This window comes from Atractosteus spatula, chromosome 2 (genome assembly GCF_055471065.1).
Source record: "Atractosteus spatula isolate fAtrSpa1 chromosome 2, fAtrSpa1.hap1, whole genome shotgun sequence".
NCBI lineage: Eukaryota > Metazoa > Chordata > Actinopteri > Semionotiformes > Lepisosteidae > Atractosteus > Atractosteus spatula.
In genome coordinates, this window is record NC_142707.1 from 60072481 (window position 1) to 60360838 (window position 288358).

The 288358-nt window shown below is 37.8% G+C and overlaps 7 protein-coding genes across 13 annotated transcripts; 4 read left to right on the forward strand and 3 right to left on the reverse strand.

Annotated features, from left to right (window-relative positions):
* Positions 1–745: 745 nt before the first annotated feature.
* On the reverse strand, positions 746–1173 carry spata45 (spermatogenesis associated 45). Its single transcript, XM_088927562.1, has 2 exons — positions 939–1173; positions 746–834 (listed from the first exon to the last, which is right to left on the reverse strand). The coding sequence occupies exons 1-2, from the start codon at positions 1171–1173 to the stop codon at positions 746–748; spliced, it is 324 nt and encodes a 107-aa protein (XP_088783688.1).
* A 2049-nt stretch (positions 1174–3222) lies between these two features.
* On the forward strand, positions 3223–17942 carry flvcr1 (FLVCR choline and heme transporter 1). The gene is made up of 10 exons (XM_088906948.1): positions 3223–4317; positions 6731–6875; positions 8533–8673; positions 9580–9647; positions 10715–10818; positions 11629–11739; positions 15301–15406; positions 16187–16298; positions 16931–16998; positions 17705–17942. Exons 1-10 carry the CDS (start codon positions 3643–3645, stop codon positions 17789–17791), a joined length of 1617 nt encoding a protein of 538 aa, XP_088763074.1. The 5' UTR covers positions 3223–3642; the 3' UTR covers positions 17792–17942.
* Positions 17943–33772: 15830 nt separating this feature from the next.
* vash2 (vasohibin 2) lies at positions 33773–65382 on the forward strand. The gene is made up of 7 exons (XM_088909627.1): positions 33773–34587; positions 44029–44117; positions 45289–45345; positions 46227–46301; positions 51627–52008; positions 54619–54737; positions 61520–65382. Exons 1-7 carry the CDS (start codon positions 34273–34275, stop codon positions 61590–61592), a joined length of 1110 nt encoding a protein of 369 aa, XP_088765753.1. The 5' UTR covers positions 33773–34272; the 3' UTR covers positions 61593–65382.
* A 16359-nt stretch (positions 65383–81741) lies between these two features.
* Positions 81742–92663, reverse strand: angel2 (angel homolog 2 (Drosophila)). Of its 2 annotated transcripts, none has more exons than XM_088909384.1 (9): positions 92590–92663; positions 90181–90659; positions 89392–89633; positions 87847–87916; positions 86284–86705; positions 85843–85960; positions 85521–85587; positions 84796–84959; positions 81742–83337 (listed from the first exon to the last, which is right to left on the reverse strand). In XM_088909384.1, exons 1-9 carry the CDS (start codon positions 92661–92663, stop codon positions 83186–83188), a joined length of 1788 nt encoding a protein of 595 aa, XP_088765510.1. In that variant the 3' UTR covers positions 81742–83185. The 2 variants fall into 2 exon arrangements, with proteins under 2 accessions (XP_088765510.1, XP_088765512.1); XM_088909386.1 differs by lacking the exon at positions 92590–92663 and adding an exon at positions 91979–92187.
* Positions 92664–95676: 3013 nt separating this feature from the next.
* Positions 95677–105797, forward strand: LOC148839977 (DBH-like monooxygenase protein 2 homolog). The gene is made up of 11 exons (XM_088936354.1): positions 95677–95952; positions 98573–98719; positions 98935–99087; positions 99537–99620; positions 100376–100540; positions 101029–101131; positions 101418–101593; positions 102895–102986; positions 103913–104009; positions 104863–104922; positions 105478–105797. Exons 1-11 carry the CDS (start codon positions 95677–95679, stop codon positions 105610–105612), a joined length of 1488 nt encoding a protein of 495 aa, XP_088792480.1. The 3' UTR covers positions 105613–105797.
* A 2296-nt stretch (positions 105798–108093) lies between these two features.
* galnt14 (UDP-N-acetyl-alpha-D-galactosamine:polypeptide N-acetylgalactosaminyltransferase 14 (GalNAc-T14)) lies at positions 108094–216706 on the reverse strand. Of its 2 annotated transcripts, XM_088909473.1 has the most exons (16): positions 216472–216706; positions 187950–188119; positions 148335–148433; positions 145393–145460; positions 144736–144801; positions 135368–135489; positions 134624–134711; positions 130806–130890; positions 127425–127528; positions 126812–126938; positions 123937–124029; positions 122212–122295; positions 121008–121152; positions 119212–119292; positions 116326–116445; positions 108094–110628 (listed from the first exon to the last, which is right to left on the reverse strand). In XM_088909473.1, the coding sequence occupies exons 1-16, from the start codon at positions 216598–216600 to the stop codon at positions 110470–110472; spliced, it is 1740 nt and encodes a 579-aa protein (XP_088765599.1). In that variant the 5' UTR covers positions 216601–216706; the 3' UTR covers positions 108094–110469. The 2 variants fall into 2 exon arrangements, with proteins under 2 accessions (XP_088765599.1, XP_088765600.1); XM_088909474.1 differs by lacking the exon at positions 119212–119292.
* Positions 216707–227052: 10346 nt separating this feature from the next.
* On the forward strand, positions 227053–271229 carry ehd3 (EH-domain containing 3). Of its 5 annotated transcripts, none has more exons than XM_088934706.1 (9): positions 227055–227162; positions 227393–227520; positions 227755–227952; positions 232146–232322; positions 237688–237785; positions 253853–253897; positions 260706–261118; positions 267107–267271; positions 267891–271229. In XM_088934706.1, exons 2-9 carry the CDS (start codon positions 227513–227515, stop codon positions 268416–268418), a joined length of 1632 nt encoding a protein of 543 aa, XP_088790832.1. In that variant the 5' UTR covers positions 227055–227162; positions 227393–227512; the 3' UTR covers positions 268419–271229. The 5 variants fall into 5 exon arrangements, with proteins under 5 accessions (XP_088790847.1, XP_088790832.1, XP_088790825.1 ...); XM_088934730.1 differs by having other exon boundaries at positions 227135–227152; XM_088934721.1 differs by lacking the exon at positions 253853–253897 and having other exon boundaries at positions 227053–227162.
* The last annotated feature ends 17129 nt before the right edge of the window (positions 271230–288358 follow it).

Genomic DNA, 288358 nt, shown 5'->3' on the forward strand with positions numbered 1-288358 from the left:
GTTAAGGATACATAATTTTAAACATTTTCTGTTTCTCAAGCACATCTTGGAAGCTGTAGCTTTACTTGGGAGGGTCACACCAGATGTACCTTATCTGTAACGATAAAAAAAATCAAAATTTAAAAGAAAAGTTCTAGCTCCATAGCAGCATTTGTGTATCAAATATATTGTAAAAAAGTATTTTTATATTTGGAAGGGGCTACACCAATCTGAGGTGTTTCAAAAATATACTGTATCTGTACTTCTTAGAAGAAAACATAAATCAATTACCGCAAAGTACTTGCGTTTGATTCTATTTTGGGACTTAGGTAATGGTAGAGAACTTAACTTACGTCAGAGGGAATTACGGCTACTTTATTTTTTCTTTTTTACTGTTTTTTTTTCAATCACGCTTAGTGCTTATAGCTTTTCTTGTACAGTAAGTCCTGCATTCACAAACTTTAAATTCAGTGTTTGGTACTCGTTGTGTAGGATTAAGTTGAGAAGAAAAGTCGTGCAAGATTTACATCATTGATATGTTTTTTAAGTTTGATTAAGTATTAAATGCATGTGTGTTAAAAATCTGTATGTTAATACTGTTTTTTACCGCTTACGCTGTGAACCCTTCAGTTGTACAGAAGAGGGGAAAACTAACATCTGACTTGTCAAGCTCCTTAGCTCCTTATTTCATTTCTCTTTATTTTTTATTTTCTAAATGATCTAATATAGTTAATTTATTGAATGACTTACGTTTTGTGCGTTTTATTTAATTAATACTGAGTCTACATGTTTGTGCTTGGAGTTTTTCACCTTTTAATTTTTGCTGAAGTTTTACTGACTTGCAAAAGGTCATATCTAGAAACAAACACACAAAAAAAAACAGACATGTCGTTGTGTGAACTGACCAAAAAGTAGTGTAATGTTATGCTGCACGTCGCTCGTAAATCTCTGATTCTTACAGCTCTCGGGGAAGTGTCTTCTCTCCGGGATCTTCGCTGCGTGAGACATCCACGCAGACCGGTCACTGGGGCTGTGCGTGTTGTGCGCATTGAGATCGGAAGTGCACTGTAAATGACAGGCGAAATGTTTCCTCTGCGCTCGCCTCCAGAACCCCTTGCTATCTGCTTCCACCCGACACCACGTCTCTCTCTGCATGTTTAATTCGTACAGAGCCTGCTCCGGATCTTGGGACATCTTGTTTTCGTGTTTGCTTCGCCCGTGTTTTGCCGGAATTGCCGATCTCTGTAGCGTAATGAAGAAGTAGCCAGAAGAGCACCGCGATGTTGCCATGGAAGTTGAAACCCGAGTCTATGCGCGTCTATAGCAACCAGACACTAAGAGTGATTGTTGGCGCGATGTTACACTTTAACAGAAATACTTTCAACCGGTGAAAAGAGTTAAGGTTATTTGTGAGGTGATGGTAAACATTACCTTCCTGAAATACATTAAGAAATGGATGAACTAAACATTCTGGTTGTTAATGTAGTCGACAGATGGCCAAAGCCATTTCTGCAAAAAAATAATTCTAGCGGTGACTACGAGAGAAATGTGACTTTCTGTAACATCCATCGGGGACGGATGTCGGGGACAATATATAATTTGAAATTATCACTTTAATTGGAAGTGTGATTATTTTTTTCTAGAAAAGATAAAGATGTGGTTATCAACCAGTTAGGATGCAGGTTTTTACCAGTGTAACATATTCAAGTATCTATAAAACTATAGAATACTCAAGAAACGCAGAAATAAATATCCCAGCTACAAAAGGGTTAAACAAAAGCATCAGATCATTTGCTTACATTTTAAATACGTGAAGACTGGACATTACAGTAAAAGCCACATGTTCTCGGGGAATCCGATCATATTCGTGCTACATTAACCACGATTTTATTCAGAAAGTTCCAGAATGTAGTCGTTCTGTTCCAAAGCGGTGTTTAGAATTACATGGTCTATAATATAGGGTACATATTTAAAGAGCTTCTAAAAACTAATGCAACGATTTGTCACAGCATACGTCAACCTTGTCACTGTAGAAATTAACAGTACGATGACAGACGTGTTTATTTTATGGCTTTAACCTGTTCAGTGTTTTTAGTTCCTGAAATACCGCCTCTGCTCGTGAGTCATAATTGTGCAACAAGGCTTGCATTTGTTTAATTTACAAATAGCTTTCAGGTACCAAAGGTTTCGCTAGTACTATTCAAAGTATTTACATTATGTTAAAAGACGTTAAGATGGGTCTTGAAAAATAGATTTCCTGCTTCCTGTAAATAACGATACCCCCTACAATTTATTGCACTGAAGATTAACATAATAGCTGTCTAGCTGAGTGCCTCTTAAACATTCAGTTTGCTAGGTACTACGATACTGGGCTAAACTAGGATTAGGGTCGGATAAGAAGAAAAGCATATGGACATTTGTTAGGGCTTCATAAAAGTTAATACCTGCAGGAGCTTCCATTTTCTGGTTCTTATGTATCTTTTCATACATAAGATGGAACTGTCAACAATATTATGTCAGTTGCCTAAAACACATAATTATTTAGGAGTAGCTTTAAACGAGACATTTCCGTATGCTGTGTTCTTCAATTGAAAATAGTGTAACGCTTACGGCCGACAGGTACTGTGTAAGAGCCGGCTTACCAGAGCGGTGACGTCGCCGCCCTTCCCTGTGATAGCAGGACTACAGCTACAGGGTGGTAGAGAGATCTCTCTTTAGCTCACCGGGCTGGGTCCCTGCTGAGTAACGCGGGAGTCCCGGGTTCGAGTCCCCGACGGTGCGGGGCCGACCTAATGCGGCAAGGGCGCCCGCCTGAGCCCCCGTTGCGTTACAATAGTATTTGATGGGCATCTAATGCTACATAGATCTATAGACAAAACTGGAATTAAGCGAATTATAAACGCAATTTTTCCATTTTTGCGAAATGAAACTATTAAATGATACAATTTCTATAATTCTTGGTTTAAATCATTAACTATGAATGTCCTCTTTTCGGATAACTGATATGCTTTTCTGGGTAACTGATTTGAAAGGCGTTGCAATGTATCCATATCCATGCCAGGATTGCCCCTGCTGTATTGGAAGTAATTCGCACATTTCACTTTGAATGCAGGATCTTTATCGCCCCTTTTCCCTCTGCTGTCAGTAGAAGCTCCACACTCCTCTTTATTTCTATTGGTGGCTTTGCGCATCGGAAGGCCTTCTCTCGCGCAACATTTGGTCGATTGCTGTGCCAATCAGTTTGCAGGCGCTCGAGGACAATAGGGGTAGCAGTTTGGCATCGTGTACAAACCCTGATCGCTTCACTAACCTGCAATCCTGTTAGTATGTTCGATCACTTTTGAGTGCAGTTTTTTTTTTTTACAGATTAGGTTCTTTAGCTACAGCTGTACGATGGTCTCGTTTCTAAACAGCCTGAATGTACACTTTTTTTATAGTAGGATCCTTAAACTCGATTGTCAGTAGTTATTTTTACATCTAATTAAGATTTAAGTTTTTTTCACATTTGTATTCGTCTTCGTCAAGGGATGTTCTGTTTACCCGTTTCGTCCTCTTTTCTTTATTTGAATCTGGAAAACGCTTAATAGCAGCAATTCCGATTTTCTGTTTGAGCTCTTTGCGTATCAGGCAGAGAAAAAGTGTGCGCGTTTCTTTTGCATCGTCATGGTGGCAGGCGAGATAATACAGGAGCATCAGCGGCATGGCAGCGCACCTGACGAAAATGACACGGCTACATGCGAGACGCCGAGGGAGAAGACGACATTGGTGTTGAATGAGGACCCGTGTAAGACTACAAATGGGACGTTTCAGGTAATCGTAGTGGATGCTAGCGCGTCCGAACAAGAGATACTTCCGGATGAGAAGGAGGCTATGCTTCCCGAACAGGAGAAACCTCTGCAAACCAAACTTTACTGCCGGAGGTTTGCTGTTGTAGCGGTGTTCAGTCTCTATTCCCTGGTCAACGCCTTTCAGTGGATCCAGTACAGCATCATCACCAATATCTTCACCTTCTACTACGACGTCTCGAGCGACAAGATTGACTGGCTGTCAGTGGTCTACATGGTCGCCTATGTGCCTTTAATATTCCCGGCAACGTGGCTGCTGGATAAAAAAGGACTGAAAATCACCGCTCTTTTGGGATCAGGCTTGAACTGCATTGGGGCGTGGGTGAAATGCGCAAGTGTGGGTCCCGACCTGTTCGTGGTGACCATGTGTGCACAGTTTATCTGTTCCATAGCCCAGGTGTTCATCCTCGGACTGCCTTCCAGAATTGCGTCGGTGTGGTTTGGCCCAAAGGAAGTATCAACAGCCTGTGCCACCGCTGTTTTAGGCAACCAGGTTGGTTCAGTATTGCATCATATCTAACTATTTCTTCAGTGTAGTTCAGGTTAGTAACTGCGTCAGCACGCATAGGCTGCAACGGAACAATAGGTTTATTCCATGCTGAAATGAGAAGAAAGAAAACAACAGCCGAAACGTTGCGTTTTCTTTCTTCTCTTTTCAGAATGGAATAAATCTATTACTTGTTTCTTCAGCGTAGTGTTTCTGCCGCACACCGGTGGGGATTTCTGTGAAGTTTGGGCATCCCTCGATAAACGCATATTAAAAGGTTTGAAATACATTCTTGCAAAACATAGTATTATTCCATCACAGCAGCCGGACATATTAGCCGACCTTCGCTGTATTTTGTTTTATTTCTGAAGCTATACATTGTTTAAAAAATAATTTTAATCTGAATATGCAATAATTTACACTATTGACTGCAGGTCTAGAATATTCCTTTTCAATATTCTAATATAAGGCATGCTTTTTAATTTGATGTGCTGCCCTTTTAATAATAATGAACTTTATTTTATATAGCGCCTTTAAAGGTGGCTTCTCAAAGCGCTTTACAGAATGACAACAACAATAAATAAAAAGATTACACAAGATAAAACACAATTACAATATACAGAGGAGACCGTGGATGGTGGTACTAAGAAAAGCAGAGGGGTAAAGAATTAAACAAGTTAACTAAAGGCTTTTCTGAAGAAGAGGGTTTTGAGTCTGGATTTGAAGGAGTTTAGAGAAGGTGACTCTCTGATATCCTTGGGCAGAGAGTTCCAGAGCTTGGGGGCATAACAGGAGAAGGCCCTGTCACCCATACAATGTAGACGGGCTTGGGGGACAGTAAGGAGAGCAGAATTAGAAGAGCTAAGGTTGCGAAGTGGGGAGTAGGGCGATAATAGTTCAGACAGGTACTGAGGTGCCAAGCCATGCAGAGCCATGTAGATGAGCATGAGGATTTTAAAGTCCACACTGAATTTGACAGGAAGCCAGTGCAAGGACTCCAGGATAGGAGTAATGTGATCATTTGCACTAGACCTGGTCAGGATTCTGGCTGCTGAATTTTGGACATACTGCAGTTTGTTCAAAGAAGATTTAGATACCCCAGCAAGTAGAGCATTACAGTAGTCAATTCGAGAGAACACAAATGTGTTGATCAGCTTTGTAGCCGCAGTTAGTGATAGCATAGGGCATGGTCTAGCGATATTTCTGAGATGAAAAAAGATGTTTCAACAATATGCTGCACATGTGGGTCGAATGTTAAGCCAGAATTGGATATAACACCAGGTTTTAAGTTAAGCTGAAACATTTACTCATTAAAACTTGGCTTTTCCCACAGTTTTTTACAGCGCTATACCAAGAATCAGTAGAAAACAGTGCTTTTGGTCCTGCGGCTCACTCATTTAATGTGGTAGCCTGTGAAAGCTCTAGGGATTGTCCTGACTTCTACATCTATCCTGGAGTGAAGCATGTGGATGCTGGAAGCATCACATGGATGAATACAACAACAATTTGAGCAAGTGGAGCAGGGTGGGATCTTTAAACACCCCCCCCCCAAAGCAAAATAAATACTTAAATACAAGTTCTTCTAAAGGAATAACCCTGATTAAAGTCGTAACAGCCATGTTCCAACCAGGATGCAAAGCTACAACCTCCAAGTTACAAGTCCACACCAGAGCTTTAACCATTGCAACACAACATCATTTCATACTTAACAGCATTTTCTTCCTCAATAGCATCAGTTGATGGGTCTAAAAAGACCATCCTTAATTGATTTAGTGGACAGCCTAGATTAATCGGTAAGCTTCTGGACTCACGGCTGACATGCAGACACTGCTGTTTTGTCTCTGGGTGAGGTACTATACCGCAGATGCTCCTGTCTACCCAGATAGTAGATGGGCACCGACGTTGCTGGGTATTACCTTGGAAAGGACAGGGTCTCCGGTCCAGGGGGAGGGTGTCTCATCTTCACAGCCTGCTTAAAGCAACAGTAACCAGGATAAACTCCGAACTGATGAGCCACTGTGCTCTAGTATGGACTTTGCATTGTGAAAGTGTGGGGTCAAAGTTTTAGGTTTCAGAGACTCTTAGTCCATGATATCAATATCTAGTTCTATGTAGAAACAATAATAATTTAGAAACATTTTTTAAATATAAAAGTATATACAATACTAAGGTAAAGGTTTATAGCCCTGGTTTCTGTGGTTTTCATTTTTTACAAACCCGTGTTCTTGTAAAATGTAATTAAGCAATTATTGACTTAATTAGCAAAGAATAAAAAAATGTTTTACCAGTGATTAAAGATCTCCCTAAAACCCAGAGGTCTGGTGCTCTCTGCTACATAGAGCCCAGTGCTTTATGGTAGTATTAACTGAGGAAGGTCAAACTATCATTCTGTCTTCAGCAGTATATTTTTATTCCCCAGCTTGGCACAGCTATTGGATTTTTACTACCACCAGTCCTGGTACCAAACACAGTGGAGGATAAAAATCTGATGGGCCACAATATCAGCATCATGTTTTATGGGACAGCTGCAGTTTCAACCCTACTGTTTATTTTAACAGTTTTTGGTAAGTAAATCACATGCTTTTTTCCCATTGAAAGAAGAACTTTAAAAAATGTCTACCTAAAACCGCAAAGTCACAGTCATAAACTACATAAGTACATAAGAACGGTCATAGATGAGAGGTCATTCATCGCGCCTAACTCAACTGTTACTTCTGTACTACAAATGTACAAAGGTGATACAGTTGAAATTCTTGTCCTCTATGGACAACATTGTAAAAAGTGTGCAAGGTACAGTACTCACTTTTGGTCGGAGATCTGTTGAAAGCTACAAATTCTATGCCTGTGGTTGTCTTGCAGGGTTTTGTGATTGATTACTATGTCTTGGATAATCAGTCTGCTTTCTGGTCTTAGCAAGTACTGTATAGTTTAGAACTCTCGTAATGCTGTGTGACAAAAATAGTAACATTTACTTTAAATACATCTTGTTTCACTTTGAAATTTTGTTGGATCTCATACAAATTTTCACAAAACAAGTGTTTGATATTGCAGAATTTTGTGCATGGGGATTAAGCCTAAAAACTGCCCTAACTGTGATTTGTTTATAGTTAATTACCAAATTCACATTACTTAATTACTTAGCCTTGTATAAAATTGATGGATATGAATATGAAGACGCTATATATTCCTTCTGATAGTAATAATTAGGTATCTTTGTGCAAATCACTCATGCTACTCTTTCACAATGAAGTACTATGTAACAAGCTGCTGCCTCACCTTTTGAAATTGTCATACTGTATGTGCCCACTCTGGTGTGTAGATTGCACAGGCTTTAAGGTTCTCTCATTCATGCATAAGGGACAGAATGGCTTAGCTTCAGGTTATCGCAAGGGCTTATTGCATAAGTATAGTCAAACACATAATCCGAGATCTGCTGATTTAAGTCTCCTTACTCTATTGAAGACAAGGATACTCACAGTGGGCGACAGAGCCTACTCTTGTACAGCACCACATATGTAGAACTTATTTGCCCAAATTCTACAGTGATTCAACATCTTCCACGGTGAAACAGTAATTGAAATTCAGTGTTTTTGCTGCTGTTGCCTGGATTAGATTTCCTTTTAGGAAATTTCAGTTTGACTTTGCTTAAAGACTTTGCATTCGCTATATTTTTAAATATGCAATTAGTTTTAAATTAGTATTACTTGTGGTTTTATTGGGTTAATTTACCATGCCCCTTTTTAACGTTTTAACGTGTTGCATGTGCAAGATTCTGTACAGTGCTTTGAGTTGCTTGAAATGCAATTAGAAATAAAATGTATCATCACCTTGTAGGACGATGGCCTGAAATAAGTATTGTGGTGTCACACAGCAGAGGTTAACTCAGAGTCAAGAGAACTGATTCTTTCTAGCAGCACAGCAGTCAAAACAGACAGGACATGTCTTGTCCAGCCTATCGCACATCTGCCCATTCCAAAAACCCACATATTTTGTAACTAACAAGAAAATGTACATGAAAATAAAATAAGCCTTCGCTATTAAGAGCAGAAGCTGTAACAGCAGAGGAATTATTCCTTTATAAAAAGGCTCTCATACAGTATGTGATCACAAGGGTGATGATATTGGAAATACCAGTGCAGTGAATCACTATGTCTGTGAAGCAGCATTTCACATCTCCTGCGGTATGCTTACCAAATCCTTATCTTATTTTGGATTTTATAGTAATTAAAGATAAGCCTCCACTACCACCCAGTCAGGCTCAGGCTGTGCTGCCCAACAGTCCTCCTGAAGATTACTCCTACAAGCAGTCTATTGTCAACCTGTTCAAGAACTGTCCCTTTGTGCTCCTGCTTGTCAGCTATGGTGAGTGTTTCCAGTTAATGTCTTAACTTTAAACTCCTCAACATAACTGTAGCCTTTTCTTTATTACAGGGCTTGGAAAAAGATGTTCCACGACCAAGATTAACTAGAAATAAATTACCCCAGCTGTAAAAATCTGTATAGTAATTTGTAAAGCTTTTCTGTGGCTCTAGAGTATGGACACATTGCATATCGTTTGCTTTGCCTTTGTTTCACATTGATTCACCAAACCCCTTTCTGCTTCAGTCTGCTTTACAGCAATTGCACTCTTCTTCACTACATTTTAGCATGTAGTGCTCTTTTGTCTGGTTTCTTGATAATTATTTTTGCTCTGGTTTCTTCTTGTCCTGTTATAAATGAAATGCATTTCAATTTTGAAAGGAATGGTTTTCCTGTCTTTTGTAAGGTTAAGACCAACCTTTGATTTCTTTCAGATAACAGAGCATTTCTTAATGGTTGCATCTGTCATTTGGCAACCTGGTTTTAATGTTCCATTTCCTCACAGCTTTTTGAATATTAACTTGGGGTTGAAGTAACATGAAAGGAATATGAGATTCACATGGTCTGCTTTGTAGACCTCTACTACCTGTTTTCTTAAGTTCTTCACAGTCATTTGCTATTAATCAGGTTGAAGCATATAGTGCATCCACCTAACAGTATATTTTATTTTGGTCACATTATTAGAATTTATGAGACCTTTTGATGATCATGATCTTTTCTTTATTTTCACATGTTTTGACAAAATTGCTTCTTTTGGAATAAAGTAAATTAAGGTTGAAACATTTGGGCAGTAGAACAAAAGTAACTTGTGTGCCCTTAACAGTCAGCATTATGTAGGTGCACGTTTTCAGATTATATCTTAAATGAGGTTACAAAAATGAAAATAACATAACTAACTTTTTGTCTTAGGTATAATGACAGGCTCTTTTTATTCAGTTTCAACACTCCTGAATCAGATGATCATCGCACACTATGAGGTATGTGTAACTCTGTCTGCTGAAATGCTCATTTCCACTTTTATTTTGAACTATTGGAAGCAGTCACGCTTTTCATATCTTTTGTTTTGTACATTTTGTAACATTTGTTTTTTGGTTTTGTAAGATTCATGAAAATGTTTTCCAGTCATCTTAAATCTTTTTACAGTACTATTCTATTCCCTTCGCATTACACAAGGAAATATTTTGATCATGAGAACTATCGGGTGGTGTTTGGAAATATATAAACATGAATATTTTTCAAGTAGGGAGCTGCGTCAGCATGTGTAGGCTAACGTACAAGTAAAGATTTATTCCATGCTGACAAGAGAAGAAACGAAACACAATGTTTCGGCTGTGGAGCCTTTTTTTGGGAGTCACACCCAAATAAGGCTCCACAGATGAAACGTATTTCTTTTCTTCTTTTCAGCATTGAATAAACCTTTACTTGTTCCTGAATATTTATCATATATATTGCATGCACTTCCAAACACTTTTTCAGTCATATTTTGTTTATGTTCAGCACCATTTGGTTACTGTAGAGTGTTCAAAGTTTATGGCAAATACTCAAACCAAGGCAATCTACGTTCAGAAGAAACTGAAAGGAGCTGTTAGAAAAACATGGTGAGAGTGTACGCATGGAGTTACTGAGCTAAAGACAAGCACATTTGCTCACAGTCTGAGGGATGCTCATTCCTAATCCAGACTGTCAAATACCTTTAAATCATGGTGAATTGTGCAGAGTTTCCCACTATGATCATCTGTATTCCCTCAACATAAAATGACAACTGATCATTCTGTCTTTTCTTGCTGTTAATCTTCTGCATAATGTGGCATGAGAAACCTTTCCAATCAGTGGGATTGAATGAGGAGACCTAATTATTATGGTTTTATGTTTACTTTTTGAAATGCAGAAGCCTGGCAATTATAAGTTTTGTATTGGCCACAGTTTCACTAATGCTTTTCTAAGCACATTAACGTGGCATGAGCTCAAAGGCATGCTGTAAGAATGGCTTCTAACTAGGGTGTTGACACCTGCTTATTTATACTAATATGACCACTCCACTTAGGGCGCAGAAGTGAAAGCTGGACAGATTGGGTTAACCCTGGTAGTTGCTGGAATGGTGGGCTCTATCATCTGTGGGCTGTGGCTGGATTACACTAAAACTTACAAGTATGTACTATTTTACTCCTTTGTTAACAAACAGGATGTGAGGACAATACAGACTACCTTATTTTTCAGATTTCTCTATGAAAGGCATCCCAAATCCACAAGGAGTTATGATTTGGAATAGTTTTGTAGAGTGGATTTTGAGAGTTCATGGACTGTCTTACAGTAAGTCATTAATAAGTAGTGCTACAAAAGATAGGAGATGAAATGGGTAGCATGTTTTAGTCAAGTGTCAGGTACAATTCCAGCATACCTTTACAAAAACAGGGCTTTTATGTCTTACAAAATCTGTTATGGATATAAATTACAGAGGCTCAATTTAGTTGTAATGAGCCTTTAATACCTGATCTGTAAGGGCTTTATTCTCTCAGGAATTTGGTTTGAACGGGAGATTTATTGTTCTGGAACTAACAAGATCATGTACTGCTTTAACTTTGAAATTAGATTAATAGACTTATTGCCCACACACAATTGCACTGTGCTAATTTTTAACTTTTTCAAAGATTCGCACGTTTCAATGTTTCGCACGTTCTTTGTGTGATGAAAGGTCTGAAATCCATAATCAGGGTGCAGGAGTATAGAACATACTCACCAGTCATGTTATTGAAGCTGGTTTCATCATAAATTGTACCTGGCACTTGGCTAAAACAAGCTACCCAACATTTCAGCTGTGGAGTCTTCTTCGGGTGTCACAGTTGATTTCCTATCTTCTCTTTTCAGCATGGAATAAACCTATTACTTGTTCCTTTGAAGCCTATGCATGCTGACACAGCTACCCACCTGAACTAATGCTGTATTATGTCTGTTTTTCAGACAGACCACCTTAATAGTTTATATCCTGTCCTTCATCTGCATGTTGGTGTTTACCTTCACTCTGGACCTGGGCTACCTGATCGCGGTCTTCATCACAGCTGGAGTCCTTGGGTAAGGCCGTCTGTGACTCGGGCATTTTCTACAGTGATGAACAAGTGAATGCCTTGGACTATTGCTGTTGGTTCAGCTATTGTACTGGGGCTAGTTCAGCTACAGAAGATAGAAAGAGTACAAAGTGTGAGAAAACGAATTCGTGAGCGGTCATTTTGAATAGACCAGACTCCAAAAGGGATTTCTTTTCCAAGATCTCAAGGGGAGAATTGTGGAATAGTCATTAGAGCTCTGAACAGAGGTTCTAGTCCCCAACACAGAGTCTTGGGTTATGCCTTTGAGAAAGATGCTAGCGTCTTCTGAAGATATAACTTGCAATGGATCAGTAGTCAAAACACGAGGAGCATCACACTTAGTTTTCATAACAGTAGATGGATAGATACTTTATTGATCCCATGAGAGAAACTGTGGCAACAGCAGCTTAACACAGTCAACACAGTACAGTGTAACGAAATGATACAATAGTACAACAATACAATACAATCAGTACAGTCAGTGAGAAGTACACTAAGAAGAGTTACTCACAGTCCAGAATATACAAAGAACAAACCAGAACAGTACACACACATTTGTATGGCACATTATAAATATAAATATATTGCATTCAAAAATGAATGTTAATAAAATATCTTGCCTTATGATCCATGTGGATCTGTGAATGGTACATCTGGGGTTACAGATCTGGACAGGAAATTACACGATCGGTTTTGGGATACCAGATTACAAGTAAGGTGAGACAGGACAGTACATCATCAGAAACACACTGCTTCGTATGATCCAATGTACGTGCTAATTGCTACCCTATTCCAGCCAACCATCTTCTAACCACTCTATCCAATACATTGGCGCAAGGGAGCTGGAGCCTATCCCAGCAAGTCACAGGCACATGGCAGAATGCATCCTGGACACCAGTCCATCGCAGGGCACACACAGACACAAACACACACACATAGTCACCAAGGCCAATTTTCACAGAAGCCAATTAACATACCAGTAAATCTCTGGACTGTAGGAGGAAACCATGCCAACAAGGGGAGAACATACAAACTCCACGCAGGTAGCACCTCTGGTCCATTATTGAATCCAGGACCTCAACACTGCAAGTTTATGATGCTAACCGTTGGGTCACTGTGCTGTTTTATACTCTAATTCACATTAATTAAAGTAATAAATCAGCTAAGAAATAGTGACATATTAAAAATATTGCCTCAGCATTAGTTGTCTGCAACACTGATGCAGGTTGGGGAACGGATTTATTTTTTACATGAATTTATTTTCTTCCACATGAGAGGTGTTAGGTCTTGTGATTTTAAAACAAAACTTTTTCTGGCACATTTAAATTTTTTGGGGGTTTTTACAAATATTTTTACTTTGTTTACCTACACAGTTTGTAATCGCCAAGTTTTTGTTTTTAACGCAACATTTTGGCTATGACCCATGTACTGCACGAAGATAAGGAGGGACTGCAGACGCACCTCTGCCTGGCGGAGGCATTCATGCTTTGCAAGCTTTGTAGTTAGTGCTGGAGGAGTGGAACATCTCTCGCTGCCACCACTACAGACTTGCTTGAGGCCTGCCTGTGCGAGAGGACCCTAACCAAATAAAATCGACTTCACCCCTGTTTAGTAACTAAATTCTGCAGTTTTTTTGGAACCGTTTTGTTGTTCATGCAAATATCTTTGGCTTTGGGCCATATATGACCTTCGACCTTCTCAAACTTCCAAGAAGACTTCTGTCTACAAGAGCTAAGTTGTTTCTGTGGGTAAAAAATGGAGTGGAACTTTTTATTTTAAAAACTAAGGTTTTTAAAATAAAACATTTACAGACTAGTGGTACAACCCATGACTGCTAGGCTGTCCCAGATAGTCTAGGAGCAGAATAATGCAACAGGTGACACAACAGGGGGATGTGAAAGTCAGATTGAGCTCAAACCCAAACAAAAAAAAAATGTAACTCTAGTGAATAGTGTGTGGCAATAACATTTGCCTGAAACCCACACAGCAAAAAATCCATTGAACCTTCTTGCCCTTTTAGGCATTGACACGTTGCGCCATTCCCAGTCATGTTTATCGAGTAAAAATAAATTGGCTGAGAAGATAACATAGTGAATTAAAATGCATATATTGTGCATTGAACACTTCTAATGCTTTTGGAATGGACCTGTTTTCCCTTTTTTATCATTTAAACAAAATATCATATATTGGTAACATTAATAAGACACTGGATCACCTACAAATGAAATGTAAATGCCATATTTCAATTACAAATAAGATGTAAAAAGCAGTAGTTCAGTGCAAACGTGAAATGAAGAGACATTAACTTTGTTCCCAAATAAAAGAGTTTCTGTGATTTTGCAGAGCTCCTTTATAAACATATTGTTTTCTTTCTATGGTTCTTACTAAATTCTTTTAATACAGTACACACTTGGTATTGACCTATAACAAGTCAGATTTCACCACTAAAGTCACATTATTTAATAGCTGGGACCTCTACAACACTGCTTCTTCCCAATATTCTTTCCAGATGTTCCTGATCATGATTCCTGACGGCTTGAGAGTAGCTCACTATTGTCAGAACACAAAAAATTATTTATTTATTACAGAGTACAATTTCTAAAAGACATATGAGAGTAAAAAAACTTTGTACTTCGCCCTTTATATTTATTTCAGACAATCCTGGAGATTACAGCATGTTCTGTTAAAATCATCTTTTAAATAAGATTAAAATAGTATTTCCACCTTCAAATTGTATTCTTTCTCAAATGTATTTTACATGATGTCAAGGTATCTGAGAGCACAGTCCATTTAGAAACACCAGTATATATTTCTGTGTTCGTTTGTGTCCAAAGAAGAAAAATATATATTTTTAAAAATCAGGCTGTAGATTGTTTGTGCTGATAATAAATGTTTCAAACTGACTTTTGCAGTGAAAGAAAGGTGTCTTTGCAACAGCTTTGTTGCTCATCTTTAAGACATTGTTACATTGTTACATTGGCCTAGTTAACATATCCAGACTACTGTTTTTGGCAAAATGGAAAAATACAGTGTGTAGGAAGTATTGTAAGCTGAAAACTGAAAACCACAGGGCATGCCCTTGTTCTCCCTTGTACTGACAGATACTGTATACGACCCTGATATTGTATCATAGAAAAACTTGTAGTTTTCTTCTGGAATTGTATCTGAAATGTTTTGATTGGAGATTTTGGCCTGTGTTTAGATCTGCATTTGAAAAGTCGTGTTCTTTTACAAATAGAGTCCTCATTAGAGGCCAGAGGACTGCACTGTACCACAGTTCCGTGGCCTCTTTTTTGTACTCATTAATAAATAAAAATGTCAGATAAACTGACATCTTTCAAGATATATTGGTTTATACTTGATCTACTAAAAACCTAGCTAGGTGAGCCATATTTCCTCTGCTGATTTGCAACCTGTGTGTTGTTATTATGTTATTATGCAATAAAGGCTTCACAATTCTGTAATGAAATGTGGAATGAACAGAATAGCAGGTATCCCATAGGGAATAACAACCATTACTGACTGCTATGGCTTCTTTAATACATAGGTTTTTCATGACTGGCTACCTGCCCTTGGGGTTTGAGTTTGGTGTGGAAATTACATATCCAGAATCAGAAGGAACTTCCTCTGGTCTCCTCAATGCTTTTGCGCAGGTAAATCTGTCAAACTTTTACACTTACAAACAGAGCAGTAAGCTGCAGAATAAACCCTACATGGAGATGTGTATTTTTTTCTGCTGCAAATTGAAAACTTGCCTGATTTATTGGTAAGTCGATTGGCGTAACTTTTAATAGCAGGGCAGTAACAGCCTTCTGGTCACTACTTAGAACCAAATGAACATTGAGACCTAATTGTATGGACAAATGTATTGTAAATTAAACTAATCCCTTTTAGAAATACTCTTTTTTTATTCTTTTTCTCAAACATTAACCGAACATGACATGAATCTGTAGTTTTTCCCAGAATGCATTACTGAATGCCTGTGACTTTCTGTATTAGACCCCCAAAAATAAGATTTCATATTGGTACTGTAGGTAGTACTGAAAATTTAAATTTTCTAATTTCAAAATTTTAAATTTACTATTAGAAATTGCATTACCTTAAAAATCAACAATGCACAACATGCTAGTGACTCTCAAAATAATTTCACTCTGTTGATCTTATTGTATGCTGTTCAGGAAAGGTTATTTTCTATAAAAACTTGCATTTGCCAAGCATTATCCCTTCACTGAGACTAATGATGTGTTGTGCATTTAAATAATAAAACCTAAGCAGTCTGAATCATGACTTGCTAGAAAACGAAAAAGTGTACACGAGGGACTACCAAGAGTATTTAGAGTGATACTTAAATTCCGCTATTCAAAGGCTGTTTCTTAGCCAATGTTTTATTCTTTCACACATGTTGTCACTGCTACATCATCTTGTCATTCCAGATATTTGGGATCATTTTCACACTTATACAGGGGAAACTCACCACAGATTACAGCCCCCTCATTGGGAATATATTCCTCTGTGTCTGGATCTTCATTGGCATGATTTTAACAGGTTGGTGGCCTTGTTGTGATCTAACTATGAGGGAATCTCACAGACTTGTCTGTATTTCAGTCCTCCGTATCCTAATGCCTGCTGACATGTCTATTCATTACATTCATGACATTACATTACTTTCAAAATGTGTTGGAACGCACCAGATAAATTATACAATTATTAATAATATAAAATATATAGAATATACAATTATTAGTGTATAATAATCAAAATGTATTGATGGGGATTTCACAATCCACTATTCTAATATGCAGTTTTGTATTACTGTTCACTATTAATGAAAGTTTTTTGTGTTTTAATTTAACTAAAATTGCAATGTTTTTTTAATTTTTTGAAGAAGCAAGAATATAAATCAAAAGGAGTTTGTATGAATGGGAACTAATTATTCACATTGCAGTTTGGGGAGCGGAAAAATGCTGCATTTCTTTCTGTTGCGCATGTTTTGAGCAGTGCCTGAAACCATCTGCATAACCACGAAGATATCTTCCTTCACCACTGACTCCTCGATGCTGAACCGGAATGAGACTGAGAAAAGGATTCTGAGAATATTTGCTTTCTTGACATAATTTGCTTTTAACAGTTCTTCACACTGATGTGATTAAGCTTTTAATTAATCCTTTCTTTTCCAGCCTTAATAAAATCTGAACTGAAACGGCACAACGTCAATATAGGACTTGGCAACAAATCTCTTCAAAGTGTAAGTCATGTGACATGTCTCCTTAGTCATCACAACCAATGTGAGCTATCAACCAAAAAATTTTTTAGTACTAGAAGCTTGGGGTCAGAGTGCAGGGTCAGCCATTTATATGGCAGCCCTGGAGCAGTTGGGGTTACAGGCCCAGGGGCCCAACGGAGGAGGATTCCTCTGCCAGCCACAGGATATGAACCGGCAACCTTTCAGCCACAGGTGCAGGTCCTTAGACACAGAGCCACCTCACCACTGTATATACAGTTTATATCCATATGTATTCTAATTTCAAAATAAACAAAAAATTGGGTGGCATTACATGTTATTGCTTAGAATTCTGATATGCATAAAGTTCGCTGAATTCGCAGAGAGGTCTGGCAGTCAAATGTGTTCACGTCATTATTGATCATTTATACAGAATAATGTCGTCCAATTAAAGAGTGGCATTTCTTGGTTACCTTTCAGACCAGAAATGTTACATATAAATAAATGAACTGATGTTTAGATCATTCACACTCTTTCACTGTTAAGAGGTCCAGTGAAAGAGCTAACTAGAACTGCAGGTGGTTTTCAGACATTGTTCTGGAAGTAGAGCTGGGTATTTTAATTGGGGAAACAAAGAGATGGCAGTGCATTCAGGTGAAATATCAGGACATTTTTTCAAGAGGAAATGAAAGATTTCTGCCTTTAATGTCCTGTGCTTATTTTTCTTAAGGTTCCAACTGAGTGCCCTTGTGACCAATCAGCTAATGGCATCATGGTAAATTCTTCACCGGACATCTCTCGTGAGACCTCTCTCTGAATCCCAGGAGACACAGCAAGCAGTGCCATAGGAAAGTGGATCAGCTCTGACTTACTAAAAAACTTGCCTGAGGTTACTTGAAGTTCTTTTTAAAAATGTTAATTTATATTACTGTACTGTTTCTTTGAGAATAAACATTGTGTCTAAAATTTATTTGGGCAACGAAGGAGACGATTTGCACAGCCTCTTGGGAAATTGATTCTTGGTTCAATTAGGTCTAAACTCCTGTCTTTTTATTATTTGCTTGTTTGTTGCAGTCTGTTTAAGTATGCAGAGAGATGCGTTTATTTAATGTTAAGCTTCTGATAAGTACTTGTCACTGTTAAGGACTGACAGGTGTCTTGATGAGAGAGGTGAGGAAGAGAACCAGACATGGAAAGTTTCCTGAGAAGAAATAGTGATAATATTCAAACAGGAGTATTTTAGAGAATCAGAGATGTCTGCTAATTTTATTGATCTGTAACAGTTAAAAAGTACAAAAAGGGCTTTTTTTTCCAGTGTTATGAACTGTCCCTTTGAAATTATTGATTTGGTTTAGTAATTAAACCACAAAAATCTGGTATACAAAGTTAGTTGCTCTTAAGTTAAGTCTTAATGGAACTGCTAATTGTTGGAATGCAGGTAACAGATGCTGTTGATCACTCAATCCAATTGATTTTAGATTTCATTCCTTCAGGAGCCTAATTTATCCTCTAGGTTGTTTGCTGCAGGAGCGGCACAGTGGAATGTTGGATTGCACTACCACCTCATAGCTCTTGGTTCCTGGGTTTGATATCAGCCTGGGGCATGCTCTGTGTGGAGCTCATATGTTCTCCTATTAGCTATGTGTGATTTCTACCACTGCTACAGTATGTCTCCCAGAGACACATTGATTGGATTAATGGATTGTCCTGTGTGTTTTTCCTGCTGTGGATGTAGATTCCACAAGTGGAAACTGCATGGAAGTGCATTTAAAATTGAGAGCAGGAGGCACCTCTGTGTGCAAAGGGTAGTGGTAGTACGGAACATGCTACCAGCCTTGTTGTTGAAGCCAAAACATTGTATTTCTTCAAGAAGGAACTGAATTAGTTTCTTGGCCTCACTTGATACTAGCTTCCAAGTGGGCTTGATGGGCTGATGACCTCTTTTCATGTGTAACTGAGAACTGGAACTCCCCTGGAGTCCCATCTATTATCATGCCTTGCACAAACTGTTTGCAGGGTGAGGCTCAGGCTCACCATAACCCTATATTGGAATAAAATGGTATTGAAAAAGGGTTGATATTAGCTGACATTTTCCGTATTACTTACTAATATGGAATGTTGTTTTTTTATGTCTACAACAGAGAGTATTTGTTATTTAATCTATTAGATTTAGTTAATTTAAGCACTTTTTGAACAGGGGACCATCTCACAAACTTAATTTCATGACAGAACAGCAGGGTATGTGTTCTTCACCTGAACATCACAAATACCACCTTTAAAAGTTTAATGATTTGCTGGAACTAAGCATTGTAAACCTTTTCTCTTAATTAAGATGGAGAGAATATTTAAAAAAACACTGATTGTTGTTTAAAGTGATATACAGGGTTGAAACATAGATTCCAAAAACTAGAAGCACTAAGTACAGCATATTCCTTGTGCTCTATAAAGACTTAATCATAAATTAATAGGAACTAAAATTAAATATATATATTTACATTAACTTTCACTGTGATAACCTAAAGAGTTTTCACCTTAACAATTTGCACCTGTTCCAAAGTCAACCTTAGTTCTGTTGCCCTTTACAAAATGCATTGTTAGTCAAAACAACAGTGTGGGGTATTAACTAGGGATCTGGACTTACAGTGCCTTGCGAAAGTATTCGGCCCCCTTGAACTTTTCAACCTTTTGCCACATTTCAGGCTTCAAACATAAAGATATAAATTTTTTATTTTATGTGAAGAATCACCAACAAGTGGGACACAATTGTGAAGTGGAACGAAATCTATTGGATTTTTGAAACTTTTTTAACTAATAAAAAAATGAAAAGTGGGGCGTGCAAAATTATTCGGCCCCCTTGCGTTAATACTTTGTAGAGCCACCTTTTGCTGCGATTACAGCTGCAAGTCGCTTGGGGTATGTCTCTATCAGTTTTGCACATCGAGAGACTGAAATTCTTGCCCATTCTTCCTTGCAAAACAGCTCGAGCTCAGTGAGGTTGGATGGAGAGCGTTTGTGAACAGCAGTTTTCAGCTCTTTCCACAGATTCTCGATTGGATTCAGGTCTGGACTTTGACTTGGCCATTCAAACACCTGGATACGTTTATTTGTGAACCATTCCTTTGTAGATTTTGCTGTATGTTTGGGATCATTGTCTTGTTGGAAGATAAATCTCCGTCCCAGTTTCAGGTCTTTTGCAGACTCCAACAGGTTTTCATCCAGAATGGTCCTGTATTTGGCTGCATCCATCTTCCCTGTCCCTGCTGAAGAAAAGCAGGCCCAAACCATGATGCTGCCACCACCATGTTTGACAGTGGGGATGGTGTGTTGAGGGTGATGAGCTGTGTTGCTTTTACGCCAAACATATCGTTTTGCATTGTGGCCAAAAAGTTCGATTTTGGTTTCATCTGACCAGAGCACCTTCTTCCACATGTTTGGGGTGTCTCCCAGGTGGCTTGTGGCAAACTTTAGACGAGACTTTTTATGGATATCTTTGAGAAATGGCTTTCTTCTTGCCACTCTTCCATAAAGGCCAGATTTGTGCAGTGTAAGACTGATTGTTGTCCTATGGACAGACTCTCCCACCTCAGCTGTAGTTCTCTGCAGTTCATCCAGAGTGATCATGGGCCTCTTGGCTGCATCTCTGATCAGTCTTCTCCTTGTCTGAGCTGAAAGTTTAGAGGGACGGCCAGGTCTTGGTAGATTTGCAGTGGTCTGATACTCCTTCCATTTCAAGATGATCGCTTGCACAGTGCTCCTTGGGATGTTTGAAGCTTGGGAAATCTTTTTGTATCCAAATCCGGCTTTAAACTTCTCCACAACAGTATTACGGACCTGCCTGGTGTGTTCCTTGGTCTTCATGATGCTCTCTGCGCTTTCAACAGAACCTTGAGACTATCACAGAGCAGGTGCATTTATACAGAGACTTGATTACAGACAGGTGGATTCTATTTATCACCATCAGTCATTTAGGACAACATTGGATCATTCAGAGATCCTCGCTGAACTTCTGGAGTGAGTTTGCTGCACTGAAAGTAAAGGGGCCGAATAATTTTGCACGCCCCACTTTTCATTTTTTTATTAGTTAAAAAAGTTTCAAAAATCCAATAGATTTCGTTCCACTTCACAATTGTGTCCCACTTGTTGGTGATTCTTCACATAAAATAAAAAATTTATATCTTTATGTTTGAAGCCTGAAATGTGGCAAAAGGTTGAAAAGTTCAAGGGGGCCGAATACTTTCGCAAGGCACTGTATAACTGAAAAATCTGGGAGTTCTCAAGTATGGTGGTACTTGTGTGCCCTGGAGAAAGGCACAGCATCTGTTGCTCCAGTAAAATTATTTGCTGTATAAATGGGTACATAGAATTTATTTTGTATAAAATTGTTGGCCAGATAACTTAATAATGGTAGTACAGTTCTGGGTTTAAGATTTTTTTTTATATGGTACCTCATGTGAGGATGACATTTGTTCCAATTATAAAGGAATGGAGAAGGATTTTATTTTATCTATGAAGTTTTTGTCATTTTTAAAATCATTGTATAAAAATGAAATCAGTTTTATCTCTTCGGGAATTTCCGTCCTCCGTCTTCTACCCACTCAGTGAGGGTAAGGGTCACACTGGTAACAGGCTAAGCAGGGCAGACCAGACTTCCCTTTCCTCTGTAACAGTTTCCAGCTCATCCTGGGGGACTCCCAGTGGGCCGTGCCTGGTACACCTTCAGCAGGAGGGCCTGGGGTGTATTCTTCACCAGATGTCTGAACCATCTGAACTCCTCTTTTTTCGATCCGGAGGAACAATGACTCTATTCCTACGTCCTCCCGGATTGCCGAGTGCTTCACCCTGTCACAGAGAATAAGCCCAGCAGCCCCACTGAGACAACTCATTTCTGCTGCTTGTGCCCACAAGTTCATTTTTTCAGTCACTACCCAAAGCTCGTGACCATAGACGAGGATGGGGATCTAGATCAACAGGAAAACTGAGAGCTTCATCCGAAAATTGAGTTCCGACTTCACCACCATGGTCAGGACAGCATCTGCATTAACAAGACCCCGAGATACTTAAACTCCTTCACCTGGGGCAGCAGTTCCCCTCTTGCCTGAAGAGAGCAGGTTCTCTTTTCCAGGAGAGAGCCATGACCTCAGATTTAGGGGTGCTGACTCTCATCCCGACCATGTCACATTTGTCTCAGACGTTTCCATTGCACTACGGAGATCACAATCAGATAAGGCAAAGAGGGTAAAATAATCGGAAAACAGCGGAGATGCAACCCCCAGTTTCCCAGACTGGATACACTCCAGACCTTGGCCGAGCTTTCATATCCTGTCTATGGAACTCATGAACAGGACAGGAGCCTTTGGTGGAGTCTGACACTCACCTTGAGCGCCAAGATTGCAGACACACCCTTCGCTCCACAAATACAGGGACTGGACTGGACTCAATGTGTCCGTTATCCCTGGGATAGAGGAGATGCTGTTCTGGAGTTGGGAGTTGAACTCATTCCGCCCAGAGGCATCTGACAGGCATTCCCAGGACACACTCACTTCCTGTTTGAGAGTCCCAGGTCTGTCCAGCGGACACCCTGTCCATCTGACCCAGCTCACCTCAAGTGGTGATCAGTTGACAGCTCTGCCCCTCTGTTTACCTACAGTATGTTTTCCAGAACATATGTCATCGATCTTTGAGCTATGACCCAATGTGCTCAGGTACCAAGTACACTTCTAAACACCATGTGTTGAAGCATAGTGTTCATTATGGACAGTCCATGACTATCACATAAGTCCAGTAACAATTCACTGCTCAGGTTCGGATCAAGGAGGCTGTTCCTCCCAATCACTCCCATCTGGCTCTCTCCATCATTCCCCACGTGAGCGTTGAAATCTCCCAGCAGGACTACCCCTCCTGGGATCGTGACCTTGACGTGGTGGAGGGGTTTGAGTGCCCCCGGGAGCCTTAGAGCTATGTTGTTAGGAGCTTTGCATTCCTGGTAGGGTTACCCTTGGCAAACTGGTCTAAGGTGAGGAGCCAGACAAAGAACGATCCACACTAGACTCCTGTAATGGGTCCATTAAGAACTGAGAGAACCAGATCAGAGACACCGGAATCCACTCCTGGAGTCAGGCCTGAGGGTTGTTTTCGGTGGTGAGCGCCTGGTGGCCAGGCCATCAACATAACCTGGACGCGCTGAGCTTGACATGGCCACATGGAGCCATTGTGTGGGCTCACCACCTTCAAGGCAAAGGATGGGAGTCGAGTGACAGACATGAGCGAGACAGATCTGGATGGACAAGACCTTGGCAGTGGAAATTGGCTCTTGAGACTTGGAGCAGGTGCGAGAGGTTAAAAAGCACCAACTAGATACAGTCAGTCTTACTTCAATGTACAGTGTGGATTCTGGAACCAGGCTTCCCAAATTTGTCTGTAGTCCCTTCAGCAATCTTCTAAATAAATGAGTCATTCATGGAAAGGGAAAGGATTGTCCCTTTGTTCTTACTTTCCATTTTTCTTTAACATTTGCCTGACTGTTCAGCACAGTGGCACATTGGTTAGCATTGCTGCCTTGCAGCTCTGTGGCCCTGGGTTCAATTACGCACCTGGCATGCTATCTGCGTGGACTTTGCATGGAGTGGACTGCGTGGAGTCTCCCCATGCTCATGTGGATTTCTTCCAGGTGCTCTAGTTTCCTCCCACATTCCATGGCAAAATGTGCTGTAGTGTGAGTGTCTGTGTCTGCCCTGTGATGGACTGTCATGCTGTCCAGGGTGTACCCTGCCTTGAACCCATTGCCTGCTGAGATAGGCTCCGGCTCCCCCGTGACCCTACATTGGATGAAATGGTTAGAAAACAGAAAGATGGATTTGTATGGTTTAGAGGTCAACATTCAAATTTCCCACTGCTAATAAAATGCTTAATGTATTTTTTGTGTCCAGGATTTATTTGTGTGAAAGACAAAGGACAGTTTGCAACTGCAAAAGAAGAGCTCATGTGTTTTCAATGCCTAATCCTTTGAAAGTGATTTTGTAAGAAAGTCTGTTCAGTGTAAACATATGACAATGCAATTCCCCAGTAACACACCTGTGTCTGTGCTGACCATGCTGCCCTTTTTAGACAAATGTCTAAACTTCATGTCTAAACTTCTTTGCTACAGTTAGCATTAAAGGAGCTAAATGGTGTCTTTTTATCTAATGCACAGCATTTATAACTATTGTCAGTAGACAGACTACAAAGCAGACAAATACTTCAACTTCTACATTTTGTTAAATCAGGATTGGACTATGCATAGGTGAGGTGAATAATAATGTAACATTGTATCTGATACTGCTGTGCAAAAGTCTTGAACATTTTGTATCACAGTATAATACCAATTTCACTCGGGGCCATGTATTCAAAATGTAGGTGCTTAAATTGATAGGAATTCCTGATTTGCCTTATTTTTGCAGAATCACATTTCATGGATATTTTCTACTAAAATTGTATGCATTTTGTTTGAAGCCAACAGTTAATCCTGGGAGTATAGTATTTTGTAGTATACAATAACCCTTAACAATTTATGTTAATAGTGAAAACCACTTGACATTACTCATTTAGATTTCATTGTCAGATGGAGTGCATTAACTACTACAGCACTTCACATTGGCTCTGTAATTGAAGATCGCTGAATGACAATCTTGGTTTTGTCTCACTGAAACTATGCTGTGTTTGTAACAGTCAAATGCGTTATAAAAGTAGAAACTTGTACGGTACTCTCACAAATTGTATGTACATTACAAATATTGTAGGCCCTGATTGAGTCTTCTAGGACTTTTTCACAGCAGTGTATATGCTGTAAAAATAGGCCATAGTGGCCTAATGATATTTTTGTTGCTGCTTTGCCTTTTAATTTCTAGCAGATGTTTACCATTGGACAGAAAAAATACTGTAACTACAGTAATTTTAATACAGGCCGGTCTTTGATATTGGATTAAAATGTTGTGTCAGTCTTCCATATGTGCTTTTCAATTCCTTTGATTCTAAGTCAGAAAATTTCAGTTAATGAGTGGGTCAAAGGTTTGATTTAGCCATCATGGTTTGCAAAACTTCCCTCTAAACAGGTGGCTTGTGAGGACAGAGCACATTGAAATCACAACAAACAAGAATGATATTGTGCACTTAGACTGAATTTAGCAGAATCTTCTGTTCCCAAGAAACAGAGACTTGCTCTATGCCAGCTGCCCCATCTGTACCTTTATATACTGAAGTAGTCTAAATTAACCCCGTTTAAAATTGTAGCACTTAGCCCAATTACCTAATGAATCAATGAAACTTTATGTGAACCTACAAACAAACAATCGAGTCTTCAATAATCTCTAGTGACCTCAATCAGTAACTCGGGGCAGGGATTCTGGGGGGATCATTGTGTGGTACAGAGCAGAGCTCAGTCAGTCCATACAGCCCCTGAAGAGAGGAGAGTCATGTGTTGGGCTCAAAATCAATAGAGATGTACCTCTGCATAGAATATGAGGTTTTTCTGTGTGCTGTCTACATTCCCCTGGCAGAATCACCTACAGTGAGGGAATTCTCCACAGTCTGCCTCTGTCATGCCCAGTGCCCAGTGCTGCTCTATGGTAACCTCAGGGCACAAACAGGCATGCTGGCAGACTGTAGGAAACGCATATATTTGGACAATCCACTCTGTACCTCTCACCATCACTTTACACAAGGTGCAGCCAAAACAGTGAAATCAAGACTGGGCTTGAGCTCTGTCAAAGGCTGAGTCTGTACATCATCACTACCTGGACCAGTGGGGACTCTTTGGGAAGTTTCACTTACAGCTCAGCTCTGGGCTGTAGTGTGGTAGACGATGTTGTCACTGACCTGGACTCCTCCTTTATTAGTGTCTTATCTGTCAAGACACAAACTCCTCTCTCTGAACACAGACCACACTGTACATCAGGAGAAAACGCCAGCACAAAGACATACTGACACAGCCCAACAGTTTGGTAGGAAGCTGATCTGAATTTTACACTGTATACTGCACTCAGTAAGGATCACATTGGCAACATACACACTCTTACAAACGTCCACCCCCCAAAAAAAAACATTCGCCTGCCTTATTGATTTCAAAAAAACATTTGATTCAATTTGGCACAAAACACTATTTTACAGACTTCTTCAAAGTGGTGTAGGAGAAAAAGTCTAAGACCTAATTAAGTCAAATGTACACAGAGAACAGATGCACTGTAAAAATCGGAAAGATAGTTCTTCACTCAGGGTCATGAGGTGAGATCAGGCTACACTCTGAGTCCAACATTGTTCAATTTCTATATCAGTTAACTAGCAGAGGTTTTGCAACAGTCTGCAGTGCCTGGCCTCACGCTCCAGACTGCTGCACACAGGCCTACACGACACACAGATCATGTTCCTGCTCTACCCTGATGACCCGGCCCTGCTGTTGTTGCCCTCATAACATAACAGGGGCAGTAGCGGAGCCTGGCACTGCTGGAGCAGTCCTGTCAGGCCTGGGCTCTGACAGGCAAATTTGGACAAAACCGGAATCATGGTTTTACAGAAGAAACTTGGATCTGAGGGGAACAGGTTGTACTTCACATTGAACAACTCTACATTGGAACACACAATGAGGGAGTTTTGACCTCAGAGTGAGGACACTGAAGGAGAAGGTTGTAAATATTTGAAAGTATAATCCAACCCCTTACCCTATATGGCAGTGAAGTGTGAGGTCTAGCCACAAACCAGGATTACACTAAATGAGACAAACACCCCATATAAGCCCTGTACATAGAGTTCTTTAACAATTTGCTCCATGTGCAAAAAAAAACACCACACAATTCTTGCAGGTCCAAATTAGTGAAATACCCATTGCATAAAGAAAAGCAATAAAATATTGGTTATGCCTAAAGACATTAACCGAAACTCCTGTCACCACAAAGCCCTGCTGAGCCAAGAACTGAGCCCAGAGAAGAGCCCCCTCAACCAGAAGCTCCTGAAGCTGACTGGCACCAACCAACCTCAGAACAGAACATTTAAAACAACACAAATCAAAGTAAAAAAACAAGCACAAACCAAATAACACTTCCCTACCCACTAAGACACACACAGAAGCACAACACAAACTGGAATGCTAAAGGATCCTAAAAACAAAATACATATTAGCTAAGTATCTGACTATCATTAGAGATAACAAAGAGAAACAGAACCTAAAAAATTACAGGCTCAGTGACCACTGCCTGGCCATTGAAACTGGGCGACACAGGCAGACCTGGCAGTCCAGAGAGGACAGGCTGCACTCCCACTGCCAGCAGGAAGAAACAGAGACAGAGAGGCACTCTCTGCTGTATTACGAGAAACTCTGAAATCGTTCTTAACTAAAATAACAAATCTAATCCCAGAATTCACACACCTGCCACAGTCACAACAGCTTCCAATCCCACTGGGAGAGGGGGAGGACACTCAATAGAGCCAGCAACCGAATATGTAATCTCCTGTCTCTACCTGAAGCACACTGAGTGAGCCCGTTTTTGTGATGTATGTCAATGTCCAATGAGATGTATTCTACTATAAATGTATGTCATGTTGATTGTATCTGCTTTGGCAAAACTCTAATGCATGGGTCAAGCCAATAAAGCTCTTTGAATTGAATGACGTCAACATAAACTACTCTCCTCTCTGCAGCTGGCCTGTTACATGTGTGCAACAGAAGCAGATGTACCGTGTTAAAATTATTATGATCGATTGACTTGGAACTAATTTTTTAAAGTACAGAATTATCTAAAATTCCTTATACGTCGATTGAAAATGTAGTTATTTCAAAGATCTAATTATTTTAAAGTATTTTATACTTGCTGAACTTTACATTTAGGTACATTTATTTTGATTTTGTTTTTGTTTATTACAAAAAGGAAATATCCACTCTGTGAAGAAAGGACATCATCTGAAATAACCCTGTTTTAAGGCCTGTATCAGTGGCTGGAAATTATGGTGGCTGCACTTATTTTGAGTAATGAGTTCAGTGCCGCTCCAAAGCTGACAGCCTACTTGAGTTGAGTGTCTGCAAGTGACATACAGTGTGAGACCTGGCATTACTGAATAAAACTGGTGCAGTCACTTGCTAACACAGTTTGAGCCAACAATAAAATTTTAAACAAAGTGTCTTAATTCATGCTTGGCTACAACTTCAATGTATCCTACAACATAAAAGTGTAAAATACGTTTGACTTGGGACTACCCAAATGTATTAACTGAGTTCTGTAACAAAACAAAATGATATTTCTAGACATTTAATTGTTGATAATGACTGCTCATCAGGCACATTTCATAGAAATTTTCATTTTGTTTACACTCCCCCCATGATCACTACAGTCACGGTTATTGTAAACCCAGCAGGGAAAATGCTGAGTTTAAAGTGCACAGCTCAAAAGAATGGCATGTGTAGTCCTACACTGCAAATTATATTCACTATAATTTTCTATGCCCAACTGCTGTAATCCACAATTAGAACAGTTGTTATACATTGCTATACATGTTTTTATACTTCGAATAATTCTGAGATTAGAAAAAGTAACCACCGCCTACTCCCACTGCTGCTGCTGCTGGTACAACTAACGATTCCGCGCTGGCATTAACTACGAAGAACTAAGATCTTTTAGACAGTTTGGTAATAGATTTTGTTTCCCCAACACTGCCCTCTTGTGGTTATGTGTTGAAACTACTGGTAGACATAAAGAGGCTCAAATTACCGACAACACATTCAAACCAGAAAAAAACTAGAATATACATCTTAGAACTCTCAAAAAACTAAAGTGGATCTAGAAAACAACATAATAAATCAAGGAGTGATCCCTGAAAAGCTAATCAGATGAATTAGAACTAATTTCATATTATTGTTTTCTGTGGTAATACAATTCAATTGAAGCTTTATTATCCCCTAGGGGAAATTAGTTCTGAGACAGCCCAGCCCAACAATACAAAAACATCACCAACAGAGAATTCATGACAACAGAGTTTCAGGAGATAAGATAGTTAATGTGTTAATGTTACATTGTTTGAGAGTGGGAATGAAAGATTTGCTGATTGTTACTGTTACACCTGGCGACATAGGCGTCTCCCACATGGGAGTAGTGTAAATTCACAGTGGAGGTGGTGAGCCACACACTTCCTGTTTGTAGAGGGCATTTAGGTTAATCTAATTTGCCCCATTGATTTTGCTGCTCATCTTATAATTTTTCCCAGCCTAATATTTGCAGTACTGATGGTACTGATGTTGATAAACCATCAAGACAGTATGTTAAAAAAAATCAATAAAAGATCTCTAGAAAAGTGTTAAAATAGTCTATGTTAAAGAAGCTGAATTTCCTAAAAAGGTCTGTTAGCTTTTTTTTCTTAATTGGTATCACATTTGTCCCATTTTTGTCCATGATCAGTCTGAAGTACTTGTAATCACGGACATTCTCTATATTATGCAAGGGAACAAGTAAAGGTTTATTCCATGCTGAAAAGATAAGAAAAAAACACATTGTTTTGGCTGTGGAGCCTTCTTCTGGAGTCCCAAAGAAGGCTCCACAGCCGAAACGTTGTGTTTTTTTCTTCTCTTTTCAGCATGAAAAAAACCTTTAATTGTTCCTTTTCAGCCTACGCATGCTGATGCAGCTACCTACTTGAACTACATCTCTATATTCTTACTATTACAGTAGGTTGTCAAGTTTTGTCTTAATATTCCCAACAGCAGCAAAATATGTATTTGATAAAAATAAAACCTTAGTACCTCTACCTTCATATTATACCAAATTCTAAACATTTTGAAATACAGTTTTGTAATTTGAATTGTGTTTTATAATATGTAGAAATGTTTATATTACAGTGCTTCAGTATGCAAGAGAAATCTATCTATTATTAATAATTCAGCCACAGCAGGAAAATGCGATGACCCTCCAAATTACATTTTTTTATCCTTAAACTGTAGGCTTATTGTAAGACATTTTAATGGCTGTTTTAGTATGAATTTTCCATCCATTTTTCTAACTGCTTTACCCAGTACACGATCACGGAGGAGCCCGGAACCTGTCCCAGTGAGCTACAGGCACAAGGCATGATGCACCGTGGACAGTCCAGTCCATTGTATGGATGCTGTTTTTCGATAATAAGAAACTTTATAAGTACTTAATTTGTTTTTATCTAAGGATTTAATGTTTTGGGCTGCGTGTCCAATTAGACAAAATTGACACTGCAGCACACTTCAGCTGCAGTTTCTTTGTACTAAAAGGAAAGTGTTGTTTCAAATCTGGGAGCAATTTGTGATGAACTTTCCTGGTTTGGGGAAGGGGAGGGGGGAGGGGTCTTTGGAATGTGTAGTGCCCAGGACAGGAAAATGTTACTTGGAAGCACAAAACTGCTACCAAGTGAATTGATATTATACATGTACTCTCTTCACAAGATCTGCTCAAACAAGCCAAAAGGTCTGGATTTGAATGCAATACTTTTTCCAATAATAAGTGTGTAAAACGAGTGTACAATGTCCAAATATAGAATGTTTCACTGTTCACATTCAAAACGGAGGCCATCCATCATCTCTCCTGTGTGATGCAGTATTTTTCTCCTTGATGAGGTGACAATCTTCACACTCGTCTGATTTACCCACTTTGCATCACTCCCAACAATACAGAAGGGTCAGAAACAAACACCTAATACACAAATAAGTAGAATCACAAGTTGAATTGATGAATCAGGGTGAAGTAAATTTAAGAAAAAAAAAACAGGTATGCAGCACCCCCCAGCACGATAATTAGCAGAGGTATTTTTTTCCCCCTAAAACGTTTTCTTATAAAAACTCTCTTGATCAGATATGTTCTATCCTGCTGAAGAAGTATTGTTGCAACAGAGATCTGGCTAAATATGAGAGAAACCACAGTTTCAGACATTTGGTGTGTGTGTTTGGCTGAGGAGCCAGTGGTGCAAAGCTCCCGTCTGCAATATTATGACTCAAAACTTCTAAGTAAGAAAAGCCCATAAAAGGTTTTTTTTTATCTTACCAGCAAGTATAAATCTTACCTTCGTCAGAGATCGTAACTTTCCAACCTGACTCACCCCAATGGGAATGACGCAAATGGAGACATGGAATAGTAACAAATGCAAAAGGCTACTTATATCACAGAGACAGATGTATGCTACTCTTTGTTAATTATTTCACTGCTTTTGTACTGTTAATGAATTACTGACCTAACTAAAGTAAATAGTTTTGAAACCATCTCGGTAAACTATATAATAAATGTTTTATGCTTACTAAATGGTGTTACCGAGAGATCAGATCATATTCGTCCATTATGCTTCGTAATGAGCTTATTTTATTCAGTACTTTTAAATATTACTTGTTCACTGAGACAGCTGAGTGAAAAAGAAAGACAAAAGAGCACTGTTGAACACCAGTATTTCAGTTAGTTGGTACAGGACTTTGGACAGCAAGAAACATTTAAACCAGTTTTGGAAATAATGTAGTGGAAGAAAAGATGTCTAAGTCCTTCAATAACACCACTGATGCTGTTTGTCTCTGCACACAATGAACAACACTTCCATCGCTTGTATGATAGCCCTGCACAATAAATGATATCTATTGAGGGATACCGACCCTTTGTGTGCTCCCTGTACTACTAATACATGAAAGCAAGGCATGCAATTAGACAAGAAAAGGAAAAATTATACAAAATCTCCAGACAACCCATAGAAACTGCACAGGGAAGAACATAGTATTTGCATGAGATAACAAAAAAAAGGAAATGAATGAATGTATTAGAAGACTTTGAGTCAGTTTTGCAAGGGCAATAAAAGGGCTGTGAGGAAACCACATTGTTACATAAAATAAAAGAGGATCTGATGAGACGAGAACAAACTTTTAAGAAGACCTTCTACGGGATGGCCACATTAATTCAAAACCTTTGCTGGAACAAACTAGATAAGGACATCTGAGAAAGGAAGTTAGTATCCAATACAATCCAACACTGAGTTGCCAAAGAATGCTGCTGAAAACACATCCCTCAGTGTGTCAGGAGAGCTGAGGTCAAGGGATTAAGAAGAGCAGTGTATTCAAGTCTGGCTGTTTAGGCAAGCAAGCAACCACATACAGCTGTTTCACCCTTGATTGGGCTCTTAAAGGTTTTTTTAACTGTCTTAGCTGGTGAAATAGTTTTGAGGTAATTGTGAGAATCATAAACGAAGCCGTTTACCATAAATACATATAAGTGGAGTCTAATCAACTTCCTTAATTTTTTATATAGAAGTGTATTTTCATATACAGCATATATTTCCTTACACTTTCATTAGCACAGTATTATCAGCAACTAGTTAAGGTCCCAATAATGGCACATGTTTACAATTACAAGAACATGCAAGAACACATTTTGCCGTTGATTAAGGTATATTTTCAAATGCAAGCATTTGAAATTGACTAAATTTACTACCATCATATTTTAAAAGACTTTAAAAAATGTGAACTACTGACATACACTATGCTGAAAATTCAATTCTTAATACCTATATTTGTCAGTCCCTTAGAGGATTTTGCATACAGTACTTATGTATCAGATCCCCTTGTCGTTTTCTGTGCTGCAGAATAAGAATAAGACTGACAAAGCAATCATATTTAGGCTTCAGCCGTCTGCCTTGGTGCTAAAACCAGGTGTTACCCTGGCAGTATTGTAACAGCCTAACGATGGGTCAGTTCACACTTGGACGAAACGACGTGGTGCAAATAACAGCCCTGAGTGCGTGACCCTAGCTCTTCAATCTCTAGCTCTTCATGGATCATTTGGAAAAGCTGCTTAGAATGTTACCAAAAATTCCGGAAAATAACCCAATTGAAAGGAGCTAAACTACAGATTGAGTTAGTCTTCTTGATTCAACACAAAAATCAGCTATATGTAACTTCTAAAACTGGATGTACAATTATACTACAATATTAATTAACGAGAACTCATATTTCTAAATATTATTTTAATTCGTCTGTTTAGAATTATCAATTTAAAACACCGTTATCCAAAGCATCGAAAATTATCCACTTTAGAAATACGTTATGTAAAAAGAGACCGGCTAACATAATTATATACAGCACAATAACTAAAATGTGACACAAGGTTATTAAAATAAGAGACTCTAAGGCTGCAACCCGCAAAAACAGAAGCGCGAATAATAACCTTAAAACAAAGGTTCTGATATAAAAGGGATAAATCGCACAATGAAGATTAAGAACCTAGACATTAAAATAAAACTGCCAACTCAGAGACGTGAGTAGGTTTTGGGCAAACGTTCAATATTGCAAACCCAACACGTCTAACCGCTCAGAAGTGCTCTGCCTCCAAACGCTACTACTCACTCAACTGGTGTGTCCAAACCAGGCCAGGGTCCTGTTTCCCCGCCCCCTTCCGGGACAGCCTCCAATGACAACCCGAGATGTTTTCCTAATAAGGAATGTGCACCTTTAAGTGGCAACATGTACCGCCTCTCTTTGTTGCTGCAGCCAATAGGATACGAGGGAACGTTGTTGGCTGCCGGGTTACAATGAAACAGAATAACATTCACAGTTTTAACCATCTGATGGATTGGAACGCCAGATGAAAGGAGTTTTAACAATACGGTACAGTACGAAACGGCTACAAAGGAGACCCCGGAGGAAACGCAGGTGGGGAGAAACTCCAGCTTTGAAACGGAGTCGACAGCAGCAAAAGGATTTTTCTTTCCTCCGCAGGGAAGCAGCTGGTCGAGCGGACGGGTCTGAATTAGCTGGCAATTAAACTAGAGGGACTCCTGAAATCAAAACGTTATTGAACGAATCTCCTGTGATCCTTACGTGTTCATGCAGCCCAGCTCTCTTGCCTGTACGCGGTTCGGGCTCGGTTTGTATGCCGTTTGTAAAATGATTAAACACATCATTTTATATCGTATTTTTGTTTTCCCAAGTATAAAGTTTGTGAATGGATAAGAACGAAAATATTGATATTCCGGAAATCGATTATTCGTTTTTTATGTATATATTTTGTACGAGGGGGTCAAGTGTTTAAGCAGGATTTCAGTTTTCCGCGTTTTAAAAGCAAAGCGACGCATGTTACTTTTACATTGTTCATTTTTATTTATTTTTTCTCCATTTTGGAGTGTTTTAGTGTCGCTGCAAACGTGAAGTTCGTCGTGCCAAAGTTAAAAGTGGTTTTATGTACACGTAAGTGGTAGTATATATATTTCAATGGAGAAATAGTATAAAAGTGGATTGTGATTTTAAAAGGACAAGCACGGGGTCGGCGAGAACGCCAGTAATAAGGGTGCAAAATGACTGGGTCGAGCTCAAACGGCACCTGCAAACCAGCAGCCCAACTCGCCAGGCACGGCCGCTCGAAAAGCACCAACTGCCGCAGCTCGGGTTCGGGTGCGGAGTCCGCCTCTTCCAGCGGTACCGCCGGCAGCACGGGCAGGTCTTCTGGGGAGGAAGAGGAGAAAGACGGAGGGGTGCTGTTTTATGTGAACAGAACCGGTTTTCCCATCGAGGGTATCACCTGGGAGAGGATGTGGACTCACGTGGCCAAAATTCACCCCGATGGAAAGGAGATGGTGGACAAAATTAGGAATGCTGCATATCTCCCCAAAGTAAGTGAAAGCTTCAAGTTACTGCTTTTGTTACATCTCTGTGCATTGCGATAAGCATGAAGTCTCGGCGATTCTAGTCCTGTGGTGAAGTTTGATCGATGGGATTCACAGTTAATTTTTGAAACTTACGATTCGAGTATGCGCTCCTAGACTTAAGTTGGATTTCCCTACTGTAAATAAAACAAAACTCCCGAGTTCAATATCCTGAAACGACCTACTGGTATACCGCTTCCAGGTGAGGACGTTGTTAAAGATATTGTCCATGAGATCGCTCAGGGCAATTGGCAAGTTAATTTACAAAAGATTTAGCTCGCTAACCGAAGTCGCCCGAAAAAGGCGTTCTCTGACGGGGAACAAGTCAATGGTTACCATATGTGAACGTTTTTAAAACGTCCACCTTGTGTGTGTGTGTGTTTTTTTTTTGGGGGGGGGGGTGGTTGTGGTATTTGTATCACTATGTATTAAATCTTGTTCAGGACGAGGATTGAGCGGGCTAGCTCGTAAATCTGCGATTATTGTCAACATATGATTTTCGAATGATCACCACACTCTTAATCCCCAAAACCGTTTCGAAATGAAAACCTTTTGGGGGCAAAAGAATAATGAAAAATCCCGTAAGGTATCTGATAATTTCTCCTGGATTAAGAACCTAATTGGGGGTTGCGGGAAAAAAACGGACGGTGGTAGAGAGAGCCCTGAACAAGGCAGTTGACTGTCGGTGTTTTAATATGACCTTCACTCCGCTATTATTGGAAAGAGACTGTCTAAAAATGTATCGTCTTTAATGTTATTCTGCGTTTTAGGGGGGTTCGTAACTATGAGAATCTGCTGATCCCGTCAAAGCAGTCTACAGTCTTTTTGGCTCTTTCCCTTGCCGCGGTCCAGGCTTGAGAATGGATTCTCAAAGCCTCAGTGTGCCATTTACACGAATCTCCATTGCCGTCTACAACACCGCTGCGGCTCTTGAGTCTAGACACTGCCAGCGTGCTGGCGTGCACCCACGTGCTATACACCGTGTGAAACTGCAGTCCTGTCAATGAAACTGCCTGTGCATTTGTCTCGGCGTCTTAACTCTGTGTCTTACATGCTTCCCCCATACAGAGGATGACCATTTATATGGTCTAAATATGCAGGGTAAGGTATGAATGATGGTGATTAGTTCAGGTGGAAGTACAAACCTATCCATCCAAGTGAGAGGATCCACATCCAGTCCCCGCAGGGCTGGTGCAAACCTGGTCCTTCCAGGTCTCTCTAAAGCACCGTAAGGACTGCCCTATTAAACCGTAATGAGCTGGTTAAACCTGTAGGCACCTAGAAAGGGCGGCACATATTTAAAAGGCTTGTGAGCAGCTGGGGCATTTGGCCCGTGTAGTTACCAAATATCAAGACTGAGAACAAGGTTTTGATCATTTTAGTAAGTAGATTGTTTCAATCTTGGGTGGCCACCTGTGCACCTTAAAAGCTGTAGGGATTTGACATGTTCATTTCCTATGGTCTCAAAACCTAAGTAAACTGAACAAATCATCTTCTTAATTGGTCAAATCAAAATTGTTTCAAGGGTTTAGAAATGGAAGATTTAATGGTAAACCATAAAACCTGTTGGAATTTGACTCTCCAGAGCCAGGCTTGGCTGTCCCTGGGAGATAAATACAGTGTATAATCAGATTTAATTATGTGTTTGTTGCTCAAGAGCTCTAGAACAGTCCGGACTCTTTTCAGAACTGTTTGTGGAGAAGACAGCAGTTGGGTGGCTTAAAAAAGATCATTGACATACATCGTATATGTTCAAGTAGGGAGCTGCGTTAGCATGTATTGGCTGCAAAGGAACAGGTACAGGTTAATTCCATGCTGCTTTATGCCTTGCATGCTCCTGGTGAAATGTTAGCTGTCTTGGTATATGCATCCATTTCACTTGGTGTATTTCATTACAAGAAGGACATACCTGGTACATACACATTGTCAGATTATGTAAATGAGGAGACTCTTTACATGGCTGATCATGAGTTTCAAGAACGCTTACCGGGTTTCACACAGGAATTTAGAACCTATTGAAATGTTTTGTGCCCCTAACCAAATAGCCAGAATACTGCGACATCACTGAAAGTGAATATATCCCTCTTGCATCCTTTTATTAACTTTTGAATATGAGCTTTAGTTTAGGTCCTGGCTTTTCTGCTCAGTGATGACACTGTAGGTTTGTAGAGTGCTTTTCTGTGTGAAGCCTTAGTGCTGCGATTTCACTCCTGGTCCCAGAGGAACTCGGTCCACCAGATTTTACAGGTAACTAATGTAGGGATGCCAGACGTCGCAGCACATCTCACTGGTGGTTTGAAGCAGGCTGGTTTGGTTGGCCACCCAGAGGGCAGAACATATGCACTTTCGACTCATTTTCAAGCATAGCTATGGTCAATCTCTTCTGTTGCCATGAATGTTACTTTTAGGACAAGGATACCGTACATTTACACACAGATTGTGAGAGGGCATAAATGATATAGATGCATTTTAAACACCAGCACAGAATGCATACAGGTCTTATTGAATAAATACCAGGAAATTGCTGATATGGCCCAATTAAACAATTGATTCCGATCACATCATGAAGTATCCTGGAACTGAACAAAATCCAGTAGATACTACAGCCCCACAGGACTTGGAATGAATATCTGTGCCTTAATTTGTTAGTAATTCAAACACCTGCTTCTCCAGTGAAGATTAATTTACTGCTTTGTGGCCATGTGAAAGATTAAGTCTTTCTAATTCCCTACAATATTTTCATGAAGATACATAAGGCCTTCCACTCTGAGATCTTTTGTTTTATTTGACATTGCTAGTGGTGTTTGGGAAGAGCACAGTAACTTGACATTAGGAGTCAAATAATTTAAGTCATAATCTGTTTAAACATATTAGATCAAGTTGAACAATGAGGATCAATGAATTACTGTTGTGGGCTTCATCTTAAAAGAGTGTCGTCTAATTTTTATTTAATCATTGGTGTTTCATTATTTTGTTAAGCACATTTCTTAGGGGGGGAAAACACCTTTATGCATGTCTGTAAAAGAATGTTTCTTCTTAAATCCTAAATAAAGTTTGTGTTTTTGTGTGGTTGTAGAGGATTAAATGTATTGCATCAGCATGTGTTTATTTAACCCAGTTTAACAAACATTTCTTACAGTCAACTATGTCTTTATATATTTTTTTCAAATGGAAATTTCGCAGCCAGGAAAAAATAGGTCAGTGCACTTTGATCATTTTGTTTTTAAATCCCAGTTGAGATCTTTCATTGTTTTGGAAAATCAGTGGTAACAGACTGCAGCAGCAAACTAAAAGTAAGGTTCTGGCCTTTCTAAGGAATGTAATGTGTTTGTATTTATGGGTCTGTGAGCTAGAGGTTTCAAGGATTGAACGTATTAAGATTATTGAAGAAGCTTAAGACAGATGAAAAGAGAGTGTAATGTACTGTGGGAAATGGAATTCCCACAAGTATGGTGGTGCAGTAGTTATTTCTTACAGAGCTGGGGCCCTGGTTTCAAATACTGGGGTGCTGTTTGTATGTCTCCCTGTGTGTTTCCTCTGGGTACTCTGGTTTCCCCACAGTCCAAAGACACTGGTAGCTTAATTGCCCCTGGTATGAATGTCTGTGTCGGTGTGTGCCCTGTGATGGACTGGGGGCTCATGCAGAGTGTAACCTGCCATGTGCCAGTTGCTTGCTGGGATAGGCTCTACCCTATTGCTCTATGACCCTGTATTGGATAAAGCAATTAGAAAATGGATGTTATTCTAACTTCTATTAGTTAACAATGTTACTTCTGTGCAGGAAGGATGGAAATGTACAATGTAGTTACTTCTTTTATAATATTTTATGTTCTGTCTATGTTTGTTTTTTTGTTCTTGAATATCAGAATCTGTCTTTTACAACAGTGCTGTGAGGAGGAAAATTAGTATTGTCCTGGAGCCAGTTGGTTGAGTTTAAGGCAAAGCAGTGGGTGTAACACTCAGTACCTCCCAGCCACTGGCCTTTATCATCAGTCTTAAAGGCAAACTGCAGTCCCAATTTCTCAGACTGATTCTTAAATCTTGGTAACAAATGAATTGATGTTATAGAAAAAGAAATACAAGTTTTGAATTAAGCACAATGGTGAGCTTTGTGAAAGCACTGTAAGTCACCATGTTAACGCAACTCACATTCAAGTTCCCATGAACTGGAATGTGATGCCCTTCCTGTTCACTAGTCTCCATAATGAATAATGTAATGTGATGTACAAGCGTATAAATACAGGTTGTGCAGCAGACATTTCACCACAGAAGTGTTCCAATGTAATGTGCATGCAGAGTTAACAAGTAAGTAGTATTTATTGGCAAAACGTCTCAAAATCAAAAGCAATATTTCAATTGGTTTAAAAGATGTATTCACAAGCCTACTTGTTTATAATGTGGCACACATCAATGGGAGTTTTGTTGCCTAGTTCTGAATAGCAGAACTTGGCGCCGCACGTACCTGGAAATTCCATCAATTTTGTGATGTAGTTTGGAGGTTTTACAAGTTACTGTGTACATTTTACTGTTATTGTAGTTTGAAATGTACTCATTTGGGTCATTTGGGACCCCAGCACTCGTGTTCCTGATGCATTCATGCCAGCATGTCTTGCACACAGTATCATGACGCGGTCAGATTGCACACACATATATATATATAGTGTAAATGGGTTTTAAGACGGGGCTTTTGAAAGTGCTGACTGCCTTGCTGAGAGATCTGATATTGGCAGGGAGATCCTTCTGTAGCTTTGGAGCTGCTGGACTTGCCGTGTTTGGGGATGGGAGTTGGGGTTCTGGATTCTCCTGTGGGAACTGCAGGAAAGCCAGTCCCTTAAGACCCCACAGGAGTATTTTATGTGTTTAATGATATGCACCGGTCAGAGGTATATGTTGTATTCATGCAAATGGAGCCTATAATCTTGAGGTATTGTTTGAAATAAACCACAGTTAAATGATGGGGTCAGCAACATCCAGTGTACTTGATTAATTAACAGGTTCCTAACTTGTGTGTTTAAAATGGAGTAATCTCTTGGTGGCAAGAGTAATTTCAACCCATTCAGAGAGAATTAAATTAGTATTCACCCAGCTAATTATGGATTTGTTTCAGAGGGCTAGTTTTGTATTTGTGAAACGCAAGAGAGCCTTTCTACTGCAGGAAATATTTGTCTCTTGGGTGTGAGCTAATGACTGGGGGATCCACAGGGAAGAGGGCAACAAGAGAGAAACGAGACTTGTGCTTGTTGTGCGAAAATCATGCAGACATGCCCGTTTCTTTTAATAAGAGACTACTCCAGTGTTACGGCTTTCTCCAGTGTTACCAGCTGACGCATTATGCCACAGAACCATGTGAACCATCCATGAATCTGTTGTTTTTTTTTACAGTGCATATGGTCACATGGGACAGGATCCAAGTGAACCAACTGCGAATAAGTGGTATCTGTTTTGCTAAGTGAACCACTGTATATAGTGGCGGTTTGATCAAATATCACAGTCAAATTTGGCTCTGAACAAAATGTGCCTGGTCAGGCTGTTGTTCATCCAGTATGTCATTCTCTGATTTTAGCGATTTGCCTTGGGTAATGTATACCCTTGCTTTAGATCATAGCTCAAAAGGACATGGATATGACCTCCAGCACTGACATGCCATCTACTTCTAGCCCTGAAACAAGTGCAGAGACTCACATTCCAAACAGCCGGAGACCCCAAAAGAAATACAAGGATATCACTGGGCAGTGCCTGGGGTTAACACTTGTGCTGCAAATGGCAGTCCAAATGTATGAGCCCGTGTTTAAACCATTTATAGCTCAAAGGAATGCTGAGGTATCAAAAACTCAAATGTGCTCAGCAGTTGTGCTCCACTGAAGTTTCCCATCTGAAGATGATAATATTTAATGTGTTCTGTAATGGAAACTGAGATTTTTTTTCCCCCAGATGCTATTAATCTAAATTATAGTGCACAGCACCATCAGGCTAAAGTTCAGTGCTGTTCTCATCTCTGTAGAGTGTCTGTCTCGCCTCTTTGAGTCTCGTTAACTGCAGAGGAGCAGACTTTGTCGATTGGGAATTAAGAATACAAAATTAAACTATACTGGACTGATGCTTAACAGTTAAAACAAATCGCAGGTATTCTGTTGTAGAACTTTCTATTCTTGTTCTGTGATTTATTTTAAAATCTCTTGATTTTTTTTTTTTGTATCTTAGTCCAGGTTTGATAAATTAGTTCACATTCTGCCGAAAGAAGCCTGTTTTCAGTTACTGTAATTAATTTGGAAACCATTCGTGTATGAACTTCTGCTTCTATCTTTACACAGATATTGTATGTTTTATATACTGTACATGTAAAGTGCCCTCCGTTTCATACTGCCAATGAAATGTGAACAAAAACATCTTTAATAGAATGAGTTCTATAAATTTAAAAACAATACAAGCAATCTTGCACTGTAATCAATATAGCATTGCACAGGGCAAAGTCATTTGTCATAAATGGGGAGTCCACATTACCTGTAAAGCGCTTTGAGTGGAGTGTCCAGAAAAGCGCTATATAAGTGTAAGCAATTATTATTATTATTATAATGAATTCCAGAAAAACCCAGGGTTACATTTATTTACACTTCTACATACTGCTAAAAGAAAATTCCTACCAAAATAAATCTACAATGAATAATAATCCAGCTCTTTGAAAGTGCAGTGGAACTATATAAAGGCCCCGGAGGTTTCCTGTTTCCCTGGGGTATGGAAAGAGGTAACACATGGAAGACATAAATTAGTAACGTGGCACATCATGATTAGGCAGTTAGTGCTTCATAGATGTTCGACAAAAGTATGGATCTCCATAAACCGTGAGATGGCTAGAACAGAATTTACACAAATCTGAATGTGCTATACTTTTTACTTAATTGTCCGTTACTTAAAAAAAGACTACTTGTAGAGTAGCAACTTTGCAGGAAGTGGGGGCAAGTGTTTCTTGCCACCCTGGGTTTCATGTCCTTGTTTCAAAGATGAAGCCTCTTTCTTTATAATATATTAATGAAATTTGACTTTGCTCTGTGTGATGCTATTTGGATTGCAGTTGAACAATTTTAAAATTATTTTAAGCAGAGGCATTATCGTTTAGTTTTATGATCACAGCTGGTTTGTGTTTCTACCTCATTGGGCATATTATTAAATCTTGTAGGTGCTGTATAAGTTGAATGGTTTTAACAATTCAATGGATGTCTTCAGAAGCCACACTGGTTCACTGGGTCAGAGCACATGGAGGTTTCTGCAGCATTTAGTGGACTAGAGAGATGTGGCTCCCAGATGGGTTGCTGGTGCATTGCATGAAATTACCCCTCAGCAACTCTAGTTCCCATTTTCATAACTGGGTGGACTGGAACAACTGGTGTGAAGTACCTCATTCAAGGTTAGACCAACAGTGTCTGTCCAAAGACACTATACCCAGTGGTTGTATACTATCCTTTGGGGAAACGGCATGTATCACCATTGTCTGTTGGACCACTCTAGAAGTAAACCACTACTTTCCCCTTCATTTATTAAGCAAACAAATGATTAACCTTTTTGATTCTGATGCTTTCTTATGTGGTCTTGGAGAACATAAGACCTTGTGTCCCGTTGATTCACTCCTTGTTACCTGCTGAGTGTGATGTGACCCAAAGCATGATAATACATAGGAAGTAAGAAATCTCGTGTCTTCATGAAAAGCTCATAGATTTGCAGATCTTAACCACACTTCTACAATGCTTAGAGAGTGGTGTAGAGAAGGAAACATGATATATCCACATTGAAGGTTCCTTCGTCTACTATTGTTTTTCTCCTTCTGTGCTCCTTCTGATTTTTTTCAGTTATATCTTAGAGAAGGTTCAGTAACCTTCCTCGGTAAAACTGAATCCCTAGCAGAACAGGGACTTGATCCAGGCCTGAATCTTCACCGTGCAGAGCTTTAACCAATGCACTGCTTCACCTCTGTCTCCTCATTTTTTTTTAAATTTGTGATTTGTTTGTACACTTTTTCTGCACTTTAAACTGCTTTACAGACTTCTCTAGAACAGATTTCTACCACATGACTGTGTAGTTTATTTCACACTCCCACAACCCTTTAGGTAAAGAAGTGCCTTCTGTTCTCCCTATCGCCAGTGCACTTTCATCTGGTTTCCACTTGTGTAAAACTTGCTCCTAGAAGGTATCCTGTAAAAAAAAAAAGTCTTTCCACTTCACATCAACTGCATTGTGCAGAGATTTAAAGAGGTTTATTTAAATCCTTCAAAAATAAAACAATACAGAACCTGATCAGAAGGGTAAAAGAATTCTAATTGTTTTTTTAGAGGGAAGCATAACATGTTTTTCTTACATAATGTAGTATCCCACAAACAAATTATCATCAGTGTGGAGACTCTCCCTCTACCCTGGAATAATACATACAACTGTAAAAAAAAAAAAAGGAACACTCTCTCAGGTACATTTCAGACATTCACTTTCATTTGCTGCATAAAAATAGTATCTTGAAACGAGCTTCCTACACTGCTGTGTGCTTCACAGGAAATCATAGGCTTGACACCGTTTTCACAGGAGCCTGCCAGTCTGTTTACTGTCTACAGGATGTCAGTTAAATTGCATGCAGCCAGAGGAAGGAAATGGTTAATATTTAAATCTAATAGCTGACACTCAAGCCAAAGGAAGCATCTGTTGGGAAGGAATAGAATTATCGGGAGATGTTCTATATTGGGAAAGTGTGTTAGCACTGAATGTGTTTCTGGTGCTGTGCTGTTGTAACACTCATCATCACCCTGGCGAAGTTGCTTTAATAACATTAAAATATTTTTTTTCCAGTAACTGGTTTATTTGTGTTCTGATATCTTCCATCAAAACTGATTTTTCTTGCTCAGAGTGATGCGTTTGCAATGAGATACTGGAATCATTCCTGTTGGTTTCTTCTAACCTTTTTTTTTTTAGCCACTGTTTCGACGAGTCTCTAGGTTTTAGAATATACAGTGCCTGCAGAAAGTCTACACACCCTGTCCAAAGTAACACAGTTTGTGGTCTAACAGCCTGAAAAGGAAAAAAAAAATCTTCTTTACACTTTAAATGTGTTACTTTGAAAATACTGTACTGTATATAGGCACCGTGTAATTCATTGTGCATGTATATATAGCAACAGAACTCAGTATTGCCAATCTCCCACTTAAACCATGTTATTAATTAATCTCAGTGTAATTATATTATCTGTTAAACTATGCTTATTTGACAGTGATACCAGTAAATAAGCTTGGCACACCATTTGTGGTCTGAGATGCTACACTGAGCAAGAATTTACTACTAATTTCCCAAGTACCTAAGCAGATGTTCAGATGATTTAAAGTTCTGCTTGTGTCCATGGAGCAAAGAGTTACTGGAGTCCTTCTTTTCTTGCAGACTCCTGTGCCATCGGTACCGAACTTCAAGCCGTCTATGTCTGTCCCAGACTGGCTGCAGGCCATCCAGAATTACATGAAGATGCTGCAGTATCCTTTTTGCACTGTTTCTCATCTGTTCATTCTAGACTGGCCATTATGGAACTTTGAGGAAAAAGCAAGCATTTTGTGTGAATACCTTAATTTATTTCGATTGAATTGATATATTGCTTGGAGTTCGCTTATTTGGGTGCTATCAAATTTGACAAATTCTTATAACTAGGAGTTTAAGGCTATTGACTCATTGATGTTTGATAAATTCAGTGGTGTAATAAATTGACCCTTCACCGACTCCCTCTAGTCAGTTTCATGAACATTTCATGCATAGCCCTGCTTCATTTTGTCCTTTTCCTAATTTGTTTTGGTTTTGTGCCAAGAAACGTGATACAGCTGGGGTTTTTACTGGAACAGTTTGGGTGAGGTACCTCGGTCAAGGTTATAAAAGTGGTGTTTCAGTTGGGATTTTGAAGCCACAGCCTTCCAGTTACTAATCCCTAACGACTGTGCCACACTGCTGTCCTTAACTCACAACTTACGGTATTCACATTTAATCTCTTTTACTAAGTTTTGCAAAACTCAATTTTAAAATTATTTTTCTACAAAAGTTCCAATATCAGAAGTGAAAACCAAAAAATCTAGTCCTAGTGCAGAGGTTTAATCTTTTATAGGAAGTTTACCTCCAATTTGTATGTGAGCTAAATAATTAAAATAATAATCTCCAGAAATCGGATTTTTCTGTTGTCATTGATTATATTGCCAGAAATGGTTTGGTGACATAATTGTCTTCTTAAGGCTTACCTTACATGCTCTGCAAACATGAAACCTTGCATGGTATTGTAAAATCAGGTTTGCACACAGACAGGTTACTCAGCTAATTGTGTGGCTCTTTATGCTAATTTTGTGCACTTACATTTAGGTTTGTCACTGCAAAGGTTTGAGTATCCATTCTTATCTTTTTCCTTTTTCCATAATTGTCCTTCATTTTTTGCTTTGAATGTGTAGAGTGTAACTTGTATAGAGTATAATTTTTATGAAAAAATAGTTGCTACTTTAAAAGTATCATGACTGCAAACTTTAAAGCAACAAAATGTGAAAACTGCAAGGGTCTGAATACTTTGGAGAGGCACTCTAATGGAACTTTTAGAACTGAGACCCTGTGAAATTGGCAGTAAAATGGCTTGCTTCCCGATGTATTTCATTTCCTTAGCTTTTCTGCTGACAGATACAACCACACAGGTACGCAGTTCTTTGAGATTAGAAAGACGAGACCTCTCAGTGGGTGAGTAAGGCCTTTTCAGTGCATTCATCTCTCTTATCAAATGTATTGGTTTCACTGGCAGTGCAAATTTTCTATAGTAGGGAAACCCTAATCCGAACAGCATTAAGGGATTCAGTTTGATAGGTACTACTCCAAATATTTGATTGTGAAATCTTTAAAATAAGAGGTTTTCCCTGGTTGTAAGCATTTTCATTTTGTTCTTAGGCACATGAAGTTCTGTCGTTTATCTAGGAGTGGCACATTGAAAGAAAATCTGGAGGGAAAGGAGTAATTTCAAGTCTCATTTTAATTGAGCTCCTCGTTTGTTGCCAAGCCATAATGAATGAATGTGTGAAAATCACAACTGACAGTGCCCCATGATTTGATTATATCAGTTATTGTCCATCTGTCTGATCTGTCTGCTAAACTGATGCCCCTATTCACAATGAATTACAATATAGCAAATCATTCAAACATTGTTCGTAGGAAACCTGTATCTCTTGTAACTTCCAACTAAGATGGCTCCTAACACGTAAATGGCCTCCCTGTGTGAAAATAAAATTTTAAGCAAGAATGTCTAAATATAAAATAATATATAAAAAAATCACACGAATGCAGTGTTCCAGTACTTGCTTGTAGTGATCTTATTGCTGCATGTTAACTGCTTTGTTTAATCTCAAGGAATAACAGCTTTAAAAAGCTGCTTAAGTGTGTTGTCAACAGCCCTGTAATGTCATCTTTTCCTTAAGTGTTCATTTAACACCAACTTGGCAAGCCCACAAGTTCAATAAATTGTGTCAATAGTTAGGATCTATGTATCTTTTGAGTCATTTTTTAAACAACTAAATATTGCGAACAGTGGTATGTTTTTATTCACAATCACATTTCTATTATTTTTCCAGGTTAATGGAGACTGCAAGAGAGATGACCAGAGAATCCCTCCCAATTAAATGCCTTGAAGCTGTTATTCTTGGAATGTATCCTTCCTTGTGTCTGTTGCTTGTGACTCTAAATTAGATAAACGGTTAGAAAATGGACTGTTGGCCAAATCTATGCATATGTCATTCTTATGCATATGTCATTTTCTGTAACCATATATTTCACTGATTATTTTATATGGCTCAGGACAAACCTTTACAGCCTCTTCTGTGCTGGACTTATAATGCTCATTTCTGGTGAAAGGTAAGTTTTGCTGTTGTAAAATAGAAAGGCTTCTACCATGAACTCATTTTGTAGAAGCCACAAGTTTTCAAAGGGGAGAGTACTTTCTTGGTACAGCTTCTAAATTGAATGAAAATCCGATCGGATTTGGTAGATGTTATCCACTTAGTCTACATCCCGTGACAGGCTTCTTGGTTGCTAGGAAACCAAGAGTCAGAATATTAAATCTGCAAGCATGAGACATTTGTTTCTGAACTGACACTGATTACTGACTTGTTGAATATCATTGCATTGTTGGGACTTTTCTGTTGAAGTTACTATCATGGTTTGCATTTTCAGTTCATATTTAAGACTATACTCACTACTGTATCTACTACTGATTTTCTACAGCATTAATATTTGAATAAGTTTTATATAGGTCAGAACTACATATTTAGGTTTCTGCACTGCTGTCTGCTGTGATGTTTACAAAAACAGATGAATAATTTAAAAGTTATAATTTAAATTTGGTATCTTTATATCCCAACCTTTTCTGAGAATTGAAACAGATGGTGTGTCGAGTGTAAATCGGTATCCAACCACTCGACCCTGCACATAAATTGTGAATATTTCATGAGGCGTAGATGTCAATTGTGAGCCAATCTTCTTTACAATAGGCACTACCTCATCTGACTTCACAGATGCACTCTTCATCTCTGTGCAAGAGACGTCCCACAGCACATTCCCACAAAATAACCAGATTTTGTTTTGAAGAATGAACTGGAAACATGTAGTGCTATTTTACTTGCTTTGAAAGTAGAAGGGTTTAAACCCTCAAGATCCTTTTAATATATAAAGACATTTTCAATTATTTTGGCCTTCTAGTCCATGCAGTTTCAAGATCGTTTCCGTGGCTACTCCATTGCTTCCAGGTAACATAGCCCTTGCTTGGCAGATTAGAATTCCAACTCTTTAGATCTCTGTTCCACCATTCACACTTACACATTGATTACCATTCTGTATGTATTGTGATGCAGTTCAGTCAAATCATATGCAATTTGATAGCAGTGACTAACAGGGTTACTCACAGCTGCTGCATTTTGAGACAGCTGTTTTTGCCGTCTTACTGCTTAATCACCAACCTCATCACAAATGCTCTAACAGAGTTACATTTGTTGCCGTTTCTTTTATATACTCTCAAATATTTAGATCAAATAGGGTTGATGATCTAAAGTTGAAAGTTTGATTATAAAAGTTGTTTTAAATGGCATTAGGTTGCCAATTTTCTGGACCCTCTATGGCAAACTGAAATGTATGGAGCCTTGGATGCCAAAGATTAATTTTGTCCCTTTGGGAGTTTGTTTGCCAAATGGTTGGTTTATGATATCTGAACCTAAAACATCTGCTGTACACATTTCTGTAATGGACTCTGTGGAAACTGTTTGCGAACGGCAGTACAAGATAAAAATTTGATTGATTGAAATTAAAATTACCACTGAATTGATATGGTTTCAAAGGTAGTGGATCAGTGATATTCACTCCAGGGCCCAAAGCGTACCAGTACCAGTTTTTTAGGTAACTCACAATCCTCAATTGAGTAAAGACCAGAACTAATATGAATCAGCTAAGTGAACAATCAATGTAAATGAAGTCATCAGGGTGGAATGTAATACAGAAGACCCAGCAGCACTCCAGGATCAGGAATGAATAGCAGAGGAGCAGATGAACTTTAGAAGTCCTAAAATCATCACTCAACTCTATGCTTTCTCAGAGAAATAGAGCTACAACGCATTACCGAAGAGAGCTCTGACCTCTCTCAGAACTGAGATTTCTCATGTGAGTGTGTCAGAATATGTATCCTTCTCTTCAGAGTTCCTGTTTTATTCCATGTGATTAGGCAAGCTAACCTTCACGGTGTACTTGCCTGCCCCTCAAGAGAGTGCACAGTAACTTGATCATTATTTAAAAGGGTAATAAGTGAAATAGGAATTCTTACTGCATATTAGGAAATGTGAATTTAAATTACCTGTAGCAGCTCAATGTTAAAATGTAGTTGTAATTATCAGCCTTCTGTGCTTTGTCATAGTCTAACATTTTTAAAAGATGATTGAGGTCCCCATTGGTTTTCATCAGACAGCTTCACATTGGATGGGTTAAAATTTTAACCAGACTGACTCCTTCAATTTTTTTTAAATGAATTTGGTAATTCTAGGTGTATGCTATGGCAATGATGGCATCAAGCATAAAAAAATTACAAATCAAGTGAATATGTGCAGAATAATAGTGAAAATACTCAGTGGTCTCCCTGACTGGCCGTGTGTTTATACAGATGCATTGCAGGAAATGACAACTTTGAAGGCCAGGGAATAGCCTTATTTGTAGGGTAACAATTATCTATGTGAAGTTTTATTTCCATGTGGTGCTAAACCTACCCACAGAAGACTGTATCACACTTGTGCACATAGACTTAGGCGTTACGTTTTTAGACTTAAAATGTCTTGTGCTGACTACATAAAGAGGAAGAAAAAGCTACCGTTTTGTGCTTTCCATTGTCTCCTGAAATGCAGTATTCATAACAGCTGTATACTTGCACATGTGGCTCTTCCTTATCTTACTGTGCATTCTTTCTTTGGTATAATTATTTAATGAGCATGGTGTAATAGAGAGATCTGGAAGTCAGTACACTAAGGCATCCATTTGGAGTCTCTGTGGGGGAAGGGGTTCTGTGGAGCATGGCTTCAGCTCGATGAACAGATGGTTATTCAAAATTGCAGAGGAGCTATTGCTGTTACGGTCTCAAATTGTTGATATGCAGGGAAGGCAGTGAAAAGGACAAGAAGTGAATAAGGAAAGTTGAAGGCCTTCTGTCTGGAATCACCATTCTATGTGAGTGTAACATGAGATAGTCTTGCTCAAAGACCAAAAGATTTCAAATTATTTTAACACTCCCCCTTAAGAGTAGCAAATTGTTTTTTAATCCCTCTTTCTCCTGGAAACCTGTGCCAGTTAGGAAAAGACAACACACATGACCCCTGTCTCGTGTTGCTGAGATGAAGTTTAAGAAGCCGCTGGGTTGTAATAAAATGGCTGTTGCTCTTGGTATATTCTTGTGTTAGAGGTGATGTTTCATCACAAACCCAATACATTTTTGCTTTAATTATGCTTCTTACAAAAGCTCACTCCCAGAGCAGGTATTTAATCAGGTTTCAGACACAGAACAAAGATAAGATCACTTTATTAGCCCTATACAATTTCTTGCATTAGGAATTTCTTTTCGCATACCCCAGCTTGCTCTCCGTGAGACTCACAGACAGGGAGAGAGAAGCCTGGGGTCAGAGCGCAGGGTCAGCTGTTGTACAGCGCCCCTGGAGCAGCTGGGGTTAATGGCCTTGCTAAGGGGCCCAGGATTCCTCTGCTGGCCGCGGGATACGAACCGGCATCCTTCCGGCCACAGGCGCAGATCCTTAGCCACAGAGCCACCGCTTCGCCTAAATGAAAGGGAGCACCAGGCAGCTCCTAGATGTGCAATTCAATGGCTTTCAAATGAATGCAGCCTGAATGTTTTTCTTTTCAAAAATCTTTTGTCTTATTGATTTGCAGTAATAATCTTATTGACAAGGCTTTGGGATCTATATTTTTGGCTTGTCATGGTTCACCAATGTCGGTGTGGAGAGTTCAACACAATGGCAAATCTATCCTTAGAAGATTATTAGGGTGTGACAAGCTTGTACACACAAGTATAATTAAGATTTAAAAAATGCAGTTAAAAATGCTAAAAATAGTATGTTGCTTATTTTATAGTTATTTGTATTTTATATCTGAAAGATTAAGAAGACATGACCATTGGAATAAATTTAATCAATAGAATAAATGTTTGATATAAAGTAGATGTTCCTGCAATGTATAGTAATCTATATACAGTATATAGATAAGATTGCCTCAGGAATCAATACTTCATTCTTTGTCAGAACTGCACTTACTTTCTGGGGGAAAAAAACATACAAGACGTGTATTAGTCCAATGAATTATGTAATGTATAAATGCACTGTGGGATAGTTATGAGTGTGAGGGTTTAACGTTTAAATCTAGGAGAATGTTGAAATTATGACCATACATGACTGAATGTCTCATTTTAATATGAATGTCAGGTTCTTGGTAAGTCAGCATTGAAGTTCAGGGTTAATTAGAACACTCTCACTTGACTCCCAAGACCTTTTATTGATTGAATTCTTTAGTTGATTGATTCTGGCACTTGCGTGTAAAGGGCACCTTGCTTACTTGAACATTTAACAATGTAAGCTTGATCTGATACTTGTATTTTAGGAGATTTTTAGGGAGCTAGTTAGCAGTGTTCCATTTCTGGACTTCAGAGATTGTGAAACGCCTCAGTCTGGCATAGATTGGAGCTTGTACTCAGGACTTGGTTATCTCTGCTGCACTAGCTGAGCTCCTAAGTGCACGCAAATTGATTTCATTTTCCATATGAGTAATTTATTTTCATTTCATTTTCATTTCTTAAAAAGGTGAATGGGATTTGTAGTTGGTGTCGGTGAAATCCCAACGTATTAATGCGTTTCATAATTGTCCTCATTCAGGAGTGTTAATTAAAATGTGGCTCACTGGATTTAAGCAAAAGTGCATACTCCCTGTCTATATGTCAGATACTTCTTATCATTCCTACCTATGTCCATTTATCATACAATGAGCAGTTATGACGAGTGGACATAAGGGAGCAACATCTTCTGAAGCCGAGGCCTGGGTGCACAAAAACCTAAACAAGCATGCATATCAATTACAGGCACCAGTTAGCAGTGGTGATTATAGGGCCAAGGGGCACAAAACCAACAGAACCAGGACTGAGAATTCATATTATTAATAATCAAGACTATCTGAAGCTAATACAGTATTCAATTTGATTGTCATAACAATAGTCAATCCCAGTAACTTTCATGACCACCTCTCAAACTGCAATCATAAGATTTCAGAAGCCAGATCTTTAATGTATACAGAATGAATATTGCATCCTTTTTACTTAATTCAGTTTCTCATTTTACAATTCTTTAGTTGCTGGTACAGTGTTCTTATTGTCCATGCTGTTCAGTCGATTGATCCTCACGCACAGAAGAAGGTTTATGAAACCCTTAACCCCGAGGAACTGACAGCTACCTGACCAATGGACTGACGTCTGTGGAGCGCTTCCCCATCAGCTTCAAGACGCAGTTCTCAGGGAACTATTTCCACCACGTGGTGCTGGGCGTGTACTGCAACGGGCGCTATGGTTCTCTGGGCATGAGCCGGCGGGCTGACCTGATGGACAAGCCCCTGGTCTTCCGCACGCTGTCCGAGTTAGTCTTCGATTTCGAGGAGTCCTACCGGCGCTACCTGCACACGGTCAAGAAGGTGAAGATCGGCCTCTACGTGCCTCACGACCCCCACGTCTTCCAGCCCATCGAGTGGAAGTATCTGGTGCTCAATTCCAGCAAGGTGAGCCGGGAGGACATGCGCAAGGAGCTGGAGAAGCATGCCAGGGACATGAGGATGAAGGTCAGTGAGACTTTGCCACTGGAGAAAAATAGAGAGAGCTGTGAATTTGTGGGACATTTTTCAGGAGTGGCTTTGATGGTTCTGTTGAACTTTGGTTATATGTAAACTCCAAAACTGCAGTTGTCATGTTTTCATTTTCCCCACCAGAGAAAAGCAGTTTTGTTTCTTGCACATTCATGTCCATTATTGAATATTAGCATAGCAGATGAACTTTAGAACTACAAAAGCTGTGACTTATTGGTTTTAATGAAAGCAAATCTGGCAGCAAATTAAGATCTTGTCTCTGTAGATGCTTATTTGCCAGTGCATGAGCTCTCCTTAGCTTGTGGATAACCCCTCTTGCTTTCAGAAAAAAAGTATTTACCTAGTAATTCATCAAAGGGGTGCTACTGGGGGAATACAGAAGATTATTTTCTCCAAAGGTTTCTGAAAAAGAAAAATGATTATCTGAAAATATGATATGATCACACAGATCCACTCATTTTAAATAATTGTTTTTGAAGTCATAAAGACCTGGGCAATTCAATGGCTCCTTAAAACATCTGAGATGCAGCATTTTTTCAGGAATCCCAAAATATAAAACATACAGGTTTTAGTCTGATCATTAAGTCAGTCATGAAATTGTCATGTCATTCACCGCTTTAATATCTATTTGATAAAAATCCTAAAATTCCAATGATTCTTAGATGACTCTTAAAAGTGCTTCTGGCGAATAATGATCATCAGAAATATATTTCAGTGGCTGCCTAGTGCCAGCTGTCTTCAGGAAGGTAACTTGAAGCTCACAGTTTATTTTGGATTAACAAATCATTGAGTGGTAAGCTGTCATTTCTGAGCTGCTGCTTGTTTCTTGCAAGCAAAACAAATCCTGCTAGTACTGTTGCGCTCTATATCAGCCATTAACTGTCAAACTGCTGACAAACTTCCAAGCTCTCAGAATTTGATAATGGTAAGGGAGCCCTTCTAAGAGTCTGGGAATGTAACAGCACACTCAGTTATTCCTGATGAAAATAGCAAGGAATAAATGTTTTGTAGTGCAATTTCAAATTATACCTGGTTTAATTCCAGGGTTAACTGCTGAGTATGGAGGAAACTTTTATATTAAGGCTGATCGGTACAAGTGCCTTTTGAAAATGTCTCTCCATTGAACACTTTGCATCCAAAACAGATCAATTTTTTCCCCAGGCGATTTTTCATCTTGCAGTTTAGTGTAATTAGGATCATGTGTATACCGCTAGCATTCTAATGTTCACAGTAGAGTGATGAATTTGGAGGTCTTGGTTGTATTTGTCAGCCATCTTCACATCTTCATTTACTCCCACATAAACAATAAATTCAAATGACTTCACAAATTCCTTGGTATACTGCAAATTCCTCTTAAGGTTTCTACTTTTCTCAGCATCTCAGAGGGTGTATAAAATTTTTCAATTCTCCCCCCAATATGCAATAAAAAAGAGCAAGCTTCTCCTAAAATTAGCACAGAATGAATTTATATTTCCTTTTTATTTTTATTTTTCTTTAATATAGAACAGACATCCATATGTTTCTGCTTGCTCAGGGGCAGTTGCTCCATACAGACAGAAATGTGGTGTTTTGTCAATGACGAGTTTAAAAAAAACTGATCTCTCATCCTTTACTTTTGTTTCATTCATATTGGATCTAATCTGGAGGTCGATATCTTCATTTTAGGAACTGCTCTTGACTGGATTGTTTTAGCGTACAACGGTTTTTAATTGACTGTGCTTACAGAACAATTGCTAGTAAGCAAACATCTTAAAAGGGAACTGCAGTCCCAATTTCTCAGACTGGTTATTAAATCATGGTAACAAAATAAATTAAAAGATGATGTCACAAAATTTTACAAATTTTGAATTAAGTGTAAAAATTGTGAACTTTGTGAAAGTACTGTATGGTCACCATGTTTGGACGAGAGCAACAGTTCTCGCGAATTGCAGAGTGAAAGCAGCCCTTCCTGCTCACTAGTCGCTGTAAGCAAATGAGAGCCGCGGTTTCCTAACAATGTTAATTATTGTATTTTAGCTCTTTTTTACAATACTTATACAAGGAGACATGTTTTTTTAGATACTTTTGTGTTGGATTAATGAAAATATTTACTATCAATATAGCAGCAAAATATGCATGGTCTAAAGCATGTTTACAATGTAATAGGGCAGCTTTCACATCACTGGAAATTGTGTTGTCTTATTCTGAATAGGAGGCAATGACAGCAATATGGCATTATGCACTCATTGAAACTTCTAGCCTTTTAGTCTGCTCGTTACTTGTGATGTAAATTTGTGGTTTTACACATTACTGTGTACTTGGTAGTTTCATTGTGGTCTGAAATGCACTCATCATTGCCGGTTCATTATAATGCCTAAAGGTGAAAATAGCGCTGCAGTTCCCCTTTAAGACAGAAACTAATATCTAGTAAAGCTTTATTGAAGCACAGGGAAATGCGAGTTCATCTGAAGTGCAAGACTGAGGCATGTCTGTGGCTGTGAAGCCTGTGCTACTGCAGTGAGGGGACTGGAGTTGGCTAGCGTTCTCCTCTGCTCGTCGTGACGTGTGCGGGGACTTGCTGAAAGCACCTGTTCTTCTCCCTGACAGATCCTGAAGTCCTCCATAGCACAGTCTCCAGTCAAAGAACGTACCAGAGGCAAGTCCCTGTCTCCATGCCGGAGGCAGTTAAGCCCCCAAAGACGCCACCTACACAGGCGCGACAAATCGTAAGTCATTTCACCGCTGATTTCAGGTTTTTCAGTCTTTGAGAATACTAAATTAAATAAACGTATGGCTCAAAGGTACTGAAATTCATTATTTATGAGCAACCCTCTTGCTCCTAAAGTATAAAGTGAATTTTCTGTGAGTCAGTTTATTTCTTATAAATTACATTGCTTTCGGAATGAATGGAGACATTTGCATTTGTCAGATTCTCATTAAATTTAGACACATCTAATGTGTTTTGGAAAATTAAAGCATATAGCAGTATTTTTAGTGTTTTTTAGGTTTAAGTACTTCACTATTGCAGACAAAACTACAGAGGGGAAAAATCAAACACAAATAGGTGATCATTTGTTTGTTTTATATGGTAATAAAAATGAGAATTTTTCTCAGACCCGTTCTTTGTAGATGAGGGCATTCATGAACAAACCAGAAGGCACAAGTGGAAACTAAATGCAGGGTGCATTTAAAAATGAGAACAGGAGAAACACCTTTACCCAAAGGGTTGTTGGAGTGTGGAACAACCTACCCAGCCATGTTATTGAAGCTGATACCCTGGCTTCTTTCAAGAAACAGCTGGAAGAGATTATTGGCTAGATTAACCACTAAACAAGCTAGATGGGCCGATCGACTCCTTGCCTTTGTAGCTCTTTTTTTTGTTCTCCTGCTTTTCACTTCAGACTCTTGAATTTCCATGTCTTACATTCCATCTGTCATGTCCATGAAGGTCAGGGTGGAGACCCGGGGAGGTCCCGGCCAGAATAGGGTGCCTGCAGTTGGGTGTTGGGGTTCTTGCTATGCTAATGTTTGCACACATGTATGTCTAGTGCTTGGAACATCAGTAAGTGGGTGAGGAAGAGATTTTAGCATTAACAAGTTACGTCAAATACAGGATGTTGGATTGAAGGCATGTCAGGAATGTAACAGTTGATGAACTTGAGGATTTTGAAGCTGAAAAATTGCAGAGCTTGAAATATTCCAAGCTCTGACCACTGCTCCACCATGCTGTCCTCCAGTACAGCAGTAGTATTTACAAGCTGCAATAAATGTCACTTGTCAAGTCCCAGTTAGACCTTTTAGCCTTGTGGGTCACACTACACTTGTGGGTCACAGTGTACAGGTAATGCCTGAAAGGAATGTTTCATTTTTTTCCCCAAGGAGCTAAATACATGTTGCTTGATGGTAGTTAATTCATTCATTGCAGGTCTAAATCTTTTATTGCAGGTTTGAGTTCAGAGATGTACAGTGCACATATAATTGCTAGTTGCTGAAACTCGTCCAAGTGGTGTTCTTCAGTGGTTTCTGATACGGACAGTGTATTACAATAATGGGGGCAATCACAAAACAGAGACATATACTTCTCAGATGCTGACAGCAAAATTAGTGGGTAGCAGTCCCAGCAATCCAGTGATGCTACGTTAATGGTACCTCGCTATGCTAGATAGCACAAAGAGGCCGAAGTCTGTGACTGTCTCCTTCTTCCCCACCTGCTTGTAATTATTTATAAGCTATTCTTCAACACACATTAAGCATTCCACTTGTCATCTTTTCAGAGATGTTAATTAGGGAGATAATTTGAGCCCACTTAATCATAGCTCAGGCATGAAAGCAAGATGTCACAAAAGAGCTGCATCCCCTTTAATCAACAGGCAGTCTTTTTTTTCCCCCCACAAGTACTCTCAAATCTTCACCTCTTTAAAACTCTGGCTTCCAGCTGGGCATCATCTTCAAGTTAATTCCAGGTTCGAAGTTACCTGTCATTAGTACCTTGCCTCAAGACTTAAGACACTAAATACACTTCTTCATAAAATATATCATGAAGAGTTGGGGTTCAAGAAATGCATAGAAAACTGAAAACAATAAATGTTTCTGGCTGTTTGTAAATCTTTTCACTTTGTGTTTGTTCTGTGGTTTAGTATTACCCTACTGTCCATAATTGCTTTGTTGCTGGGACAGTTTAAAAAGTACAAAACATGCCTGTAAGCAATTATGCTTTTAGAATTAAAAATACATAATGAAAGGAGTCTATCAACAGTTCAGAATTGTTTTTAGAGCTCGAAAAGCATTTTGAGCTTTTCATTTGGGTAGAATGGATGCTATTTATACATGAACCAGTTCATAAAAATGCTAAGAATAGCTTTCTATAAAATGACAAAATGTATAGTTGTGGTGTTCTTAAAAGTCCTCTTTGGGATCAGCTGTGAAGATTCAATAGTTAGAAAGCACATCGCTTAGGTTTAAAGAACATAACTGCTGTTACTCAGTTGTAAGGGAGGCTGAATGATAATAATGTTAATTGGGCATAGCCTTGGTGTGTGCTCTGTGGCACTAAGTTTAGCAGCTTGCAGTTTTTTATCACTTGAGTTTGTTTCTGTAAAATACAGCTAATGTCAGGTACAGGATATGATACAGTACATTCCAAATGTATTATGAGAAGAAGAAAAAGCATTCAAAGTGATGTAGGAAGAAAAGATGTTAAAGTGAATGAAATAATTGTAGTATTTAATTTTTCAATCAGCTGTCACCTCTGTTGAGAGTGTTTTGGAAACAATCGAGAGACTTTGACAAAAAAACTCCATTGATATTTATGGCAAGGAAGGAACATGGGTAGTGGTCAGTGTTTCATATTTAAAAGTGTGAAGGAATGCGAGCATGTGGTCACATTGAAACCTATGCTTCAGTTTAGAACCTTGTCTTGTGGGCACTCGCTGTATAACAGGAATGGGTATTCCTTGTCCTGGAGAGCTGGTGCATCTGTATGGTGCTCATGTAGGTTTGTTGCTGAGAGCTCTGGTTTCCTCCCATCTTCCACACTCATCTTCCATCCATCCATTTTCTAAACGCTTTATCCAAAGCAGGGTTGTGGGATGGAGCCATTGCCTAACTAAGCAAGCAGTGGGTTCAAGTTGGGATACACCCTGAACGGGACACCAGTCCATTGCAGAGCACACACAGACACGTGTACATTCACATCAGGGCCAGTTTTCCCAGAACCAGATTTACCTACCAGTATGTCTTTGGACTGTGAGAGGCAACTGGGGCACCTGGAGAAAACCCATGCAAACACAGGGAGAACATAAACTCCATGTCAATATTTAACTGACTGGACGGGTGTTCTGAGCATTGTGGTCATTCCTTGCATCCTCTGTTTCTAGGATAGATTCTGTGTTGCTATGACCCTTACCAGTACAAATATACACAGATGTTGTTTCAAATGATTGTAGAGTATTAAAATGTAGGTTGCCAGCATTTGAAAATTGTGCTGTTAATGCAGCCAAGGGCAATGCTGTGTAATCATTCATTAATAATACATTATTTCAGTGCAAGCAGAGTCCCAGACAGTCACTGAGACATCATTCCCTTACTGTGCCATTACAGAAATGAATCCTGAAGTTAGACTATGAAAAAGGTTTCTTCCTTTATTTTCCAAGCAGCTCTTGAAGCATTGATGGTAGTGTTTCCGTTAGTCTCTGGTGTGGTTCTTTTGTTACAATCCACAGTTATTGATAAGTCTTTGCCAACTTTGAACCAACTTGGCCTTTATCCCTTTGGTTAGTGTGCTGCATTTTAGACAGGTGATTGTTATGGTCAAAATAAGAACCTGGATCAAATTTCAGTTTTACCTCTGTTCTGCTTGAGCCTTGCTTGAAAACAATAGAAGAGTCTCACATGAGAGGCAACAATCAACAACACGTGCTTATTTATATCCTTATGTTAGCAGTGAGAAAAACGTTTTGTTTAAGAGAAAAAAGTTTAAAATCTCAGGTTTGCTCAGGTTTCCAAACTGGCATGAGTATCCTTCAGAAGCTTTTTTTTTTTTAGAGTGTGCCATGAGCCAGACTGTTGCTTTGGGAGCTGTTGGCTTGCAGGCTCCAGTATTCAGATTTATTTAATACCAAACTGTCAGCACTGCACCTTTCACTGGGGCTTCACTTTAATGTCGTAGTAGACTGCAGTTTCTAAACATGTTTATAAACCTCCACATTGTATTTTAGCACAAGTGACAACTGTAGTTAAATTGTTATACCTCATTTTTTACAATTAAAGTTTACTTTTAGGTTTTAGTTTTCATGAAAAAATATCAAATCATATGTGTAATGCAGTTTGGCTTTTTTTTGGATTAATATAAAGAGGCATCAAAGTTTTTGATTTTGCATTACACACACTATGATTTTCTTAAAGAAAGGATTTTTCCTGTTTGCAAGAATAGTAGGATTGCTTTAGTCTTAATCTATGGCAGAGTGAGCAGAGCTGAGTCAGCCCCAGACTGTCTGCTCTGTGACATTTTTGCAGTGCATTACTGCTTACAGCTGCTTCAGGGGCAGAGTGTTGTGCTTTACTTTGGGTCAGCAGTCTAGCACAGTGTGGGGAAAAAAGACAATGGGAATACCAGCCTTCCACAACAAAGACACTGTTTCATTTTGACCTCGGATGGGAAATTGTTGTTTGGCGGCCTTTGTCTCGCATGACACATTCTTTCTTTTGGTTTAGACTTCCCAAGTGTCCCAAAGCATCCGCACAGATAGACATGGCCTGCTTTCCACAGTTTCTTGTCATATCCTCCCTGGTCAACAAGAAACAAAAGAACATTCACTTGGTTCCTCTTGGAAATGAGAGGAATGGGGTGATAGAAACTAGAAAATCCCCTGCTGTACTGAGCTCACCCTCGGCAATGAGGTGACCCTCTAAGGAAGAATGAATCACCTTACAGTGGAATTCGGGAATGACATCCGTATGTGTGGAAACAGACATTAATACAATCAGTTGTGGTCTTTGACTGCAGGATGACCAATTTCAAATTGGCTTCATTCAAACTAATGTCTAAAAATGTTCAGGGAAGAGAAATGAGTGATGGAATATATAATTAATTTGTGCCCACTGAAGAACTGCTTACATTAAAAGGCTTATAAGTGCTGCAATTATAAGGGGGTATATAAAACCATTGATTATGCACCTTGACAACATAGACCTATTTTTATGGGTCATTAGGTTTATAAAAGGAGGATATCAGTATATCTTTGTCTCAGGTTGTTTCTGCTGAGCAATCCCTCAGTATTTGTACAGTGGAAAGCTGGTGAGAAGTATTATAATAAAGTAAAATAAGAAGCATTAGAAAGTTTACAAATGAGAGGAGGCCATTTTACATATTTAGCTTGTTTTGGTTAGCAGTTAATTCATCCAAGGATCTTACTCAGCAATCTCTTGAAAGATGCTAGGGTATCGGCTTCAACAACATGTCTGGGTATTGTTCCATTCTCCACTCCCACATCCCTTTAGATAAAGAAGTATTCCTGTTCTCAGTATTAAATTGTGTTCTTCAGAATTTCCACTTGTGCCCTCTGGTTTGTTTTTCACCTTGTTTATTCTTAAGAAATCTAATGGGTTTACTTTGTTAGTGCATTAGTACCGAAACATGTCTGCCTGTTCTGTGCCAAAACTATTTAATACATATTTTTGTCCTTCCCCTGCCTGAGACATATTGACTTCTTCCTTGAAGAAGGAACTCGTGAATTACGTACTCATTTAGTATATCAGCTGTTTCCCTTTCATTGTTTAGAAGTCTTACTTTGTACTCCTAGATACACAGTATGTGACTTAATCCTTGATGGTTCTTTTGCCATTGGAGTGCTCTAAATATCTTATTTAAATTTTACTTAATTTATTTTAATTGGAGGAGCAGGTGGGAGAAGCTGGAAAATTCCTCTCTCACACTCTGCTCATTCTCTGAACTGAGATGAATATGGTGAACAAAATTTACAGGGGAGAAAAATATTTAATATATTTGGCTCTGATAAAACTGCAGTTGTCTTCCAGGATCTATACAGTAGATGGTTAATTACAAGTCACAATTCATGATTACCTGTCACAGAAAAATATTTTCCTTCAATTAAAAGAACACAATAGTATTTCTCTGAAACGTATGCTGGAAAGAGTAAACTTTTAAGCCTTTCATTCAGCACTGCTCCTTGTTTTATTGTTTGGCGAGATAATTTAAGGACTTTAGATCAAAGTGTAGCATTACTCTCAATCTATACTGATGTGATGATGAATATAGCATTTTTTCATTCATATTCATGAATGAAATTAGATATTCATGGAAAAGTGGAGTCTAGGCTTACAAAAGGCCAGTAGGCAAAAAAAAGATTCAGAGACTTTCTCATGTGACAGAACAGCAGACTGTACCTGCTACAGTCAATGAACTTTCTTCAGTTCTCTGTGTTTGAAAACACAAAGCAGAGTGGATCCTGCCATAAGGGGCTATGATTTTGTCCAGGGGATTAAGTAGTGATTTACAGAATTCTGTAGTTCCTTTTTATTTCTATTTTATGTATCATAAAACCCCTGTGAAATTGCTAATTGCTATTTGTACTAGCATATTAGCACTGAGCAGTAGAGGCACACTTTGTTTCTGACAAGATCTGTTAGTATTTGCTCTGGAGCAGTTTTTTTAGATTTACATTTATCCTTTAAATATAGCCTAAACCCACAGACACCCACTTACTGTCAGCATTCTTCACTATTACTCAGCAAGTGAAGGATTAACCATTTGGCTGTACTCCTACCTGATCTTGATTGCCTTTTGCCCATTCATGCAGCCACTATTGAGCTCCATCTTCAGGGTCTAGAGTCTGTGAGCAGCACTGCCAGGGCTTTGATTTCCAGAGGCTTTGAGTCCTTTGACCCATTGGCCACTTTGAGCTGCCCTTCTCACAGCCGTCCTAATAAGTTTGCAACTACCATTCTAGTAAATCCAGAAACATAGTGAATTGTTATGTTTTCTTTGCAGGCCTGCGGCATTGGATAGGAAACCTGCTGAGCTCAGCACCCTGAATGATGTTGGCTACCAAATTCGGATCTGAAGAAGCCATAGGAACTGCCTATTCTTTTTCTTTCTATGGTGCTCTTTTTTTGCACTTTATCTTGAAATCTGTTTTAAATCTTTTATCTTTTTAATGACACTGTGCAAATTTATATATACTTGATATTTTTATCATTCTTGAAAGGTCTCAAAAGGACATGCGATTATGTACAGTGCACAATGAAAATAGGTCACTGAAAAGGAAGTGAGAGGTGAAGATTTTAATCACCTTTTTGGTGATTATCCCATGTCTACATTTATGTTGACCGAGGTCATCATTTTTTTTTTGAGCTACCATCTTCTTTAAGACATGAACAAATTCTTCTAAGAAGAAGGAACTTGTGTTTTGGATCAGGAAGCATTGGGCACTATTAAGATATTACAGGACTCTTCAGCATGAACAAAAGTCAAAACTGTACACTCCATAGACTGTCCTTTAAGTGGAGTAATTATGTAGCAAACAAAGAGTTTTAAGATTTTATTTATATATGTATATTGCAGTAGAGAATTCCTTTAAGGGATGCCCTTTGAGTGTACAGTTGGGACAATGTGTTCTCCAAATGTTTCTGTTGTAATCTGTGAAGTAGCATAACGTATCTTTAAACAATATTCTTTGAAAAGTATATTTTAAGACGGCTGAGTACCAGTGGATTAGCCCAGCATTTGAGATCAAACGTCTCCCCTGAAGAATCTTGGTGAGCTCTGAACAGCCAGTGGTTCTGAGAAGAAAATACGCTTGGAATATAAGCCAACCAATGAACAAGGCTGAAAAGAAAACAATATGTTCTGTGGGACAGAAATACAAGCCTCTGCTCCTGTCAGGCTGATTTTTCTTTTCTGTATGCCTACACTTCATTCCCAAGAGCATCCTTAGTAAAGACATCTATGAACTCATCACTTACTTAACAGGGAGCTATTAAAATGCAAATGCAATAGGTGTTTGGGATATTCAGGTAGGGAGCTGTGTCCGCACATGTAGGCTCAAAGGAATAGGTAACAGCCCATTCCGTGCTGAAAGGTAAAGAAAAGAAAGACACTTGGCTGCTTCAGGTGTGATGAACATGTGACTTTCAAGCGTTTGTGATGCTTTATAAAACTGTTTCAAAGACTAACAGGTATTCAAGCACTGCATCTTTTATTTCAAGAGTCCTTTTTGAAAGGATTCCTGTATTACAGAAGAGTAGAAGCTGTGCATAATCTTAAATTAGCAGTTCTAGTTTGTATGGAATGTTGAGGGAGTGAGTATAGTGTCATGTGAAGGTCAGGAGATCTGCACTCATCCTGTGACTGGTTTAGCTACAATAGAATCCATTTGTTTAATCACTGAGCTTTTTGTAAGAAATCCAGTATGAACCTGAAAAAAACGTGACACGAGAGTCACTAAGCACATGGATATACTAATTGAGTAGCAATATAAATTAAAAAGGGCTCTCTAAAATCATGTGATGTGGTTCTGGATGGTCCCTTAGTGTTGGCACATAGTTTTTCTAAAAGTATTAATTACATTATTGCATACCTTCAAACTGCTAGATGCAGCAACCTGTGAGTAATCAGCTATATAATTCTTATCTGCACCACAAGAAACAAAATTAGTGTCAGTGTATTGTAACCCAGGGCTTTTCACGGCAGTAATGACAGATATAGAAGAGATCATGTAACTGGAGATATCATTATAATGGCATAAAATATGCTACTAATTGCTACACTGTCCATTCCAATCCACAAAGTATTTTCCTAATTTTAGTATTGTTGTTGCCTAATACGGTTCAAAACACTTTCTTGGATAGGAATGGCTTCATAAATGTATTCTAAGCATTTTTACATGTTTAAGTACTTTAGCATTCATTATTCAGTCCAGAGGTAATTTTTAATGGAGTTATGATGGCAACTTACAAAGGAGGGCAGGCTACAATTCGAAACTGAGTTAAGGTAAATTGTCGGCAAATATTTCTAATCCCTTGGTGAATTGATTACCTCTGTATGTGGGTGTAGAAATTACATTGTATGCAGAATGTGTAAGAAGGATAATTCTCATTTTAGTGTGACATGGCCTTTGGGGTTGGTATCAGTGCTTTGTAAATGGCACATTTGTTCTGATCCACAGCATGTGTGTGTGTATATATATACTGAATGCAAATTAAGAGGATGGTTTTTTAATGAAAATCTGAAGAGAAATGCAAGGATTCAAACCTTTATATTACACTTTAGCATTTTGGAATAAATTAGCAAAGCTTTCAGCAGGAGCCAGTTTCGTATTAACAGGTCTTTAAACACTTGCTCAGCATTTAGAAGCACTGCTCTTCACAATGCGTCTCAGCACCAAGTTTTCTAATATGCTATAGCTGTAGCTGCTCAAGAGAAATGATGTGAAACTTTACTTTGCAATTAAACTATTATTTTAGTGTCTGATTTTACTTTTACCAAAGTCTCATCTCCTTTGATTTAGGTAGAAAGTTTAAAATCGAAACATACCTCGTTGTAACGGCACTCTGTTATGAGTGGGGAAGCAGTCAAGGTGCACACATAAAGGTCTTTTGTATTGGTAATTTAATAGCACAGTTTGGTATGACCGTTTTACTGAGTTTGTGTGACAGAAAAATTATATGTGATATTTTTATGTTTAATGTGGATATTGATTGGAACTCATTTTTTACTTTCAGCACAAAGATAATTGCTAGCATTTCAGTTACTTCATGTCCTCTTCACTGGTCCTTCCTCAGTGTGAGCACACAGAAGATGTTTTCTACAGATTGGTGAATTTCACACTATTAATGACTTCTAAGGACTGATTTAATTTGTTTTTTACAGTTTGGAATGATTCTTTTGAAAGCAGTCAGAGTGCACAAATAATGCACACTTCTCACAATAACGCACAGACATTTTAGTGCTAAAATTATTTTTTTTGTTGGTGGCTAGTTGTTGGGTGCCAGTTTTATAAAATAAAAATACCTATTTTAAGATTTTATATCCAGAATGGAATCTTTGCAGTCTTTAAAGGAAAATAAAAATGTCTTTAGTATACACAAGGAAAAGTAGTTGCAGGAATCATGAATGTTTTTTTAAACATACTGGTATCTCGTATAACTGTTAGCCTGACACATTCTTTTCAACTTGTGTTGTGTGCTGTTAATATCCATCTAGCAGAACCTGTAACCTCAACACTTTAAAACGTCATTAACAGACATGATTTGGTAACATTTGTGGAAGTATTAGACCCAATGTTTTGTATTTTACCAGTGAAGATACTGTTACATTTAACCTTTTTGAAATTTGTTAGTTGCTAATTTATAGCATTCTTGCCCATCAAGTATAGGCCGTTTTACATGATTTTGGTGAGGACCTTGACATACTATTAATGTAAAACTGAATTTCAGGGCAGAGTGTTTTGTAAGCATCTGGAGAAATTCACTTTAAGCTGTAACTCTACAACATATGAAATACTGTTGTCTTTCCTGTTATGTTTTCTTCAAAGGTGTACCTATGAAGATTGTGTTTTTCATAGTGAAAATTGCCCTTATTCGGGCTGCAATACTTTACCTAAATATGCTGAGCAAATTAAAGCCTGTTTCAATGCTCATTTCTTCTCCTGGTATTGCTGTGGAATGTGGTTTAGTACAAATACTACTCTTGATTTTTTTTTTACTGTTCTGCACTGTAAACAGCTACATTTTCTCTATCTTTTTTCTAATCATTGGAAGTATGTACTTGGTAGACTAGAATCCCTCAATCCAACAGATGACTGTAATGTTTTTACCTAGCATGTGTTTTAATAAACAATGGAATTTTCTTTGTAACTTGCTTGTTTCTCCCTCTGTTTAACCACATCCTGGTGTTGCTGATTTCAAGAGTTCCTTTGGTATTTTGTAGCCTGACTGTTGGTCATGCTTGTATTGTGGTAGTGTTAGTTAACTTAGTGTTCATTTGTCCCCATATATCCTCACTATAATCACTGCAATGCATGTTTTTAATCAAAGTAACCACTGTTGTGGTTGATTAACTGTTAAATAATAGAAAACTCTTCTATTAAGAAGGTGTTTGTTTGCATAAGAAAGATATGTTATAAAAGACAAAGGATATAAGGTAAGAATACAAAGGACAATGAAAAAATACATATGAAAACAAGAATGGAGTAAGAAAATATACAATATGTAAAAAAGGTAAAATAAGGTGAGAAAGATAAAAGAAATATATGATAATTAAAAAAGACAAATTAATGTTATTGAATTAAAACACATTTTTTGGCAAACTTCCCAAATGCTCCTTTATCTTTCAGATGGGTTAGAGACTATTTTCTAACTGGATCTGAGATAAGGTGTTTCCCTGACAGCCCCTCATCTTTGGTACTTCTCGCATGCATGTTTCAGATGGTGTGAGCAAGCTTTTCATTGCTAAGAGTTGTAACATTCAGTTCACATGTAGCCGTGGGCTTCAGATCACCTGGTTAAGATATTTGTCCTGAAATAGCTGCTGTGGAAGATACTTTACAATCATATACTTAGAATAATTTAAATACCTACAGAGAAATTCTACAATGAATCTCTGAAGCCCTACAATTGTCAGTTTTGTTCTACAAAATGTTAAAATGTTCTACAAACCAGGACATATGAGACTAAAACAATCAGAACTACTGAAAAAAGGTCTTGGAAATGTATTTTCTTCAATACCATATCTTCCTTGAAAATTTTTTATAGTCTACTGAGAATGCTATGAAAATGATATTTACATGAGCAAGCATTTCAGGCCAGAGCATCATTTGGATTACAAAAAAAGATTAAATGTTGACTCCAGCTATACATCTATCTGCACATTAAATAAACCTAAGAGAGTTTATCCAGTAGAACACGGTTTCTGACAACTTTTGGTCTGACTCCCTTTTGGAATGGAACTACTGAACGGTGCAATATAAAATATAAGCAGAGAAAAGTTTCAGAAAAAGAATTCAGATACGAGCAAATTACCACTTGTCCTAAAGTTCACTTGGGACCTAAAATCCAGCTCTGAGTATAAAAAGTATAAGTAGTGTGTGAATGCTAACCCTAACCCTACCTGGGGTGTCAACTGAGCCTCCCTGGACATTGGAATTCGACATGTTCCCCAAACCAAAAGGTCTGAGTGGGAAACAATCAAAACCGTTGATCAAAACTCTTACAATTAAATGAGATTCAATAATGCTTGGTTACAACTGTTGATCAGACTGACTCAGTTTTGGGATTCAGTTTCAGTGCATTGCACTGCGCCACCCAGGTCCCAGAGAAATTCTGAAAAAAAAAAATTTAAGCAATCTTTATATGAGTCTCTCTGGGCAGCGGATCTTGACATTTTCCCCATACCAAAAAGTATGAGTGGGAATCAAAACAGTTGATCAAAGCTCTTAAAATTAAATGAGATTCAATAATGCTTGGTTACAACTTTTGATCGGACTGACTCACATTTGGGATAAAATTACCGCGCGGTGCACTGCACTACCCAGGCCCCAGAGAAATTCTGAAAAAAACATTTTCAGATAGGATTAAAAAAAACACTCATCCTAAACCTGATTTGGGCCCCAAATTCCAGCCCTGGGCTGAAAAATTGTCTAAGTAGTGTGTGAATGTTAACCCTAACCCTACCTGGGGTGTCAACTGAGCATTTCCGTAATCTCTATCTGGACTTCTCTGGGCATCGGAATTTGACATGTTCCCCATACCAAAAAGTATGAGTGGGAAACGATCAAGACCATTGATCAGAGCTCTTTCAAGTGAAAGAGATTCAATAATGCTTGGTTACAACTTTTGATCCGACCGAGTCATTTTTGGATTACAATTAGCGTACGGTGCACTGCACTACCCAAGCCCCAGAGAGTTTCCGGAAAAAAAAATTCAGATAGGAGTAAAAACCATTCGTTCTAAAACTGATTTGGGCCCCAAATTCCATGCCTGAGCTTAAAAATTGTCTAAGTAGTGTGTGAATGTTAACCCTAACCCTACCTGTGGTGTCAACTGAGCATTTCCGCAATCTCTATCTGGACTTCTCTGGGCATCGAAATTTTGACATGTTCCCCATACCAAAAAGTATGAGTGGGAAACAATCAAGACCATTGATCAGAGCTCTTTCAAGTGAAAGAGATTCAATAATGCTTGGTTACAACTTTTGATCTGACCGAGCCATTTCTGGGTTACATTTAGCGCACGGTGCCCAGCGACACCCAGGCCCCAGAGAGTTTCCGAAAAAAAAAAATCAGGGACCCAAATTCCAAGCTTGAGCTTTAAAATTGTCTAAGTAGTGAGTGAATGTTAACCCTAACCCTACCTGGGGTGTCAACTCTGTCTGAAGATATCTGGGATTACATGAGTTTCGGAAAAAAAAATTCAGCTAGGATCACGAAACCACTTTTTGTCAACTTGACTTGGGCCAAAAATCCAACACTGAAAATAAAAATTCTGAAAGTAGTGTGAAAATGCTGATGCTTACCGTATATGGGGTGTCCACTGAGCAATTCCGCGAACTCTATCTGAAGTTCTCTGGACATAGGATTTTGACATGTTCTCAAAACTGCCGCGTGGTATATCGCGACAACCAGGCACCCCGGAGTTTCTGAAAAAGAATTTTCAACTAGGATCACGAAACCACTTTTTTTCAACTTGAGATGGGCTAAACATCCATCAATGAAAAAAAAAATTCTGTAAGTAGTGTGTAAATGCTGGTCCTTACCTTACCTGGGGTGTCCACTGAGCATTTCCACGAACTCTATCTGAAGTTTTCTGGGCATAGGATTTTGACATGTTCCCAAAAACAAAAGGAACGAGTGGGAAACAATCAAGACCACGGATAGAAGCACTTGCATTTGAATGAGTTTCAATCATGCTTGGATACTTGTGTGATCCAACTGACTCAGTTATGGAATACAAATGTCACGCGGTGCATCGCGACAACCAGGCACCCCGGAGTTTCTGAAAAAAAAATTTCAGCTAGGATCACGAAACCACTTTTCCTAAAATTGACTTGGGACAACAATCCATCCCTGAAAATAAAAATTCTCTAAGTAATGTATAAATGCTGATCCTTACCCTACCTGGGGTGTTCGCTGAGCATTTCCGCGAACTCTATCTGAAGTTCTCTGGGCATAAGATTTTGACATGTTCTCCAAAACAAAAGGAATGAATGTGAAACAATCAAGACCACGATAAGAAGCACTTGCATTTGAATGAGTTTCAATCATGCTTGGGTACTCGTGTGATTCGACTGAATCAGTCTTGGAATACAACTGCCGTGTGGTGGATCGCAATATCCAGGCATCCCGGAGTTTCTGAAAAAAAATTTTCAGCTAGGATCACGAAACAACTTTTCCTCAACTTGACTTGGGACAAAAATCCATCCCTGAAAACAAAAATTCTGAAAGTAGTGTGAAAATGCTGATGCTTAGCGTATATGGGGTGTCCACTGATCAATTCCGCGAACTCTATCTGACGTTCTCTGGGCATAGGATTTTGACATGTTCTCCAAACCAAAACGAATGAGTGGGAAACAATCAAGACCACGGATAGAAGCACTTTCATTTGAATGAGTTTCAATCATGCTGGGATACTCGTGTGATTCGACTGTTTCAGTTTTGGAATACAACTGCCGGGTGGTATATCGCGACAACCAGGCACCCCGGAGTTTCTGAAAAAGAATTTTCAACTAGGATCACGAAACCACTTTTTTTCAACTTGAGATGGGCTAAACATCCATCAATGAAAAAAAAAATTCTGTAAGTAGTGTGTAAATGCTGGTCCTTACCTTACCTGGGGTGTCCACCGAGCATTTCCACGACCTCTATCTGAAGTTCTCTGGGCATACGATTTTGACATGTTCCCCAAACCAAAAGGAATGAGTGGGAAACAATCAAGACCAAGGATAGAAGCACTTGCATTTGAATGAGTTTCAATCATGCTTGGGTACTCATGTGATCCGACTGACTCAGTTTTGGAATACAACTGCCACGCGGTGCATCGCGACAACCAGGCACCCCGGAGTTTCAGAAAAAAAAATTTCAGCTAGGATCACGAAACCACTTTTCCTAAAATTGACTTGGGACAACAATCCATCCCTGAAAATAAAAATTCTCTAAGTAATGTATAAATGCTGATCCTTACCCTACCTGGGGTGTTCGCTGAGCATTTCCGCGAACTCTATCTGAAGTTCTCTGGGCATAAGATTTTGACATGTTCTCCAAAACAAAAGGAATGAATGTGAAACAATCAAGACCACGATAAGAAGCACTTGCATTTGAATGAGTTTCAATCATGCTTGGGTACTCGTGTGATTCGACTGAATCAGTCTTGGAATACAACTGCCGTGTGGTGGATCGCAATATCCAGGCATCCCGGAGTTTCTGAAAAAAAATTTTCAGCTAGGATCACGAAACAACTTTTCCTCAACTTGACTTGGGACAAAAATCCATCCCTGAAAACAAAAATTCTGAAAGTAGTGTGAAAATGCTGATGCTTAGCGTATATGGGGTGTCCACTGATCAATTCCGCGAACTCTATCTGACGTTCTCTGGGCATAGGATTTTGACATGTTCTCCAAACCAAAACGAATGAGTGGGAAACAATCAAGACCACGGATAGAAGCACTTTCATTTGAATGAGTTTCAATCATGCTGGGATACTCGTGTGATTCGACTGTTTCAGTTTTGGAATACAACTGCCGGGTGGTATATCGCGACAACCAGGCACCCCGGAGTTTCTGAAAAAGAATTTTCAACTAGGATCACGAAACCACTTTTTTTCAACTTGAGATGGGCTAAACATCCATTAATGAAAAAAAAAATTCTGTAAGTAGTGTGTAAATGCTGGTCCTTACCTTACCTGGGGTGTCCACCGAGCATTTCCACGACCTCTATCTGAAGTTCTCTGGGCATACGATTTTGACATGTTCCCCAAACCAAAAGGAATGAGTGGGAAACAATCAAGACCAAGGATAGAAGCACTTGCATTTGAATGAGTTTCAATCATGCTTGGGTACTCATGTGATCCGACTGACTCAGTTTTGGAATACAACTGCCACGCGGTGCATCACGACAACCAGGCACCCCGGAGTTTCAGAAAAAAAAATTTCAGCTAGGATCACGAAACCACTTTTCCTAAAATTGACTTGGGACAACAATCCATCCCTGAAAATAAAAATTCTCTAAGTAATGTATAAATGCTGATCCTTACCCTACCTGGGGTGTTCGCTGAGCATTTCCGCGAACTCTATCTAAAGTTCTCTGGGCATAAGATTTTGACATGTTCTCCAAAACAAAAGGAATGACTGTGAAACAATCAAGACCACGATAAGAAGCACTTGCATTTGAATGAGTTTCAATCATGCTTGGGTACTCGTGTGATTCGACTGAATCAGTCTTGGAATACAACTGCCGTGTGGTGGATCGCAATATCCAGGCATCCCGGAGTTTCTGAAAAAAAATTTTCAGCTAGGATCACGAAACAACTTTTCCTCAACTTGACTTGGGACAAAAATCCATCCCTGAAAACAAAAATTCTGAAAGTAGTGTGAAAATGCTGATGCTTAGCGTATATGGGGTGTCCACTGATCAATTCCGCAAACTCTATCTGACGTTCTCTGGGCATAGGATTTTGACATGTTCTCCAAACCAAAACGAATGAGTGGGAAACAATCAAGACCACGGATAGAAGCACTTTCATTTGAATGAGTTTCAATCATGCTGGGATACTCGTGTGATTCGACTGTTTCAGTTTTGGAATACAACTGCCGGGTGGTATATCGCGACAACCAGGCACCCCGGAGTTTCTGAAAAAGAATTTTCAACTAGGATCACGAAACCACTTTTTTTCAACTTGAGATGGGCTAAACATCCATTAATGAAAAAAAAAATTCTGTAAGTAGTGTGTAAATGCTGGTCCTTACCTTACCTGGGGTGTCCACCGAGCATTTCCACGACCTCTATCTGAAGTTCTCTGGGCATACGATTTTGACATGTTCCCCAAACCAAAAGGAATGAGTGGGAAACAATCAAGACCAAGGATAGAAGCACTTGCATTTGAATGAGTTTCAATCATGCTTGGGTACTCATGTGATCCGACTGACTCAGTTTTGGAATACAACTGCCACGCGGTGCATCACGACAACCAGGCACCCCGGAGTTTCAGAAAAAAAAATTTCAGCTAGGATCACGAAACCACTTTTCCTAAAATTGACTTGGGACAACAATCCATCCCTGAAAATAAAAATTCTCTAAGTAATGTATAAATGCTGATCCTTACCCTACCTGGGGTGTTCGCTGAGCATTTCCGCGAACTCTATCTAAAGTTCTCTGGGCATAAGATTTTGACATGTTCTCCAAAACAAAAGGAATGACTGTGAAACAATCAAGACCACGATAAGAAGCACTTGCATTTGAATGAGTTTCAATCATGCTTGGGTACTCGTGTGATTCGACTGAATCAGTCTTGGAATACAACTGCCGTGTGGTGGATCGCAATATCCAGGCATCCCGGAGTTTCTGAAAAAAAATTTTCAGCTAGGATCACGAAACAACTTTTCCTCAACTTGACTTGGGACAAAAATCCATCCCTGAAAACAAAAATTCTGAAAGTAGTGTGAAAATGCTGATGCTTAGCGTATATGGGGTGTCCACTGATCAATTCCGCAAACTCTATCTGACGTTCTCTGGGCATAGGATTTTGACATGTTCTCCAAACCAAAACGAATGAGTGGGAAACAATCAAGACCACGGATAGAAGCACTTTCATTTGAATGAGTTTCAATCATGCTGGGATACTCGTGTGATTCGACTGTTTCAGTTTTGGAATACAACTGCCGGGTGGTATATCGCGACAACCAGGCACCCCGGAGTTTCTGAAAAAGAATTTTCAACTAGGATCACGAAACCACTTTTTTTCAACTTGAGATGGGCTAAACATCCATCAATGAAAAAAAAAATTCTGTAAGTAGTGTGTAAATGCTGGTCCTTACCTTACCTGGGGTGTCCACCGAGCATTTCCACGACCTCTATCTGAAGTTCGCTGGGCATACGATTTTGACATGTTCCCCAAACCAAAAGGAATGAGTGGGAAACAATCAAGACCAAGGATAGAAGCACTTGAATTTGAATGAGTTTCAATCATGCTTGGGTACTCGTGTGATCCGACTGACTCAGTTTTGGAATACAAATGTCGTGCGGTGCATCGCGACAACCAGGCACCCCGGAGTTTCTGAAAAAAATTTTTCAGCTAAGATCACAAACCACTTTTCTTCAACTTGATTTGGGCTAAAAATCTATCACTGAAAATAAAAATTCTGTAAGTAGTGTGAAAATGCTGATCCTTATCCTACCTGGGGTGTCCACTGAGCATTTCCGCGAACTCTATCTGAAGTTCATCGGACATTGGATTTTGACATGTTCCCCAAACCAAAAGGAATGAGTGGGAAACAATCAAGACCACGGATAGAAGCACTTGCATTTGAATGAGTTTCAATCATGCTTGGGTACTTGTGTGATCCGACTGACTCAGTTTTGGAATACAACTGTAGCGCGGTGCATCGCGACAACAAGGCACCCCGGAGTTTCAGAAAAAAAAAATTCAGTTACGATCACGAAACCACTTTTCTTCAACTTGATTTGGGCCACAAATCCATCACTGAAAATAAAAATGCTCTAAGCAGTGTGTAAATGCTGATCCTTACCCTACCTGGGGTGTCCACTGAGCATTTCCGCAAACACTTTCTGAAGTTCTCTGGGCATAGGATTTTGACATGTTCCCCAAACAAAAAGGAATGAGTGTGAAACAATCAAGACTATGGATAGAAGCACTTGCATTTGAATGAGTTTCAATCATGCTTGGGTACTCGTGTGATTCGACTGAATCAGTTTTGGAATACAACTGCTGCGTGGTGGATTGCGACATCCAGGCACCCCGGAGTTTCTGAAAAAAAATTTTCAGCTAGGATCACGAAACCACTTTTCATCAACTTGATTTGGGCTAAAAATCTGTCCCTGAAAATAAAAATTCTCTCAGTAGTGTATTACTGCTGATCCTTACCCTACCTGGGGTGTCCACTGAGCATTTCCGCGAACTCTATCTGAAGTTCTCTGGACATACAATTTTGACATGTTCTCCAATCCAAAAGGAATGAGTGGGAAACAATCCAGACCAAGGATAGAAGCACTTGCATTTGAATGAGTTTCAATCATGCTTGGATACTCGTGTAAACCGACTGACTCAGTTTTGGAATACAACTGCCAGGCGGTGCATCGCGACAACCAGGCACCCCGGAGTTTCAGAAAAAAAAATTTCAGCTACGATCACGAAACCACTTTTGTTCAACTTGATTTGGGCCAAAAATCCATCACTGAAAATAAAAATTCTCTAAGTAGTGTGTAAATGCTGATCCTTACCCTACCTGGGGTGTCCACTGAGCATTTCCGCAAACTCTATCTGAAGTTCTCTGGGCATACAATTTTGACATGTTCCCCAAACCAAAAGAAATGAGTGTGAAACAATCAAGACCAAGGATAGAAGCACTTGCATTTGAATGAGTTTCAGTCATGCTTGTTTACTCGTGTGATTAGACTGAATCAGTTTTGGAATACAACTGCCGCGTGGTGCATCACGACATCCAGGCTCCCTGGAGTCTCTGAAAAAAATTTTTCAGCTAGGATCACGACACCACTTTTCTTCAACATGACTTTGGCCAAAAATCCATCCCTGAAAAAAATATTCTCTAAGTAGTGTGTAAATGCTGATCCTTACCCTACCTGGTGTGTCCACTGAGCATTTCTGCGAACTCTATCTGAAGTTCTCTGGGCATACGATTTTGACATGTTCCCCAAACCAAAAGGACTGAGTGGGAAACAATCAAGACCACAAATAGAAGCACTTGCATTTGAATGAGTTTCAATCATGCTTGGGTACTTGTGCGATCCGACTGAATCAGTTTTGGAATACAACTGCCGCGTGGTGGATCGCGACATCTAGGCTCCCCGAAGTTTCTGAAAAAAAATTTTCAGGTAGGATCACGAAACCACTTTTCTTCAACTTGATTTGGGCCAAAAATCCATCACTGAAAATAAAAATTCTCTAAGTAGTGTGTAAATGCTGATCCTTACCCTATCTGGGGTGTTCACTGAGCATTTCCGCAAACTCTATCTGAAGTTCTCTGTGCATAGGATTTTGACATGTTCCCCAAAGCAAAAGGAATGAATGTGAAACAATCAAGACCACGATTAGAAGCACTTGCATTTGAATGAGTTTAAATCATGCTTGTGTACTCGTGTGATTCGACTGAATTAGTCTTGGAATACAACTGCCGCGTGGTGGATCGCGATATCCAGGCACCCCGCAATTTCAGAAAAAAATTTTTCAGCTAGGATCACGACACCACTTTTCCTCAACTTGACCTGGGCCAAAAATGCATCACTGAAAATAAAAATTCTCTAAGTAGTGTGTAAATGCTGATCCTTACCCTACCTGGGGTGTCCACTGAGCATTTCCGCGCACTTTATCTGAAGTTCTCTGGGCATAGGATTTTGACATGTTCTCCAATCCAAAAAGGAATGAGTGGGAAACAATCAAGACCAAAAATAGAAGCAGTTGCATTTGAATGAGTTTCAATCATGCTCTGGTACTTGTGTGATCCGACTGAATCAGTTTTGGAATACAACTGTCGCGCGGTGCAACGCGACAACAAGGCACCCCGGAGATTCTGAAAAAAGATTTTCAGCTAGGATCACGAAACCACTTTTCCTCAACTTGACTTGGGCCAAAAATCCATCCCTGAAAAAAAAATTCTCTATGTAGCGTATAAATGCTGATCCTTACCCTACCTGGGGTGTCCACTGAGCATTTCCGCGAACTCTATATGAAGTTCTCTGGGCATACAATTTTGACATGTTCTCCAATCCAAAAGGAATGAGTGGGAAACAATCTAGACCAAGGATAGAAGCACTTGCATTTGAATGAGTTTCAATCATGCTTGGATACTCGTGTGATTCGAATGAATCAGTCTTGGAATACAACTGCCGCGTGGTGGATCGCGATCTCAATGCACTCCGGAGATTCTGAAAAAAATTTTTCAGCTAGGATCACGACACCACTTTTCCTCAACTTGACTTGGGCCAAAAATCCATCCCTGAAAATAAAAATTCTCTAAGTAGTGTATAAATGCTGATCCTTACCCTACCTGGGGTGTCCACTGAGCATTTCGGCGAACTCTATCTGAAGTTCTCTGGGCATAGGATTTTGACATGTTCTCCAAACCAAAAGGAATGAATGTGAAACAGTGAAGACCAAGGATAGAAGCACTTGCATTTGAATGAGTTTCAATCATGCTTGGATACTTGTGTGATCCGACTGACTCAGTTTTGGAATAAAACTGCCACGCGGTGCATCGCGTCAACCAGGCACCCCGGAGTTTCAAAAAAAAAAATTTCAGCTTCGATCACGAAACCACTTTTGTTCAACTTGATTTGGACCAAAAATCCATCACTGAAAATAAAAATTCTCTAAGTAGCATATAAATGCTTATCCTTACCCTACCTGGGGTGTCCACTGAGCATTTCGGCAAACTCTATCTGAAGTTCTCTGGGCATACGATTTTGACATGTTCCCCAAACCAAAAGGAATGAGTGGGAAACAATCAAGACCACAAATAGAAGCACTTGCATTTGAATGAGTTTCAATCATGCTTGGGTACTCGTCTGATTAGACTGAATCAGTTTTGGAATACAACTGCCGCGTGGTGGATCGCGACATCTAGGCTCCCCGAAGTTTCTGAAAAAAAATTTTCAGGTAGGATCACGAAACCACTTTTCTTCAACTTGATTTGGGCCAAAAATCCATCACTGAAAATAAAAATTCTCTAAGTAGTGTGTAAATGCTGATCCTTACCCTATCTGGGGTGTTCACTGAGCATTTCCGCAAACTCTATCTGAAGTTCTCTGTGCATAGGATTTTGACATGTTCCCCAAAGCAAAAGGAATGAATGTGAAACAATCAAGACCACGATTAGAAGCACTTGCATTTGAATGAGTTTAAATCATGCTTGTGTACTCGTGTGATTCGACTGAATTAGTCTTGGAATACAACTGCCGCGTGGTGGATCGCGATATCCAGGCACCCCGCAATTTCAGAAAAAAAATTTTCAACTAGGATCACGACACCACTTTTCCTCAACTTGACCTGGGCCAAAAATGCATCACTGAAAAGAAAAATTCTCTAAGTAGTGTGTAAATGCTCATCCTTACCCTACCTGGGGTGTCCACTGAGCATTTCCGCGTACTCTATCTGAAGTTCTCTGGGCATAGGATTTTGACATGTTCCCCAAACCAAAAGGAATGAGTGGTAAACAATCAAAACCACGGATAGGAGCACTTGCATTTGAATGAGTTTCAATCATGCTTGGGTATTCGTATGATCCGACTGCCTGAGTTTTGGAATACAACTGCCACGCGGTGCATAGAGACAACCAGGCACCACGGAGTTTCTGAAAAAAAATTTTCAGCTAGGATCATGAAACCACTTTTCTTCTATCTCTATATGGACTTCTGTGGGCATCAGAATTTGATACGTTCCCCATGCCAAATAGTATGAGTGGGAAACAATCAAGACCATTGATCAGAGCTCTTTCAAGTGACAGAGATTCAATAATGCTTGGTTACAACTTTTGATCTGACCGAGTCAGTTTTGGGTTACAATTAGCGCACGGTGCAATGCGACATCCAGGCCCCAGAGAGTTTCCGAAAAAAAAATTCAGATAGGATTAAAAAACACCTGTCCTAGAGCTGACTTGGGGCCAAAATTCCAGTGCTGAGCTTAAATATTATCTAAATAGTGTGTGAATGCTAACCCTAACCCTAACTGGTTCTGTGTCTTTGAAGCCCTGTAATCATCAGATTTGAAAACTATCTTCAAACCAAGATACACGGTATTATTGTAAAACAATCAAAACCATTGAGGAAATCTCTTTAAAATTTTGTCAATAATGTATCTTCTTTAGCCAAATTTTCAATCATCTGAAAAATGCCGTAAAAGTGGAATTTACATGAGCATGCATTTCAGGCCAGTGTAAGGTATGGATTACATGAACCATTGACTCTGACTATAAATGTAGTTGTACAACTTGTTGACTCTAGCTATAGATTTATTTGCATGTTAAATTGCATTATTAAAAGAGTTAACCCAGTGGAACAGGTTTTCTTATACACTACCTTTTCACCTGATTCAGTTTTGAAATACAACAAGTGAATAGTGCAATATACAATATAAGCAATCAAAACCCTCTGAAAAAGCCCTTCACTCAGCAGAGTTGGAAATGTTCCTCAAAACAAGAAATATGAGTGTAAAACAATCTCAAACATTGAAAAAACATCTTGGAAATGTATCTTCTTCACTAATGTATCTTTTTTAGGCAAAGTTTCAATTAGCTTAAAAATACTGTAAAAACGGTATTTCCTGTAGTTACACTTACAGACGAGAGCTCCACCAGTGGAATCAGGAGAGAGGTGTAAACTGCACTATGCTGATAAGAGCACTCTCTCTATCAGAGTTCAGCTGCAGTAGCTTCCAACTGTATTGAGCTACTTAACTGTGAGTGGCTTAGTGTGGGTAAAGCAAGTGCAGATTTAGACCCCTAATCGCCTTTTCTTTCAAGTTAGTGCAACTACCGTGAATTTTGTTTTCGAATGTGAAGTATTAAACGGATAAATTATGAGACAATTGACCCTTTGGAGTAATGAACCTGCAACCCTAAGCAACTGTTTCTTCCTTTGTTTTGGGATTTTTTTATGTTAAATACACTACGTACTGCAGAAAACACTGTTTGGGAGGAATTTCCAATTTCTCCCTCCCTACCCAGTGTATTTCTAATGTAACGTCCCTTAGTATAGGGTGCATCTACTCTATGTGTATTCACCAGTGTAACTGCTATCTACCACACTGCCCGGGTGGATGCAATACGACATTTCTGGTATCGTACTGTACTGTACAACAACTGTGATTGTTGTGTCATTAACTATAAGAGTTTGAACTGTAAGAGCCCGATGGCTTTCTCATATTTCTTATCCTTTGTCTTACAAACCTAAAAAGAACCATCTATACATCCTAAGGTGCATTAATTTGCAATTACTACTATTTAAATGATCAAACTTACTAAACTCATTGCATAGCCTCTATGCTAGCTGAGATATTATAAAACAAAAACCTGGTTTACCTTACTGTATGAGGGGAAAAATCTAAAAAAGAGCATGCAAGTAAATGAAATGATCATCAGTATTGTAGTGTAAAATGAAGGTATGGGAACAACTGATGTAAAAAGGCAACTGTCCACTTTAAAAAGTGATTTGTCTATTGCAGTTAAGGTAATTGCAATGTCCTTGACAGACTTCCAACTTGGCAATACAATAGGCTTTTTTTTTCAAGCTCTCAGTGTGACTGACAAGATAAGAGCTGTAATCTCAGAGAAGCCTTTAAAGCTCTTAAATAACAGACCAAAGCAGAATTTGCCGATTTAAAGTCACTTCAGACTGCAAAGTTGTGCTCTTCATCAGTTCCTACATTATGTGCTATTATCTTGCAGTTTTTCTACCAAGTGAAAGACTGTCTTAATCAGACAGCTCTAATTAACACATGATCCATGTCTTATCTTATTTGGAGTGCAAAAGGAAAACAAGATCAACCAGGCTATCTTGTCAGGCTATCCTGAGGCTCTGTGGATAATAACGAAATTGTTTATACTGATGACCTTTGAAGGACTTATCAAGAGTAGGTTTAAAAAACGGGAAATTTAGGAGTACTGTTAACAACAGTTTTTGCTCCTGTCTTCATTCTTATAGGGAATCCCAAGGGAGTTAGAAGACTCCATAAAGCAGCAGAATTGGCCTGCACTCACCTGCACTGAGAACTAAACAGGGTGTTGCTGGCTATAGATGGAATTATTTACGGGAAACCAAAAACAACATCGTAAAGCAAAGTTCAGAAACAAAAGTTATAAGCAAATACTTGCATCTATTTGAAAGAAACATTTCTCCTGTCCCAAAGATGTATGAGGGGTCTTCTCGTTTTGTCCTTTGGCAAGAACAGACTGCTCAAATCCCCAATGCCTTGTGTTTTATAGAGTAGGAGCTTTTAATAAGCAGGTGAGGAAGAGCTATCAAAGGCTAATTTATTTTTTTTATTACTGTAATTAATTCAATTTTGTAATTAAGATCACTGTTGGAAAGAAAATCAGTTGCCCATTGATATTGATTCATTGCAAAAGCAATTCCGTACAGGTGGGTGTATGTCAGCAACAGTATAACTGTAAAGAGTAATGACAGTGTTGTTTAAAAATGTAAGATGCCCACATACAGCCATGGGCATATTTTGCTTTGCATATGTATTGCAGATAGGGAATCATTTTATAAACAAATACTTTAAAAAAGCCCTGGGTAAAATATTTACTCTATGATTAAGAGGATATGTTGGACAAAGTTTTCAGATGTACATATACTATATATGTGTAACATAGTGAATGCCTTCAGATTGAATGTTTTTTCAATATTCAATCTCAATACTATATAAACATAATCTCAGTTATCTGAACTGACTTTTTAAAATAATTTGACAAATAAATCTATAGCAGGACCGTAAAAGCAAAGCATTTCTGTAACAGGCAGCTGTCAAACTAATTTCAGACATTACCCCAGAAGAGTAGCAGATCTTGCATTTCCAGTTCTCTTGTTAGCATGTTAGTTTAATATCGTTCTGCACGCTAAAGATTTTACACTGGTGTAATCTGAGACCCCCAGTAGTCCTTTTTAAAATAATACTGTGCTATAGTCCCAAAAATAGCATCTCATATGAGAAAGAAATACTTGCTAAGGGGAGACTCCACAGAAACTGTACTATAACACACTGTTAATGGACAGTATGTTCATTGACTTATGTGGTAACCAATGCTTCACATTTACAGAAGCAGCCATGACTGAAGAAATTCATTCTGTAACTGTAAATGAACAGGAAAATATCTGCTACAAGCAAAAATCTTATTTTAAACCCAATGTTTTTTATCTGTCTCAAGTTCTATATATCCATCATACTGTAAGTTTTAATGGCAAAAATTTAGAATAAAGTAGTAAAGACAAAAAAAAACGTGTATTATAGACTGCTAAAATTTGTCTTTTTCAGAGAATCGGCACTTCAACCAAAATTAGATATGGTGTTTCACTCAAACTAAATCTCAAATACAGGCAGCAAAACCAACACAATTCCTTTAAGAGGGTTTGCAGATATAATACAACCCTGGTAAAACACTAAGGATATCTCACAGGGCTGTCCACAGTCATGTGGGTTGTAGTCAAAGCTAGGAAGAAGTGCTGCAGGAAAAACAGACGTTCCACTGAGTGAAATACTTCATATTCCATTTCTAGCATTTATGTAGTACAATTGCACAACATGAAAGAACAAGCAAAATATCCAGATGCCCATCTTCATGTATACAGACATTAAGCAGGTCAATAGCTAAATTTGCATGAAATAATTAAGACATGTCATGTTCAACAAAACAAGAAATTACTCCACCTCATCATTTGTAAAGAAGGTGAATCTCAAGAAGTATCTTGAAGTATCAAGAAGTATCAAATGCTTTAGTCTGTCAACACCAGACTAAAGTGGACATTACTTTTGTAGCTTTTGGTAAATTGACTAAAATATTTCATGACAATTTTTCCTTAATACTAATTTCCTTAATAAGTGGTGGAGATAAAAGTTGTCCAAGTCTGGAAAGCAGAAATGCATTATTTCTTTCAAAGTGTTGCCCATAGGATGTACTTACATTTTTATTGTATATATAATAGCAGGCTATCCATGCATTACTTTGAGAGGGTATTTCCACAAAAAAAAACAGGTACACTAAAGTTCTACTTTTTTGTCCAATGTGGTGTGCATTATCCATTTAATTTATATTTCTATAATGCTGCATCACACTGTAATAAAATATGAAATATATTTTAAAAAAAGTCCCACCTTCTTGCCTTTGCCTGTAATATTTGTGTGGAGACAAAAATATTTTTCCCATGAATGTTATGAATGGTTTGAAGGATTCCTAAGAGACAAAATTATTTTAAAAAACATTGAAATGTAAACATTATGCCCATAAACTAGCATAAAAGAAAGGGCACTAAGATTTTGTATATGTTTTAGTGTCACTAATACAAAAATAACAGTTTTCCAAGTTGTTTGGTTTTAATCTGCTGTGATCATATGCAGTAGCCTCCAGATCTAACATATCCTTGATAAATTGCATCTAAAAATGGATTTAGGATGAAATGTTTTGATACAGATAAATGAAATTAATGTTGTGTTTATAAGTAGAATGTACACTCGAAGTGGTTTCTAAATGTAAGGCACTCGCATTCATTCATACTCCAGCAATCTATATTTTACTAACTCTCCCCTTTCACTTTGTGAGAAGCTTTCACCTGTGGCATTCATGATGTTCTTACACATCTTGCAAGTGATATCTGACTTCTCTCCTTTGTCAGCTCTGTCCAACATCTTCAGGTTGTGTTCGTGATTAATCTTTTCTTAAGCTCTCACCATATTCTACTAGAGGCTGACCAATCAAGATAATTGATTTTTTGTGCTCCCTTTACCACTGAGCTTGATGCAGGCTTTTCAATGTCTTACAATTCTCATTTGTGACCATGCTAGAGCTTTCAGACAAAAAGCATTTTTTGTGTCTATTTTTTCCCCAGTTCAAAACAGGACCTGAGACCAAATGTTTTTTTTTCTTGCAGGGATGAGCTTTACCTTTACATGGTTATCATGTCCAATGCTGGGATTATACCCAACTACATCAAGGGGAACTCATTGCAATTTGGCAAATTCACTGCAGAAATTTGCCAGTGGAACTGCCAGTCCTCAAATGACCAGGTCAGCCTCACATGGTGGTTTTGCAGACCTTAGATCCTGATGATGCCAGAATGATGAAAGAAGACTGAGGTCATTGTGGCTTCGAGAACCTATTAAGACTAAAAAAAACATTAAAGAACTAAATTTACAGCCTTTATTTTCAACTTGTATATAAGGCATGTTTTAGGTAGATAATGTATTTAAAACTGATATATTTATCGTTTTATGCATTTTTATAAAATCGTTTCAGAAATGTTGTAGTTTCTTGATGTGCAGGTTTATCAAGAACATTAATACACTTGGAGGCAACTGTATATAACAGAATAAAAATAATTTGCTTTAACAATTTGAAAAGCAGTTGGTTGAACATTATTCTTCACATTTTAACATTCAGCAAAAATCAATATAACCAGAAATGGCATGCATTTAAAAACTGTTACAGATTCAGTGTAAAGCGGACCAATGAATAAAAGCTTTACACTCTACAAACAACCGAACACAATTTAAAAAATGTAAACCTCATCAACTCTTTCACCTCAGCTAAACTATGTAATGCAGATTTTCAATAAATATGTCTAAAAATTATCTTTATACACAGTATAAAGGAAGAAGAAACACAAAAATGATCAAGATCCCTTTTTTTTTCCTCATAGCATCTACCGTGGGTATTGGAATCTGCGCGAATGCAACGTGTGCAGAATTACAGTGAGAGGCGCTGTCAGCACCGCAGGCGGAACCTGGCCAGCAGAGGCAGGTGGTCAGAAGAGTTGTGCTCATTAGGCAGCCCGTTTACAGTCCACAAGTCCTTCTCGCACAGGAGACAGAGCCTCGCAAGCAGCTGCAGCCTGCCGTCAGGAATGGGGCCGCTTCCTGTAGCGAAGGAGAGATCCGAATTAATCCCGATGGCGCACGGCCTTCTGTTCCACCACTTAGGACCACTAAGGCCATAAAGTGCAATTCTGACACATGACTCATCTGCTCACCTTTAAACACTCCTTTGCCAGCTACCAAAGACTAAGAGCTTTTACACTTGGAAAGAGTGAATACTTCGGCAACAAATGTTCGGAATTAGCTTTGTGAACACTACAAGTACAGCGCTCGGGTTTGGCTGACATTTCGATAAAACCTAATGGTCAACAATAGCACCTTATCAAGAATAGGACGCTGCTGTACATACAGTTAGTGATTTAAGTTTTTAGTTTTAACTGGACATAATCTAAAAAAATACCACTCAAGAGTTAAGTAAAAAAAATCTGCTTTTAGTCTTTACACCAATAACATTTCTTGTAGTTGGTATATTTTGATACGGTCAACCATTTCATGCACACTGAAGCCACTGGCTTTCAAAACAGTCATCAAGACCACTGACCAACTTTTTTCCGACAGAATGTACCGGTGGTGCAACTAAAACAACTCAAAGGCATGGAAAGGAGGGCGACGGGGGGCTTAATGCAAAATGTGTTGGTGATTGTGAAAGAAAATGACACTTTTTCCAAATTGAAAGTCTGCGCCCGTCTATAAATACCGCTCTCAGTGGATTGCCAGTCAGACAACTGCCAGTCAGATCTTGTGCTTGAACCTGACCTCATCATCCAAAATTTGACTTGTAATCTGTGCACAAGTATTATTTTGTTTAGCTGCAGTGCTTAATTTCTAACAACATTGAATGTGCAGTTATTTTGTCCTTATCAATTCAGTTGCAGTATATTAACAAAAAGAATGTTCGAGGTTTATTATAACAAAAATACCTGATAGTAATGAAAACTGAAAAATCAATGTTAAACTGAACCAAAGAGAAACATAATGAACATTCTGATTAGCTGCTCCTCCGCTAATTAGAGAACAAGCAATCACAGTGCATTCTAGTGATACTGTATATGCTATACACCATGTTTGTTTGTGAATGGCATTTCATGCAGAGTCCTTTCAGAATTTAAAAATAATCTCAACAGTAGCTTCATCTTTCATTTGCAATGTGATGAACACACTTCTCCAAAATAACAGAATCAGGGAAAAATGCAGGTTCCAGTGATTGCACTTCAGGTTTTAACAAGCTAAGGAGCAACTCGAACAGGACAGAAAGTCTCACTACATCTCCTGAGCCTACAAACACTGGAGCAATCAATGTCAAACTGACAGAGAAGGGGAGGTGGGTGTTAAAGTTGAGAAAAATAAAAATTTAAAAAACACCCATGGGTGCCTTCTTTTTTTCTATAATTAACAATAGTCTTATATACCAAGACACAATATCTGCAAGCTGCACTAACTTGTAGTTTACCAAAGCCTATCCCTGAGATGTCCAGGCCTGTATGGGTTTGTGCTTTTTACCTGGTTGCACAGAGATATCGTTCTTTGCTGCAGAGTAGAAGATGTAGTCCACAGTGAGGGCTGTCCTAGAGTGACAAGTTGTGATCTCTGGTGTCCCGCCTTTGGTCAGGAAATGAGAATAGACTGAGGTCAGCCTGAACTTATGTTCTATGCTCGACTGCAACCTGTGAAGACAGAATGCAATGCTTATCACATGGTGCGCTGCTCTGCTGCCAGCAAGACTCTTTACCATTTTATTTCAAGACAAATGTGCCTTCTGGCTTTCCTGATAGCTCTGACATTTATTCTGACCACATAAACATATACTACCCAACAGTACTTCCAAACTGCCATTAGCTGTGAAATTTACAGAACTGGACAAAGAAGGTTATACAAGCTATGGAGAATGCTTCCTTGTTTAGAGGGATCCACTCTTATTAAGCTTAAAACAGTGGCTTCCTTGTTGTCAATTCTCATCTCATATAGACAAACAGTGCAAACAGAGAGGAAAGGGACTCTTTTACTATTTGAATACTATAGTTCTTGATTGTCAATGTACAGACAGACAGAAATGAAAGTCTCCCACAATTTGACATTTAAGTATTGCTAAAATGGCACAGCCTTGTTGTGAAACACTGTCCTAGAAGTAAGATCTTCCCCACCTTGACTGACTAGCTTTATTAAAATCCTGCTATATACTAAAAAGTATAATTGGCTTTTTATATTTTAATACAATGAAAACCTACTTTTTCTCTGGTGTGAAATTTTCCTCTTCTCTCACACACAGTCCTGAAATCCCTCCTTCATCAAGAACTGTGAAAAACAAAAAACAAAAATACTTAAATGCAAATGTTAAAAAAACACCAAGCGAGATGTTAATGTTTTCACTTAAATGTTAAAACAATTTTAAAGTCCTTTATAGTCCTCAAAATAGATATTATTTCCAGCATCTAGATACTTAAATCCAAAAGGGAGTCATTATAAAAACAGATCCTTTTAATTATGTCCCTGGTGTTGGTTTCCACAACATACTGACCCACTGTTCCACCTTCTGATGTTAGTAGGTACCTGGTTTTGCCTCAGGTGACATTTCATACTGACAGTTGTTAGAGATTCCCAGACTTTTAGGCCAGATTGGAACAGAGAGGATCCTCTGGCCTCTGGGACTCTGCTCCTGTCCTGAGATCTGGAACAAAGAAGAAAACTGTAACATCGGGAGGGCATCCATTAAGTTCAAAGTGTACAAATAACAAAAAAAGAGCAATTTCCTTCTTTATTTCAAATCGTCTGGAACAAATCTCACTTCGTAAATGTTTGGATGAGGTACAAACCACAAACCACCTGGATGTATTTTACATCAGGCACTTTACTTAAGGCTGGAAATCATTACCCAGAAAAAGCCCTATGAGCCTTTGGTCACCTTATACTTGCTGTCACCTTGTATGTGCTGTCAGCATGAAACATACACAGTAAATAGCTGCATAGTTGCCAAAAAGAAAACCTCCTCACCTTGCCGATGGGAAGCCCCTCATATTCCAGCTTGCCTTCCCTAATGAAGCTGTAGAGCGGAGAGCCAGGGACGGAGTTGAAGTCCCCACAGAAGATGATGGGACAGTAGCTTCCATCCTCCTGGTCGGACACTTTGCTAATCTCGGCCAGCAGCATGGCCAGCTGGGTGAGCTTGATGTCCCCTCTCCTGGGGTTGTAGAGCAGGTGGGTGTTGGCCACACAGAGGCAGGGGGCCGAGCTCCCGGGGGCAGCGGGCCTGAGGAGCAGCACCAGCCCCACGTTATCCCGGTCCAGCAGGGGAATGCCATGGCGGTAAAACTCTACCGGATGGCACGACACCAGCGAGAATTTGGACTGCTTGAAGCCAATCACACAGCCGTCTGGCTTCCTCCCTGTCCGCATCTTGTACTCACAATGGTAACCTGTGTGGGGTGCAAACAGTGGAATTGAAGGTGTGATCTTGTTCTTCCCAGTCATACAAATGTCTTAATTCACACCGCATTAACAAATTCATCTTTCTGACAGTACTTTAGGAAGAGAACTAACAATTCAAATGGTTAATATTTATTATACGTCATAATATTTTATGGGTGTTGTTAATGCTCTAGCTACAAACTGATGTACTTTATTCAATTGATTTTATATGGCACTTAAATCTATTTTTTCATACAGCAACATTTTTTGTGAAAGAAAAAAACAAGTCAGATTCAGATCTCAGACTCAAGTGTGCTACGTTTACAATAAGCAGGGAACATACACAGCATATACTATACATTCACTCAGAGCATACATAGTTAGAAACTACATGCTTGAATCTCTTCAAAAATGACATTGGAAGTGTGCTGCTTTATTGGCTGTTATAAAAGGGAAACAGTCATGTCCAATTGCATTCCCTGAAGAGTTATTGTGATCATAGGGAGGACAAAATGTAAGTAGCGTAATTCTAAAAATAAAACAGGGCAATGTACGGCTTTTTAACCTGACTGTCTGGTTTTATCCGACACAGTGATATAAAAAAGGAAGTGGTGGGGATGGCAATAGCACAAGTAGTACAGGGATCATAGTTTTTGGAAAGAAGCTAGAGCTCCCTCTAGTGATTAAACCTATGCAATTTTAAAAACGGCACCACTCAAAGATCCTTTGCTGGAAACAGTAATTGCTCATGATAATTAGCAGTTGTCTGTAGACTAGACATACTTGAAATACACAGCTGCAATTTTATACATTAATATCTGTAGTAATACCATACTCATAAGATATGAGGTTTCAAGTTGACAATCTTAAAGTGTGATGCACATTCTTCTGTGTATTTCAATTGCCCTACAGGCTGCTGCCATATTTTCTGCTGAAAACACATTTTATAGATGGATTGGTTTTATAGGAAAATTGGCGATGTTTTATATATGACATGTGTGTTTTAATGACATCAATGTAGCAATGCACTTGTATAATCTATAACTGAGATTTTCAACATCCCAAATTATTTAGTCCTATTCAGTGGTTATTTTATTAAAGAAATAAGATACATGTGGAAAAAAATAAAACAAAATCTCTCTGCGGTACCTAAGGACTCTAGACTGGGTTTGATCTGTTTTTTGTAGTGGTCCTCTTGCACTTCTTGTAGGCACAATATCTAAGGAGAAAAAGGTTTACACAGCTGTATAGTAAAATTGAACACAAATACACATCTGCATTATACACAGTCATGTTATGATGTAAAAGGATCTGTCTGATAACTGACGCTCACAGGAGACAGGGGAATGAAACAGTGTAATAGACAATACAGTCATTAGGAAAACTCAGGTTGGGCTACAGTAGGTGGTCTTGTGGGGTTAATCGTTACTTTTTCTTTTTGAAAGCCTGGGATGATAAGCAATTTACTTTGCAAATGAACAGATTTAGTGGATTTGTTACAGTTCCTATTGTGTAACACTCTACAATTCAAAAGCCTGCACACCTTCGAAAGGCTAGAGGCTATGTACTTGAAGAGCATGGATGTCTAACTTCCCTCCGGTTAATCATTTACCGTACATGCATGAGCACTGCAAGAGCACCAGAGAACACCTTGTGACTACTTTAGCTCTCAGTGCTGTCTGTCACAACACCTCCACAAAGTTTAAAAGAAAGGAACAGGTAGGGCATACTGCTGGGTCTGCAATTCACTGAGGGCCACTCTCACAATGTCTCAGCTCATCAAGTTACAGAACTGAGTTACAAGTGTCTCTGCATGGGGAAAAAAAAGCATTGTGCTGGCAGATATGTAGATATGAATATTTCAGTTTTTTTATTTTTCCTAAGAATATTTCCTAACATAAAACAAGGTCAAATTAAAATAATTAATTTTGTTTCACCGCTTTGAAACAAAAATATCACAGAGAACTACATTTCAATGTAGGATTTGTAATTCAGTAAAATGAGAGAATTGGTCAAGGGTCTGAATACTTTTGCAAGGCACTCTATACAGTATTCTTGTTCAGTGACAAAGAAATAAAAGGAAAATATTTTACATTAATTCACAATGCGCAATTTGAAATCTTGTTGCTGGTAAAACTTCTTTAGCTCTATCAAGGCGTTAGCCCATTGTTTTGTACACTGTCTACCGTATTCAAGTATTTCATTCTTTTACAGAGTACTCATCTGACAATAAGGATGGTGAACATATACTGAGCATAAAAAAATTACCACTGCAATAAATTCACAAATGAGAAAAAATATTTCTGCAGCAGGTGCAAAGACATATTCCTGAACAGACATAAGTTTCATTAAACGGAGACCTAGCTTAAATGTGCATTACAACTTTAAGCATTTTGAGTGCAACAGTTTTCAGAGAATTACATTCAACAACGGATAGTTGAAATGGCTGTGTACGGAGTCAGACAGATCTTTTATCATTCTGAGTTCAACAACACTAATACAATCTTCATACAAGCTGTGCTTAAAACGTTTCTTAAAATGGATTCCTTTACATCCTGTTTTCAAGTAATACAAATCTATTTTAGTGATGTAATGCTTGTTTTGTAAGTTTCAACTTATGATAATGATTAAACAGAAGCATGGCAAGAAGAAAGACATAAACCACCCTCTCGTCTTCAGCTCTTTTTTACTCACATCTGCATTTTGCTGCCTGAACTCCTTCAGGATGTTGGGAAACCTGTGACTCCAGTTCAGTATTGGCTGGCTGCAGTGTCTGTAGAGGTGTGAATTGTCCTCCAGTAGGTCCTGGGAAAGGATGTTGTACGACATCACAGAGAAGTCAAATGACTTTGTTTCTTTCCCATCAGCAGTGAAAATGTTGGCTCCTTCATTCTGCTGGTAATGTTGTGAAAAATCTTCCCACCTTCGTTGTATTTCTGCAGAACACCCAAGGTATTAAATAAAAGATAGCTTTAAGAATTTGCAGAATAAACAGAAAATTGAAGCATCACAAAAAAAAAAGATTTTTGCATAAAACGTTTCCTTTATGCCAAGGCTCAAGTACAATGTAAGCCATTTGTTCTAGAGGAATGAATAAGCCTCTGTGCTGTAAAATGCCTCATTTGTTCATCAGGTTTCAGGCATCTTATTAGATTACAGAGGTGTGTCAAAGACAATAAGGCATCAAACAGTAAAAGACTTCATCAGTTTCAATGCCGGGTGCTGTTTAGCAAACCAAAATCGTGTTTAACCCTTCTGCTCCATTTGTTTGTTTTCAACACAAAATCATCCAAATCATCTTATTACTGCAATACACATGAAACAGTCAGAAAGATACTACTAAGAAAGAAACTGGTTGTGTTTTGTTTGTCCACAACATCAACATGACAAAGACTGTTTTGCCTTTTTTTAAATTTTTTTAGTCTTAAAGATGCAAATATTTGGCGACTGACTAAATGTACAGCTTCTTTACTGCAGTCCTACCTGCTCCCTGCTTTGCTTGGTGAGGACATGTTTGACTGACGCACGGAGTTTCAGATTCCGCGGGGCTGTTCTGGGACGAGTCATTCGAGCTCCCAGCTGGACTGAAAGAGCGGAGAGAGGGAGACCCTCTGGCTCCATGCTGACGGGTCTCATCGTTGCTTTTCCTCCTTTTGAAAGGAGGCCCGTTGTCACAACGGTCCATGTGCCCACAGGATAGGTGAATAGCTGGCGCCTGGCGAAATCTAGTAAAAGAGGAATCTGGCCAAGCTGTCCTCCACCTGCTGTGGTGGAAATGGTAAGGAGGCCTGAAATTCACAGAGAGATACCTGCTGGGGTGGGACTGCTGAGGCCAGGGGGGTAAACCACTTAACCATGAGCTGTTCCACAAGGCAGGGCCCTCCCGGCGGCTTTGGAAGGCCCTCAAGTGGAAGAAATGGCTCCTGCCTGGGAGTTTCAGGTGATGAGCAAACATGGAGCGGCTGAGGAGAAAAGGGAAATCTGTCAGATCGAGTCAAAACAGACCTACAAGAGAATACTGCGCACATAACAGTGTAGCGTGTTAAATAACTGATCATGAGCAATAAAAACATAAGAACAGTTATAAATAAGAGGAGACCATTCAGCCCATCTAACCCATTTTGTAGTAGTCAAGTAGTCGACTCCATTGTAGTCCTCTCCGATAACGAGTGTCAATTCACTTCTAACGTTACACTTTCCATCACTAAAAACAAAATTTTTTAATGGTTTTTCAAACTATTACAAATGCAAGTGATCTCCATTTTCCTCTTAACACAATCATTTCTTTTTACAACAGAGAAACTATTTCGAAATAAACAAAGCATAATGCAGACAACAACACAACAGGGGGATTATAAATATTTTGACCAGGATATAGATAAATATTTTGACCATGTCGTTCCCACTGGAGCTCTCTGGTTTTGTAGTTCACCGTTTATTCCAAGAAAACCTGCTGGGTTGACTTTGCTGAGGCCCCTGAAGACTCGTATCTGGTCCCCTCAAAGTCTTCACAGGCCCAACAATATCAACACCTTCCGCAAACATGAATTTAAGCTTTCACTTACAGTATATCCGAGTCAACAGCAGTTATGTTTACACTGAAGAGAGGTGGGAATGACAACGTATCAAATACTCCCACAGTGAGTTCTGTTTTGCCTTCCTCAATGATCCAATAGGTGTCATTTCAAGCAATAAATCTCAACAAAGTGAGTTTTTAAACTAAGAAGCTGGTATAAGGTTAAAAATTACAAATCACTTTGAATGCTTTCAGAGCCAAAAGTTAATTTAAAATGCATTCCGAACAGAAATTTGAAATCAATGAACTATATACAATGTAGACTCAGAAACTCAATTACTGTGAACCCATGGCAGTGGTCTTCCTAGACTCAGGATAAATGATTGAAATCTATAATTTGTGTGAATCTACGAGTTTGTGGGGGAGAAAACATGTAAAGCAATGTGAACCTTTTTCAACCCACTAACAAAGAAAATAGCAAAATCAGTAATTAATCATTTCGGATCGCCGCTGGGACTAAAAATGCATCATTATCCGGTATTGTAATCGGTGACTTTTTAATAAGAGTTTTAGGGGGAAATCTAACATTCGCAGATTTACACTAATATATGGTACCACATTTAATGGATACGTGCTGATTTGATTAAAACAAAGCTTACATACTGTAGCTATAGTGTACATAAAGTGTTTTCGGATTCCAAGTCAAATAATTTTAATAACCTAAGACTATAAAATGACAAATAAATACACGGCAAAAGTACTTACACATTAGGAGAATGTGTAGCTGCATTTTATCATTTGTCTTGAAAATAAAACGGTAAAGGAAAGCTTTATTATTAAAACACTACAAAATTCTCCCATAAACCCACTTTAAAATGTTTTCGAATAATTCCGTTTACAATCCACATAGGCCCCAAACTACCCTCGCAAGGAAAACTACCCTCTGACCTCTTTACGAGCCAACCCCTAACCTCTCAGAAGACAAAAAATCCGCATAATTCTTAGTTTCAAATACCCGTTTCAATTTCCTCTTGGGGGGTGTAGTCTTTTTGTGATACGAAAGCGATTTTAAATTGCAGAAAATTCTACATAAAAGACTACAACTCCCTGTACTATCAAGTAAAATCATTTTCTACGGGGTGCTAAAAGGGTTAAACAGAGCAAAAGGAGAACAAACAACATCAGATCAATGCCTATGACATAAAACAAATAGAAAAGGCAAAACAACAATGAGCCACATAAAATCGCATTATCACATATATTAAGTGCAAATAATACTGACAATTTTTCTCTGTTTATATGACATTTTAAGTAACACATCCAAAAGAGAGTCATACCTACCAGAACATTTATTTTTTACAATAAAACCAACATACCTGCAGACGAGCTGGCTGAATTGTCTGAATAGCATAAAATACAGTTCCTTTTCACTTATTTTCTTCAGCGGCATATGCGAAGCGATTGTTTGCCCTGCCGACTGGCATGAAGTAATAATGCTAAGTGAATGCTTAAAGCAGATCTACTGTAAGACTACACTCGTCCTCCCCGCATTACAGTACTGTAAAAACGGAACGCGGAGAAAGGCATAGGCTGAAACTACAATGACCAACGAGGTCGTCGATGCACTCAGAGCCCCGTTACTGACAGCACACTGCACGCCCTAATCTTTTGGTCATCAACATCGATTGGTCTTCTGTAGACAACAATTATCATATGTATCATTCTGCCCACACAAAACGCTGAATAGGACTGGGCGCCACAGCTAACGAATCTACATGAGATGTCACAAAAGCATAATGTTTCTTGATTTTCACCAGGCTTGACACCTGGTGCTGTAATTATCTTTTAGTTCACCTTGCAAAACAGCATATATTGGAATAATTAACAGCCCAGTTTGCTTACAGGTAAATGGAATACACGGGTATAAATGGTACATTAGCTATTTTCTTAAGGTGGCATTAAAACAGTCATGATTCTGCAGAGAAATGCATTAATGATAAGGGTGAACCACACATGAAATAGCAATCTGGGTGTTTATGGAGAGTCTTGTATATCTACATCAACACAATATGGAGAAGCAATAAAAGAACAAAAAGAATACTTGGGTATGTACCTCAAAGTGTGAAACCTAAAGGGAGTTACTGTAAGCTTAGGATTTATAATGTAATAGTAAGACCTCTTTTAGAACAAAGTCTACACATTTTTTCACCACACCATGAAAAAGACGATATTTGAAAAAGCGGCTAGAATGATTCATGGACTCAAGGGATTGTCATATATGTGCGGGGTGAGAGACTTTTGTTTAATCTACTAAAAATGGCATTGAGGGGAAATTTGATCCAAATGTATACAATTTTAGGGCATATAGATAGGGTCAATCCAAGGGACATGTTCTGTCTTTGAGGACCTTCAAGGACTGATTGAATGAAATTCTAGATTAACATGGCAACAAAAGCACTAAGTTAGTAGGATAGGGCAAACAAACTTATCCTATCTGTGCTCTTACAATACAAATACATAGAATTTAATTGTCCTTCACCTTTAAGTCTTATTTGTATTGTGTTATTTGTAAACTTGTATTAGTTTATATCTCATGTTTTCCAAATAAATATTAAACAACACCAAACATTGCTTTTCTACAAATAGAAATCTATCTGAACAATGATTCAATATGGTAATGTCTGCGTTGTTTAATAGTTTAATTGCTTTATATCTGATTTATTTAGCACTTTCTTGCATCTGGAAAAAAGTCGGTTTCCACCTGGTATAATGTTCCCTCAAACATTTTGAAATATCTCTGGAAGTTTATACAGTAGAAGCCTGGTTCATGGTTTAAACTAAAGCTAAAATAAAAGCTTTATTTAAAATATGTGACACTAAAAAGCATGGGTAGGAAAAATTAGTGCTGCTTAAACAATCCAAATGCGATCAAGTAAGGCTTGCTCAGTCATGATTCTTCAGATATCTTTACTGATTTCATAAAGACTGAAGTGTTCCCCTCTGTGCATTCTTATTATCAATAAAGACTGCATCGTAAAGTCTACATAGGCTACCATCACATGCTCATCTCAACACCGGGCAGGAAAGGTAACAATACAACTCTTCTGTGTTCATCTCTACAGGCACAATGCATTTCAGTGCCAATAGCCTTCTCTTTGTTACATTCTGTATATACAGTAAAACTAATTGCCGCAGTACTCGTGATAGGAGAACTAGGAGGACTAGGAGGATAGGAGGAAAGAGTAGATGCACGAGTCTCTGCCATTGTCAGTAATATGACAATTAATCTTCTGAAGTGGGGCATGTAAATATTGCACAGATCCAGCAGTGCTGTATTACTACTTAACTATATTGTGGAAGGTATTGCTGGGATCTGTTCATTTAGCCTTCACCAAAGAGTATGCTAAGATGCAATAATGCTGACTTGCTTTAGCAGCTCCAGTGACTTACGCTGCACAACCTAAGACAGTACCAACATCTGTAAACATACCATAAACAGGATAAAGCAGATCAAGGTCTGCTGCATATCAAAGCAGGACTTTATGCTACATATTAAAGGATAGGACAGATATCCATAACAAACCATACTGAGCCCATACTGTATACAGTATAAGGGTTGGAAACCCCTTTCAGGTTGTCTGTTCTGCAGGACAGACCCAACGGGTGTTGCTGTCCTTATTGAGCTCAATCAAACTCTATCTGCACAAGACTGTCCTGCTCCTCTGATGGAGAATTTCCCACAACAGTTCTAATTTTCAATTCAAATCCCAGCTTTCAGGAAGTAAAAAAAACCTATCAAAAACGTCATTTTTATGAGCATGAGTCCTTAATTGTGCTAACAAATTACGTTTTTGGAAAATTTGCAAGTTTTTTGCTACATAAAAGTTTGTGATTTTGTACCTGAGAGCTGGGCTGAATCAAAACCCAGCAGGTGTGTAGTTCTGCAGGACCAGGACTGTTAACCCTTGATCTAGTCCATATCCTGTACAACAGCTTGTGTTTTTACTCACTGTGTTTTCTCCCCAAGTGCATAGATATCCTGTCTCAGTCCTAAGGCTAAAAGGTAATGTTTAATAACATTACTAAGAATTTATTTGGCTATAGCAAATTTAGGTAATCTGTAGCAACTTGCATGTGTACTCATTTGTACCGCTTGGTATTTTATTGGAGCTATCTGCATGAAGTACATTGCTCAGGTTTTCACAACAGCACTGTCCCACCTGGGATTCGAACCTACAGCCTGCATCATCATTGTCTTCATAATAATCATCATGGCATCATGAATAAAGCTCATCAGAAATATGGTCTTTTTTATTAGTTTCAGCTGAACTATTTTTTTCTTCGTTATTGACAGTAAAACAGTCACGCTAAACAACCCTTGTAACCATTAGGGGCAGTGTCGTCTTGGTTTATATAGCAAGGGAACAGCTGTAGTTCTTCAGATAGACCCCAAAGAGACAGAAATGATAGCTCTCAGCCTGCTGCTGCTCTTTCTCTGCAGCACCCTTGGGAACTTGGAGCCCCTGGAGGACACCAGCCTACAATTCTCAGAGCACTTGGATGCAAAGCAGGAAGTGACCGTGAGATGGGGGTTTAATGAGCCAGGGAGTCCTGTTACATTTGAGGTGACGTTCCCCACCTTGGGCTGGGTGGGATTTGGTTTCAGTCCCAATGGCAGGATGTCTGGAGCAGACATAGTTATTGGAGGAATCCATCCAAATGGAAGCACTTACTTCACAGTAAGCAAATATTTGTATGTCCTTAAGCATTGATATGAATAAATATAAGTGTTCATTATGGTGATTGTTTAAAGTAGACTGTGAAGTCAGTAATTGATGTAAACAATATAAGCTTGCACAGTTAGATGAACTGTATCATTTAAATTGTGACGTGATGAATTACAAGACTATACTTAGTGGATTTTTCAGATTTGTCCTATTTATTCCAGTCAATTTACATAAATAATTTTTGCGTATTTTGAAGGATTTCATACTCTGATCATCGATATCATGACACGCCCTTAAAGTAAACCATATATTGACATATTTAATGTCAATATCTGGTGAATGTAAGGGCTTCACATTTCTGCTTTCTGTTTGAATGGCTCTTTATGTATGCTTATCAATCCTTTAGATGAAGTATGGATTGATCTGGTGTTGGTTACAGTAACAACTATTATTTTCTGTACACTACATGTAGTCATTCAAAAACAAGTACAATATATGAAATGTATTTGCATACATAATATGTCCTTTCAAGAATATCACTAAGTTTTAGCCTAAGCAGTCTTTTTTACGCAAAGGAAACCACATTTTATCAGTGCAATCTTTGTTTCCCTCATTGCTTATCTGTTAATAAATATTTTCCATGTAGTGTGAACTCATACTGTGTATACGAATGTGTTCAATTTTATATAAGTGTAAGAAGATTAGCTTCCAGTTAATTTATTGACCACAATGGCATCTTGAAACATTTAATGTACTGACAGAGGTTGCAAACTCAGTCCTGCATGTTGCTCTCCAAAGACCTCATGTACACATTGTCCTCATTGCTAGATAAAACAATCCATAAAACACTTTCCTTGGCCAACTTTCCCTGTGCAATCTGCAGCCAGGCTCGACTTGTCATTGCAGAGACAGAGACACCTGCATCAGGCACAGGTTCAGCTCAGAATTACCTGATGGTGGTATCAAGATTGCTGTTATTACCTAGTCCATAACTCTGCCAGCAACCTATTACTTGTTCCTTTGCAGCCTACGCATGCTGAGGCAGCTACCCACCTGAACTACTACAGCAACTGTAGGGTTTGCTTTGTAAAAAGCAAACTCTCAATGTGTTCACTCCAGATTTCCCAGTTCTGGGGTTATTATAGACAGTGGTCCATCTCTGGGACAATGACAGTTGTTGGCAGCGCTTGATTGAGGATGAGTAAGTTCCCAGTACCCTAGCAACATTGCATTGTAATATTCTATCCTGCAACAGTCCCAGAGTGTTTCCTGTCTTACTCACCAGGATTTATCAGGGTGATGGCAGCCAGTTAACTTCTGTGACACTTTTGCATTTTATGCAAACTTACAAACTCTTCCTCGCATCAATGCATTGTCAAAGGATGAGTACAAAAGAGGCAGATTTCTGGGCAATATTTTTTTGTTTTTTCAGAAAACAATTTTTATTTATTTACAGAAAAGAAATTGTATAACAAGCTAGTAAGGCCTCATTGAGAATATAGTGTACAATTTAGGTCATAGAAAAGTTATAGAAAAGATATTGCTGTTCTGGAATCCGTCCAGAGAAGAGCAACCAGATGCATTTAGGGAATGTCCTACACTGACAGGCTGAATGAATTAAACCATTTTAGTTTTGAACAGAGAAGGTTACAAGGGGACCTGATACAAGTATTCAAAATCCTCAAAAGCACTGACAAAATCAAGGCAGCAGTCTTTTTCAGAATGAACAGTGAATCACAAACCAGAGGACACAAGTGGAAACTACAGAGAAATGTGTTCTTGAAACCAAGAGTGGGACAGAGTTCTGTACCCGAAAGGTTGTGAGTCATGCTATTGATGCCAATACCCAGGTTTCAATCAAGAAACAATTGGAAGAGATCCTTGGATAATTAACTCCTGGCTATCAAATGGGCTAGATAGGCCAAATGATCTCCTCTCATTTGTCACCTTTCCTACACGTATGTTCTTCACAATAATGTGTCTTAGCTGTGTATGCAGGGATCCCTCCATCTTTCAGAACTACTGTATACCAGAAGCTGTGATAAAATGGGTATGATAAAATGTAACACACTCTAAGAGGTATCAGGCCTTTTAGCATTATAAATGAACCTATTAAGCCTTTCAAATGTTCAAATCTAACACAGTTGGTTACTAGTACAAAATTACTTTTGTTCCCTCAGAGTCCAGGGTTGTACTGGGTAGGGTGCCAGACATTCTTTCTTAGGGTTGGTGACTCTATTCTCCTTTCTGCCATGCTGGATGTACTGTATAGACAAGTACTATTAGTTTGGTTTTTGCTTTAAACACATGGAGAGACCAGACTATGGGACACATCCACTTGCTGAACAACATGATGTTCCCCACTTTCAGAAACAATCGCCTGTTAGAGATGTAGTTTGTCTGTGGGCAAAACTAAATTAAATCAACAACCACAACTTTTAACCAAGTATTATACTGTAGATTCTGAAATTAGTTACTGAGCATTGAGATAAAGTTGACACTAGAACTTAGTCAAATCACTACTGATTTTAATATTGCTAAAATGTTCAATCCATGGCAAGAACTAAATGGTGACATTTATTCCACTCATTTTAATTGTGCAGTAAACATTCATGATGAATTTTCTTTGCAGGACAGACATGCAGATGAGACTTTGGTGCCTGCGCTGGATCCACAACAGGATTACACCCTGCTGTCTCTGAGGGAAACTGGCACAAAAACTGTCATGATGTTTCGAAGAAACCTTCAGACCTGTGACAGGAAGGACTTTGTTATCACTGTGAGTTTAGGCTGATTCACGCAGAGATAACAAAGGGGAAGCACTGTGGTGAACTTTAAACACTATTAAGCAGCAAAAAAAGCATGCATTGATGGTTTCGTTCTGATGTGATTGATCAGTGACTTATACTCTCATTCAAAGAGGTTGCATTTATTTGTGTGATTCATTTTTTATTACAGTATTTTTTTGTTATTTATTTCTGCCCCTCCCCTCAGGAATCTCCTGTGCACCTCATTTATGCCTATGGATCGAAGGATGACATTGAACATCACAGAGGTCAAAGAGGAGGGAAAGAAGTCAACCTTCTTAAACACTCAAATGCATTTTATCCTCCAAATCCCATGTATTTTGACCTGACTGCTGGCAATGTAAATACTAAACAATGCTACCAAAATTTGACAATTGTAATGATTTGAACTCTCTCCAGATTTAACAGTTTACTGTTTGTCATGTTAATTTATATTAAACACGTACAGTTAATGCTCATCTATTAGAGTGTGTGTCTGTGTGCTCCATGGCAGGGGTGTCCAATACTGGTTTTGGACAGATAATCTGGGTTTTTTTGATGATGAAGTTACATGATTTCCTTTGAAGACAGTGACTGGGGTTCATTTCCCTGATAAAAGCTGCAATACAGTACAATATATTGATAAATTAGAAGTTATAATAACAAAGGCTTTCAAATGTTTGGAACTTTGAGTACTGTATATTAAACCTGAATACTGAGGTTTTTTAGCAGAAGAAAAGTAGAAATATTCATGTATAGGGCACAATTAGCTTTGCACATTCACCCAGTAATTACTGTATCTTTTTCCAGTTTGATGTCCCGGAAGAAAAGACATTTGTATATTGCCGGATTATTAAGGGTCCCAACCTTGGACAGAAACACCACATTTACAGAGTAAGAGATTCTGATGTTTTGACATTCATTAATCCACACATTTTCTTTGAAACTCTGCGTTCTAAAAAACATATAATTTGTATTATAGATTACATATCACTGAGTCTGTCCCTCTCTGTGCAACAACTGTTTCCTGATAAAGTCTACTGTGTACTTAAAAAGATGAATAATACTGTATATACAGTATTAAAATAAAATTAAACAATAAAGTCCTCTAATGTTTTAAATGTATACATAGAATTGAAAGGGGGTTTCTATAGGGTTACCGAAAAACAAATAAAACTCTTAGACCTTTGGGAAATGCTTTTACAGTTAATGTTTTTAGAACTAATCTAATCTGTATGAAGTCTGAGTTCAGTCAGACTTATGGACTGTGCTGTTGCCCCATGACATTAAGCCACAGCTTCCTCCTCCCCCACTGTACCCTATGTAGGGGACCTTCTTAGTGCTCGTTCTCCTTGCAGCACATGGCAAATTATGGGAAAGTGTGCTCCCCCTTTCTTTCAACCAGCAGTCTCTCTCTTCCTATCTGTCCTTTGTAATTAAAAAGGGCATTAAATCCTCTCTGTAAAGCTGCAAACCTGCCTCCTGCCTATTCTCTGTTGATGTCTTCTCTGCTTATATGGGTTCGGGCTGATTCGACACAGTATTGTAAAGTTTGAGGATTCATGCTACAGGCACTGTGGATGCCTTGTGATTAGAGGACGGGCGTCTCTGCTTCTGACCTCCTGACTGTGGTGGCCTTTGTGTTTCAGGTTGAACCTTTGCTCCAAAATGCTGACCTTGCCCACCACATGCTGGTGTATGTTTGTCCCAGCTCAGTCCAGGAGGAGTGGGGAGGCGCCTGCTACTCCAAGGAAAACATTAGGAAGATCTTCCCCTGTTTGCAGGGGGTGGCAGGCTGGGGGAAGGGAGGAAAGGTGAGAACCTTCACCTGCGAGTTTCAGAGGTTATAACTAAAAGAGATGGAAACAGCCGGGACTGAGACTGAGAAAGATAGTAACGGAATCGAATAAATTATTCAGGGCTTAGACTGAATGGACACCAGAGGATTTCATATCACTGCTTCAGACTGACATTTAAAGTGTGACAACTCATTGTGCTGCACAGGAAAAAAAAGTGCTTTGCAGTAGAAGCCATAAATGGGTAATTTAACCATCACATATACTGTATGCAAGTGTTGTTCTTCTTGGATACAGTGTGGCCTTTAAAAAGGAGAGTAAAATAAAATACACAAATAAAAAAAACGGAAATGCTGCACACATGCAAAATAAAATAGTTCCATTAGGTTTTCTGTCAGGTGACTGGGAAAAACAGTGTGATATCTGTGTAACAAGCTCAATCTCTGCTTCTCGTTGTTTTGAAATGATGGCCAGCCTCTTTTCACTTTTTTCTACCTGTCTTCCAGGCTTTCATTCTCCCACCAGATGTTGGGATACCTATTGGAACAAACAAGTATCCATCTTATTACAGACTGGAAATACACTATAACAATGAGGCACAGAAGCCAGGTAATACCAGAAACAAGTTAGTATGCAACAGTAGAGTCACTCTATCACATCTTCACTGTAAAACTGAAGCTGAGTGCAAACAAGCAACAAGATGGAGCTTGTTGTTTCCTGCACTGAAAAAGATTCTAGAGATTCCATTTCTGCTTTAATTAAACATCTACAAATGGAGATGAGGACACTATTATGCAGTCACTGTTTGTTATTAATTGTTAAGATAACAAACAGTGACTGCATAATGATAAGCTTGTGTCATTCTGTGATAATATGTAGTTTTTCCTGCTTTCAGGTCGAATGGACAACTCAGGTCTGCGTCTGTACTACACATCTGAGCTGCGCCAGTTTGATATGGGTGTTATTGAAACTGGGGTGCTAACAGCTCCATTCTACATAACCTACCTGATCCCCCCTAAAGCTCCTTCGTTTAAGAGCTATGGCCTGTGCAACACATCAGAATTCTCCAGAGTAAGGTTTTCTACAAAATGTGTGTGGGATGGCAGATTAATTTTTAAGATTTTTTTAAATCTGTTAAAATATGTAAAGATCTGTATTTCTCACAGAAACTTCTTCACTGTCTCAGTGAGTTATTGATGTCTTCTTCTTCCTATTGATTTCATTCAAGCTTTATTGTCCTTTATTGTCCTTATTGTAATTCATACATGTATTTCGAACCTCAAGGCCAACGATAATAATTTTCAGAAACATTCTGTGTACATCTGCATAGAATTAGTTTCTGTCCAGCACGAGCACCAGAAGTCCAGTTTTATGGCCATAAGAAGAGGTACTGTATATACACATGAGCTGAGGTCATGCTTTATGTAAAATGTTCTGGAATATCTACTTTACTCAAATGGGCTAATAACCGTGTCTGTGGACACACTCACTTGTTTCCTACAGCATGCATGGTCTTATTTCTGCTTTTTGATGTTGTCAATTTGTTCCACTATGTATCGATCTTTAAGTGGTAGTAGGCACAGGATGAAAGCAACAATGTTTAGCATTTTGCAAATCTCAACAAAAACAGTTTCATGTTGGGAGATCTGTTTTTATTTTGGTTGTAATATTGTTTGCAATGGAAAGAATGTTTGCATCATTTTTTTCACTAGTCAAGAGATGTATGCATCTCTTGTCTTTTTCATTAGAGATGCATACACTGTGTGGCATTACTTATTTTATAATTTTGTTCAAATTATTTGTAAAGTGGTAATTTTGTCCGCACGTACATAGTGGAGTGACTTTAGTGGAGGACTTGTCTACTTGAGTATGCTTGTGTTTATCCTGCATCCTAAGCAGCTGGTTCGAGCTGAGCACTCGATATGATATGGCTCTGGTATGGATAAGTCTGTCTTCAAAGAGATATTGCACTCATTAAAAGGCAACATTAGGGTGTTTGACAAATCAATGAGAAAACTGACCTACTGTAGCATGTCAATTTACCTAAACTGAAAAGATGCGGGAACAAGTTGTCTTGGAAAATACATTGGATGTCACCTGTTATTAATTAATATTTAAAACATAATTATTTAAATTATCTGACAAAATCAGCATAGAAGATACAGTAATAATGCTGCTATACCTTTAGGATGTGGATGTGCTCTTCTGTGTTTGTGAAGGCCTTGATCAAGTCCCAGCAATCTTCTTCTTGGTTAGAGATGCATACAGACACTGCGTGTCATGAAAACAAGTTTTTTTTCAAATGATGTGTAATGCAGCAATTTTCTCCACCAATGTCAATCCTCTAACAGCACTGTGTCATATGTCTACAGGTGATCCCTGGCCCTGTCCCGGATCTTAATGTTTTTGGCATTTTGCTGCACACTCATGGGGCAGGCCGGAAAGTGAGAGTTGGACATTTCAGGTCTGAAAGCTTTAATTTCTGTGAAGTGCTCCTGGAGAAAAAAAATGCCCCCACCTTTAATGTCTCCTGCATTTTTCTTCTTGGCAGAGGTTCCCATTATTTTAATCAATTGTATCATCTTCTGGGACATTCATTGGAGAAATGAGTATTGATTTATTTCTAAAAAAGAACTCTTACCTTTTAATAATGCATTTTCAGTTATGCTAAATAACACATGACACCCTCGATTCAGGCTCAATTAGTATAAGTGGGGTGAAGGAAATATTCACTGTTAAAAAATATTAGGCAAACCAAAAGTGTTGATGAGACAGTAATTGAAAATGAAAAACAGACTATTTTATTATTGAGCAAATATTTTATTCCATTCAACAGAAGAGAAAATCTAAGTAAAAGTATTTATATGGCAGTAATCTAGAAAAATGTAATACTGCCTTCAATAGATTTTCCATTCATGAAAAGAAAGGAGTGTGATGTCTAAGGCTTTGGGTTTTACATTATCTGCACCAATACAGGCAATGTTTAACCTCAGTGGTGTGGAGGTCAAAGCAGACAGGGCAGACAATGAATTATTAACCAAAATTGGAGTATTTATGAACAGAATTCACAGTAACGTTTTGGCAAAGAGGTATTCAATTAGAAAATATCAGCTGAATCAGATGGGTTTGGACAGAATACTAATGAAAGAAGCGATGGTGGGGTTGCTCTATTATTCTCTTTCTTCACAGTAACTCCACCTGCTGCACTCTCTGCTCTTGTATTCACTGTAAATGCAAAATATAAACGTAAGCTAACTCAATGGCCCAATCCATCATTTGCCCTCCACTTAATTTCGTCACCCCTTGTCAGAAAATATCCATTATCCATAAATATTGAAAAGCCCTTAATCTCTTTAACTTGGTTCTTATAAAAAATTTTTCTCATTGTAGGAATGGGGAACAAATTAGTTTCTTGAGTATAGATAACAACTACGACCAGAACTTCCAAAAAGTACAGCAGTTTGGAAGAGTTGTGCCAGTCAAGCTGGTAAGGAATGAGAAGCAAGTCTCAGGCTGAGCTTGTGTTTCCAGCATGAGGCCTGAGTAGCACTACAGTATGTGCGCACGGCAGGCATCTCTGGTGATTCAGCTCTGATAAATACAATATATATAATCTAATATTAAATATAATATAATAATCTGATATGCTGCATGTCTCCTCTTAGTCAGCACTAGCTTGTAATCCTAAAAAATAATAACAGTGCTGTACTGATTTATCTAAAACAAAGCAGACATCATAAGCATGAGAAATTAAAATGTGGAATTTAAAAAAAAAGTAACATTAATCAACACCAAGTGAATGGATGACTCTGAAGTCAAGATTTAAAATCAATGCCCACTTTATACTGTAGTCCAGTATATACGTGACTACATATCCTGCCTAAATGTAATCTGATTCACTTTATAGCTGTGTCTCCTGGTCTTTTTGATAGTGTCAATGAGATGCCAGTTATTAAAACATGGTTTAGTAACTTAAAATTTAAGTTAAATTTAAGTTTAATAAAATAAAATTTGAGGGAATGTGAATTAATTGAATCATTGTGGCTATGAAATATTTTTTTTCTACAATTGTATGAGGGTGAACATTATAAACATGTACAACAACAAAAAGAAGAGTTAAAATTGTTGTCACAGTGTTTTTAATGCTAGGATTCAGAAAAAAAAGTTATAAAGTAGCCTGGAAAGAAAATACAAAGAAATGTTCATCTCTTTGGGTCCATAAGGATAATTTCAACTCATTTTGAAAGTTGCACATATTGTATATTCATTCAAAAACAAATCAACAAACATAAAAAACTGTAAACCTAAATGACAGAAATTGAGTATTTTCTGTGTTCCAGGGTGATGAAATTTTAGTGGAATGTACGTACAATACTGAGGATCGCAGTACTACCACCTTGGTGAGCACTCACATTTTTAAATTTTCCATCTTCAAATCTAATAGCAAAACAGAACATTACTATTGTACCCTAGACTAGTGTTCTTCAGCTTGATTTATACCAGGAACCAGAATTTATACTGGAGATACTGAATTGCAATGCAAGCATCAGGAATCAAAACAATGGTGCTTTCAGATATTTTTCCCAGAATATGCCATATGGTTGTTTATGTCCGTGACCACCATTTGGACTTCAGTTAGTATATACTTCTTAATGTATGTTCATTTTATCGATTTTATATATTTAAATACATTTACGCTTTACCTGTGTTTTTGGATTACAGATACCTTAGCATAGATGTCTTATTGTAGTATACCATAAATATTTTCCTGCTTATTCTTTCTTCTGCAATACTTTATTTTCACTGATGTACTGTAAAGCACACCTCCAAAAGGGAATGTACAGTATGTGAAATTCCCAAATTATCCAATAAATACTTGTTTAACAGAATTCCTTAATAGGTTATTTTATATTTCTCTTGTGTGGTTGGGGGGATTTGCTTTTTTAATGTGTTAGAATGGACTTGCAGCTACAGAGGAGATGTGCTTGGCTTTCCTGTATTATTACCCCATGATGAAGATTTCCAAGTGTTTGAGCGCACCCAGTCAAGAAGCACTGCTGTCTTCCCTTGGTGCTTCCAGCATACAGTAGGCTAATTTTAACACTATTCCTGCTTTTCTCATTTTGAAGACAATGTACAGTGTATTACAAACCTTTGAATTGTTCATTTTTACAGTGCACATAGAAATTAATTCACCAGTTTTTTAATTTAGAAAATGCACTTCCACCTTGCTGAATTAGAGGGGCACTTATAGTAGGTTAACAAAATAGTGCCTAGCAAGATGTAAGTAGGAGTTTAATTTGAAAAAATCATTGACTTTATAAGTAGTGTGCTCTCTTCCTCTATACATTCCATGTGAGACACGGTAGCAAGTGACTATCAAAATGCAGGCGCACCAGGTGAAGAGAAAAGGGGTTTGTTATGTTTTCATGATAAATGTTAATTGCAAAATCATTCTGGGTAAAGTTACTCCTTGCCAGTTAAGGAGAACAGCCACTGGACGCAATGAGCAGCAAGTGATAAAACAGAGGGAACAGTACCTGGAAACATGCTCCTATGTGTTGTTGTTGTTTTTGTTGTTGTTGAATTGTATTGTAGAGATTGCAGGAAACAAATTAGTTATTTTATGTTAAGGACAAAATACAACATCTCAATACTGAAGAACTTTAAACATAAGAAATCCTAAGTCTTTGAAATTTCCAGCTAATCTGAAGAAAGATCAAAAGTTAGGTGTTCAGAGTTAGATTTCTGATGAGGGAGATAGCTTGTAGTGATTGGAAGGAAATATCCTTGCTTTTGATACTGTACAACACTCACCGTGAAGTGTTCAGCTTCAGCTTGAATAATTTCTTAAGTGAGCAGGAAAGGGAACTTTCTTGAGTTTAGTATCTAAACCCAAGGTAAAGACATAAAACAGATAGATTAAAGAAGATATGAATGTTAATCAGTACTGCTATGCCCATTTTATCTCATTAACAGACATATACTGTCGTTACTATCAAAATATTAGTGGCCTATCTGTTTCTTGTTCAGTTACTGATTCTGTTTTGCAGGAATGGTATTGCCAAACTTAATTCAGAGTCATGGAACCAAACGTTCATTGATTATTACCAAAATGTAGTGACAGAAGTCCCTCAGCATACATACATTCTGGCTCCTGAGGTAAGCACAAAATCATAACCTATTATAAAAATTACTGTAGGTAATACTACAGTATACTGCAAATTATTATTATAAATGCATTTCAATGATCGAGACAGATCATTATAAAGCAGCATCTCACATTGCAAAAAAATTAAGGATTATCTTTCCTTTACGTAGTGATATTATTTTATAGGTTACATGGGGTACGTAATTTGATTTAATAGGTCCTAGAATAGTTTAATAAAATATTTTAAAACAGTATTTCCCCCCTTATATTTACTCAGAAATCTGTGTAAAAACAAGAACAATAAGTGTGAATATTTCTTTTTCTAGGAAGAAAGAAAGGAAAATACTGGATTCATCCGTGCCATGTGGCCCAGTCCTATGTCTAGCTGTGAGAATTCAGCAATCTCAAGTAGAAATAACTGTATGCTACTTATTTTCTTCTTCTTACTGATCCAATGAATAGGAGTCCTGTAAATACTTTAAAAAATCTGGTTTCTTACCACAGAAGATAAAAAATATACAATGTAGAAAAGCATCTAGCTATCAGACCCCATACTGGTTAAAATCCCCCTGTAACCCATCCCTCCAGAAAAGTGCGGATCTACAGAGCCATTCAAAATGTAACGTGTATGTCTCTGGGAGGAATCTACACCAAGCAAAAGGACACACTCAGTCATGAGATCCTATAAGCTCCACCCAGGCAGACTGAAATTGAACCCAGGACACAAGCTCTGTGAGCCTGGAGTGCTAAATCCAATGGCGTAGATTTTTTTGCAATATAGTTTTGGAAGTGCCAAATTAAAAAATTCACACACGCCAGATACTACATTTGTAGTCAAAGTTACACAAACTCCACCCATAGGTAATTCCATACAAGATTTTTTTTGTGAAATAAAGGGACTAATGATATTCCAAACCCCACACACCTTGTTTTCAGTATTTCATCATATTACGCCATATTCTTTGAAACCACTTTTAAATCATAGAATGCTCAACCATTGCAGCTCATACTTTTTTATAGCAGCTGTATTGCAATAAATATTATTTTTAAAAATCAAATATTTTATTCTTAGTCACTGGTTGGGTATCTTTAGGTATTGTTATTGGTATGGCAATTATTGCCAAAACTGTAATGCAATGGGAAAATTATAAGATTTTACAGTTGCCAGCGAGACTCAGCTGCCATAAGGGTATCTTCAGGAAAAGTTTTGACAGGCTTGTTTGTTGAATACAAACAGAGGAATGTGAGTGGTAAGAATATGTACAGATGTAAATGTGTACAGAACAACTTAGGTAATGGAAGACAATAGTTGCATTGACAGAAAAACAGAAAGGTAAAAAGATTGAAAGTTAAGGCTAGAAGATAACTAAAAGTGAGGCAGAAAGACCACACAGATACCACTATTAACACATCACAATGGAGGTCAACAACCATAATGTAATTTGGGTACGCACACAGATAATGCAAAGTAAACCATGCTCTGAACAATCTGTATTTTTACATACAAACCACAGATCATTTAATTTTAAACAAGTGAGACTAAACAGTGGCCTAGGTGTTTACCAGGCCATTGGAAATGATTTAAAACATTAAGTGGATTGATGAATCCTGCTTCACACTGCTTGAAAAAGTATCAAGTGTGTTGGGTGTGCTGGAATGCTGATGTGCTCTATGAAAAGGATTTTGATCCAACATGCAAAGAACATTTTTTCCTGGGGACATGCTGTATGAAATGTATGAAATGGGACTTCCATCTAAGAAACAAACAGTATATTACTGTACGTGCGGTAATATATGTGTCATGGTCATGTGGTAATATGTGTCATGTTATGTATGTAATGTGCATTTTATACTGGGGTTAAGGAGCCTCTGTGAGTTGCATGAAGTACCTGAAGGTAGGCAAGTGAGCAGGCATAAGCAGGCATGATAAACAGGCTGGTCAGTAATAACAATCACAAAAACACAGTCCAGAGTCATAGTCAAGAACACAGCCAAGTTCTTACTGACTATCACACTTCAAAACACAAAAGGGAAAATCCAGGAGATGATGTCAGAGCAAAGTAAGGGTTGAGAATCCAGGACGAAACACAAAGCAAGGAATATGAAAAAAGAGGGGAATGAAGCTTAGGGTCAGATCAAAATTCTATAACAGAGCACAGAGCCCTGCTATGGCAGATCTTAAATAGTCTGTTCCTCTTAAGTCAGGTGTGGTTCTAAATTGAGCACATGTGGAACAGACTTCCAGCCGGAGCGTGTAGTCATGGCAACTGGCTGATAGACAAGTGAGTAGTGGCCTCAACAGTTGCCGTGGGAATGCTTCACAGTGCTCCATTGGGAGCGAGCACGACAATGTAGTATTGGTAAAATTCTATTTCTTTACGTTGGTCTCATAAGGTATATGGTAAACTGTACTCTTTCCAAGTCCCATCTCGTGAAGGTCATATGAAAAAGTAGTCAGTGTTAAACATCTAGACATGACCTATGCCTGCAATTTCTTGATCTGTTTTCTGGCCAGATTCAAACCTAGTTTAGAATGCTCTTCATAAACACCTTGCCGACAATACACTAAATAATTAGTAATTAGGTCACAGATTAAATTGATTTATCAAATGGAAACATTGTAAAAGAAATCACAGCATTAAATCTGTAAAATAACTTGTGTTAAATAGCTTAGGTCTGCAATTCTTTGTCTAATGGTTTTGTTTCTTTTTACAATTTTAAAGCTTTCAAACGCTATAATAGACGCTCAGTCTATTTCTCATGTAATTAATACCATATTCCATAGTATAAGATATTAAAAATAGACAATTATGATCTGATCTTTATATTGTGGAGAGAGAACATTTCAAACTTTTTCTTTTGTGCTAACGTTTCAGTCACATTACCCAAGAACTTTCCAAAAAACACAAAGAGCACTGGAATAACCCTTACCTCTCCCGAGACTTTTCATTTTCAGAATGAAAAAATGTCAGAACATTTGACTGACCAATACACAACAGTACTGTTTCTGCCTCAAAATGTAAGCACAGTAACCATCATTTCCAATACATGTTCTATTCCCCATTTCCAATGAAAGAAATGTTCCCTGTTGCAAGGAAAGTGTATTCCATTTCTAAAACAAAATAGTGATCTTGATATTTTTGCTTTGGCAGCCCTTTGGATGGAAATATTTTTTCTTTTGTTGAAGTTACTAGCTACTCCAAAATTACAGATACTGTAGCACCTAGATCCAAGAGGAGATTTTTAAACTATATATACATTTAATTTTACATGAGTAAATTAAGGCTCCCTCCCAGGTTTTTTGACATACTGTATCACATGGTGTCCCACTCCACAGTCAGAAAGAAGGTTGGGCATGCTTTTGATCATGTTTTGTATCCATTATTTTCTTAAGATCCAGAAGCCCAGAGATTATACAAATTGGCATCCAGTGGAGGCTAATCATCCAACAATAGGAACTGAAAACTGAAAAGTCATCACTGCAAATTCCCCATTGTTTTTCTGTCAGTTTTCAGTGGGTCTTGCTACAGTATCTAGCCACATGACATCAGACTAGAATTCCAGTAACCTATCTTGAAGCGTGCTTAGCAATAGCCAGAGACCTAAAAAATTCGCCCTTAAATCAGGTATAGGTGAAATTTACAAACCGACAACCAAGAAGAAACAAAGTCGTTGCATCCATTATCGTTGGTATCTACTTTCTTGTAGGCTCTGCCAACAATATTCTGAAACAGATAAGATGCTGTCAGTCCCTTAGCCCCTCTAGGGTGTGATCATTGTGATCCATCTTCCAAAATCAGGAAAATGCCATTTCCCATCTTTGGGTGAAAGCTGTCAGCTCACATGGGTTTATTACAAGCATCTTGTTGCTCTCAGATTCATCCAGGGCCATCTCACTATCCAAGCAGAAGTGAGAAACCAAATGTTCAATGTGTGAGCCAGATTTCTGCCATCTCTGTAGAAAAAACAAAACAAAACATGAACAAGGTTCAGTGATAATGTAAACAGAGAATTCAGTAGACATGACAGGCTCTAAGATTCTTCTTAAAATAATGATAAAGAAGTAAAGAGGTATTTAGGGAAACCATGACTGAAGTCCTTTTAACATTTTTCTTTCAATTGTGTATCAGAATTTATGGATCTACTGTCTGTGGAGCAACATGCCGTGTTTAGATGCAATAGACTCTTACAGTGTGGTGATCACTCACATGCAGTAATCCACAACGAACTTATCACTCAGGTTGATTCATATACTGTAAGTATTTACTGTAGGTGTACACATAGACAGTAACGCGTGCTGGACTACTCATGTTGAGAGTGTTTGCTCCAAAGTTCAGCAGTGCTTCTATTTCCTGTGAAGACGAAGAGTGTTTAGCATTCGACAGGAAGTAATGGTCACACCCTCTGCAGCCAGAGGGCACTCCTACTCTGTCCTGTCCCTAGTTTCCTGTGCTTTGCTGTCCTTCCGGTGTCTCTCTCTCTGGGGCTATATATTCCCGGGTCTCTGATTCACCTTCGCTCAGCATTTACGTTCAGATGTCCTGAGACCCACCTAGCATCCAGGTCGCCCCACGTCTGCTGCCTGAGGGCACTGGTTTCTATACGACTCCTGAACTTCTGAGCCAGGGCTAATCCCCCTTTCCACCGCTACGCATATGGGTCTTTTTCCGCTCTCCTGCCTCTCCATGGTTTGTCCCTTCCGACATCCGCGACAGTAATGCTACTCTTTTACCATGCTGTAATTATCAGATATGGTATTACAGTGTGGTTTGGTAATCTATCAGTTCATTTAAAATCGCAAATTACCCGCCTTATCCAGACAGCTTTGAAGGTCATGGGAGTGAAACAGAATCCCTCCCTGCAAACAATCTTTGAAAAATCCATAGTCAAACAGGCAGGAAACATTATATCAGATCCTTCCCACATCATCACCTCTGAATATCAACTTCTTCCTTCTGGCAAACGTTTTAGGGTTCCCCAATGTAAGTCAAACAGATACAACATTCCTCTGTTCCACTATCCATTAAAGCTCTCAACGCAAATGTCAAGGATAAACACAATTTTGACTCTTACAACCCACTTGAGTGCAATGTGTTTTGTGATGTGTTATAAATGTTACATGTTGTTATGTGTTATACAATTGTTTTATAATGATGTGCTCTGTTATTTTTACTGTGGTATAGGATTGTTAACATTATTTAAGTGCTTGGTGACATGATAATACAGTGATTAGCACTGCTGTCTCGCAGTGCTGGGGCTGTGGGTTCGGTTTCTGGAAGGCTATCTGTGTAAAGTCTGTATGTTCTCTGTGTTTGTGTGGGTTTCATCTGGATCCTCTGGTTTCCTCCAAAGAGCTACTGCTTGGTTAATTGGATTCTGAGAATATTGGACTTGGTGTGAGTATGTTTGTGTCTGTGTGTTGCTTGTGATGACTGGCAATTTGTCTGGGGTGTATCCTGCCTTCGCTTGCTGGGATAGGCTCTGGCAACCCTGAACTGGAAGAAGTGGTTACGAAATGGATGGATGAATTAAAGTGCTTGTGCTACTTACTAATGATGTGCAAATGAAAATGTATGTCTTTTAAATCTATTGACTTTTGGCTGATTTTATTTTATTTTTTTGCTTTTAAGTTTTTGTGTAAAGTGGTAAATAGTTTTCTAACTATGAAACAAAGAAATTATTTTCTAATTAATAGAATTGTAATATAATGTAATAAAAAGCTACAGGTAGACACAAACATGGGATGAAAATCACAACATTATAGGAAGGTTAATGATGATTAAAAGTAATTGCATTGTTTAAATTATTATTGCTGTGTAGACAGCAGCTTCTCATTACTAGGGTGTTCCTGTCTCACCTTTTTTTGCACAAACCACTAGGTGGCCCTGTTGTGATATTTTTACATGTTTTGTATTACAAAGTGAAGCAGAGTAAAAAATATCCATCTATACTAACCATAATTTGGTAACTGGTAAGCTGATGTTTCTTTCTCTACTTCTATGTTCTGCCCTAAATCAGTTTCACAGATAAAAAAATAATAACCAAAATACTTATTTTGCATTTGCTAAACTTTAAAATTGAGACAACTGCCCAGGAGCTACAAAGGAAATTCTAAAAAAGTTAAATTAAATGTAAGGTGTTTTACACAAAACATTACAGAAAACAGCACACTGTATAATTTGTGCATAATGTTTTTTTTTCTCATTTTTTGTGCTATTTTGGAAGTGGTATGTGGTCTGGCTTTGCAAACATTGCAGGTGGATACTGTTCTGCTCAATAAAATTGATTGAATTGAAATGAAAATCCCTTTGGTGCTGTCAGCATGTACTGTAGTTTGTATGTTCTCCCTGTGTATGTGTGTGTGTTTCCTCTGGGTGCTCCATTTTTCTCCCACAGTCCAAAAACATACTGCTAGATTAATTGGCTTCTGGACAAATTGGCCCTGGTGTGAATTTATCTGTGTGCGCCCTGTGATAGGTGTGCCCAGCCTTGTGGCTGTTGTATGCCAGAATACTCTTCAACTCCCCTGTGAACGTGTACTGGATTAAGTGGTTAGAAAATGAATGGATGGATAAAAAGAAAAAAAATCTGAATGTACATATTTGATAACATTTTTTAATTTGATTATTAACATTTAATCATTTGATAACTTTTTTCAATTTTTATATATTACTCTCAAGATAAATTTGCAGATGGTTTTAAATAAAAGAGAAAACGATTATTATAATTACTTATCAAATGATTTTTAAAGTCCATTTTTATTGGGCTATGCAATACAAATGATCTTAATGCAGAGCTCCAGAGTTTCCTTGGTCACAAGCCTCAGGCAACCTAAAAACACTTAAAACAAACATTTAATTGGCTATCCTTGCTGAGCATCTTGGGAACACACTGGAGCAGTAGCATAATGCTTTGGGAATAGGCTTGAGGAAGAGCTTAAATGAGGAAAGTTGCCATGGGAATTATATTTGTCTTCAATAAAAAAAAAACTTCTGGCATGTTAGCAACCAAACAGGGCATCTGTGATTTTCAGGCTAGACAACTTTCTGAGACAAACTAAACTCAGTCAAGTTTTTCTTCTCTTTCTTCAGGGCCATGAGATCTTTATTATACAATATTAATATCCTCATCAGGTGTGAAGGACATTATAATGGTAGTTCACGACTTTAAGACTTTCTAATAAGTACAGTCACAGTATTAAGTGTAGGCCATTTTATATTATTTGAAGGTGTCAGCCAAAAGTGTAAAAATATGTAGCATTGTAGATCATCTGCACATGAAGTAAAATGGTATATGGTAAGAGGTTTCTAGCATATCTACCAAAATGACTATGATAAGGCAAAGACATGCTGTATGTCTTAATACACACATAAAAGAAGTTTCAGTTTTATTAAAAAGCCTCATATTTTATTAAAGAAACATGGTAATAATAACACCAGAGATATTGCTGCTGTGGAATTAAAATCAGTCCTGAGAAATCCAACCAGATACATTATGCAGCTTAAAGAAATGTCCCTGAAAGGCTATAAGAACATTTTTAGTTTGGAACAAAAAAAAACTACCTAGAAGACCCAATTCATATTTTAAAAATCCTTTAAGGCTCAACCCAGTGGACTCTTTTCAGAAGCAAAAATTAAACATGAATCAAAAGACACAAGTAGAAACTCCATCCATCCATTTTCCAACCAGCAATTCCAATTCAGGGTCGCAGTGTAGGCCTATCCTGACAGTCACAAAGCTGGATACTCCCTGGACAGGACAACAGTGAATCATGGGATAGACAGACACAAACACAGACACACATGCACTCACACTCAGTGTTTCTGGACTGTGGGAGGGAACCAAAACACCATATACTGTAGTTACCCAGGTCTGGAACTAAACCCAAATGCCTCCCTATGTAGAAACACTATTAGGGATTAATTTAAGTAAAGATGTGTGGTGCACAGCACTTTGCAGCAGGTGTGTGGGTGTTGATGATCATGATTTGTGTTTTGCTGCTTTCTACTCCGAAAAAAAACCAAATATACTGTACATGACAAACAGGCTAAGCTCACATGAAACTAATCTGTCTCTATACAGTACCTTTAGCATTTTCACAAAAATATTATCTCAGGCTACACATTATTCTATGCATAAATGTGTAAAAAGGTTAAATGAGGTTAAATTTAAAAATATGCCATTCTCTTTGACACATTACTCCCTCACTACAACACAAACAATCCTGTGCAATACAGCTATGGTACCCTGTATTGTTGCAGGCAAAAGAGGAATACTGTCACTTAATAATATTTGTCTAAAGACATCTTATTGTGAAATTAGACTTCTGTATCAAAGCAAATACTGTATACTGTATGTTTTTTTTGCAAAGAAACAAGTAAAGGTTTATTCCATGATAAAAATAGAAGAAAAGCAAAACAACCTTTCGGCTATGGATACACCTGAAGAAGGCTCCACAGCTGAAACATTGTGTTTCTTTTTTCTTCTCTTTTCAGCATGGAATTCCTTTGCAGCCTACGCATGCTGACGCAGACATAATGGGTATCAAAAAGCAATTTAAACTTGAGTGTATAAGGTGTACACTTTAGCTGTTGAATTGAGAGACAGAATAATAACATCAATTAATCCTTATCTTTACATCTTAGTAGAGTACCTCTGCATTTCTACAAATCCTACCTACTGTACATTCCTCCCCAAAGAAGACAAAGCTGATGCTAGATCAGCTGGGTAGAAACACAGCACAGAGCACACAAGTGAGCAATCATGGCCACATTTCCACTTTCCTTTTAAAAGAAAATGTCAATCAGTGTAAGACAGAAATTTGAAAATAAACACATTTAAACACATGGGGCTTGTTGTGGCCTCTGGAAGAGCAATCATCACATAATCTTTGTTTTCATGCCCATCCACTCACTTAGGTCTTGCAGTGCTAGACCTTGAAAGCACATTGGGTTAATTTTCAGGGATCAGTTTACTTAATTCAGATTTTCAGCATTTATTGCAAGGTGCCCTTAGTGCCCTGCTGAATGCTGCAGCAGAACAACTATCTTAGCCATTTCAGGAGTATTGAATCTAGGAGTAAGCGAGAAAGAAAAAGTATTCTGGGTTACAGAACACAGAATCTCTTTATCAGATATTTATTTTTAATACACATTATTTACAGCTGTTAAATATGTTTTTTAAAAAATATACAGAAATAGAAATCTGCTACGCAGATATATTTCTAAATCATACCAAGCTGTCTGAGAACTTTCTAGACTAAACTTTTAACTGGAATCACATTGCAAATGTTAAAAAACAAACTCAGACAAACAAAGTAACTTATTGGGTGCGGAAATTCTAAACAAAGAGGAACAAATGGACAAATCGGGATAGTGAACACCATAGGCTTTTGTATTCTTTATCACAGCACAGAGAGATCAACAAAAAATAGTTTTTTTCTAAAAATAAATTGGCAGCTATCTGCAGAGTCAAAGCCGAAGAGCAATAAGCCCTTGGGAATTCTGCCTGGGGACTGGTATCCAGAGCTATCCGAGGCCGTAATTGAAAGTTGATTTATGGGTTGTCAAAAGTGCCATTACAGCTTTCAAGCTCCAGTCAGTCAGTGCAGACTGGGTGTTGGCTGTGTTAGCCTGTACCATGAAGCACTCACCTGCTTACCATCTCCTGCATTGCAAGGCAGGAGCAAAATCTGCGAAGCCGGGAAGTTGGTGGAGAGAGACAGGCAGTGCTGCTGCTGGCGAATCTGCTGGCTGTGCGTGTATGTCCATTCCTAGGAAACAAAATAAAACACAAGGACACCTCAATTTGTCACATTCAAACACTCTAGTCTTCTCACACTGCAATCGTTCCAACATGCCACTCAAAAACAATGCCTAAGGCTTACAGTAGAACCTGTATCTTGACCCCCAAGTAATTCAATTATGCATTACAGCCTAAGCAATAGTTTATCTTTCTGAAACAAAACTTTAATATATATATATATATTCTGGCAATTTAATTCCCACATTTTGGGCTAGATGTACTATAAAGTTTAGTCACAAAATAAAATTTCCATCCTACGTATTAAATGAAAATGTACCAATGAGAAGAGCCAAAGTACTACTTTACATATCTGTTGTGACACTTTAGCAAGTATTCTGTGAAATTTATTTCAGTATTCCAAATAATAAGACTAGCAGTAGGGGATGTACAACCTCCAGACTACTCCAGTCTGTGTGGTGTTGAGCAAAAACAAAAATTTTATGATGCAATGTCTGTCTCACCAAAAGCTCAATTTAATATAACTGATGAAGGGCAAAGCACGAAAAAACAAACATTTTTTTTCTGATTAGGAGTAAAATTCTTTATTTCTTTAATTTATTTATTTTATTTCTTCATCAGATGGGTAAAAAGGAGCTATTCTCAAGAATAAAATATTCTTTAATTAACCTGGGACAATTCACTGTATGTAATTTCAATAATCAATTACTAATCAAGCACGTATCTGCAAAATCATGTCAACTTTGATTCTTTTCTATGATTCTTTAAACAGGTGAATTTCTTGTACATCTAGTACACCTTGCCCTAGATTTGCCTTACATTCTTTTCTAAAATCTAGATTGAGTCAAAACTCTATAAACTGAGTCTGAGACTGCCGGTCTAGCAAACCCCTCATACAAACAAGATACCAACCCCATCAATCATTGTAAACAATGAAGACACATATACATTTATAATGGCACTTGTACTGTCTGTGCAAATCTATGAATGTGCCTTCTGCATATCACACTGCAGTTCACATTAGTTCTCCACGGCCTATGCAGAGGAGCACAGTGCTACAGGGAAAACAATGAGGACAAGTTTAATTAAGGCACTGTTGGTGGGGCATTTTTATTTGATACTCCACTCTCTGCATCTAATTAATATTTTCAGAATAATGATAATATATTTTTAAGAATCAAAAGAGTTAGACAGCCAAGCAATGATGACTTTTTCCCCTTGCAGTCATTCTCAAAAGCCATTTTCTCATGAGGAAATGAGGCATGCTGTTAACAACGCTTTGTTTTTAAATGTGTCTATGGCCTTTTTGCTCTCAGACAGTAATGTTAAGTATGCTCAGATACGTCAGGAAATGTCATTTGGTTGGAGTCCATCTGCATAAATCCAAATGGCATACAAATCAAGCATCAAGTGAACAATTTGCATTACTTACATGATTGTTAATTTAACAACGACTACTCAAACATATAAAAGAAAGAACTAAAAAACTAATAATATTAATTACTACTAATAAAAATTTAGCCTTTATAGCAATGTGTATCCCCAAGTCTTGTTAAAGTTTATTTACTTTTTAATGGTATTATTTTGTTTGCTTTGCATTTGAACATATGCAGGCAGATGTAAAAACGTATATTAGGTTGTAAGTGGAATCCTTGTCAAATATTTAAACTGTATACTCTTGCAAAAAATAAACAAAACTTGGCTGGGGTAGTGTGGCATTATATAGGTCAATGAAGTCAACAACTTTACATTGGCACATTTATACTTTTTTTAAATGCTTTTGGGCAACAGGAAAAATAATTATGTCCCTAATATGAGACAGATGTTTCCCTGACACAAGGTTACTTTTGAGTGATGTGCTGCAGTGTGGTTTATTCTCTGCTACTGTAAGTCTACATGCTACAGCAGTGCTGTCTATTAGATTTTTGCAAAAGAAAAACCCTGAATATAATATAAACACAAACAACTCATTGTCTTAGAAAAGAAGAAATTCAAAATGAACTCCAGGGATGTGCTGGTATAGTAGTCAGGGTCTGATCCCTCCTCAAAAATATTTCCCAGTTTCACAGTTTAGGCCTGAGGGACATCAGCCCACACGGTGGATTGAGATGTTTGGCTCAGTCTTGTAGCTTTGCATTTCTAACCAAAAATAACTGATGTTTTCAGAACAGTAATCTTGCTACTGTAAAAAAACATAAAAATTAATAGCACAGTGGTTAGCATTTCTGCCTCACAGAGCTGGGATCCTGGGATAAATACTGGACCTGGAGTGCTATCTGCATGGAGTCTGGATGTTCTCCTTGTGTTTGCATGGGTTTCCTCCGGTTTCCATCCACAGTCAAAAAAAAAATACTGATAGGTTAATTGGCTACAGTGAAAACTGACCCTTGTGTGAGTGTGTGCGTCTGTGTTTGTGTCTGTATGCACTGCGATGGACTGGAGTCCTGCCCAGGGTGTACCCCACCTTGTGCCTGCTGCTCTCCTGGAATAGGCAAATCCCCAATGACCCTGGACTAAAGGAAGTAGATAGAAAATGGATGGCTGAAAAATATTGTAATTGTGAAATTAAAATTCCAGTCTGATTGACATTTGCAACATCTTCATGCACAACCGATCTAAAGTTGACCAAAGGGATCCAGTTTGACCCAAGAGTATGTTTGTTTATGGCTTTGTGTTACAGCAGCCCAAAACAGGAATTATTCCCACTTGTGATCATCCTTCACATTGTGATAAGAATGCAAGAAAAATAATAAAAGAGGAGGATAGGCAATCTAACCCATCCTGCTGAAATAGTTGCTTGTAGGTGACTGTTCAGGGACCTAATCCGTCTATTTCTTGCAGGAAGCCAGGGTATCAGCTTCAATAACGTGGATGGAAAATCTTTATTAGTGAGATACAGTATTGCAGTCGAACAGTGAGGCGTAGGGTCAGAGGGATAAGCATGCAAAGATGGTTTACATATGTTTGTTAAGAATGACAGCATAGCATATGAAATCCTAGTTTTGTTTAGACCTGTTTTCCTCTCCCATGCATATTTCCATATTTAAATTTCTTCAAACAAGTTGTTATGGAAACAAATTCTTATTTCATGGTTCTGGTTAAAGCCCAAAACAGTTCTGCTCAAATGGCAAAATGTATGTGCCTTTCAGAAAACTTGAAAAGTTGTGTTTTACATTTTGCAAGTAGGGACATGCTGCTCACATATTTTAAGATTGATGATGGCCAATTTAAAATTAGTGGATTAAAATGAGAATGTTAGTGGATATGCCCTCTGCCCGGAATTTTAAATAATCTTTTACATGAAATCTTCTCCAGGTTCTTATAAAATGCACTTATGTAAACTACAATTCATTAACTGCATTTGGATTTATGAGGTAGGTGTTAAAAGTACAAGATTTACTATCAATAAATTGTTAAACAAACCAAAATGGAAAATGACACTGTATGTATGGAAAAGGTATCTTCCTACCTTTCAATGCCTGCACTAAACTGTGAAACTACAAATACAAAGATGAGTAATGTCAGACTCTGAAATGGGAGTTAGGTGACAAAATGTGCTTGTCCTCGGATCTTTACAAGCAATGCTGAACTGTATCTCACTGAGGCATGTCTGTACTTGATAGTGGCAGTGACAGTGAAAAATCATCTGCTTTCTACGCAGGTATGGAGGATCATATTTCATTGAATCACTGGTAAAATTAAAAAATGCCAAGACAGAGATATATAATTTGGACCATAAACACATTGTTTAAGCAGAGGTTAATTCACTTTTGAAAAGCAGAAAGAAAAACATTTTTTTTCTTACACAAAAAAGAATATAAACAAGAAAAAGTGTGAGATTTGCACCCTAAAAGGTTGAACAGTGAAAAAGATTATTTTTCCTTCTATTATTAAGCATGGAATCTCTACATTGCAGTCAATTATGTAATTTACTCTAGTTCTTTATACAGTAGGTTGCATTCAGTCATTAGGTAGTCATTAGGAATTTAGCGAATTACACTTCTTTATTTTTGTTTCTCATTTTTACACTTTGCTATTACCTAAAGAAACTGCTAAGTGGTAGACTGAGGTGCGAGAGTTTAACCAATACCTATTGTGATTTTCTCTGTTGCTAGCAGTGATAGCTATTGACCCAAAACTTGGGCAACCATCTTGGCAAGCTTCTTGAGTTGACAGGTCAATTCGTAAATAGTTGTGTGTAAATTACTGCTGGGTCGTAATGGGAACGTGGGCCAGCAAAGTCAATTCTAGTTTGATTTCATATAAGACTATTAAAACATTCTCAGTTAAACAGGAAAACCCTGTTTTATTTCAATAAATGAAAAACAATTAACACATCTTCCACTGGGCCATCTTAAACAGTTAGGCCATAAGCACGTGACTTATTTGCCATAAAATAAGTTTGCAGCCCACAAGCTAATGCAGATCCCCACAGGAATCTCTATAAACAACGGTTTTTATCAATGGCATCAAAGCTGGTGTGAAACATGGCCTGTGTCTTCCTACCATTAGCCCTTTAGCTCATGTGTTGAATATCGGCCCTACAGTATCTCTGTAGTCATACTTACGTACCTGGCTCAGAGCAGGGACTCCCTTGCTGCCCATGCAGGGTCCTAGTGCCAGCACCGGCAAATCCTGGCCTTCCACCTTGCGAGACTCAAGGCAGTTTTGCCTCTGCCTGATCATGCCAGACTTTGAGTCTGAGTCATCTGGGATTCTAGAAAAAGAACAATCGAAAAAAAGCTGTGATTTTTTTACATTCTGATCGCAAAACCTTTGCCATCTTGGATGGTATTAATTTAATTTCTTAATTCAGTTTCTTGACTGCACACTGCCTAGTCTTTTTTATAGACAGTTTTTACAAGCTCGGTGTTTCCCAACTATAAAACACTCTTAACTGAAAAAAACCTCATCCATATTATGTTGCATTAATTAGATTATCACAGATGTTTGTTCTTCTTTTACATTTTCAGAGTGGAATTTATCCTTACTTATTCCTCTGCACTTGCTCCGTCAGTGACAATGTACTGTAAATAGTTCTGCAAGCAGGCTTGGAGTAATCTTGAGTGGAGATACCTTTTTGAATATTTATGAATCATGTTATATTTTTAAGGTTTCTTGGAGACGTGTCTCAATGAACTATGCACAAACCAGAGAAAACTAAACAGAGGAATGATATTTCACTGAAAGAGGGTCAGATCTTGGCGAAAGAGCTAAGTATGAAAGGGAATGTTAAAGTTTCTGCCATGAACATCCTTCTAACCCTTTTTTCCAGTACAGGGTTGCAGAGGAGCTGGAGCCTATTCTGGACAGCAACAGGCAGAGGTGGGATACACCATGGATGAGATGCCAGTCGATCGCAGGGCACACACAGACACAGACACCCACACACTCACACGAGGGCCAGTTTTCTCAGAAGCCAATTAACCTACCAGTATGTCTTTGGACTGTGGGAGGAAACTAGAGCACCCTGAGGAACCCCACACTAACAAGGGGAAAACTTTCAAACTGCACTGACAGTACCCCAGGTCTGGAATTGAACCCAGGGCCCCAGTGCTAATTTGCCTCAGAAAACAACATAATGTTTGAAAAGCTTGTCTGTATTGATTTGCAAACAAATACAAATACAGTAGCTTATAACTGACACTCATGTAACAAACAATACTGTTCACTCATGTACAAACATGTAAGCAAAACATACTGTTTGTGACAGGAAAACCTAAAATCTAATATGAAAAACAATTTACTGTAGAACCAGAAATAGCCAGGGACATACGTTAGCTCAGGATAAACGTTGTCCAGGTACCATTTGAAAGATTTGCATTTAAGTCTTTTCCGGAGTTCTTGCCTGCTCTGGATGCTGATAAGGAAAAACAAAAGATTATGTAAAGTGAAACGTAACTGGAAGTTTGAAGGTTCAGGCCCTCTGCTGTGGATACACTGCTGTGGTACTCTTGAACAAGGTACTTCACTCAAATTGCTGTTGCAAATGTAAGTTGCTTTGGATAAAAGCATCAGCTAAAAATAGTAATAGCATTTTCTAAAACAACCAAATATAATATTGATGCCAAAATTCTGGTAAAAACAGAAATGACTGAAATATACAGTTCTTTACAAAAATCAGTTAAAAGGAGTGATTTTTGTTGTCGAATAGTGTGTAGTGTGATAGCTTCTGAAATTTGATTGGCTGTGCATATCTAATCAATCCAATGCAACAGATACATGGAAACATTTTACTTAAATGAGGCTTAAAACCATGTTATAACTCTTTTATCAACACTACATGACAGCAACACAAGAGCATAGGAAAGGTTACATGAAACAGAAGGAGATTTTGGCACATCTAGCCCATTTGCTAAGTAGCTAATAGATTCAAGGATCTCGTCCAGCTGTTTCATTAATTAAGCTGACTTTTCTCCTGTTCCAGGTTTTAATTGTCCTTCCACTTAGTTTCCACTTCTGTCCTCTGGCTTATTTCACTATTCTTTATAAAAAAAAACAATGTGTTGTATTGATGTTGTTTGAGGGCTGTGAATAATTGTGGATATACTGTACTATGAGACAAATACTGTGTTACTAAACACTATGATAAAACAACACGCAAAAACATAGAGAAAATTAAATATGTCATAAACATACTATTACCATTTTTACTGATTCTGTAAAGTCTTCTCATCAGCTCTCAAATCCCTAATATTGTACTCAGTCATTTTCTCCTACTGCTCCTTATATCGAGCATTGCTCTCAGCTTTTGATAGGTTATGAATTATTACATGTTTGTAATGTTGTGTGCACCAAAGGCTGTAAAATAATTTATGCAGATTGATTATGCATGTTGTGTAGTGCTCATGAAAGCGCTATAATGGTGCTTTTTAGCCTCATTCAAGTAAAACTTAAACAGAGTATTGTTATACGATTATAAAAAATGAAACACACCAATGGTGAAATGTACTGTAGGGCACTTTGCTTACGAAAGACATGTGATTTTTGTAACTTTAGATTTTCATTTTTTGTGTGTTGTAGCTAGTGCTATGGTTTCCTGTACATAATACAGAATATTCCTATACATTCCTTTACTTTACATAAAACAGTATATAATAGATGTAAGTCAAAGCAATTTCAGAAGAAATCACTATAATGAATTAACTGAGTATTCAGAAGGATCCTTAGAAGCTTTCATGTTTTACTAAACAGTAAACAACTTTATCTATTGTGTGTTAAAGTGTCTCTTAAGACTCGTGTCTCACCTTTTATTTGCTATGCTAAAACAGTTTCTGAAAAGGTACAATTTAAAGTATGAACTAATTAAAGAACTGAGTGAAAAACCTAAGACAGTTTAACATGTATGATCGTGTCCTTGAGGGTTTAAGTCCTGCTGGTTTAGCAGGTGCTGTATTTTTCATTTAGCATCGAATACATTAAAACCGCAAGTTCCAATAAATTGTTAAGATCAGAGGCAGTGTGAAAGAGAGAGGACTCTGCTGTTCTGTGAGGAACTTACTCTCCATAGGTTTTTCCTCGGGCAGCCGGTCGTGCTGCATAGTAAAATAGTTTGAATTCATCCATCCAAACTTCAGCTGTCCGCCTCGTGTTCCTGTGAATAGAGGCAAAAAGAGCACTCTAGATACATACTGTACCAAAACTATATAACTATTTCTGCCCCTTTCATGAAATCAAAGCACCATGTTATTAGAAGCCTGATGTCCTCTTTTATTTTTAGAAGACTCACAATTATTCGGACCTGAGAGAACTTTGCAATAGAGTCCAATAATTCAAATCCTTTAGCTACAAGAATGACAAAGGTTGAAGTTAAACAACATGAAGGTATTGGCTCAAAACCAAGATAAGATTTTTTTTCTTGAAAGGGAATGCATGTTGAACTGGAAAGGCAAAAAGTACTCCATTCAGGTAAAAACATGAATACAATATTTTTACATAAAAATATGTAAAAAAACCTACAGTATTCCTTACTCTATAGCCTCTTGCTATTGCAGATGTGGAGATGGAAATTGAATTGTGGAAAAAGACTTCTCCTTGAAGAAGGCACTACAAATTAACTAAAGTAAAAAAATCACAAAAAATTATGTTTTTCTTGGTTAGATAAACTTTCTTTCTAGTCTTGTTTATGTGTGGTTATTTAAAAAAAATAGGGTAGATATTTTAACCTGGCTATGATGTTTTTAAGAGTGTTAGAAACAAAAACTGCAAATAACAAGCTATATTTTCACTGTTTATTAGCGTATTTGTTTCCTTTGCAGTTGCTATCCTAATTCCCTTGAGGAAAAGCTAGATCCCGTCGAATGTATTTTGGAGCAAGTTCTTCAAATGCTTTTTCATTCTGTTTCCATATAGCCCCCGAAAGCTAATTAGGGTAATTTTCTTCATGTACCATTGATACGCTTTGAGGCAGGAACACAAAGTTTTTTCCTGCTTCACTGCTGATTTGAATTCCTTTGAAGTACATGACAGATCTCTTCTGCACCTTTCTGAATAATTACAGTCCTAATTTATGTTTCTGTACAGCTGTGCACTAACATAACTGCAAATATGCAACAGAACTGGAGTTAAGTGACAGATAAAGGTTAACATAAAATGTTCCAATAGATGTCAAATTCATCATAAATTTGAGAGGATTTATAATCACATCATAGGTGTGGCATTTAAAAAAAAGGTCACTATAAAATACTGTACCTTTTTTCTGCCTACTACATTATGAGTGTAAAACATCTCCTTCTAAAGCTTATTTATAAAAATGGAATTATTTTACACATGCACATAAATAACAACAATGGTAAACATTTAGATTGTGCAACAAATTAAATAATATTTTTGTATGATTACTTCCATACAGGTATAGGCAAAACAATATTCAGATATAGTCCATGATGTTAGTCAGAAATTCATCTGTGGGCATGATTGTTTCTGAAGTCTAAGAGGTTAATTCACTTTTTTCAAACAATTTCTATTGTGTACAGAATACCAAACTACAAATTGTGTGATAATTCTAATCATACACAAACCTTGCTAAACTAAATGCATAACATCTATTTTAAGTTCTGTACACTCAATTTTGTAGAAGAACTACAATCATGAACTCAAGAGCTACATGAAGAATAAGAATACATTTACAGAAAACTAAAGTGTTGTTTAGTGTGGTTTCTGTCTTCCAAAAGAAATGAAAATAAGTGGGATCAAGCAAGAAGCATTACACAGATACTGCATATTCATATCAATTAATACCATCACCAAAAACACTTTTGAAATAAGTACAGAAATGGGCTGAAGAGTTACTGGAAAATAAAGATTCGAACGTGCTATGAGCCTTAAAAGGAAAATTTCCACTAAAGTCTGCTGCTTCTATTCAGAAATATATGAAGTATATGAAATGTGGACATTGTACCCAAAAATCATACAGAAGCCATAGATTACTCAAAAAAGCTTGAAATATAACACTCACAAAGAGGACATAAAAAGAAGTGAGTGAGTCAAAGACAAACAGGGAATTAAATTATTGTAAAAGCAGAGACTAAAAGACAGCATGAGGAGTGGAACATTGGTAGACAAAATAAATTCAGAACTGGACCCCAAAAGAAAATAGCCATTAAGAAAACTTCACAACAATTGGCACAATGAACAGAATGGCACAGTCAATGGTGAGGTTTCAGGAGTAACCTGGATGAGGACAAAAGACAAAGACGCAAGTTTGGATAAGAATCTTGGAGGCTGCCATTGTCCAGCAGCAATATAATAAAGGTTAAAGATAAAGATGGCAAGCTGTATGTAAAGTTAAAAGTAAAAGAGGCTATCTGTTTCCCATGAATTATATCAAATGGTATTTTTGGAATGTATTTCCATGAGTGACACAAATTAGGCAGGTTTTCAAATTGCCTTTTCCCCCATTTATGGTATTTTCATGCTTTTACAAATCTCGAGTTAAATGTCAGATCAACTTTCAGCTTTCTGAGCTGATCTGAATTAAATTGGTCTGGGGTGAAATACAGTACATCAATAAAATGTTTAGTTGGAGTCATTGCTCATCTGAGATAACATAAAACAATGTACTGTAACTTCAACTCTCAGAATTATGTTCAACATCTTTCCTTCTCATCAATAACAGTTGTTACAATTTCAATTTATTTATTTTATTAACACATAATTATAATTTTCAATTTGTACAGTATATATTTTACTCCCAGCAATCAGCAGAAGAATAAATACAGCCACATAATTTTGAGAAATGCTTCAGAAAAGCTATGGAAAGCAAGAGTTGTACAGAATTCATTTTACCAGCTTTCATTTGCTAGTCTTGTAATAACAGACAGAGAGGGATACTAGATAAGAGAGAAAAGCTTCTGTATTAAATCTGATGGCCTTACTTTATGTACGTATTGGCATTGCCTTCAGGGAAGATGTATGGATGCTTCTTGCGGAAGACATGACCAACCCGGCTGCAGGGGATAATTTCCAGGCTGCCGCCACACATCCAGACACGAAAAGAGATCTCTGCAAGAGATGCACAGTGGATATTGGACTGGCACGTACAGTACAGTATTCATGTACAGTATGCCACTGTAGGTAGTGCTCAAAAGAGCAAAGATCAAGAAAGGTTAATTTTAATTAAAAAATTAATGAATGAACTTTTTTCTGTACGCACCACTTAATTATAATTTTCGAGAAAGAAAAACAGTCAGTGTGGGACACATGCACAAATGCAAATATTGCCCCTGCAGGTACCATTGCCAACTTTTATATTTCATGTACCTTGTTAATTTCAGTACCTTGCCATTCATCAGATTCATATAATGTGACTTTTATTTCTGATTTGGTAAAGGCACAATACGTGCTATTTTATTAGATTTGAAAATGTTAACTCAATAATTTTACAGCATACTGTACATATTTTCATGATCTTACATCACTTTTAATATCTTTAACATTCCTGTCCAAAATGACAGCTGCACTGTACTCTAATTTAACAGAGGGTCTTACCAAAGTTTTCCCCTCCCCAGATGTCCATGGCTGTATCATACTTTCCCAGGTGATTAAACCAGTTCTTGTCAATCATGAACAGTCCACCAGCAATGACTGGGGTCCTGCAGGAGACAACTGTAGATGAGCTCACTCTACAAATAATATATAGCTGAATGGATTCCTATTGTCTGTAACTTTTCTTATGTACTGATAATACGTTTTTCGCAAATTAACATACACTTTTAACATACTTTAAAAACAATATCTGTGTTTTCTTCTCCTACATCACACTGTAATGGCTGGTGGGTTCTTATGTGTTCTTATGAACACAGGGGTTCAAATTTAGTTTCCTTCATCATATACAATTGTCTGACAACTTATTTCTGCAACCTGTATTACTCAAATCTTCTTGAAAAGGCAGGTATTAAAGATTTTCTCCTATTGTAGAACTTAAGTGTAGTGATATACTTTCTCAGCAGAGATACTTTAATGATACTTTATTCATGGCTGACTTGCCACGATTTGGAAAGCATAGACTGCTAAAAAATTAAATGTAAAACACTTTGTATCGCTTCTTTTTTCTTAAAAAAGAATACATTATCAAAAAACCACAAATCCTGGTGAGGGTTATCACAAGCTGGAATCTCAAAAGCACAGTGCACAAGGCAGAACTGAGAGCATGTAACTACTCTCCTACATCGCACACCAGCCTGTCTATGGGTTACAGGATTTAACTGGAGAGTATTGTTGTTTCTTCAATTCAGCATGAAACATAGAGGAAATGTGGCTGTTCAGAAATCAGTGAGGGAATTCATAGTGTGGAACTTACTATTAGGGAATTAGTATGTTTTAAAAAAACAAGGAAATATTATATCTGTTACCCTGCCATAATAAGATTAACATAATTAAAACAAGTATTACTGTATGTTAATAGCCCATAATTTAACAGAAATCAAATGGACAACACAGATTAATTCCTGGTAACACATTCTTTGGCATCATACATTGCTAGAACATAAAGGCACCAAATCAATGAGGTGTTATTACTTCAATGTAATTTATGTGTTACTGTACATGACAAAATTTTCTTTAGCCTCTGATCCACTTGTGCTCAAGCACATTAGTCACATATCTTCTGAAGTGCCTAGTGAAAAGAATACATGCAAAAATGTTCTAAACTCATTTTCATTAAAAATGTACAGGCACTGGAACACACTGAGTACATCTCAGAATTTTATTGTTTGGATGTTTTCATGATTAAGCACTGTATGAAGCAAAATAACAAGTTACTAAATATTAACACTGTAGTCCTTTTCAGCACAGAGTACATTTTGATGCATGAAAACTCTAAGATGCCTAAAGGAAGAAAAAACTCATGAGTTTATTATGTAAAGCACAGTACTAAGTTCTGTCCACATTTAAAATACGAGTACAAAAAGTGTAAACAAGTAGTAAAAGTGTTATTCTTCAGGTCTGATGCAATAGGTATGGTGTCTGATGGTTGAGAAGTTTAGCATTTATAGTATAATGTTAGTCTTAACAAAAGAATAAATAATTTAATTAATGATCACAGTATTATATTATTTATTGACATCCTCAAGAAAATATCCATCAGTACAAAAACTGATTGTTTATCGCTGTACTTCATTTCTCTGACTCCATTCTCTAGGAGTGATGAAATACTTGGACATACTAATGCAGTCTGCTCACATTCAGAATACAATATACAATGTTGAGTGTCTGTTTTTTTACACTAAGTTCTAATACTGGAACAATCTTCTTTTCACCTGTAATTTACAGAGAAATACATCTTGTCTCATGTATTCAAAATGACAGTCCATAAACCAAACCAATGACAAGTCAACTTGCTTTACAACCTGGCTTATGGACAGTCTAATAATTGCTCAGACTCAGGTGAAGGAAGTGCAGGCAGTGAGGCAAGGAGAGGTTTATTGAGAAAATCGCCATCTTGGCTCAAAGTAGGCCCATCGGTGTGGCCTTGAGCCAAGACAGCCTTCTGATACTTGGGAAAACCTGCAGAACGAGGACCAGCTGGTCTGGATGAGTAAGTAGCACTCAGAGGGAGAGAGATCCTATGTGACTGATGTTATGACTGGTCGGTGGTGAAGCAGAGGGGCATGTTATAGCTGTAGTGGCCGCAGGCCATGACACCTCCCTCCTGCCTGATTTACACCAGATTCCGAGGAGTTAAGATACTTGGAGCACTACATCAGGTTCTTTGGATGAATTAAGCTCTGTTTAAATTCTCCTCTGCAATCCCTATATTGCATCACTTATGGACAGCCATTGCATACTGCATTACCAGCCTGCTTGTTTCCCATTCCCTGTCAGCTTGAATTCCTCCTGTTTCCTGTCCTATCCTGTGTCCCTGCCTGCCTTGATTCCCCGTTGCCTGTCTGTATCCTGTCTGGCCCAGACTCAGCCTGGGGAACCTGTCCTTTGCCGTGCTCGCCTTCACCGCTCCAGCTGCCGCGTTCAGCGTGTGGCCTGGAGTTCCTTGATGGATGACGGCCCATTCCTGTTGTCCCAGAGCTTACATCACACCAGATTTGTCCTGCGATGGGCGTGAGGTGCTTCTTTTCCCTGGTGTCCACATTGCACTGCATCTTCCCCTGCAGTGAGCATGGCACTTCTGTTGCCTTTGGCGTGTTTCCTGGAGGTGAGATCTGCTGCTGCGTTGGCTGCAATTGTCGGCCTGGGGGGTTCTGGAGCTCCTGGTCCTGGTGGGCCTTCCTGCCCTTGCCTGAACTCTAGCCTGCACTCCAGTCCTGTTCCGTCAGCCTGCTCTTTCAGACTCGGCCTCAGACAGTCTCTCTGCCTGTCCCCTCTCTTGCCCCGCCCCTGGGACTCTGCACTGGTCTTGCACCTCTTGGCCCAGTCTCTGGAGTAGACCCCCTGGAGAGCATACCCCCTGTTCGGCCTAGTTCTTGGCGCACCTCTGGTAGACCGCCGCAATAATGTGCGCCCTGACCTGCCAGGCTCCAGGTGCAGACCGGCATGCCCAGCCCTGTCTCTGAAAGTCCATTCCAGAGCCTGCTGGCCACTACCCCTGGACCGTGATGCCCTTCATCTTGGGTTCATAACACCTCCTGGACCTCCTGAAAGCTATTCAAGTGGAGTAATTTGCATTATCAATATTAATATTATCAGGTATATAGAGATAATATTATCAGATATATCATAAAGACATATACAGTATATGTATACTGTATACTGTATTGCCAAAGATATTCTTCCTATGATTCATCCGCAATTCAATCTGTGTCACATTTTGGATGTGGATTTTTTATTATGGAGTTTTCTTATGCATTCCAAATAAGAAGCCCAATATTTTTGTTGTTCATGCACTGTTTAGTAGATGTGTTTATTCTTACTTACTTAATAGGCTCTGTGGGGTCAGCTCTCTTTGCTTTCTGTTCAGCAGACAACTGCTCCCACTTGAAGTGCAGACTCCAGTCAAAGCCTGGGGCAGAAAGCAGATAATCACAACAGAGGTTTTAACAGATCTGTGTAATAGTGAGATTATAATGAACCTCTACTAATAACATCTGTCACATGTTTGACTGTCCTTTGTGCTTTACATTACAAATAAAGTATGCAAATGGGGCAGAGCTTACAACAAGATGTTTTAGGGGTGATCTGAGCTAAGGAGCCACCTGAAAAATAAAATATTAACTATTTATTAGAAGTATTTAAGCATCATTTATTAAATTTAATTCTGCAAACTGCCATTCGTGGCTATCCTCCATTATGAGATATCATGGATTACACAAAGGGATGCAGTCTACATTTTGAGGAACATGATTAATAAACTAGACAGTCCATGCACGTCTTAAATTGGGACAGACACAGGGTTTCCTCCCAGTAGGCTCAGTGAGTACTGTATCAGAGAGACAAAGTTGAAAGCTTATCTTTGGTCTTTGGGATCAAAGCAGATATACTGTACAGTACACCCGATTCCAGAAATTGCCCTAGGACCTCTATAGAGATGCTTAACACTTCAATTTTATCAGTGCAAGTGTCTTTGTCTTTGTGGAGAAATTCAGAAACAAATCACTAAAAGTAAGATTGAAGCTACATAAAATATGTTTGCAAATATGCAACATAAAAGCTTGGAAAACTATAGTATATAAGGGAACAATCTCCCCCAAACTACATGGTATACAGTATACAGTATTTAGCACAATGGTTCCCCCACCTGACCCTTGGGGTGTCTTTTGGTTTTGCTCCAACTGAGATTTTAATAACAGACTTACTGATTTCAATTTTCCACAGTATTTGGAAAATTTTTGCATTTTATTTTAGCCTTTAAAAGGTCAAACAGGATTTGGAATTTGTATCAACCCTTTACCAAGTGTTTCAGAAAAAATACTTGTTCAGATGTGTTGCCGGAAATGTTATTTTACAGGAGGACAAAACTGCTCATTGTGGGAATTTTTAATAATTTTTGATAATTCTGAGCTGAATTTGCTCAACATAAGCTGATCATCTAAGAAATAATGAGTTATAAATAAGGATAAGAACAATAAAGAAGCACTGCATAAACCTCTGTATGCTTAAAGGTGTTGGAAACAATATACCTGGAGTTGTGTTTTTTGAAACAGTGGACTGAGTACAGAAGCAAGCACTCTAGCAATCTAAACAAGCAACCAGATTAATTAAAGACAATGATTAGCCAGGTGATTTAGAGCTCAGCTGGAATGAAGCAAAACATTATATATAGCAAAAAATAGTGGTCTCCCTGGACAATATTTGGAAACCAACATTCAAGCTAGACTGCATTGGCTACAGACAGTACATGGTACTTTTTAAACTGGTAATTTAATTCAGACTCATTCACATTGGGAACATGAACAGAAAACTTCAATACCAGCACTTCTAAGTTTTTATTTAAAGATATCTGAAAATGAATAACCAACATTCTTTTTTCTCATAAGCAACAGCTTACTGTGTTAAGCCAAAGAGAAATGGTACAAAGATAAACCAAATGCTATGAATTAGCCTCTTTAATTATTAGATTCATCAGGCAATCCTAGATAAGTTGTGACAAATGGCTCAATGGAAAAAATAAACGGTTCCAAAATGATAAAGCATTTGAAACTTCCATCACACATAACCCAACAGCAATTTATCAGTTTCTAAGACTTCAAAGGAAAGATGAAGGGAAAGGTCTTTTTTATCAGAAGAGAAATTCCAATCTCAAAGAAGAAAAGCAATTAAGTGGTAAACAGTTGGTCACCAAGAGTCTTCATTTCAAAATCAAAATTGAAATCTGACACCAAGATTTGCAGTTCAGATTTTCAGTGCAAAGCTAAGCCTAAACTAGGGTTAGGGGTAGCGTTTCTCTTTAATCTAGAGCTTTATTCACAGTTGGGTTATGTTTCTGAAAGGATTATTAATAATGACAAATAAAATCTTCAAAATCATCAATCAAAGCCAATGGCATGCTTGAGGCTATTGATTTAAGCCCCAGCAAGGGTTAGGACTAGTGTGTCTCTCTCTGAAACCTAGAGGTGTATTCACGGTTGAGTTATGTTTCTGGAAGTATTACTAATACAAGATGAGAGAAATCTTGGGCTTCAATATCATTTTTAATTTTCAAAATTAAAGCTGTTTATAATGCAAAATGTCATCCAATAGGAAAGGACTCATTCTGAGCCCAGTAAAAAGTTTCAAGGAACATCCAATTTCCAGTCTTACTGCAAAACTCTCTTCAATTTTGCCTCATAAAGTGAAAACGATATATACAGTATAAACTGATATGTGAAGTCAAACCTGAAGGGACATGCTAACACTAACCTTAGCTCAACACTGGCTATTACCTCATTCACTATATCTAAGGAGCACCATTTACAACTTTGGTCTGAATGTGACCAAAAATGGCAAGATGACATTTTAAAAAAACTTCAGGACAGCTGAAAATTCATGTTAAATGGTAGTTAGGATTCCAAAGTGTTGTCCTCAAAGTAATAAAGTATGAATGTCCCTTTCCCATGGGTCAAGCATGTACTTAAGGTTATGGTTAGGGTTAGTGTGTCTTCTAAACCTAGAGATTTATTCGTGGTTGGGTTTTGTTTCTGGAAGAATTACTTATAGAAGACAAGTAAAATCTTGGGGTTCAATGTCATTTTTAATTTTCAAGATTAAAGTTGTTTATATTACATAAGATCATCCATTAGGAAAAGACACATTCTGAGCCCAGTAAAAAGTTTGATGCAAAACCCAATCTAACTATTGATTTCATGAAAATGCTTTTAATTGGAATCACTTTTCCATGTAAAATGTAAGTAAAGGTAATATATAGATTTGTGATTAAAAGTAGACATAATTACTTAAGAGCCTTTATTTATAATGTCCTGGTTATAGGATTTTTGTGCTTAAGTACCACACTTCTTACTAGTAAAAAAACATACTGAGCTGTGTGAATTTTCAGTTTATTGAGGATTTAAAAATAACTGTCTAGTCATTTTTGGAAAGTTTTGGTTTTGAAACATTCCCTGATATTTATTTACTTTTGCTTGAAATTGAAATTTAAGAGCTTTGAGAAGCTACTTTCAAAGGTGCAATATAAAATTAAGTCTATAGTATTATTATATATTAAGTTATTAAAATGTATTAATTTTATTATCTTATATTTCTAAAATTATTAAATTCATATTTAATATGTAATATTCACCCTGAATGACTTGCATAGTGGCATTGTGTTTGGTGGGCAGTATTTCACTCTAATAGCATTACTGAGAGCAGATCTGTTATTCTGTGAATAATGCAAGGGGTTGAAATAAGAGGCATATTTTAAATGACCTCTTTGCAATTTTGGGGGGATTAGCCTCCTCTTTACCCCTTCATCTTTCTTGTGTGTTCCCATTTTTTTTCTATTTGTTGATTCACGTTATTATGTACTCTGTATACATAAGAAGCTGTTAAAACAATATGCACTTTGTGGCCGGTCTTAGTACTGAATTGTAAGGGACTCACCCCTAGACTAACGGAGTTAAGAGTTTCTGTCTTGATAATGGCAAGGAGGCAAAATGCTTAGCATGGTAGTTGGTGACCAGGGCTCAGTTCCCTGTTAGCCTACCAACTGAGCATTTGAGTATCTTTATTGAGTCTGACAGCCCTCTCCTGGGACTAACTGGTTCTCACACTAAAGCGTGCAAACGGCCTTCAGTACAAGCCAACAAGTCCAGACTAACCTCCTCGGAGGTCAGACGAAGCTGCCACATAAGCAAAAGTGTCCATGTTGATGATGTCGATGACGGGGCTCACCACACGAGTTGGATTCTAGGACACAAGAGCAAAGAGAAGCTGCCATTCACTGGCTCTCATCGAGACTAGGCAATTAAGAGCAACACGTCTCCAGCCCACTTCCATACATGTACTGTATGTCTCCAGAGACATTGTAGAAAAAAGGACTGAAGGAAAGTTTAAAACAAATGGTCAAGTTACGTTACATGTACTGTACATAAAGTATGTTTCTGGCAAAATAAAAGTAAGCTGCATTTCCACTCACCTCGAGTTCATGGTTAATTAATGGGATTGAACCAAAAAGTCTTCCATAAGAGAATATAACAATTAGGATATGCAATTGGACACAAATGGGTGAACAGCCTTTTGCATTGCTCCTTATGAATAAGACTCCTCTGAAAAAGGTAAAACAGCACATAGTGGGCTTGCTGAACTACTGTATATGGTGTTATTTGGGACACAGTTATATTTGACTAGTATCTAGTATCAAGTTTTTTTACTTTCTCACTGGACAATCATCAATGCAGTTAGAACGTCATTTACTGTTGTAGTCAGCATGACCAAGAATCAATGACCAACCCAACCAATCAATTTCTTTCTTTTTTATTTCACCTTGATAAGGTGAGCCCCATGTCAAAGTGGCTTTCAAAAGTGAATTACGCTTGATGTGCTGTAAATTCAATGCCCCTCACCTCCTTCATTCTCTGAAGAAGAGGGGGGAGCCAGTCTTTGTTCACTTCACAGTGGCTGTCGAGGAATGTCAAGACGCTGGCCCCAGCAGCATCTGCCCCACGGACCCTGGAGCGTATTAGACCTGTGGGAGTGAAGATTATACTGTACTGTTCTGAGGGCTTTAATTTTTCTTTTTTCAGCTTTTATGCTCCTGTAACACTGGTTGCTTTTAATATACTATACTGTGACTAGGTTGTTGGATTCAGTAATTTCCCATAGATTTGTTCACAAATGCACCCTTTATATATTCTTACAAGTTCTAACGCATAACAAAGATCTTTCACTTTGGTTAAAACCTTGTTTTCCAGTATGGCATTTAGTACTGCATTCAACATATATTTTTATGACAAGCACATTACATTTACTAATAAAATTGGTTTAAGAACAGAATTACAACATTGATTTTCCTTTAGCTTTTTCACAATAGCTCAGTCTGACACAGGCAAAACAACAAAGCTGACCAAACTTTATATCAAGTAATTCCAAATCAAATCCATATTCTGTGTTTGCATGTGCTTCAAGACCATGACGCCTTACCACATCTAGAACAGCAGCAGATTGTTCCCAAAAACATAAGAAAACAAAGTTCTTAGAAGAAGAAATACGTAACAGTGAAGCAAGAAACAACACTAAGCCATTCAGCCTATCTAACTGATTTTATTGCGAATAGCGAATTGATCTTGTCCAGCTGTTTCTTGAATGAAGCCAGGGTTTCAGCTTTGACAACATGGTTGTGTAGCTTGTTATAGATCCCCATAATCCTTTGTGCAAAAATTGCCTTTTGTGCTCAGTTTTTAAAAGCAATTCTATATACTGTCGTTTCCACTTGTCCTCTGGTTTGTGTTTCACTGTTGATTCTGCAGAAGCCTATTAGGTTGACTGTCTCAATGCTTTTGAGGATCTTGAATATTTGCATCAGGTATCCCTGTAGTCTTCTCTGTTCAAGACTAAAAACATTCAGTTCTTCTAGCCTGTCAGTAGATAACATAATAATTTAATTTATTATCTACTAGTCCATTAAATAATCTTATTTTACTTTTTTAAATTATGGATCAGTTTCCCATTTTGTATTTAGAATTTATCGTGCCCTCCAGATATATTCATACTCCAAAAATCATCATATAGCAGAATGAGTTACAGAATGTGCCACATAAATCCTAATTATCATATACCGCAAAATAATAACGGCATTGCACAGAGCAAAGTTGTAATTTTCTTAGATAATTAACTGATAATTAAATTTCAGAAAAACAAAATTCAACAAAAATAAAACCCCAATAACATTCTGCTCCTTGGAAACATAGTTTTCCTGGCATATTAAATATAGGTAATACATGGAAAACGTTCAGTAGCAGCAGAATTAAAGTTGTGGTTCAGGACAGAGAGCTCACTGAAGGCTGCAGTAAACAGACAGTGGCCTGCACAAGTTGGTGGATGGATACAAAATAACACAGTTGTGTCCATTATTTAAGATTACTGGCATAAAAACTGGTATAATGGTAACAAAGTGTGAAAACTATCATTCAAGGTCAGCTGCACGAATGTGTTATTTATAGCAAGGTTGAAATAAAAGAAGTGCAATCAAGAACTGAATTACATGAAGGCAAGTAGCAAAAAGAGGCAAAATCAAACTTACCAAACATCATTTGAATGACAATTGAAATAATGAGTTATCTTCAGATTAAATGAAAATTGAGCTTTTTGGAATGCTCATCAACATTATGTTTGGTGTAAAAATGATGTTTTCTGTCATTTATTATTATATTCATCTATTAACTAGCTCAGTCAAAAATCAGACAATACATTAACTATTGACTGCAATTTGAGAATTATTTTTCAGGAGGAACTTGCTCAAAAGCTGTGTGCTCAGATGCTGTGTGTCCATTACTGCTGTTGCTTGTTTCATGTATCCTAACAATTTAATTAAAGAGGTACCTTTCCTAATATGATTTTAACCTGTTATTCCCTAATATGTATTTCTATACAGATGGTAGTTATAATTAGAATGTAGTTCTAATTAGAATATCTATACACTTTACAGATAACAGATGATGTATACAGTAAATATTTGGCTCATTTCATCTGTGGAAGGGGATTACAAAGAGAAATGTGAAATTTGCCAGTCAGTGGGTTTTAACAATCATCCTGTCTAGAGTGACTGTTTTTCAGCCTCTGTTTTTCAGGTATTTCAGCCTCTAATATGTTAATATTACTTAATAAATAACTTTGTCCTTCCTCATCCTGGCATATCTTGATAAATGATTAAGTAAAATATTAATTTAATACATCAGCATTTTCTTTTTTTTCCAAGATATTTCCTATTCCTACTATTAAACAAATCTATTATTCATTTGAGACTGCATTGCAATTTTCCTTTTTGTTGCTCTTTTGACTGTTTTAATCTATTTTTTAAGTGGTTCAAGTAGGTAGCTGTGTCAGCTATTCATGAATCATGAATGACATTTTTTCAGCCCCCCAAAACATCTGGTTTTCATGATCTGTAACATACTCCTAAAAATATTCATTTTAAAATTATTTTTATGAGTCACACTCATTTAGATTAAGACCCATCAGCTAGGTTAAGTGACTGAATGCTCTTTTAGATATATACAAGGAGCAATATTTATTACTAACAAGAGTATCTCCTTATTTACTTAGGACTTTTTTATAGATTATCTTCTGTTTTTTTAAAAGACTTTTGTTTTCTTCCACAAAAAGTGTTTCTAAACACTGATTTCAATCTGATTAATCTCTATAGAACTATACGCAAAACTCTAGAGAAATTACTGTATATGCAGCATGTGCAAGTCAGAAAGGTTTATTGTTAAAAATAATATTTCACTTTTTGTATGGAATATATTTTCGTGTTTAAACCTGTAAACCAAAGCTTTTAATTTTAGTGTATATTTTACATGATAATCTGCATCAGAATCATATCCCAACATAATGTTTTTCATCAATAAGGTAATGAACAACATCAAAACAAAGATACGGTTTATATGTTACAGCACAGCAAGGCACTGCAGGCAGAGGAAAGGCAGGCTGAAATCGTGAAGCTGTAACGTGGCTGTGCACTGCAAACAACTGCGGAGGATTACAGGCTGAAACTCAAGTTCTTGGACTCAAGGGTTGTTGTAGGTTTCCAGCGTGGGTTGAAGACTGGTGGGATGAAGAGCAGCCGAAGGCGTAGCGAGGGGAATGATAACTAACTGGGAGACTGTTGCAGAAAGCTGCTGAAAGCCGGCAGCAGTCTGGTCAAAAGGCAACTGCAACGTTGAAAGCATTCCACAACTGAGGCGGTTTCTGGGAGTGGATTCCTTTTGAGATTTAAAGGAAAGTAGAGACTCAGAGGTAAGAGTTGGATTTGCTTTACATCTGCTGTGGATTTGTGCTGTGAGCTGTACTTCCACAGGCAAATCAGTGACTGAGCGCTTTATGCGTGACATCTTGGTAATAGAGGATCTGCTATGGAATGATTTTTTGGAAGATTGGGTCGAATGGTCGAACCAAAAGGCAGCCAACCTAGTCCTCTGACCCAAGGGAGGCCTGCTTGTGGGAATGTCATGGTCCTCCCCCCCCCACACTTAATAGGTGCTCTCTGGGCGCTGGACAAGGCCTTTGAAGAAAACGGTTGTGAAAGGCTTGCATCATCCATGGCGCATTGATATCCTGAGCAAGTACCCAAGTCCATGACCAGTGGGCCACGTATTCAATGATGTTCTTGAACCAGCGGGAATCCAGAACTTGTTGTGTTCAGAATTCTTCCGAGTTGTCTATGGGAGGGTCATTCTGTATTTGTGGTTTAGTGGTTCCCAGTGCAGGTTTTAGTAGAGACATGTGAAACGCTGAGGGGATTTACCTCCCCAAGGACCAGAGGAGGTCAAGGCAATAGGTGACAGTGGTCACACATTCTACTTCCTTGTATGGTTAAATGTAGCGAAGAGCCAACTTCCGTGATGGCAGGCAGAGACGGAGGTGACTAGTGGCAAGCCACAAACACTGTCTGGGTTTCAGGGTGGTGCTTACCTCTAGTGTTGGAAGCTTTAAGGACACTGTTCTGCAAAACCTGCCAAACCCCATCCAGGTCTCCTGTGGCCCTGTCAGCCATAAGGATATCAGCTGGGTCAGAGAACAACCTGAAGAGAAGTGGTTGAAACACATACTGGCACCGGAAGGGAGACATACCAGTTAAGGGATTGACCAGGATGTTGCAGGACAGTTTGGTCCACAGAAGAAGGGGGGCACAGTCGCCCTGGAAGGCTGAGACATGGCACCTCAGCTATGTCTCCAGATCCTGACTGACCTGCTCCATCTGGTCATTCTTCTTGGGACGGAAGAGAGATTGATTTGAATCCCCAGTTTCCAAAAAAAAGCTCACCAGAAACCAGAGACAAACTGGAGGCCACAGTAGGAGACAATGGATGCTGGGATTCCATGGAGCTGAAACTTTCCCTTGGTGAAGACACCCACCATCTGGGGGGCAGACAGCAACTGTGGAAGTGGGACGAAACCCACAGCTTTGGAGAGTTGATTAACCCCCATCAGGATGACTAAGTGGCCATGGGAGAGGGGGAGGCCAATTATGAAATGTGTTGCCATGGGTGGTCAAGAATCGGTAATGATTGCAACAGTCCTGCTGGAGCCATGCAGGCGTCCTTATCGCAGCTGCACACTGGGCATGCGGCCATGTAGGCATCCACATCAGCCCTTGTGGCCAGCCATCAGAAGTGGTGACAGATGAGTTCTAGTGAACTCTAAACTCTGGGGTGTTGGGATGTGTTGCCCCATTGATGTAACGAATTGCTTCTCTGGCAGAGTATTGAAAAGAGTTGGGTCAGTGTGGCTGTCATTGCCTCTTCCACTTATAGCAGGGTGGCCTGTATAATCTGTTGTTGTAGGATGATGGTAGTAGGCTTGGGAGGAGCCCTGTCCTTGGTGTGGATTCTCAACAGGGTAACGGCTTTCCCATTCTTGGATCCTGGACAATAAAAGAATGTTAAAAAAATGGAAGAAAAACAGGGCCAAACATGCCTGTCGAGGGTAGAGTCATTTCACCTTCCAAATGTACTTATGTACTTATGTTCAGTAAGCATCGTAAGGGGTGTTGGGCTCCCTCGAAATTGTGTTTGTTAGAAGTTACCAGTCCCCAATGTCATAATTGCACTCTGTCAGGGACAGCTTCCGAGAGAAGAAGGAGCAAGGTTGGAGTCTGGGTGGTGACCAAAAGCTTTGAGACAAGATGGCGCCCACTCCCACATCTGAGGCATTCACCACCACGTCAAAAGGTCGAGGGAGATCTGGGTGTCAGTGGATAGGCGCTGAAGTGAATCATCTTTTTAGTTCTTCAAAGGCCTGTTGCCCTTTGGGATCCCTCTTACTTGGCCAGGCCACTTCCAGATCAGGCTAGTGAAGGGGACCATGACCTAGAAGTTCACAGTCTGACGTTTAGGATCAATCTTCTGGTGAATTCCATAAAGTGCTGGATTTGTTTCAGTATTGTGAAAGCAGACTAATCCCTTACTGCTGCAACTTTACTATGGTCCATCCTGAGGCCAGAAAAGGAAATGATGTATCCTAGGAAGGCCACCCCCAATCAATGAAAATCACATTTCTCTAGCTATACGTAGAAGCAGTGCTCCCTGGGACATTGGAGGACCTGCCAGAGGCTGTGAGAGAATACAAGGATGCTGTCTAGGCATACCACCACAAAGCCATCCAGCAGATCACATAAGATGTCCCATAGATGTCCCAAAGGGCATCAATAAGTATTCATAATGCCCTTCAGTAGTGTTAAAAGTTGTCTGTCACTTGTTCCCTTCTCTTATCTGGTCGTAGGCCACCTTCAGGTCCAAGTGAAGACTGTCCCCTTAACTGGCCTTCCAGATGAGCTTATTCCTTTTTTGAGATTTAAAAGAGAGCAGAGACGCAGAGTTGGGTTTGCTTACATGCACTGCGCTTACATGCACTATGCAGACAGCTGTAATTCCACAGGTAGCATGACGATGAAGTGTTTCCTACGTGTTGTCTGGGGAATAATTAGCAGATCTGTGTTGAAATTTTGGATTGAGTGCCTGATTGGTAGTGGGAAGACTGAACCGAAAGTTGGCCTGACCTAGTCCTCAGTCCCTACCGAGGCCTACGATCGCTTGTGGGAATGTCACAGTCTCCCGAGGCAACAGAAAGCAATCTGGGCATGACACTACACTGTATGTATACATATTGATATATACATGTCTACATTTGTACATATAAAATATTGGTGGATATATAGAACTAAAAATGGAACAAAAATTAAAGGGTAAAATAAACCACTATATAATTTTTAACAGCACAGTGTTGTTTTTTACTTTTTATTCCATTATTTTAAAAAGCCCAGTTACTTTTATGTTGGCTGACTGGTACAGTATGTGTCATACCAGTATGCTCAATTCTTCTGTTGCACTAAATACTGTACAAAAGGAATTTCAATTCTGAGAAGACAAAAGGGAAGTTCAGGCCCACCTATCTGGAACTAAGATTAAACATTTAGGGAGGAATCAACATGCAAGTACTTCAGTAGAAAAGAATACAGGGGGTGATTACAGAGAAGTTTGTGCTAAATTGTGAGATCAATAGTCTATCAATTTCAGTTGGAGAAAAATTCATTTGAACATTTTAAGGGCCCTGTCAGATGTTGCTCATTGCACAACAAAGTCAGCCAATTAAAAATCCTATTTCATCCTCAGTAACACTGTATTTTATGGGCGGCTGAGTTTAACCTTATTTCAACAGTTGCTAGATGAAACTTAATTTCGAGGAAACTATGTGTAAAACATCAGTCATGCTGCATGTCTTGCTAGTGAGGAATCTGGCTAGGGAAAATGGTATCCTACAGCAGATATGGAATATATCTGAGATGACTTTGATATAAGAGCAATGAAGAGCAATCAAATTTTTGACATGGTGAAAATGCATCAATATATAGAAATCATAGAGCACCTAATTGTACATTATAGCTTTTGTGGGGACAATTATTATTATTATTCACTTAACTCAAGAATACTGCCATTTGCAGTCATTTTATACAGTACCTTTAAATATATTTTAAATATACTGTACCTTTAAATTACTGTACAGAGAGTTCTTTTTACAGAATTACACTAATAAATAAGTGTCTTTAATATATTATTAGTTTTCACAAACATTTTATAGTAATCTAAAATATTTAGGGATGAAAAGACTACGGAGCTCATACATGATACAATATCCTTTAACAACATTTAGCAGCTCTCATCACAAACATGTATTTCATACTGAACCCTTTTACAATAGAGCCCATGAGCCTCCTGAAGGCCATTCAGGGCTACACTATACAAAATAGAGGGATGCTACCCTGCTGATAAACCACCCAACCTTCTTGCCACAGTCACCATATTGCAGATAGTTCTCCAGGAGGAATTATATCACCCCCTGACAATGTTTCATATTGAACATGGCCCCTTACAAGGTTATATTGTGCAAACTAAACTTGATCAAATATAGCAGTCAGGAAAAACTGCACGGCACATTTTAGAAGCAAATCAATACATGAGTTCAGATGTGCAAGTCATGTATTTTCTGCCTGTGTGATATTGAAATTCGTAACAGTAAATCAATTTTCTCAGAGCAGGGGTCGTGAAAAGTTTTCATAATTGCACACATGCAAAAAAAACTATCTGTATGCGGTATGTGAAGCTCTCATTTACAGCTTAATATCCCAAACTATCAGACTTTAATACCCCCGCTGAACCAATTATTCACAAGATGAATTGTTGTCACCCTGGGTGGTACTCTGCAGGCGATGACAGAAAGGATTTTAAAAGAAAAGGTAAGGATGTACTGTATAGCAGTCAGTTCCCAGATGTTTTAATGAGGTGTTGTGTACTAAAACCTTATATTAACTGCTGAAGAATCAACACTTTCAGTCAGAATTCACAGAAAATCATTACATTCCCATCATTTTTATCGGGCACTCCAGAACAGTTGCTTTACAGTACTGTGTTCTTATATATATAATTTATCATATTTTTCTGAGGACACATTTGAGGTGTTTGTTCTACAGTTCCAACATCCCTGCCCTGGAATGCATGAACCTAGACAAAGCACAGATCCATTTGTGCACACAGACTGTTGGCAGAAATTCAATGAGTGCATTCAGTCGGATCAAGCCGTAAAAGAGAACTTGTAAACAGGCTGACAACAAAAGTGAAAGCTGTTAATGTGAGCAATAGGACTGGACCCAAAGCCAATGCAGTCACATCACTTGTTGCTCTGAAAGGACTTGTCTGCTTTAGGCAGCTTTGGGAAGGATAATGGCACTGATATATGGACATATTTTTAACACTGCAGGTTGGCAGCAGCCTGCTTTGACCCTGAAGGGAAAACTGAGATGAACTCTTTCAATGTGTAGTGAGCAGAATGCAGCTGTCACCCTTATTGTAATTCAGTAAGGGACATTAATGTGAACACACTGCACTGGAACAGTAGTTTTTTTTTTGGTAAAAGGGCTGCACTTGAGATGTACAGTACTTGTTCAGAAATAAAATAAACTTTGGTGAATATATGCCATAAATGATGGGATCTTAATATTCTGTAGCACTGTCCTACTTCTTAGACAAAATTCTGTGTGTCAAAGCAACTCATTTATACTGTATGCTGTACTTGTATGTGTGTGTAGAGTGGTTGTTTCCTATCCCACTGCATGTTTTCCCTGTCACATTCTGAGTGTTTCTAATCACTGCACCCCCAGTGCCCTGAAGCTGTTGTTGACATCATAGTTTTTTGTCACTGTTTCTATGCTTGGGCTCAGGCAGGGATAAGATTTCTTGCAAAAAACACATGGTGCATTGCAAAACTATTCACCCTTCCAATAGTGTTCCATTTTGTTGAACGGAAAATGAGGAATACACATTTATTAACACAAATACTTGATAATACTTTAAAGAAAATAATCAGAACTCAAATTCTCAAAATGAACACTTTCATAGGTGAAAGAAGTGCCTTCAGGTTTTTCAGTTTAAGTAAGTAGCAAGGAACTTGGACACCAAATCAGGATACAATGTGTTGACCTCGCTTTAAAGTATAAATTACATTAGGATGGTCTGGTTGGTGGGTCATAAAGAAAGAAATTACTTCATTCTTTTTTGTGTAAAAAGAAACAAACTCAAAAACAATAAAAATTCACAAAAGGCACTAGGTGAAAAAACAATACACAACATAATCAGCAAGACAGTTAGAATGTGAGGTGTCAGTATGATACCAACAGAAATCATGAAACTAAAATTACACTTCAAATCTCCTTTCTGCATACCCTCTCGCTGGTCATTACGCAAGCACTTCACTTTGGGCAACTTCGTCAGCAGAAGGCAGTCATTAGCTGAAAAATTAAATAAAGAGCATTAAAATTCTAAGTGCATATGACAGATTTAGCTTTCTTCACCAATGCATTCAATGAAAACTCATATTTTAGAATCTCCCCTTAGGCTTTAAGGTGCCTAATATACATGAAAAATGAAAGAAACAAAACTATTTCATTTTTTTAGTGTGCCTACATTCTCTCATGGGTAACAAATTGTGAAGTCCTTTGTGGTTGCTGTTTCACTACAAAGTACAATCTACTGTTGGCACAAGCCGTCACTGCCCTTGAGGCACCAGCTTGTTTTCTTTAAAGAATATAAGAGTGGTTACAAAAGTGAGGAGGCCATTTAACCCATCTTGTCCATCTGGTAACCTCTGTATATAATAAGTATTAAAACAGAATAAACATTTCCTTGAATAAAGATTTCAAAAATCTCACAAGAAAGTTTAAAGAAGACTGCTGTTTTGTTTTTTTGTGGCTACCTTGAGAGAACTAAAGACACTGCTTTGGAAAAATCACCCCACAAGGCAAAGAAAAAAATAAGTTCAATTTGTAATTGTATTTAGTGGCCTGACCTTCGTACTTAAATTGTCCACACTTGATACTTACAGTCTTCACTGAAGTCATCCACCAGTATGATTTCATGTATCAGGTGGATGGGGGTTCGGTTGAGCACACTGTGGAGAGGAAAGCACAAACAAGTCAGCTGGAAGAGAAGCACCGAGAAGGACTGCTATTCAGATATGGAGCTCCAGAAGCAGCAATCATCAATCAGCTGCCCCCGGTTCCCAAAGTGTCTCTGATTGTTCCACCTCTCCTCAGGCTGGGCTATTGGTGTCTCCAACATTGAGAAAACAAAACTCTGGCCTTGTCAGCAGGCTCGGGCACTTGATTAATGTGGTGTGATATGTTTTACAGCTTGCACACAAAATTAAATTTATACTGTATTTAGCCTTCTCATTTTTGCCACATCAGAATTAAATTTTAATTAAGTGTACAATATCATTGTATTAGTCTAATAAATAACTGCATTGCACTGTATTTTACTTTTTTTGCAAACCCATTCGATATAAAACAAACCAGATGTGTAGGTCCAGAAAGAGAATGAATACTAATCTTGAATTTTCTGGATGGCATGTTACTTTAACAGATAAGTACAGTTTTCTGCATCTAGATACTATATGACATCTTATATTAGTGTTCAATAAAGATTGTCTTATTGACTGATTGCAGTTAATGTTCATTTGACTAATGATCAAATGATAACTGTAACACTGTGCAGTCAAGTGGACAACATTATTTAAAGTGGAGCTCTGTAGTGACTAGATACTCCTGCTCAGACCAATACATGTGGACATCGAACACATTGATTAGTGTTCTGTACACAACATCTACTGTATTGTTGTGCACAACTGTGCCACACTCAGTGATGTCCATTAAGGTGGTCTACACAAAATGCAAATTCATTGCTAGAGAGCACCTGACTCAACTGCTTGTGATTCCACCTGAAGTGTTGCTCACACTACATCTTTCTGAAATGTCTGTGAACATTGATAAAAACTGGAACCCTATGTGACCTCGCCAGCAAACGTAGACTGTAGACAGTAGATGCTCCATCTTTGCAATAATTTTTGTTAGCGCCAGTTCTGAGGCATTGGAAACTCCATGTTACAGCAACCTCCTTACATTTGACCTGGAGAGGTTGCTGTAACATGGAGTTTTTTGATGCCTCGGAACTGGCGCTAACAAAAATTATTGCAAAGATGGAGCGTAGTCCGGTGTCGATCTTGGTGAGGTGTCATGACTTATCTCCCATATCATCTCCCAAATCACAGCTTATAATTGAGGGACTTTGTCTTGGCAGTAATATTTTGCCAGGTAAAAATTGCTTGCTGTGATCACCCATGTCAGAGAACGGCAGTGTGCCGTCAGCAAGGACAGCTGGAGCCCAGCCTCCAACAAACAAAGAGATTGTTAAAACCAGCCTTCAAATACTGCAATAATATGTATATACTGTACAGTAGCATATACTGTACAGTAGTACAATTTCTAATTACTGGAAGTATATTTCCTCTAATTAGACTCTAGTAGTCCTCAATAAAGAGTATGGAACAATGGCTATGCAATGTGTATTTGTATTTATTTGATGTGAAAACTATAAATGCTTTTCCTTTTGTGTTGGGAATACATTTCCTGTTAGAAAGTCGGAGGAAAAAGAAATTCTACAATTCAAACTTTTTTGAAAATGATCTTTATGCTGCACGTTTCCATGCCCTTACTACAGTGAGCGATGCTATGTAGCAGAGCGCACAGTTAGACTTTCTGACAGGCAATGACACCTCTTAGCTCCTGGTAAAGTCTGACACCTGAACAAACCCTGTCTCAGTACAAGGTGCCAAATCAAATGGGCAACCTGTTCAAATCCCAAATCCCTGAGCAAACAAACCCCTAGAGCCGAAAAGGAAGTTAAAGGAGCCAACAGAAAATATGATCTGTTTCCACATCACCAGAGGCATTGAGTTGGAAGAATAAATAATTAAAGTCATGTTGCACTAAGGCAGGCAATCCAAAGATATGCTGGAAGCTATGAAATACCGAAATACCAAGCACATTAAAACACATCCACTGGGACAGCTGGGCCCCTGGGCCTTTTCTACCTGGGGATTAGTTGCCTAGTTTGTGAAAATGAAAGCAAGGGTGAGCAGTGGGGGTGGGGAGCATAAGATAGAAAGAGATAATAAGATTACAGACAGCACTTTCACACACAGGCGTTTGATTTTTACAGTTTTGAGGATTTCCCGAAATTAAGGATACAGTGGGTCCCTGCTGTTAAATGAAGTATATGAAAGGATTGTATTAAAAAGGATAACTATTTCAGGAATGTCACAACAGGGAATATAGTATACAGGGGTATACCGGGATCGTTTACCTCAGAAAATACCTGACGTATTTCCTTTACTTCAAAAATACCACAGAATTATTGCTACAAGATTGAAAAGGTATATCTTGTTATAAAACTCCCCAAATACTGTACCAGTTACTGTATGTGTTGCATCATCTTGTGGCACTGACACAGAGCATTTTCATGAAGGCTTGTTCTAAAGGACCCCAGTGGTCTCTGGGTTTTCATTCTGGGTTGTTGATTATTTAACTGATAACTTACCTGAATTATCTATACCTAACTGAAAAGGCTAAATCAGGCAATTACTATGTCAGTTCAAGATGCTCAGATCAATTACTCAATAGCAAACCAAGCAAGATATATTGGGCTGGATAGAATAATTTCTTTCATCGAGAGACCAGTTAAAGCGAAGATGCCAATAAAAACATACAGAATCTTTGAAGGGTTCTTCAAAGAGAATTCAGACTATAAAGCAAAAACACTTAAGCTCTTTTCTATGAGATATTTAAGAAACACAGATAATCTGATGTCTGTTAACTCCATGGAGGTACAAGGAAAGGACAAAAAAGAATATAATGTAATTTATAATATATTATGTTAACAGAATTAATGTTATAGTGCACAGTACATATTATCAAATATGCCTTACCTCCTGAGAGTACGTAGCAAGGTAGGCCTGGCCTCATTGTGAAAGGTGATGATGATGGATGTGGAGGGAAGTTCAGAAGAATAGTGTAAGGTGGAGCATCTGTAAAACAAAACAAACAAAATGTACTATAATTATAAGCTCTCATTTCAACAAATCCTCACAGAACACAAAATGTGGTTTGCAGTATTTGTGTTCATGAACAGTAATTGCTTATAACAGTACACCGATGCTGCTATGCTTTCAACTGTAATTCTATTCAGTACGTTGTTTTCATGTATTTATCTAGAAAATATGCTGTTTCCAAGCATACATTTTTTTCAAAAGGCATTACTTTGTGAGGATGGTGTCTAGTTTGTGTGAAAAAGCAAACATAGATGTATATTTAGAGAACGGTTGCTAGGGTAACTAAAACAAAGTGAAATGTCTGCTATCTCAACAGAGCAAAAAGACACAAGTGAAATTCTAAATGCTGGAAGAAGTTAAAACGTGTAACAGTTCTGTGTAATTGACACGTACTGTATGCAGAGAACTCAGTGAAAAACGTGCAGCACATTGTACCTTTATGGTTGTTTGTACTTCCATCACTAATCTGGGTCAAACGTCTTGATAGAGATTAGAGTATACCAACACAACAAAAAACAAAAAAGAATTGTGTGTGAGTGTGTGCCCATAGTATTTTTGCATATTTTGTAGCAAAATATTTGTTAAAGTAATTGCACCTCCAAGCTATAATAAACTCACAATATTTTGGTACTGAATTCCCCTCAGGAAAGGAATTCATTAATTTTGATAAAAAGTATGTTAGCACAGCAAAGTCATGTCTGAAAGAACAGTTCATCCGTATCCTGGATGGGTTAACACGCAGTGCTTCAGGATATACAGCATGTGGCTGTGAAACATTTTATTAACTGAAAATGACTGCACCCAAAATGCATGTAAGAGCATGTCTAAATGTTTAAATACAAGATTTAGCCCGTTTTTTTCAAAACTCAAAATAAACTTTTTCATCTTTTCCAATGATAAAGATTGTTAGATATTAACATTTAGACACAGTTACATCAGTGAATACCATTTTGTTTTCTGAAAAAAAAATGTATTTTATATTTTTCCTTCAAAGAGTTGTAGGTCTCTGATTATCCTATTTAATTTTGGTTTTGAGTGAATACAAATAGAATTCAGAAACCTTTTTTTATTTACAGTGTCCAGGGACATAAAGAATGACTAATGCAAGATATGAAAAGAGTCTTCACCTTTCACGGGGTTTGATGTCTTTGGCAGATGGAAACATTGACTTTACAAAAGATGAAAAAGATTAACATACTGTACAATGTAGCTTCTGTACTGTAAGTCATATGCTTTTCCCAAAGTGATGCCAGAATAATATATTTTTTCTCCATGAATTACAAAATTATTAATGCCCATCATTTACATTCTCTTATGAATTTCTCCCCTCCACCTTTTTTTATTTGCAGCAAAAAATGTTTCTCTTGGCATTTTCCATGTGTTCTTTCATTGACAATATGCTCAATAGCCAGATATTAGGTAGCCTCCAACTGACTTACCAGTCCTAGCACCTATTGTACCTGCACAACTTTCATCCTTTTCACTTCACCACTTCAAGGAAATGCTGCAGCTGTGGCAGAAGGGAAAATGACTCTGCAGGACTCAGACGTATTGGTACACAAGAACAACAATCTCATTTATATTGTAGCTGACCATGGTGGCAAAACTAGTTTGATACCACTAATGGCTGAGTAAATGCTAATGCACTCAAATAACAGGCAAATAAAACTAGATATTTTTTACAAATATTTAAATATCTATACTTGGAACCTATGCAGCTCCTGTAGCTGGTCACATTTGAGAAGACTGTGTTAGATTTAACGCTAGTGCTGTAAGAAAGTGAACACTTTTTTTTCTGGAGGGGATCTGTTGTTGTCATTTCTAAAGGAAAACAAAACCGTTTATTTGACAGTGTCTATTGCCATAAGCCTCCTAGGCATGGCACCAGACGATCTGTCCTATAATATGAAATATGGACAGGCCTCATTGCTGTGCCTTTCCAAGTAAGAACACAGGGTTCAATGAGGCTAACAAAGAAAGTGAAAACAAGATCCTGATGGCAAAAACCTTTGTTGGCTCAGTTACTGATGGCTTCTACCTGTTGGGCACAAAGCATGAGAACAAATCTTTTAACATGCATTAAAATTAGAGTAAAATACTCTCCTGGGTGCTGTGTGCATTGTGCATAATTCATTGCTGTGATTGCTGTGTCACCTTAATACCTTATTGGTAATAAAGTGAGAACAATGTGGTTTTCTAGAAGTCTAGAAATCTTGCTCACAGAAAAGAGTTCAGAGTTGGTGTTTTCTTGCAAAGCACACCTAAAAAGGGGCTCACTTCAAAGACTAATTGTCTTATACTGTAGATTACTTATGATGCGTTATATGCATTAATAACAAATCAAGGGCTACTTTTTTCTATCATTAAGTTCAGTTTTGCTAATATAAAAAAATATTTAATAATGAATTAGAGGTCAACACTCAGTCTGAGATTTTTGACCATACCCATAAAATATTTTCCACCTTGCTACGTTTACCACAGCGACAAAATTAAAATCCTAAAAGATGTTTGTGAAGCTCTGCAGTGATGTAAAGTGATTTAGTATTATTTTTTATTAAGAAAAATAGATGAATACTAAGTACGTAGTGAAAAATGTTTAGACTTTTATGAAAAGAACAGGACTATACAGTACTTGTACATGGAGAAACCCTTCATTTCTAGCTGATATGAGTCATGCATGTCATTCACAAGCTGTTTCACCCCACACCGATTGTTCACTTAAGTTTCAGCCTCCATCAGATTGACAGACATCCCCTGACAAAGGTTATTCGTTTTGGAAAAAAAGAATCACATGTTGTCTACAGGGTGCCACAGTGGCACAGAGGTTAGCATTGCTGCCTCATAGTGCTGGGGCCCTAGATTCAATTCCTGGGGTGCTATAGGCATGAAGTATGTTTTCCCATGGGTTACTTCCCACAGTCCAAAGACATGCTGGGAAGTTAATTGGCTTCTGTAAAATTGGCCCTGGTGTGATTGTCAGCGTGAGCTGTTGATGTACAGTACATGTATGCCCTATAATGGACTGGGGTCCTGTCCAGGATGTAACCCACCTTCTACCTGTTGCTTGTTGGGTTAGTGTCTGGTTTCCCCTATGCCCTTGTACTGGATTAAGCAGATTAGAAAATTGAGGTTTTTTTTAACAGAGTAAAAGTCACTTGACAATAGTGCTTAGGTTATTTTAGAAACGAAATTGCAGCTAAGGTGACTGGATTTTTAAATGAAGAAACTGATCAAATCAACTCAAGCAACCACAAACGTAAAAGTGAAACAAATAACTCCACACAGAACCACTGCAAAGACAATAATACCAGTAACGCATGCTTGTGCATTGTAGTTTTGTACATTTGTATTTCTGCAACAGGGAGAGATTCTAACAGTTACAGTACATACAATGTTACAAAGCTGAAAAAAGACACCTTTCCATCACTGTGAACATGAATGCTCCGAATGCAAACCTTGGATCAAAGATGACACCAAAATTCGTACAGTAAAGTCAGTTCAATTCAATTTATTTTTATTTAGCGCCTTTCACAACAAGGTTGCCCCAAGGCGCTTTATGATACATTTTGTCAATACAGAACAGAAGACCATAAGACAATGGAGGAGAGGAACCAAAAACTCCTTAGTAAGGAGAGAAAAAACCTCTAGGAGTCCAAGGTTAACTGGTTGCCCAACCCCTCTGGGCATGCTAACATTATACAATTTAAAAATGGAAACGATGAGGGTATTAATCCATCCATCCATCATTCTGTGTGTTAGTACTCCAAGCAGATCTCTGTAGACCAGTAAATTCCTCCTAAACGATAGGACTAAATCTGTACAGTTGACAAATACTGTTTTATAGACTGAAGGTTTTGTGTGACTGTAAATGTGTGTGTCATCAACATAGAAATTAAAACTGATGCCATAAATACAAAGGCTCTGGTCCAATGATAAAACATAGACACAAAAAAGACCATGCCCAAGATATTAAATCTTGTGGCATACCAAAAATAACCAACTTTGTCATGGAGACACAGTTCCCAGTTTTAACCACTTGTATTCTATCAGTTAGTTAAAACCATGTGACAGGCCATCAGCTAATAACCATCTCAGAGGATGCAACTGTCAGCAGTCACAGCTGTCTGACAGCTGTGATCCTCTCTGTAAACACATGAGCCTCCTTCAGCAGGTGTGGGAGGTAGTTGGGGGAAAGCCAGAGATGCCATGCACCTGGTCTCTGTAGTAGACGCCCACTACCAAAGGGAAAAGGGAGTGACAGACTGACCACCAAGATAAATAAGAAAAATATTAAGGATGCAAGGTTGTGTTGGATTGATTTCTGTACTAATTAAAAAATAGAGCTCTATGCTCCATTTTCTTCCAATCATAACTAGCACTGTCATTTTTGTTAAATAGCCAGTAACAAACCATAATAATGTAGCGCCCTCATCAGGCAGCGATGGCACACTGAGTGGACAGGAAATGGGGCTGGTGATGTCAGCCCCAGGAGTGCATGATGGGATAGATGCACACCTGTCCTCTGCATTTAACCCAGAATGAAATATTAAAAATGTTTATTTGCATGCAGTGATTTGCATTGTAATGTACTGTAACAGCATCAGGCGCGAAGCTAGGTATTATCCAATTGCAGGCTGGAGTCTGAGTTCTGCTTTTGTAGTAAAGGTATTATTAACTGCACATCTAAGGGCTGAAAGAAAAAAAAGTCCTTAATGATTCACTGATCGTATGTGTGACAATTGTACAGAGAACTGCAATTTTAAAACACAGCAAAGCAGTAGGTATGGGATTCAGGGAACATATGGTGGATTTAATTTTAGTGATCACTGCAGGAAAGACTACATTAAACTTGAGATGAGATGCATCAAACGTGAGAGCTTAGCATGTAGGCTAGAAGTACCTGGACAATTTGGAAGTAGTCTTGAAGGGTTTTTACACCATCACACTATTGAGATGGCAAGGACTGTTGAGTGGATGACAATGAAGGACCCTCAGCCTCCTTTCGACTGAGACTAGTGTGCCTCAAATGCAGATCTGTAAAGCTGTGTTTTCCCTTTAGCAAAAATTAATGTTTTACAGCTTTTGCAAGGTTTTTGCAGAGTTAGGTTTCAAGCACTTTATTTTTACCCTGCTGGGGACACTTCAGGACTATAAGTAGTAAAAATGAATGAGAAACACAGAAGGTTACAAAGACCTCCATATGTTTTTCGAGGATAAAATTTTAATTGAACTTACAGTACCTTTTCTTTTCATAAATTCATTTCAGCAAATTTAGGCATCATGAGAAACTCCAGCAGATGAAGACACATCTAGCTAAACACGGAAAGGCCAACAGGTGAATACCTTGTCATTGCAGAGGACCACAAAAAAAGCTGTTCAATGTAGTACTGATAAGTTAATTTGAAATTTTTGAAGATGATGCATATGTAAAATTCTTCATACCAAACAGATTTGGCAATTGTAAGGAAAAGCTTAGATATTATTCACAATTCAATGACAGCACTAAAATGCAGCATATAATAGATCCTTATCAATAGCAGCTAGCTTAAGCTTATACAGTATTAAAAAGTACAAAATCAAATTCCACAGGGAAAATAAAAAATAAATCTTATTATGCATCTTCCACTTTAATGGCATTTTAGACATTCATTAAAATTCACAGCAGCTCTATGGGGAGTTGAAAAGCTGATTTATTATCAGTGGCAACTGGTGAAGAATGTCTTCCTTGGGGGCATGTCTATATCTGAGAGCAGCTCCACTTGAAGAAATTAAATGATTGAGCCACACCTTTCATCAAGTGAAACGTGACCCTTGTCCAGGGACCAAGCAAAACACATACATCACAATCACTTTATCTGGAGATGAAGAAATGGACATGTGTCTTGTTATCCAACAGAACTATAAATTAGAACACTATTAATTATAGAATATCACAACCTCTTTATATTCTGCTCAAAAACATTAGTGACTCATTCCTAAATTGAAACAGTCTCTGCTTCACATGTAAAGTGGAATAACTATCAGTCACCAAAAGATATTTACATCCATAAGAAGTAATTTGACAAGGTGGTTTTATCTCAGAATATCACATTGAACTGCTGTGTATCTTGGTGTTGTAACTTGCGCCAGTTGCTTGACACCACCCAGTTGTACTAATGGGTAGCAGCACTGCTGAGGGTAATATGATGGACTGGCCTCCCATCCAAGAGAGAGTCACACGCTCTAAACTGCTCAGTGTCAAAGAAAACAGAATACATGTCTGCCTGATGACCCCATAGGCTTGAGTATGGATTTAGTATGATATGATAAGGAATTAATGGCAACAGTTTAAAGAGATACTGCTGGAAGCACACAACAGATTTATCCCAAAACTGAGCAAAACAAAAGCTAAAAAACAATATCCCAAATATCTCAACATTTCTATTGGGAAATAAACAAGAGAAAAGAGCATTTTATAAAAAGTTCATAGGTTGAAAGGGATATTAAAAAGGGATGAAAAGGGGATGGAAAGTAATATTTCAATGGAGGCTAAAATAAACAATAAAATATTTTTGAAGAGGCGGGAGTGTTCCAGTTACTAGCGCTCAAGGTCCCCAGGGCCTGATGATATCCTACCAATTTTACTCGAGGAAACAACAGAGGGTATTCAGGATATTCAGTATTTGATGCACCTCTTTCAACTGTCACTCAAGACAGGTGTAGTAGCCTAGAATGTTGCCAGTGTATCGCAATTCCAAAAAAACATTAAAGACCAATGACTCTAGTAATTACAGACCAATAAGACTGCCTTCTATTACTGTGCATGTAAGGCTGTGGAATCAAATATGGAAATAATATACTAGGAACTAGTCAAGATGGCTTAAGACAAGGTGTGTCATGCCTAACCAGCTTGTTAGAGGTCTATGACCAAGGAACAGCAGTAATGGATACACAGAATATATGACATGGTGTATTTATTTTTGCAGAAAGCTTTTGATAAAGTTTTACATAAAGAATTATTTCTCAAATTAGGCATTTAAGAAAATGCTGTGTTAGGATTAAGAATTTGTTAATAGGAAACAGTGAGTACAGACTGTACAGTCAGGGATGAATACTTGGACTGGAGTGATATAAACATGACGATGGGCTGGAAAGTGGATGGGAGGTACAGTAGGAGTCCACCTCATTCTCCCCTGTGATGGTGGTCTCAGCCGAGACACAACCATGGGCAATTTCAAAATGCCTAAACTGAAAAAACTCAACTGGCAATTCTAACATTAAAAAGCACTAAAGACTCTGCATTTACAAGAGACATTAGCTCATAAAAGTGATTCGACTTATGGTGATACTATGGTAATGGGCAAAACATGGAATTACCATGTTTAAATATCCATTAAAAACTTAATAATAAAAGTAAAATATGATAAAAGTGAATGTTCATTGACAGCATCACTCATTTTCAAATGGTATTACAAGCCATTATATCTGAACTTATGCTGTTCGAAAAATACAGTATCTTGGGAGAGATTTGTTAAGGTTGCTCTTTATCTTGCTGTTTCAGAGTTTCTCAACCTTGTCTCTTTAATTACTCAGGGTAATTGAATTCATTAAATTGGAACTTTTGCTTGATAGCTTTTTATCTCCTTTCAGCTCTAGTATGTAAGGACAAGCTATTAGCACTTGAATAATTTGAAAAAAATCTGAAAAATATTTTGTTTGCTACTTTCTGTTGTCATTAATAATGTAGCATGGACACATACTGTATGGACATTTTATTTTGTTTATTGAAATACACTTAAATAATATTATAATAGAGGATATGTTTTCCATTCCAAATACATTACAATGGTAATACTTTACAGTATGTGAATGATGCTAAAAACACCATCGTAATTACCTTATAAACACTACACAACAAATTTCAACAACAAGCATAAAAATAGCAAAATTAAATTCAACATGAACTTAACAGGACCACTGCAATTGAGCTGTAATTGCACAAAGATCTTGACAAATCTCAAGTCCTTAACGGTATATTCAATCATTTTCAACTCTACCTGCAGTTCTGTTTTTAGCTTTCAGCTGAAAGTACAGTATGTGTTGTTATGAACCATTCTTTTCATAAATAAATATCTGCCTCTCATTCGCACAAATGATTGTAGTGGATCATGCATTTTGGTATATTGTATTGCGTAGTGGTTTAAGACTGTTCTTTAGTTGCATTTTAGTAAAGCTTTACCTGTAAAATAACTGAATAAGTAGTAAATAGAAAAAAATAGTTCTCTTTTAACAAGAGAGAAGAAACTTTATATGTCACAATTATACTGTATAAATGTATTTTATGATCATCAACTTCCTGAGCCATTATTTCACAGATGCTTCACAAATGCACACATTTATTGTTAAACCTACCGGTTAGATTAAAATATTTTTTTTAAATTGTGATAAAGAAATATTTTTATCTTTGTTATAAGCATATTTTGGAAATTGCAACAGTCTCATGAGAAATACAGCTCAAAACTTTATACAATGTTATACTGGTACTTACCATTTTAAATTCTTCCAGAAAAACAAGTGCTTAAAAAAGGAAGAAAACTGGAAAATCTCCAAGTTGAAATTTAAAACCAGAAGGCACCGCATACAATCCAGCTACAATAAGTTTAACGACAGGGCATCCTGCCTGTTGAAGTGACAAGTCAGTGTTTGCCTGTTTCAGATGTTTCTGACACAACCTGATCTGCGCCTGTGGCTAGAAAGTTGCCAGTTTAAATCCCACGGCTGGTAGAGGAATTCTACTCCATCGAGCAAGGCCCTTAACTCCAACTGCTGCAGGGATGCTGTATAATGGCTGACCCTGCGCTCTGACCCCACGCTTCTCTGCCTGTCTGTGTGTCTCATGGAGAGCAAGCTGAGATATGCAAAAAGACAAATTCATAATGCAAGAAATTGTATATGGCCAATAGTGATCTTATCTCTTATTAAACTGTTCTTGTCAGACAAAAGCATCCATGTAAATGGTATTTGTTAGTGTTCCTGGGATTGCTTTTCATCCCAAAAGCTCCTCACATATAGATTTCCCTCCTTTTATCCACCCCTGAAGAGCAGCAGCCATTTTCTGACCACTTCACCTCAAATCATGTGATGAAGTGAGCAATTGCTATACCTATTGAAGTAGGGGTGATTTATTTATTTAGAGAGGAACCCATTGTGCAAACTGAAGGTGCAGACAGAACTCCCCTGCAATTAAAAATATATTCACTGGGATCCTTATTGACCGAGTGGTCAAGACTGGTTTAATAGCTCATCAGAAAGACAGCAACTCCTACAGCACATGTCCCCTCAGCAGCCATTCAAAGTTTCCTATAAAAGGAGGGGAAATGCTTTGCAATGCTGGGAGAGAATTTGAAAATATTTTATAATTATAATTAGTACATACAGTAGTTATTTCAGTTTTAAAGAAGACCATTCTTTACTCTTTTCTTATGAGATGATCCTCATTACAGTTTAGGTAATTATTCAGATTCAATGGACAAAAATCAATTGAGATAAAACTACTAAGTGCTGTAACAGATTGTTCAATTTTTATGTTTGTGAGCTAATTTTATTCATTTTAAAAGTTCATACACACATCAGATGACTATCAGATGACCCTAAAACAGAAGAACTTTGTTACAGAAAAAAACTATTCTAAAGATAAGGGAAACACAGTCAGACCTATAATGCAGCTATGCCAAAAATGTAATAAACTTAAAAATAAAGAAACCAATTACTAATCCGCCAAGGCCAAGGAGGCCAAGAAAAAAAATTGCAGTTCATGACAGAAAACATGTCAGAGCTGTTAAGGAAAAACCTAAAAAAATGTCTCTGATTTTGCCAACAGTCTCCAAAGTACAAGGGTGAAGGTGTCAAAATCCACACCTTGCAGATCACTGGGATCGAATTTAAAACACAGGTGTAAATCTTTCATCAGCACCAAGAACAGAGAGCCAGCTGAAAATGTACATTCATGAGCCAGTGTTTTGGAACAAAATATTATGGACAGATAAGACCATGTTAAACCTTTACCAAAGAAATGGACAGATTATACTGTGGAGAAAGAAAGGTATTGCAGGAGGTAATGTCACTGACTGGGCATGTATGATCATCTCTGGACATGAAGTCTCCTTTAAAAATGAGTGTTTGGAGTTAAAATTTAAAAACAAAATAAAAAATCAAAAGAATGTTCTGTTACACTAAAAAGACAATTGTGAAGAAAGGGAAAACCCAATCAGAACCATAACGTAGTTATGAGATACACCCAATAAATGGACATGGCTCAGTCATCTGCTTATGTAGAAGAAAATGCTTCATAATTATCAGATGCCTCTTCTCCATGCAGCATGACAAAGTCACAAACATACAGCCAATACAACCAAAGAGTTCAATAGTAGAAAAACAAGTGTAACATCTTTGACTGGCCAAGTCAAGCCCTGGATGTAAGTCCAATTGAGTATGTACAGTATTTTCTTCTCTTTTCAGCATGGAATAAACTTTTACTTGTTCCTTTGCAGCCTACGCAATGCTGATGCAGCTACCTACTTGAACTACTTCAGTATTTTATGTGCTGAAGAAACACACTATATTGAAATCAAAACGCCTCAAGAACGGGCAAGAACTCAAAGTGGCTGCAGTAAAGGCTTGGTAAAGAACTTCAAATAATTATAAAAAATGTTCAGTGAATTTATACAGATCACTGAATTCATCAATTCAACCAAATACTGACATTTACATTCAAAACAAATGGCTGTGTTCCCAATACGTGCAGTTACCTGAAGTCACTAGGCTGAACACAAATATTGTACAAATTGGTTTACTGTAAAGAAAAAATAAGCAATTATGTCCCAGTACTTTTGGAGGGCACTGTACAGTACATTCTAACTTACAGTAAATGCAGCTCATTAGCCATATTTCAATCTTTTAAGCACAGGAGCTAGATAAAAAACAGCTGAACTGCCTGGTATCGCATTTTCTGAAGCAGGAGCATACCCCTTTGCTGTAGTTGCTTTAGTCAATGTCTAAATAATTAATCAACTTAAGAAATTAATGATGTTTAAAAAATTGATGAAAAGCAAAGCATAGTGGGATCAATAGTATTACATCTGCAGCCCCTCTCACTGATGCCGCAATTGTGTTAATGTTGGGAACAATCAGAAAATAGCTGGAAATTACAGTAGATCTTCACTGAATTTAGAGTATCATATGAGTAGCAATCATTTCTTTTTTTTCCTGGACCTTTGTGGTCTCCTGTATAGTCTTCATCACATCCTCACTGGATCAAATGTAATTCACAGAATGTTACAGTACATACTAACTGGAGATGATCGTTGATTAGTAAACTGCTCCACACTTGTAGTGTTACCTACAGTAGTATGCTACTGTAGGTAAATACCAATCACAATTAACTTAAATATTGAAATAGCCCTCAGTTCTGTACTAAAAAAGCCTGAATCCCAACAAACCTAATGTAACAGTTGCCCTCCAGAGGATACTAAAGTACAAGACTAAGTTAGTCCCTTTCTTGACACAGACTAAGAATGTTAGAACTGTAAATGTTTCTAAGAGCAACTGTAGAACACATAGGAAAGAGTCCACATTGCACTGGCAGCTTATTATGGTAATAATATTGTCAGTACATAATCATTTAAAAAATACAACACCAAGACACATACTGTAACATTCAGCTACTGTAAAAAAATAATTCCAGTGACAATGCAACTGAGCTACAGTATGCCATTAGTGAATGGAAGAAAGTGTTATAACTGTTACAGCTACTGAAGTCTGCAGTATGTGGAATGTACTGTATGTGGAATGTATTGGTCTAATTATTTTGATGGGACTCTATACTTGGTCCTACAGTATTTAGAGGGGAACAGCAATTTTGAGAAATATGGGCTTAGTAAGTAAAATGCTTTATTTTGTGTAGTAAAATGCACGAGTATATTAAAAAACACTTATTGGTGTCATTTTAGAAAGCATTTTGGTAATTCTTTAGTCCAGTGCATCCTCTCTGTCTTGTAATTATAGTGTTAAAACAGCTGGAGGAAGCTGAATGTTTTCGACGTGGACCAGGTGATTCGTCCCAGTCATAAAGCAAGCTTGTGGATGACTGCATATTCCATAACGATGCTGCTGGCTCTCACTGGACTGGTACACAAACTAAATGAAAGAAAAGCATAACATTGCCTTAAAATACCGAAGGCTTTTTCAATGTGGGTCAATGTGGGTCCTTTTTATGATGCCCATTATATCGCAACTCTGCTATGTTTCGGGATTGGGATTTACAATGGGATCTGCAGATTATATTGTAAAAGGATAACTACAGCCACCTAACAAGCACCACAATACAAAATGTGATTTCAGACAGCTGCTGTGAAACATCGGTGAGAGTCATGTGTACTATCGGCATATCTGGATACAACATTGTTGAATTTTAGGTTATGATGTCAAACCATCGGACAAGTGATTGAACTCTCTCCATGCCTACTGATATAAACTGGATCCTTCCTTTGCCTGTGAGAGTGAACGGGGATCTGAATAAAGTCTATGGGGACAAAAATGAGCATTCCTGGATTTGGTGTAAAATGGATCACGCAGAGAGCAATAATGTTCAGTGGGAAGTTGCGTCAGTGTACGTTGGCTTCAAAGGAACAGAGGATAACTCCCACACTAAAGTTACACTAAGGTTACCGAAGTATTAAAGACTCTTCATAAATTAAATTGGAGCAATTGTTTTACATTTCTGTTATCTTTTTTTTGCTGTTTTCTTCTGCTTATGTTAACAGTGTGTTGACAGAATACGCTGTGGAGAGTGGAGGCTACTAATGTTATTGATTCATAAAAGGCGTTTGTGAGGGGAAACTTTTGGGAATCCAATTTTATTAATTTAAAACTGGATTAATGCTGTTTAAGAAAAATATACTTTACTGGATGTATTTGGTCAAATTAAGATGACTGAATGTTGCAAGGTATTGATTGTTTTATTGTTGTTCAGTTCACACTTAACATGTATATATTACAAAAGCACTTAAGTTAAAAAAATGTTGATGTACATCCAATTTGTTTTAACATATAAATAAAACCCCTTCCCATGCATGAGCAAAAATATGTGCTGTGTATTATAAAGATAATAAGTACCTTAATTATTTCAAGTGGTTTGATCACATATTAACTACTAATTTTAATTCAGGATTTAACACTCTTGTATTTCTATCTGTAGTCACAACTTTTCATAAATGTATTGTACACAAAGTGGCATTATGCATCGAATTAATATTGGAAGCAACAGAGTATGGTGCCTCTTATTATATAGAATTACTTCATATATGTACGGTTATATATTAATATATAGAGTACATGTATTAATGTAGACAATGTGGTACATTAACATAACTGTTAGGAATGTATTACTCTCCATTATCTCTAAGTACACAATTTGAGTAAGTCAGGATCACATTAAAATAAAGCTGCAGAGGCCAGTCTTAACTTAACGCTGAAGGTAAATTTTCAAAACATAAATTAAAAAAAAAATATCTGGTGAAATGCAGCAAATTTACAATATGAAAGTACATAAGATTTCAAACATGTAAACTATTACCAAAATGTCAACTTTTACACAAAATGAATATTGCATTCCCTCATATGGAGTATTTTGGTATACATATATCTATGTTGTAATTAAAACCTAACAATAAATTGTTGGATATACTGTATGTGACATACAAAGTAATAATTAAGTACAGCATATGTGTTGTTCTGCACTGCAGAATGATCTCACACAGAATTGTAACTGGTTTTGTGGTATAACAAATTCAAGTGTTCTGATCAAAATCCCCCATCAGTTCCTGTTTGGTGCAACAACAATCCTTATTACTAGCTAATGAACAGGATGATAATATTGTAAAGCTAGCACACAGCTCCATATTAACTCCTCAGGTATGTTGCAATTGTCCCACTCTTGAATTGCTGACAAAATAAATCACCTGTTATTATATGCAGCTCATGCACTTAATCTGTGGTTCCTGCTGGGAATTACATTCTTAAACACCTGGACACATTTTCAAACTTGCACAGACCACATAATCATAATGCTGCTGAACTTTGTGGGAATACAATTATTATTATTTAATATGAGGCATGTTTTAAAGATAAGGCAGTCTGTTTGACTTTAAGAATCATTACTTCAAATACTGCATGGTTATGAATGTTATGAATGGTGGATACTGTTCCCTAAAAACAGGAGTAATTACATCAATTCTTCTAAGATTGTGTTTCCCACTTTACATGCTTGCAATACAGTTACCCCCAGAGACTCAGATTGCATTTTCTGTGATGTACAATGCAAGAGGATACAGGTCTCTTTGTCTAGTTTTAGAATCATCTGGGATTTCACAACAGAAGCTGTATCTGGAATACTTCACTCAGCATTGCTCACCTCTGACCTGGTTGCTCTCTTTAGTCATTTTCCACATGTGTTTTCACATAATGTAGGAAACCAGAAGAGATCGCCCAGAATGTAACATTGAATAATGCTACTGTATATTCTATATTTAATTCTACATATATAATTAAACAGAAGATTAATCTCACTCCAGTGCAGAGGATATCAGATTTTATAATGGATACAATAGAGAATTTGAGGATATTTAAAGAAACAATATTTAAAGTAATGTAATAGCTGAATTTGTTTGTATCCAAAAACATTTTCATTATTTAAAGTAATTCAACATAAAGAAACAGACTCAATTTATTTTATATTAATTTCCTGACATGAATTTAACATTACAAATTTGTTCATACAAAGCCAAAGAAGTCTTTGGGGTAAAAATAAAAGTAAGGAGATGTTAGAGTCAACAGAAAGTGACGGATAGCTTTTGCAAGTGTTTCTCTCTTTTTAACCAACATTTAACATCCTTTTAAAAGAAGCAATTTGTACAGGTCACAGAGAAAATGTCTATGACATCCTTGTACAATACAGTTAAAAACATTCGGTGGAATTCACCATAACCTCTCATTTTCTGGCCAGTCAGTTTCTACAGAGTGTAATTAGACTGTTGCAGGACTGAAGACATTCTCTCAAAGTGCCATTTGATGCATCAGTATTGACAATATTAATGGGAAATCAAATCCCCAGGTTTACAAATTCTTTTACAAAGTGTAAATACTGGAGATTAGGTGCCTAGTTTGTGATTAAATATAACTCACCTCCTGTTTAGAAAAACAGGTCTTGACATATTTAAACATATATTATTTACACAGCTGCTGAAATCAACAATATATTTCAAGCTAAAATGATTCCTAAAATGACACAGCTGCTTACTGCCCAGTGTTTAACATCTCGAGGCTATGGCTGCAAGAACCATGGACTTAAGCTCATATGAGCGTGTTCAGTCACTCCGAGAATTGTGAATATACACAGACACTGATTTTGTCCTGTGTACAATACGCAATTTTCTGTGTAGACGGCAATTTCGCAATGTCAAAGAAAATTGTGTCATTCCATAACGAAACTTCACAATGCTATTCACTACTAGTTTCTCCCAGAGAGCATAATATTTGATAAGTTACAAAAAAATCAAAACCAACGGCATGTGCAGCAGAACAATGCAGAGCAGACACTGGGAAATTCTAATGACGCTAACTCAGGACATGTATTTAAAAGATGCAGTTGTGAATATGTAAAAGGAAAGCATCAAATTATTCTAAGGCTAATGATTTCTAGGAATTTATGGCACATTGCATACACCTCCATCTGAATGCTGTGAATTAGCTTGCTCATGCATGGTAACAGATTTTCTTGTTGTTTTTAAGTCGTTTTATCCCCAGGGAGCAGCTGTTCTTTGCAATTTACTTCTGAATAGCTTGCATTTTTTTGTCAGGGCTAACAGACAGTCTTCACTACTGTGCATTAATATTGTCACTGCCTGTTCTGGGAAAGTTAAAACACTCAAATGAATTCAGTCATTTGTGATGACAACAAAATGGAACTAGAATATTCCTTGGAGAAATTCTTCACCCAGTAACAAAAGCGTTCTATTTCATTGTTTCTCCCAACTGGATTTTTATCGATTGATTCATATTTACTTCTAATGGCCGCCAAATTTTAAAATCTCACCTCTGTAATTTTTCAGAGTTTCTTGGGCTTCCATGTGGCTCACCCAGGATGTTGCTGTGAAAAATATAGAAAGTGTCCCACAGCCTGGAGTTCTCAGGTTTAGATTACAGGTATTGAACCTAATTATCTGGGATTGGCAAAAGAAGAGCACCACATCAATGAGACCAAGCCAACTGAAATCACCAACCTGCCAGACAACAGAAATTAATGATTATCATCAGAAAGTTTCAGGTTGAGTTGTACAGTAGGTAATTTCTGTGTTCACCATACATTTTATACCAAAAGTAAAAAAAAAAGGCTTCAGAGTTGAAAAAGAACTTGTTTATAGAAGCACATAAAAATTGGGTGGGGTTATTGCTGATAAATGACATACTGTATATACTGTACAAAGTTTTTTAGTTGCACTCCTTTCATATTTTTAATTAATATTCTGCATTCCCTGCATTTTAGTACCACTTGAAGATATGAGGCTTTGAAGTACTCATTTTAAAGTACTTTAAAGTATATATTGTACATTCAAATCCTTCAGCACTTTTATTATCCTGTTATCCTGTTTATTACAAAGTTATTGTCACAAATGTCAAAATTGAATTGAAATTAAGAAGTAAAATATGAAAAATATTTTGGAGAAAACTATTAAAATCATTTTTAAAGATCAGGCAGTATCACAGTATTGTGTTATTTATTTTGCAATGCCTATCTTATGAAAAGTGCTTGATTTAATTCTGTGTTTTTTCCATTTAAGATTGTAATTTATCATGATAAGTAATTATTCCAGCCCAAAGGCTTTCTGAAATGATAGCTCAAAGGTTATAGCCAGGATAAATCTAGAGGAAACAAATCAAATTCCAGCAAAACACCACAACCTATTCAATTTTTTTCTTCCAGTCACAGAGGCACAAATCTAATGGGGCACATCATACAGTACTGTAGGTATGTAAAATAAACTAAATATATATTCAATGTAAGCTAAGAGGTGATACATGGAGGCATCAGGAATATTTTATCTTGTAGTTTTTTCCCCCCAAAATTATTACCAGCTAAAACTGTAAGATTTCCAGAGTCCTATTGACTTTCAATGACCTTCAACTGGTGGGCATCTTTTACATCTTTTAATGCATTTTATTCCATTACTCTCTGCGCCAAAAATCCATTCCTGATGTTGTGTAGGTACATGTAAAAGCTTTTAGTGATTGACATCGGACCACTTCATATGTATTGGCAAATGCACATCAATTTTCTATTGCAAAAACAATCTAAAAAGAATGACAATATGGAGGTGATGCTCTTTTTCATTCTGCTGCCATTTTCAGCTTCACTTTCTTTGACACTTCACTGTTCTTTCTGCTGAACCTAATCCTCTTATCTGTGACCTCTTCTCTATTTCTCCTTTTCTTCCCTATTAGCTCGCTCCAGTACTTTCAGGTTTGATTATTTCCAGACTTTTCTTTCTTCTCCTAACAACCCTGTCAAAACAAGATGTGTTGTAGATTTTTCTGTGTCCCGATAACCTGAGTTTACCTTTAATATAGCACAGTGATGGTTTGGGAAGATAACTCATTTTTTACAATACAATACATAACACTAAATTAAACCCTTCATTTCTCTTTCTTCTCTCATTTTTTAATTAATAACCTAAAACACCCAATGAATAGCAAGGAAGGACATTTAAAGCTACCTCCATTTGTAAAACTCCTATAGCAATCAACTGTGCATTTTCATATTCCCATCAAACTCAACAGAGAAGACTGTGAGGGGTCCGGAGCCAAATACTCCAAATCCTCCAAAGCCAACCCAGTGAAACATGAACAAGAGGACACAAGTGGAACCTCTTAAAAATAATGGAGGTTGTCTTTTAGCCATTGCATTTCAAAAGTAAAATAATATTTTGCACTTTTGAGTAGTAAAATGACTTGCAATTTAGCAACGTGTCAAGCTGGAACGAAAACCAGCAGATGTGTGGTCCCAAAGGACCAGGATTTGTCACAATCGTAAACCCCTCCTCTTAAGGACGCTCCAGCCCTTCCTAGTTTATTTTTGATTTCCTGCTCCTGCCTCTGGTTCTAGCTCTCGTCCTACAAAAGCCAGATGCTCCTACTAATCTAGGCTCAGCTTTGGAAGATGGACGGCTGGAAGCCCGCCTACCAGTGAGTCCAGGAAGGGCTCGATGGCGTAGGCTTCGCAATGGCCTCCTGACCATCTGGGTCCGGGGCTGGGAGCGCCTGGCCCCATTACCCCTTTTATTCCCCCTACCCTTCGCCAGATCCCGCTCCGGCTTTTAACTTGCCTTGTCTGTCAGGATGGATCACCCAGCTCTGGACATTTGCATTCTCAGGATATTCTCATGGACACCCTTCGGACTTGTTTGCCTGGACTCCGCCCCCCCCCAAGCACTGGTGCACCTTGGACACTCCCCCCTGTTCTTCCAGCCCTGATCCCAGTCTTTATTCCCAGTGTTTGTCTCACTCCCCTCTGAATTCTGCTGTCTGCACAGGGTACTGAAAAACGCTTTGTGACAGGATTGGGAATTAATGGGAGGGACTCCTCAAAGGTTGGATCCTAGAGGCCAGTCATGCAATGTATCCCAATAAATTCATATTCAATAAATAATAAATGCCCAATAAATTCATATTCAATAAATGAGCTCAAGATCAATAAATGTGTTCTATTGACTGAGCCTTTGGTCTTTGTATAAGTTTGTTGTAATATTTCATCTGGTTATTGCAAAAATTAATTTCCTCCTATCTCACATTACAACAGGCTGTATTTAATTTTATTTTCCTTAACATTCTCTGTTTTTATTAGTTTTCACATCCATACCTTAAGGGAGCCCCTGATTCACTTTAATTCCCACTTCTGCACACTGCTGCTGGTAGTCAGAGTGATGAAAATGTATTACAGGTAGAATTTACTGACAAGGACCAAAGTGCAGTATAATTCAATTTCGGTCAGGTTTTCCAATTATCTGTAAAATCACAGATAAAAATATTTTAAAATAAGAGCTCCGTTGTCAACTACTCTTGTAACAAAGAAACAGCTAAACATAATGGTGAGGGTGGACAGCAAACAAAAACCCCATAAAATCTCCCCAATTTAGCAGCAACAACAACCATATCAGCAAATACAAAATATTTTAAAGAATCTACTGCATTGTATTTCTTTTTCCATTGCTCAAATCTGAAAAAATTAAGTTATTAAATCATTAAACATCTGTCAAGACAAATACAGATGTGTACCTGTAGCACACAACAAGGAATTTACTCTGATTAGTCATATTCCAGAAGGCAAATTGTTAATTATTCAGTTTTTATTCATTATAAGATACACTACCCGATGTTTGTTGCTTTTTTTGACGTGTGACTACTAATAATAAGGAAACTAATTTGTCTTGCACCAAAATTAGACATCAGTATTTATCTTGGCAAATGTGTGATTAGCATGTTATTTTCATTGTATTTAGCTTATATTCAAAACCTCCTCCTGCCTCCAGCTGTCCTAGGGGTTATGGAGCGATATGGTTTCCTTTTGTGTGTTTGAATGGCTGTGCCAGACCATAAAATATCAAAAACCTGCATCAGGTCTGGATTTAGATGCACAAGTAGATGTGCTTGTAGAGCTACTTTATGGTGAAAGGCTTTCAAATCGCCTGTGTTTAATGTCTTATTGGAAAATGTCATGTCCTATAATTTATATCAACAGCAGACAAAATTATATCAATTTTCTTTTTATTGTACTGAATGTTCAATAGAGTAAAAATGACGTTACAATTGGGTACAATGGATTTCCGTCTTTAAGGAGATTTACTGATTGCTCACACACAGCACAAGATATTGATTTTTGAACTAAGAAATTCATCACGTCCATGTAGTCCATTTTGGATATAGTAATGTATAGAGGTCATAAGTAACAACATAAATGGATCATAATTAAATCTCCTTTGCAGATGACTGTGCAGATTTCTATCTTTTGTTTCCATTTATCTTAAAAGTTGAAATCTTTGTTGTCCTATCTGTTGTCCCATGCAAGACATTGTGTGTACAGTATATAAAAGTGTGCAGTAATTTTTATTTTACATGTTACTCCTACAGTATATAGCTATGCAAGTAACTCCTTCCCACAGATGGGATGCTGTTACTTTGCAGGGAATATCTCCAGTAATACTGGTCTCCACTTACAGTATACAGCTGGGTGGACTGGAGCAACTGGGGTACCTTTCCTCATGGGTTAAAACAGCAGTGTCTTCAACAGATACTCAAACTCAGACTTGAAGGCTTACCCAATAAGGTATGGTATGCTACCCCCTGTACATTGAATCATTTAGAACAAAAGCATGATTCATGCTCAACCAAGTACCCTTTTCTTTTCATATGTATCAGGACACATTCACATTATCTACATTTAAAGAGTGTAATAGCTTTTGGTTGTATTTCCTATATTGTTATTGCATAGAGGTATTACTGTATAAATAAGTGCAATATTTTTTGGGAATTGTACGGTATACTGGATATCTTCCAACTCATTTAATCAATTATCACATTCAGTTACCATGTTATCACTTGGAAAGTGCTCTGTGGCTCTGGTATTTAAGCAATGAATCAACAATAAACAATGTTCTTCAATTTTTCTTACTTTGTTTGGTTTTATCCCTGATTATGTCATGTCATTTGCCAAACAGGTTTACCATTCGGTGTTGCGGGAAGCCGGAGCCTACCTGGCAAGGAACGAGCACAAGGCAGGGTACACACTGGACGGGGCGCCAGTCCATCGCAGGGCAAGCCAATCATAAATGGGGACAATTTGGAGGCCACGGTAAAGGCTGACGGGGGAAATTTGGCCTGGACACTGGGATAATTCCCCACTCTTATCCAGAAATGCCCGGGGATCTTTAATGACCATTGAGAGTCAGGACCTCGGTTGAACGTCTCATCTGAAAGATGGCGCCCACTACAGTATAGTGTCCCCGCCACTATACCGGGGCATTAGGTCCCACACAGACCATAGGGTGAATGCCCCCTGCTGGTCCCACTAACACCACTTCCAGCAGCAACCATAGCTTCCCAGGAGGTCTCCTATCCAGGTACTGACCAGGTTCAACCCTGCTGGCATCCCTGATTATAACACAACCAAAAGAAGACAGCACAACTTCTTTCCTGTTTAAGATTTAGATTCAGCTGACAGTTCAATGTGTGCAGGTCATACAGACATGAATGTCCATTTCTAAATTAACAGTTTGAGTTTTGTGGTACAGCATGATATAAAAAGCTAGTATACCTGCTTTCACGATTCCTACAAAGCTCAGCTGTGGAGTAAGCTGTGTATCATAATGACAGATGAAAAGTGGCAGACATTTTTCATTTTAAAAAGATAGCTTTAATTAAACCGTCTCACATAACTCACAAGTGTCTGAGCTTATAGTTTAATAGCTTTAGGAAGATTGTGCTCATTTCATTTTTAACTGATTCTGAGCTTCTCGTATTTCTCTTCTGCTAAGCTGTAAATAACTTTGACACAAATGTGGTAAGAAAATGCTGCAACAGATGTTTGTAAGAGAATGTCTGATTTTGCAATGTGATTTAATGCTGCATTTCGTAGCCTGATGAACATTGGGTTTCACTGCATCTTAAGAGGGCTGAGTACCAAGCATCTGTGTCCCAGATCAGTTGTGTTTATTCTCTTCAGATTCAGTGTATCTATATTATTCATCTTAAAGTTGTTTTTTTAAGAAACTACAGTAGAATCCAGAATACTTAATAATTTGATGACCAGTAAAAAGTTCCATTAAATGTTTCTTTACTAATTTCAGAACAAACACAATCACGCAACTTTCTGTAGTGTGGCCAGTGCATTGAGGGCGGCATACTGATGTGGTAATTCCTGTCACAAGGAAGAGCAGTCATGTGCTACTCCAGAAAAAAAAATACTTTTTCAGAATATGTGGATGGATTGAAAAATGTACTCTTTAGGGATAAGAGCAAATGTATTCAAGAACATTTTCAGAATTATTTTGAAATCTTGTTCAAATCATCTGCTTATCCCAGAAGGACACTTAAAAAGATAAAAGTTTTTAGGACAAAGTGAGACAAGACTATGAAAGTGATGAAATCTACTGTAATTTTTGAGGGAGGAAAAAAAGTTTCTGCTTCAAAACATACTGGCGTAACATTATTACTTAATTCTGCCTACTTTCCCTTCCATTATTAATGAATAACAATGCACTTTGGAATCTGAGAGCAGACTTCACCCATGGCATGCCAACTATAATCCTAACTAAACAGCTGAAGCTAGAAAGGCTTTTTAAGGCCAATTCAACCCCTGTATTCCAGTTAATGCCTTGGAACTGTGATTCTGTCTTAAAAGGCCAAATAAGAAAATGTCATAGACACTTATCTGATGTTAAATATGTGTTTAAATCATGCTATGAACTTCATGAACTTCATGGCTTGAAGTTGTGTTTTATTTCTAGATTTTTTCTTATTTGGGGTTAGAACTGTTTAGTCTGTGGAAACCTGCAAAGATTGTTTAACATTAGAAATTAGAGACAATAAAACAAACTGAAAATTACTTGTATTTCCTTTTGTATTTAGTTCTTATTTGCATTTGTAGTTGTAATGCTACTTTTAACACAAGACAACAGCACAGGAAATCCCAGGTATGTTTTTCTTGCAAAGTTATTAATAGGTGTCAATATAGCATGATTCAGAATTTCTAACAATACTGTCAAACAAAAAATTTACTACATTTGACCAATTTTTGTTTTCAAACATGAAAAGTAATGCAAAAACAATCTTGAGATTTTTTCAGTCAACTTCACAATATAGAGACCTAATTTTTCCATAATGTAGAATTGTGTTCCATGCCTTCACATTATAATTACACACATTCTTTATAGTATGATGAATATATACTGCTTTTAAAGTGAATTATCAGTTCAGTGTAATCTGTTTAAACTGCTCAACACATGGACAGAGTTCTGCAACAAACACACAGTTGTTTTAAAACTGTGACCCTGAAATATACAGTATAATGTAACATTTTATATGCCGAAACATATATCATATCATTCTCTCTATTGATGTTATTTTCAACATTTTTGACAAATCCCAAGTAAAATAATCTTTCTTAGCTGGGAAAAGGAAATTCTCACTTCATCCACATTCTCTTAAGTTCAATTTTTGAAGTGTACTGTAAATGTTTGCTGCACATACAGATATTATTACTGGAACTGATATTTAATGTCAACCTATTATCCAATTAATAAATCATAATACATTCTTGCAAGCTTTGTACTCAAATGTGGTAACCTGAAAGTACAGGTGTGAGTCATTTGCATCTTAATAACACTGGGGACAAAACCTTTGTTAGTTGGCTGGGAATGAAGTGTTCAATGACTGCAAAGCTCTTGTAAAGCCAGTAATTCTCCATGTACAGTACTGTAGTAAGAATTTTCCAGTTATCCATCTGGAGGTAGCTCTCAGTATCTTTAATTGAGTAGAATATCTGAGAGAAGCCATGGGGCTTCCTCCTGTATGAATATTTGATTTTGTGAGCGATAAAATGCCAAGTTGACTGTCATCTGTTCCTCTGACTGACCAGAATAATAATTTCATACATGGGGTCCCACGCTGCTGGGAACAAGGCAATTCTATGGTTCACATCTACAGGATGGCACACTGCACACGTGGTCCACCCAAAACTGCTGATATACACAGCAAACAAAAGGAAGAGTGAGATGATAACACATTAAACTCACTAAACCAAATATAGCAGGGCAGCAAAACACACAGGTTTTGCAAGACAGTGGAATGTCAGGGGCTATCCAGCATCAGAAAAACAACATCTTTCTGCTGGTACTGTAAATATTTTATTTTTGATGATTAATGCTAATACAAAGATAATTCATAGTATCAGGCTTAATATGTAAAAGCCTATTTGCAAGGATCCTGATCTCCATACACAATCAGATTTTAATGTTACACAAGACGAACAAAAGTGTCACAACATGGTAAAAGATCAATTACTTTGGGACACTTCAAATAACAATCATTTTTATTTTGACCATGAAGTTCTGACACTGCAAGGGTATAGCAAATGAGTTGTCTTTGGAAATGAAAAACATTATATGCATTGTTCCATGAAACACAAAATACAGACGTTCACCTCCTTAAATTTAAAAACTTGTGATGGTTAGCGGCTCTCCTACTGCTGTAAATTCTTCATCTGCAGCTGGTATGACACAAGGTCTAACATGACAGTAGATGTACTGTAAATGAGCTTAAATTGTTTCTCAAAAACTGCTTGTAAGGTGAAAACTCATAGAATGGACATTAAATTCCCATACTTCCCATGTTATAATCTGTGACTGAAATCAAAAATGTTCCCTCAAACACCCAGACTTGATACAGCACAGAATGGTAACAAAGTATGAAAACAATAACAATCCTGGTTAATTACTCAGGCAACATACTTAAACTTAAATCATAAACTGATACATAAATGATAGGTAGGAAAACAATAACACTCATTTATGGTACAGTTCAGTACTTATATCATTAGAGTCAGTATCAAATGCATAAACATTAGACACTGTCAGAAACTACAGCATATGCACTTAACACACACAAGCCTTAATTCTAAAAAGTTAATGTGATAAAAGTAAACAATGAAATCCCCATCCAAAGCTTTACGAGAGCCCAGCTTGTTACAATTAAAATCTGCGAGTTAAATGAAAAAAACAAGCAGGAATTACTACATCTTGCAAAAATGAAAACTTATACAGCAGTCACTCATAGAGTGAGGGACTATTGTACTGGCAGCGTATTATTTTCAAAACTCAAAACACAACCCATCTACAGTATCTATTCATTCAAAGAAGAAACCAAAAATGGAATCCAATTCTCACTTTTTGTGGTGTTTTTTGTCCTAGTGGTCTTTGTTTATGTTTGCATGTCTAAACTTCTACAGCTCGACCCTCCATTCCAGGGGAACCACCAACAGCTCAGGTTCATATTTTTATTCCATATACTCCAGAGATATTTGAAAAAAAAAACAAATGTGCACTGGAAGTGAATAATCTTTACACTTAATCTAGGTGCCAAGATATTGGAGGTTTTGCAATAAATCATAAAACACTTAAGCTGAAAAAATGAACAATTATTGTATCTGTTGATTAATTTAAAAACTAGCTGATAGGCCCGCTGGACTAAAACTTGTAAACACTAGCTCAGCCTACAGAATTCCCAACCTGGTGAATACAATGCAACTACAGTTTAGATTCTGAAGAACATTTTAATATGCTCTGTATTATAAAAAACATGGTACAACCAAATTCTGCAGTCTGATACAAAATGGTTTTGAAAAAATAAGCATGTTAAACAACAGGAACGAGTAATAGGTTTATTCCATGCTGAAAAGAGAAGAAAGAAAACACAACGTTTCGCCTGTGGAGCCTTCTTCCACACCCGAAGAAGGCTCCATAGCCGAAACATTGTGTTTTCTTTCGTCTCTGTTTGGCATGGAATTAACCTATTACTTGTTCCTTTGCAGCCTGCGCATGCTGACGCAGCTACCCACCTGAACATGTTAAACAACAGATGTCTGTTTTTATTGTCAAATAACACAAGTGAAGGGAAGTGAAGGGAGACCCTGCACGTTTCATAGCGCACCATGAAACTACAAATCATTTCTCTCTGATATTTCTTGTAAGAGTAAAATGACACTCACAAGGCATTTCTAGTGTTTCTGGCTTTTTTCCATGGTACTAGCACATATTAACCTACAACGTATTTGGATGAAGATGGGGAAAACATCACATAAGCAACAGCAGGTCAACAAATAACATACTGTAAAGACAAGGAGGCACACCTCACTTTGCTAAGATCATATTAAAGTTTCTTTGCCTAGACAGGCCAACATAAACCTAAATGTCGGGCAGCATTAGAAATTAATATAAACTTTCTGAGGTGTTTTTAACAGACTGAAGCGTTTTTAAAACCAGGGACAAGAGCCGCTGCTAACACTTGAACAGATTTCTACATTTAAACACCTTGAAAAAACATAGCATTAGGAATTTCTGCTTCTTGTTGTGATGTGACTCCAGCCACATTTCACTTCCTTTGAATAGATGTACTTAGCACAGATCTAAGGTTTAAGCTGCAGTGTATAACACATTCATTTTATTCTTCAGGGCATAGATTCTTTCATAGTGTCCCTTCTGGAAATCATAAAGATACAGTCAATTTAAATTCCCTGACAGATGGAAAAGTAATAATCAGTGCCTGCCTTTTTCTTTGGAGTATGCAGGTGCCTTATCATATTTAAAACATCACCAGTGAATACAGAGCTATGGGGTTAGACTGGTAAAGTGATACATACAAAACAGTTCTTTATGAAAATATTGAATTACAATAAGGGTTATTTTTATTACAACAATTGAAAAAGAATTATTACTGATAATATTTAATAGGGTGGATAGTATTTACTGTAATAGGTACCAGAAGCACTTATAATAACCCAATCTCCAGAGCCTGATAAAACTCTACCAATTGCCCTTAAGGAAACAAGAGATATTATTCATAGGCATTGCTAAACTCTTCCAACAATCTCTCAAGACAAGGGTAGAGCCCATTTACTGGAAAATTGCTAATGTAGCACCCATCCATAAAAAGGCAATAAAACTGAACCCAAGTAATTACAGACCAATATGTTTTTCTTCTATTACATGTAAGGCCATGAGAATGATAATTAGAACTTAACTACTTGTCCATCTGTAAACTATTCCCAGAATATTCTAAAGAGTATTCTAGGAGATAGCATAGATTTGGAAAAGGTATTGTAGGCCTTGCTTAATTAACTTCACTCATTTGAAGAAGCAATAGCAGTAATATATATCATACAACAATATCAGTAACACAAACCATTCCATATGGCATAAAGTATGTAGATTTCCAGAACAATGCTAATAAAATCTTCATTAACTTTCAAATTGCAGGCAGCAGGCATTTAAAGTAATACAGTACATGTATGGTATTTGCATTTAGAACTGGTTAATGGATAAAAACAGAGTACAGATAAAGGGTGTATATTCAAATTGCTGAAATTTAATTAGCTATATGAATCATTATAAAATAATTATCTATCAAATTTGAAGTCCTGCCATCACGTTGCTATGCTTGAAAATTATAAAAATTAACAATTGCCTCTCCTAAAAAATACTACTATAGTCAGGTAATTCTATATGTTACATGACTCCGTGTACTTGGTTTGTCTGGCCCAGCTTAGGAATAACTGGGTGACTTTTATACTGATTAGAATAACACCACACAGAATGTTTCAAGGTTCCTGCCCATGACTAAATCGCTCTAAAAGCAGATGCTCAATGAATGGGAATTCTATGCTCCAAATAATACATCACTAAGGAGAGTTTTCCCCAGCATGTGGATTCCACAACTAGGAAGTGTTTATGTCTAAGCACAGGGCAGAGCGGTGGCTCTGTGGCTTAGGATCTGCACCTGTGGCTGGAAGGTTGCTGGTTCAAATCCTGCAGCTGGCAGAAAAATCCTCCTCTATTGGGCCCTTGACCCAAACTTCTCCAGGGGCAGAGTGCTTGCCCTGTGCTCTGACTCCAGGCTTTTCTCTCACTGTCTGTGTGTCTCATGGAGAGCAAGCTAGGGTATGTGAAAAAAGACAAATTCCTGATGCAAGAAATTGTAAAAGGCTAATAAAGTGATCTTATATGTAACACACGTCCCTATACTTATGAGTACAGTACTCTTCCAATGCTCAGATTACCTGGACAGATTATGGTCTCTTAGTCCACTGAAACAGTTTGTAATGTAGGGCGCTCTGAACAAGTTAAACTTTGATGCAGGACAAATAAATGTATTTCCCACAAGCTATACTGTAGTGGCTTTGGAACTATACAACATTGCGCTGTAGTCATGTTGTACGTCTTTATTCAAGTTTTAAAACTACAGTATGGAAAAACGAGTGTTAAGAAAAAACAGGATATTTGATTGCTTTTGCCTTACGTTAAAGAGCAACAATGACAACAGAGCATGCTACAGAAAATGTCTTCCCGAACTGTCTATTCTACATAAACATAAAGCTGCATTACATAAAGTGGCTGCAATGGAATATACTAGTAGGTAAACATAATTCCAAGCTGAAAAGAAAAGACTCAATGTGTCACCTCTATAAATCTTCAGCTTACAGACCATCCAAGGTTATTTATTATTAATAATATCTTCTGTATCACATTAAAATTGGAACGATTTTTACAAGCGTAAATCCACCTATCTATTTTCTAACCACTTTATCCAGGACAGGTAAGTTTTACCAATACTCTTTAGTAACATTTTTTTACGATTTTGACAGACTTCAGAATGCTTTGACTGATGCTTAAAAATGTAACATAATGCGTACTGTAGTAAAAGAGCTATTGAGCACAGAACATCTTTCTGCCTGTGAAAAGATTTGCATATGAAGTTTATTCTTATCTGTGTGAAAACAGGAAATACAGAGGGAGTTTCAGAAATTAAACAGAGGTCTGGAACACCCTATCTCAAACATAGATGTTTAATAAATTGTGAAAATAGTGACAAATCACCCCGAACAAAATACAATTTTAAAATACAAGCAGTTAAAAATTATTAGTTGTTATTAATAAATCACTTAACTTTGAACATGTTATGATATTTAGAAATACCAAAAAATTCAATTCAATATTGTGTCCATAATATTTACTATTTTAGTTTTTCAAAAAAATGTACCTCCAGCATGCGAGTCATATGCCAAAACCATTATACCAACGCACCTCTTGACAACTTATGTAATAGCTGAAAAGGGTAGGCAAAATGTTTTCAAGGTTTTCGGGTGAATGAGTCAAATTAATGCAGATGTTTACAAAGAAAGTGGACTACGGTAATACTTTGAGCTATATAAAAATAAATAAATCATTAAATATCGTTATTAATTTCTTTAGATATGCTATTCCATATTATATTCCCTTTTAATCAATTCTAAAAAGAATGCTTTTTTTACTGCGATAATGAGCACAAGTATTCATAGAATAGGTTAAAACATTATAACTTTTTATAAAGTACATAAACTTAATCTAGTCAAAAGGAACACATAAAAACCTTTCCAAAATAACCACAGTAAGTAACCAAATGAAAGACTTTGATGCTTATAATGTTTATGAAGAAAGTGGAGTAATATTTTTTATTTAAACTACCACTATCAGCCATATATAGTTTGATAATATATTTATATTCCTAAATTAATATTATTTATGATGTTCAGAGACATTATGCTCCTCTTATTTTTATGCTCAGCTACCAAAATTCTATATTAATATTCAACATTAAGCAGATTTAAACATGCACAGTAAAGACATAGAATGAAGCAATCGTTTCACTAACGACCAATGCACCACGAGTGCTGCCTCTCAGTCATTTTGGCCAGCCAATCAGATACTGCGGTATTCCGCACTATTCTGCAGATAATTTTGCGCAGTATGGGGTTTTATCGCACATTTTGAATGGCTGCATCTTTAGGCTTTTAAATGATCGTATCTTGAGAGTGTATTGCCCAGAAAAGCTGTATACGTATAAGTGTGGGGAATACTATTATTATTATTATTATTGTTATTATTACAGAACTGGACTGCAGTCGTGTAATTACTGAGTATGATAAAAGACTATTCAGTGCCCAGGAGGAATTTAAAGTTCTAAATTTTAATGGGAACCAGTTTATCAGAGGATGCAAATTCTATACTGATGAAGAACAATTTTAGTTGGCACACAAGAGACACAGAAGTTTGGACATACTTATTTATTACCTAATAAGATACTTCAGTAAGTGAGAATTTACAGCTGTTTAATCTCAAAGAAATAAAGGCATGCATCAAAATAGCACAAGGATTTTAAACAAATAATGACATGAAGGTGGAAGAAAGATGGAGTGATAAGACAGAATGTTTAGGGCTCCTCCTCTAAATCAAATCAAATCAAAGTTTATTTATCAAATGCACAACAATACAGCGTGCAGCAGTAGTTGCTGGCAATGAGATGTCTTTTCTGCGAGCTCACAAAAATCACAAAAACACAAAAATCACAAAATTAAGGTTACTCTAGACTCCTCCTTAAATGGGGTGAACAGAGCAGATCCTACAAAGCAGTGCTCAATCACGGTAACAACTGCTGAAATCTACTTCTGCCTCAGAAGTGTTTGATGACTCTCTTGTAACAGCTGCCTCTGTGTGAGATCTTGGAACTGACTAGGAGTAGGAGCTTTCAATTCCGTAATCTGATCCCATAGTACAGTAAATAACTGCCAACCATTTGCACGAAGAATGTCCTGGGGATGGACACCTACTGTATATACTGTACATATAGACATTGTTTATTGTGGAGAATCAGTTTCCACATACTTCTTAACAGACCCTTGATCAAACAGCATGGAGACTAACTTAATATGGGAGTGGAGGAAAAGGGGGTGGACTTTGTGACCAAAAAGCAGTGTACTGTAAAAGTCACTGGCTGGTAGCATTGGAAGCACCACTTGAAATGCAGTGACGCATGCTTTGTAACAGTAGGCAGATTCTTGCTAATGGGATTTTGACCCAAAAGCCTGTTCACTAGGCCCCTAGATCCCACACAACATTCCACAAATACTCAATAGGGATCGTGACTGCTGTGGAGCATCCGTAGCATAACTGTCACATTTTTGTTTTCTAAATAAAGCAATTACACAAACGTCAATCACTGCAAGTGGATTTCTGTAGTGACTAAGCATTCCTACCCAGACCAGACCATCACACTTAGATGATGATGTACTGTGTAATCTTGGATAAATGTTGTGTATCATGGACTCCCAGATTGTGGCCTATCACTGATTAACCATATTTGGCTGTAAAGACAGTTTACATAACATTGGCTGTGAACATCCCAGATGGCAAGTGGGAGCTTCAACAAACTGATAGCTCCACGTTGTTCTCTTGTTAATTGAAGCATAGCAGTTCTGTTGTGTATTTCTTTCTTGATTTCAATCAGCCTTGACATTCAATAATATAAATCACCTGTTCACTTGTGTTCAAGCAGCTCACTCACTAATGGGGTGGTTTAGTTTAGGCTCCAACAGTCAAAGTAACTCGAGTGTATCAAGGTTAGTCATTAATAACCAATTAATAAAAATCACACTCTTCCATTTTCTATTTCTTCCAATTCAGGGTCACGGTGAAGCCGGAGCCTATCGCAGCAAGCAACATATACACTGGTACACTCACACCAGGGTCAGTTTTCGCAGAGGCCAGTTAACCTTGGGTACCAGTATGGCTTTGTGCCAGTATGTCAAATAATGGCAGGAACTCCTCCAGCACCTATTGAGGGTGAGAGGTTTTGTTTTGATATAAGCAGCATAACCATATTCCAGACTGGAATATGTAGGATTATACAGAGAGCTTTCCCTTGTTTAATTGTTTTTAAACACCCAACAGCAAAACCACGTTTTGTTTCCATGAGTTACATTGGATTTCACGTTGGATTTCAAAATCCAACAAAATATGAACACAACTAGCCCAGAACTACAAGTACTGTGCAAAAAAACAAAAATATGTATTTATATTTTGTAGTGCGCCAACATATAAGTTATGTGCATAAATCTCTGAAAACAAATACACTAATCCATCGGCTGTTTGACATTACATCTACTGTATATACTGCACAGTATGTACAGTACATGTGAATACTGTATATCTGTTATGAATTTAGTGGAACAAGAGGAGAAGATATGTTACCTACCTGTACCAAAACATACAAAATTCAGATTCATTTCATGAAACTCTTTTTTTGTGAGTATTCTACTGATAGTCACGAACAACTAAAAGGACGCAAACTATATTTTACCAGGAAAAAACAGTATATAGCCACATGCTTTCAGCTCGATTTTACTGTCACCTCACACTGCGCCTGTTTTACCAGTGTGCAGGCGTTTACAATGTGCACATGTTCAGGTTGGTGAATTTTGTACTTGTGCAGCTCTTAACAGCATAAAACAAACTACATTACATTGCAAAAAAAGTAAAACACATTAGCACAATCAATCATTTACAAAGTCAGGAATGTGGCACACTGTATTGCAGCCTTCTATTGAGGGCATTCTGTATACCTGACTGGGAAATGCACAATGGCTTCTTTTGGCTCAAATTAGTATAGGTTTAACTGATCATTTAATTCCCTGTTTGCCTTCATCAGGCCAGTCAGGCTCATTGTCCTTCCTTCTCAAAACCTTCCTTATCTTGTGGTCCAAGCAGTTAACTGTTTACTCTTAATTGCTGCCAACTTACTATGTTTACTGTGACTGTAGATATGTTTTTTGCTCCTAAGATGACATCATAAGTGCCTTTTGACACCCTCCCCTGAACAACTGATGTGCTAATACATGAATTTCACCTTAGTTTTCAAGCAGCTTGAAAAACCATTTCCAAACGACCAGAAAATTATGAGATGCTGAATTTCCCGATAAATTCACCCAGCGACTCCATAAAAAAAGACAGAGGTTGTTCTGTCATTGTTCTGTCACACCAATTCAATAACAGTGAGCATTTTGGAGTAGAAGCAACAGTGCAATGGCTCAAATAAGCTACATATTTCAAAGCTGAAAATCATGTTCTCAAAGTAATTTTGTGTTTTTGTGGTGGAAAGTGATGGATAACAAGAAAGAAATACAAACCTCCTGAGCAGCAAAAGAAGGCCTATATTCGGTATATCGTATGACTCTATGCCTGTAATTTGATAAACCCCACATGTTTGTGTTGTGTTCAACAAAGCAATGCTTCTGCTACACAGAAAAACATCTTTCATCCTCAAGTTCTCTTCTAGCAGTCTATTTTCCATACAAGAACTGGAATTCTAAAGTTATTTCATTAGTTTATTTAATTTGCTGAACTCCACAAAAAATCTCTATATTTCACCTGCTGTCAATGCATTTCATGAGTATATACTGTATTTCTTGTGTTACAGAGCAGCTGAATTCTGCATTGATTGTTTGGAATATTTTGTTCAGCCTCTTCTCAGTATCATTAAAGACACAGACTTCCTTTAAGCAGATAAAGATCGGGCATTGAAAGAGCTCTACACATGATTCATTGCTTTCTGACAGAGAAATCTTTGCGTTTTTTAATGATTAACCCAGAACTACAGACACATAGGAGGGTATGAGGCTGCGGCAGAATGGAGAACATACAGTATTCTCAGACCTAGAAAACATCCTACAATACATTAGCAGAACTAATCATTTACAAAGTCAGGATATGTCTAATATGTCTACAAATATGTCTTCACCAGGTGCTACAGTAAAATGGGGCAATTGTGTGCAAAAATATAATGCTTCCAATATTGTATAAATGCAGTTGTCAAGCCTCCAAACAGTTTATCACCCCAAACATCTGCTTATAATGCAGGGCAGGGCCCTGAAATAAAGAAATAACAGGAAATCGAGGTGCTGTCACTTAAATTGTTTGATGTTATAAAAATTCTGATTGGATGGGATGAAGCTGGCAAAGGTTTGTTGCTGAATAGTATGGTTGGGTGCAGGTTTGAGCATTGCTGTGGGGAACTCCACCTGAGTTTCAGGTTCACAAGCAAAAATATGCTATGTTCCCAAAAGTCTTTGTTATCAGCCCTACTGAGATTTCTGTGCCAGTGGTGCAAAACTGGTAAAGGGAAAGGGAGATAGCTCAGATAGTTTGGAGGAAAGTGCTTGCAGTCCCACCGGTCACCATGCAGGGTGGAAGCAGTAAAGCAGAGTTGCTAAAAATAAGGAGATTACAAACTGGAATGAAATTTCTGTCTCCAATGTAAGAAAAAATAAACAAAAACTCCCAAAAATTAAATGCTTATAAGCATTTGCTCATCTGCTGTGAAAATATACTGTACAGTGGGGTTGCCGTATCTACATGACAGCACAACTGAGGGGGGGAGAAGTAAAAGTATAAAAAGTAATAAGAGTCATGTCTTAAAAAGGCATTCACTGTTTTTTTAAAAACAAAATGGCTGAAAGCAGTCCTATTTTGTGAAAAGTACGCAATATACTGTAATTAGTGACTTTAATCACTGTACAAATCTCTGGATACATAACTTTCTAACAATATAAAATTGCATTAAAATCCATTTGCCTTTTAGTGCCTGTCAGTCAGCAAAGGATAACAACACAGTAATATTGCTATACAACCAACCACCCCCTTTCCATTCATTTGCACTCTCTCCTATTATCCAGCAGCATTTACATGAATTATTTTATTAAGCAATTGAGAAAAGTGACAGAATGAAAGCCCTGAGATCCTCATTCCTCTTTATCTTTTGACAGGCCAATTAAACTTAATTCATGCCACTGGACCTCTATTCAGACTTCACCCTTCCAAAGCCACTTCATTATGTTAGCTTGTCTGATAGCACTGTCATAAAGAGCTCTGAACTGATGCATCTTGCAGGCTCAGCCATCGTGAAAGTCAAATGCATGTTAATAAGATGGAAATATGTATTCTGTCCTCACATACTGTATGTAGCACCACACACATTAGGACTCCCATTTCTGTAAAACTCACTCAGAATAGGATGGCAGGTCATAGCTGGAAATGAAACAGAGGAAGTTTCAGATCCAGAGATAGTGTAGGAAGTGTTCTTTGTGTGGTGGTGGGGGTTAGGAACAGGTTACCAGCTTGCCAAAGTATCTGATTCATTTGGATCCTTAAATGCCAAAATGGATAAAGTACTTCAGTATGGAAAAAAAATTAACATCAAGAGAAGTAAGAGGCTCATAATATTTTACAATTGCCACTGAATTGTGTAAACATTTATATAATAGGTGGAGTGCTAGGTTATTCTTTTGGTGGCTTCTTTATGTTTACCTTTTAAATAAAATTGACAGATATTAAGTGAAGACATAATTTAATATGTGGGATGAGCTTAATTTTAATTACTGTCACAGTGCATTTTAGGAAATGAACATGAAAGTTTCAAAAAAGGGAAATGAATATGAAAGAATATTAGGACTAAAGTAAAAAAAATGTGTTTGAACGAAATAATATTGCATTTAAATGAGATAACTTTGCTTTTAAAAGCAATAGGTCAATAAGCACTGTGTTTAAACACAAGATAATACATGAGTTTAAACTATTAATATCGATAAACGAGAGAATAACGCAATATTATCTTGTTTAAACATAAACACATATTTTTCTCCATGGCACTAACAAGCTTCCCTAGATGAAAGCATTAAGGACATATTTTACTATGGAATGAACAAAAAATTAACATACTGTTTCATGACCTTTCAGTATTTCATGAGTATTTAATGGGAAAGTGACGAGCTAGAACCCACATACTGTACTGTATTTTACTTGAACAGTAAATTATATTGAGAACAGTTACAGATGTGACGGTGCCATTGCACTCTTCTAGCATGTTTGGTAAAAAATAAAACAATATTTGTACTACAGGTTTTTGATCACAAAAAAGGGGGTGGGACAAATAGAGCCTTTTAGTGTTAATAAATCAAACAAGATGAGACAGTTATTAGAAACAACCTCTACCTGACTACAGCCAGTAAAAGGCGGCTCTCTTAAAGGATGATTTAGCAGTGTTACTGTGACAAAGTGCCAGTGCATACCCTCGTCATATGACTTCTTTTAAAACCTACCACAAACCTATTACTCTATTGTCCTTAACTTGTAACAAAACTTTTGTTTTGTATTTTTGTGTAAATTATTGTAAATGTATTATTCTACAGTATGTGGATCCACAGTCTTGTCCTGATCTGTGGTTAGTCTTTGTTTAGTCTATTCTGTGTGATGTTACTGTGCCTGTGTGAGTGTAACAGCCTGGGGTTGTAAATAATTTGGAAAAACTTTTTGTAAGACTGCAGTTTACTGCTTTTTTTTTTGAGTGCTTTTCTCATTTTGAAAATATTGTTCTGTAAAGCATACTTCAAGTAAACAGACACCTTATTGCACTGCCTTTTTATGACATCTGTAACCATCCTTGAGTTTACTTTCAGGTACAGTAGTTTCATCACAGCTATACTATTGTTCAAACTGCTACTGTACATGGTTGAGTCAAGTACAGAATTACCACATTTTGTCCCCTGTAGTTAGAAAAGCTCAATGGGGCCTTGTTTATAACATAGAGCAGACAGTAGCATTACCGACCTGTAGCTTGATCTCAGAAAGGCTGTGCCTGCTTGTTAATGGAATGGGAGATCCTCATCTCAATGGGAGAGGAAAACCAGGTTGCTGTGTTAAATTGTATTAGTGATTGGCATTCTTCCCTCTGGATCTGAATTTTCAAACAAATCATGACATATGGCAGCACACTGTGCTAGGATGTGGGATCTCTGGAATGAGACATTGCACCTGGTATCTGGGTTACTTGGTCATTGAGATTCCCTGGGCACTGTAGTAAGAATAAATGTTTCTTTTAGTTTGTATAATCTGACCTCCCTAAACAGCTCTGTACTGTACTTATATTGAAGTAAATTCTCAATTCCCCTGATCGGCTGTGTAAGGGGGCCGCAGGTACACAATGGCTGCCTCATCTCCCAGATGGGAGCTGCACTTCAGTGACGAGGGATATGGGTCCTCACCTCGTTGTTTTATTAACCTATTTGTTTTATTAGAATGGCTTGGAGAATACACTAGAAACTGATCTTAATACAGATACTTTAAGAATACTTTAATACAGAGATAGTGTTACTAACACCTCCTTGTTGAGGAGAACAAATGAAGTTTGCAGAGTCTTAAGCTGATACCTGCAGAATACTGTAGTTTTTTGTTCTCAGCACACATTACTGACTAAAAGATTCAAAGCAGGCATTCTTTCAAGACAAACAGTACTGTGCTAGAGTTCTTGGCACCAATGCTGAGATAATTCAAGACTTGCTGATAAGGCATAAGAAAGATGAAGGTACTCTGGTTTCATTGTTTAAAGAAAATTAACACTTCCAAATGGCCAAACTCCTAATTTCTTTTCATGTATCTGTTGTAGTGTTCTCTCTTTTTAACTTCCAAATAGAAGCACCCTATCAGCGAATAAAAGTTTCAGCAATGGCCCAACTTACAAAAATATTGCATTATTCTCCCTTGCGCGGCAATCAGTTTCATATGGGAAACCAAACAGAATAAAAATGTTTGAGTGCTGCGAACATTATCTAGGAATAGTTTAGAAATGTTCTCATTTGGAGAAATACAGCATCATCCAATACGCCTCGCACCTGTCGCTGGCTGGTTTAGACTCTGGCTCCCCCGCAGCCCTGGACTGGAATAAGTGGTTAGAAAATGGATGGATGAACAACATCGTCCATACAAAGGCCGTGTTAGATAACTTATGCATGCAGACAATTGCAAGGGGGTAACTGAAGCGAGTTTTCTTTTATCATTCAAATATTATCCACTTTTCATTCAAAGGCTTCAGAACATCCTCTCCACAAACCTGGACATGAACCAGTCAGCATCGATAAAATCTATACAAAAAGGAGTATTCTCTTGCTTTACACCTGCAAGGAGTCTTCAGGTGGAGAGTCTGCTGGAATGGTGCTTCGGGGACCAGATCTTTGTACTGAAAGCAGACTGAGCTGGGAGGTTTCACTCCCTTGGCTTACCCTTGGAGCTGAAAGGAAGCCATGAGCTAAGAACACATCCACCCTAGTTCTACAAGGTCAGGCCCTTCAAGTTTGACTCTCAATATTTCAATATTTGAAATCATACTGACAAGTCTAAAGTTTAAAGACAACATAGTCATGCATATTTGCATGTATTGTCTTTACAGACATAACCTTATAAAGCCAGGATATCAGAAAAGAAAGTATTATTGGAATCAAAAAATATAAGCTTGAAATTTAAAAAATGTAATAAAATAGGAAAGATTGCAAAAGAGTGGCACACTGATACAAAAGGATTGATACCACTACAGTAGATGGGTACAATGTTGTTAGTAGTTTATTATTCTAAAAATTCACACAATCCTCTGTGTGTTTTTGGTTAGTTCAGCAGCACTATTTGTTTTCTGTATTTTGACTTAATTGGTGCTAATCTTAATTTGCACTTGTGTCCCTGCTGACCTTAACGTCCCCCATGTTGACTTGGTCAATGCTTTTCAGGATTTTGAATCCCTAATTCAAATCACAGTCCCAATGTAACCTTCTGGGTTTGGGTTGAAAAATACTCAGTTTATTTATCCTGTCTAGGAATGTCATTCCTTTCAGGCCAGGAAGTGTAGTTGCTCTCCTTTACACTGACTTTAGAGCAGCAATATCTTACTTTCTTGTAACCTGAAAAAAAACAGTTTTAGGGAGAGAAAGCTATAGAACATTTACTACTCAGCTCCAAGCAAATTTATTACATGCTCGTGCTGCAAAAACAAAAAGTACTTCCTCTTGACATTCAGACAGCTTGGTAATTCAATATCAAGTAGTTATTGCTGAACTATGTGCAAGGTGTGCAAATGGCAAATATTTTGCTTATAATGTACAGAACTAACTCAGCACAAGAAAATTGTACAGTGATACCACAGATGTTGCACAAATAAACTACTGGAGTATTATGCTGAAACTGCTTTTCAAGTCTGTATGGAGGACGGTGAGTTAATGGCTCCAAGTACATCTAAGAAATAAGACACCTAGAGACTGCTAAAAGTAATATTGATCTGTATATTATTCAGCTGGTAATTAGAACTGACTAATGGAGCACTTTGAACATTTTGTATTCACAGTTATAGCGGTTTATCTTTCTCAGGGTTTCCATGTTTTTTTTACAGCAGGACAGAATATATTTTGGATCCCTTGAAGGTCTTTGGTAATTTCAAGTACATAACAGGGTCTTTCTTGGACGTACAGTATGTCTTCAGTGGTGGAGTGCCATTATGATTTCAAAATTATATCCAAAAAGTAGGACAGTTTGAGGGCATCATTAGTGAAAGCTAATAAGGCAGATTAAAATTCTGTTAAACGCTGCAATTATTTGTCAATACAGCTTGCAGGACTGAATGCAGCATACTGTACCTCTGACAGATAAATTCTCTCATGTGCTGAAAACCAGTGTACACCTCCCTGAATTAAACCAAGCAGAAATGTAAAAGACACAGACAATCTTTCTCAGGAGCAGAGTTTGACAGCATGAGTGATCTTGTATAATATTGCCCATTTATGCAAGAGATCTAGCAGCTAAATTAGATACTGAAAGCAGGCTCGTAAGACAAGAGTTCTGTATAGGGTTCTATCATTTTAAATCTCTTGCATTATTTCTTTTTGTGTGGAAGTAATTGATGTAAGCAAATGCTTGCACGATCAGCCTCAGAGTATCCAGGTCTCTGTACCTGTAGTGGCGTGTATCTCGGAGAGCACGGTTGCTGGGTATCCGTTCACACTCACGCTGGTTAAAGGCATATAATTTGTATGGATCTTGGCCAGGCTTCCATCTTCGGGCACTAAGGTAGTGTTTCTCTTCAAACTGGTCCAGGAGGTCATCCCAGTCTGCTTCTGAAAACTGAAACCCAATACAGGCAAGTGCTTTATTAGGAGAACCACTTCCACATTTTGAAGCTTTGCTTTTAAAATGTATTTGTTTTAGCTGGAACAAAGATCTACCGTATTAACTAGCAATTAGTCGTATACTGATGTTTTTAAAGTTCTCCCCTAGGAAAAGCTGGCTGGTGCAGTGGCGAAGATGATTAAGTAATTATTTCTGAGAATATGGCAGCCTTTCTTGGCAAAAACTCCTTAATGATCAAACGCGTATACTGTAATTGGAAAGGGGCACGTTGTTTTGAATCTGCTATATGTGATATGTTCTGTTATTTATGCATTTTGTTTTTGTTTTGGACATTGTGTTTTATTTTATTCTGTTTTGTTTCTTGTATTACTGTATTTCCTTTGCTTCAATATGGAAAAGGAAAATATTAAAACATTAAAAACAAAGTGTTAGACATTAGTGAAATATAATCCTACATGAAATAAATGTTTGAAATCAATTATACAAAATGTTAAATGTAGTAATATTTTTCAATTTAAAACTAACAATAATTTAAAAAGTGCAAACATACTGTAGTGACTAAAACAATCCTCTATGTATGTTTTCTTTATTTTGTTGTCTAGTGAAAATCCAGCCAATGCAATATTTAGACCAGAAAAATAAATTTGACCCTCTTTTTATAAGAAATCATTAAAGATTAAAAAGATAGGTTAGTGATTATTGAGCAAGAACACATGACTCATTTTCTATGACAAGTTCAGTGGTGGAGAAATACATAGCAAAGTAATTAAAAGACAATTATGTTTTTACACAAAGCTAACTTACAAAACCCCAAAATACACAAAATAATATTTACAAGTGCCCTGCGATGGACTGGCACCCCATCCAGGGTGTACCCTGCCTTGCGATCATTGTACAGTCTAAAGCGGTTTGGCAAATGACATTTACAATAATACATTACATTCAACTTTTTCATTAGTTCCCTAACACTCTGAAAAAGACATTATTAGGATTAGTTATTAGGGTAAATTACACTGCTTTCATAAATAATCCTCCACAGGTGAGTCTGACCTCAAACTAGTGGTAAGAGGCAATCTTTATCATTTCACTCCATATACAGTACAGTACACTGTAGCAACCATATCCCATATTAAACATACAGTTTCTCAATATTCAGACTCTTCTCCTGCACGTATTCCATAACAAAATAGAAGCATTATTCAAGTGTATCAAAGACCAATTCCAATGTCAAAGGAAAATAAGGTCTCTGTTTCACAAGTTAAGCTTTCTGTTGCAGCAAAGTAGCCAGTTCAGGAGATTCTTTCAGTTCTTTATTAGCAGAAGAAGATGGAAAAGAGTCTGTGCCCCTGACATCTTGGAAGGATCACAAAAAATAACAAATAAACAATGGGGATAACAAAATAACACACAAATCATCATAATATGGTATGCTTTGAGATATATTTTGAAACTGTAAAGGTAAAACTTTATTATTGCTTACATTACTGACTCGCACACCCCTACAGTACATCTTAGCTAATACCCCCTTACTTTGAAGCTAGAAATGTGATAATATCCAGGTGTTACCCATTGTATCTAGATTCTTAAAGACACGTAATAACAATATGAAAACAGCTTCTCTGCCTCTTCAATGTCCTTAAACAGTATCTCTGTTTATATAATCTATAAATCAGGCCTGTTACAGTATGTAGCTTGTGAAACAGCAGAGCAGCGTGTGCACTTAGTTGCAGAGGTACTGGGTTTAGATCTCAATGCAGCACTCAGACCAGAAGATTTCATTACAAATGCTGTTTGAACAGGGACCTTTCCACCACCCACACTGAGAGATACTCATAGCTGGTTTCTGATTGAAGGCCACTGCACAAAGCAGATCCATGCTAATTTCAAGACTGCCAGACTGGGATATGCAGCTCATGAGCAAACTTTATTTGACCAGCAAAGAATGCAATACAGTATGTGTATGCAGCTTAAAGCACAGAACTACTTCTCTGAACGATGAGTCAGATCTTTACTGTAAGTGTACTGTGCGTGCTGTGGTGATACTGTGCTTGCTGGGTTCAGATAGCAGTGTAGTTCTCACACAACCAGGTGTGTCTCATTACACTGGGTCAGGTTGAAAACTATCCACTCAAAGATAAATAAATGCAATTACAAATCAAGTGTTTGGAAAGAAATTGGGCTACTTAACATGTCCAGATAAAGGCTTTTGTTTGGTAGCAGCATATAGAGTCAGTGTCATATCCTATAAAATACATTTCATCATCAAATAAGACTTCAAAAATGTGATTTTTGAATTTTGAAATTTGATTTTTGAATTGAAAATTGTGATCTTTGAAGAAGTTGTATTTTTATTATTTAAATTTCCTTTGAGAGCGAAGTTTTACTTCAGAAAAATGTTTAATGAAAACCAATGCAGTATCTGGTCTAGTGTTATAATCAGTTAGGTTAGGTGTTCCCAAACCTGGTTACTGTACCTGCTGAATTGCTGTACTTGTTCCAGCTGAGCTCTCAATGACATGCTCGAGCCCTTAAGTTACCCAATATTATAGTTATTGTAATTGATTTGTTTTCAGTTCATATTTTTTTTCTACTTTTCCTTTTAAATATTAGCTTTTGATGTCAATATAATGATTTAATAATTTTAATAACAAAATAATGCCCTTGACACAGGAGTCTGAAAGGATTAAAAACAATACAACATTATTCTTGTTTCCTTCTTCAGTATAGTTGTACTTTAACAGCTATCTGCTTTCTTGTACCTCAACTCTGATAAGTATTTGAATTTTTACATTATGGCTTGCCACATGAACACCATAAGAAAGGAAATGACAGGCTTCTATGAGAAGCTGTCAAGATTAACACAGTCCCATTTATAACAAAAGGTTCCCAGCTCTTGACTGAAGGCAAACATAGTACATAAATCATCACCTGCTGGTTTAATTTGATTAAATCTTATTTCCATGCAATGCTACTGAACACAGATAATTGTCATTGAGATTATAACAAAACCTGCTAATGCATTTTGGGGTTTTATTTTTCCTTTTATTAATAGATTTAAAAATAATCTCCTTCTACTGAGAATGAGGGTACTGATTTGTTATTTCAGATATGCCATGGAAAAGGTAAATTTTCAAAATAAGAAATCTACATTTTGACATCCATAAATAAGATATTCAATTTTATAATTACTAGAGTATATTGTTATACTGAACATGTTAGGGCTGTGAAGATTAAAGATCTCTCCAAGCCCATTGTTTCCCATTTCACCTCTGGCGGCCATGACCACTCTAATCTCTCCGTCTGTGTTCTCAAAGACGTCTTTCTGAACTCATACATCAGAAAGACTACAGAAACCAAAATTATCCTGCAGCTAGGATCACACCTTCCCCCTTCTCTTAACGACAGACTACTCTTCTTCTAAATTTTCTCCATTCATTGAAGGTTTCATTTCACACCCCTCTACACCTATTCTTACTTCACACCTCTTGATTGGCCTCTCTTTCTGTCCCCTGCTCCCTCCTCTCTCCCAGCCTTTGTTCTCCCGCTACACTACCTTTGCTTACTGCCTTGTCTTTCTCACACCTGAAGAAGGCTCCACGGCCGAAACATTGTGTTTTCTTTCTTCTTTTTTTCAGCATGGAATAAACCTATTACTTGTTCCTTTGCAGCCTACGCATGCTGACGCACCTACCCACCTGAACTACTAGAGTATATTGTTATATTTACAAATTAATGTTTAACAGAGATCTTTCACTCAAGTATTCCAGAATTCTTTTCTACAATGAAAAACAAGGCCAAAGTAAATCAACGTATAAAAAGCATCTCTAAAATGTGCCATTTTCAGTTTGCTTTTAAAAAGTGCACTGTTTCAGAGTTTTTTATATGAACTAAGAGGGTGTTCTAAAAAAAAGAAGTATAGCAATTAAAAGCCCTGTGTCGTGCTTACTGGGTGCCACCAGTAAATCCACATTCTGAGCTCTCAGTAAATGATCTGGTTCATAGTGCCCTCTCCAAAGTTTAGGGACAGCAAAGTTAAAACTTTTATTTTTGCTCTACAATATTGGTACATAATTACTGATCATGAGAATAAAAGGACTTAAATCAAGTATAATATAATATGTTTTATATTTTTACTTAATTATCAGTTAAGAATTAACTTCTGAAGACACAGCCCTGGAGAATACCAAATTGAACAGATGTCAATTTATAGGATAATTATTACAAGTAAAAAAAAACAAATAAGCTTGCACAATTGTGACTGAGCTATGCTAAAACCCTTCATAGAGATAAGAAGTAAAACTGTCTAAAACATTGCCAGATTGGCCAGTGTTATGGCCTTAGAGCAGCAGAGTGATTTAGCATTTACAAGGACAATGTACCCTGCATCTGTTTCCAGGAGGAGATCATTTACAAGCAACAAAGCTATCTCAGTGTCTCATCAGAACCATACCCAAGCTGATAGCCCTAATAATTCATTCCTAAAACATGGTCAGAATTTGCCAATTTAGACAATTATCTTAGCTATAAAGGTAAGGTTGGATAATTTCCTACACATCTGGAGACAGACTGTGTCTTCAGAAGAGATCATACAGTAGCTCATCCACTTCTAAATGTAAAGGAATCAGGTCTGTTCAAAAGGAGGCACTTACTGTCCATTAGAATCCAAGAGACCAAGTTGGTCAGGTGTTGAAAATGTACATAGTGGAGTGAAGTTTAGAAATTACTTTCACAACATTTGCTGATGCTCCTAAACTGCTTGTTGAAGAGGGCTAGAGGGACATCTATTTATTGTGGACAGTCCTAAGGAAGATGATACAGATGGTAACAACCATACACAAATTGCCTTGATTTTATCAGAAAATAAGTTTAAGAACTCATGGCAATGGATAATAATTGGTTTAGGATTTATCAGGTCTATCATTCCCTTCTGTTATCAGAGTGGAAGAGGGTACGGTGAGCTTTCTTCATGTTCTCCCTGTATTGTTTCTGATGGAATTTCCAAATGTTTCTCCTTCACTGCTCTGAATTGCAGCCTCTGACCTAGAGAACATTCAAGCCATTGGTAAACGTAACTGAAGAGCAGTCTTTATTAAGTTGTGAATGAACACATACTGCTAGAGGTTTCTGTGTTCATGATTGTATTGATATTGCTGCTCTAAGGATTAACACCATCTACCTGCAGCCAAAGATGGAACACTGACTACTCTCATTAATTCAGCCAAATTAAGTACTGTAAATGTCAAGAACAAAATGTCCTTGTTGCTCCTGAGCAACACTGGGTTTGCAAAGCATGTTTCCAAAGTATTTATGGAAAGGCTAAATAAAATGATTATTTAATTTGCAACCATAAGTCCTACATTTTTTACTAAATCAATAATATAACATTTTTCATGAGATGAAGCTCTAAAGAACTTCACCATTTTTAGGTGAATCCAACAAAGTGGTCAAGTTTTCAGTGGGGGAGCCTGAGTAGCTGTCCACATGAATTTTAAAATCCTCACACACCAGAAGCCTGGAACGTTTGGATACAAGAATGCACCATACTCAGACACTACCCCAAATAAAAGAGTATTCAGCCTGGGTGGCCTCTACATCAGACCAGCTGTGAGTTATAGCTTGCAACAGTAAATACAAAATGGAATAATCAGCCCTGATTTTCAATTCATGACAAGCAAGTCTTGAGTGAATGAGTGTGGTCACCTTGCCTTAGTTCCTACACCAGGTTTTCACCAGGCAAAATCCAAAGCAGCACATCATTTGGAAGAGAAGATGTCATCCTGTCTTGTCAAACATGTTGTATCTAAGTTGAACTCTGCTATCAACTCCTATACCTATGGTGATTAGGCATACTGTAGATCTATTGTTGAAAAGAGCTGTCTTAATCCCCGTAACTGTTTGTTCAGTTCCGGTGTACAATGTACATTATGTGCTCTACATAAAAGATGCATATTTAAATCTGTCCCAGGCTGCACTCCTGTACCCAGGAGTGTACAAATGGCACCCAGGTCGTTGTGATCATCACAGGATCCTCTGCTGCCTACATACTGTTAGGGTGTCAAGAGGTACAAGAAGCACAAGACCCTTGATTATCTCTAGACCCAGAGAGCAGCACTGGAAAAACTTTAAACCCCTCTGCTCTTCTACCTTTCATTTGACTTTTAGTAATTTTGTTTAGTATCACACTGCAGATATTCTTCATGGTTTTCAGTTATTTCTATTCCATTAAATACTAAGAGGCAGTGTTATAAGGTTTATTACATTGTCTTTAACTAATAGGCTTCAGAGTTTTATGATTCATTCATAATTCATGTTGATGCTGTACAAAGACAGATATACAGTAGTGTAGTTTCCATTTTTGTATTACATTTTATGCATGAGACATCTAGGTCATGGAAACTACATTCTATACTCTGCTACTTTCTATTGGAAGGCTGTTAATTCCCTGGATATAGAAACTCATACTTTTCTCTAGACTTCATGATTGATACTGAGATTAACATTGTAAAGGACCAAATAAATTAGGTTTTCATTCGGTTTCCACAGAAATGTCTCCAAACATCTTTACCATTCATAGAAAATATATATTGTAGATTAGACAATGTTGTCAAAATTCAAGCAATAAAAAGACAGACAGAAGACAACAGTAATGTACAGTATATTTAATATTGCAATGTTGCCCAAATCTGTTATTTTAAATGGCCTTGGTGGAGGAAAGTCACAACTAGGCAGAAATTCCCGCAAGATTGTAATAGGCAAAGTAAACGTAAAAGTTTCGTTTTGGGCCAAAGATTGTGTCTGTAAACACACTTGCTGTTTCAAACTTGTGAAAGGGAAAAGGAGAACCTCATTAGGAAGGAATTAAAAACCCGAATCCTTTAGGCTTTTATACCTTTTATACAGTATGTAGAGAATTTAACTGTAAGCAATCTTCTTTCCAAAGGCTGTCAGACTGCAGAAGATGTCATGCCCCACCGATTTACAAGAGGCAAAACATGATCCTTATAGCCTGTAATAGAGCTGGGTAATTGCAGATGTCTGTTTCTTAAGATAGAATGCTTAGCATGATAATAGTTACAGTGCAGTGAGCCCCTGTATAACTTATGCTAGATGTCTGGGGGCTGTACATTTAATAGTAAATTCTGTTCAGTGTTTTCATTGCCATAGTGCTCATTAGCTATAGCTTTTTTATTTTTTATTGAGAAGAAATCAGTTTAAGGACAGAAATTTCAATGATGAATAAATATGTTTTTTTTTCCTTTATAGACATTCAAGAAAAGCACTAAGAACCAATTAAAGAATGACTAAAGGATGGTATGCTTTCGAATGAAAAATGTGTAGTATTAATAATGCATAGTAAGCATTAAAAATCTAGTAATTAATCTTGCTTCTATATAGGCAGTTGAAGATAATGCCAATAGAAAGGGTGATAAAACTGAACTGTTAATGAAATAACGCTGAACAGGAAAGTGAGCGAATATGTTTGACTACTCTAGTTGTTCAGAAGCCTTTGCTGAGGAGATGAAACAGAACAAAAAGGATGAAGCAAAAGTTTTCAAGCAGTGGAAATGACATTATACAGTATATTATATAATGTCATACAATGACATTATGTGCTGATGCGTACAGTATCTTATTTTGGGGGAAAAAAGTTCTCCTTTTTATTGCAGTACGGTTCCTTCTAAAGGACTTCCAGTGGATCATCAGAGATCAGGTAGGTAATGTATGCTGAGGAACTTGGTATTTTTTTAGGAATCTGGGACTATCTTCCTCAATCTCTCCTCATCAATAGTACAAGTTTCACAAACTGTTACACACAACACTGGGTTAAATTTTGAAATTGGGCTGTAAGTTAACAGGAGCAGCCTTCATTTGCTAAAACTCCTATGCTTTTGTCATGTAAGGTTTCCTTTCCACTGCCAATGTGTGCACCACTTATGAAACTCTACATTGATATCACTGCCTATTCTTATGTAGGCCGTGACGCAAAGTAGCTCATTCTAATTGGTTCCCCAGAAATAAGTCAACAAATGAATTATACACAAACGTTTTCATTTACTTCCAAAATTATTAATAATTCTATGAATAATGAAAATAACTTTTTTAGATTTGAAAATCCTTTAGTTCCTTGGTGGAACTTTACAATGTTAAGGCAGTAGAAAATGGAAATGAGTACAGAAGTCAAAGTAAAGTGCTATAATCTGATCTTCAGAACGGGGCTGGGGAAAACGGACCCTCATTTGCAGAGAAACACCACCACTCCAAACTTAATCTTACCTTTCAAGTGAACCATTAGAGAATGATACAATTTTCCTTTCACAGTGGCTACAGTGAAAAAGACACTCTTCTTTGCAAAATCATTACTCTGCCTCTGTTTGAAAAATAGTGAATCGGGGGGCTAATCCACAGGAGAGCAGGACTGCGTTTGCAGAATAATACAGTGAAGGTAAGTCTAATTAGATCTGAGGCTCTGCTGCAAGGAGCTTATATCTAAAAGTGACAATTAAACCAGCAAATTTAACTGCAGCAGCTGTTATTGCTTAGTTTGCTCCTGTCTCAGGCAGACTTTTGCTTTGTAATGGGACAGATACAGTATCATTGGGAAACCAGTAATTGGATATCTACTTACAGTATGTATGTGTCTGTGCACGTGCTTTTTCTAGAATGTTACAAAAGCATGCCACTATCATATTTTTAGGTTTGAAAGACAAAATGCTCCCTGAAATACAATCTTATAGTATCCATTCCCTTTTGCATGTACCCTGTAGATGCTTGCTATGCTCCACAGAGAATATTTAAATCTGCTATTGCAGTCATGGATAATATAGTGAAGTGTGAATTAAACTGGATGTCTAAGTGACATATATTATTCCATTTACTGAAGACAGCGATGTTGGAAATCCAAAGCCATAAGTCATTTTAACTGCACCGCTTTATTTGTTAATTCTTGCATTTTAGCTTCTATAGCTCACTATGGCAGTGTTGAATGTCTACCCCTGGCTGTCTGAAGTGTTGAGTTGATCAGACGATTCAACTAAGGCAATTGCTTCTCAACTGCCGTCACAAAATTCCATGCCCCGCCACACAGACAGCAAATTGCCTTCCAGGTCCTGTAATGAAGTGAGAAAGAGCAAACGTAGTGCCAAACCCACGAAATACCATGGCTAAAATAAAAACGACAGCAACCCCATGAGCTTTGGAAAACACATGGCACTCAGAACTACCCTCTGGGCAGAAAACAAAGAAAATACTAAAAGCAAAACATTTCTCCAAAGTAACAGTTCTGAAGCTCTGTTAATACTGAATGCGATGAATTTAATACAGAAACGATTTTTTTCAAATGCATTTCACTTTGAGCAGAAGGAATGTATAAGAACATGAAGTGACAGTAATGTGCATTACAATTATGAGCTGTGCAGTAAAGAAGAATTAAATATATATTGTAGCAGTCTCCTCTTCCCCTGAATGGTGTCAGGGAGGAAGAGCCCTTCTGTATAGTCTGGCTGTCCTTTGAATGTTTTCCATGCCCCCCCCGCCCATGGTGGCAGGCTGGAAGAAGGAGAGGAGGATTCCCCAGTGGGATTGGCTGCCCTGGCCGGAGTCCCTGGCTTTAAATAACCCGGAGGAGCTGTGCTCTCTCTTTTACCCTGGTATTGCTGGCAGTGAGATTGCAGTGCCTGCTTGCCTGTTGTAATCCAGCCTGATTTGTTTGCTGTAAAGACATAATATAGGACCTCTTCCATGTAAAAGCACAATAATAAACACCACCATCTTTTTAAAAGCAATCTTATTTTGCTTCCTTATTCTCCTTAAGTTTTAATTTTCTGCTAGGGTTAAAATTTGATGGTTGTAAGAAGAGAACATGTTGTAAGAGAACATGTTCTACAATGATGTACATTATTATTATATTTTCATTTTACTCAAAGGTATAGTCTTTTGCATCCTTTAGTTCCTGATGGGCCATCCTTGTCCAAAGCGATTCATACTGTTAATTTAGAGAATATAGCCTCTTGTATGGTGTACAAGTACAAATGCTTTAACTAAAAAAACATAGAAAGCGTCACGTCTTGAGACATTTTAGTATCCGCTTATGGAATGTCAAAGGTCAAAGTGCCATCACATGATAAGAATGACTTTGGTATTCATACCAAAGTCCCCATATAGTGGGAGAACAGATTACCTAAACATCACACACAGCAATGTCTGTCCAAAGCAGTAAAGAAAAGCACTGTCAAATAAATCCTTAGTACCACAAATTAGTTTTTACTGCAAAAAACAAAATTTTATTTAGATGGCACGTTTATCCAAAGTGACATATTGTACATTTTTATATTCATTTATACAAGTGGGTATGTTACTGAAGGGCTCAGAGGGAAATATGTGTTCAAGTGTCAGAGTGGTATATCGCATCGACTTAGAACCCACAACTGTATTTCTAGGCTAAACTAAAGCTGTAATAACTACTCCATACCACTGCTTAAGAAACAGAGTGGGGGAAGAAGTATGTATCTTATTAAATGCTTTCAGGTCCAAAATGAACTAATACATTTCTTCTATTCCATCCTGGATGTGTAAGTGATTCAGGAAAGAGCCAAAACAGACAATAAATTCTCTGGCAAGCCAATTAAAGGTCTAGTGCCAGTCAGCCAGGAATAATTTCCATCACAGATTTTCAAATGACACAACCTGGAACAATGGACCACTACAAAAATGCTGCCAGCCATTTTTTTTGCAAAAACTCATAGGAAAAACATCTCCTTCTATGAGATCTATGCACAACAGCAGCTATCTGCTTTCCATGTCCTTCAAAGTGTTCCCCTCTTTCATCCAAAGCTCCTTAAACATTTTGATGGTCAAGATTGAGGATTAAAAAGCAAAAGAAATGAAAATGTGTATCATTTCTCTGTACTTTTCTTTTTGTTTCAACTATTCTGTGTAGGAATCCACAAAGAGAGTTTAGTTTCTTCTCAGAACTGCTGTGGAGGATCAAAGCTCAGGAGCAGTTATAAAAAGGTCATCATAAGGAAAATGAGCCATTCATTAAAGCTTCCGCAACTGATGAGACTCAGAATGAATACCAGCCACCTTTATGTCATTTGAGACTATTTTCTATCAAAACAGGTACTCCTCCATATTTTATATTTCCATTTTACATCCCTCCGGTTGATGAAAGTTATCACAGATAGGATGGATTTAATCATAAAAGAAAAAATGTTTCAAGATGTATAAATCACTGCTACGTTGAAACCATTTGAGAATAAGCTTTTATGCTGTTTTCTAGAGAGTGTGCTATTTATTCTTGTGTGGGTGCAGACAAAATCAGTGTAAATATATAAATACAGGCCACATTCATCATACACATTTCAAAAGTCTTATTGCCATTCCCTGTATAAGACATTTTTTACAGCTCACACAGGCTGGTAACAGTTGTCACCACTTTACCTAATATAGGCTGTTGTAACAACACTGAAGACACTGGGGGTCTTATGAATTTTGGTACTACAAAACCAGGTTCACTCCATTGTTTTTATTTTTCAAAATTAGGGTAAAACGATTATGTTAAAAAAATTCTTCATGCATAAAAGACCAGGAAAAACACAGCACCATTTAAAGAATAAAACAGTCCTAAATATATTTTTTTTCATTTGTATAAAACATATACAGGTATACTGTATACTGTATGTGCCTATTTATGATACAGTATAAAAAGAGAATTTAAATTTCATTTCCATAACTTTTGATTTTGTTTTTTACTTTTATCCAAACATTTTAATTCAAATTATCCTTCATGAAAGGGACCTACATCACTGGTACTAGACTGTCACATCATCCCCTGGTTTTAATTTCAGTTGATTGATATAATTGAAATAAATATAGCATTCGATTGGCAAAGTCTATAACGTTTCCCAAAACCTAACTATTGAAAGGTATTTGCTTCAAACTATCTTATAGAAATAGTTCAGGTGGGTAGCTGCGTCAGCGTGGATAGGCTGCAAACGTACAAGTAATAGGTTTATTCCATGCTGTAAAGAGAAGAAAGAAAACAATGTATTTACCACAGCCGAAGAAGGCTCCACAGCCGAAAGTTTGTGTTTTCTTTCTTCTCTTTTCAGCATGGAATAAACCTGTTACTTGTTCCTTTACAGAAAAGGGACTGTCTAGGACCAGGTGAGCATTTGATAGGGCATATCAGTGTTCTTTAATGTGATGGTGAGGTAAACACTTCAATTTTAGCTGGAGTTAACACATTGCAGTTTAGCACTCTCCTCTGTATAGTAAAGTTAATGAACATGTTTCTCTGAAGTGACAAAACATGATAGACATTCTTTTTGCTCTACTAGCATCACATTTGTGCATGGAATTAGCCAGAAATGTTTATTATAGTGTGCTTATCATTCATATTAATCTCATGATGTAAGATAGCAGTCTTGTGCTGCCGTCATTAGTCACATCACCAATAAAAAAGAAAAAGGCAGGTCCAGAGGCAACCATGCATTCCCAGGCTTGGCCATACTTCACAGATGAGCCAGTCCTTTATTACTCCTGTCTTTAACCTTTCTAACACTTTGATGAAGAATAACTGGTTTCATCTGTATATGCAACTTTGTTCCAGTATTCTCCTGGATCAACTTTGTGTTTGTAAACAAATTTTGTGTCATTGTAATGGTTAGCTATCTCTTAACTGGCTCACTTGCCTTTACTGATGACGCCACTAAAGATGACAAGAGCAGGATGAATTCTGAAGTTTACAGATCCATTTTGTTTGCTTATTACAGAAGAAAATGCTTCCAGAAGTAATTTTACTCAACACTGATTACAAGCAACGCGTCTCAGATGTAGGCAGCATTTTAGGTAAAATGGAATTAATGTAACAGCACATATGAATTCAACAGTGAAACTGTAAAAAAATAAGGATTCATAATCTAATTAATCCTGTGTAGGACAAGTTTCTAGAATTGTTACATATGTAACGTTGCCATAGCCAAAATGTAAATGTAGTGGCTCTCTGAAGGCACCAGTTCTGTAGGGTTTGGGCATTTACTGTGACAATTATTAATTGTAGCAGTAAATCACAAAGTTAATTCTTTTGATGGCTTTAGAATCCAACCATGCGACATAACTCAAACAACACACACACACAGGTACTAATACACGAGGATACATTTATTAATACATAGAATATGCATATAAACCTAACAGATCTTATCGAGAGGGTTATCAGAATACAAAAGGTATATATTCAATCAGTTACGAAGAGTTACATATATCAAGAGGACATACGTTCAGTATATCATTCATTTAGACCGTTTCATAAATGAACTTGGTTATAACTTCTACATTAGATACTTGAAACAAGTACATAACTCTTAGGAATTAAATTGATATCAACTGGTTGGGATAACAATTGAATTCTCGAGCTGTAATGCATTGAAGTTGAATACTCATCCAATTTCTGGGGATTCATATCTCCTGCAGGCACAAACAATCAGCTGCAGGCTTGTTGCTGTCCAATCCGCGCTCTCTGGCTCCATGCCAGGCTGTGCTGTGTGGCTTGCGACGGTGCGCTGCTGATGCTCACTGACCGGCTAGTTAGTGTTGGCTTTAACTAGCAAAGTTTGTGCACAGGAGAAAAGATGACTGTGGGTCCCAGCAAGTCAGGAAGAGGACCGGTTGGTTCCTGATGAATGCTGTCCTGATGCTGTCCACAGTTCTGACCTGTTCATGAGGCCTGCTGCTGGTGCTAACCTCGGGTGGATCCTCTGGTTACTCTCTGGCAACCTCCGCTCTAGACTCTTAGAACAAAGGAAAGTTCTGGCACTTGGACACACTGGCCGTTCCGTGGTTGTCCGGGCTGAGTCTCAGGATGGTCAGGAGGCGGGCTGCGAGAATGTCCTGCCCTTGGGAGCCTTCCTGCCCTGGAATTCTCCTTTGAATTCCCTTTAGAAAAGTCCACAGAAGTCTCCACTGAATCCCTGAATCTCTCTGAATCTTTTGAATCTCTCAGGCTCTCTGTGTTGCCTGTTTTTACCTGGAGGAACTTCAGCTCGTCGATTGGCTGAAAGTTCCATGGGCATCAGAGTCCCACGTGGGTTACTCGGCCCTACCAGTCCCTGATTGGTTGATCAAGGTGAGATATGAGTCACTTACTCCTGACACCTAGGAATGCAGTCCAGATGTCCATCTGGCACTCCCTAGACAGATAGGCGCCAATGGATGACCATTGATCATGATAGCCAGACTTAGCTAAGTGCATCCCCGTCTGGGAGCTTGTTCCTTATCAAAAGAAAACATCCTAAATCAGCCTGCATGAATACTTTCTCTGTGGCTGCACCACAGAGATGGAGGATAAGATGGGGCCTCCTTTAGGACAGCATACCAACGCTTAATTCTGTCTTATTAACAAGCATTGCCGCTACACATAGAATTTCAACAATTAATAATTAGATAATTTGATGCTCACATTAATTCTTGCAAGTAATCTTAGAAAAGTGTGATAGTAAAAATGCAGAGGCAGTGACCATGAAATAAACTGTACTGTACTATGTTATAAACTGACAAGCCAGCTAGGCTGCTATCTGCACATCTACTTCTTTTACCTTGAAAATGAAATGTATTCAGTATGCTGATCATGAACTCCCTTCCAATGTGCTTTCACCAAAGATTTACTGTTGCTTGTTACCTATTTTACAGTATGTAGAAATCTTACAGACATGGCTGAAGAACATAGCCTGAAAGTCGCAGTCATGAATCAGACTACATTTATAATTTCATCAGTGAGTTCAAGAAAATCCAATAACAGAAATTTTCATTTCGCAAGTACAGAAACTATTCTGTTCCTAGAACTGCACTATAAAACTTCTTTTAAAGTTTACTGAATGACAGAGGATAACAAAAACAATATCTTAAACACTCCAGAAGTGAATATGAAGATGGAAAGTTTTTCACAGCAGTTGCAAAAACAGAAATAGAAAAGCACTGGCAAGGGTATCTCTATGGATGATGAGAGTTTCATATTGTCAAAGTTGAGAAACATAAGCATTTAAGGTAGTATTTGGGTGAAGAATTAAAGTATTTTTTCAGTTATATTTCACTGCTGATGGCACAACGGCACATTAGTCAGCACCTCTGCCTTGCAGTGTCCCTGGGATCAATTCCTGGAGTGCTACCTTTGTACAGTTTGTATGTTCTCCCTGTGTTTACATGGGTTTCCTCTGGGTGCTGTGGTCTCCTCCCACACTTCAAAGACATACTGGCAAACATACTGGTGGGGAAATTGGCCCTGGTGTGAGTGTGTGTATGTCTGTGTCTGTGTGTGCCCTGCAATAGACTGATTTTCTCTTCAGGGTTTACTCTGCCTTGTGCCTGCTGTGTGCCAAGATAGGCTCTGCCCCCCCGAACCTGAATTGGATGAAGGGTATAGGAAATGGGTGGATGGTTTTACTGCTATCATTATTTCATATCCTTACACCATACAGTATATACTGTAGGTCAAAGTGGGTGGTGTCTGCCTGTTATTTTAGAGTTGCATAAATTAAAATAATCCATATTTTTGTGCTCCACCTTTAAAAAAACCTCTAAGATACTTCAACAATGATTTTTCATATTTGGCCAAGGTTTAATTTCTCTGTCTCTTCAATTTAATTGTTATCAACCAGATTATGACACATACTGTACAAAGACTTCCCTGTTGTGGTGCAAAAATGCATGACAGAAAAAAATATATACGTCATACTTTCCACTAAGAAAGGAAAGTTCCAGTGGTCCGTAAAATCACGCGTTTGTCTCAGTCGGCATCTGAACTTCTTAGAACATATCTGTAGTCTGAATGAGAAAAAGAGTCTGAACTGTCTGCTGAGGGCAATCTCTATCTACCATCTCTGTCTCTAGTGGAATGGAATTAAACTGAATGTGAGGATTATTTAAACACTTTTCATAGATGAAGTTTAAAATGTGAACATATAGTACTACAAATCTAAAAATGTTGACATTTAAGGATCACCCATATGGACATAATATACAACAGAAGATAGATTTAGAAAAGGTAGGACTTGTGTAACTAACAAGCGGCAACAATAATGGACACATTTTCATATATTTAGATTATCAAGATAAAAACTTTATTGATCCTGAAGGGAACTTGAGGACTTCGGATTCAGAAAAGATTAATTCTCAAATTAAAAGTGGTAGGCAGTCTGAGAAATGTTTTTGTTTGGATTAAGAATTGGTTAATGTATAGGAAACACTCAAATTGGAATGATGGAGTTAGTGAAGCACCACAGGGATCTACAATAGGATGGCAGCCCCTCTTATCTAAAGGAATCAGATAAAATTCATACTCATCAAACACCTGGCAGATGAATATTAATGTTGATTAATGCAGAATATTACATATCCATGCATCCATTTTCTGACTGCTTTATCCAGTTCAGGGTTGCAATAGAGCTGTAGTCTATCCCAGCAAGTAACAGGCACAAGGAAGGATACACCCAAGACAGGACACCAGTCCATAGCAGGACACACACACAGACATGCACACACTCGCACCAGGGCAATATTTCCCAGAAGACAATTAACCTTCCTCACTGTGTGAGGAAAACAGAACACCCAGTAGAAACCCATGTGAACACAGGGAGAACATACAAACTCCATACAGATCACACCCCAGTAATTGAACCCAGGGTCCAGCACTGCGAGGCAGGAATGGTAATCACTGCTTCATCATGCTGCCCAACACTTCAAAAATCCTCGAAAAATGTAGCATTTTTTGGTCAAATACAATAAAAATGCAAAAAAAGAGAATATATAGTGGGAAGCATAGATTGTTCTGTACATCAAGGAATACTATGTTAAAATAGTACAAAGCACTAGTAAGACTTCATTTTGAATACAGTTTTGGTGACCATGTTACAAAAACTATTGTTGCTCAGGAATCAGTCTTGCAAAGAATAACCGGATACATTCAGGGGCTTAAAGAAATGTCCCACACTGGCAGGCTAAAAGAGCTGACAGAAAGTAAGAACAATTTTCTATAATTATCTAACAGAGAAGACTATAACAGAGAAGACTATGAGGGAACCTGATGCAATATTCCGAAACAACAAAGTCGACCCAGTGACCTTTTTCAATACTAGCAGGAAAACACAAACCAGACATCACAAGTGAAAAATATGTGGATGTGCATTTAAATCAGAGAACAAGAGGCACTTTACCAAAGTACATGGAACAAGGTACCCAACAAGATTGCAGAAGCCAAAACCCTTGAAAGAAGAAACCGCCGAATGAGTTCCTCCAATCAGTCATCTACGAACTTCTGTCACGCTCTTAAACCCCTCCTCTTAAGGACGCTCCAGCCCTTCCTAGTGTTATTCTTGATCCCCTGCACCTGCCTCCAGTTCCTGCCCCCATCCTACAGTATATAAGCCAGGTGTTCCTGCCAATCTGGGCTCAGCTTTGGAAGATGGACGCCCGAAAGCCCGCCCATCCAGGAGCGACTCGACGGCACAGGCTTCATCATGGCGTCCTGACCTGAACACCAGCGCACTGTGGACATGCCCCCTGTTTTCCTTCCGGCCCCTTTGCATGCTTTTTTCCCTGTGTTTTCCTCACTTCTCCCCGGATTGTGTTGTCTGCACAGGGTCCTGAAAGAATGTTTCATTACAACTACAAAATGAGTTAGATGGCTTATAAAACACAAAAGAAAATTCATAATATACTCATTACTAGGGGGTGAATAAACTTGATTGAAGTGCTTATAGAAATACAGAACAATTTTATGTTGTATTTACTGTATATGTACAATATTGAAAGTCATGAGGCTATTCACTATAGATTTGATTTATTTTGTATTTAAAAAACTGCCGAAGGGGCTGCATCGTAAGAATGACCTAGTCTTTTTATGTATTTTTCCTATGTTCTTACACTTAATTTTAACATTTAAATATCAGGATTTTCAACAGTGAGACCCAAAGTTTAAAAAAACTGTCCATTAATAAATGAATATTTAATGCATTCCTGTTTTCAATGTACTATAAATGGCATTAAGTATGTCTGCATAAATTAGAAGAATGCTATCTGAACACACAGATTTCAACATTTACAATTTCTGATTGATGAAATTAGAAAAATCTAATGACTTGACAAGTCATTAAGGCCAATACTGCTAAAATTAATTTCTTTTCAGTGCATACACCAAGTTTATTTGTGTCACTTATGCTGTCTATCCTACATTAAATATAAAAATAAAGACATTGATAATGCTCATTAAGTCTTAAAAACACTGGCAGACATCACACACAGTGTACCAGTGTACCCATGACCTTTCATTCTCTTATGCAACCTACAGTATTTATTTCATAGCATCTTCTTTCAGATTAGCTGAGCTAATTGCTCCTGTTGTCTGGTGTGTGCAACACCTTGCATTGACCTCAGCAAGGAGATTCTCTAGAGAGAAAGACCTGTGATGAAGGCTGTTCACCTGAGCAGCTACAGTATACTTCTAATTATTATTAATGAAGCTAGTGTGTGAGTAGCAAACAATAGCTGAACTGACAAAGAAACATAAAGCAATATCATTTAACACATTTGTTGCTGCCTGTGATCTTATTTTTTCTTTATGTGGTTGGTAAATATCTCTACTTTGTAACCAATGGTAAATTAAATATATTTTCATAATTCGTTTTTCCCCATTAAACCTTAAAATTTACAAGAAATAAACTCATGGTTTTATCTTTTGGTAATCTGATTATCTTTTACGAGTAATGAAAGGACATCTAAGGTAACCAAAAACATCAGAAAATAATGTCATTATTTTCGGACAAAAAAGGAATAAAGACAGAAAATAAAACTCAAGTACCACAACTATCAGTCAAGCTTAGTAGAAATACGTGTTTATATTATACCAAGTAATTAAACTTTTCACTTTGTTCTACAGATTGTTTTACACATCATGCTTTCAAGTGATCAATACTGAGATAATATTATCACAATGATTATATTACTGTGTATTTACTACAGTTTTATATTCTGTATGGCAATGTAAATACATACATATACTGTAGTACCTTGCAAACGTATTCGGACCCTTGCACATTTTGTTATTTTAAAGCTTGCAGTCATTTGCTTGCAAAAAGCATGACACTTTAAAGTAATAAATAATATTTGTTATAAACATAACCTACTCTGAAGATTCAAATAAAAAAAAAAACAAAATTCATGAAAAGTTATGACTGAATATGAATTTAAAACATTTACTTTAGCAATCTTAAATTAGTTTACTGCAAAAAATTACCTTCAAGAGCCACACAATTAGTTGGAGTACCTCAGTGTGTAATAATGGCTCACATGATTTCATAATACACATATCTCTATAGTCAGGTAGCAAAGATTCAACCATCAAGACAATGGAGCTTTTCATGAAAAAAACTCTGGGTTAAAGTTCTAGAAACGCACATATCAGGAGAAGTGTCAAAAAACATTTCAAAAGACCCTTAAAAAATGAGTAGGCAATACACATCATTATTTTGTAATTTCACCAGACTGAATACTAGAAGAATGGACTTAGTATTTTTGCTAGGCACTGTAGCTGTTGCATGCTTTTTAATCTCTTTAAGTTGTCCTGGATAAGAAAACTGTATGTGTTATGGAAAGAAATTATTAAATTTTAGGCTTTTCTGAAGAAATAAGTAGAGTCTTGGATAAATATGTACCTTGTTTTAATAGTAAATATGATGCTGCCACAAACTACGGTGGTGTCCTATGCAAAATTCATGTTTTTATATTTATAGTTTTTTAATATAGTTTACAAGGTGACACTGGTGATAATCGAGTCACATCTACAAAGAACTGAATTATGCCAAGTGAAATTGGCAATGCTTCCGAATTCGCTCTTCATGCAAAGCAGCTGACAGACAGGTCTACCTCATCAACTTATTTGGAAAGTGTTGTGTGATATTCAAATGGTTTATGATAGAAAATCAGGTCACAGCTGGGTTGTATTTTGTACCATATTACATTTTGTGAAAGTTGATTACTTTAAAAGACACCCCAATCCAAATAAACAATAAAAAGAGGGATGATAACACACCATTCTAACTAGAAGCAGAAATATTTGTCTTAGATTACAATCAACAGTAGCTTATGAACCACATACAGTGACTTGTATAAACTCACTGTATGTAGAATAAACTACATAACCAAGCTTTTGTGAATTATGAACTTCAAACACCACACCACATTGGTGAAAACAAATACAGCTGTCTTTCAGTCCTACCTGTGCTTGCTACTCAGCGGCCTACTGGAGAAAGGATTTTAAAGTGCGAAATAAGAATCCAATCTATAAGTTATATAAATATAATCTCAGATTTTGTTATAAATGTTTTTAAACATTTGCTCATATCCACGCCTAGACAGCTCCCTGAAGTTTTGTAAATTAATGTATAATGAGAAATATCCAGACATTCTGCATCATGATGGAGGAGTCCAAGAGGTCAGTAGGGGATAGCTTCTAATTTGAAGAGAGCAAGAATTTGAGAGAGCAAAAAAAAACAATATAAAAAATCATCATAATTAGCTATACCAGACAATTTAACAGTGTGATCTAGTTTAGTGCCTGTGCTTTGAAGTGAATTAGAAATACTGGACACATACTGACACTCCAAATCCAGCTTTGACACTCCCTGTTGTAAGTAGAGGCTAATTCCACACTGAAAATAACCAAAAAGAGCTGTCTTTGTTGTGATACAGAACTGAGCACTTTGTATCACTGGTGAACCTTCTGTGTTCACTGCTGGAGGACTGAACCATAGTAGAAGTTCAAATAAATTAACTTTGAAAAGAGAGAATATAGGTTTTCTTTGTTTTAAATAAAACTAATCTAAGAAAGCAGCCAATGTTTTTGAGGAGAGAATACTTCAGAAATATGATATTGGTGAGAAAGATGTGGGGGGCTTATTCAAACTGAAACTCCAAGAAAAATACCTAGTGAACAGACCTTGCAGTTTTTAGCTGTTATAAAATAGTGAAGGAATACAGAAGGTAAAACAAAAACAGAAAGGAAAGAAAGATAAAACACATTCTACAATAATTCTGCTGCATTGGTAATCTATCTGGCCTTTACAGTAAATCATTGTAAAAGAAAGTTCTTGACACTCTTCTGTGATTCTGCTCTTTACCATATTCCCTAGAATACTACAACACAAATAAGCTTATCTTCATGATGGTTCAATATGACATCTTGTGTATTACCATGTTTTTACACTGGCAGGATCAACTTCAGCAAATTCAATGTACTTTACTATGCCATATGACGATAACAAGATTTTCTCTAATAAAGGGCAGGCTGAGCTTTAAAATCACAAGTTTGTGACTCAATAGCTGCCTGGTGACCAGGCTTCCCCAAGCAGTGGACAAACAATAACAAAGTACTACCAGGGACTGGGATCAGTCAGCCAGGGAATAGCTCAACATTGTGGAAATCCAGACTCATGTGACATCTCAAGCACCTGCAGGCATGCATGTGACATTACCGAGGGACGTCTCACAGCTCCAGGTGATTCTGAATCTCCTGTGAGCCATTACACAACCTGTAGCATGTAAAACACATCTCAGAGGGGTAGGTGGTGGACTGGAGGAAACCATCTCCCTTTTCATTCTCACTTTGTGGGTACAGGGGTGCCTGTTGTTATAATAGACATAAACACACAGCTGACAATTCCAAATTGGGTGGATTTATAATTAAAATATAATTGGTCATTCTAAATTAAATGCAGGAGAAAAAAAGCAGAGTTCAAACATTCAAACCAAAACAATAATATATACCAGTGACAAAAAGTATGGTTCTCTGTGTATGTCCCTGAATTTTTTATGTTGTCACAAGGTGAATTTACTGTCTGTATATTAAATGCAGCCTTTAAGTGCAAGTTACAGAAAAGGGTTTGAGATCCTTGAATTAGGAGGCCCCTGTACAGCAAAGGTTTTTATGTGAACTGCCACAACAGCGAAAACTTTCATGAACTGTAACCACACATGCTGATGCTTTGTCAAGTCAGCAAAGGATATTGATCTGTTGAACTGGTACAGAACAAGCTTGCAGGAATACAGTAATGCATAACAAGCCCCAACAGAACAATGAGTCATTATAGACACTGAAGCCAATACCTCAAGTCATTGAATGAACAGTTTGTTTTATTTTATTTTTTAAAAGCCACATTTTGATAGCTACATTCAAAATACATGCATACACAGTTTATTTACCAGGTTAAAGCTTAATAATTATCAGGTGATGACATAAGAAGTAATTTTTTTAACCTTCAGGAAGCAATGCCCCTGGGAGTTTTGAAACAGCTTACGGCAGCATTCTTTTAGCATGCTACAGTTACCACATATTATTCATTCCAGATATGACACAGGCAGACTTTGTGGACACAGCTAGGATACAGTATGTACAGTAGATATATCCATCCATCCATTTTCTAACTGTTTTGTCTAATGCAGGGTCACCGGGGAGCTGGAGCCTATTCTGGCAAGCGATGGGCGCAAGGCAGGGTGCACCCTGCCCGTCCACTGCAGAGCACACACAGACACAAACACGCATACACTCACACCAGAGCAAATCTTCCCAAAAGTCCACTGCCCTACCAGCGTGGCTTTGGACCGTAAGAGAAAACCAGAGGCCCCAGAAGAAAACCACGCAAACACAGGGAGAACATACAGTACAAACTTCACACAAATAGTACCCCAGGAATTTGGACATAGTAACCCAGAGTCTCAGTACTGCGAGGCAGCTGTATGTACTGCATCACCCAAGTACTTTATATAATGTTAAGATATTACCTTTATAAACAGAATGAATATACAGTTATTAAAGAATTTCTTACATTTTTGCAGTGTTTTTGATCCCAAAGTGCCTCATATATAGGATAGGGTCTACTTCATCCACCACTGAAGTACTGCACACAACTACAGTACTGTATATGACAGAGACCAACTTTTATGTCATAGCACCCAACTATACAGGTGGCCACGTGGAAAAGTGAAAAATTACTTCATGTATTAAACAAAGGGGAGAAATGTATAAAACCCCAAAGTGGAATTTAGACTTAAATTAGGGTTAACACTCCTGATCTTATGAACAAAGACACAAGATTTTTTATCTTATTAGTGTTGGAATTTCTGAGGAGCAATATGACTAGCTGAGCCACCACCACAAATGACTTCTTCGAGCTAATACTGTATACTACTGATTTAGTCACTTAAGAGCATGATTTTTATTCCACCACCTTTTATAATCTTTGTTTTAGTGAGTTCCCATGACTCACTTTACCCCAGAAGCAGCCTCACTACTTTTACAAGAGGTTTACTCTTTTCTTAATTGCTGAATTGATGCTTTGCTGAATTGCTGTACATTCGTCTAAATGTTATTTAGAGATTGCTGATGTAGAAATGGGAATTCTTGGGAAGTACTAAGGATAAACACAACTGTGAAAACTTGGAGAATGTAGAAGGAATGTGTCTTTAGCACTGTGAAAAAAATAAACAATTAACTTGTATCCTATAGCAAAGAAAATGGGATAAAATAAGAAACTTTTACTAACAAGTCAAAAAGCTGGTTGCTGAAGTTAAAAAATGACAGCATACATATCTGGAAAGCTATTACAAAGATAAATCAAAAACTTTTAAAAGTTCATTCCTGAGGTTCTTGAGCCTCTACTGCTGAAACATCGCGTTTCTTTTTTCTACTTTTCAGCACAGGATTAACCTTTACTTCTTCCTTTTCAGCCAATGCACACTGACACAACTCCCTGCTCAAACCTCTTAAATTGACAGCACACTTTGTGCTCAAAAGATATTCAAGAATGCAGCACAGGTTATCCTCCCAGCTTTACTGGATTTAAAAGCTTTCTCTCCTGTGCACCACGCCCACCTGGGCTGCTTTCACAATCCTAAAATCTGTTTTTCTACTGGAACTCTTCTCCCAGCAGCTCTGTAGTCCACTCATAGACAATGACAACTCTCTGGCTCGTCCTCAAGGCAGACCTTAGTGCTTTCACCTAGACTAGGGCTGTACTTCTTTTCTAATCTTTCTCAGGATTTGAAACTTGGGTTGCTCTTCGCTTACACAAATGCTGCAATTGCACAAGAAGGCCTCTGGCCTTGTGTGTTTTGCGCTGCCCTGCATCTACTCTGCTTTTTGTAACGTTATGCAGATTGCTTTTCACAGGCTGCACTGAGCTCACACGTTTTGTTTTCTTAGATATACTGTAACTACTCCTTCCCTACATCTGTATCGTGTTTTTTCGTTCACCTGCATTAAGCTACACTGACAAAATAATAGTAAATGATTGCATTTTTGATTCATTGTGTGACTTGAAATTGCTCAATTATATTATTTTGTATCCATGTTAAAAATGATATAGTAGTGTCAATACAGTACAGTTTGTAATATATTCTTGTAGCCTATGTAACTCTCTAGGTAAAGGTCTGTACTAATCTACGAAATCATACAGATGTTCAACAGAGCACAGGTAATCTTTTACAACCGTCATATATTTTCAAAGTACTCTATATGGAATATTTAAGTCTTTGCTTTTTCTCTAAATACCATCTAGTGTAAATAATACAGTAAAATACTTTGGCCAATGAATCAATGGAAAGTTTAGTTTTTAGTTATAATAAATTCTCGTAGTTGCTTATTATAAGTCAGTGTTTTAAACTTTTTTTCTCTTCTTTAGTTGCTCTCTAAAGTACATGTTCTCATTCTGCATGGAGCACATATTCCATCTTTATGCCACTATACATTTTCTCACAGCCTACATATTTAAACCATGTCAAAAAATAAAATTCCATATAGCAAACATGCTCATTGGTGTGCTATAAATGAATGTACTGTAATACCTGGAACCCTGAGCATATAAAAATATGTAACCACTGTAAATAAGGAGTCAGAAAGAAAAAGCAGTACGAAGCAGCACGTGGGATGATGGTAATAGGGTTTTTGACTTGAACAGTGTCAGTTGAGCACCTTGAGGTCAAGGTCCTTGAGACCTAGCCTGCTCACATCAATGTGGTTTGTTCCGAGTGTGTCACAAGCAGGCAGTGTGCATCCGTGTGCGTGGGGTAGGGCAGCCTACTCCTCAGGAAACAGAGTGCAAACTGCACCTGGGTGGCAACTTCAGAGGTCACTGTGTCCAGATGATTCTAGGCCTGACTGGAATGGATCTGGACACTTTGGAGGGAAAATGGGAAGATGGAGCCTGGAGTACCCAGTAGCCCAGTCCCTTGAATAAATGGGAGGCATTGAGAGTGGGAGATTATTAAAGGTGCAGACAATGTAGCATAGCATGTATGACAGGGAGTTTCATACATTGCGCTTTCTGCCTGAAGCCAAGGATGCCGACCTCCCTGAGTAAATGGATAAGCTCCTGCCCTGAGCCAGGGTGGATCAAGCTGTTATCATCCATGTCACAACAAATGACTGATGAATGTGTCGGACAAATTTAAGGAATTTAAGGAATTACTTTGTACCATAAATGTAAGAATAGAACCTCTATGATGGTCTTCTCAGGAATTCTACTTATAAAAATATTCAAAAAGCATAGTTAATGATATAATTTTAGTGAACACTATAAAATTAAATTAAGATAATAATAAAGGACGAAAGGTTTTCATGGGAGATTTTGGCTTTTCTCACATAGACTATAGCAAAAGAAAGTGAAAAGATCAACATGGTTAACGACCATGTTTTATACTCTGTTTCTCAAAGAACATGCAAATCTACAACCTACAGTACATTCCATGTACTGCATTCTAATCTTTTCAATACTTCTAATCTTTTCAAACAATACCTGAGAAAGACCAGATTTAATGAAGTAAAATATATGAGAAACCTCACGACAAAGACAGGGAGATTTGTCAAAGCCAGTACCCTGGCTTTCTTCAAGAAACAGCTGGATGAGATCCTTTGTACAATTAGTTCCTGTCAAAGAGCCTAGATGGGTGGAATGGCTTCTTGTTGTTTGTAACTATTCGTATGATCTTATGGAAAAGGTTAATACAGTATATTAAAGAAATATTTCACTTAGGTGTTTACCATCAAAGAAATCAATAAAGTGCCCAGGCTAAGGAGGGAAAAAGTTCTAAATTAAAAAGTATTAGCATTGAACAAGCAGAAGTTCACATAAGAAACACTAAAAATAATCAAATTTCCAGAGTCTGGTGGTATTCTACTAATTGTACTTAAGGAAACAAGAGATGCTATTCATAGACCAATACCAAAACTCCTCCAGCAAATGCCCAAGACAACTGTTTCATTGCTTCTTAACAGCAAGGCCTGGGAAGCTTGTCAAGACTGAGGGAATAGTGGATGGTATAAAGTACAGGCGAATCCTAGAGGAAAGTCTACTTGCCATTAATCTAAAACTAGACTGAAAATTTACACTTCAGCGGGGCAATGATCTGAAGCTCAAAGTTAAACCACACTGAAGCAGCCTGACATGAAGAAAGTGGATGTCCTTGAGTGGCCTAGTCAAAGCTGTTACTTGAATCCAGTAGACATTCATAGTGAGTCTTGACAATTGCAGTTACTTCTTGTCAGAACTGGAACCATTTTGCAAGAAAGACTGGACACTAATACTGATACAGTACCTCATCCCAAGGCTGGTAGAGACCTATCAAAAGTACCAACAGCAGTGATTACTGCCAAAGGTGCTTCCGTTGACTGCTGATAGAGGGCTGCAAACTTATACAATCAGTAAATTAACTTTGTATATCCTCTTTGCACATTTTTCTGACATTCATCTTTTTTTCCACATATAACAGTGTTCAGTTCGGTCATTTTCAGTTTTGGAAAATATGAGTTGGTATAAAATATTTACTAATATTTAAATTTGATATTTAACTGTAAAATACAGACAAATATTTAGGATTTTTTATAGATTACCTGAATATGTACTTGGGCAGAAATAACGTTAAAATTTTGTAGAAATGATCAAAAGAAAAGACGTTTACAGTTAATCTGAAAAATATTTGTATATAATGTTATTACCTGTACGATAATGTTCATACAGTATCTTAAAGGATTATTTGAATTATTTTCTTCTGCTTCCCAAAGGTTTTCTGGTAAGCATTGGCTTTCCTGCCATAAACTGATTTACCTCTTAACCATGATAAAATAGAGACCACATGTAAATCAGCTTTAGTATTTCTCTGACCCAGAGACTAACAGGTATCATTATCTTGGGCAAATGTGGACATAGCATATCCCTTCTAATCTTTTTTTGTGTTGACAAATTGCTGTACAACACAAAAACATTTCAGTATACAAGGGAGGAAAAGCTCCGCCGCACTACTTCAAACGCAGTTCTGCTGCATCTGCAGTGCAATTACAGGTGCAATTACAAATCCACCCTCTAATGTGATACTATTATTGGTCATTTAATAGGCTATAATAGTAGTGTCAAACCAAAAACAATACCAGACTTCTCTTAGACTGAATCGTTTAGTGCTTTGACTAGTGTTTTGTACAGACTGCTGTTTTAAAATGTTATTTTCCTAAAGTCACAAGGGTGTGAAACCCTGCAGTCATAGATATCACGGGGCAGTTTAACTCATAACAATGTAGCACAGATAGACTGTACTATTCTATTTTAATCGCTATCTTTTTTAACAAACTGGAACAATAGAATTGTGAAAGTATTATAGCTGAGGAAATTTCGCATGGAGCGCTACTTGTTTTTTTTTTATCGATATGTGGTAATATCTTTGTATTCTGCTGTTTTAACGAAGTGTGACCCATTATCAAAGTGTAATAAAACCGTGCTTTCAGGTTAACTACTGTACTGTATGTCTGCGATTGCCTCTATTGAATGAATCCCATTAGTTAGCAGTGTACTGCGCAACCTCACCTCAAGCAAGACATTAACACCCCTTACGCTTTGAACAAGATTGGACTATATTTTCCATATTTAAGGTATACAGAAAAATATACGCATACTATATCATATAAGGCTTGTTTGTCTTATACAGGTAGCTGTCCTATGGCTTTTAACACGTGTGTATTCTGTAATACCCTAAATCTCAATGTTCGTCCCGAAGAATAACTTCGTTCTTTTGTACTTTATTATATTATTGTGGAACAGAATTGCATTTCCAATCAGAACTGTATTCAGACGTCGTTAAATATTTCCACAATATTTTAGAGACATGCCAAGCCTAACATTAATAGCAAAACGCTAAAATTTCAACTCAACATCACTTTGCTGAAAGCCACTGCACTTCACGAGTCACTGTAACTAGTAAAATAGAGGTAAGGCACACCCGAATGCACACGCAGTTGAAAAGAAAGAGCCACTTGCCTTTCGCTCCCGAGCCTCTTGTAAGTCCAGAACAGACACTTTTCGTTTACTTAAAAGCAAGTACAGTAGCGCAGCTACCCACAGCAGTACCGCCAAAGCCCAAGTCAATCTGCGAGAAAGCCTTTTCATTTTCGGAGACGTATTATATCCACGCTGCCCTAGCCCCTCGATTTATATCGGGAAATCCACGGCTGCAGCATTTCCAGGAAACTCTCGGTGGACTTGGCATGTGAGATGTGAGCTTTAACCTCAGTGGGAGCTTCATAGGTCTCCACTGCTGTACCAAAAGCAGGTCTGTTGAAGCGCGTGTTCGCCGAGTGTGCTGGTAGGAGCATAAACCGGTGAGCAGTTTCCACAGTGAGAGCATGATGATGACCCGCAAGCGCTGGGAGGCACTGCGCTGGATGCCGTCCAGTTTGATTAAACCCAGAGAGTTTGGGTATACACGGTTACAGACTCCGAAGGGGTTTAGCACCACCTGCTGTGTGTGTCCAAACAAACTGCTTGAAGCTTCCTTTGATTTCGCCTGCTCTTGATTATTTATTACCATTTTCCATGTAATGTCTGGAAATGTGCTGATTCAAACACGGTGCGCTGCACTTCTGAAGAATGGTTTCGTAAAACACTCAGCGATGGAGTTTTTTTTCTTTCTGGTCTGTCGTGTAGTTATTGTATTTCATGTTTCTTGATTGTGCCGCTTCACACTGTTAAACCACTTAACAAAAGTAAGCTTGATTAAAAGTAATTTCCTTGTCATTGTGTTATATTTGCTTTCATAAAAGCTATCTCAGAAAAAAAAATCAGTTGTTACGCGTTTACTTACTGTAAATGGTAAAATCTAGGGTTGGTAAATTACTCTAGTTTGTTATTTAACTTACGAAGTTAACCTAATGATTTCTACTGAAAAAGTGCAATTCTGTCCAGAAACGTTTATTTCTCCTGGGATGTACAGTACGTTGAGTCCATGCGTATTGTGTTGATATTTTCATTATACATTTCAACATTAGTTAACAATGGACAAAAGTAATAAATTATAAAAAAACATAAAATAATAAATGTTAGGTACTGTACATTATAGTTACTCAAAGGATTCCAGCCTAATTGGGGTTTCATGCCATCACATCTCATGTGAGCTCATGGTCTCTCTGTATGGGGCCTCAAATACATATCCAAATTATTACTTTCTGAATTTAATTCAGTAAGAGATTGCAGATTTCATACAGTATACTGCATGGCTGTTTGAACGTGTCAAACCTTTTAAAACCTTTGTTTTGTTCTCATACTTTGACTAGAATGGCCATATACCCCCATGGTATTGAGTCAGTATTGTAAAGGGTAAGACTACCACAGAATCTCGTTTATCATCATCATCACAGAGGAGATCTGGGGATTAAGAGGGACAACTGGAACATATTGTAATCATTTGAAGCTCTAAGGATTTTACATACAATAATCATCATAATAAATTCCTTATACTTATATTGTGCTTTTCTGGACACTCCACTCAAAGCACTTAACAGATAATAGGGATTCCCTTCCAACACCACTAGTAAGTTATAAGCACCGTTGTATGATGATATTTAATAGAATCGGGTGCTCACATTGCTTGTGCTTACAGTAGGCACTCTGTTTCTTATAAAAAACAGAGCCACACACTAAACAGATACAGACGATATCAACATCAAAACCAGTTCTTTAAAAAATATGGACTTTTATAGAATATGTGTCATATATTCCTTCCTTCAGATAAACATCTAGTGCACACAAATGTGATTCATTGTATCTATTTTCAGGTATGTGGAAAAAATTGATTTATTTCTGGGAACCCTCCATTCACAATGTGATTTCAATAAAGACCACTCTGTTTTATAGTGGAGGGAACATTTTAGTTATTAAACCACATTTAAAATGCTTTTGCTTAAAACGTCATGCTGTAAATAGGATTATGGTAAGATAAAAAATAAAGAAGTGGGTGGAAATGTGATACATGACTAAGATACATGGAGAGAAGGAAGAGGAGAGAGGATCTAGGCATTTTAGGCACAGTTCTATTTAAATCATTTAAGTGTTCCATTTAAATCTCTTTGTTGGTAGCAGGTTTTACTCACATATCCTATTGAAATCTGAAAAAAATCCACAAATGAAAGACAATAATGAAACAAGCAGCTTGAAAACTAAAAATAAACAGTGCATATACAAATCTTTCTGTTTATCAATTATCCATCCATCTTCTAAACTCTTTATCCAAAACAGGATCACAGAGGAGCCAGAAACTATCCTGGAAAGAAAGGGCACGAGGCTGGATACAGGGCTAGATTTTGGTATCCGTAGGCCCTAGGCACTTTCACTCCAAAATGTGCAAAAAGAGAGGTAAACGCCAATTGATTTACATCGATTGACATGATACACTTTAAACTACTCTAATGCTAAATCACGTGATTGATGGAGCAAGTCAAGTGTCCATCACTTCGATACTTCTAGTTTCTAGAACAACCAATGATAGCGTATGATTAGTCATTTGGAGCACCTAGAGTCGATGGCAAGCATGTTGTTTCAGCTCATTTTTCATTAGTCACTAGTGTTTTCCTCCTTTGTAGGCCCTAAAAATTGCGTAGGCCCTAGGCACTGTGCCTACATTGTCTACTGGGAAATCCAGCACTGGCTAGATACACCCTGGAGGGGACACCAGTAATACACACTCACACCAGGGCCAGTTTTTCCTAGAATCCAATCAACCTACCAGTACGACTTTGGGCAGTGGAAGGAAACCAGAACACCTGGAGGAAACCCTCACAAACACAGGGAAGACATACAGCACAGACTCCCCACAGACTTTGCCAGTTTGGAAACATTGTTTGTTAATCAATTTGGCATTGGGAGAATGGGATCTGTACGCAGAACTGTGACACACCATCCTGCCAGAACAAATTGTCCATCACACACTGCAGGCTCTGTAGTGACTTACAGAAGACTCAGCACCAACTGGAGGGGTGGTGCAGCTGTCATAGACAACACTGCAAGCTGGCACATACCTCAATATGTTCAGGGGTTTCTGTTAAGGAGGATATCTTAGTGATTCAAACTCATCAAACACAGACAATCCAATTCTGAAACATCCTTTTCATTTTCAAATGCACTGAAGTCTAAATTGTGCTAGCCCGTTGGTTTACATGAAGAAGTCATGGCTGTAGCATTTCCAGGAAGTCCAGGGCAACCTGGTTCAAAACTATTGTGTGTGTCTGGATTGAGAACTGGTTGATGGATAGGAAAGAGAGTGCAGGTGAGGAGTGAATGCTCTAATTGGAGTGATGTACAGTATGCAGTGGTGCACAGGAGGTCCCTGTTATACTGTACATCTCCCGACTTTAAGTCATTGTGTACTTACTGTCGATTAATTGATTAACTCGACCAAACTTCTCTGTGCTTACATCATTCTTCAGCCAAAAAACAGCAAAGTAGGGGGTCTATAGATTATTGTGTTCTGGAAATGAAATAAATATTGCTAAGACCAAAATCTAACATTAAAGGTTTTTCTTCTAGATAATGCCGATGCCCATGACTTAGATTATGAATCATTATGCCCCAACATTAATGTTAAGTTTTTATCACTACTGTAGGACTTTTGTGAAATTACTGGGACAATTTATTAATTGTAGCAGTAAACCACCAGGTGATTCTTTTATGGCTATTAGACAATCAATCATCAGGAACAGTCACCAAGGCACACACATTAATTCGATACACAAGATATATTTATGAATACATAAATTGTACATAGAAAACACATATGAGTCTGCCTGGATACAGATGGCAGATCTTACTGTTAGGGTTATCAAAATGCAAGGTATATAATCACGAAGAGATGCAAAACACAAAGAGATGCACACAAGGAATATGCTTCAGTATACCATTCAGCTATACCATTTTGTTAATCAGTTTCATTAATACAACTTCTACATTAGATACTCAAAAGTAAATACATTACTCATATGAATTAAATTAATATCAACGCTTGTTGAGATACAATTGAATTCTTGATTGGCAATGTAGAATGTTGGGTTACTTATCCAGATATGGATTGGTACTGTATTTCCCAATGCACGGACACAAAAGACCAGCTGGCAGCCTCTGTCTCTGCGGCAACATCCAATTGGCATTCATGCATTTGAAGTTAGTGATGCCACCTTGGTCCATTGATTCTATCAGTGAGGTTGTGCCTAGTGTAGCAGCAATGCTTATAAATAAGACAGAATTACAGTAAGTGTTGCTGTGCTTTCCTAAATGAGGCCCCATCTTATTTTCAGAAAGGAGCAAAAAAATCACTTGTCCTAAAGTTGACTTGTGCCCCAAAATCCAGCGTTCAGCATAAAAATTGTCTATGTAATGTGTTAGTGCTAATACTTACTCTAGCTGGGGTGTCAACTGAGCAGTTCTGCAATCAACATCTGAAGCCCAACTGGTCTCTGATTTTGCCACGTTACCCCAGCCAAAAGGTATGAGTGTGAAACAAACTAAAGCATTGATAAAACCTCTTGTAAATGTAGGAATTTTTAAGCTCATCACTGGATTTTGGGGCCCAAGTCACCTTTAAGAATAGTGATTTTTTTCTCCTATCTGAAATCTTATTTCTTTGGAAACTTTTCGGTGACTGGATAATGCGGTGCACCTCTCGGTATTTGTATCCCAAAACTGAGTCATTGGGATCAAAAGTTGCAAGCAAACATTTTAGAATCTAAAACATTTGCTAGAGCTTTTAACACTACTTTTGATTGTTTCACACTCATACTTTTTGTGTGGGGGAACATGTCAAAAACCAATGCCAGAGGGATTCAGTTATTGATTGAGCAATGGGTCAGTTGACACCCCAGCTAGGGTTAAGGTTAGCATTCACACAGTACATAGACAATTTTTACGCTGAGCTCTGGATTTTGGGGTCCAAATCAGCTTTAGGACGAGAGATTGTTTGCAATATCTGAACATTTTTAAGTCTGAAACTTTGCAGTGCCTGGATTACACGGTTTAACCATTGTCAACAAGAGTCCAAACGTATACTTCGGTGATCAAGTGAAGCATCCACACTGACTTTTAGCTAGTGTCCAGACCTTGGCAAGAATTCTCACGTAAGGGCATTACCCGGCTGATGCTTTGATTAAACAAGGTTCCAGTCCCTACACAGACAGCACTGGCAGTCAAGTGATTGTCTCTAAGGGTGCGAAAATGGCCAGAGAAGCAAGGTTCTGAGCTTGTGCAGTCTGTTTTAACCAAGACACAGATGTTGTAACAGGAGCCGGTCCAGGCTCCCGCGAAGCGTAGTTCAGGACCCTATGCAGACGGTATAATCCGGAAGTAAGTGGGAGGTACAGTGAGATAGGACAGGTAGAGGGACAGTGGGGCATGACGACGATGATCTGGTGCTCGGGAGGCGTGGCAAGGACAAACAGGTCCAGACAGTCCAAAAGGGGAAATCCGGGGCGCAGTCCAAAGTCCAAAACCGGGGGATCCATCCAAGACTAAACGAATATAGTTAAAATCCGAAACGGGATCCGGAACAGGGACAGGGAATAAAACCAGAATGACAAGGCCAGGCACTCCAAGCCCCGGACTCAGATGGTCAGGATTCTGTGATGAAGCCTATGCCGTCGGGTCTCTCCTGGACCCACTGGTAGGCGGGATCCGGGCGTCCATCTCCCAGTGCTGAGCCATGCATAGTGAGAGCACCAGGCTTAAATGAGGAGACAGAACAGGGGGCAGGTACATGTAATCAACTAAAATACAAAAGGGTTGGAGCGCCCTTAAGAGGAGGGATTACGATCGTGACAGATGTGCAATGATTGGTTGAGAGTTTGGCGGGCATTTGAGAACCACGTGGGGTTACCATGCCCTGCAGGTTCCTGATTGGTTGTTTAAGGTGAGAGTTGAGTAACAATGACTTCTGACATATGTGGACCAAGGTGACATCACTAGCTTCAAATGCATGAACTGTGTGTAGAAAAGAGCCCTACCCTGAAGCAGCAATTGACTTGTTGGTTTTGGCTACAATTTTAAAGGAGTTGGTGACACTATTCTTCTGTTTCTAATTATTGTTTTTTATAAGGAATATATCTCAAGCTAATTACAGATTTCCATATAGATATTAATTTCCCTTTATAAGTCATATTACTACAAATTATGTTATTTAAGAATGTAACCTGGACTATACTGTAACTGGACCCCAGTACTGTATTTGGGTAGCTACAGTACAAGTGAAACACAGTCTAACTTATGGTAACTAACCCAACTCTTCCATGAATCCTTATGGGGGAAGAGCCTCCCACTTTGAGTCACAAGAGAAAAGTTTACACTCTTACAGTCCTGAACCCTCCATTTTTATATTGTTCTTATGAGTTAAAATTCCCCTTTATACTGTACATCGTTTCACTATATAACATGACTTTCTGGTTCCAACGTATATCAGCAACTGCCTGCATTGGGACCACTGCCCTTTGTAATGCTTATCAATGATCTCGGCTGATATAGTTAGCAAACTAGGCAAGTTTGCCAATGATACCAAAATAAAAAGATTCAGAAAAGCTGTAGAGGATGCAAACGGAATTCAAAAACATTCTGAAAATGTTCAGAGACATTTAGAGACATCATTAACCTAGTCAGAAGGCAGGAGGAAACTGAAATATTTGAAAAAAAAAGACAAGAACTTCCCATGGGGGAATATGTGAATGTCACACTGAAGGCACCCATGCCTGAAATTGAGCCCAGAACCCAAATTGCTGTGAGGAAGCACTAATAATTCCTGTTGGCTTTCTTGCTTCTTTCAATTCAGCCATTGCCTGCCTTAAAATGTCAAGTGCACTCCTCTAACACTGTATTACCCTACATGTCAGCTTCACTTTAGTCAGATCTAGACACCAGCCTTCTAAGAAAAACTATTGTACAGTATATTGGAGTATCATTGCCATCAATTAGACGAGATTTTCAAGATTTTTTTGAAAAAGGATAGGCTTCAAAATGGAATGAAATGACAGGAATGAAAAGGAATGCCCAGTGTAAAGGGTGTTCATTTGAGTTGTACAGTAGGGTTTTCCAGTTCCAACTACAATCTGCATCTAAGACAATTGAGCTCATAAACTATGTTTAAAGATAGAGAAAAAGATGAAAAAGTAGGTTATAAAAAATCATACAACTTTGTATTGTTTAAAATATGGGGAGTGTAATGATACAAAGCTTTTGATTACCCGGTCAGATGGTCACTACAAGGGTGAAGTCTGAGATCTCTTGCAGATTGCTGGCTGGCTCAGATTGATGGAAAATTGACCACTGAGTGAAGGCTCTGTGGAAGCAGTTAAGGTCTCTGGAGCTGTAAAAACAGAAGCAAGGTGCTGCTTTTCCTGTGTAAGACTGCCAGCGTTTGTGTTATTGTAGGGCCTGTGTGACATGCGCAAGCTGTCTGGGAGTAATGCAAATAATCGAAACAGTAGGAAACAAGTCCCACAAAATGCTATCTCCTTCCAGCTGGATTTCATCACATCTTAGCAGCTAAGCAAGGCTGAGCCTTGTTATTATCTGGATGGGAGACCTCCAGTGGACATTAGGTTGCCACTTTAAGTCATGTTGATGGATAGTAAAGTAGCACATTTACCACAGGACCAGAATTTATAAAAAACAATGCTGCACTGAGGGGTTTTGGGTCACTTCCACTGAATTAAATTTTGAACTGTGGCCCCAACATTAAAAACTATTGTTGCAGTTTTGGCTACTCAGTCATTAAGGATCCCATTGCACTGTATTTAAGAGTAGGGTTGCAACCCCCACTAAATTCCACATTGGGCTTGCACTTGGGTCTACCCATAATTTAATTGATTTTAAAAATGCTCATCATGCTGGTGCATAATGGCCACAGCACATCACCCAGGTGTGGAATTGCACTACAGCGATGGATAAAGCTTGTCCCCACCTATATGTAAAGTGCTTTGTGATACTTTAGGATGAAAAGTGATAAATAAATACAGTTAATTGATTGTGACATATATATAGCAAACTTTTATTTCAAGGTTCAAAGCACTCCAGAAAATGAAGTATCATTGCTTGGCCACTGAATCAGACTAGCTTTCATTCTGTTAACATAGGCTACTTGAAGTTTAGTTTGAAGGTTGGTATGGTTGCAATTTGACAAGGTACAGTATGTGCTGTGAGTGTCAGGGAGGCAGCACAGTACCCCATAGTGTTCCTTTAATTTTGGTGCTTAAGTATGGGGGAGCATCCTTTGGGATGTTTAACATCCCTACACATCTACACATCTGTGTGCATCTCTAGGGTGCACACTTTATATACAGTACTGTACTAGTCTTTTCTGATGGAGTGTGAAACCGTCGATCCAAGGGCTGAGTGTAACTGTTCCAAGAGTTCCTGAGGTCACCCAAGCTGTGAGACGAAGACTTTTAAAATTGCAGAGTTTCAAGAAAAACAGGCCTTGAGATCATGGGAATTTACCCAGCTCTTGCATGCAGAGAAAAATAGCAAGGCCAAAGAAACCTTTTAGTTAAACTATTCAGCTGGTCTTTCCAAGTCCCATTGAACTTTCATCCACATGCTTTTTTAACATTCCCAGTCTCTGGAAAAAGTTTCTGCTTTAGTTTACATTAAAGGCTTGCGCAGATCAACTGGTAGACACCTCCACGGACATATTTAATCTCTCCCTCACTCAATGCACAGTCCCCGTTACTTCAAGAAAACCACCATTGTTCCAATCCCCAAGAAAACCAGAGTTAGCTGTCTGAATGATCAACTGCGGATGCCATCACCACTGCTCTACACACTACCCTTTCACACCTAGATAAGAAAGGAACATATATGAGAATGCTGTATGTTGATTATAGCTCAGCATTCAACACCATCTTCCCCTCAAGGCTTATCACCAAGCTCCGGGACATAGGACTAAGCTCCCCTCTCTGCAGTTGAATCCTGGACTTTCTGACAGGCCGACCGCAGGTGATGAGAGTAGGCACAAATACATCCTCCACCCTGACTCTGAACATCGGCTGTGTGCTCAGCCCTCTCCTCTACTCCTTATTCACCCACAACTACGTCGCCAGGAACAAAATGAACTCCATCATTAAGTTTGGGAACGATACAATGATCATCGGCTTGATCACAAACAGTGATGAGTCCGCGTACAGGGAGGAGGTAGAAACGCCGACAGCATGGTGCCAGGGCAACAACCTTTCTCTGAACACCAGCAAAACTATAGAGTTGATTGTGGACTACAGGAAAAATCGAGAAACAGACCAGGCACCCATTCACATCAGCGGGTCTGCAGTGGAGAGAGTCAACAGTTTCAAATTCCTAGGTGTCAACATCACAGACGATCTAACCTGGACCCACCACACCAACCTCATAGCCAAGACAGCACGGCAGCGCCTATTCTTTCTCCGCAGACTAAAGAAGTTCGACATGCCTTCACACATCCTTTCCAACTTCTACAGATGCACCACTGAAAGCATCCTAACCGGTTACATCACTGCCTGGTTTGGTACTGTAACTGCTCCACCAGGGAGTGCAAGGTACTCCAGAGGGTGGTGAAACTGGTTCAAAACACTACTGGCTGTGTGCTACCGAACATCAAGGACATTTACTCTGTTACATGCCTCAAGAAAGCCAGGTCTTGGGGAAACCAGACTGTATATAAAGAGGCAGGTGGCGTGAGGAGGCCTCTTCCCTCCCGTGTCTTTGTTAGTGTAGATGCAGCGCTGTAACCCCTGTCCCTGGGTGTGGTAACCTTTCCCTGGTTCTGGTTAATAAATGTGTTGTTCAACCCCTTTTCCTGAGTTCTATGCCTGCTCCATTCCGTGCCGAGCCCCGTGGTCGTTACAATAATTATCGATGAGTACGGATATGGAAACAGGTGACTTAGGCCAGTTAATGGCATAACTGATTTAACTGATTCAACTACAATCGTTGAGATTCCAGATTATTTGGAATGAAAACCGGAAGACATGATGTAGTGGGTATTAGTGATATAACATATCAGTGTCTAGTTTGATAATTAAGTGTTGTAGTTCAGTTTCTTTGATGACAAGAAATACTGCAGATTAATGTAAAACGAAAGTTTGGTGTGCTAGGAAACAATTTAATTCAGGGCTTTCCAATTCTAGTCATGCTGTATCTGTATATCTTCATTCCCACTCAGCTATAGATTAAAAACTAATACCTTAATGAGCTTGTTATTTTTTTATTCGATCACTTTAATCAATTATTCCAGATCTTCAGGTGCTGTTGTTTTGAATAGATATGGAAAATATACAGACCGGCCATCCATGAGTAGGATCGAATAACAACGATTTAATCAAAAACGCCCGCTCTGAAGGCAACTTTCCACTAGACGTGTTTTTGAAATACCTTTTGGTATCATTTAATTTAATGAATTCACTATTACAACCGCCAGATGGAGCTATGTTTTAGTCGTTGCCGCAAATACAAGTAAATGATTGTTTTCTAGGCGTTTCTACGACGTGCGGAGATAGTACCTCTTCCGCTAATATGGCGCTGACATCAGTGACTTCAGTCCTCTAGTGTCATGGGTGGGGCTTTGCCAGTAGTTGGGCATTTCCTGTAGGATCATATTTCCAAAGGTCTGGTATTTAAATCAGCTGCAGTGAAGAAGCCGGGGAACCTGTGGTCGTCTGAGATTGTACAGAGCAGTAGGCATAGCGTCTTAATTACACATTTTTAAAAATTTATTGTAGTCATTTACGTTTTTAAAGTGTTAAGTACGTAATTTGAGGGGTCACAGTCGAAGGACACGTTTGTTCCTGTAGTATTTCAAATGTAAGAAGAGATGCTGTAAACATGACTTCTACTCGGATTCCTCTGCAGTTTGAATGAAATCTTGGGTTGTGCTTTTAATTCTCTATGTGTAACGTTTTTACAGGAGACAGTGCGAGATCATCTCAAGATAAAGCTGAATGCATTTTGGCGATCTCGGCCTTTAAAGCAAAAAGCGGATTGTGGTTACCTGGAAAGAGAGGACGCTGTCAATGAAGAAATTTTGATGGCGAAGTATGTTCTGATTAAATACTAACACATTTGAAAAGCTTTTAAGAACGCCATCTGAAAAACGATTGCAAAGAAAGTATCTTTTTCTTTAAAGTGGGGGAACACTACGCAATTTAGTAACCACGCTGCGTGTTTTCAAAGAACACTCCAACTCTTTAAATTGCACAGATTATTGATAGTGTAAAGTTATCGATTACCGAATTGCATCATGTTCAGCTGGTTGGGTAATGATGACAGGAGGAAGAAGGACCCTGAAGTGTTTCAGACCGTGAGCGAGGGGCTGAAGAAGCTGTACAAGACGAAGCTGTTGCCCCTAGAAGAGCACTACAAATTTCACGAGTTCCACTCGCCGGCGCTGGAGGATGCCGACTTTGACAACAAACCAATGATACTGCTGGTGGGACAGTACTCCACTGGGAAGACCAGCTTCATTCGGTAAGTTCAGGTATTTGCGTGTCTGCAATGAATATTGGACAGCAGGCGCTGCACACTCTTGTTTGCTCATATCACATTACTGAAATTTGTTATTTTCATTGATAATAATCCAGTATTATTCAGCCGCAAAGTTAATTAGTTTTTATATTGTTCAGAGCATATTATAGTGGTAACATAAGAAGTGACCTTTTTCTTATTTGCCAACGTTATTGTAGACTTGTGTATATGAAGGGTAAGGCCCTCATTTAATAAAATTACTGATCATTCAGTGAGCAGATGTACAGTAATAAATACCTCAATAAATCCAGACATTACATAGTATACCGCTGTGAAAACATTGCGTGACATAGAAATGAGTTGTCCCTCACCCCACTGTATTATGAAACGCAGCAACTCATTATTTTGCGATTGTAAATGCAGTAATGAAAACAACCTGCTACTGCCGTATGTATGTCACAGTTCCTTTTTAAAGTACAGGTTCCTCCGCTGGTTAGTTTATGTATTTTAAATTTAATTAAGGCCTGTATCAGATGTGACTGGCATTGTCCTTTCATAAGGCCACAGTCTGAAGAAGCTCAGACTGCTACAGTGCAGTATGAGCTTCAGATTGTGAAATATGCAGGAGTCATATTTCAGATACCCCTGGAAAAGAAAATCTTGGTGCTCCTAAGCACAAGCCCGTGAACTGTTATAAACTTAAGATTCATGCTAGCTATAGTTTCCCTCATAGACTAACAAATGACCCAGTGACATGTGGTTCCCTTAACCCTGGTGTTCTATGTTATAACTTTATCTTTGAGGATTACATGAACTAGACCTTAACTGTCTGTGCTTTAGCCTGTGAGTGCGTCTTCTTAGGCATTTATACAGTATTAATGACCCATTCAACTGCAGTCGTGTGCATTAAATATCTCTTGACATGTTTCTGTTACTGATAATTGAGTTTTAAAGGTTGGGCACTGTCACAGAAGCATCTTGTTTCTTACAAACTTCACCTGGATGAAACTTTGTAATTTGCACTGTTGGTTCAGCACACAGACTTACAAGAATTAATCAGATTGACTGTCGTGCCAGTTTGCAGTATAGCTGTCTGGTGGTGTATTGTCAGATTGTTTGCAGTTAATTTTGTCAGATCATAACCAGAACTATGTTTACTTGTCTTTACTGTTTATTGTATGGCATTTACCATACAGTCTTTTTTTGTATCCTTTTAAAATACCTGCCACTGATTGTCTATGGTCTGTGGAAAACATTCAGTTGTGAAATCAGTTTGTAAAACCAAAACCTAAGAAAAGTTGGGATTATGCAAGTAAGTTTTGGCTTAAATAATGCCTAGACCTGCTTACTCCTTGGAAAAAATACAGTAAAGTATATCCACAGGTATTCCTGTTGAATTGGAAGGTATTTCAGCGACTGTTATTGGTAGTGCATGGTTTAGTTTGGTCCAGAGCAGTTGATTTTGAGTAGCTGGAAGTTAAGTATTTGTCTCTTCTTGTACCATACATAATGAAAGCTTATTAACTGCTGAAGACCTAATAGGATGTTCCTGCTGAACAGTGCCAGTGTTAGTGGGCCATCTTCTGCTTCCATTCTTAAGAGTTGTTAGAGCATAGGTTTGGGCAGGAAAGCTGCAAGTATTTGTTTAAATACAATGTCCAGATGTAATTCCCAGCTTACTTATGGAATTCTCTCATCCTGTGAAAATACTTGGTTCCTCACAACTGCTGAGTTATGAAATGTAAGCTTTATTATTTCTGATTATATTGTACATTTTTACCCCCTCCATCACACACTGCAGTGGAGATCGGCAGTTAGTGGATTATCCCTGTCAGATAAGCATATTCTGGGCAGCTGGTTTAGCAATTTGTAAATTTGGTAAACACAAAAAGTTGTAAACCTTTATGTGCTGGCAAATACAATTAAAACTACTGTGTACCGTCCCATCTAGGCCAAGGAGGCACTGTTAGTGGAGTAGAATGAGTTGCTTTTTCTTTTAGACATCTGTGAATGTGACGGATCTGTGAATTTTGCATTTTGCCTGAGTGTTAGTTCTGTAGAACACTGTAAATTTAGTAGGATGTTTTACAGAACAAAGAAGATTGCATACTGGATAAAGCCATTCCATAAGTATTGTCTTGCAAAATAGGACTCTAATTCAGTTTTTTTCTATTATATTGCTCATAGAAGAGGTTCCAGCTGCCTTAGTGCTACAGACATCATATGTACCAGTGATGTGATGTGCTTCTGGTTTTCTGGCCTCATTTAAGAGATGTGCTTAGTGATTGTTGGATAAGATAAGAGCGAGAGAACTCTATAAGCCATATACAATTTTTTGCATTAGGAATTTGTCTTTTCACATACGCCAGCTTGCTCTCCATGAGACACACAGACAGTGGGGAGAGAATCTTGGGGTCAGAACACAGGGTCAGACATTTATACGGCACCTCTGGAGCAGTTGGGGGTTAAGGGCCTTGCTCAGGGGCCCCCGCAGAGTAGATTTTCTCTGCCAGCCGCGGGATTTGAAACAGCAACCTTCCAGCCACAGGCGCAGATCCTTAGCCACAGAGCTACCGCTCACTTTAGGAAGGAGCTCCTTTTGTGTTGTATTATCAAAGTCAGGAGGTTAAACTGACATGGTGCTTGACAAGTTCTTTTAAATGAAAAAATGCAAAAAAACATTTAAAAGGTGGGGAAATGTAAGACATTTCTGAAATAAGAAATAAAACTTTACATAGACTAATGTCAAGATGTTTGATTGTTTTCTGTTCTCCTGACTTTGCGGTAGTCATCAAAGTAATGTTTTGGAAAGGTTCAGCAGTTTCCAGTATGTGACGTCATTGTGGCTGTCAGGAATGACTTGCTGTGAAGAATCTTTATTGCTCAGCAGAGATTTCATCCAAGAAAAAAATCATGTTCTCAAGTAACGACAAGCCATGAGCTGGACTCCAGTGAAAGAGGGAAGGTGAGCAGGTGTCGGATCTTGTTAGCTATTCTACTGTCAGAACTGTGAATTTTTGAAAGTTTTAAACGCTATGCCAAGTTTGATAGGCATCTGACACTTAATAATATGGAGAACTTTGTCTTTGAAAACATTATTGCTTCTTCCCCAAAATAGGCAGAAGTGCTGGGGTTTCATCCTGAGCAATTCTTTTTACAATACCTTTCTAGCTAAACATTGTTCATTGTTTCCCATGGCATACCCTTTTTAAATGCAGCCTGGTAAATATGAAAAAATACCATAGAAAAGATCTGCATGTCTCCTTTGTAATTTATGAACCTCCTTTTGTCTCCTTTATGAACCTCTAATATGGTGTGGTTCATAAAGTACGTATGTGAACCACCTTTTCATTGTTCAATAATTGCAGATTAATGTTCCAGCATTGTTTTGTTCTGGAAAGGTTTCAATAAAGAACAGGATAGGAATCATTCATGTAGTCTTAATAATGGTACTTGCTGTAGGTTTTGTGATCCGGTGGAATCAACGGTGATTGTTTTTCAGCGCATAACCAACTCTGAATCATTTTGCTCAGTGAACAGTTTTGAGGTCTTGCTCTGCAGGTTATCAAATGCAACTGAAACAGAGGCAGAATATATATCTTATGTGGAGATGACTGCTTCAAGAATACTGCGCAGGGCACAAGTTGTATTGGCTTAATGTACTTTCATCTTTAACCTGTATGTACAGTATATAGTCTTATAAGCATCAGTTTTTCACACTTTGTGTTCTGTTCTGTGCTTCATTCTCCATGTATATGATACATTGTGGTTTACGTCATAGGCAGGGCGTTCACAGCTGGAGAAAAAAACTAGCCAATTTCAGGGCGAATGGCTCGGAACTGTGACTACTCAGCACAAAAATGCTTTCAGGAGAAGATTTCACACATATACACTTCACATTTTAGAATAGTGTCACTCAGTGACAAATGAATTAAGTTATATGTTGCCCATGATCCTCACCCCCAGTCCTTGGAATACGTCCTGTGAAAGTTAGAGAAATGAATCTCTTAACTTTTAACCGTTCTGTAGACAGAAGGTTATACTTAAGATTGAAATGAAACACATGTTGAAGGAATCAAGCAAAGGCTGTAGACTAAGAAGATAAGATTGGTCAATCTTTTTCATTTAGAAGAAAGATACAGCCCAGCGCTCAGGAAGATTTTTTTTTCTCATTGCTTTTCTTTTTATTTGGAAAGGTACCTCTTGGAGCAGGACTTCCCTGGCATGCGAATTGGCCCGGAGCCCACGACCGACTCCTTTATTGCGGTAATGCATGGTGATGTGGAAGGGTTGATCCCTGGAAACGCGCTGGTGGTGGATCCGAAGAAGCCTTTCAGAAAGCTCAATGCGTTCGGCAATGCTTTTCTCAATAGGTGAGTTGGAAAGCTTCTTATTTTTCAGGTATCTTGTCCTTGCTGTGTACCACAACGAAGAAAATCCAGCACTCGATTCAAAAGATTATTAAGGGGCAAAAATAATCCAGATAAAGGTGTGAAGGGATTATTTGCAATAGCTCAACTGTTTTGCAAGAGTCAGACATGTTTTCAGAATATGTACATACAGCAAAGGTCCCTCAGTTGACACGCTGCTCCATCGTTTAATGTTTTTGTTATCTAAATTTTTACTAAATGGTTTACTGGCAGGAGCTATGTTTGAAGTAAAGATCACATTCAAACACGTACATGTTGTAGTTTGAGTGGGGAACTGTGTCAGCTTTGAGCTGTGAAGGAACAAGTACAGTTTAATTCTGTGGTGAAAAATCGACAGAAGAAAAATCTCTTTTGGGTGTGTTCAGGTGAGGGATCCTTTCTTCTACTTTTCCTCAGGATTTTAATCAGATTGTTGCTATGAACATTTATCATACACATACCTCCAAATACATCGGTTATGCCAAATGCACAAATGCTCGAAACCATTTGTCAGAGGCTGCTTGTACAATGTTACAGTGAGCGCGCAGCATTTTTTTTGTTGTGCCATTTGTGGTTTAGGAAGTGTCATTTATCAGGATCAAAACCTCAAAAACTAATATGGTGTTTTAAAAACTTGCAGTGTTCAGTATTTACAGACTTTCACCAAAGATTCATTGTAGGGTGATGAAATTTCCAAACCACCAACTATTACAAGAATAGAGAACAGGGATGCTTTTATTTTTGTTCTTCCTCTTTCACTTTCCTTTAGGCTCGTTTTAGAAATTCTTTGTGGATTATTTGGTAAAATGGCCGTTACTATAGATGCTGGTGACCCATAATGAAGTTGTCGTTTGACTTGTTATTCTTTGAATTCAGGAGAGTTTAGTTTAAATGAAATCTGATAGCTCTAAACCAAAAAACCTATGTATTGAGAGACATTACAGATGTTGAACGCTACTTTTTAAATATTTTCTTTAGATTTTTTTTATTTGTAAAGAAACTGGCCTTTTGTCTCGGTATGATATTAAAAAGCATTGTGCGTACATTAAAGGGTCAGTCCTTTTCAAATTTCTATTTTGTCTCTTGAGTTCAGTTTCCATTTGCTACAACCAGTTTTCTTTTAAGTAGTGCATTGTGAGAATATGCTACTTTATCTCATTATTTAATTGTTATACTGGACAAGGTTTTGTCAGTGAGGCCATTTTCTTTGCCCCTGGAGTTACTGAAGTTGTCTAACAGTCTCAGCTGTTATTTGACAGGACCTTTCTATTTGTTATGCTCTTCCTTTCCAAGTTGCTTCAGAAGCAAAATTTATATTAACTTGATACTTTTAGCGTGGGTGATTGAGAATGATCTGCAATGTTTCAACATAAAGCCAATTTACATAGAAGTTGACATCTTTGGAACAGTTAACAGATTTCTCCCTGGCAAAATTAAACATGACAGTACTTGTCATAATTGAATTTTCTGTCCCCCGTACACTAAACATTAAGCGCATATATCTCTTTAAACATCGGCTTATTTCTTAGCCCAGAGTAGAGCTGCTGAATTTTAAAGTTCCACACAGTTTTCAAATACAAGCTACATAATTTATGTTGCAAAACTATATAATGTAATTTATGTTGCAGAGCTATGAAATGTAGCCTGAAGTGCAGCAGGTGCAAAATATGGTGCTGGGTTTTAGGGCAAAGAACAGCCATGGATTCCCCTGCTATTTTATAGTGCTGGGCAACATATTTCCCATTTCTTTATCTTCTCAAACAAATGAATGCCTGAAACATTCATATCCACAGAAAATGACATTGTTAATTTTGACATATTGGGATGAAAACATTAATATGTAGCGTTTAGCATATACTGTAGCATTTCAGCTTTTGTTTATGGGTATTGTTTTGCAGATGTTTACCCATGTCAGAACAATGTCTTAATCCCACCTTTTTAGGTGAGAGTAAATAATGGGAGACATGGCCACAAGTGTTTCTTATTGTTCAAATGTTCTATGTTGCACTAATTGTGAAAACATAAAAAAACTGTGAATATATAGCCATGGTTCCAGCCTTTTGGAGCTCATGGTTTGGGTCTGCCTCTCAATCTGAAAGCCATACTGTAAATCAGATGAAGACTAGAGACTTGTCTATGACAGAAGACCAAGCAATTGTGAAGATGAGAGCAAAGAAAATTCCAATTTGACCTGTTGCAGAGAGATTGGGCATTTCTGTTGATTTTGTAAGGAATGTCTTGATGGGGGGTCAGGTGGTGCAGTGTTTAGTACTAAACAACTGACAAAGACCAGTTTGTCCAAGAAAGACAACAGCAGTTCATATAGAAAAACCCCCAAATTGCAACAAAAAGAGACTGCATAATCTCTTAAAAATCTCCTGATGTTCTATAATTCTGCCTCAATTTATCTTTTGATCTGGAACACAGTTTTCAATAGTACACAGCAAATGTGACATTTCACTTCAGTGTCCCAATACACTTTTCACTGCACATCCAAAGAAACACAATCTCTGCAATAGATTCACATCATTATAATCACGAAGTTTTTAACAGGGCCACTGACATTTTATTGAACTTGACATTGGTACTTTCATTAGAGCGATGGTAGTCTGTGTGTGACTACCCTGGGACGCAAGTTAAACTGTACTTCAGAAGTGCATGCTTTGCTCAGGGTTGCAGATGCAGTCTTTTGGGATCCTGTCCCGTTCATCTCTGCAATCGGTATACCTGTTCACTGGTGCCTGAACCTTATATGCTGCACGTTATTCCATCTCATCCCACCAATCTTCAAATGGTCTCATATTTGGTAAGAAGTCAATGGCATAACTCGCATTCACATCCTGCGAGACTGCAGTTGTTACAGGAGTGTCATACCATTGGAACCTGCATTGTTATGTCAATATGAGCCCACAGGAAGGGAAGCAGTTGAGGTCCCAGGACTTAATCAGTGTAGCACTGAGTCTATCATTCACATTAGTTCCTCATCAGTTAGACTTATCTTGCATTGATTTACTATGTTGTGAAAAAGTCTCTCCTATTTTGAATGAAAAGTTGTTTGAATAGGTTAATTGGTTACCTTTCACTTGTGGGCATCTCTGTGTTTTAAAGAGTATGATTTAGTCCTAGGCAGTTTATTTTCTCAGGGTGCAGGTGCTCCCTTTTTGACATTTTTTATGGTGTTTAGTTGTGTATTTAAATTACAGAGGAAGAATTCTGCAATTTTCTAACTCCATAGTAATTAGAACTCTGGAATGCACAAATTGTACATACAGAATGTGCCCTAGTGTAACTTTTGTATGGTTGCGTTATTTATAAGTACATTTTTGGGCCTGCTCTTGAGCTTTCTCCATGTGTAGACTGTGGATTGGTGGAGCCCCAAATACTTGGCAATGATTTTGTAACTTTTTCTGGACAGATGAGCATCAGTAACCCGTGATTTCCTTACATCGTGACATGACTTGGTTCTGTACAACTGTATGGTGAAGACCAAACTCACCATGTTTTAGGTCTCTATATATAGTGGGTCCTTCTATAATCAGCATTCAAGATGCACCTAATTATTTAAACACCATGTTCTAAATGATTCCCTTAATTGAGGGAATGAAGCTAGGAGTTCACTTATTTTTTCACATCCCCTGTACCTTAGTTACTAATCATTTAACTCCACATCATCTTGTTTCAAGAGACATGGAATTGGTTACTATAAACCCTTTTGGATACTTAAATAAAGACTTGGTTTTATTCAAGAAGTTGTTTTGCTGGCTATCATGGTATAACTATAAAAATTCCATATTTATCTTTGAGATTCATAAACATTTAATCAGCACTGTATTCTTACTAGACATGTGACAGACTAAAGCATGTTTTACATAACTGTTGGTTGTTTCCATTCCACTCTTTTGCAACACAAAAAGTAACTTCAGTAATTTGACCTGAAATATTTGAAATGAATGACTCATAAATGCCATTCATTATCTTTGTAAGCTCTGATAGTTGACTATGAACAAAAAAAACAAGCTATCTGGATACAGGATTACAGGACCAAACACATTTACAGAGGTTTTTTTGTGAATGTGGCCTGCTCTATTGTAGAGGAGGCTGAATTGTTGTTGCATGGCAAGTTGTTTGTGGGTCAAGTTGGACTGGCACTGATGTTTATGCAAATGTTTTTAGGAAAGAAAGAGTCGAGCCAAGAGAATGAAACAGAAAGAGGTCAAATGTGAAATTCTTTCAGCATTATAGTTATTGCTTGATCTCTCTTTTTACATCCCATTCTGAATGGAAAATTGGGATGTTTCTTTGTAGAATATAACAGAGGAGTTGCTTTTTATCAACTAGTTTAGGATTATATTTGAGGAATGGTTTTAGGATTACAGTGTTATGAGTACATGTTAATGCGGAAATGGGGAAAAACGGTTAACTTCACTAATTTACAGCATTTGAAGAGGTTTAAAAATTCTTCTACCACTTTGAATAGAGATGATAATAGGTCTACATAATTTTAAATGGAAGATGCACTAATACATTTTGTCAGTTTAAAGACCCACAAATCTAACCATATATATGTGCAATTAGCAGTGATGCTGGCAATGAACACTGTCCTTTTTTGTACCTCAACCATACACAATGAAATTGGTTAATCCCCTTTTTATTAGCTCGCAAAATTGTAAAAGAGGGATTCCATTTATCTGAGTTCAGTAGTTTATTTTTTAGAAGTCAGTTACTGATCCCTCCATGTGAGAAATACCATTGAGGCCATGCTTTCTATTAGAGGCAAGATGTTATCTAATTTGTTCTTCCTTGCATTGTTAAACAATTGGTATTGGGTTGTGTGCTTAGTAGTTTGCTTGGTGCATTCACTGTTGGTATTTTGAAACCATCTTTGGTAGAAACAGGAAGTTTTTGTGGGTGCTCTTTCAACTCTTTCAATCATGAGCAAATCTGGGTAGTTGTTCTTCCCAGCCTTGTGTCAGTTTCTAGCAGCCTGCAATGTACTGTAGCTGATGGGGCATGTCGTACAGCCTGGGTTGAAATGAGAAGCTGGAAAGCTCTTTTAATTGCAGATTGTAATATGGTCAAGAATGGGTTTTATAAGCTTGCAGCTCTTTGCAGAAGATAAATGTGGACAACCGCACAATGCTGAAACTGACAAGTATATGAGTATATCCATGTACCGCCTCAGTACAAGCCTGAAACATAAGTGGGATTTATTAAATTAGAAATTAAGGAGTTCAGCAGTGCTAGTTTACAGCACTCTAATGTTAATTTCTTGGTATGGCATGTAATCTGAAAAGTTTTAAGGACAGGCTTCTCTCCTTGCAATCTGCAGGTTTGTGTGCGCCCAGCTGCCCAACCGTGTTCTGGAGAGCATCAGTGTGATTGACACTCCAGGAATTCTTTCAGGGGAGAAGCAGAGGATCAGCAGGGGTAAGTGTCCTCCTACTGTAGGTTTACTGGTACACTTTGGATGATATTAAAAATGTATCTCACAAACACGGCAGGAAAACCACTTCTACACTGTTGTGATTGGTAAGACAGGGTTATAATGCTGAAGGGTGCCTTGGCAAGCGAGTTCAGTCTCTGTTGTCACAGTGTCCCAACTCGTTTGTAGAACTGTGAAACGTCCTGTTGTTAGGGCAGTGGTTCAAACCCAGGTCACGGGGGGGGGGGGGGGGGATTTCTGTCTCTGTGCTGTTTTTTTTGTTCCAAAAATTTCCGGAATTATTTCAGACGACATTTTGGCGCATATATTTTAAATACCATTCAGCTGCTATAAATGTGATTGGGGTTTGTAATCGGTATTATTATTAATTCATTTGACTGCCTGTTTTATCCAATGCAACTTGCGTTTGCACCCTTGCAAACAGCTGAGTATTTTACAGGAGCTGTTCGGGTGAAGTACTTTGCTAAATGGTACAGCAGGAGTGTCTCACTTTGAACCCCCACAGCCTTCAAGTGACCAGTCCAGATATAAACACTGTTGCTGCAACTTTTGATACTAGGTTGGTGTCAGCCCTGCATCAATTTCTGAGGTTCAGACTTACCCTTATTCAGATGTGCTGTCTGAATTTAAACCATTTGAATCTCTGGAGGAAGAAAAACACTCACTGTGGGAGTTTAGGCTATATTGTCATTCCTGCTAGTGAGTTCATGACGAATTGATAATTTGTTCAGTCAGAATTAAGGGTGCAAAGTGAGTAAGTTCAAGAGAGCTTTCAGAAAAGTATCCACATCATCCCTGTTGAAAACAACACACTTAAAGAGTACTTGTGGAGTCAAGTGCAGAAAGGGCTAAACAGGCAAATCAGTAAGTGCAAGTGATTTACATGCTCAGCTGGAATGAAAACCACCAGGAACACCAGGAAATGCACTTCAGGCTGGAAGAACAATGTATCACCTTGCACATTAGTTGGTTTTGTCCCCTTCTGCAAAATCCAGTTGACTGATTCATGAATGAGGGGAATTCTGAAGAACAGGAATTGGTAAAGAGATTATGCTAATTACAAATCCGTTCATCATTTGAATAGAACTAACCACTCTTTTTAAATAAACTCCAGATAAAAAAAAACCCAATGAAATCTATCAATCTGGTACAGACAATACAAGACCCCACCTGGTCCTCCAGGACCAGGTTTCTCAATCTGTTGATTTAGGGGTACACAACATCAAGAAAAGGTATTTAAAGATGTGCTGTGGAAGGGCTTGAAAAGTGTCAGTCTTTCCACAGTACTGTTGAGTCTTTTTTGAGCTGCCTTACAGATCTTTGCATGATGTGGTTTCCTTGGTCGTGCCCATGTTTGTCTTGAAAACCCTTGGATGACTGTTGTTTAATGCCTAACTTAAAATATACTCCATTGAACAAGCGTTCTTTTCCCAAACACTTCAGCTTCTAGGCATGTAGAATCTATTAGTTTCTAAGAATTTGTTCTGCTGTTGCAGCATTTCTTTTAGACCTTCCAATGAGGAATTTAATACAAACTGTTGAAATGTCAAATTGTTACCTCTTTTGTACTATACATCAGGAAGCAGAGTGTGGAAGAGTTCCTAAAACTTTGCTTGCACCTTTTAAGCACTTTGCAGAATTTAAGTTTTGCAAAGGAAAACTGGGAATGATTTTCCTTATTGTTGAAACAGGATTACACAGTCTGCTTCTTTAAGATGGGTGTGTTTCTAGTTGTTCAGTCTCGGAGGGATCAAAAGACCAATCAGCTCATAACTGTTGCAATTGCACCAGCTTCTTCAAGCTATTCAAGTACTGCTCCTTTAAAGAGCAAGAGCTCCAAGATGAATTTGGTCTTTTTTTTCTTTTGTAAGCATCCAGCATACGATACACCAATGTGTATCTCATTGGTGATTGAACAGTGGGAATTTAGGGCATTGAAAGTATACAGTAATGCCTCTCTTGGGAGTGATTCACCATAGCACTCTGTCATTTACGTATTCCAGAATACACCTATATAAAAGCTGAATGTCTGCCTGTGACATGCATATAGGCCGGGCAGAAACACTTATAGCACACTTGGTGCAATAGTTGTACTTGTGCATCTTTCTAGTGTTTGTATTCTAAAGGCAAAATTCAATGAACAATGACATGCAAGCTCTTAGCCAATCAAAGTATATTATTCTAAGGTTGTGCCATTGGTAAATACACATTTCAAAAAGTCTCAAAACTTACTTCATCAAAAAGAAGTGATAAGCCCCTCAAGAAGAGCCTCATCCTGGGCCATGCAGCTCCTGCTGCCAGGTTGGAGGAGTGAAGGCAGATGGTGGTTAATCTACACAAGCTCTTACTTAATGTATTGGTATGTGGCCACATTGAGTGGATTTCTCCTGTACCTGTGATGTAAAATAAACTTTTCTATATAAATTTAATCCGTAACTATATTCTGTGTTAAAAATATCATTGAAGCCATTACCAATGCCCTGGTGAAGCTCTCATATGCAAGAAACATCTCTCATGGGAATGCTTTCCCATTGAATCCAGGCTATAATTGCCTCAAATAGTGCCATTTCCCATAACGCACCTATCTCTGGAATGGAATCCTCAGTGCTAAAAAAGGCATTGCTGTATTTGTAAATAGTGTTTAGTTTTTGCTTTTCATATACAGTATTTCAGTAAAACGGAGCTTAATGCTCTTCTTTTTGTCCTTCTGCAGTGTTAGTATAATTAAAATTTTCATCAGCATTTTTGGTAAGGTATATTTAAAGGTATAAGTTAAAAAAAATAAATTTGATCTAGGTAACCTCTGTCAGTGATGAGAAAGAGACTTCTTTGGCTGGTTGTCAAGAAAAAGTTGTTTGACTCGATCATAAATGCAGGTCCTACCAGGATGTATGAGTCAGCGTTGCCTTTGGAAAGGAACAGATCTTCAGGGATTTACATTCCACTCATATGCTGTTAGGCTGGCCAACTTGTGGTCTTTCTTGTATTATTTTATAAGTTCTTTGAAACACAATCAGTTATCTTAACATGTAAGTTTTTAGTGCTGTTCGCTCATTGTGATGTAAAATATAGGCATAATCTGATGTATATTTTCATCCAAGATTGATCTCGCCTCCTGTGATGTTTTTGTTTGGTGTACCCAAAGCCTCTTTCAGGGAATTTATATGGTTTCAAAGCCATGAATATATTCAGATTTTAACAAGTTTCCTGGTACTTTTCCTTCCCTATGTGACTTCAGTGTTTGATGTGGTATATCCAGCTGTTGAAAATATCTTAGATCTCAATGGCCCATTTTTTTGTGAGAAATGACAAGTCAGCATCATAGATTAATATGTTCTGCACAGGATGATTGTTGGCTATCATAATGATTTCTGAAATTATATAATGTTTGCTGTATATTTTGTAATACAGTTTATTCTTTCCCCATTACTGGCAAGAGTGACAAATTGTATGTTGCACCGAAAACTCAGATTTTATTTTTGACATATAGCATTTCTGAAGTGATTTCAGCATATAAAACACTGCTATTGTTTATTCAATCTTCACTGGAATATATTGAACTCGTATTGCATTTGGCACCTGCTTTTCAGTTAGATATGTCTATCCACGGTGACTTACAATATTGGAAATTATTGGGAACTGCTTCTGCTTGGCCACCCATCCCATCGACAAACAGAAAACTGTTTATTCTTGTGACAGTGTGATAGAAGCAAAGCATGGAAGATTCTACAGGCTGTAATTGAGAGGGGAGGCTTGGTAGCTTAAGACACGAATAGGGCAGCCTGCCCTTTGGGCTCTGGGCACAATGGGAACTGTGCTGCTCTGGATGAGCCTTTTTAAGGTTTCAGTTAGTTTCCATCTCTTAATTTCATCATGTCAGTTTTTTTTTTCTGTTGCAGGTGAAATATTCAGTGCAGAAAGTTTTGTGGATGTCAGAAATAATATGGTTTCCTGTTAAGATTGTATCAACAGATAATATATATATATCTATTTAATTTCTAAGTGGTTTTCTAGAAACTCGAGGCACTGTATGGTATCAAACACCTAATACACGTAAAAGAAGTAAAAAGAGAAGTGCAACAGTTTGACTCAGTGAGACCAAAAATAAAACGGTCTTAAAAGTTACAGTGAAACGATAGCTCTGTAAGTGAGCTTTGTAAATATTGGCAGTTGGTCAATTTATTTGTACATAGAGTTCCACAGACTTGGTGCTGAATGTGAGAAGGCTTCATCACCCATTGTGTAAATGGTAAAATAAGAAGGCCTGAATTAGTAGATATCTGATTTAAAAGCTAAATATCTTGCAATAACATCTGGGGCTAGACCATTGAGTATCTTACAAGTGAGCAGTAGTAGCTTAACCAGGATCCAGAGCGAAGTACTGAGGACGGGAGTTATGTGCTGATACAAAGTACTTATAGTTGGCACACAAGCTGCAAAACTCCTAAGTACAATTGGATAAGTGGTTATTGAAAGTAATGGTGATGTAAAAGCATGCATCAGTATTTCAGAATCACATGGGAAAAGCAAGGATCTTAACCAAGCGAGTAGCTGAAATATACCCACATGACATCCCTAATGTGTACTTTAAATAAAGGTCAAAAGTAACACCGAAGTTTAACGTCTGGATTTGATTTCTGTATCAACAACAACACTGACATGACCAACTTTGCAAAGCTTATGTTGGATGCCTGCAAGCATAATCTGTCCTAGTTTAGCTTAAGAATGTTCTGTTGCAACCATGTCTTAATATGACACAGACACTTTTAAAGTTCAGAAACTGTAGTAGAATCAGATCTCATCTGCAAGTGGAGTCAAGAGTCCATTGCATAAAAGAGAAATCCAAGGCCATGTTGGCAAAAAAAATGTAGCGGCAACAAATTACAGTAGTAAGATCCCAGCAATAACCCCCTGGAACACGTTGATTAAATGGGACAACATTGGGTCTAAAGCCACTAATATAAACAGGCTAGGAGCCAAGCAGGGAAGTACCTGTGTTCCCTAGATAATTTTCCTTGTGATCCATCAGGATATTTTGATTGACAGTGTCACAAGCTGCATTAAGTCTAGAAGCAGAAGAAGATTCTGACCCAGAGTCAGATATCATAAGTAAGCCCCCTTAACAAGGGCAGTTTTAGTACTGTCTAAACCTAGAATGAAAAGGTTGAAGGAGCTCATTAGATGTAAGGTGAGATTGAGCTGCCACTGGCTTTAATGGAATTTATGAGAACAGACAAATTAGAAATAGGGCAATAGCTATGTACATGAGGGTGCAAGTCTGGTATTTGTAACCTTGGTATGATAGCAGCAAAAGTTAAACCTACAGGTGCCAGGTGAGATTTCAGGGATTTGTTAGTTACAAGTGGACAACGAGCAGAGAGACCAGCTTTTAACGGGTGTTAGGAAAGGAGCAGCATGTAATAGAGGTGTAGTCAAGACACGGGTAGTAGTTCTTATTTTACATACCAACTTCTTGACCTAAAAACATCAACAGTAGTAGTAGTTCATCAATAATTGAACCTATGATATATGGAGACGTCAAAGTTCTCATGACTGTAAGAGGTCATCCACTATTTTTAGGTTGGTTATTTAAACACTGTATAGAGGGAGTTGTGCTTTTTTATTGTTTAAAATATATATATTCAATTTTCAATTTGTATTCTTTCCATATGAATTATGTGATTTGTGCTTTAGTCTGGGGAAATCTTATTCAGTAGTTCATTCATATCTTATATAATTCTAAATGCCATACACTGCCCCACAGCTCTGTGTAAAGTGATATTACCAGGCACTTTATAGCTTGTTTCCTGAACTCGGAAACAGCATACTGATGGGGAAAAAAGCTTGAATAAGGATCTTTTTTTGCAAGAGAATGAAACTAAACAGTGGTGTGCCAGTCAAGCATTTGCAGGGATCCTGAGCTCAGATCAGCAGGAATTAGAAAAGCTGTGAAGCTCAGAGCCACAGCTCTCGCAAAGCTGATGCATCAGGCAAGCAACATGGAAGGAGGTCTGGACCCATCTTTATAATGCACCTTTAGAGATGAGGCAGGGTATTCTCAGATAAAACCCCAGCTAATTGCTATTCTTTACCTGTTCACTCTTTTTTGTAAAGATTATTTTTTACCTATTTTTGTGACCAGATCTACACACCCTGGATTAGGCATGTACTGTTCAAGTTGTATCATGCATATTTAGAACTGAGCAATCCCTTCAGTCCTTTTCAAACTAGGATGTTTCATTCTAGAACACTTACTTCTAACTACAATTAAATTGTTTCATAGTACTGTACATCATTTTAATATGTAGCAGTTTGCAGTGTGTGTCTCATTAAAATACCACAAAAACATTATTTTTAGATAGTGTGTGAATTTCACAGTGTAGTTTCACAGTGTAAAAAGAAATTATTTCAGGTATATGTAGACTTTTTGGAATAAGATGTCTTGATCGTATGCACATTTCTTCTCATCTGCATAGCAGCTTGTCTTATTTAAATTCCAGTCTCATTCTTCACGCAGAAGGCACCTTTTTCCTCACCTGTGATTGGCATTTGCATTGTAAATTTTATCTTTGTCGAAGAGGTGAGATGAGGAAGATGGTCAGATTGCCTGTTAAAGGTGCTTTTTGCCTGTTAAAGTATGAAAAGTTCAGTAGTGTCAGTTTGTGCATGATGGCTTAATAAAAGCAATACTGTATAATCTAAGAGTCCTGCTGTTTGTTGTTTGCATTTACTTTGGTTATATTCATTTCTGCACACCCTCAGAAAAATGCTCCAAAACCCAACTAATGATACAGAAACAATGAGCACTCAAACACTACTGTAGTGGATAAGGATGGTAAGTCCCTTGATGTCCATATTGTGAGAGAGGCTTTGATTGATAAACTTTTAAATTTAAAATTTACATTGGTAAATATAGAAAACCAGAATCTTTTTATCGCTGGCTTTAAATGTGTTGGTATTTAAAAAGTAGTGTAATGTACTAATTTCACAAAGCCGAACACAGTGCTTTGCAGTGAATATAACATACAAACTTAAATGCAAAGAATAGATCTAAAACTTTCTTCTCATAATTAAGCGCTTTGAGAAGCCACCTTTATAAAATAGGTGCTATATAAAATAAAGTTTATTATTATTATAATGAAAATTTAGGTAAATGATAGGATTGTTTTCTGGGTGTGATATGCTGAATTTTTTAGGCTCCTCGTTTGATTTTGGCTTCTGTTACTTGCCATTCACACGCACAGGGAGAAGGGTGTTGGCGATCTCTGTTCAGTTTCAGATTAATCGCAGATGTAGCACAAGACATTTTATAGAAGAGGAAACACTTCGGATTGGTAGCTCTGTTTAGTTAGTCTATAATTCCTCCCAGACATCCACAAAGACACGTGGAAGAAGGGCTGATGGATTTTGAGGTTTTCAGGTTGTTGACTCTTTAGAAAATTCTGCCTGCACGAATGAATCGAAGGAGAGTACTTAAGTAACTTGCACTATGATTGAGAGAAAATGCAAGGAGGTGGTACTGTAGGTATAGTTAAGTGTTATCATTCTTTAGCCCCTTCTGGATCAAGTAAGACTTCTTTAAATAGTCAAAATTAAAAAATGTAAACTGAGTAATTCCCCAGGTAAAGTACTTTATTAAGTACAGTAAAATTACAGTCACAGATGTGTGTTTTCTATAATGAAATGTCTGACATGACTCCAGTCCTTAATTAGTAAAAAAAAATATGAGTGCACTGCTGTAGAATTTTGCTTCTTATTAAGATTGGAGTCACTATGCTTACAAACGTTTCTCATATTCTGTAAAGTATAAGTAGCTCCCGTGAGTTAATACCTGCCTAAGGGCCCTATAATTTGGCACTGCTGCCATGAATGCACACTTCTCACTGCTGGCTTAGGGCTCGTTACAACAACTTGTGCTGTTTTCATACTTAAACATACAATATATTCACACCAGTCAGAAAACACTTCCTAAACATCTAGATAACTAGCATGTTAAAGCAGATCAATGAGTAATGATATTTCTGTAACATTTAGTAAAAAATACAATTTTCTACTCCAGAATGTTCCAGTAAATGTTAAACGCAGTACCACAATGATATATATATATATAAAACAAACTACATTAAATGTTTAGATATGTTTTACATCTCTCCTCTAAACCAAAGTTCTTATAATGTTTATCTTGAAGGTTGCTCTCCTGAAGACTGCTCACACTTGCATTTAAAAAAAAACTCATTGGTAAACAAGAAGATGAATTTAACTACACATAACCACACATTGGTAGGAAAAGAATGGAAAGTAGGGTATGAAAAACCATTTTCTTTAAAACCCAGGCACTGGCATAAACAGGAAAAGTTTACTTCTTTACTAGAAGTAGGTTAGCATTGTTGCTGAACGTTTAAAATAGCTTTTAGTTAATAATATAAAGAATAGTTAGGCAGCCTCATTTTAACAATTACCACACTAGGTTATTTACAGCTCAGGTGCAAAATGTTTTCTTCATAATTACAGACATGAAATTTCCAGGGGGAAAAACATCTTTTTTTAGCATTTTCCTTATATTGGACCAAATAAACAGCACTTAAGTACTTGTTTAGGTGGAATGGTGGTTAGCCTTGGTGCCTCAAAAAAACAGGGTCCTGGCGTCGATTCCAACCATCGACACCTGGGTGGAGTGTGCTGGTTCTCCCCCCTTTCCTTTCACCTCCGGAAGGTACCCAGGTAAGATTTAATTTGGCCCACGGGGCTTTATTCCCATGTGGAAGGTGGTAGGCTCCATACCTCAGCATCCAGCTTTAGGGCCCTTTGTGCATACCACCACTTCCTTTATTGAACTGCTGTAAAAGGATGGCGTACGTGTTTTACAAATGTGTTTTTTTATGTTGCCCGACTTTATGAAGTTGCCCTTTGCAGATGAACTTAACATGCCAAGTAAAAAGTTTTTTTTTCCTCTGTTAGAAATTTAGAGTGTGAAGGCATTGTTGCTTTCTTTCACTTTTACTCTTTTGTTGATCCCATTGAAGATGTGAAACTGCAATGTACATTTCTCTGGTTGTGTCATTTCTAAATAGTTTCCTGTTCTCCATTTTAAGAAGATGCAGACAAATAATGAGGTATTGATAGTGTGTGCATTTATTGCTTATCATCAACACACTTGGACAGCTTGCTGGGGACCTCCTTACCTTGCTAATCAATGGGTTGCTGCATTGTCAGTGGTGAAGGAGTAGTATTAGTATAACTAACATTGCGAAATATTCTAGAGCACTTTTGTAACCACAAATGTACACCTTCTCTCATGTCATGTAATACTTAAATAAAAAAATAAATGTGGGTAAAAACTCATGGCTAAAATGAGATATTTCTGTAACAAAAGGCACGTAGAAGTGATTGAACAAAGAAAGACCACAGATTTTGAGTAAATACAGTGAGACGTAATTTATTTTAACTTCACTTGGTTTAAAATATGGTACAACATTTGAAATTCCTTAACAGTTCATGGTCATCAATCATTAAGTCAATTCTACAGTTAACACTGTAAATACTATGTTTTTTCATAGTCCTAAAGTTTGGACTTCATATGTGGGCCAGCATTGGTATTTCAGAGCTCTGGAATCCTTGGACTGAGAAGCAGCACATATCATATCTGGAAGCATTACAACTATGCATCTTGATTTTTTTTCTCCTTTTCTAACATACTTGCTTTGTGAGTTTATTTGGCAAGCTGATCTGACCCTAAGACTGTCAGGCCTTATCTAATTAGCAGGGCCATGCTACATTCACATTTATGATTGCTGTGGCCTCACTTCGCCTAAAGTGAAGACCACATGCATTGCATGCATAGCTGAAAACCCAGTTTGTAGCCCTCTGTGAAATATTTATCTTTGCCACTTGGATGTGACTTGTTAATCTTCTCTTCTCTGTCAGTGTACTATTGATATAACCAAGTATAAACAGTTCTTGTGTTTGTGTGATAGGAATGCTAATGCATTAGCAGTATTAATTATTTGTGTAACTTTAAAATCATGTTATTTGACTTGGGGCCTAATTCTTTATCACAACAATATAAATTTTTCCATTTTATATTTTACCAATTTTACAGGGTTTAATATTGAAAGAATGGTCTTCACCATGTTAATACACAAAATTTCCTTCTTAAATCAGTCATTTCAAATATCAAATTAGATGATTTAGATCTTACTAAATATTAAATGCTTTTCCAGAGCACATTCAGGGGATTTTAATTCAGGTTTCTTGAAAGATCATAGAGTTTCTTCAGAAAACAAGATGTACACATGGAATTTTTTTGTTATGGAATCCAATGAAAACCCTTATGTTAGAGACCTGTGAGACCCATTTAAAGGGTTATTATAATAGGATTCAAACTGGTGGTCTTGAAGTCCCAGGTGCCATGGGACACCTGTTCAGGTGTTGCTGGTTATCAGCAGTGTGTCTCGATTTGTATCCGGAAGGTTGTGGGTTCAAAATCCAATTAATTCACTCCTATTGCTGCACAAAAAAGCTCTGCTGTATAGATGGGTTTTCTCCAGGTATATTTTGTAACTTGTTGTAAATGTGAATTTGTTCTCAATTGACTTATCTTGGGTGTGCAGTATTTGATTGCGGGTTCTTTTTACAGTTTTGTTGAAAAATGAAATGGAGCATAATTCACAAGTTGACTCTTAGCTTGTGCGTGGACAGTCAACGATTTATAGATGCCAGTTTTTAAATGTGAAAGCTGTATTTCTGAGTTGAGGTCTAAATCAAGATCGCTTCTGCTACCTAAAGAAAATACATTTTCATAAAATCCCGAGATCAGCTATGTAACAGCTGCTGGGTTTACAAGCCAGCTTTAAAAGTATATGAGCTTTGCGATACTTCCATTCAGTTATAAAGCTATATTTGCAGCTCTCTGAGGATCTTGTCTCTTGGTTGGGTGATGGGTCTGAGCAAGCAGGTCTGATCAGCTGAAGTGAAAAAGCCAAGTGAAAGTGTCTTTGGGAGTACTGGTGAGATCAACATTTTCCAGTGTGTCTTTTTGTTCAGGTGGGAAAGCTGTGGTGTTAAAGTCTAACTGGTAAAAATTAATCAGTGGGTCAAATTACTTAAAATTAATATAACTTATTATTAATTCTTATTTGTTATATAGGTTGGCAAGTAGTATAGACAGAGGCAGGATGTGCTTATGATATGCTGTGAATTGAAGGTGCGCTGTGGTGTTATACAGTAATTGCACATGGTCCTCTTTTGGGACAAAGGAAGTCTTGCCTGCAATCTGACATGACTAGGTGTGTTGTCCAGCCTAGTAAGGCAGTACTGGGAGATCCAATTAGGCAGGTTTTCTAATCTCTCTTTGAGCCTTAAGATAACTCAATTCCACATGAACAGATGAAAGATTTGAGAAGATATCAGTACCATGTAGTTCTCATCCTCCTCTGTCTTATGAAAAAAAATTGTAAGAGGTGCTATATACCAGGTGATAAACAAAAACATTCTAATTAGTGCCTAGATGCAGTAGTATGGCCATGTGATTGATAGCTTTGCTTATCAGTTTTTTTCTTAACCTTGAGAAAAGCCTCTGAATTAATCATGCTGAGTAATGTTTAATATTTAGTTTCAGGTCTCGTAGCCTTTTTCTCAAGCTAATGAGCTCTTTCCAAGCAAGCCTGCTTTTTTGTTGGTGTGGTATAAAGGGTGGTGTTTTTTATTTTTCTCCTACTGAAATAATTCTGTGAAAGGCCCTTTTTAAATTCTGAGGCATGCTGTGCTGTTGGTCTTTAACCACGTATTTCCTTAACAAACACATTTTCACAGGATGTCATTTTGCAACAGAAGAATGATCTTTTCATCAGACATTCTTACTATTACTGCAAAGAAAGAAAATTAATATTCATTGTTTAAGAGTCTGATATTACTTTGCAAAATGCCATTTCAGAATTCATTCAAGTCTTCTTGTACTCTTGTACTGCACCAAGTTCTTTTGAGAATATACCAGCATGTTACATCTGGGAATCTTGTTTAACATTACTCTTTGCTTTTCAATTTTCTGTGGTTTTCTGTGCTACTCAATTTACGAAAATTAGATCGGCTGCATCTCTCACTTCCTTATCGTGCCCTTCTTCAATCTCACCTGTGCATTTATGAATCCCACAGCTGCCTTGCTTCTAATTACTGTGGTACTTCACTCTAACATTCCAATCCACTGCTGTGTTATATCTGAGGTGTTCTCTATTTTTGTGTATATCTTCTGATATTACAAAATTGCTTGTTATGCATGATGTAAACTGCTGAGGTGTGTAACGTGTTAGACTGCATTTTTTAAATTTCTTGCCTTGGTTTCACCGTCTGCTTGTATCTTATGCAGACCCCCTTGAGACAAACTGGTTAAAGGCTAAATTAAGTATACATTTAGCACCAGTGTCCTAAAGGGTTTTTAGTTACTTGTCCAGGGCCGTGTTTGGTATGTGCAATACGCAATAAGCAAGACCTCATTGTATGAGCAAAAGGATGACAGCCTTTTTACATGATTCCTCTGCTTTAGGTGCAATTTGTCAGAAAATAGGTTATTTGTAATGTGTAGTGAACTAGGGAAAGAACTTAAACCTCTAGCTGTCCCTGTAGCCAACAGATGGAAAATGACTTCATCCTATGACCTGGGCAGGGTTTTTAGCATTGACACAGAGGTGAAAATCACTGACAAAGGAAGGGAGAGTAAGCATTCTCTGAGGGCCCATGAGCTCCTGTTTTTCATTAATACAGCAAAGATCCCACGGCCTCACTTGTAAGCATGCAAACTATATAATGCCATTCATAATTGTTAAGGGTCTGCTACTTGAGTGTTTCATTTTATTTTCTTGGAAATCTTTCTTATTCAGAGGAGTTTCTCAGTTCCTGGCAGAACAACATTTTAATGCACTAGACAGGAAAAAAAGCTGGCAGCTTCCATTGACTTGGCTAAGATATTTCCACAGAGAAATCAGTTACCTTTTTTGCTTTGGAAGAACAGGATCCTTACATTTTTCTTCTTTTAAAATGCTTTTACTTAAATTAGTTCAGAAAAACACCAGAACTTTTAGCTTTGGCAGTGTTATCCTCAAGGGTGGATAAGAAACACTTCTTCAGAGGCCAGGGTTGTCAAACACAGTAGGCAAATTCAATGCATTTTATGAATAAAGGGACTAGTCTGTACATAAGAAGATAATGGTTACAAATGGCAAGAGTTGTGTAGCTTGTACCACAACCCTGGTACAGTGGATATAAAAAGTCTGCACACCCTTACTGAAATTGCAGGTTTTTGTGATGTTAAGCCAGAAATCAAGATAAATCTCGTCAGACATTTTTCCATCTTTAATGTGACCCTGCAACCAACAAAATTCAAGTGTAAAACAAATAGATAATTATTAGGAAAAATAATTGAAATTAAAAAGCCTACAACACCCTGGTTGCATAAGTGTGCAAACCCCTCCCAACTAATACTTTGTGGAAGCACCTTTTGCATTTATTACAGCAGTAATTCTTTGTGAATAAGTCTCTATCAACTTTGCACACCTGGACTTTGCAATTTTAGCCCACTCTTCCTTGCAAAAAAGTTCAAGCTCCTTCAAATTGCCAGGGGATCTCCTGTGCACAGTCCTCTTTAGGAAGTTTTCTATGGGATTGAGGTCTGGGCTCTGATTGGGCCATTCCAAGACTTTGATCTTCCTTTTCTAAAGCCATTCCTTGGTTGACTTGGATGTGTGCTTTGGGTCGTTATCATGTTGGAAGGTGAAATTCCTCTCCATCTTCAGCTTTCTAACAGAGGCCAGCAGGTTTTGTGCCAAAATATCTTGATATTTGGAGCTAGTCATTATCCCATCTCTCATCTATGGGACATCTATCTGTCCCAGCTGAAGAGAAGCAGCCCCAAAGCATGATGCTGCCACTGCCATGCTTCACAGTAGGTATGGTATTCTTTGGATGATCTTTGATGTCTTTACACCAAAAATATCTTTTAGAATTAAGGCCAAAAATTCCATCCTTTGTCTCGCATGGTTTGGGGTGATTGAATGTATTTTTTTGCTACCCTAACCCATAACCCAGACGTGCAGAATACAGGAGATTGTTGTAACATGCAAGGAGTGACCAGTACCTGCCAGAAATTCCTACAGCTCCTTTAATGTTGCTGTTGGCCTCTTGGTAGCCTCCCTGATATGTTTTCTCCTTGTCTCCATACATTGTTTATTTAATCAGTTTTTTTTATCAGATTTAAAGGTTTGATAAGGTCTTGCATAAATTGTAACTACTATAATTTAAAACCATTGCATACAGTCAAGGGAACATGAGGGTCATACTTCTTCAAACACCTATAGTATTTTGTATATCCTCTGGCTTGGATTAGAAGCTTACTGTAGTGTTCTGTAATCTTCTTGCAATTTTTGAGTTTTCTGGGAAGAGCTACTCTAGGTCCTTCAGACCCTTTGGTTTCCACCTGTAAAGTTTTTGAGTTAGACTTACAAATCTTCAATTGGATTGAGATCTGGAGATTGAGCCTATTTTGATGTATGCTTTAAGTCATTGTTGTGCCTGAATGTCCATTTGTAGGCAATCTTGAGCTTCCTGGCGGAAGTACTCAGGTGTTCAGGCCAAAATGCCCTGGCATGTCTTGGAATTAATTCAATATTATGATTACACTATAACAATTTTAGATTTTTTTTTAAAGCAACTAACATACTCCAATCTGTAACTCTAATCTGATATGTTATGTTTTATACGGTTGACTTTGTATTTAACCACAAGCAAAATGTGCCTTTCATAAAAACAATAAATTATTTTCATTTCACACCACTTAATATTCAAATATATTGTGAAAGCTGGTGGAGGGTCTTATGTTAACAGAAAAAACTGTTTGACCATCACGTCACAGCGTTCAGATTAAATGGCTTTAATAATAGCGGATGTATTTAGCTTTTTTATGTGGTATTATTTCTCCTAAAACTCTCAGTAGTTACTTTGCCACAAAGAAATGCTTATGCAGAAAATGCTGTATATTTCAGGTCTGTGTCTGTCCATGACACAGGTTCCATTGCCTGACTTACTGTGGCAGAATTCATTGTTTTGTAAAGGTTTAATACATTTTAACAATATACAATAGGACATTTTGGGGGGTTATAATTGTATGATGCTTGTAATTGTATTATAAAAGCACAAGTACCTCTATCAGTGTGTATTTGATTATTGTACTTTTTATCCAATGTAATCTGTTCAAATTTTGATCAATTCTGTGCCTTTGATTTGTTTGGAGATTGCTCTTTTATCCTCAGTGTAGAAGTGTCATGTAAGTGTTATTCAACTAATATTCACAATAGTTTAAATCTGTTTCCAATTAGTTTATTTGACTTTTGCTTTGTACATTATGGTCAACATTCATTATCTACATCCAACTTTTTATTCTTTGCTAGCTCCAAGGCAGATGTTTTAATTTCTTATTTACATTTTTAATTTCAGATTGTTTTCATAATGAATAATTTCATTTAAAAATAATCTGTAAATCAAATAAAGCAAACGATCCAGTGCAAAGAAGCTTCCTGAACTACTGAAATATTAAACTGTAGGGCCTAGACTGCTGAGATTTATTTTAACTCCACATTGATATATTTGCTGGGTTATCAAGTATTTTAGTCGTGAGATAGTGTAATAATGGGGGTGGAACTAGAGATTATTTTTTATACTCTTTTTCAGAATTGCATGACTTGTTTATCCTTGAAAGTATTACATTTGTGTTCCACAAATTCAGTACTTCAGGTATTGCCGGTGTCTATTATAGCTACAGTCCTAGCTTCCCCAGGACTTCATAGAAAAAGTTGTGGTTTGGAGTTTGACAGGATTGCTTCTCTGTGGACACCGTACTGCAAGGTCAAAACGTGTGGTAACCTGTGAATTGGAGGTTTTAAACAGCTGGAATCAAAAGGTACTGCCATATCACTTTAAAAGTAAAGCAAGAGGTTTTTAAGTTCAAGTTGATGATGTTTTTTTAAAAAACTTTTCATCATTGTCTTTCTTTCCCCCCCTTGTCCAGCTCAAGAAGAGGGCTATAGCTGGCTCCGTAGATGCCCATATGGAGGTATTTTAGTCAAAGGGCTGCATTGCCTCAAAAGCCCCTGCAGCATTAATGACCGCAGCTTGAACTTAAAATAACTGAATCCCCTGATATTAACAAAGATCTTATCCCAGAACAGTAATATGCGGCTCTATTGCAAGGCTGTCACTTTCCTTCAGCTGCTGTTATCGGCCTTCTTCATACAGTGCATTGAACTATGTGACAAAATGGCTCTTTGCTGCGTTTATTTATGTTAAGTGTCCCAAACTTTGGTCCTTGAATCCTGCAATTCATCAGGTATTCCAAGTCTAAGTCAGCTACAGTGTTGAACCTGAGTTATACAGTTATATTGGCCTAATTACAGTCTGCACAATGTGAATGCAGTATGAATCGTGCAGTAGCATGTAAATGCACAGTTCTTCTGGAGAATCCATGCTATTATCATAGTAGGATTGCTTAGTTTTACTCTTCTCCACAGGCTATTTGAGTTTAACAGACCTAAAAGCCTATGTGATTGCAGGCCTTCATGCCTAAGCTTGAGGATCTCTAACTAAGGTTAATGTATTAACTGTTGTACATCCTGTTATGTGCAGTAATTGCCCTTAACCATGGTGCTTATTTGCCGTTCTTTATGCTGCAGATTGTGGTTTCAGAACTATTCTTGTACCTTTTTGTAAGCACATGTTGAAATGAATCAAATAGGTGTCTTGCACTGTTATGATGCCTTGTATTGAAGTATTTGGTGACATCCATGCAATATAAGTGCTGTGGGCTACTTTCTTTATCCTTGCAGAATCTTGTTGGAATCTTTATTTGATCAAAAAATAACATTGCAAATACACCACACAAAAAGATTGAGGGCAGGAACTTAGAATTAGCTTCTTTAAAATTCTACAGTCAAATTCATGAAGAACTGTTCACAAAGTCCCAGAAATGGTTGATTATTCAAGATTAATGGGTGTTCTTGAACTTATTATGAAAATGCTTAATAAGTGTTATCAGAATAACCAAAAATTGTGAACATCTCACATACAGTATCAAACTTTTTTTTTAATGATTACCTAAATTAAGTAGGTAGTCTTCAAGTACAATGAGATCCAATTTGGGGTAAGAACAGTGTGACTTCCATTCAGTGTCATGCACTCTAGCCAGCTACACACAAAGGAATGTCATCAAAGTTATAACCACCTACAGTATACGTCATACAGCTCTGATTATTCCTTTAATTCATTTTGTTTTATTTAATCTATTAAAAAATGCTGAAAGAGCACCATTTACATTTTAATACTGACATGCTACTTTCCACTTTTATTTAAAACACTTATATTGAAAGAAGGCCTAGCCTGTAGGTTATAAATAGTCAATAACTTTAGTTTATTTTGAGATATTTGGAGCACTAATTGCACCACTCCATCTAGAGACATTTAAAGCTTTTCTTTAAAACTTGCCAATAAATGTCCTTTTCCATGCAGCAGTGGTCTCTGCTTCAGTAAGAACTGTATCGCATAATTGTAAGGCTACACCTTTGCATAGGTTGGTTAAATATCCTTTTTGTTTGAAAGCTTATACTGTAGGTCTATTGAAAAATATAATGACTCAAATATAATTTATTTGCTGTTCTTCCAAAAAGTTGAACTGTTCTCAAAATCAAGTTAGTGACTTAAATATGTGCAATGTCTTGGAATGCTGTTTGATAGGGAAGAATACAGCAAGTAAGACATTAAAAAACAGAAAATAGCAGAAATTATTAACTCTTATTAACATAGTGTGTATACAGTGCTACAGTGTATGTGTACTCCATGATTCTTAATATTTTTTAGTATCATTATCTTCCATGTTCCTGTTCTTGGACTGTAAATATTTCAAGCGGTATTGGGATTTTCCGTTTTCAGCCACTGTACTAGAATTTAAATGTGTGGTCACAATGCCAAAGGTGGGACTGCCAGATATTATAAGATGGAGTTTGTTCAGATTCTTACAGCATGGAGCGGCCGGCTTGCTGAGATCTGACTGGTTTTCACTTCATGTCACTGATCCAGTGTATTAGCATACTGTTTGCCTTTAAAACATGTTCTTGAAATGCACAGTAAGATTGCAGGTCTAGCTGGTTTGATGCATTTCATGAAGGTAAGGAATGCTGAAATTGTCAGGCCTGTTATTGCTTTTTGACTATTTTAGTCAACAGATGCTGTAAAATATTACCTTATGCCACATAACAGCCTTGATTATTACAGATTAATATATATATATATGCACAATGTATAACCTTAATTACTATCCACCAAATAATATACTGTATATATCCACCATATTTGGAACTTAACCGTTGTGTCTTCATGTCTTGCTTCATGACTGCTAGTTCTGTAACCGCAAGTGTGACAGGAAGAAAAAGTGTAGACAGATTCCTTCTGTACACCCACTTCAAGTCACTCAGATTTTAACACATCGAGGAGGAGAAGTCCATACCTAAATGACAGCATCACAAGCATGCAGCTTCTCAGTCAATTGTGTGCTGTTGCTTGTGGAACCCTCACACTTATATAACTTAACATGCACATGGGAGCATGTCTTTGCTGGTCCCAAGAGCTATCGCTCCTTAACACATGACTGCAATCAAAACAAAAAGGCATATTTGAAAAAGCGAGAACGGTATTTAAAAGTTTAAGTAAAGAGAATTTTTCACAGTTGACTCTTACAAAGGTGAATCGGATTTTCAGGAATCTCGGTCTCAAATAGTGAAATTCATATTCCATAGGATTATCCAGTCCTAAATCACCAGGATTTAAGCAGTTAGAAAAAATGAAGATTAAGATTAAAGAAAAAAGATTTTTGAATACTGGACCCACTTTAAAAAAAGATTTGAAAAATGTCTTTATTAAAAAAAGTCCAAAAGGATACAGTATGTGATTTGTCTGTGGTTCTGGTCCCGGTGCATCTACTCATGTAGACATTTAGGAAGTCAAAGAAAACAGTTTCTGAAGTTAAAAATTTCTACAGGATCTTTGTACATGCACAGAAATGTTCTCCAAGTACTCAGTGGCACAGAAGTGACTTTTATTTATTAACAAACTCTGGACAAAGTAGCTCTCAATAACCCTAATAGTCAAGTCTTCTTTTTTCTCTAATGGACCCTTCAGGAGTTGGGTCATTTAGAACTTTTCTTCCTGTCCTATGTAACCTTGTTCATTAGAAATATTTAGAAAGTTCATCAATTTAAATGCTTCTTATGTTTTTTTTTAAATTATCACTTCCTTTTCATGCGTTTGAACATTAGCTGCTTTAGTTATCGTTATTATTTTACATTTGTGAACATAAATCTGTAGAATTAGAGTATAGATGGATGGTGGTTGTGATTTAATATCTCTGCAGTCTATGGATCATGAGGAAAACAGTGCCTACTAGATCTTCATGTGTGCAGGGGGAGCATTTTTGGAGTGTGAAACAAAAATATCTATATATAAGAAAAAAAGTAACCTATCAATTTATATGAAGGGGCAAGGAAGGAGCAATAGATTGTTTTTTTTATGTGAGGTAAACACAAATTTGTTTAAATGAACAAATATGTCAAGCTTTAAATTGTCTGTACCGTAGTTATTTTTGCCAAAAACACTATTCTCCCGTACAAGTTCAAATAACCAATGTTTGCTCATTTCTTTACTAGTGTTAACACTTTTGGAGTGTTTCACTCTTGGCATAACGTACACAGGCCCTCGTTCGAGAACGATTATCCCAATTTGTTTTTTTTAATGTCACTTGTGATCTTCATTCTTTGAGTTGTCTGTCAGCTCAGTGTAGGTGATAGTAGCACAATGACAATTTCTACCCATACAAAAGTGAAGAATTGTCCATCTTGCATGCTTAAAAAAACAAACTGTGCTCCAATCTAAAGAAAAGGCATGAAATTCAGATGCTACCATTGATCATAGATGGCTTAAAGTGAAATATTTAACAGTTGTACAACTTAATGATTAAACCTGATTCTTTAAGCATTTCAGTAAAAGGAGAGTCAATATGTCCAGTTCAGTTGGATGAAGATATAGCAGCACCTCACTCAATGCAAGTATATAGTTTCTTCCCTTTAATGAATGATTCATTTAGTGCAACATTTTAGAGTCATGGGATAAAAATGTTCTAAGCTCCAAAATCCATACATTGTGTATTAATTGCAGCCTATATCTCGTTACCATTATGATATCCTAATATTTATTTTAAACTATTCAGCCGTTTTGTTCTTCAAACATGTTTGCTTAAAACATAATTAAGACTAGACTGAATCCTTCCTGCACATTCATGTTAAATATATTTTACCCTTGGGAACATCTGTCCCTGAGTTCTTATGCTATACATTTGATGTATAGCTCACTGTCAACATGGTTTTAGATTTTTTAGATAGTGAATTACACAGATATATGTAAATTTCTCATTTTGCATAGTGCTATTGCTCAGATGTTATAATGTTTCATGTTTGAACCAAGATTTACAGTAGTTGGTTTCCCAATGCTAACAGCTCATTTGTTTTAAGCCTTAGTGGTTTTTAAGTGGTTTGTAGTCACACAATTAAAAATATTCAGTGCATTTTATAGGTTGCTCATTCACTTTTAATTACTGTACTACCATAAGAATGGAAAGCTCAATACATGTTTAATCCACTTATTTTGCCTAATCTAGCTTTCTTAATTGATGATTCACTATTGTTCAGTGCTTCAAAATGTACTTAATATTACATTGATTAACTTTACAAAGAACTTACTTTTCACTTTTCGTTTAGAGGGGCCATTGAATTATACTTAAATTAACTAAGTTCTGTAAACATCCAGTAAAATGAATGTTCAGCACCCAGTATTAAGCCTGGGATTTAAAACAGAGCTCTTTGCTTCAACAGTCGCAATAATTAACTCTTAGACCTGACATGCTGTATACTGTGTGATGCATAATGTGTGTCTTATTAGAAGAGTTATTAGTAAATAGGCCTAATTTATGTAATTTAAATCTCTTGGAAATGGAATATAAATATGCTGAGTGTTGATCTGTTTGTATGGTGTTCGACCATGTATTTGCTTGAGATCTGTTTGTCCTTCATGTATAGATGAGGTTAGAACCGTAAACTTAAGTGAAATTCATTCAGAACGGAGAATTGAATGCACAGTGAAATACAGAATGGTTTACAGTGAGCAGTGAAGCATGAGCCAGAAGGCACAAGTAGAAGTACAGGAGTCACATCTTTACTTAAAGATGTTATGGGAATATGGAACAAGCTGGCCAGTCATTTTGTGAAGGTGATACGATCCTTTAATCAATGAACTACTACCGAATGGCCCCATCTTGCTTGTAACCTTTCTAATGAATAGGAAACACTGCTTTAAAAGAAGTGGGTATCTGGAACAGCTTCTCACCTGCGTAACTGAGACTCACACTCCACTATGAAATGACTAGACAAAATGTTAGATTCACTTAGCTGCTAAAGTACCAAATACAGTAGATGAGATACCAGATAGAGATAGATAGGCCTTATGGCTCCTCTTTTTTTGCAGATTGGTCTTATATTCCAGGTCCTGGTTACTGACTACAGGATTGTGGTCAGCTTCAGCATTGCCAAGTTATAACTTGATTAATCTACTTACAGAACACAGATGTTTTCTAGCTAGAATATGTAGTGTTAGCACATTTATCTGGATAAACTGTTTTTTTTTTTCTCAAAAACATTACACTATACTTTTTAAATGGTCTGTGGGATTCGCACAGAAACTGTGAAAAGATTTGTTTACAAACATTTCAGATACATTTCACTTTTTTTCCCTCTGGAATGAAGTGCTGACCTATTGTTTCCCTCATGGTTTGCTTTAGTCACTAAGTTCTAAAGTTTCACAGTTTCAGTTATGATGCAATCTCAGTCCCATTCTGTGGTTTGAAATCTTTTTTCAAGCTGATCATATTGTGCTACAAAATATCTAGCCATAGTAGATTAATTAAAATTTGTGACTTTTCTAGTACATTAAGAATGTCAAATAATTTACATTGTCAGACCTACTATATGACTTTTCCACTAATATTGCAAACAAGTGTTAGTGTTCTGCGTTTTATCACCATTTTCCTTTAAATGACTGGTTTCATTGCCATGTTAATAACATTACAAATCTGCTAATTACCAGTTATGGTGAACTGTTTTTCACTTGGCATCTCAACAGCTTTCTGTTTGCCTCATTCATCCCACAAGTACAGTTTACAGATGGCACTGATTCACTAATTCCACAACCTGTTTAATGTTCATTTCAGTCCTGCAGTTTTATATCCGAGTATGGTTGCTCATTTATTTTCACCAGTTGTTGAACATGTAGTTCTACATAGCGTAAAATAATCACAACCACAGTATATAAATTGGTTTTTAATAATGTCTGCATAGGGTTCAAGGAATGCATTTTTTTTCTGCACTAAAAGTGAAGATGCAGTGATAGCTGCCGTTTTAGGGGCGCTATGTCACTGTAACATAAACACTAAGAACAGTAGCACTAATACAGACTAGAACCACAACGATTATCCCAGTTCGAACTAGATCAGTGTGGCATTTAAATTCAAGTCACGAGAAAGATTACGTTTCTAATGGTCCACTTCTTTCTTTCATTCTGTCGCTAACAGTTGTGAAGAAATTATCAGTTGATAGTTTCTTGTCCTGTCAACCACAGCTTTGTGAGCACATGTATAACTTTGCTAGACAGATGTTTTTACTGTAAACATTAAAAACTAGCCTTCGAGCTCTGTATTATTATTATTATTATTATTATTATTATTATTATTACCTGTTTTCACTTTATTTTTCTTCTTTCCCCTCTCTCAGGCTATGACTTTGCCGCAGTGCTGGAGTGGTTCGCCGAGAGGGTGGACCGCATCATCCTGCTGTTCGACGCCCACAAGCTGGACATCTCTGATGAGTTCTCCGAGGTCATCAAGGCCCTGAAGAACCATGAGGACAAGATCCGCGTGGTTCTGAACAAGGCTGACCAAATCGAGACCCAGCAGCTGATGCGGGTCTATGGCGCCCTCATGTGGTCGCTGGGCAAGATTGTCAACACCCCCGAAGTCATCCGCGTCTACATTGGCTCCTTCTGGTCCCACCCGCTGCTCATCCCAGACAACCGCAAGCTGTTTGAAGCAGAGGAGCAGGACCTGTTCAAGGACATCCAGTCCTTGCCCAGAAATGCTGCTTTGAGGAAGCTCAATGACCTTATCAAGAGGGCACGGCTGGCAAAGGTAAGACTTTTTCTATTCATTCATCGGTCTCCTATCCATAAGCCACAAACCAAAGCCTGCACCTGAAAGTGTAGGCCGCAAGGCAGGGCAAGAGCACAATCCTTGTGGATGTGGGATAAAAATCCATCAAAAGGCAATAGAGACAAAGGACAACTGTGAGTAACCAGTCCAACGCTACCTTTCTAGTGCTTGTGTTTTTACATCACCTTACCTTCATGTTTACTTGTGTTTTTTGGATTTCTACCTCAATCAACAGCTGTAGAAACTGATGGCAGGTGGAGAAGGTTAATAACATAAACAAGGGTGTAAAAGTGATCTTGCTCTGGGAGTAGGCATCATGAAGCCCTTTCTTAAATTTAGTGAAGCTGCTTTGAGCCTGCATTAATAGTTTTTTAAAGGAAATGCATTCAAACCACTTGAAAAAATAGATTAGCCTCAGAATCCAGTTTGTATTGTCTAAATAGCTTTTATGCACAGTGAGAAAACACTTGTTTATAGAACATAGGAAGTGACTATGTCCCAAGTTCTGAAAATGAAATATGAAAATTGTTAGTCATTTTTAAATGAAGAGACGGGCGTTCTCAGTTGTTCGAGACATCTGGAATGCTTGAGCTTTCTGAACTTCAAAGTGGTTCTTCTGTAAAATACCTGCCTGTAATACAGGATATGACACTCTGTAAAGACATCTTAAAGGAAGTGCTGTAGATCGTTCAACCACAAATCCTCCCTATTGTCACAAACCCGTCATCATTGCAACATAAAACAAAGAATTTACAGTTCTTGTTATAATTACATCTACTGTCTTGTCAGTGTTACTTTTATCTGATGAGCAATGCTAATCATGCATTAGCATTGAGTAGTGACTGCTGAGTTGCTTTGAGTGTCTGCTTTCACCTTTCATCTTAAATTAAATACAATTAAAGTTCTGATATTAGGCTTCATCACCAGCGATCCAACAATGTTTTTGTTACTATTCAGTAGGTTGCCAGATTTCTACCTATCAAAAGAAGAATGAAGAAATAATGCAGTGATAACCATCAGTCAACTATCGAGCATTGCCTTAATGTTACTCAACGGAAACTATTCCAAGCGGTTTTTGACTTCTTATAAAGAGCAGTGTTTTTCCCTAAGGGCTTTAGAGTTTAATTGGCAATATCCTGTACTTCTGAAATTATTAAACATTGCTTTGACATCAGCTGATTGAGCTTCTGCTTTCCTAAATGTTGTACAAATGTGCATGTCAGATGTCCAGGACTAGATTAGTTCCACTCAGTATCCTGGTGCTGGATTTATTTTGTTTTTGTGGATTATGTTGTGCTTGTTTTGCTTCTGTACAGACTGAAAAGCATTCAGTCTGTACAGAATTGGTTAATTCTACTGAAAATGCTTTTGAGCTGGCAGGCTGAAGGAAATATAGTCCAATATATGAACATTTTTTTTTAAGAAAGCCCTGTAGTTCTGCAGCTGGTTAGCATGGGAAGTACTGTACATTATTCTTCAGAATGGGTTCAACATGGCAGCCTGTCACTATGCCAGCCGTAGTGGGGCTGTGATCGACTGGTCTGTGCCAGCAGGCCAGCTTGCTCTCTTGTTGCTGCAGTACAGAACATCACAAGCAGCCCACAGAGTGTTGTTTCGCTCCGCCTGTGGCCTCTCTTACCCACAGAAAACCACAGCACAACCTACTGATGTGCAACATTCTTGATCTGCGAACATCATTTTTTGTGTTACATGTGATTGCGAGAGAAAAGCGCTTAATCATGTTGAGCAAATTCAACTGCATAACTTTAAGGTTATTTTTAACTTGGTCTATTTCTTAATGTGTTCATCTGTTGTTCTGTTTCACAGTATCAGTGAGATGTTTCAATCTTGTCTTTTGTGACTGCGTAGTGAAATGTCTCTTGTATGTGTTATTTCTATTTTTAATAATTTCATTGATAGTTTTATATGAGTTGAGTATTCTTGTAATTAGCAGTTTTTACACATTTGCAAAGGCTGTTTTGCAGCATTAATACTTAATTTTTAAAACCGCTTAGACATGGAAAATGGTGTTCATGTATAAAGTCTCAGCCATCTGCAATACATTGCAGGACAAAGTAAAAAAAACTGGTCATCATGCTGACGTAGAGATTTTGAGATCTGAGGCCAAAAGAAATTGATACACAGTACCTTTGCATTGCTCTCACATTTGACAAGTTCCTTTTTGATGCATAAAGCACTATCATTTATAGAGTTAATGGTCCTTAAATGTCACTCCTTTGATTTTTTTTTCTTCGCTAAAAATTTCTACCAGGCAGTGAGTGGTATAATCTGGCGTTAGACTTGCACTCTGCTGTGGAAACCCCAGTAGCATTGCACATTTGAGTGGCTGTTCCTAACTAACAGCACATAGTTAAGAGTTTAACCATGTGAGCATATTGCAAACAATTGCGAGGAAGGAAAGGTCACTCGGCAGACTAGGTTTCTTCATTGCAGGTCTCTGGTCAGATAGTAAAATTATCTGCTCTGCACATGAAAAATTTCCTAAGTGTTTCTTGACACAGTGGGAGAAGGCAGAACATTCCGTTCTAATTCCATTATAAGGAATTCTGTCTTCCATCCTGCAGTTCAGCTTCTTACTGCAGACTTCACTCCCATGTTTTTTGTCTTAATTATAAAAAAAATTATAATGTAGATAATGCCATTTTTGAGTCCTTTCTTTTTTGCATAAATTGTCAAAACTCATGAGAAATGATGGATTGCAAGGAGTATTTTCTGCACACATGTATGTACAAATTACTTTGTGTGTCTGTTCATAGTTGAAGAAATTGCTTGTGATAAGTGATGCGCAGCATTTGGAAGAATATGTGAGTAAACTTGAGTGATTAGAAAGCACCACAGAAAATTCCTTGAAGACAACAAGCCAGAGTTGTATCAGCAGTATTTTTAATTCCTGTAGTGCTTTTTTCTTTTCCACAGTGTACCCAGTTGACAATAAGCTTGGCAGTTACAGGGCTCATTTTTCAGGCTGTCCAAAAGTACCAAAAGGAACATTGGCCTCATTTGTGATATTTTATCACGAGTCTCTCTCTGTATTTCATTATTTTTCTGTATCGGAAGAATACTTGAAATTATTTCTGAGGCGCTGATGAGCATAGTTTAAAAAGGTGACAAGACCTTTTGGATTAAAAAGGAAGTAAAGCGTTTCATTTTAAGCCACATAATGTTCATTTGACAGACAAATGGACAACAGCCAGAGCTCCAAAAGCACAGACAGTCCTTGCCTCCTGTTTCCCTTATTCAGTGCCCTTGGGAAAGAGAGCAGATCCTGTGCTCTCTCAGCTGGATAGTGTGCCAATCCCAGGTGGTCTGATCCTGAAACTGCCACTTAGCTAAAGGAAGGTACAGGAGTTGAAGTTCTTAGGACTTTGGGTCAGAACCCTGAAACAGCTGTCCACTTCAGAATGGGACATCTTCTTCCTTGGCATTGTTTTTATTCACAGAAGCAAGTTACTCTTCCTCCCCTGTCAGCAGCTATGTAATTGCCCTTCCCTCTTTCAGTTCAGCGAGATAATTGATATACAGTGTTAATTTCCAGAGCGGAATACTTTATTTGGTCTGTTGAGCTTTTCATCCTCAATACAATACTAGGTCAATGCATTGTTGTGTCATACTAGCTTTTATGTGTGTGCTACTTTCAGTCTGAAAACATCGCAGGATTATGTATACAATACAACAGATTGCAAACAGAAAGTGTCATCACCAAAGACTTAGAGCAAGGCAAGGAATTGTGTGGAATCTAATATTGATGTATCCCAAAGTCTATCAGATGTGGATCTGGATAAGATTCAGATGTGAAAGTGGAATTTGCGTCTCCTGCATTATTTGAACATTGCTTTTAAAAATAGCTCTTATCAGAAGGACTTCAGCTACTGCAGTTTTCATCTTGCAGAAACATGTTACTCATTTTCAAACCTGATCAACCCTGTTTGTAAACTGTTTTTGCATTTTTTAAATTGGCTTTCACAGAAATTTCTACAGTGTTATTGTTCAAAATCAGATGCCGATACAAAAAAGTGCTGTTTGAAGAATATAATTGCTGTTCACTCATCCAGACGGTAAAAGATGGGTTATTGGACAATTCTATTCGCATTATGTAATATACATCTGTAACTGCTGTTGGCAGCTTTGTGCAAGTATCAACTGTCTGTAAATGGCTAAAATGCCTTCCTATTGGAAAAAACAGGGAATATATTGCCATGCTATTACAGTATGTGTGGGTGTTGAGGTTAGTATATCATTCAGCTGGGACAAATCTGCACTGTGTAAATGGTAGTGCTAATGAGCTGCAAAATGCTGTAAAAGGCTGTTGCTCCTGTTAAGCATGTAATGTTAAAGTAACGAATAAATTTGTTGATATAATGGGATTGAAGTAAGCATCAGGGGTTCTTCTACCTTTTCTGACTCCTCTGGAACTGTGTTTTCTCCATATGCAGATTTATGTTTATTTTAAATAGTGTATGTAATGTTTTGTTAAAACCTGCTCACACCGTGGTGTTTACTAAAATTTTCAGAAGAAATTGACTACACTAGAGTCACACAATTTCTTTTTGGATTGAGAGATACACTGTAATTTAGGCTAGAAGATTGCAGTTTTTATTCTGTGCTTTGTCTGCTTCCTCCTAAATATTCTTTACCTTCCAAGGACTTCTGAGGAATTGTCACCTCTTCATTTTTAATGGTAGGCCTTGCATCTCAGTTTATCCTCATCTCTCTCTTGTGGTTAGTCCTGAGCTGCCTGAGATCGCCATCTGTTTTTGTTTGTGCCGGAAGATGTGTGCATGCCAATACTGCTGCTTGTTTTAATATGACACTCTATACCTGTACTGTATGTTCTGTGTATGCTGCAGGAGACTCTGCTGCCATGCTTAAGATGTGTGGGACTGTATTAAGTACACTCTGGACCCTATGTTACCATTTAATTTTTAACAATCGTCTATTAGCTCCCAGTTGGCTGGAGCCTTGTTTTAAGAACAGTAGATCAGTCGTTAGGAGCCTCAAGAATGCTCCATTACTAGGTCAAGGATGTTCTGCTGTTTTCTCAGGTTTTTAATTGATATTCATCAAAGCTGTTTCCCTCTAACCTGTTTCATTGTTTGAATTGTATTTCCCTAATTTTGTGATTCCTGGGATAGTGCTGCAAGGACTGTGAATTATTATTATTTTAATCTGTGTTTAGTCTTCCGCTGACTAGAACTGTCCTGTGAGAACTTTGGAGTCTTCTTTCAGAAGCACTTATAAGTAGAGATCTAGATCCTGTGCTTCAGGGATGCTTTGGTGCTCCTTAAGTTGGTATACCAACTTGTTTCCCCCATTATCATTGTGGAACAGCTGCAAAATTGCTCTGATTTTATTTTTGATTTGTGGTCCAAAATGTCCATAAGATTATTTTTTACTCTGCTGCTTAATTTTTAGCATCATCATTTTGCAGTATCTTCTGGAAATATTCTGGTTCCTCGGAAATATTTTACAAAAGCTGTACATTTCAATGTAGGGGCTGTGGCTGTTCATATTGAAGAGCTGTTCCAATAATTTCAGTGCCGCCTGGAGATCTCATTGCCATATTATAGAGGTTCAGGTGTTCAATGGCCGAGTCCTCTCTGACTAGTTGAATATCGGGACTGTCAATCAGAAGAATTTCTCATTCTGTTGGACTGCTGTGATTTTTCCTTAATTTTTTTTCAAAATGTTAACACAGTAAGCCATGCTCTGAATCTTACTCCTGGTTTAAAAATGCTCATTAATAAACATTAATGTACTGAAATTCTGCCAGCTTGTGTCTGCACATCTAGGTTCGCCCTTTACCCTTTATTCCCTGTTAAAAGGTCACAGAGACTAGAAACACGTACATTCAGAAAGCAGCAAAGAGGTGTTAGATTAAAACCCATGGAAAGTCCATGCATAGATGAGAATTGCCTCTGCTAACCAATCTTTAAATTGATTTTGCAGGTCCACGCTTACATAATCAGCTCCTTGAAGAAAGAGATGCCTGCTGTCTTTGGAAAAGAAAACAAGAAGAAGGAGTTGATAAACAGTTTGGGGGAAATCTACGGGCGAATTGAGAGGGAACATCAGATTTCTCCAGGGGATTTCCCTAACCTAAAGAAAATGCAGGTGAGACCCATTTCCAAGTGTGAGAAAATATACTACAGAACTTAGATGCAGTTTTGCTCAGTTTTGTATAAAAGATTTAAACCTATGTGCTGTTCAAAACCAAGACAAAAACAAAGAAGAGCCGTAAAGTACGTCCGATATAATTAAGCACATTACTTCAACTATTCACTCGAGCACCTACAGTAGGTAGCCTGAATGGTCTCTTGTGTGTAACCTTTGTTATTAAAAACTTTAATAGGCTGCAACCTTCAAGTGATTCCACAAATTTTCAGTTGGACAGAAGGTCAGGGCTCTGACTGGACAACTTGAGGAGGTTTAATTTTTTGTTCTTTAACAGCTTCAATGTTTTTTGGGTTATTGTCAAGCTGAAAGGTGAACTTCCATCCCAGTTTCAACTTTCCTGCAGAAGGCCTCAGGTTTTCCTCAAGGACTTTTATTGGCTTTGCTCCATTCATTTTCAGTTGTACCCTGACAAGTGCCTGGTGATGAGAAACATCCTAGTAATTTGATTCTGCCTCTGCCATTCTTCACAGTAGGGATGGTGTTCCTTGGGTGATGTGTTTGGGTGAAAAGTATAAACAGATAAAGCAACCCGTCTTTCCCGTATTTCTTCTTTCAGGATCAGCTACAAGCCCATGACCTGACCAAGTTTCAGCCACTGAAGGCAAAACTGCTGGACACTGTAGATGACATGTTGGCCAACGACATTGCTCAGCTCATGGTGCTGGTAAGGCAGGAGGAGACCCAGAAGCCCAACCAGGTGGTCAAGGGAGGTGCCTTCGACGGCACGCTCAACGGGCCTTTTGGTCACGGCTATGGCGAGGGAGCAGGCGAAGGCATCGACGAGGTGGAGTGGGTGGTGATCCGAGACAAACCCATGTATGACGAAATCTTCTACACTCTTTCCCCCGTCAATGGGAAAGTCACTGGAGCCAATGCCAAGAGAGAGATGGTGAAGTCTAAGCTACCCAACACTGTACTGGGCAAGATTTGGAAACTGTCTGACATTGACAAAGATGGCATGCTGGATGATGAGGAGTTTGCCCTGGCGAACCACCTTATCAAGGTCAAACTGGAAGGCCATGAGCTACCCAGTGAGCTCCCTCCTCACCTAGTCCCTCCTTCCAAGAGGAAAATTGCTGAATAAATGAGGGTGCAAATAGTAATGGGAAGTATAATGTAGGCTTCAGAAACTAAACAAAAAGAAGCACAGTTTTCAGACCCTTTGGTCAGACAATGAAAGCAGGGATAAAATTGCTTCCTTGCTGCAACTTTTTTGTTTCTTAAATTGAATGAATCTTAATCAAGAGAGTGTGGTGAGGAGAAATTTAGGTTTATATCCCCTTTGTTACCATGCTTTAGAGAGGGTCTGGTTCACCAATCTATATACACATGGATTGCTAAAAGTGGTCTTCCTATTAGCCTACTCTTGTGGGTGTTAAAAGCAAAAGAGTTGTTGGATAAGACTGATACGAAATGAAATTGCCATCTTTTCTTCTTCTTTGAGTCTAAACTTAGAAGAATATTATTTGGCTTTTCAGGACCCTAGGCATGCTTTGTAAGGGAAAATGTCTTAATTCTTTAGACTCGTTCCTCCTTGTACAGATACACATAACTCTAGAACATAATATATTCATATATTGTATCTGATGACCTTGTAGAAGTAGGTGTAGAGATCTTCTTTCTTCTTGCAAACAGGCAGCATCAAAACTTAAATGCAAGCCCTTCATAGCCTGACCGAGAGACTGTTAAATTAGGTAACTGAAGTTTTTTTTTCTTGTGTTGGCAGTTGAGAGGTCTTTTAAGTGCTTAGTGTTTAAAATTAGAAGTAGTATCCCTGTCTACTTACTATACATTAATAAATATTTATCTTATTACAGCTACCTAGAGTACTTTGTAGGATGTATTTAAATGTCTGCTGAATGGAAAACTGACACTTTTTTGGGGAAATCTGAAATCTGGGAAATGTTTCTATAAAAAGATGGTGCAGAATAACTTGTGACATACCTCTGTTGTTAGCTATATTAAAATGGTGTGTGCTTCTATGGTAGAATAGTTTTCTCCAGGTTGACACTATGCTCTTGCTTGTACAGTTTGGAGATGCTGAGTCTGGTAGTGCTTAGAGAATAGTTTTTACAATGAGGAAAATATGACTCCAGTAACAGGTCAGATAACAGCCTGCTGTTTATTATTTTCACTATTTATAACAGACTTCTTTTATTTATGTAGTGTGGCCTTTTAGTGCAGAAATTAGCACACTGATGGAGATTTTCCTTTGTTACAAATAGAGGTTTCCCACAATGATTTGAAAGGAGGCTATAATTAAACAGTCCTATCCCGACAGAGCGTAATTAAATTTATTAGATTGGATGAGAGGTGTGTAGTGTGCCTTCAATCAAGCAATGAAATAACTCTGCAATGTGAGCTCTAGAACATCCTGACGATGTTCGTATCACACTGGCACATCTGATTTGTTGCTTATTATAGCTATTACAGTTGCATTTCTAGGGAATAAGGTAGAGATGGACCTTCCACACTAAGCCAAAATCCACACATATTTATTCCTCTTTTGCAATAGCAGCAAAAACAGCACAAGAGAAACATTTTCAGTAAGATGGCTGTAAGATGAATAAATGTTTTTGTATCCTCTTTTTAGTTACACTTTATTACCATTACAATTTTAAAAAGTGACATTATCCCTCTTCGAACAATTAGATGCTCAAGCTTCTTTTCTATAACGGTTAAATAAAAAGTCAGTGTTTGATTGTATAAGGTCCTAACCAAACTTTCATTAGAACATAAAAAATATTGTGACAGGCTCTAACAATAATATGCTCTATGGTCTCTTCATATCCTATGAAACGAGTCCTTTAGACTACTGAGTACCATTGGAAATTTGAGCCCAATATCTGGACATGCAGTACTGTGTAAAAAATCAGGAAAGATGGATAACTGCTAATACTAACTGAAGTGGATCATTTTCTCTTTTTCCTGAATAACACTCGGCCAAACCATGTCCAGACTGTGAAGGACAAGATTACCCTTTTAATGTGACTGTCCATGAAGTCTACTAGAGGATTGTCTTTTTGCCTTCATTTCTGAACTGATTTCACCATCAATCTGTTGAAATTCTGTGAGTAGTGTAATGCTAAATCCAATTTTGAGTAGTAGGCAATGTCAGTTCTGTTATTATATGTACTGGTTTAACCTTTATTAGTTAATAAGCTGTCATATGCAAATGTAAAGCTTATTGTACAGTATGTCATATACAGCTTGTTAGTGTACATTAAGGTTCAAAGACCTAATTTAAAGTGTAACTTCTTTTCCTTTTAGCTCACACTTTGTTTTGGCAGGCTAGTTGTTGCTAATATTTTTCTCACCTTGTTGATCGTACTGTATGTTTAAATCCAACATGTTAAAATGGAAAGAATTCAGGAATTGTAACATGCACCTGCACAGTATTATATACGAAAGCCAAATGACTAATTAAAACATTTTTGGTAACTCAAATTTTTTTATCATCCTTTTAAATTCCCTCAACTTTGCCTGTCCTTTCTATGATTTCTAACGCAATGATTGTGATCTTTAAAGATGTGTGGTTGGCTTTATATTTTTGAAGTGCTGAAAAGCGTATGCAAGCAGCCTGCTCTACAGACTCTGGAACTTCTCTGAAAAGAGCAGATGGGTGGAAATGCTCTGGGATGCCAGAAATTGTTCACAATGAGATTATAGATGTATTATTCATAACAAGTAGCATAATGTCTTCTTGTAGACTGGTGTTGTGTAATCCCAAGTTCTCTGTTAACCTAGTTAGTGTTTGCTTTACAAACCTGTATAAAAAAAGCTTTCTGACTGTTTTCCGTAAACTTCCCAGCCTGTGAAAAATCCAGTGCTAAAACATTCCTCATTGATGGAGGCTCAGCTTTCAAAAATAAATAAAACCTGTTAATACAGACCATATTCTGTCATGTTTTCATTTTCTTTGTTTTTTTTTTTTCATGCCTGTCATAATGGCATTCTGTTGTTTCAGAAGATGGTGGAACTGGAAGAAAATCACTGAAAGGCCTAGTGGAATATCTAATGCATTTCTCCAAATTCTGATATTTTTTTTACTTTTTAGAGAAAAAACTAACCCTGGTGCAGGAGGCTGCTTCTCATTACTAGTTCAGCTCCAGTGCGAAGTAAGGGAATGTTTTGGCTCCTATAAAACATGATGATTTAGCTAGTAATGTAGTAATACAGTAATAGTAATAGTAGTAATGAGATACAAGTCATCAAACAATTGACCTCCTCTTGGTATGTAATCTTAAAATTCTGAGGTTTAAAAGTGAGAAATCTTTTTTTACAAGGAAATGCTGACACTGTTTTCTATTTTGTCCTTTGTGTCACCATTGATTGGAAGTGAGACTGCTATAGTTCAGCATTGATACAAGAAACACAAGCAAAAGAACTTTCAGAGGCTTTTATATAAAGCACTCCATTTCTCAAGGGTGTTACCTGTATATCTTTTATGTGTTTTATGATGTTACAGTGCTCTGAAAAACTTGGAAATAAAAAAGAGAACCCCAAAATGAGGAACCACTGGATCAGAATACATTTAATGAGCAGTGGCACTTGCCTTGTCATCAAAAGGTAATATGTGCTCTTTCTCATATAATTACATGGGCTCAATTACCTGAAAAGAGGCACAAAAGCCAGACAGGACCAGTTCTAGAATTGGGCAGGTGTTAGAAAAATACCTCCCTCCTACCTTTATACTTAGGATTGTTTAGATCACAGGCAGTAGGGTCTTCTGGAGTTCATTTATTTTATAAAAGCAATGTTACAACCTTCACACTGAACTGGAAAATGCATTAACTTCATTGAATATAAACTATAAGTCAAACCAAAATTATACTGCAAAGGAACAAGTATTTTGTTTCATGCTGAAAAGAGAAGAAAAGCACAGTTGGCAACAACTGTTTTTTTTTCTTCTCTTTTCGGCATGGAATAAACCTTTTCTTGTTTCGTTGCAGCCTACGCATGCTGACACAGCTACCTACTTAAACTACTTCAAAATTAATCTGGTCATCAAAAGAAATATATATGGTGACGAAGTCACGTAGATGTTATGAACAAAGCAGGCAAAACATTCGTCTGAATCTTGGATCTTGCTACAGAATCACATGATTTATGGCCAGGAGATGAGACAGGTAGGTAAAGGAGGGACACCATTAGCAACACACAAAAAAACTGACATAGTCTTGCATAAAGGTTCACCCCCATCTAATAAAATTCAATTTTGTTGCAAATGGTGTACGTGCATTTTTTAAATCAAGTTATTTAAACTTGAACTCGGTATACTGTATGTGTGAGTCAAAGAAGGTAAATGTCAGCAAAAACAGCAAAAATGTCAAAGGCTTGAATATGACAATCATATACAATAAGTATTCACCACCTTTTGTGATGTCAAATCTAAGTTATTTCAGGTACAAGAAAGTACTTTAACAAGTTCCACATTTAATTCAATGTCCTCTGTGTGTACTAGTAATGGTTCACATGACTTCAGCAATAAGTAATGCACTAAAGCATGACCTCTTCAAGAATGTGTATTTAAATTCATTAGAAGTAATGAATCAGATCCTGCCTGATAGAAGACATTTGGCTGATTTGCAGTTCATTCTGAAAGTGACAGAACCAACTCACAGACCACATTGTCTTTGTTTTGTTTTTTAAACTGTACTATAAATTGTAGACTGATAAAGACCCACAACTGAATGCTACAGAAGACCAAGATGGCCATCGGGGCAGCTGGGACAATACCCAGAGGATCAGTACTACACCCTCTGTTTTATGCATATAAAGCCTGTTTTGGTGAAAAGCAAATCCCACTGGACATCTTGCTGTCCATACTTTAAAATCCACAAATTCTAATTCAGGATTTATTTATACCGTAGTCTCTTGGCAATGCTGTTTTTCTCCATATTTGGACTTAATTATTTTCGGAACTGTACTGTATACCACTTTTTAAGCTGCTCTGTGGCTAAGGATCTGCGCCTGTGACTGGAAGGTTGCAGGTTCAAATCCCATGGCTGGCAGAGGAATCCTACTCCGTTGGGCCCCTGAGCAAGGCCCTTAACCCCAACTGCTCCAGGGGTGCCGTACAATGGCTGACCCTGCGCTCTGACCCCCAGCTTCTCTCCCTGTCTGTGTGTCTGTGTCTCATGGAGAAAAGCTGGGGTATGCGAAAAGACGAATTCCTAATGCAAGAAATTGTATAGGGCTAATAAAGAAACATTATCATTACATTATTATTATTATTATCATTATCAGTGGAACCAGCCTTAATAATAGAAATGGATTTGCTCACTCCCTCTTATACCTGCTTTTCAATGTTCATCTGACAGTATTAGCAAAACTTTAGATTGCGTTATAAGTGCCATTTATAAAATGAATGTATATTGTATGTATAAATGAATGTATATGTATATAATAGTGATATTAATAAAATTATTGTTTCAGTGACGGACAAACCTTGACATTCAATACAATACAATGCTTACACAACTATGTTTGTAATGTTATAGTAGTATAGGGCAGTAAGGTGGCGCAGAGGTTAGCATTGCTGGGGTGCTCTCCTGCATTCCTGGGGTGCTGTCGACATGATGTTTGTCTGTTCTCCCCGTTTGCATGGGTGTCCTCCGGGTGCTCTGGTTTCCTCCCACAGTGCAAAGACATGCAGGCTAGCTGGCATCTGGAAAAATCGGTCCTTGTGTGAGTGTGTTTGTGTCTGTGTGTGCCCTGCGATGGACTGACATCCCATCCAGGGTGTATCCTGCCTTGCACCTGCTACTTGTAGGGATAGGCTCTGGCTCCCCCCGTAGCTCTGTATTGGATAAAGCAGGTTAATAAATGGATGAATTGATAGTAGTATAACCAAAAATTAAAGCACCGCTTAAAATATAAAGCAATGCATACTGATCAAGGTTGCTGCATGATCATTGATCACAAGAGTGTGTCTGACTATAATAACCAAAAAACTAACTTTAATTACGAAATGTATTTCCAAAGTTTCATAATACCTCACAGCAGGAATACACTCGGAAGATACACAAGATACCAAAATGTAAAAGCACAATTGGATTGAAACAACTATGCAACAACATCTGAAACACAGTAGTGGCATTTTCTGTCTTTGAGTCTAAAATTACAGAAACCACAGAAATAGTATCCCACTCCACTTGCACGCAGGACAGCAACACTGGGGCAGTTTCTCAGAATTTGCATCATTAGCAATGCACCAGTTGCTGTGCAAACCTGAGCATCCCCAAGGGCAGCAAAATATTGGCGCCTGCAGAAGATAACAAGCCCCTGACACCCAGCTGGAGCGTATTTCAATACATTATACAGTATATTCCAGGTAGTGCTGTATTCTACATGGGGCAAGGAAATGATATCTGGCTTCCAAATCCCCCAGTCCCTTCCTGCTATTCTGTTCTCTGTCAAAAGGGACTGCTGTGATTTTAGTCCCCAAAGTCACCCAAGCATAAATTTAAACTGAGAGCAAGCCACGCGTTGCAGCTATCTATTATTCAAAATCTGGGCAGAAATATAATGGTCTTTGAACAGTCTAGTTCCAAAAGAGTTACAGGGTATGCACACTTCCTCATATCTGCCTCCCGAATTATCTGTGTGATAAGGCCCCATCTTCCAGTTCCTGTGGCGCATAACAAATGTTATCTGCAGTTCTTGCCGACGCCAGCTTTTTTTTCCTTCAATTCATTCATGGGTTATTTATCTACCCTTTCATATTCTTTTCTTAGACTTCGGCTATGACATTACGTTTTCACACAAAACAAAACAACACACACAAATAAGGGGAAAAGACATCAGCACCAAAATGCCAGACATAATTTGCCTTCGCAAGTGCCAAAGGCGAACACAATGTTCTCAGACAGCAGTGCCCAATTTCCAAGCCTGGAGAGCCAGACCCTCCTGGTTTAGGACACTTAGTTTATCTAGCACATGCTAAAGACCAGGGAAATATAGTGTGACCAATTAAGTAATTGTGTGAATTAAGTACGTCTGCAGTTCTACGGCTGGTCTTGAAGTCTCAGGGTATAGTCAATCAACCAAAGGTAAATCTACTAATAAGTGATCTGTAGGGTGGGTACCAGAACCAAACCTGATAGCATCTTGACCAGTCACCAACTTGCGATTCCATATTATTAAACTGTAACCCAAATCATTTTTACCAGTTAACTCACTGATTTGAAATCACTCTCAATCCGTTGTACTGTATATAGTATATTTAGAATCTGTGTGTGAGACTGTAAATTATTGTGTTTGATTAGTTCCTAAAGGTCATCAAGTACTCTCACAATCTACTGTTACAATTTCTGATTGTCACAGCAAACTCAAACCCCCATCTCCTACACCATGTTGTGTCAAGTTACAAACTTGTACCTTGTCTGACCTGCTTGCTCATCAGTAGGAGAGGCGAGTTTTGTATCCCTGCATTCGTGGTCATGCAGGCATTCTGTTTGGAACTTGAGTCCACGCTGCTGCTAAAGCCCAGACCTTCTCCTGTCCTGTTTTTGTTTGTTTGTGTGCTGGGCATGGGCTTGGGAGAATTACTTCTATAACCATGGAAACTATTTTTTTTTCCAATAACACCTTCAGTATTTTTTGCACTTCATTTGGATTTTTTTTGTGCATGTTTATGATCATCATGATACTCCCTGGAGCCAGCACAGACAGGTTTATCACAAGTGGCTAATACCACTATTGCTTTTTTGATGAATAACATAACCTGGCAGGTATTCAGGGGTCTTGTATTATGAAGGGAGAGTCATCGCCCTTGACTTCATTTCCCTTGTGGAAGCAGATAGGAAGATGAGTAAGATTCTGTGCCATCAGAACATCCGCCACTCTCCCTGTTGCCCTCTGGGAGGGATGAGGAAGACAGCTGTAGTGTTTATTGAGCAACATTTGATGGAACCCTCCATACAGGGACAAATTGAGGTGTCCTTCCTCTTTTTAATGAGTTGCGTGTTTTAACTGGGATTTTCCCACTTCTATGACAGTTCCCTAGGCACCTTGTACCAGGACATCCAGTGCTGGTCATGCTGTACTTCCTATAAACTTGTTTTCTTGGGCAAGTGTCACCTACAGTATATCACTTCAAGGCCACAATTCCCCAATTATGATACTGTTAAGAAAAACATCCTCATAGGTGGCAGTTTGAGTAAACCAGCGACATAAATAACTGCAATGTTTTGCACTCAGCCAGGTTGAGTCATCATTTGCTAAGAATAAGCAGTAGTTTGACTGAAATAATGCATAATAGCTGCAATTGCTAGTAATAAAAATGATAAATAAATGAAACAAATGCCTGTTTGTAGTCTGTTCTATGTTGTCTGCTTTCTGTGAGGCTAAAAGTCACATATAATAAAAATTTAAGTGGCTTCAAAAGGTGAACATGGGTAGAGCAACCTGATTGCAGGTTTAAGTCTAACACTGACTGGCTGACTGGATTCCCTGGGTGTGTTTTTTGTGAGGTTTAACTTGTTGCATATAATAAAAATTGTCAGAAATTTACTTGACTCCCAAGTGGCTCAACCAGCAAAAGCACCCACCTGAGGGCAGGCAGAGCTCTGGGATTGCAGGTTTGAACCTGAATCATGTCATTAGCGGACTGTGACTGGATTCTCCTGGTTGTGGCAGAGTTCTGAGAGGAGGGTGGGATTAGTTGGGCAGGTAGGGCTCTCAGCACGACCTGACCTCCAGGCAGCAACGAATCTCAGGTGCTGGGCTGAGCAGCCTGTAACCTGTTAAAAACCAAGCAGCCCAGAACTGGTCAGGTCAGAGGACACTCCCTGCTTTTGAGTGCAATGGCATGATTGCAGCTGCAAGCTGGGATCTGGAAAACACACAATTTGACAACCCAGTTTAGCTCGGAGTAACATAAAAAAATTGACAGTCAAAATTCTAAATTATGTATAATACAAATTCTGAATCATTTATGATGGGAATGTGTGAATCATACCATAACTTTCACTTTTTAAATAACCCTAACCATTTATATCATGATGAACAGTCAAAATTCAGAAGTTAAAACACTGAAGTAGAGATTATTTTTTTTTCATAAAACAGCAAAAAAAATGTTTTAGCTGTATAGCCTTCTTTAGGTGTGTGGAAATAGTTATATCCTCTAACAGGTGCATGCTCTGGAAATTCTGACAAGACTTGGCCAAATCCAAAAACTATGGACTCTCTTTTTACTTTTAAACACTAGGGAAGGGCCCAGAGATGTAATATCTATATATCTGTCAACATCTGTGTGTACAGTACATCTGTTTCTGTGTTTGTGATATCTGTGCCTAAACCTGCTTTTTTATCATGAGAAGGTCAGGCTAGTACAAATAATAGTTTATCTACCACATGCTAAAGACCAGGGAAACATAATGTGACCAATTAAGTAATTGTGTGAATTAAGTACGTCTGCAGTTCTACGGCTGGTCTTGAAGTCTCAGGGTATAGTCAATCAACCAAAGGTAAATCTACTAATAAGTGATCTGTAGGGTGGGTACCAGAACCAAATCTGATAGCATCTTGACCAGTCACCAACTTGCGATTCCATATTATTAAACTGTAACCCAAATCATTTTTACCAGTTAACTCACTGATTTGAAATCACTCTCAATCCGTTGTACTGTATATAGTATATTTAGAATCTGTGTGTGAGACTGTAAATTATTGTGTTTGATTAGTTCCTAAAGGTCATCAAGTACTCTCACAATCTACTGCTACAATTTCTGATTGTCACAGCAAACTCAAACCCCCATCTCCTACACCATGTTGTGTCAAGTTCTGGACTTGTACCTTGTCTGACCTTCGTGCTCATCAGCAGGAGAGGCGAGTTTTGTATCCCTGCATTCTTGGGCTGCATTTTCTAGCATGAGAAGGTCAGGTTAGTACAAATAAAGCATTGTAATGATTTCAAATTTGCTGACTTTTAACTCCGCAAAAAACAAACAAATCTAGTCAAAGTAATTCAGTAAGTTTTGGATCAATAACACAGCTTCACTACATAAAATTAAAAAAAACAAACACTGTGTGTACAGCATAAAATAAAGAGATTATAAGTCTTAGGTTCAGTGATTAGTATGTTGTCCCAGATACTGGTATGTGGGGATCACTGACTCCCCAAAACTGTGTTTAGAGAAAGGAGAACATAAGTGTACTGTGTTCCAGGGCAACAGAGACCTGTAGTATTATTTAAAATTTCAGAAAACTGATTTCTGTCACTTTTCTATTGTTTTGATTTAGTATTTGTTTTAAGTAAGGTATGTGTTTTGTAATTATTTACACAAGATAAAATCTCTTCAGTTAAGTCAGATCATTCCATAAATGGTGCAGTGGTTAACATTGCTACCTTGCAGGGCTGGAGCTTCTGGGATCTGTGTGGAGTTTGTATGTTCTCACTGTGCTCATATGGGTTTCCTCCTGGTGCTCCGGTTTCCTTCCACAGTCCAAAGACATACTGGTAGGTTAATTGGCTTCTGGGAAAATGGACCTTGGTGTGAATGTGTTCATGTGTGCATCTGTGTGTGCCCTGTGATGGACTGGTGTCCCTATCCAGGGTGTATCCTGCCTTGTGCCCATTGCTTGCCAGGATAGGCTCTGGCTCCCCTGTGACCCTGTATTAGATAAAGAAATTGGAAAAGAATTGGATGGTTGGATGGTTCCAAAGAATAAAAAATCCTGTGAAACCAATGGAGCCAAATGATGAGACAGCAGGTACAGATTATAGCAGAAACTTAATGTTGTGAGATTAAACAGAGAATGTATTAAAAATGTTTGTGAATCAATGAGCTCTATAGAGCAATTGTTGATATTTTAGGTGTAGTTTACAATTATATGATGAGAAGTAAAGAGGATGATATATTTTACTTTTTTTTATTTTAATTTAATTATTTTTATAGTTTTACCACATTATGAAAACTTGCATAGGTGGTATTTGGATACTAGCAACTACTTTGGAACTAGACGGAAGGTGCAATGAACAATAGTTTTTTTTTTGTCATACTCAGTCAATCACAACTACCTTTGCAATGGCCTTAAGGCAGAAAATGAAATGGAGTCTCAGAAGAAGGACGCAAGGGGTACTAAGTATAGGGGTAATCACATAAAGTATTGATGCTAAAGGTATGTACAGTACAGGGTGGCACAGAGGGGAAGAGTTGCACAAAACTACAATTTTAGAGTGCCTGAAGCATTTGCAAATTCTTTTCTAAATAGTTCACATCAGAAACAATTGTAAAAAAGGAACTTCAATGTAAACTGGTATCAATTCCTGCATTCTTAAACCAGATGATCCTGTTATGCTAAACAGTGCTACCTACCGGACATACACTGGATCAACAACCCCAATGGCCTTGAATCGCCCAGTCAGGCTGTAGTCAGAGCCCTGCTGCTTTGAGCCCTCTTTCACAGCTGACTGCTCCACACCAGAACCCTCTCCACTGCTAATACTGTACCTCAACTCGCTTCTTCCAGCCACTGAGTGGAGAATATTTCCCCAAACAGAACCAGAAATGAGTTTAAGAACCTTCAGTGCTGCTCTGTCTGCTTCTTCCTGGAGCAGCTCTTCCACAGCCTATTGAGTCTCCATTGAGAACCATGTTCAGTCCCCCTCTGATGTGGTTATCTATATGGCCACTTTCTTTTGGGGAGGGGACTGTCTTTTAACATCCTACAGCAGAGCTTTCACTGGCACAGTGACTGTCGGCTGGTTCTGGGGTGGGACTACCCAGTGGCACTGGCAGGGCTGTCACTGGGGTGCTTTCACAGGGGGTTCACATCAGATAGCAGAGACACCCATGGTCCTCCTCTGGTCCTTAGAGACAGGTCCTGTGACAAACTCCAGCAGGGGCTGTCTCCATTCTCACTGTCTGTTCTGAAGGAAACACAGTTGCTGTAGATGACTATTTTGAGGCAACACTAATTTTGAAGTCCAGTCCTAGGATGCAGGCATCTTCAACGTTTGCCAGACAGAATTTGTGTTGCACATTTCAGCCATGGACCATCATCCTGAACAATTTGCTGCCCTACGTCTGCATGTTTCTCATGACGGTCCAGAAGCACAGTGAGATCAGCGCCCAGTCGGCAGTCGTGATGTCTTTGGATGTGAACAGTACTAAGGCAAGTACTTGACTAAAGCAAGACAACTCTTGTCCACTCAATATAGCCAAGGTGGTGGCTGGCTGATCTGGCCCACTTTCATTCCTTCAAGGCCTCAAAAAACCCTGGCATGTGCAGTCAAAGTCCTCCAGCAGTGGAGGCAGACTCTACTGCCATCAGTGAACCCTCTTCCCCAGCTGACTGCTCCATGCTGGGACCTTTCCAGTCTTGCTCTGGAGACAGCCTGAGCAGCTCCGTCTACTCACAGTGCCATATTCAGACACAGAGAAAAACCTTGGAATTGCTCTTGGAATTATGAATGAAAATAACAAGGCTGATGGAAACAACCTTGTAGTGTATACTGCTGAGAGCATTTTATTGACAATCTGCATCATTGTATACATGTATCCTATAATTTGGACTGACTGGGTTTAATCAGTTTTATCTTCTTTTCCATCTCTAATGCTGGTGTGATAATGGCACAGTGCTGCCAATGGAAATATCCTCCCTCTAACATTTGTCAACAGATGACAACTCCAGCTGCTGAAGGCGGCTTGCTCTCAGAGTGGAACAGACAGCTATAACATTAACAAAGGCATTCATTTGCAGAGTACCTGAGGTAACCCTCAATAAACTTTCACAGCCAGCAGAGCAGTGTATCAGGGAGCCACAGTAGTTGCCATAGTGAATCATCACAAGAATTTATGGTGTCTGCAGCTGTGGTCTGTGAAGTAAGAAGCTGCTTCCTGACTTTCTTATCCTTGGCTTTGGGGGAGGGGTGCCCAACTGCGTTGTTGACAGTTCTGATTCTTAGGGCTTTGAATAGATAGGTATGAGTAAACTGAAGCTTAACTTCTTTGAACTTTAGTTTCAGAGCTTCCTAATATATGCTGCCATCTAAGCCAGGAACCACCAGAAGCTAAAACTCAGTTTTGAACAGTGTGAGATTTTCAATTAAGAAGTATTAAAGAAGCATTGCTGTCTATGCCCTTGGTTTCAACTCCTGCAGTGCTATCTGCATGGAGTTTGTATGGTCTCTTCGTGTTCACATGGATTTCCTCCAATTGCTGAGTTCTTCCTTCAGTCCAAAGACACACTGGTAGTTTAATTGGTTTCTGGAAAATTCTGTGAGTGTGCTCGTGTTCGTGTCTTTGTACACCCTACAATGAACTGACATCACGTCCAAGGAGTATCCTGACTTGTGACCATAGTCTGTGGTGGTAGGCTCCAGCTCACCTGTGGCCCTCTATTGGATAAAACTGTAAGAACATGGATAGAGGTGTTAAACACTGAGAATTGTTTGAAAGCAATCTAAATAGTGCCATACTTACTAAACTCCCTAAAATAAAACATCTAATCCCAGAACTCCCACACCTGCCAGAATCAGAACAACTTCCAATTCTACGGGGGGAAACGGGAGGAAACGCAAGAGACCTGGTAGCCCTCCTGTCTTGAGCCAGAGGAACAGACAGCAAGCTTGTCTCACAATACCACCGCAATACAGCAGTCATGACAGTAATGCTCTTTGAACTGAAATTGTAAACCATAGAAGACTGTTTGTCTCTGGGCAGCAAGCCTTAAGCGTAAACCAAAATGCTACCTCCAAAAGGCTACCTACTGTACCAAAATTCTGCCTACCTCTACCATTTAATATAATTATGAAAATATTAATGTTCTTTCAGTTTCATTTTCAATATACAGTATCAGCATATTAATCTAATACACAATTGTGTAACTTGAAACTGCAATTTACAGACATTATTTAGTCAGACATAAAATAATGTTTAGCCGTTATTGAATCCATAATGCTTGATTAAAATAATCTGACCCTAACATTTTTAAAATGTTCTTTGAAAATTATTTTATTACAATGCCTCCTCCCAAGACCCCAAAGAAAAAAAATATAAGCTCTCACATCATTTTAAAAAAAAACAGTGAGAGTCATTTTAACACTGTGAGATAGAAATAGAATTTCCTTTGCAACTGATAAGAATTCCTGTTTTTAAATGCTCCTGTCCTGCATAACTTCCAGGAAATATTTTTTAAAAAATACAACTTTTTTTAAGATGTACTGTACATTGTTTCTCAAGATTCTAATTTTATCTCTAGTTTCTACCTTGATTTCCATTATTTATACAAGCCACTTATTTTGGGAATTAAAAGGATAAGACATAAAGCTTCTCTTTTGTATAGAATTTAATAGTTGGAAACAGCTGAATGTTGTTGCTTTTAATCTATTATATTGTAACTGTTTATTCTTTAAAGTACTGTGTATTAGAATTTCTTTACGGGATGTGTTTTTTTATAGTGTGTTTTTAAATATTTGAAGCAATTATGTTTAAGTTGTTATATAATAAACTTTCCCTGCTGTTATTTTCTTGAATGAAGTACCTCACTCTGATTGATCTAGTTGGTATAAATGAACACGGTTATCTGGAGCATCAGCCTTCAGCCCAGTTTCCCAATCAGGGAGATTCAGTTACTCTCATTTCCTACATAATGTTATAGAACATTGGATTTATTTCTGCCTGAGGCTGAGGTTTCTCAAAAGACAACAACCTTCTACAGACTGTCAACAATACTTTGCAAAAGCTTAGAAAACTTTTTTGTCAGGGTTCTGATAAAAAATCTGTTTAATACAAGATGAAAATACAATGTTACATACAACGTTATGAATGAAACATTTTTAACAAAGTATCATTGAAAAGCACTGCATTACTATTTAATGACCATTTTCTCTTCGTATACAGTACCAGTTCTGTGTCTGTGAAAAGGAGCGAGTGCTCCACAAATAGTGTAAAAGTTTATCTGTACAATTTGCTTCTGTACAATTCCCCATATGATATTAGTCTTTCACAAAGCACATTATACAATGTAAAAATAGTAACAGAACAGATACCGAAGAAAAGGACCTGTATCCTTGTGAGCCTTTGCAAACTGTGAAGCACTGTGACACTGCTCCCTCTTTTATTCATTTTTTAAATTGGGATATGCAGTATATATATTAGAACACACAGTTGTCATTCTTGATGCCTCACTTTATCACCAGTTTTCCAGGTGAATAAATTTTACCTCTTATAATCTGCCATATCCTATAGAACTCTACTACTACTATAAGCTACTTAGATGTTTTTCAACCCTGTTCAACAATGAGATTGATTATTCAGATGTCCTTTGCAATTCACCTTTTTACTCCTGTCTGGAGAGAAAAGCAAGTAAATCATTTCTGTACCTCGTGCTGCAAATGTGATTGAAGGCAGTGAAGTTTAAATGTCATATGACTACTCTTGCTTGAACTCTAACGATGCATTAACATGCAAATGCATCTGTCAGACTGCTCTGAAATCTTTCCATGAAAAAAATTGCAATTCACTTCCATACAGGTGATAGACTTCTTTCTGTTGCATTATGGTTCCTGTTCCTGGGTCACAGTATTTGTCTTCTTGCGAACAAACAAAAAGAGAAATAAAGCTTTTGCTGAGCGTCATGGAATTGAAAGACAGTACATAATCTGCATCACAAAAGTGTCAAAGCTTGCCATTAAAAATCATAGCTTAGCTTTTAACTTTGCTAACCTCTGTCACCACGCAATGCACGGTTTTGAGCTAGCTTAACTTGGAAGGTGCTTTTTGGAAATGGTCATAAATAGGTCATACAGTATATAAGAAAATATCCCTTTGAATAATGTACTCTGCAACAAAATTGAAATGCTCCAGCTACTAAAAAGGACAGATACAGGACTGGTACACAAGCCATAAATAAATGGTACTTCATTATTCGTTATATCTGGGAAGTAGTCAAGTAGAAAATGAGTTACAGTCATGTGTCTGTAATGATCGCCTTAGTTGCAAGGTACACATTAACCGTTATGTGCTTACTGAAGAAAATAACTTATTTTTTATGCACAAGGTACAAAAAGCACTTCAGCATAGAGAAACACTTTTTACAAGGTGAAGATAAAGACAAGCATCCTCGGTGAATCTCAGAGGGATTATTGTGCTGAATTGACAGAATGTGAAAAGTTACAAGGTCAACTTAAGCCAAGCACTTTCTCTTGGCAATCAGCAGGGAAGAAAAGGTTGCAACTTAACACCTACTTCCTACTTCACAGTCATCTGTCATTGACAATGGGTTTAAGATGACCTTGTTTGAAGTTCACTAGACTTTTAAATATTTGGTTTCATATAGAAGCATACTGTATAAATTTCACAGCACACCATGTTACCAATACTGTTTACAATGTCAATTATAAATTTGCCACAAACAATTGCATATGAGGGGATGGACAAGTCTTTCTTTAGTGTCCTATGAAATTATGTTTTTAATTGAATAAACCATGCAAACGTTAACCTCCAAAAAGAACCCTTCCTTTGTATTAAACATTATATCTTTGTCTCCCTCTGCTGATTCTGTAACAATATCGGGAGATTGACGTGGTGTAACACATAAATAGAGATAGTAATTGTTACAGTGCTGCTTGTAGTTGAGCAGCATCCGAGAACCCCAATGCAGACAAGCATGAAAACGTGCAGGCAGGGTATTGTGGTGAGTGAGCAGACAGGCTATTGCGGTGAGAAAACAAACAGAAAAGCACAATCCAAAATGTAGTCTAATACAAGCAAACAAGTTCATACTCCAGAGATCCACTGGAAGTAGTTCAAGGAAAATCTGAAAGGTGAGGTCGTAGCAAATCAAGGTTGAAATCCAGACGATATCAAAGCGGGGAACACCAAGGTTTATGGAACGAAACTCTTGAGGCACAGTGATACAAAGACTGATTGAAAGTAGCCTGGTTCTCACAAGACAGCTGTGGTAGTTAATTGTGCACAGGTGGAACAGATGTCCTGCCAGAGTGGGTAGTCATAGCAACAGGTCTGTCACTGATTGTTCCAGCCGACTCTACCAGTTTTTGTGGTGATTCCAGCTTGTCCTCCTCCATTACTGGTGGAAGTGGGTATGCCAATTATAATAATCACAACAAAATAATTATTATCTTTCCTTGATACTTCTCCAGGCTTGAGATGTGCATTCTTGTGCTTAAAGGAATGTCCTGCTCTGAAAAGAGGCTAACAATGGCTAAAAAACCTGAATCTTTTTAGCCTGAAACACAAAAAGACTACAAGGGGACTTCAGGTTCAAGTTTGCCACATTTTCAAAGGAATTGACAAACCATTGGACTTCCTCAGAACAGTGAAAGACAAACCAGGAAACACAAGTGGAAATCATGGATAAGTCATTTAAAACTCATAACTGGAGGCATGTTTTTACACATAGGGTTGTGAGATTGAGAGAGTCTGGAACAATGATGTTGAAAATGATGCTCTGACTTTTTTCAAGGAGCAACTGGCTGTGATCCTGAGATCAATTAGATATTAGCAACCAAACAAGCTAATAGAGTCAGGTGACCTCCTTTAGTTATGTTCCTGTGTGTTTTTTATCTACTGAATTTCAGCACCTGCCTGGGAAGTGTGTGGCTGTTATTCTGCACCAGCAGTCCTAGTACACAAGGATAGTGCAAAGATAATAAGATGTGCGAAGATAAAAAAAGTCATTCTTACAGGTCAGAAAATAAGAAGGGGTTAACATAAAATATGCTGTGAATATAGTTAAATTAAGATGCAATTTCAATGTAATCCAAATGCATTGCTCCCAATTGCTTGATTGATAACATTTCTCAACAGGGTCACTGGATCTTGTGTGGTCAGTTTTTGACTGCGAAGCTTGTAGGATAATACAGCTGTCTGTGGATATTTTCTTAAACATTGGGTTCCATGTCAGCACTGATTTGTTCACACTACGTTCTGCATGTTTTGTGCTAGTGTCATGGACACCATAACAGATGTTTATTGTTTCATTTTTTCTTAAGTGCGCAGGGATTACAAAAACGTTCCGTGTGTTCTGCAGCTGCAGCAGTCAAAATCTTAAATGACATTAGTTGTAATGGAATTTCTTCATGTTCTTCAAAATTCAATCTCAAGTGTATAATTCCTTTCATATTTGGTTGATTACATGTTAAGATGTTGACTTCAAGTAAATATTGACAAACTAAAATGAAGCAAAATACATTCTCAGTTTCCTTTCAAAGTCTGAATTTTATTTATTTGCTTGTTTATGAGGGCCTCTACTTTCCTGACATGATAAAATTCACAACTTCATTTTTAAGTCACCTTATGAAAGTTTTAATTTTCATTAATGCTCATTCGTGTTCCTTTCTAAAAAATCCCTATTAAAATCGATTAATGACTGAAATGAGAAGACTGCATGTGAAAATAAAACAACAAATTTTGGGGTTCAGTTTCAAAAGGTCATGTACAATGGAGAAACCATCTTTCTTCTGTCTGTGCTGTAGCCATGTAAGATAAGATCACTTTATTAGCCATATACAATTTCTTGCATTAGGAATTCATCTTTTCACATACCCCAGCTTGCTCTCCATGGGACACAGACAGGGAGAGAAGCTTGGGGTCAGAGCACAAGGTCAGCCATTGTACAGCACCCCTGTTAAGGGCCTTGCTCAGGGGCCCAACAGAATAGGATTGCTCTGCCAGCCATGGGATTTGAACTGGCAACCTTCCAGCCATAGGCACAGATCCTTAGCCACAGAGCCACCATCACCACCCCAGGTGTAAAACTACTAGCCGATGGGACTTTGTTACAAATAAACACCTTCTTGCACACCCTGTTAAAGTTAACCAAAACCACATTTAAACATTTTTTGGTATACAGTTTAGAACAAGGTATTTTTAGTAAATAAGAAGTTGAATATTCATGATCTGGTTTCATACCATCTACACAATTGCTTTCTTACAACATACTGTACTGGTCTTGATCAGGTGGTGTTCTGGTAGATGATACAGTATGTTTGGATCCATACTCATCCCTGGAAAGTTTAAAAAATATGCTTAAGAACATGCAAAATATGCTTTTTAAAAAAAAAAGATAAGAAAACATATTACAGTGACTGCTGGCCCGAGCACAGATGATACTTATGTATTTTTAAAAGACCACTCTAAGCATGTTGTCTGTTTAAGATGAAGTGACTTCATGTGGTAGATTTATATCTAGTGGTTAGTAATTAGGGCTCTTTTGATATGCACTTCCATGATTAAGATTAAATGAAGGTTCTTTTTGCAGAACCATTTATTAGCTGTTATCTAGGTAAATATAAAGGGAATATAATATAATTGCATGTGGGGATACTTTATAAGTGTTTGGGTTTGTATGGCTGAAACACTAGGATAGCATGATCATCCTGAAATTAAAGTGAATAATACTGAGCATGCCATTAAAATTGCTAGTTTGTAATTAATTGGGAATTTTGACTATTCACATCAAAAGGTAAATGGTCTTTCACATGAGTTCTGCCCTTTAAGGAATTTTCCATTGGTAATCTATTTTCACAGCATAAAGCAATTTGTTTTGTGTGACTCTTTTGTTTTGTTTCAGTAGTAATCCTGTCCTTTGTTATCACTACGGACATACCTCTGCGCAGACAGCCTGTCAGCTTTCATTGTTCCTATTTTCGGGTATGTTGCTGTGCAATGCTTACACAATCCCTTTATCTTTCCTATTCAGAACATTTACAAACATTTCATGGCTGACCAAAATTCACAGTACCTTTTACCTGAAACACAAATGCAACAGAATGCCTTTTGAGTCTTAATTTGCAAATTATTGAAACACAATTAAACCACAATTTAAATAATTTGTGTTTAGTTTTTGTTGAATACAGTTTGAACTTGGTATACAGCTTAGTATGATGTATGTTTAGTTACTATGGAGTCAAACTTTCTTATTTCATGATCTCTTACAGTTTACACATGTTGTTCAATACAAATATAAACATGGGATTTGCAGTTACTTGTAGGAGACACTGCATATCCCAGTACATCCTAGTATCTCATGTTTCAGTGTGGTTCATCT

Bases quoted from the DNA above. Each gene is read 5' to 3' on its own strand.
- galnt14 (XM_088909473.1), bottom strand. From the start codon at position 216,600: ATGAAAAGGCTTTCTCGCAGATTGACTTGGGCTTTGGCGGTACTGCTG. The intron at 144,802-145,392 runs GTAAGTATCAAG...TTAATTTTTCAG, and splicing joins GGATGACTTCAGTGAAGACT to CTAATGACTGCCTTCTGCTG. The intron at 119,293-121,007 runs GTACGTAAGTAT...ACGTTATTGAAG, and splicing joins GAGTCCCTGCTCTGAGCCAG to CTGATACCCTGGCTTCCTGC.
- ehd3 (XM_088934699.1), top strand. From the start codon at position 227,726: ATGTTCAGCTGGTTGGGTAATGATGACAGGAGGAAGAAGGACCCTGAA. The intron at 237,786-253,852 runs GTAAGTGTCCTC...CCCCTTGTCCAG, and splicing joins GAAGCAGAGGATCAGCAGGG to CTCAAGAAGAGGGCTATAGC. The intron at 261,119-267,106 runs GTAAGACTTTTT...TTGATTTTGCAG, and splicing joins AGAGGGCACGGCTGGCAAAG to GTCCACGCTTACATAATCAG.
- flvcr1 (XM_088906948.1), top strand. From the start codon at position 3,643: ATGGTGGCAGGCGAGATAATACAGGAGCATCAGCGGCATGGCAGCGCA. The intron at 15,407-16,186 runs GTAAATCTGTCA...TTGTCATTCCAG, and splicing joins TCCTCAATGCTTTTGCGCAG to ATATTTGGGATCATTTTCAC. The intron at 16,999-17,704 runs GTAAGTCATGTG...ATTTTTCTTAAG, and splicing joins GCAACAAATCTCTTCAAAGT to GTTCCAACTGAGTGCCCTTG.
- LOC148839977 (XM_088936354.1), top strand. From the start codon at position 95,677: ATGATAGCTCTCAGCCTGCTGCTGCTCTTTCTCTGCAGCACCCTTGGG. The intron at 101,132-101,417 runs GTAATACCAGAA...TCCTGCTTTCAG, and splicing joins CAATGAGGCACAGAAGCCAG to GTCGAATGGACAACTCAGGT. The intron at 104,010-104,862 runs GTAAGGAATGAG...TCTGTGTTCCAG, and splicing joins GAGTTGTGCCAGTCAAGCTG to GGTGATGAAATTTTAGTGGA.
- angel2 (XM_088909384.1), bottom strand. From the start codon at position 92,663: ATGCCGCTGAAGAAAATAAGTGAAAAGGAACTGTATTTTATGCTATTC. The intron at 89,634-90,180 runs GTAGGACTGCAG...GGTGTTCTGCAG, and splicing joins CCAAGCAAAGCAGGGAGCAG to AAATACAACGAAGGTGGGAA. The intron at 85,961-86,283 runs GTGAGGAGGTTT...TCTTTGTTCCAG, and splicing joins AGGGGCTTCCCATCGGCAAG to ATCTCAGGACAGGAGCAGAG.
- vash2 (XM_088909627.1), top strand. From the start codon at position 34,273: ATGACTGGGTCGAGCTCAAACGGCACCTGCAAACCAGCAGCCCAACTC. The intron at 45,346-46,226 runs GTGAGTAAGGCC...TTATTTTTCCAG, and splicing joins AAGACGAGACCTCTCAGTGG to GTTAATGGAGACTGCAAGAG. The intron at 46,302-51,626 runs GTATCCTTCCTT...AGGAACTGACAG, and splicing joins GAAGCTGTTATTCTTGGAAT to CTACCTGACCAATGGACTGA.
- spata45 (XM_088927562.1), bottom strand. From the start codon at position 1,173: ATGTCCCAAGATCCGGAGCAGGCTCTGTACGAATTAAACATGCAGAGA. The intron at 835-938 runs GTAAGAATCAGA...GTTTGTTTCTAG, and splicing joins AAGACACTTCCCCGAGAGCT to ATATGACCTTTTGCAAGTCA.